General features: G+C 47.6%; 13 protein-coding genes, 1 non-coding gene and 1 pseudogene across 29 annotated transcripts; 9 read left to right on the top strand and 6 right to left on the bottom strand.

The window, feature by feature from the left end:
• Positions 1 to 15,940: 15,940 nt before the first annotated feature.
• On the top strand, positions 15,941 to 64,278 carry MAPRE3 (microtubule associated protein RP/EB family member 3). Of its 2 annotated transcripts, none has more exons than XM_031466733.2 (7): positions 15,941 to 16,100; positions 59,626 to 59,753; positions 60,403 to 60,548; positions 61,153 to 61,309; positions 62,656 to 62,810; positions 62,936 to 63,088; positions 63,345 to 64,278. In XM_031466733.2, exons 2-7 carry the CDS (start codon positions 59,633 to 59,635, stop codon positions 63,411 to 63,413), a joined length of 801 nt encoding a protein of 266 aa, XP_031322593.1. In that variant the 5' UTR covers positions 15,941 to 16,100; positions 59,626 to 59,632; the 3' UTR covers positions 63,414 to 64,278. The 2 variants fall into 2 exon arrangements, with proteins under 2 accessions (XP_031322593.1, XP_031322594.1); XM_031466734.2 differs by having other exon boundaries at positions 15,942 to 16,100; positions 61,153 to 61,354.
• A 3,862-nt stretch (positions 64,279 to 68,140) lies between these two features.
• TMEM214 (transmembrane protein 214) lies at positions 68,141 to 76,494 on the top strand. Of its 2 annotated transcripts, none has more exons than XM_031466735.2 (17): positions 68,141 to 68,330; positions 69,247 to 69,476; positions 69,995 to 70,145; positions 70,448 to 70,582; positions 70,812 to 70,894; positions 71,338 to 71,443; positions 71,550 to 71,631; positions 71,936 to 72,037; positions 72,417 to 72,558; positions 72,988 to 73,079; positions 73,373 to 73,421; positions 73,605 to 73,718; positions 73,949 to 74,066; positions 74,627 to 74,723; positions 74,917 to 75,085; positions 75,208 to 75,359; positions 75,575 to 76,494. In XM_031466735.2, exons 1-17 carry the CDS (start codon positions 68,186 to 68,188, stop codon positions 75,699 to 75,701), a joined length of 2,094 nt encoding a protein of 697 aa, XP_031322595.1. In that variant the 5' UTR covers positions 68,141 to 68,185; the 3' UTR covers positions 75,702 to 76,494. The 2 variants fall into 2 exon arrangements, with proteins under 2 accessions (XP_031322595.1, XP_031322596.1); XM_031466736.2 differs by having other exon boundaries at positions 68,143 to 68,330; positions 69,277 to 69,476.
• A 5,220-nt stretch (positions 76,495 to 81,714) lies between these two features.
• Positions 81,715 to 81,804, top strand: TRNAY-GUA (transfer RNA tyrosine (anticodon GUA)). The gene is given in 2 exon segments: positions 81,715 to 81,751; positions 81,769 to 81,804. It is a non-coding gene; the product is annotated as a tRNA-Tyr (tRNA).
• An 800-nt stretch (positions 81,805 to 82,604) lies between these two features.
• AGBL5 (AGBL carboxypeptidase 5) lies at positions 82,605 to 99,959 on the top strand. Of its 6 annotated transcripts, XR_004141480.2 has the most exons (16): positions 82,605 to 82,726; positions 83,878 to 84,138; positions 84,382 to 84,553; positions 84,871 to 85,034; positions 85,597 to 85,774; positions 86,028 to 86,206; positions 86,620 to 87,076; positions 87,568 to 87,737; positions 88,072 to 88,207; positions 88,845 to 89,047; positions 89,601 to 89,815; positions 97,031 to 97,183; positions 98,232 to 98,344; positions 98,648 to 98,694; positions 99,184 to 99,314; positions 99,686 to 99,823. XR_004141480.2 is itself a non-coding variant. In XM_031466739.2 (15 exons), exons 2-15 carry the CDS (start codon positions 83,924 to 83,926, stop codon positions 99,855 to 99,857), a joined length of 2,658 nt encoding a protein of 885 aa, XP_031322599.2. In that variant the 5' UTR covers positions 82,605 to 82,726; positions 83,878 to 83,923; the 3' UTR covers positions 99,858 to 99,959. The 6 variants fall into 6 exon arrangements, 5 of the variants coding, with proteins under 5 accessions (XP_031322599.2, XP_064350733.1, XP_031322600.2 ...); XM_031466739.2 differs by lacking the exon at positions 98,648 to 98,694 and having other exon boundaries at positions 99,686 to 99,959; XM_064494663.1 differs by lacking the exon at positions 99,184 to 99,314 and having other exon boundaries at positions 99,686 to 99,959.
• A 104-nt stretch (positions 99,960 to 100,063) lies between these two features.
• Positions 100,064 to 101,405, bottom strand: OST4 (oligosaccharyltransferase complex subunit 4, non-catalytic). The gene is made up of 3 exons (XM_031466742.2): positions 101,249 to 101,405; positions 100,990 to 101,127; positions 100,064 to 100,314 (listed from the first exon to the last, which is right to left on the bottom strand). The coding sequence occupies exon 2, from the start codon at positions 101,124 to 101,126 to the stop codon at positions 101,013 to 101,015; it is 114 nt and encodes a 37-aa protein (XP_031322602.1). The 5' UTR covers position 101,127; positions 101,249 to 101,405; the 3' UTR covers positions 100,064 to 100,314; positions 100,990 to 101,012.
• A 5,343-nt stretch (positions 101,406 to 106,748) lies between these two features.
• Positions 106,749 to 114,643, top strand: EMILIN1 (elastin microfibril interfacer 1). Its single transcript, XM_010991223.3, has 8 exons — positions 106,749 to 107,382; positions 108,341 to 108,466; positions 108,925 to 109,145; positions 110,324 to 112,249; positions 112,616 to 112,732; positions 113,187 to 113,204; positions 113,353 to 113,490; positions 113,895 to 114,643. The coding sequence occupies exons 1-8, from the start codon at positions 107,213 to 107,215 to the stop codon at positions 114,230 to 114,232; spliced, it is 3,054 nt and encodes a 1,017-aa protein (XP_010989525.2). The 5' UTR covers positions 106,749 to 107,212; the 3' UTR covers positions 114,233 to 114,643.
• A 357-nt stretch (positions 114,644 to 115,000) lies between these two features.
• On the top strand, positions 115,001 to 129,592 carry KHK (ketohexokinase). Of its 5 annotated transcripts, none has more exons than XM_031466745.2 (10): positions 115,001 to 115,624; positions 119,104 to 119,220; positions 121,558 to 121,692; positions 123,456 to 123,528; positions 124,458 to 124,604; positions 125,621 to 125,709; positions 125,844 to 126,001; positions 126,087 to 126,168; positions 127,242 to 127,310; positions 128,688 to 129,592. In XM_031466745.2, the coding sequence occupies exons 1-9, from the start codon at positions 115,503 to 115,505 to the stop codon at positions 127,282 to 127,284; spliced, it is 966 nt and encodes a 321-aa protein (XP_031322605.1). In that variant the 5' UTR covers positions 115,001 to 115,502; the 3' UTR covers positions 127,285 to 127,310; positions 128,688 to 129,592. The 5 variants fall into 5 exon arrangements, with proteins under 5 accessions (XP_031322605.1, XP_064350731.1, XP_064350732.1 ...); XM_064494661.1 differs by lacking the exon at positions 121,558 to 121,692 and adding an exon at positions 121,246 to 121,380; XM_064494662.1 differs by lacking the exon at positions 121,558 to 121,692 and having other exon boundaries at positions 115,002 to 115,624.
• On the bottom strand, positions 127,513 to 141,519 carry CGREF1 (cell growth regulator with EF-hand domain 1). Of its 2 annotated transcripts, none has more exons than XM_031466750.2 (6): positions 141,435 to 141,519; positions 129,898 to 129,994; positions 128,799 to 128,864; positions 128,642 to 128,712; positions 128,373 to 128,497; positions 127,513 to 128,172 (listed from the first exon to the last, which is right to left on the bottom strand). In XM_031466750.2, exons 2-6 carry the CDS (start codon positions 129,981 to 129,983, stop codon positions 127,726 to 127,728), a joined length of 795 nt encoding a protein of 264 aa, XP_031322610.1. In that variant the 5' UTR covers positions 129,984 to 129,994; positions 141,435 to 141,519; the 3' UTR covers positions 127,513 to 127,725. The 2 variants fall into 2 exon arrangements, with proteins under 2 accessions (XP_031322610.1, XP_010989526.2); XM_010991224.3 differs by lacking the exon at positions 141,435 to 141,519 and adding an exon at positions 141,194 to 141,334.
• A 4,409-nt stretch (positions 141,520 to 145,928) lies between these two features.
• On the top strand, positions 145,929 to 151,021 carry ABHD1 (abhydrolase domain containing 1). Of its 2 annotated transcripts, XM_010991227.3 has the most exons (9): positions 145,929 to 146,153; positions 148,637 to 148,797; positions 149,107 to 149,289; positions 149,494 to 149,539; positions 149,710 to 149,822; positions 149,954 to 150,127; positions 150,305 to 150,353; positions 150,454 to 150,619; positions 150,742 to 151,021. In XM_010991227.3, exons 1-9 carry the CDS (start codon positions 146,040 to 146,042, stop codon positions 150,951 to 150,953), a joined length of 1,218 nt encoding a protein of 405 aa, XP_010989529.1. In that variant the 5' UTR covers positions 145,929 to 146,039; the 3' UTR covers positions 150,954 to 151,021. The 2 variants fall into 2 exon arrangements, with proteins under 2 accessions (XP_010989529.1, XP_064350737.1); XM_064494667.1 differs by lacking the exon at positions 149,107 to 149,289 and having other exon boundaries at positions 145,930 to 146,153.
• On the bottom strand, positions 150,972 to 154,842 carry PREB (prolactin regulatory element binding). The gene is made up of 9 exons (XM_010991226.3): positions 154,473 to 154,842; positions 153,730 to 153,922; positions 153,320 to 153,540; positions 153,055 to 153,135; positions 152,831 to 152,955; positions 152,460 to 152,633; positions 152,242 to 152,314; positions 151,888 to 152,047; positions 150,972 to 151,717 (listed from the first exon to the last, which is right to left on the bottom strand). The coding sequence occupies exons 1-9, from the start codon at positions 154,605 to 154,607 to the stop codon at positions 151,623 to 151,625; spliced, it is 1,257 nt and encodes a 418-aa protein (XP_010989528.1). The 5' UTR covers positions 154,608 to 154,842; the 3' UTR covers positions 150,972 to 151,622.
• A 1,731-nt stretch (positions 154,843 to 156,573) lies between these two features.
• On the bottom strand, positions 156,574 to 157,963 carry PRR30 (proline rich 30). Its single transcript, XM_010991282.3, has one exon. The coding sequence runs from the start codon at positions 157,961 to 157,963 to the stop codon at positions 156,752 to 156,754; it is 1,212 nt and encodes a 403-aa protein (XP_010989584.1). The 3' UTR covers positions 156,574 to 156,751.
• A 10,511-nt stretch (positions 157,964 to 168,474) lies between these two features.
• On the top strand, positions 168,475 to 171,842 carry TCF23 (transcription factor 23). Its single transcript, XM_010991229.3, has 3 exons — positions 168,475 to 168,831; positions 169,533 to 169,775; positions 171,591 to 171,842. Exons 1-3 carry the CDS (start codon positions 168,610 to 168,612, stop codon positions 171,768 to 171,770), a joined length of 645 nt encoding a protein of 214 aa, XP_010989531.1. The 5' UTR covers positions 168,475 to 168,609; the 3' UTR covers positions 171,771 to 171,842.
• A 17,919-nt stretch (positions 171,843 to 189,761) lies between these two features.
• On the bottom strand, positions 189,762 to 190,603 carry LOC105098573 (glyceraldehyde-3-phosphate dehydrogenase-like; annotated as a pseudogene).
• Positions 190,604 to 203,141: 12,538 nt separating this feature from the next.
• On the bottom strand, positions 203,142 to 214,335 carry SLC5A6 (solute carrier family 5 member 6). Of its 3 annotated transcripts, none has more exons than XM_064494660.1 (17): positions 214,102 to 214,335; positions 213,520 to 213,582; positions 210,080 to 210,625; positions 209,680 to 209,745; positions 209,301 to 209,352; positions 208,861 to 208,928; positions 208,274 to 208,428; positions 207,764 to 207,904; positions 207,452 to 207,581; positions 206,833 to 206,921; positions 206,302 to 206,414; positions 205,925 to 205,992; positions 205,486 to 205,572; positions 205,156 to 205,337; positions 204,844 to 204,947; positions 204,515 to 204,630; positions 203,142 to 204,087 (listed from the first exon to the last, which is right to left on the bottom strand). In XM_064494660.1, exons 3-17 carry the CDS (start codon positions 210,470 to 210,472, stop codon positions 203,935 to 203,937), a joined length of 1,917 nt encoding a protein of 638 aa, XP_064350730.1. In that variant the 5' UTR covers positions 210,473 to 210,625; positions 213,520 to 213,582; positions 214,102 to 214,335; the 3' UTR covers positions 203,142 to 203,934. The 3 variants fall into 3 exon arrangements, with proteins under 3 accessions (XP_064350730.1, XP_031322614.1, XP_010989532.1); XM_031466754.2 differs by lacking the exon at positions 214,102 to 214,335 and adding an exon at positions 213,991 to 214,050; XM_010991230.3 differs by lacking the exon at positions 214,102 to 214,335 and adding an exon at positions 213,775 to 213,918.
• Positions 214,336 to 215,236: 901 nt separating this feature from the next.
• On the top strand, positions 215,237 to 240,889 carry LOC105098535 (multifunctional protein CAD). Its single transcript, XM_031466753.2, is given in 50 exon segments — positions 215,237 to 215,328; positions 217,137 to 217,208; positions 217,418 to 217,489; positions 217,590 to 217,711; positions 218,002 to 218,079; positions 218,082 to 218,099; positions 218,319 to 219,149; positions 219,389 to 219,528; positions 221,538 to 221,667; positions 222,550 to 222,692; positions 222,874 to 223,015; positions 223,202 to 223,373; positions 223,573 to 223,758; positions 223,939 to 224,051; positions 224,373 to 224,518; positions 224,781 to 224,912; positions 225,051 to 225,284; positions 225,409 to 225,630; positions 225,834 to 226,022; positions 226,267 to 226,391; positions 226,572 to 226,702; positions 229,214 to 229,326; positions 229,564 to 229,808; positions 230,034 to 230,280; positions 230,647 to 230,745; positions 230,933 to 231,157; positions 231,245 to 231,427; positions 231,648 to 231,866; positions 232,145 to 232,312; positions 232,917 to 233,099; positions 233,225 to 233,329; positions 233,671 to 233,910; positions 234,157 to 234,238; positions 234,540 to 234,706; positions 234,852 to 235,016; positions 235,175 to 235,306; positions 235,530 to 235,731; positions 236,102 to 236,292; positions 236,396 to 236,536; positions 236,748 to 236,849; positions 237,267 to 237,363; positions 237,996 to 238,037; positions 238,145 to 238,314; positions 238,424 to 238,498; positions 239,010 to 239,222; positions 239,420 to 239,545; positions 239,740 to 239,895; positions 239,981 to 240,082; positions 240,294 to 240,388; positions 240,508 to 240,889. Coding segments are annotated over 50 exon segments (7,833 nt in total). The 5' UTR covers positions 215,237 to 215,281; the 3' UTR covers positions 240,611 to 240,889.
• Positions 240,890 to 244,926: the final 4,037 nt, after the last annotated feature.

The raw sequence follows: 244,926 nt of genomic DNA, 5'->3' as shown, positions 1-244,926 counted from the left end.
GAGGAAAACTGTTGCTTCCAGTACCATGGGGTCATTTGTACTTTGTTCTTAGCCCTCAAAAACAAAATTTTAGTGAGGGAATTTTAGGTAGAGTGGGGAAAGTTTCCCAGCTCTCACTAAATAAGCAACCATTCTACCAGTAAGTCAGGCCATGACCAAAAGAAATACCCAGCACCCTGCAGTTAGGGCAGAGCGCTTGCTATAATGAAATGAGCCAATTATATAAATGTGTATAAACTCTCCTGGGGTTTCTGAGCCAGGGGGAAACTCCATTACCTGGCTGGTGAAGGAGGCTGAGTCCCTGGGATGGTACTAGGCTGAAGTTTCTGTGTTACCCTCTTTCCCCATAACCTGGGAGCACACCAGAATTTGGTTAACTGCCAAAAATCCCTTGTAAGTGTTTGAAAAATGGCATGGCTGCACATTTGACAGGCCATGTGCATATCATCAGGTGATTTATGGAGGAAAAAAATAAAAGATAACCCAGGAAGACACTGGTTGCCTTTGTACACATGTAGTTGTGGAAAAACAAAAGACCACAGACTCAGACTTTAAAGGAAGGCTTAATCGTTGATAATCTGCATTTGGGAAAAGCTGAACCAGTCAGTAGCTAGGTAACAATCACCCTCAATTTCTTCACTCCAATTACAGGCTGACTTTAAGATACAGGTACAACCTAACACTAAGAATTGCCTTGCCGTTGGTGGAGGAGGAAGTGTCTCATGACACCCACGGTATGAAGAAGAAACCTCATGATATACTGGGAGGTAGACCTATGGTCCTAAGTTAATAAAAGGCTATTTGACAGTGTTGCTGATTACACATCTGAAAGGACTCAGTACTTTTCTGGTAAGACATTACAGGATCTAACATTTTGTTGCTACTTGGTACCATCTTATGATGATGGAAGCTGAGTTATTCCCCTTTTCCCCACACGTATCTATAAACCACATGTGTATAGCTACAAGGATCTTGTCTGGATTTGCCTAGGCAATCTTGGTTTACGTCTATTGCCCCAGAATAACTATTAACAGTGCTCCCTTTCACTTTCAAATGTGTCCTGCTTTGGACAATATATGATCACCTATGTACGCCTATATATTCATTAAGCTATTAATATACCTGTCAGGAGTCAAAAGTTTTTCCATCATTGCAAGATGAGGGGCAGGGCATGGTGGGTGGGGGAATGGGTCCTTCTTCACGGGTGAGGAAAGGAGTTTTCTGTGACGATCCCTGAGTCTCCACACAGCCCTTGGAGGCCTCACCAGGTCTCAGTGGCTGTGGACGCAGCAGAGTGGTGAAGGCCTAGGACTCCTTCCTAAGCTTTTCAGTTTAGCTTATAGACCTTATTATTCCATTAAAAGTTGGAAGCCTAAAAATCTTGATCATTGTTAAATCGAGGTGATGAATACAGGGCGGTCCATTGTGTTTTCTCTTTTTGACTATTTTGGAAATTTTTCATAATTAAGAATTAAAATCTGGAATTTTGAAAACCTGAAAAAAAAAGTTGTAAGCCTACCAAATTTTATCATTTACTTTTAAGGAAACTTTGTAAACTTAATTAACACCTCTTACAACAGTTTAAACTACCTTTAAAATTCTGTTTCCTTTTTAAGTACCTTCCTTAAGTACTAAATAATTATTACCAACCTAATAAACTTATAAATATAGTGAGCTTAGAGGTTTATTGGCTGTTTTGCTGCTAAACATAAATTTAGTAAGATTTAAGTTTAAATTCATGTCTTACGTTTTATGTTATAAATTTGTACTGAAGTACTCTAATAGGCCAAAATTTTCCTTTCTAAGTACATAAACTACCAAATATGTGCAGATCCTCTCAATATAAAAATGTTAATACTATGAGTTTGCTCCTGTAAATCAAAGAGCAACTCACAGTGAAACACATTTGCTTACAGTGACACCTATTGAAATTTCATCGTCTCCTCGCTGCCTCTTGCTTTCATAGAATTGTTGGTTTTAAACTATCCTCTGAAGTGTTGCCATCTAGGCTTACCTCGACGGGAGTTGTTCCCTTTTGGTCAGTTCCCAAAGATGCCAAGTTTTAAGACACTGGAGCAGTTCTTTTCAGTAAACTAGACCCCTCCTGGGGTTAGTCTTTGACCCCTTTACTGCTGGGGGAGCAGAAGCAGTGGGGAACAATGTCTTCAGGGGAGGACAGTGGCATTTTGAGCCCCAAAAGAAAGGAGACTTTGGTGGCAGGGCCTTGAGGGCCTGTTCCTGTCTCACAGGTGTCCAACAGAATTCCAGGTGTCCACACAATGCAGGACCTGGAGGCTCCACCAGGGGTATTCTACGACAAGGCACCACGCATGGGAGCTGCTGAGGTTCATTCAGATGCTCAGCTGTCCCATGTCCAGGCTTCTATAGGAAATTCTCCCCAGTGTGGTCTGGTGGACAGTCAGAGCCTGTATTTTTTTCTGCATTATGAGGGTCTGAGCTTGTGCTTTGGAACCTTTTATAGTTTTTATTTGATGCCCATAAATGTGGTTTTTTCATTTCTCCTGGGTATCTATATGGGAAGCTATGAAAGGATTTTGCCTTTCTTCTGTAACTCTCACTTTCCCACAGCTCTCATGCCTTCATCTGGCATCATGCTTACAGGAACGATCAGGGTGAAATTGTAATTTGGACAATCTCTGCTATCCCAGTTCCATGTTGTTGTTTTTTTTTTAATGAATTCAGTATATTCAGGTTCATAATGATTTAACATGATCTAAGTAGGGGTGGGGCTCCTTTCCAAACCCTTGAGCTGAAATAATTCATTAAGTCAGTCAAGCCCAGTGGTTTTCAACCAGGGGCGATTTTGTCCCCTAATTGACATTTGGCAATGTCTTGACACATTTTTATTGTCAAAACTGGGAGGCTGGGTGCTACTAGAATCTAGTGAGTAGAGGTCAGAGATGCTGCTAAGCATCCTACATGCACAGGACAGCCCCCCCCCAGTAAAGAACTGCCTGACCCAAAATGTGAATAGCATCCAGCATGAGAAACCCTGGTCTAGTGTAAGGGTGAAAACAGGACATTCAATCATTTTAGGAAATCATTTGGGAAAAATATAAAAGGTGGCGAGAGGTAGCTGAGTTTACTGATGCCTACATTGTAGGTCAATGGTTTTTGGTTTTTTGTGTCTGGGAGGGGGGAGGTAATTACACATATTAATTTTTTTTTAGAGGAGGTACTGGGGATTGAACCCAGAACCTTGATGCATGCTAAGCATGTGCCCTGCCACTTGAGCTATACCCTCCTCACCATGTCAAAGCTTTTTGAACTAAAAACTCCCACTGGCTGAGCTGAACCACAGTATCCCCAGGCAGCAGAGGAAGGTAAGGAAGCTGCTGGGAAGGTAAGACATCAACGGATCTTACCATGTATATGCAGGGCCTCATCTGGCAACCCTCTGCCACCATTATCAGGGTCCATGTGGCGCCAGATTCTGCCATGACTACCTTAAAGTGTTGCAAGAAATAAAAGACCACAGTTGCAGGGTTTAAAATTAGCTTTGGCATTTACTGAGCCTTGCATGCAGGGAAGAAGGAGGTTGAGTCCTCACCAAGTGACAGCTCCATGACTGTCACATCTCAATTCTTTAACAATTGAAGCATAGGCTTTCTTTTATCCATGCATGTAAACTAAGACCCTCTCCCAGAATTGCTGTTTGGCCAGTAGAGGAGGGGGGCTTCTTACAACCCAGGAAGGGGAAGAAAGAAGACCTCATGCTTCTCAGTTGGGAAAGGGAGGGTGAACATTATGGTTGTAAGGAAAATTCAAAAAGGCTATTTGAAGAAGTGACAAACTATACATCTGTAAAAAGGGAACAGGGTTTGCCCAGTAAAGTATTAGGGATGTATCTTTTTTTCTCAATTCAAATGCTTTGAGTGTAACAAGTATACAATGAAGTGCATATGGCGATTTCCCGTTCTGCATATAAGGGGCTTAGTTGCTACTCCATCTTAACAAGTAAAAAGCTGAATGGACTGAAAAATCAGCAGTGATTCTTGGATCTGTAATAGAGGGAAGGACACAGGACAAACGGCCGCCCCCAACACTGGCAGGAGAGAGAGAGGCGAATAAAGTAGCAAGGATCACACTCCCTGATTTCAAAAGCTATTGTGAAACAGCAATAATCAAGACAGCACTATGTAGTGCTGGCATAAGGATAGACATAAGATCAATTAAATAGAACTGAGAGCCCATTAAAAAAAAAACAACCCAAGTGTTTATGGTCAACTGATTTTTGACCAAGATGCCAAGATGATTTAATGGGGAAAATAGTGTTTTCAGCAAATGATGCCTGAACAACTGAATATCCACATGCAAAAGAATGAAACTGGAATTTTACCTCACATCATATATAAAAATTAACTCAAAATGGATCAAAGACTTAAATGTAAGAGCTAAAGCTGTAAACCTCTTATAAATCTTCATGACCTTGGATTTGGCAATGAATTCATAGACATGACACAAAAAGCATAAGCAGCAGAAGGAAAAACAGATAAATTTGAGTTCATCAAAATTAAAAACTGTGCTTTGAAGGATACTCTAAAGAAAGTAAAATGACAACCCACAGAATGGGAGAAAATATTTGCTAAACTTATATCTGACAAGGAATTTGTGTCTGAAACTTATAAATATGTAAATATGACTCAGAAATAAAAAGACAAATAACTCAAAAAAAATGGGCAAAAGATCTAAATAGACACTTCTTTGAATAAGATGTACAAATGGCTAATAAACACATAAGAAGTTCAACATCATTAGTCATTAGGAAGATGCTAATCAAATTTCACTTCACACCTACTAGGATGGCCACAATCAAAAAGTCAGGTAATAACAAGTGCTTGCAGAGACCTGGGGAATTGGAACCCTCGTACACTGGTGGTGGGAATGTAAAGTGGTACAGCCACTTTGGAAAACGGTCTGGCAGTTTCTCAAAAAGTTAGAGTTACTATGCAAGCCAGAAATTCCACTCCTAGGTATATACCTAAAAGAAATAAAAACATGTGTCTATACAAAAACTTGTATGTTAATACTTGTAGCGGCATGATTCATAATAGCCAAAGGTGAAAACAATCCAAATATGATGTTTGGGTAAACAAAATGTAGTATATTCATACAATAGAATAGCAACTATAGATAGGAATGAAATACCGACACATGCTACAACATGGATAAGGACTGTGAAATATCTTATAATGAACTAAGAAAGTGCACAAAAATGTGTGTATATATCCAGAAGAATTGAAAGAAAGATCTTGAAGAAATATTTGCACACGCGTATTCACTGCAGCCTTATTCACAATAGCCAAAGGATGGGCGCAACTCAAATATCCATTAACAGATGAATGGATAAACAAAATGGGGTATATGCATACAATGGAATACCATGCAGCTTTAAAAATGAAGGAACTCCCTTCACATGCTACAACCTGGATGAAGCTTGAGGACATCATGCTAAGTGAAATAAGCTAGTCACAAAAGGACAAATACTGTATGATTCCATTTATATGAGATACCCGATGTAGTCAAACTCATAGAAGAAGAAAGTAGAATGGTAGGTACCAGGGGCGGGGGAGTGGGGAAGCTGTTGAATGGAAATAGAGTTTCCATCCAGCAACATGAAAAAGTTCTAAAGATCTGCTTCACAACAGTGTATACATACTTAATACCACTGAACTGTACACTTAAAAATAGTTAAGACGGTAAATTTTACGATATATGTCTTTTACCACAATAAAAAAAAGAATTATAAAAATTGACCATTTACTAGACCACAAAGCAAGATTCGAAAAATTTCAAAGCATCAATATTGCACAGACCTCATTCTCTGCCCACGTTGCAATTAACTTAGAAATAAACTACAAACAGTAAACCCATATGTTTGGAAACTGTTTTAAGCTGTTGAACAATTTATCCATTAAAAGGAAAAAACACAAGTTTAAGTTGTGATGTGTTTACATAAAATATAAATGTTTAATACAAAATAAAAATTGTGGTGTTTTTAGCTAAAGTGGCATTTAGGGTTAAACTTATGACCTTACCCTGCTTTTAAAACAAAACAAGATAAAGTCAATGAGTAGATTAATGGTTAAATATGGCAGATTAACAAGCCTATTTCTCTCTATTCCCTCTCAAATCCTCACTAACATGGCATTTAAAAAGAGGTGTTAAGCCACAAGGGAAAATGAGACAGGAAATAACATGACAGCATATAAAGGATACCAACAAAAATTGGGGCAGCAAGGGCAGCAGGCAGTAGTCATATGATATCCCAGAACCCAGAAGAAAATCCAGAGTAGAGGCCCTAGGGATCTCCAAAAGCCACGGACTGGAAGCAGGAAGATTGGCTAAAATTCTCTATGAGGAGCTGTTAGACCCATAGATCCTCCCACTCCTACAAGCAGCTGTCCCACTCCCTTCCACTGCCAAGGGGAGAGGATAAACTCAGGAGGAGTTAGTGTAGGACAGAGTCCTGAACAGTGAGATCAGCCTACCCAAGCCTCCTTTCCATGTCATCTGCTATAACCAGTACAACAGATTATATACCCCTAGACAAGAAATCTAAGAATTCCTCTGGGCCAGCTGATTGGCCAAGGAGAAAATACCCACATTCTGATATTTAGGCGGGTCCTGCAATAATTTGGTCAGTTCGTATCCTCTTCCCAGGGCAAGACACCCCAGCCAACATGTCCCACCGATGAGTTCAGATCTTCCAGGAAGCTTATTTATGTCTTACTCTTAAAGATGAGAAAACCTCCAAAAGAAAGACAGTCCCAAACAAACATAAGAACAAATTATCCCAGAGGAAACTGAGATGATTCAAGGAGTCAATGAAAACTTACAAGATAAAGAACTCTCCCAAAGAGTATAAACTTATTTAAAAAATCAGAAAAAAAAATCAGAGTGAAAGACAAGAATATTAGATGATCAATCTAAATGCAGTTTCAGAGGTAGGAGTACAGAAAAATCAAGGAAAAGGTATTTATTTAAAAAATAATCAAGAAAAATTCCAAATTGTCTGAAAGACATGAGTTTCCAGACTGAAGGGACATCATCATGACATTTCTAAATAATGGAAATAATGCTTGAAGAGCTAGCAAGAAAAAGGCACTAGCTACGTACAAAGAATTGGAAATTGAATACCACCTGATTTGTCAACAAAATACCAGAAGATGGAAAACTATGGAGTATGTCTTCTAAATGTTGAGGGAAATTAATTTCCAACCTAGAATTATATACCCAACCAATCTGTCCCAAACAAGGATCAATGAAAAGTCATTTTTCAGACATGCAAGATTTAAAAGTTTGACCTTCCTTGTACCCTTTCTTGGGAATCCATTTGAGGGTGTGTCCCAACATATTAAGCTATAATAAAAAATAGAAAGACATGGGATAAAGGAGATAGGAGATTCAGCACAGGTAAGAGGATAAGGAATGGTGGTAGAGGGAATTCCCTGGAGGGCAGCGGTGTAGCAGCCTAGAGGGCAATTGGTCCAGAAAGGAGCAATCCTGAGAAAATCCTGACCAGGAGGCTAGAAAAGCTCTTTGGTCCAGTATTTCCTCTTTTGTTTCAATGTACTATAAATACTTAGCTGAAGGAGGTCTGGTTGTTTCAGAACAACCAAAAAGTAATGCCCTATTGTTTGTTTTTTTTTTAATTGAAGTACAGTCAGTTTCAGTATGTCAATTTCCGGTGTACACCACAATGTCCCACTCACGCATATACATACATATATTCATCTTCATATCCTTTTTCATTAAAGATTATTACAAGATATTGACTATAGTTCTCTGTGCTATACAGAAGAAGTTTGTTTTTTTAATCTATCTTTATATATAATGGCTAACATTTGCAAATCTCAAACTCCCAAATTTATCCCTTCCCACCTTTTTTCCCCAAGTAACCATAAGATTGTTTACTATGTCCTTGAGTCTATTGCCCTACTCTAGATAAAAGAGAACTGAAGAAGAAAAGGTGATTTGCAAGAATGAATTGTGGGTTATCTGAGTTTGGGGATTCCTTACACACATCTAATTTAACCTCCGCAGAAGTTTCAACCACGCCCCTGACAGATCATCTAACCCAGGACTCAGGACACTTAGTCCAGTGACAGAGAAGAGCCTTAACCAGGCATACTATCCCATTCCCCCAGAGCTCTGTTTGTTCATTCTTACTTCCTTAATTGTAACTAAATTCTGTCCCTCTGCAACTTGTGCCCATTTGCCCTAGTTCTTCCCTCTGGAGGCGCACAGAACAAAGAGCCACCTCATTCATGTAACGACTCTTCCCGTCTGTGCACTTTATGGTAGGCTCCACCCTGACCACCCCACTCATGTTCCCTCTAAGCAAGTAGCTCTCCAACTCCAGCATGACATCAGAATTACCTGGAAGGCTTATTTAAACACAGCTCACTAGGCCCCACCCCTAGAACTTCTGACTCAGTAAATCCGGTGTGGAGCCTAAGAATTTGCATTTTTATTAAGTTCTCAGGTGTGCTGAGAAGCAAACTTTGAGAACCACTGCTCTAAGCAAATATGTTGCTCCCATTCTGTCAGCTATCAGTCCATGGCATTGTTTTCATGCCACTCATCCTCATCTTGAAATGTGGCACCAAGCCTCCAGAATGGAGGTTGTGATGCTTCTCATAAGGCAGTGGCTTCCTGGAGACTGCAAGGAACAGCCAGAGAGGCAGAGGGCCCTGGGGAAGTGAAGCCCTAAGCAATGACGGTCTTTGGAAAGTAAGTGCCTTCAGCTCCCAGGCTGACCAGCAGCCGCTATGCACTGACTATTCCAGAAAGGTATATCTTCCCCTGCCCCTTTCCACTTCTAGGCTGGTGTCCTCTTCTACTCTGTCTCTGCCTTGTTTGGCCTTTCTCTGCTCCCCGAAGTCCTGAGTCCATGGGATGGCCACTGGCCACAGTACTACCTATAAAGGCCTCCAGGTGGCGCCTTAAGCTCATCAGTAGCTGCTTCTTTGGCTTAAGGTGCCAAGGCTGACTTAACCTAGGTGAACTGGTAAAGCCCAAGAAAGGCAGATCTGTCCAGGTTACCATGGCCTCAGTCCCAGCCTCCAGAGCAGCTCCAGATCAGGCCAAGCTTGAGTGTGAGTGAGGGGCCATAGTGGCCCTTCTGCTGCTAGGAGAATTCCTGGGGAAGTTGTCCCTTTCAAGGCCAATCTCAAGGTTTAGGTTAAAATTGCCAGATTTAACAAACGAAAACACAGGATTCTCAGTTAAACCTGAATTTCAGATGACAAATAATTTTTTTGTTTTTAGTGTAGATATGTCTCAAATAGTGTCTGTTGCATATTTATATGTAAAGATTATTTGTTGTTTATCTGAAATTCAAATTCAATTAAGTATCTTGTATGTATCTGGCAACTCTAGGTTTACTTACATGAGTTTTCCACCTTCCCTTTAATATATGCTTATAGATTATCTACCAGGCACATGTTAGATACTACAAAAATGAACAAGTGAAGCTTCTGAATTTAGAGATTAGTTTGGGGGAAATATATATTAACAAGTAATTATAGTAAAGAAAGCGCAGGAAGCATGGGATAATGGGAATCTGGATTTTGGTATTGGCTTTAGGTTCAAACTCTGCTTCTGATGCTCACTAGCTCTGTAATCTCAGGCAAGTTAGTTAACCTCTCTGAGCCTCTGTTGTTTATTGTGAAAACGTGAATGATACCAACCTCAGGAAGTGACCAAGGTTACAGGGAATGGTATGCATTTCATGCCTGGCTATTGTAGCAGGTGAATAAATGCTAGTTTCCCCTTTATAAATATGAAACACCGTAAGAGAGAGTCAAATAAAAGTGCCAGGGTAGCAAAGAGCTTTAACTACTTTGGGAAGGTCTCTACAGAGAATGTACCATTTCACTTTTTAAATAAAAATAACAGCTGATACTGTTTATTGAATGCCCGCAACACACCAAGCCCTGTCCTTAGCACCCATCTAACCCTTATGTTCAGTCTCTGCGATTTTTACTATTATTTTCCCTACTTTACAGATAAAAAGACTAGGTTAAATAGCTTGCCGTAGAGTTAGTGATGGATTTAGAATTTCAACTCAAGTCCCTGTAGCTCCCAAACCGTGCCCTAATCTCTGTCTAACGCTGCCTTTTTGTGAATCGGCCCCTGATGTTTGAGGTGGCGATTGCTGCAGAGAGAAGAAATGTTTGTGCCCACGAAGAGCAGGAACAGCAGATGCAGAAGCAAAAGCTGGGGCAGGTGAAAGAGAAGCTTCCTGGGGCCCGAGGCCACCTCAAACTCATCCGAGTTAATCCAAGCCTTTATCAAGCACCCGATCATCGTGGGGTGGGGGGGCGTTCTCCACAAAAAGCAAGGTAACATCTTGCAGTCTAAGCTGCTGGTCTAGAGTTGCTGTTCATTCCGGATACTGCAGGTCATATTAATGTTCACAGGTGTAAGACCTTGGCAAATTCTAAAATTGCATGTCTGCTCCTGTAATGTGACAGGGTATAACTGAGGGGGAAATCAAGTGACCTCTTGACTCTAATGAGAGTTTGGTTATTACTGATAGTTATCCTTTGTTGGGTATTTATTTTGTATCAGGCACTGCTAGGCATTTTTCATACTTTATCTCACTTAACCATCACAACAACAAATGAGAAAAACCAAGGCCAAAGTCATACAAAAAAAGAAGTATTGGACCCAAGGCTTGTGCAGCTCCAACTGGGGGAAGGGTTAGATCCACTCTTCGATAAGGTCTTCTGCTTCAAGTCTTGTGATTAAAATTCATTCCTCAGTAAAATGACATATGGCTTCCTTGAGTCCCCTGTAAATTTTAAAACCACATCAAGGATTCCCTATACATGAGAATCAGTCCTATTTGAGTGCCTTGATCTACTTTTAGCTAGTTTCGAATTAATAATGAACACTGTCGGTAACAGTTACCAGCACCGCAGTTCCTCCTTGCCTCCATCTCACAACCAGGTGGCCCTGCAGTAGCCAATCTAAAATTCAGCCCCCATCAGTCAGAGTTAACCCACTCTCTTAGACTCCCTCCACCACTTAGCTTCCCCAGTCACCCTGGGCAATGCACCAAAGGTCAGGTTGTTTTTAACTTGCTTGGCTGTTTTTAGTCCCATGTAAGGTGCTAAGAACATGAAGGTAAATAAGAGATGGTCTGAGAGTGAGGACTTCTGGTGGGGAGAGATGCGGACAAGCATCATAACACAAGATGATGGGGAACCAGGACAAAGAACGTACCTGATACCAAAGAGAATATGTCAGCTGCCGAGGGGAGGTCCCTGACAGTGTCACAGAGGAGATGACACTAAAGCTGGTCTTGAAGAGTGAATAGGAATTTCCCTAATAAAGGGAAGGTGGACTCCCAGCTGGGAGAACCCTGAAACACTGGCTTGGCCATGAAACAGAACTGCTTGCTTGGCCAACTGCAAGTGTTTGCTCTTTGTGGCTGACATATATACGGTGAGAGGTAATGAGACTGGGGGGCATAAAAGGAGTGGAAGGAGAAGTGGAAAGTCTGGTAGGGGCCAGACTATAACAGAGATTGTCCACCATGTGAAGGAGCCTGAACTTTAATCCTTCAAGCCAGTGTTTCTCAAACTTCCCCCTAAAGTACCCCCAAAAGGCATTATGGATAGTTCAGGCATGGAGGTGTCTTGAGATCAAACCCTCTTAAACATCTTGTCTTTAAAATTCTGTGAATCTTGCATTCAGCTTCATCATATGTCTGTTTTTTAAAAAAAAAATATTTTCAGGTTTTCCTGAATCTCTAAATAAAATTTAAACTTGAGGAAGATATAACTATTATATACCCCCTCACTCTGTTCCTTTAAATGAATCCCCATGCCCAGAAGTTGCTTCTGCCAGTTTGAGAAGGGCAATCATGGGGATTTAAGCAGAGGAGTTATGTTGATAGATTCTCTTCTAGAAAGAGCCTTGTAGCAATGGTGTTGAGGATGGGTCAGAGGTGGGAGAGACTGGAAGCAGAGAGACTATGTGTGGGCTCTGCAATAACCCAGGCAAAGGATGGTAAAGGTGATAGAGATAAAGAAGGCGAACAGATATGAGAGATACTTAAAGTGAAATTGATAGTACGAATTGTTCTGCTAGAGAGAGTTGGGGAGAAGAGGTGGGTTAGGATCACCCTCAGGTTTTTCTTGGATAGTTATGTCATTAACAGCATTAGGGGATATAGGAAGGTTAGGTTTTGAAGGAGAATGGTAAATAAGTTTAATTTAAGTCCATTGAGTTTGAGGTACCTGTAGGACATACGGTGGAAATATCCAGAGGGCAATTACATACACAGGTCTGACAGCTGGAAGAACTGATTAGGATGGAGATACAGAGTCAGAAGTCACGGGAATAGCTGATTATACACATATAGAGAGTATGCATAGAGGGAGGAGAGAGGGAAATGAGATGGGAATCCTGGGGATGTTTAAGGGCAGACTTAGGGAGCAAGGGAGAATTTTTAAAAGGCATGTCACAAAGTCAGGAGGAGCCATGGCTCCTGGTGAATGGCCAATTTCAGGGCTGAGGCAGGGAACATACAAGATGAGCTTGGAACACCTTGTGCCCAAAACAAGGAAATGTTTAAAGAATGACAAGGACAAATCCAAAGGACACAGGAGCCAACCTGAAGTTTCTTCCACTGGCCAAATCTGTGACAAATTGGGCATCCAAACAAATAATAAGAAGAAAGGATTATAACCCATTGGGGGAAAAAAATCCACGTCAACACAGTTGTAAATAAATGGGAGTGGCTCCAAGCCCTACACCAGGAACTGGCCATGTGTGCCCATTAGATTTCAGAATTGCTATGAACTAGTAACTCCTGTGTGAGCCTTCTGTTTTTCTTCTTTTTGAAATAATGTCTGTAGCAATTATCCCACGCCTGTGCCACTAGGGTATGCCGAGTGTGTATATGGCAAAAGATGTGTCTTTTTACTTCACAGGTCTTCATAGCAAGAGGACTGGTACTCAAGGAATTACATCCAAGGAACTGGGGCTGAAGAGCCATACCCACTCTGGGACATGAGTTAAACGACGAGATCCTGGACTCCAAGGTGCTGCTGTCACAGAACAAAACTTGGGGGTCTTGAGGGTGGGGATGAGTGTATTTTGCATTGAGTGGGATCTGAATTGTTGTCTTTAGACAGTCAAGAGTGACAGATTGCATTTTTCAAAGATGATTCAACAATATGTCCCATCCACATGCTCTTATTATGTGACTTGGACATTGCTCCCATTAAGAGGTGGGGTCTATTTTCCCTTCCTTTGATATTAGGTAGACTTTCGTGATTTTTTTTTCAACCAATAGGATATGGCAGAAGTGATGTCTGAAGCTAGGTTATAAAAAGGGAAGCAGTTTTTCTCTTTACTCACTATTATACTTGTCCTTGAAACCTTCAAATACCATATAAGTAGTCCATCTGCCCCGAAGCCACCATGTTGTGAGAAAGCAAACTTTGAGACGACATGAGGAGAGAGGGCTGTCTAGGCTGCCCCTGTAACCACATAAGAAACCTGAGCCAGAACCACCCAGCTGAGCTCTTTCTGAATTCCCACCCCTCAGAAACGGAGATAATGAAATGGTTGTTTTATAAACCACAAAGTTGGAGTGATTGGTTTTGCAGCAACAGGTAACTGACACACAGTAAAATATTACCAGATGAGAACCTGAGTGAAGGTTATGCAGAAACTCTTTGTAGAATGGTCCTTTATCCCACATATGATGAATGTGTAGGGCTACAAGGATCATAGTCTTTTCTCAGGTTGACTCAGGGCTATCTACACCACCCAAGTCCACACCTACAATCATGGAGATAAGCTGGAAATTCAGAATGGAAAAGCAAAATAAACTGAGTCTGAAAATTTCCCCTCGTCTTTGTGACACCCAGACACACTATAGATACGTTTAGGAACAGCTTCAGTTCTCCAACTCTGTGGCTTAGGAAAAGGTGTAGCCTGCACTTGGTTTGTCCTGGGAATTACCCTCTACAAGAAACCCTCTCCTTTCTGAGAATTGCCTTGAATGGGAGGAGACTGTCTTGACTCAACATATGCTGTGCCCCTTTCTTTTCTTACTCACTATGTGTGTAATCAGCTGTCATCTCCTTCTCCCCTGAGAAAATGGGCTCAGTCAGAGTGCTTTGACACCCATAGTCCTGGGGTGGAATCTTTGGGCGCTCAAAGGGAGACTCGGAAAAGAATGCCAGCCTATGAATTCTTACTTCTGAGTCATTTGAAGAGAATGCAGCATCTCTGGCATGTCAACAAGCCCAGCAGAATCCAATGATGGTCACCAAGAGGGCTCTATCCGAGCTGCGTTAGGAGGTGGTAGGATGGTATGGCATGAAGAGCTTGCACTGATTAAGGAGGGTGACAGGAGTCATGGAGGAGGTCAGTACCTTGTGAGGAAGTTTATTTAGTGGAAACATTTGGGATAGTGTAGAAAGGAGACTAGCTAGAGATGAGGAGTCAGGAAACAGAGAATGCCAGAGTCTCAAAATTAATAGATGACTGGAGTTTGGGCATTAAGATTGAGAGCTAAGGGAGTGAGAGAGGTATAACAGTAGCAGTAGTACTTAAAGATATAATACGTGTAAAGATCATAAGGAAAATGTTGGTGGAGACTCTGAGGTATTAGGTCAGAGAAAGTGAGGAAGAACAACAACAAAAAAATGTTTTTAACCTTTTGATTCCTTTCACCCATTTCTTGGGGTCAAAGAAAATCTTTGGAGAATCTTTGAAGAAAATCTTTCAGTTGATTCAATTACATAAACACTTACTGGAACTCTGCCTACTATGTGTCATATTCAGTGCTAGATGCTGAGGGAGCAGATGAATAAGACAGTATTCCTGCCCACAAGGGGCATGTAGTCTGACTGAGGAGACACATGTGAATCAAGAACAATACCGTCAGATGTGTGTAATAAAAGAAGGTATGTACAAGATGGGTACAGAGGTAACCTTAAGCTATCCATGGTAGTCAGGGCTGAGGGAGGGAGACCTAGAAATAATTTGCACAAAGAGAACGAAGCTGATGAAATCACAGTGGGGTGAGCATAGTGGAACCCTGGGCAGAGCACTGGAGGACAGGGACAGTAGGTGTGGACAAGAAGAGGGATCTAGGAGAACTGGGGAGATCTGTGAAAGCAGACTTGGAATCGGGAATTCGCGAACATCAATGACCACATCAAGGAGGGAGCTAGTTATGAGGGGGGAGAATTTAAACTGGCTAAGTGGGCAAGATGAAGAAACAGGAATTGATTATAAATGCATTAGGAGGGACAATAAGGTGGATAAAAACTTGTGATATGTGTATAGACGATTTTGTAGCTCGATTTAGGGGTAAAGGTATAGACTTTCTGGTAGGAGACAAAAAGGAATGTTTAACACAGGTAGAGAAAAATTGAATTTGGGGATTAGAGTAACAGGCTGCCATTGAAAGCCATAAACCAAGAGAGGAGAGAAAACCCAGCCTTAGCTCTCTCGTGTTGCTGAAAGGAAAGAAATACTCTCTTTCTCCTTTGCAGTAGCGATGAGACAGATAAGAACCCGTCATCTGGCTACTATTGAATCAAGTGTAAATGGTTGTTCCTTCTGTGATCAGTTAGGGAGGAGGAACTGTTACCCTGTTGTTAAGGGAAAAGGAAGGGGCTGTTCCCAGTTGCCATGGTGACAAGGTAAGCGCGTTCCCTCGGTACCGCCGTAAATTTATGAGGCTGTCTCGTCTCCTCGTTGCTATGGCAATTTAGAGGGACTGTTCTCGTCGCCTCCCACCTCCCGCCGCCGTTGCTAAGACAAGGTGGAGGTAGAGGCTGTCCTTCCCTCGCCGCCCAGTTGCCTTGGAGACGGCGGGTGCCCTGGCCCCGCCCCGCTCGGACTGACAGCGGTGGCCGCATCGCGCCTGCGCAGTGCTCTCTTCCCCCGCAGTCTCTGTGCGTTGAAGCCGGAGACCGCGGCGGCCTCTGCTAGGACCCTCCGCCCCGGAGCCGCCGGCCGGAGCCGCAGCCTCAGCCGCAGCGCCCCCGCCGCCTGTCCCCTCCCCTGCCGCCTCCGCCGGAGCCACCTCGCGCACTGTGAGTCCGGGCCGAGGCTACCGACGCCGTGGGGCTGAGTCAGCGGGAGGCCCGGGCCCGGGCTGGGGGAGGGGAACCGGGCTGCCCCCTCGCCTCCCCACCCGCGCCCCCGCCCCCCAACCGCTTCTCGTTCCCGCCCGCCTCCCTCCCTCTATCCCGCTCTCACGGGCTCCCTGCGGCCTCAGCCGTCAGGCCTCCCCGAGCCACTCCCCCTCCCCTTCTCTCCCTCCAGACCCACCTTGGGGGTCCTTCCCCACTAGATGCGGCGCTACCGCACCTCCACCCTAGACAGATTTTCCCCCTCGAAACTGCCTCCGTTCGCCCTTGTCCCTTCTCCTTACTCCTCTTGGGCCTGACATCTTCGGCCTCCCCAGTGATATGCCAGAAAAAGAGTGACAAGGGAAGAGAGCGAGGGGAGACTTGGGGGAGGGGGGACGTTCTGCCTGCTCAGACCCTGGGGCCTCAGGTTTCCGACCCGCACGCTCCTGCCCTGGCTGGTGTAGGGAAGCAGGTCTGGACAGTTCTAACTGGCAGCTTAGAGCTTGTGGGGCTTTCCGAATAGATTCGCTGGGAAGCATTCAGCTTCATCATGATCAGCTACTGTTCAGTGAACACCCGCTAGTGCACGGTGGCCTTGTAGTGGGCTGAGCTCCTGCCGTGGAGGGTGCTGTGGAGAGGGACTAGAGGCAGTGGAGGGAAGAGGGGGAAGGTTGCGTGTGGGAGCCGAAGTTCCTGCGCTTCCGGTGTGTTGTTGTGAATAAGCATCTTGCAATACTCTTTAAAATGCTCCCCCCACCCCCTTCGCAGTACAATCCTGGTATAATGTGAGGTTTGGAAACAGGCCTGATATCCATAGCAAGTGCTTACTGTTTGTATGTTGAGGGGTTGTGGCAGGACTTGACCTCTGATGCCTGTAAATTCCATGTAGTAACCAACTGGGTAATAGTTTTAAGGTAACATGTGCAGAGCAGAGAAAAACTGAGATTTCTCTATGATGTGGGTCTGAGGCTTGTACCCCCTGCCTCCTACAGCTGAGTCTTTGTGGGAACTGTCACCTGATAAGGGTTCTAGCATATTTGAACAACTTCCTAGATTACGTTTGCTACCCATCCACCTGCCCATCTTGCATTGCCTGGAATAGAGGAGGTCCCCAAACTATTGTCTTTTTCTAGAAGAAATGGAGCTGAAGTCAGAGTTGGTGCCCCCAGCCAGAAGCTGTCTCTTAAACATGCCTCAACTCGAGGGCTCCTAACTACTGTGTGTGTACCTCGTTGCCAACTTCCTTTGATACTTTTTTTTTTTGACTTCCAGATTTCAGTGTACAATTAGAAAATATGCATAAATATCAGCCAGTTAAACTGTAGAAGAGGCTTTGGCTTTTTTACTTCAGGCTGCAAAAGGAGTAGATGGTTTGGTTCTGGCTTGCAAACAGTGAGAAATAACGATTTTGCTCCTTGACTTTGCTCAATCATGGCCTATTGGCAGCCTCTTCAGGGCCACTCCCCACCCCCATGCCCATCAGATTAGTTTACAGTAGCAAAGACGGCTGTCGCCCTAGTTTTAAACATAGAGATGAAGTTCAGGAAAACTACAGCCCCCATGCAGCAGTGCAGTTTCTTCTGTTTCGAATGCCAGTCTGGGGTTTGGCGGGATGCACCTGCCTGTGGGGCAATGGGAACTGTGGGGCCTGAGAGTTACATTCCTTCTGTGTGGTCCTCTCTGTGTCGCATAGCTCACCGAAATACCCGAGCAGGGCAGGAGCAGACAGCTGTGCTGGAGAGCTGCTCCTCCTGGGTTGAGTGTATTTTGGGAATCAGCGATATTACTGGGGTGGAGGGTTGTGAATTAAGAAGCAAGAAAATGTGTCAAGGCTAGATAGATCAGGAGGGTATGAGTAAAATGTTCCCTTTCCAGTTTGCTGTGGGATAGGACATTTTCAGAGCATCACAGTGGTTTTTATATGGATTAATTTGCCTTTGAAATCCATACCAGTGTTTTATGAGATAATGATGGAATGCCTTTTAAACTGCTGCTATTGAGAAACAGGACTAATACCTGTGTTGTATACATTGCCTATCCAGTAGTTACTGAGTGTAATTGTTAAGATCAGGGAGAGGGACATGATTTGAACCAAATTAAACCTAAATCTATGCAATCTATGTTGTAGTTTTGTAGTACTATATTTCCTTGATTCTAAGACACACCAGCAACTTAGCAGCAGCTTAGCAGCAGCTTTTAGATAAAATCATTTAACACTACCAGATCAAAAAATATATATATATATATATATATTGACTCTGAAGTGCATCCTAATTTCAGGAACAGTGCATCCTAATAGCCAGGAAGTGGCAAGACTTGGAGGAGGGATTTGTGTGTCTTAGAACTGAGAATGATATATTTTTTTTTGAAGTGTAGTTAATTTACAATGTTGTATTAGTTTCTGGTGAATAGCATATTGATTCAGTTATACATATATATATATTCTTTTTCATATTCTTTATCATTATAGGTTATTACAAGATATTGAATATATTTCCCTGTTACACAGTAGGACCTTGCTGTTTATGAGAACAATATTTATAATGTTCCTGAGTATATGATGGTTCTGAGACCTTCACACATTGTGCGGATGTATTTCCTTAAGTCCTTTCCCTAAGCCAGCCTACTTTAGGGGTTATGTATGTAAGATGATTGCCTGGAGGTAGGCATAGCAGTTGGCTATTGAACAGAGGAGCAGTTGACTATGTGGGAATCCAACCCCAAGCCTTCATATGGTACTCTTCAGAAGCTGAGCCAACTAGCTGGCTGCAAACATCTTATAAGCTATACCTGAATTTAGCCAAGTAACGTCTTTCAGAAGCTGAACAGAAAATATATTTTTTCTGAACCAGAATGCATCTGATTTGTTTACAGACACATTTGTAAAGATCCTAAGACACATGTCCTCCCCCCATAGGATGTTAGAAACGGACAGGACTTCAGAGGGTTCATTGTTCTCATTTCCAGATTTTAACATGAGACACCAAGAGACTTGTACTTTCAGTAAGTACAATTATGGAGCCAGAGCAAAAAATAAATGACTTGCCTGAGGTCACACAACTAATGTAGAAAGTATGTGAAAACATTCTGTAAACTGTGTACACCATGCAAATTAATGTTGGTAGTTATTAGTGGCTGAGTCAGGATTAGAACCCAGATTGCCAGTCTAGGGCTATTCTGCAATACCACGTTGCTTCATTCCTTGTGTTTAATATTCCAGAGAGTTTTAATAAAAGTAATTTGGTAGTCTGTAATTAGCCCTGTAGACAAGGGCTGGTTTTATTGTCTGAGATGTTGCAAAGCCAGGTGAAATTTAGTGTCACACTGTCTAATTAAATATTTATTCTTGCCACGTTAAAAATAATAGTTTTTCCTCACACATTGCAACTTCAGGAAGTTTTTCCTTTCTTAAATTTGCATCATCTAACATAAGGCAAATGTGAAGGTGGGTGTTTGAAGTCTTCTCAACTTCTTATCCGTGAGGCTACCACTGTATTCCAGGAAGCAAGGTGGAGGGGGCTGAAAGGAGGCCAAAGGAGGAGCAAACTAGATTATCTTCCAGCTCCCAGAATGTAACCTTCTGTAGTTCCAGGAAGGGAGAGAAAGGGAGGCGGTCTGGCCCCTGGGAGCAGACAAACCTGAGTTCAAATCCCAGTCCCGCCACTTCCTGGCCGTGTTGTGGAACCTGAGCGACAGTTTTCTCACCTGCAAGCCTCTGCCAATAACCATCTGTTTTACAGGGTGGTTGTGAGGATTAAATGAAAGGAAGTGTGTAGAGTACCTGCTTAATAAGAGATAGCAATCATTAATCTATATTACTAAAGTATAAAATAAAAAATAATGCTTTCAAAATTTCGTGATGACCCAAGTCAGTCTTGGCCCCTCAATTCAGCAACCCCCGTCTCCCAGCAGCCCTCTCAGTGTGTTTGACATGCACAGAGAGATTTATCCTGTGAAGACCTGGCACTTGCAGTGTTATTTCAACTGCCAAAATAGGAGTATATGAACTGCCCCTTTGTCTGCATGTATTCAGCTGACCTGGTTATCTGAAAGGCTGGCAGGGCAGGAGCAGTTGACTAGGAGAGCACAGACTTGGTGTGTTTGTGTGTGTCATGGGGGCAGTTAGTCCTCCGTTGGGGAGGCTGGTCTGGGGAGTGACCTTAATTTGAAATGGAAAAGCTGCTGAGCTCTCCCTCCTGAGTAAAGCTCACAATGGCCTTCATTCACTGCCTCTACTATTAGAGGTGCAGCTTTAATCAGTGACTGCTTGGATCAGGTCTACATCTTGGAGACCTGGAGGGCCCGGGAGAGGAGCTATCCGTCTTGGGAGGGAAACCTCCTCACTGGTAAGGAGAGGCAAAGGGAGGTCATTTGGGGTGGCAACAGTTCCAGATGGGGTCAAGGCAGAGACTACCATGTAATTAGGGAGCCAGAGCAAGCCATTCAGGTGGAATACAAATGAACTTAAATTTCTATAAAAATTTCACTTGAGAATAAAATACTCATATATAATGAAAATGAGTATTTGTATGTATATGTATGACTGAAACATTATGCTGTACACCAGAAATTGATATAACATTGTAAACTGTCTATACTTCAATAAGAAAAGAATGCAAATTTTAAAAAATGTATATTTAAATAATATAAAATTTAAAAGCAAACAATATAATTTCAAAAATACTCATATATAGGCATCTAAAGACAGAAAAGGTAAACACAATAGTTCTTACCTCTGGGAAGTAGAATTTGAATGTGAAGGAGTGAAAAGGAGACTCAAAGGGGACTTCTCCTTTATATACTTCTCCATGTGAGTTGTTATAAGAAGCATGTAAGCTTTTGTAAGTTAATGAAGACCAGTAGAGTTGGTAGTGGTTGTTTTTCAGTAAGTACATTTTGATACACAAGAAGCAGTTGCCTTTAATTGGTGCCGCCAGTGCCTGGGACAGATAGGGTTAGACTACTTCCTTCGAACTGGCCAAGACAGTTTGCACCAAACCAGGCTCGTAGATGAGAACAGGACCCTCCAAGGTGACTGCTTCCCTGGCAGCCCAGGATACTTCCTGACCTCCTACCTCACCACTTCTTCCTAGTCTTTTCATTCCCTTCTTGGGAATAATCCCTTCTCTTAAACAGTTGAAGTAATCATTGCTATTCTCATAAGCTAATTTAATTTTCAACTGTTGATAAAAATGGCATCTGATCTGATGACCTTTATGAAAAATCCATGCCCCTTACTTAACATCAAGAGGGCTTGAAGTATAAAGGAACCCCAGCTGAAATGCTGGCACATTGTGTTATGGTAGCTGCATTTTTAGATCAGATCTGGCTGATAGAGTACATCTTTCACACAGTGATTTACTAACTGCTTTTCTAAGGAATTACCGATAAACTGACAAAATTATTAAGTATTATTGAGCTTTACTTTTTCTCATAAGCTGGTCAGTTGTGTTCCCTAGCCAGATGGCCTGTTTATTATAGAAAGATGACACACCTATCATTGGACACGTGCTTTGACTTGCTTAACCAAGAGTTAGGTTGGGTTATGCTGAGTAATCCACATTCCATCACCCAATCTTCCCTTTGGCCAAGGGTACAAATTTGTGTGACAGTTGGCCAGGGCTTGGGAGGTATCCTGTGGCCAAGGATGGTTTTTCCTCTGTGTAGAGCTGACTGGCCAATACTGGCCTAAGTCCAGTATCTTGTTCTCACTAGCATCGTGCTCTACCAATTTTGCTAAACTGGCATAACATACCATCAGTGTTTTGAGCTCCAGACACATTATTTGCCTGAAGTAAATAAAGATTTGGCCTATCTAAAGTGTTTTGACTCCGTGTAAAATGATTTTTTTCTCCGAAACTATTTCCTATATATAGGAGTTACATACCATTTTTAAGGTATGTTTAAAATAAATGAGCAAGAAGCATTGCTTCAAATCTGCCCAGTAATTTTAATGACATGTTATCAAAAGCCTTAAAAACATATGTTTAGACCCGAAATTGCTGTTCTAGGAATATTTAGAAAATCGGAGATGTATATAAAAAAATACCTGTATGATGACTTTTATTAATACAACATTTTTAATAATACCAAACAGTTTAAAACAACCAAAAGTGACAACAGTTAAGCATTGGTCAGGTTCACTGTGATAAAATACTACACAGGCATTAAAAATCTTGTAGAAGAATATTTATTGATGTCAGAAACATTTGATATAATCAGTGAAAAAAGGATGCAAAATAGTATGACAAGAATGATACCAATTTTATTTTAAAACATATGAAAAGATACTAGAAGGACTTATGCCAAAAACCATAAGTGATTAACTTTAAGTAATGGGATTGCCTTTTTTTTCCTAGTGCTTTTCAGTGTTTTCCACACTTCTGCATTAAGCAGCTACAACTTTTATCACAAAAATTTTAAACCAGTGATGAATAGATTCCATTGTAGCACAATCTCTAAGAAAATCACAAGGTATTTAATTTTTTAATTATTTTGTTTCACTACGATCATGATGAAAGATACCCACTTCTCAAAGACATTTCTTTAGATACTACTTCATTTCTTCCTTGAGAGAGAGCACGGATGGAGTATTACTGGGTGGGTGTGTGACTTAAAAACATAGCCTAGAAACTCCCAAATCCATCCATCCAAATAAGTAACTCTCTTGACTCAAATGAGATGTAAAAACAAATTATGAAAAGAAAATGTCTTCAGATAGTCTTCTTTGCCTCTTAGCTTTTACTGCTTAAATTTGTCAGGTATCAGTAAAACCCCATATACTGCAGAGCTCCATTTTGGTGGACTCTCCCCATGTCTTTGCAGATTCTCTGGTGTCTTGAGAGCCTAATTTGAGGCTTTGTCTCATGTGTTGGTTGTACCTATCTGAACTATCTGTTTTGAAAGACTGTGCCCAGGCCTGCTGCAGCCTCCTTCCTCCCTTTGTCCTTGGTCATTTTCTGTTCAGCCATCAGCTCAGAAGCCCTTTTTCTTCCAGGTGTGGAGAAGGTTGGGTGCCCACCGGTGGCCACCTGATGGCGGAAGCCCTCTGCAGGGATGGGCTGGGCAGTCCCTGGAGCTGCAGGCTGTGAAGGGAGGGGCTAGCACAGCAGCTGTCCTCTCGCTTCATTTTCCCCATCCCCACACACGTTGTATGTTATCTCAATGGCCCAGTCCAGTGGACTGATACCTGCCCTAATACCAGTGGTGGCATCTGCCCAACTCTGAGCACTGGGGGTCCAGGCCGTAGAGTTGAGGAACTATGTGACCTGTCACATAGCTCAGCCTGCACTGTGATAAATATTTTCTGAGCAGGATCTGCCTCTTCTTCCAGGTGGTTCTGACTACCCGAACACCTGTCCCAGATGAGGTGGAGGCCTTCCCTGCCGCCTGGGATTAGTGAACAAGTCTTTGGGTATGGCTCACTGGAGAGGCTCTACCACTTGGAAAGAGCAATTGTGGGAGAAGCATTCATCTTCTCTTGAGGGTGTTGTTGTCCTGGTCATCTTGTAATTTAAATGGTGTTCCCTGACTGGTAAGAAATGAAATCTTAGCTGCTCTGAGTCAGCAAGATCATAGTTGAACTAATGAGGGTTGTGCCATGTGATAAGGGATGGGCCTTGGACCACTGGATGAAATTAAATATCCCTTCCCGTATGAGGAGTATTTCACTGAAGGCTTATCTTCAGTGGTATAATATGTACTGCATAGCTAGACTTTTCTGCAGTACAAAACTCTTGGCAGACAGCCCTCAACCCCCACTCTGGTCTCTGCAGATTGTTGCCACTTATCAGGGACTCTGATTTAGGCTCTGATCTGTTCTGATTTTAGATGGGTAGAGTTCACAGCTGAAAGCTCCCAATTTGGGCATCCTATTAACACCTTTAAGTGACAGGACCACTGCTAAGTACAGAGATGTGTTATACTGGCCCTAAAATAGCAAGGTACAGTGTTTTGAGACTTGATAAGACTTGTATTCCCCAGAAAGTATAGTTTCCAGGTTTATAGGTTATTCATATAAATTTGGATATTGTCTTCTCAAGGCTTTATTCTAAGTATCCTCTCAACAAGTACTTTCCAAATCCTTTCTATCTTATATTCATAGTCATTATAAAAGAAATGAGATTCAACCCCTGTCCATAGAGATTGAAGTCTGGTTTGGAAGATAAGATGGATGTGTGGAATGATTAGTGTGTATGACAACATTGGATGTCAGTGATGCATCTGTTTACTTTGTTGTATAAGACATGGTCTTTGCCCTTAAAGAACTCAGCTAACATTCTGGTGAGAGAATTGGGCACAAAATAATGTAAATCGCTGTAACACAAGAGGCTAGGAACTCCAGCAGTGATGGGAAGGGGTACTTTGGTAACCCAGGAGGAAGGATGACCCTGAGCCTGTAAGAGCTGGGGAAGGCTTCAGAGAGGGCGGCATATTGGAGCTGGGTGTGCAGGGTAATGCGGGGTCCTGCCCACCAGAGGACAGATGAGTAAGAGAGTTCAGGCAAAAGAACTGAAAACAACAGTGTATTGAGAGTCATTAGTGCTATAGAGCCTAAATTCAAAAAGGATTCTGAGAGGAGAATAATCATTGTGAACAGGAGTAATCAGAAAAGTCATAACAACGGAAGCAGAACCTGAGCGTATCCTGAAGATGAGCAAGCTTCAAGTAGACAGGACACCAGAGAGGCCTTTCCACGAGGCAAGGTGCAGCATCAGCAAAGGAATGGCCGGCCAAGATCACAAGCAGGTCACCCTTACCAGATTGAGGCTGTGAGAGTTTGCACAACATTGGTGATGTTAACCAGAAATTAGGAAGTTGAAAAGACAGTTTGGAGGTCAGTTTTGTTTTAGACGTGGAGAGCTAAGGGTGACAGTTGGAGACATCCAAGTGTAGCGATCACAAAAGCCCAGAAGCTGAGGGTGAAGCTGGATTGAGCTATGGGTGTGAGAGTCAGCAGCACAGGGGGGATGGCTTCCCTGAAGGGAGGTCTCTATAGAGGTCTTGGGTACAAGCACAAAGAACAGAGCTCTAAGAAATAAGCTTGGCGAATTGTCCATAGTTAGGAAAAATATGAAGCAATGCGGGAAAGTTGAGAGGCTTCAGTGGCAAGGCAAGAGAGCTTCAGTGCTGCTGGTTTAACTGGACTTAAGGATTCATCCAGAAAAAAGTCAGAACAAGAGTGTCAGTCCAGTAAAACACTAAAAAAGGAAGCCCAATTGGGTAGGGTTAAGGGAGAAATTGGGTAGAGAGGAAATAGAGGCAGTGGATGGTCCCCAGAGAAGGCAACAGGGAAGGGGAGAAAAGTAGTAACTAGAAGAAGCAGCAGGGTCAAAGTTTTTTTGTTATAATTAGATTCTTTATCAGCAAATGTATATTAAATGTTAGTAAGCGTGTATTTGTTTATGTAATTTTTGTGTGTTAAAGTGTGCTTCATCTACAGATTTCTCTATATCAATATAATCTGTATATTTGTTACTTCAAATATCCCATTCTTTCTGTAGTATTCCATTATATTCATGCCAAAATGTGCTTAACTGTCTATTATTGGACAACTGGGGTATTTCCAACATTTTGCGAGTGCAAATGTCTCTGCTCTGCACATCAATGTACAAATTACTTTTTTTTCTTTCGTGGGTTATTTCTTCAGGGTATATGCTATAAAGTAGAATTACAGAGGCAAAGGGTACAAACCATGTTGAGTTTTTTTATTGAGATATAATTGGCATATAACAATATATTGGTTTCAGGTGTACAACATGATTCAACATTTGTATATACTGCAAAATGATCACCACAGTAAGTCTATATGCATCACCACACATAGTTACAAATTGTTTTTGTTGTGATGAGAACTTTTAAGATCTGCTCTTTTAGCAACTTTTAAATGTATAATACAGCATTATTAACTATAGTCACCATGCTATACATTATATTCCTCAGGACTTATTTATGTTATAACTGGAAGCTTGTACCTTTTGGCTACCTTCACCCAGTTCCCCTCTACGCCCACTCCTGGCAACCACCGATCTGTTCTCTGTATCTATGAGTTCATTGTTTTTAGATTCCACATATAAGCAAGATAATACAGTATTTATCTTTCTCTGTCCAACTTATTTCACTTAGCATAATGCCCTCAAGTTCAATCCATGTTGTAAATGGCAGGATTCCCTTCTTTTTCATGGCTCAGTAATATTCCATTGTATGTATATACAGCACATTTTCTTTATCCAGTCATTCATTGCTAAACACTTAGATTACCTCCATGCTGTTGTTATTTTCTAATATGCTTATTATACATTGTTTTCCATGGTGATCCAACCAGCTTACCATCAAGGTAAGAGTTTGGTATTGACTTAGAATGATTTCTGACAATAAGAGGATCTGAGCATGTTTGATGGTGGAAAGGAAAAGGAATTATTTGAAGGAAATGATCCAGATACAAGAGAGAAGCAGAGTAAATAGGAATGATCTTGAGGACACCAGGGAAGGGGTAACTTTACAAAGGAAGGAAGGGAGCCCTTCCTCTGAGACTGGGAGGAGGAGATAGTATGGCTCTTTCTCCCCCTGACTTGCAGGGTGAAGTCCAGCGGAGATGACTGAGTTCCTACTCAGAAAAGACCTTTTCCTTAGTAAAACAGAGCCAAGGCCACTTGCTGAGGTGGGGGGGTGAGGTCTTGATGGTCTGAATTAACCACTGTAAGGAATGAGCTTGGGCGTCTGAGAGATGAATGAGTCTTGTGCCGGAGTGAGAGCTGACTTAGACCCATGAGTTCCCATGTAACGGGCTAAGTCTCTGAAGTCCTGTAGCCTGGAGAAGCAGCAGTTAGTGGGGGAGCACCAGGATGGGGGTGGCTTGGTACGCTCAGGGCAAGGTTTCCAAGGAGGCAGAATTTGAGATGGCAGTGAAGCAGCTTGCCCTAAGGTCAGAGGTGGAGGGAAGTGCTGCAAATCTAAGACAGGCGCTCGTTGTCAGTGGAAAGAGGGGGCAGAGTAATCGCAGTCCAATGAGAACAGAAAGCAGGTTTGGAAGATGAAGGATGAACAGTAAGGAGGTTATTGACAGGAAGATTTTAATTTTAAAATTTGGAAGAGGCTGTTTTTTAAGTTATTTACCTTTGTGGATGTGTTTGTTTTTTTAAAACATGCTTAAACTAAAAATTAAAATCTCTGGAGTAGAGCTGTGCCTCCAGGGTGTGGCTGGATTGCTCTAAGGTTGAGGAAGGAGAAATGAAGATGGAGGAGGGTCAGAGTCCAGCTTGATGAGGTGTGAGAACCGTGAGGTGTCTCTGCTTGTCAGCCACTGCTTCTGTGGTCATAGCTTGTCACTACAGGGTGGCACCCAGCCACCCTCCCTTATCTACCCACCCAAGTTTTAGTGTTTAAAACCTGAGGAGGCCAAGCTTCCCTAGGCCTGGTAGTCATATTTTCAATGTCTTGTGGGCCTGGCTGTTTCTGACTCTCTGCCCAGGTCCCCTCCTGAGCCATTCCTCTCTGGCCTCTATCCGTGAAGTTTCTTCCTCCAGCCAAATATAGCCCCTTGCCAGGAATGCAGTTTTTGGGTGGACTGTAGGTTCCATTTCAGCCTCGCTCATCCCTTCCCTGGGAGCTTTGTGCAGTGTACAAACTGTGCAACTGTATATAGCAGCCCTGTTTCTCTCTTGCCTGTTTTGAAATTTGGCCTAAGGCCCTCGCCTCCTCTGACCTCTCTCCTTCTCATGTCCTCCTGGATCATTCACTTTGACCCTGACCCTGACTGACACCCTTGGTTGTGGTCAGTATTTCACTTGCCAGATTTACATTACCTTCATACTGTACAACTGAAGCCACTTAGACAGCTAACCATGCATAGGAGTCACTGAGGCCGAGCAAGGAACAGAGCAAGGTAGAAACACGTGGAAAATCAGGTGTCCTCATCAACACAGGAATGTGGAGAAGCCAGGACCAGTGCTCTGCATTATTTCCAGGGCCTTCAGCTGAGTCTAAATCTTGCCCATACATTTTGTAAAATGGTGTTTCACTAAAGCCGGGACTAAGCAGGGGTATGGCTCCCAGCCAGTCCCTCCCAGGAAGGAACAAACAGCTTGCAGTGCAGGCCTCAAGCCAGGTGGGGTAGAAGCTAAGGTGCTTTTTTTGCACGCAGGATTAAATGGGCTCTTTGTCAACATGGCCTCCTGCCTTGTTCTTTTCTCTTTTCTCTTGTCAGCCTAGGTCTGAATAATTAGCTCTTGGCTCATAATTAGTAAAAAGAAGAGGAAGAGTACAACTGATAGGCTGCGGTACACCTAAGAACCTTGAACTTGGAGTTAGGAGACATGGGTTTGGAGTTATTGTGACCTTGAACAAAACACATCTCTTCCTTTTTCTGTAAATTGAGGGGTCTTTGCATATGCTGTTCCCTCTGCCTGAAACATTCTTTCCTCGCCTTTTGAGGCTAACTCTCATGTCTTGGCCTGAATGTCATTCCCTCTGGAAAGAGTTCTGTGACCTCCACCCCAGCTCCACTCCAGGTTGGGGACCACATCAGTTTGGTTGTGGGATCAATTTATTGGGTTATAACCAGCATTTTCTAAATGAAAAGACCAGAAAATATCAAAGTGCATCACTCATAGTAAGAGTAAGAGTTATTTAATGAACTTTTGTTTTATTGTCTATGTCTGTGTGTGTGTTTGTACATATATTGGATTGTAAAGTAAAATATATCATTTACTAAGAGGTTGAAAGCCATTGCTTTCAAAACACTCTAGTCCTGTATGTTTCTTCTGCAGCACTTAATGTGAATATAATTATGTAGTTGCTTGTATGATTTTATTGGTGCTTATCCATTCACTAGATAACAAGCTCCATGAGCCGAGGATCAAGACTGACCTACTCCTCCGTATAAGACCTAGAAACTGTTGAGGCTCAACACATATTTGCTGAGTGAATGGATTTCTGAGGGGAACTGTGTTGCTGTTGGGCCTTACTTCTAGGAGGCGGTTCCTAGGAGTGAGTAGAGGGTGACTGCAGTAGTAGACGAGAAAGCCCTCATATTCGTCCCTCCTGGACGAGAGTACCAGAAAGAGCAGTTCTTTGATCCCTCAGTCTCCACCTTGGGAGTGGCACCAGAAACCAAGAAGGCCAAGCCAGCTCCCCTGAGAAGGAGCCGGGAAGAAGAGGCTACCACTACCACTACCCCATCCCCCAGGAAAGCCTCACTTGGGCATAGGTAACTTTCCCGTATCGAGAAAACAGGACATTCAGAGACGGAACCCACCACATAACCTGTGCTTACACAAAGGCAAAGTCGGCTCGCCTAGCATAACCTCACCCCAGGGCCCGCTTCCCACTCTCCTGGGTATGGGTGACTAGACCTTGGCCTAGGAGCCCACCAGGTCCCCAGGGAAGACCCCAGAACTCCTTTTTCCCCTGCAGCACCCCCCACCCTGCCTACCAACGCTTCCGGAAAACTGCTCTGCTTCTTGAGATATCTTTCCAGACCGAGCCAGTCTGCCAAGAGGTAGAGTGAACACCATGTGCCCTCCCAGAGGTAACCAGCCTCTGATTGTAGTCCAGAGGACTTCCCACCGCCTGGAAGGCTCCATTGGCGAGACCCAGCCAGGCACTGCTGCAGCCCAGAGCTGGCCTGGCGTGTGCTAAAAGTCATAGCTAAAGAGGGCTTGTGCCTCTGAGGCCCTCTTGAGGGCGCTGGCAACCCAGTAATAACACAGGTTCTGTCACAAGTATTTAAGAAGGTCTGATTTGCCACTTTATCCTCAGAGCTCATCATTTGAATTCAGATGGTTCCGGCAGCATCTAGCTGTTCCGTAGAAATTATGTTGCTTCCTGCCTGGAGCAGATGACCTCTTTGGGAGGGATGGATGAGGGAATAATAACTAGTTATTTTAGAGCTCCCAGAGCTGTTAGCTAAAACATCTTAATTTATACATTGCTTTCAGCTTGGTTTTCTGGAATTGACCATCCCTTCTAACAATGTCTCCAAAGAGACATTGGCTTCTTTAGGAAGCCCTCTCAGGTACTGCACGTGGGTTGTTGAGGACAGAAGGCAAGCGAAGAGAAGTAACTGAGAAGCCTGTGACTACAGGTTGGCCCTGGGCTACTGGTTTTGTCCCCAGTAATACTATTTCCAAGACACTGAAATAACATGTCAGGGAACTTTGTTTTGAATTCATCCCCAGGAGACACTTTCACTGTGCTAGTGGAGAAGGTGGAACATAGGGCCAATGGCTTGTTTAAAATCAGGATAAAACTCCACCTTAGCTAGACTTACCTACAGGTGTCTAAATGCCCAAGATTCACTGGCTGAACTGCCTAAGCCACTTGGAAAGGAGTAGAAGGGACATCCCTGGGTCCTGAATTCTTCCTTCCCCAGCCTGGTTATCAGCTGCTCAGTACCATTTAGATAGAGGTGCTTTGGCCCTGAGAGAGGTTAAGATATGTGCTATTAAAACCCTTTTTCCCCCTGGGGAAGAATGTTGGCTGTTCCTCAAAGTCAGTCAGAACCCCACCTGGGCCATCCTCCCAGCTTATGAGATGTTTCTAGGTTCTCTTCTGCGCACCTCGTTTCTCCATGTCCTGACAGCGTGGATCTGAGTGGGTGAAGCCATCCTCATAGAAGTAACATGGCAGAAGTAGGCTCGGCAGGCCCATTCCACCACCTCAGGTCTGGCCTAGACCAGTGCCAAGGTCACAGAACAACCAGTGTAACCCACAGCAGCCTCCACAGGGTGAAGGAACAAAGAGGGACTCTTCAGCTTAGAGTCCAAGTGAGAGGGAGATAGGTCGGTCTGCATATTAGTGTCCTCCTGTGCTGTAACAAACTACTATGAACTTAATTGCTTAGAATAACATAAATCCATCATCTTACAGTTCTGGGGGTCTGAAGTGGGTATAGTGGGCTGAATGGTGGCTCCCCAAAATTCCTGACCCTCAGAACTTGTGTATATTATTTTATATGACCAAAGGGGTGATTAGGAATCCCAAAAGGAGGTACTTACTCTGGATTTTGGGGGTGGGCCCTAAATGCAATCACTTGTATCCTTATAAATAGGAGGTGAGGGAGTTTTGAGAGGAGGAGACAGTGTGACCGCAGAGGCAGTGATTGGAGTGATGTGGTCACAAGCCAAAGAATGCCTGCAGCCACGAGAACTAGAAAAGGCAAAGAGCAGATTCCTCCTAGAACCTTCAGAGGGATTGCAGCCCTGCTGACACCTTGATTTTGGACTTCTGGCCTCCGGAACAGTGAGAGAATAAACTTCTGTTGTTAGCTATCCAGTTTGTGATAATTTGCTACAGCAGCCATGGGAAACTAATATAGTGGGCTAAAATTAAGGTATTGACAAGGCTGTGTTACTTCTGGAGGCTCTAGGAGAAAATCCTCTCCTTGTCTTTTCCAGCTTCTAGAGGCTGCCTGCTTTCCTTGACTTGTGGCCCTGCCATCACCATGTCTTCTAAAGACCCTTGTGATTATTTTAGGCCCACCTGGATAATCCAGACTAATCTTCCCATCACAAAATCCTTAATTACATCTGCAAAGCCCCCTTTGCCATTTAAGGTCACGTTCACAGGTTCCAGGGATTAGGACAAGGACATTGGGGTGGGGGTGCTACCACAGTCTGTATAACCCTAAAGGGTGTGGATAGGAATTTACCACGTCCCTGGGTATTCAAATTAGATGCTACTCCCTGAAGTGAGAAAGGCCATATCAAAAGAAACATTTCTTTTGCAGAAGTAGTCAATGTGGGGTGCATTACCCTCACAGGTTCTTCTAGGCAGAAAATGATTTAAAAAAAAAAAAGGTGGGGCATGAATGTGAGCTACACGAGGTGAAGTTCTCCCTTTAAGCTTTTGAGGTGATGATGTGTGGTGGGGGAGCATCTTATCAGTACTCACCTTTGGTGCTTATCAAGCAGACTAGCTGAATGGGTCCGTAAGGGCATTTCACACAACCATCAGTCATAAAGCTATTGCCCTGTGGAGACACAGCCTCCTGGAGGTGAGCCAAAGGGTGCATCACAAGAAGTATACATGGTACTGCAATTAGAGGCAATGGGCAAGTTCACTGTAATGGCTTGGGGAGGTCAATGTACAGGGCATGTGGGGAATCTTATGGCTCCCATTGTAAAAGATGGAAGTAGTTTATGGGGTCGTTGGTCAGAAGGCAGAGTGAGAAGCTGAAGAACCACCATTTGAAACATATGTTCGTCTAGAGGTCAGAACTCGAGAGAGCCACCCAGGAATAGTCACTCTTAAAGGCAGATGGGATTACTTGAGGCAGTTTGAATCCACATCAAGACCATCAAAAGCAGAGTTCCCATTCTGCTCCTGCCTGTCTCTCTGACTCTGGGAAATAATTGTTTCTTCCTCAGAAGTGAATAAAACTTCCTACTTGGAGAGGATGCGAAATCATTAATTATTAATGTTTATTTGCATATTTACAGATGAAAGGCATGCTGACTTCAAAGAAGTAGAGTTAGAACGGGGGAAGAGAATTAATTCTCAATGCTAAAATTATCTGCTAGAAAACACTCATGCCTATTTTGAAAAAGTTTTTCATGGTTGAATATAAAGTTGGAGAATCTTAAAAGAGGATTTGACAACCAGTAAAGGGATCAGAGAAGAGTCTCTTAGGACAGAAATGTTTGTGTTCCTAACCACTCAAACTCATTTCTAGGACAAGGCATTAGACAAAGGTGTCCTGCATGCATGTGAAACACGATGAGAAGTTATGGTGAATGCCTTGGAACCTTGCCAAATAATTAGTGGTTTAATTCTGATTCAGCTCGTCTCTTCACAACACAAAGGCCTGAGACTCCAGTTAATGAATTTCACTTTGAAAAGAAGCAGTTTATTGGATACATGCTCTAGTTTAGAGCACAAGGCTCAAGGTAGAGGACAAAAAAGAATCCGTCATCCTAGGGCCACCTCTCTGTAGACAACACTACACTCACCTCCTAGGCAGGCGGGCCTGCTGGAAGCCAAGTTCTAACTGCCAGGGCCATCGTTACACAGTGTGTCCTGGCCCACTAGTCGGAGCAGCCACAGTAACGTGGCACTAGTGTCTTTCATGGGACCAGCATCCTTACTCAGTGGAATGGGAGGCTCCTCCTGGACCGTTTTTAATACAGGGACACTTCACCATCTCAGCATTTAGTGAGAGTGTGAGGTAATATCTGTCTCAGTCTCCAGCTCTTTTTTTTTCTTTCAGTTTGTGATCACATGATCATCAAGAAAGAACACCGCATACTTTTAGCTGCTTTTTAAATGTTGGCAGAAGAAACCAATTAGCTAAGTGGTCATTAATAGCTGACCCTTCATTGAATTTTTTTTGTCAGCATCCATATAAGAAGTCAGCATATTTCTTTATGTTTGTTCCCCAAATTGCTTTACCCCATCACAATATTCTGGAATCCAACCAGAAAGAAGACTGAAGCCTTTGGAGGTGAGGGAAAACTGCAGTGTTAAAAACCATGCTTTCCCGTGACTTGGCTTAATGCTGGTCGGGCCACTGATTAACAGTGACAGGAGCTGTGCTGCCTCTGAGCTGGTAAACGGGAAGTTTTCACATGTGATTTCTGGAGCAGGGCGGCCTCAAGTGTGGTCCTGCTACTGACTCACCAGGAAAGCCTGTGAAGAATGTAGGCTCCTGAGCCCCAGCCCACATCTGACCACTCGGGGGACAGACTCAGGAATCTGCATTAGAATAGACCAGTCAGGTGATTCCTGCACACCCTGCATTTTAAGAACCTCTACTCTAGAAATTGTCCTTCTTGAGATACATGGGGTCAGTCTTTGCTTGAAGGGCTTCATCCAAAGCCAGATGTGACCCTTGCCGCTCCTTAGCAGGAAAGTGATTCTCCTCCCTTCATAGCACATTGGGCCTAGGGAAGAGTTATGCTCTGGCTCAGCACCACTCTGTGCGGTGAGGTCCCATGTTCATTCTTGCCAGGCACACAACTTCACCACCTCAGCTTTTCCATAAACAGCACCCTGGTCTCCCAAATTGATACAGAAACAGAGCCTTAAGATGCAACTGTCTTTGCCTCTACATGGTTTGATGGCCTGTTCAAGATTTTCTTAACTCCCTAAGAAGAAAAGACTATGTGGGATTTCTGATGGCTCTTTTGAAGCACATGAGGAAACACCCACTAAGCTCCGAGCGCCTGGGCAGCCCCTGTTTTTTGTTACCAGGAGAAAAATGACCTGTCTCTGTGTGACCTGGGCACTATGCAGGTTGCTTTCTGTACACTGCCTTGATTAATAAGAAAACTGATCCAAGGGCTGTAATTCAGGGGAAAGGACAATAATAACATGAACAGGAGGAAAGGCAGACTTGAATTATGTTCTCAGCTTCAGTGTTGACTCATTCTGGTAAGAAAGTGAGGCCGGTGCCTCTATTTATCCTTCAATAAAATGAGGTTATTACCTGTTCCCATTGCCCAATCATGAGGACAGCATTGGGAATACTTTGAACTGCTCAGATGAAAGATGATATAAAACTACAAAGCGAAAAGTTGGTATAGAAGAGGATGCTAGAAGACAGAGTGAAATGGCCAAGTGAGAGCAAAATCTAAGGATGCCAGGATTTTCCACGATGCAATTGTGGGGACTTTCTGGGCCTCCAGTTGCCTTGTTTGTCTTAGGAAGGATGGTATGAATACACACTATCATAGAAGGAGAGGCAGCCTAGTGTAGTGATTAAGAGCAAACGCTTTGGAGTCATCAACCTACTGAGTCAGAATCTCAACGTAGGAGACAACACAGCTGCGGTTTTAAGAAATCCCAAGGTGATTCTGAGGCACACCCCAGTTTGAGAAACACCGTGTCCTCACCAGACTTTGATGGTCCCCAAAAAGGCTGTGTGTTTCCACATCTCTTACGCATGCTCAGACTGTACCCACTCCCTTCCTGCATCACAAGTATTATCTCTTGATTTTTCTTGCTATGAAATGAACTCCAACTCTTCTTTCAAGGCCAGATCACCTATCACCTTTTGCCTGAAACTTTCCCTAACCTTTTCAGAGAAATTAATTATTTTGGATACAAAAGACTATGCTACCAGCAGAGAATGAGGTGAATCCCTATACACTGTGTAGAAAAATAACCATGATATTTTAAAGGGAAAGAAACAGTCACAGAATATTTATATTTTGATTCTGTTTTTCTTTAAACAATGAAACAAAATGTATGTATGTAGTTTGAGTATCTGTATTAAAAGGTCTGAAGAATACACATACCTGATACCAGGAAACTTTACTTTTTTATTTTATATACATCTGTATTATTTGATTTCAGTACCACTTTTCTAATTTTTCAAATTCAATAACAAAATGATTACCAAGAGATTAATTTCTCAAATAATTGCTGGGGAAGAATGGATTGATGTTATAGCCTTTGTATATATTATTGTTCTGTCTCTCAGCTGTGTCTCAATTCAGCTGTGAGCTCCTTGATGGCAGGGGCCTCATCCTGGTTATCTGCCTGTCACCAGTGCCCAGCACTGTCCCTGACACGTTGTGATGCATGGTGTGTACTTACTGAATTTAAGAGATCTAAAACAGAGTCTGGGGAGGCTTGGTTGATCAGCCCCTGGACGGTCAGGTCTGCCACAAAGGCACAGCCTGTCCATCAGTCACATGTCTAGTCCTAGTAGGACAGTAGCAGGAAGGAAGTGATAGTGATGATTGAACCAATACTGCCTACAACCTTGATGACAGAGTAAAGAGCTTGATGGTCATGTTAAGGAGAAGAGGGACTTCGGGTGTGGCAATTGACTACTAATTGTCTGTGGGTCACTGCCATTCACTTTATTAAAAGTCACTCCTCCACAGTTGTGATCCATGTATGCCTACTTCAAAGTAACCCCTATTCTTTTTCAAAACTGAATAAAACTCCCCACTCACTTTGTAGAGCCCTAAAGAAATAAAAGAAATGGCTTCATGTTCACACAGTTTCCCTAGTGTCTTCTTTCTATCTCTATCCCTCCAGAATTCTGCCGTCATAAGATTGCCTAAATCATCTCTCTGGAAGTCCCTGGCAACTTCTAGGCATCCACTCCCAGTCTTACTTTTCCAGATCTGACTCTCAAACTCTAAGTTAGGCCAGATGTAAGCAGGTAACAACTGTCTATGTTCTCTGTTTGACTAAAATTAACGGGCATTCTTCCTCTCTTTCCCTTATTGAAATAACTCACTGCCATAAGTCATGCTAGACTTTTCGCCTTCACCTTCTTAGGCCACACATGTGAGAACTGATTTTCTGTTCTTCACTACCACCACAACCCATGCACATCCTTCATTTGTGCCAACTTCCTATGAGAAGCTGGATGTGTATAATTGTTTAATTTCATGATTTGGGGAAATCAGAAACTTACTACTTCCATAACTAAGAGAGAAAAATAAATGAAATATGTTCATATATTTTCATCTAAAAGCTATAGCATTACTTTTTGTGAAAAAAAGTGATTTTAAAGTCATATTATGGGAAGCAGGACATTCATTTTCATGAGTAATGTTCTCAGATTTTTTTTAAAAAATTCTAACCTATTCTAGAAATTGTGGATGGATTGTTTGAAGGGGAGAGAAAACAGGTCGCTCAATAAATATTAAGCACCTACTTTGGGCCATGCTTTAGAATTAAGAATACAAATACAAGACACTGCCCCTGCCCCTGAATGCATGTTGCAGTTCTAATACACTCTGCTGCAGTCACTCGGTGTGTATGGGTGTAACTCCCTGCCCAGTGAAATGGCAGGTTGAGGGCCAGCTGCTGAGCACTCGGCCTCCTTCTCAGCCCTACCAACTCTGATGTTTGCTAAATTTAGGAAATAGGGCAGTTCTGGTCCTTTATCCTACTAGCATAGGCCCAGCTTGGTCTTGGCCACTGACTGGGTCTGAAAGTTCATGCTTGGCAGGAAAGCCAGAACTCAATGGACATCTTGGGAACCATACTGTCCTGAGTAGGGGACAGGTTTCTCCTACAAGACAGAAACTTATTGAGAATACTGACTTTAAGGAAGGCTTCCAGAATGTGGCTAGAGCCCTAATCGCTGTAGGTAGGAGCTGTCCAACATTTCAGCATCTGCCCGCTTTGAAGGAAGTGTTATGATGATCTGGCTGTTTTGACTGTTTTGTTGTGTGCCATATTCTAAGAGAACTGACACAGTTCAGGATCTAGCCTCTCAGGTCTTTAGGTCAGATACTTTAATGATCAGCTCTCCTTAAGTCACTGAGCCCTGAGAAAACTAACATATTTCTTTGTTCAGGTGCATTTGTGCCAGAAAGTAAATTTAATATAGCAAGGAATATAGTTCTTCCCTTTAAAGTGGTGCCTTGAAAATCAGAAAGATAATCAGCACTTGCTCTGTGAGCACAAAATGAGAGCAAATAGACTTTAAGAAATGATGTATCATCTACACTGTGGTCAAGGTTGATTACTTCTCCCCTTTCCACCAGAAGACACACTGTACTAGTGACCAAAATATCAATGTCAGCTAAACTGAGTGCCACTCCTTGGACAGTGTGAAAATTGCACTAACACAGTTTCACTTTCCAGGCATCCTTTTTCCTGGATTGCACAATAACCACCCACTCTGTTTATAATTACCTTTACAACCAGATTCTGCATAATGACATGTGACAGTTTTTCTAAATTTGTAGCTTATTTTGCTTATTTTGCTGCTTTGTGACCTCTGGGGAGATAGATTAGTCTTATTTATAATATTTCCAAGTCACACTATTCCTCATGATAGGTAATCCTGTCTATAACATATAGATACTTGTTTGCAGGGATCAGTAAACATTTTCTGTAAGGGCCAGAGAGTAAGTATTTCATACTTTACAAGCCATACAGTCTCAGTCAAAACTATTCAGTTCTGCTATTTTAATATGAAAGCAGCCATAGACAATATGTAAATGAGTGAGTGTGGTTGTCCTCCAATAAAATTGTATTTACAAAAGGTGGGGAGCTTTGGCTCATAATTGATGACCCCTGCCTCTTAGTCATAATCAATCACAGAAGGGGCTCTTTCTTGTCCTTTTCCTGACTTTGCTTCAGTCTTCTTTTATCATAAATATTAATATGATGCTTAAGTCTTCAAAAGAGGTTTTTACTCTCTCTTAAGAGGACCAGGAATCCTTAGAGAAATGGCTTGTTCCAAGACAGAGGCAGGAAAAGTGTAAGTTGAGCCTGGAGCATCTTTTTACACCAGAAAGTAAGGAATTTCTCTAAGAATGATGGGAATGTGTCAAAAAGACTCAGGAGCCAGCTGAAAGGGGCTCCCAATGGCCAAAATTGGGACAATCTGAGCATCAAAATAAATGATAGTAATGTGTTACAGCCTATTGAATAAAGTAATCTATGAGTGTGTACTGATCTAAAGAAATAAATGAAAAAATACATGGAGGAATGATGGGGTTAGTGATGGTATTAGGAGAAAAAAGTGGTTCTCATACAAGTTAGAGGATAAATAAGAATCACCTGGGGAGCTTTTCACATACCTGAGCCTCATTCTAGAGAGGACCCTGTGTGTGTGTGTGTGTGTGTGTGTGTGTGTGTGTGTGTGTGTGTGTGTGTGTTGGAAAAGCTCTCTCCAGGACACATTGCTGAGTCTTCCCTATTTGGGCCATAAAGACAATGGGAAGACGACAGATGGGAATATTGTATCTTAAGTCTGCTTGGCCTATTCATGCCTGTCCATCATGTCTGTTCCTTCTGTTATCGGAGTGTTTGGTCTTGGAAGCTGGTAGGTCCAAGAGGTGGAGCTCCTGTCTCTGGGGTCCTTGGGCAGCCGTAAGAAATAGATGAGACATTAGGAGACAGGAGTTCCCTTAACTAGCAGAGACCAGCCCCTACAATATTTCCTTTTTAAGCTCTTCACCTGAGAAATGGAAAAATACCTGGAGGAAAAGTATCTAGTAAAGAATTAGTTGTTACTTTCCAGGGAATTTTCAGGAGAGAAAAGAAAAGCCCGTTAGCAGACAAATGAAAGTTGTGAAGTGAGCATTTAAAACATTTTTATTCTATTTCAAATAAGTATAGATATGTGGGGCCAAAGGTGTATATATAATACATGATTTGTGACCCCTGACTTCAAGGCACACATGTTTGGAAAGAAGTTGAGGAAGAAATTAAATGGCAATATAAAAGACAGATTGGCAACTTAATTGTTGTGTGGCAGGCCACATATATACTTAATCACCAAATGAATGATGCAAACTTACAAAATTCATTAAATTTAGAAGAGTGAGGTATTGCCAAAGGCTAGAGTGGTCAGAGAAGACAGAGTGATAGAATCAGCAGCTATTGGAAGGGACCTCAGAAGGTCACCTAGTCCAGCCTTTAGTCTGGTTCTTGACCCCACTGGGACATCCCTGAAGAGTGTCATCCAGCTTCGAAACTTGCTGTGATGGGACCCTACCCCTTCTGGGATAGATATGCTGCCTTTAGCTCTGCTAGAAATGTTTTTCTTCAGTTGGTCAATATCTATCTTTTTATATACTTCCAACACTTTGGTCACAATTATACCCCTTGTGGCTACAGAGGAGCCTAATGCTTACCCTCCCCTTGGTAGCCCTTCAAGTCATTAAAGATAATTCTTAGATCAGCCTTAATTTTTCTCCCATCTGTAAGCTCAACCTTGAGTTTCTCCATCAGATCCTTGTATGACCTGGATTTGAGTGTATTCGCTACACTCACTGTCATAGTCACTCTTCTTCAGACATGATCCTCTTCATGAATGTTATCCTGAAAGTTTGCTTCCCAGAACTGAATTCAGTATTCCAGGTGTGGTCTGACCAGCCCAGATGGGAGCAAGATTATCACCTTTTTCATCCTAGAAGAAGGACTTTATAATCAGATGTCTAGTTTCAAACCAGTTCTGTTCTTACTATCTATGTTATCTCAAGCAAGTTACTTAAGCTCTCTGAACCTCAGTTTAGTTCTACTAATATCTGAGGACTTACCATGTGCTGGGCACCATACTAGACAATAGGGGTGCAAAGACTTAATCTCAGCCCTTGAGAAGTTCATAGTGAAGTGGGAGAAAAAGATATGGTAAGTACTGTCTGGGTTAGAAGTACACCCATGCATATTACAGAAACACCTAGAAGGCCAACCTAACTCAGCCCAGTGTAAGGAGATGAGAATCGGGGAGCTGACACTTGAGATGAATCTTGAGATTAGACTGGCATTTTCCAGGTGAAGATTGGTAACAAGGAATGGAAGGTATTTCCAACAGAAGAAAAGTATGAACAAAAAACGCCGAAGGCTGACTCAGCCTGGTACGGTATCTTAAAGCAGGAACGCAGAATGGGAAGGGGGAGTGGTGACAGGAGGTGAGGCTGGAGAGGCAGGCAGGTGCCAGTCACGGGGAGTGTGCTGGAAGGCAATGGAAGACATAGAATCCGGGGCTGCTTTGATGGTAGTCTGCAAAGTGGTGAATGTGAAGCCAATAAAATGGAGCTAGTGGTACCCTCATCCCAGCCGTACCTCACCATGTTGTGAGGAGTAAGTGAATAAATAAAATGCACAGTAAGGTCAAGACCATGACGGGTTCAGTCAGTGGGGTCCTCTTCCCCAGCCTCTGTCACTGTTCCCTTTTGTCAGTCCCATCACAGAAGCAACTAACATCACAGTCCCATCAGTTCAAAATCCTTAGGTGTTTGCACATATCTGTTGCAAATCCTTACATCCTCTGCCACATCTCTACCTTCCAGTTTGGTTTTTATGATCCAAATGCAGACCCTCAAATGTATTTCTTTTGAATAATTTAGCCTGGCACAGCAATTTAGGATCCTGATTCTGTCAGCCAGTGGTCGTGGAAGTGGTGTAACATGAGCCTCCCCTTAAAAGGAAGAAGGCATTTTCAGGTACAAGTGAGGGCTGGGAGGGATTCAATATTAGGAAGACTGGCGGGAGGAGGACAGTAATCTGAAGCTGAGGGTCCAAGGGATGGAGAAGCCAAAGAAAAGAATGATGGGGGGAGGAGTGGAATAAGATTGTGAACACCAGGCCAAGAAGTTTGGTTTCTATCTTATAGAATCTGTATGGGTAAAGGGCCACTGGAGATTTGGTGGGTAGAGGGAAGAATGAAAGCAGTGTTTTTGGAAAGTTTGTCTTGCAATGAGGGGAAAGAAACTTTAAAGGAGACTAGAAGCAGGAATGCCATCAAATCACAAAGTAACAGTTTGGACAAGGATGTTGTCAGTGAGAATGGAAGGGATGACGTGGATGAGAAAAACAATGATTTGACAACTTGGCCAAAATGAGAGAGGTAGGATTAGATTCCAAATACATGCGCTTCTAATACGGCATTTCATGGATCCTTGCAGATTTAGTTTCTCCAACCTACTAATCTTTCTGGCAATTCTCAGTTGTTGGTTCTTAAAAATAAAGATTCTATAAGACCTTAATTTTTAAGATGCAAGTAACACATTCCTACTTACATGGATGACTGATTTTACACATAAGTGTGAGTGAGTGTGCTTTATCCAGATAACAGAACAATTTTTTTAAAAAGTACTTTAGTGATATAAAGCAGACATTTGCCAGGAGTATACTGTGAGACAAGTGTTGGAAGTTTTGTCAAGTGTTGGAAGGTTTGTCAGGTTGAAAGATGTGGTCCCAGCTCAGGGAGCTCACTGCTGAGCAAGGGCGAGTAGCCCGTGAACAGATGAGTAGAATGCAGGGTGATGTGAAATATGATGGAAGTGTGGGTACAAGGCTGTGCGCCCATCATGTCCTTGCTGTACCATGGCCAGATGAGGCGGGAGGAGGGATTGGGAAAAGGGACAAGGGCAGAAGAGAAAGGACAAGAGTGAAAGACTTTAAAACAGAAAGGGAGAAGAGTGAAGAAAGACAGAGATAAGGAAAATAACTTACACTTTATTACATTATATAATGCATAAAGCACTTCCAGATAGATCATCTCATTTGATTCTGCCAAGATGCTTAGGAGAGAGCAAGAAATGAGAGACGGGGTGGGGAAGATGGGTCTTGCTTCCCATCCCCCTTTTCCCCCCAGTGAGGAGGAGAGAAAGATGCACTAAGAATTGCTCACAGAGTCCCTTGTGGCCTCCTGGGCCTGGGCCGTCCCAGAGGAAAGCGCCCTGCTGGTGGAGGCAGACCTCAGCGGGCCTGGTTAGGATCTAGTGAGGATCTTTCAAAACAGAGGAACCTGCAAGGAAGGGCTGGAACCACCATTCCTGTGAAGTCTGAACCACCCAGACTATACGCAATAGAAGCCTTTAAGTGGTTATTTTGGCAACTATTGTCAAAGACTTTTGCTGCCTGACCACAAGCTTTCTTCCATTACTTTTCTACCCTGTTTTTTAAAAATATATTTCATTGAGTTTTTTGCTTGTCACTAAAGTTATACATTCATTGTAAAAAAAAATTAGAAAATCCAGATAAACCCAAAGAAGAAAATCAAAACCTCTTATAACCCCCTATATCAGACAGAACCACAGTTATTATTTTAAAATATACCCTCACGTTTTTCTTCTATGCCTATGGGTATATTCCTGCTCTGTAACACTTTCCCCCAATTTAATGTATTGTAAACATCCTTCCATGTCTTTCAGTTGGGACTATGTTTTGGTACAAGTAACAGCAAGCCCTGATGACAACTAGCGGTGTTAGTTACCAGCACACCCTAACCCAAACCAGCAGTGGCTTAAGCAAATAATAGGGGTATTTTCCTCACATGACAGGAGTCTGGAAGCAGGAGGTACAGGCTAGCAGAACAGCTCAAGGACATCATCAAGGACACTCCAGCTCCTTCACTTGTTGGCTTATTAGTTCATGACTCAAGGTGGCTCTCAGTTGTAAGAGAGGCTGGGAAGCAAGTATTTCATTTTTCTGACCCTGTCTAGTGGAGAAAGGCAAGGGAAAGTGGTGTTGGGAGTCGGTGCTGAGTCAGTCAGCCAGTGGTGCCAAAGAGTCATTACATGTTCTTCTACAATATCATTTTCTTAAGCAGCTGCACAGTTTAGATGCACCATTATTTGTTTAACAATTTATTATTGTTGACCGCTTCACTTATTTCCAGGTTTTCACTATTATAAATAAGTTTATATATATTAAAGTTTTATATATACCCATAATTATTTCTTTAGTATAAAATTCCTTAATTCTATAAGTAGAAGAATTAAGGTCCAAAACTATATAAAAATGTAAAGCCTTTTTTTTTGCCAAATTTCCCTTCAAAAAATTGTACTAGATTACACTCTCACCAACTGTGTTTAAAAGAGTATTTTTCCCTGCACCCTCAATAACAGACTTTGTTTGTTTGTTTGTCATTAAGCTATTATCCTATGACCATTACATGGATTTAACTTTGCATTAGCCTTGACCAGACTGAAGTGCCCAGCGGCCAGTGGGAGCCCAGAGCAGGGACCCTGAGAACCTCAGCCAGCCCCCACCCTTCACCATCCCTACCCAGAGGTGCGGGTCTGCAGGGTGTCCTTTGCTTCCGGGTGGGTGCTGTGGGGCCTCGTCCTGACAGACATTGCAGAGGACTCGTGATGTTTCTGGTGAGCAGGTACCTCACTCATCTACCTTTATTTTGAAAGTCCTTTCTGCCACTGTGGAGTCATCATCATTTGTTCCATTTTAGTCCTAAGTCAAGGCTATCCTGGCTTGTGTGGGGTTGAGGTGCTCCTGGGGTCTGGCCTCTTTTGCAGCAGCCCTCCGCACATCTTCACATCCTGATGCACTTCAGGTGAGGCAGCCTTACAGGCCCACTTCACAGTCTGTAACAGAGAGAAGGCCGAGAAGACATCAGTATTGGCAGATTCCTGGAGGGTATTTTAATCATATTAAGCTGCTCTGGGGACATGCTGCAGTTTCCTGGGGAGGTGGCCAAAAAATAAATTATGCCTACACATCTCCTTAAAATAGTTATTAACTAGTCAGCAGTTAGCCACTATGTACAGTCTTTCTCCTCAAACAAGGTGTCATCCATGGGTGAGAGAAGGATTCCTCTGGCCAGATCATCTCTGCACACATGGTAGGTGCTTAAATGCTCATACATTTCGACATATATTTGTGTGTGGATAAATGAGTGACTGATAAATCCAAGAGAGACTGTGCTCAGTGCAGGAGCAGAGGCCAGGTCCCAGCACCACATCACCACTCCTCTAAAATAAGAAAAAGAAAACTCCAGAGTTGTGACTCCAGGAAGGAAATGATAAGGATTCTATTTCGGTGGTCCCTTCAGGACATTACCCTGACCTCCAGAGAGATGAAACACAGTGTGAGAAGCACTATCTTAAGGAAACTGAGTTCTCTGTGATCTGTCCTTATAGGGCACGGTTTGAAGCTACTGTCAGTCATTACTGCCATGAGGGAAAAGAAAGGAAGAGAATATTTATGTACATGTGAGATCTGGAAAAACCTGTGGTGTTAGGAGAGAAGAAAGCAACTCTGATTCCCCTTGAGTGGCTAAGGATTTGGTTCTTAAATGAAGCCATTTTTCTCCTTCTCAAATTATCTAACAATCTCTTTTTCCTGGAGCAGAAACCAATCGACCAAAATGACCTCACTGAGAACAGGACATCTAAAAGTAGAGTAGCAGGACATGTCATTATGCATTTGTCAAAACCCACAGAATGTACAACATCAAGAGTAAACCCCAGTGTAAACTATGGACTTTGGTTGATAACAATGTGCCCATGTTGGTTCATCAATTGTACCAAATATGCCACACTGATGAGGGATGTTGAGGGTAGGGGAGTATATATGTGTGGGTGGGGAGGGCTATGTGGGAACTCTGTATTTTCTGCTCAATTCTGCTGTAAACTTGAAACTGCTCTAAAAAAATTAAGTCTATTAAAAAATAAATAAATAAAAGGAAAAAATAAAAAATTAAATAAATAAATAAATAAACAAACAAATAAATAAATAAATAAAAGTAGTTAGCAGGATTCCAAGTATTACTACAATGAATAGAAATATGTGGGAGAAAAAGTAATAGGGTTTCACTGGGGGTAAGCCTATACCTACTGGGAAATGTGTATATTTAGTGAGCCACAAACATTGTACGGCGTGGAGGACCATCAGATTTAAAGGAGACCCTAAAACCAAGTGCACAAAAGCCTCCACTAGTCTAGCTGCTGGTGCCTTTAGGGGAGCTGAGTGGGCCTTGGCACAGGTCAAGAGAGACTGCAGTTGACTTGATGTCTGATGAGTCCCACGAAGTTGAGTCATAACGCCAAAGGCTTGTCCACATCTCACATACACGAATAGAAATGTTTATGATGATTAGATGGGCCAGTAGTGGGCAGTTGCTGAAGGGCTAATTTAACTCACAAAAGGCCTCTTCATATTGGGATTCTCAAGGAAGGGATTTGCATACCAAGGACATGTTAAGTTATAAGTGTGATAATTTCAGAAAAGTTGAAAAGTTTTAAATGACCTCTGATCAGTCAGAAGTAAAGGATTTACCTCCTTGGGATAAATCATGCCTGGGTAATGAACTTTAACATTGACAAAATTGTAACTTCTCTCTCAAAACCTTATGCCCTTTCTAAAAGAAAGCAATAGATAGCTAGAATCAGTCTCAGAGCTTCCCTCATCTTTAGGATACGACAGAAGGTGGTCCCTGTAAAGAATCACAGGGAAATTTAAGGTCCTTGATTTTGTGGTTGAGCACTCGTAAAAAGTAGAAATAACCTCAATAAGTCTTTAGGGCGTAACAGCCCAGGTATGTTGCTGACTTTCCCAGAAGAAGGCAAACAAATATTGACTATTTTGATCTAAAGGGACACTAAAGAAAGCAGAACATGAACCTACAACTTTAAAATATGCAACCCCAGGAGGTACTAGAGATAAAAAGAGTATTTGGTTCTGGTCAGGAAATGACTATTCTATTTATGGCCCCAAGGTCCTGAGTAAATCTATATCCCCACCCATGGGGTAGGGGTATTATGCAAACTTCTTCAAGAGATGATGAGTCCTTTCTCTATTATGCTTTTGACTATTTTTGGCCTTCTTTAGCTTCTGATTTAAGAGAGTTTTGTGCAAGTTTGGGTAAAAATTTAGATAGGTCATTCTGAACCTTAATGAATTCAGCCCCAGTAATCCTGCAAACAACTGGATGTTTGAAACTTAGTTCCCTTTTTATTCTAAAGCTCCTCTCAATTTTGTTCCAGTCGAAGTCTGCCTGAACTGGTCGCTATAGTTCTAAAATATCTTTGATGAAATTATGCCGTCTAGAAAGATAAGTTCACAAACTTGGGTTACAGTATAAGTGTATGTAAACAGAAGCCTGGCCCAGAGGGGCACAGCCTTAGGTTTAAATTTAGACATATCCATAATTTTTTTAATAGGCCAAAGAGTTGCCTGTGCACCTGTGTCTTCTCAGCCCCCTCGCCAACCTAGAGCCTGTGTCTTCCAACTACAAACCCCAATAAGATTTGTGGTTCCAAAGGACAGAAAAGTATGGAGAGACCTCTACCAGAGCCAGACAGTCATGGACAAAGCAAGAGAAGACTGAGGAATGTTCTCATAGGCTTTTTTTTATAATCGCCCCAAACTGGAAACAACCCAGATGTCCTTCAATGGGTGAATAGATAAACTGTGGTATATCCACACTTGTACCATTGTTTGGACTATTACTCAGCAATAAAAAAGAACTGTTAAATCCATGCAACAACTTGGATGGTACTCAAAGATGTTATGCTGAAAAAAAAAAAAGCCAATCTCAAAAGGTTACTGCATAATTCCATTTCTATAACATTCTTAAAATTACAAAATTATACTGATGGAAAATATATCTGTGGTTGTCAAGTTAGAGTGTGGGGAGGGCATAGCTATAAAGGGGTAGCATGAGGGAGTTTAAGGTTATAGAACAGTCTGTATCCTAGTAGGGTGGTGGTTACATGAATCTACACATGTGATAAAACTTCATAGACTGTACAACAACAACAAGAGTGCATGTAAAAACTGACGAAATCCATACAAGATCTGCAGCTTAGTTAATAATGTACCAACATCAATTTCCTGGCCTTAAGAATTCTTATGTAAGATATTATTGGGGAAGCTGGATGAAGGTACACAGGAATTCTTTGGCCTATTTTGCGACTGTGGGTCTAAAATTGTTTCAAAGTAAAGAGTTTACAAAAATTTGAAGCGGCACTGATTCCTGCAAGCAGCACTCAGGAATCTCCTCAGTTTTTACCGGAAAAGATAATATAAACTAAAGCTTCAAGAGTTATAAATTTAATGCATTTTCTGAGCACTGTAATTTCATCTGCTGTGATTTTTATTTGGAAATTATGCTCAGCTATTTTAACTGTAGTGTTGTTACAAATATATTATATACATGGGGGAAAAATCCCTTGGTGAGTTCTCCCCAGGATGGAGTAACTCCTAACCGCCATACAGAGCTCTTGGTTGTAGCTTCCGTCTACCTTTAACCATATCTGCTTCTGCTCCCAGCATGCATTCTGGGGTGAACTGTGTGTAATTCTCTCCATCCTCCTGGTCCATTCCTCTATCCTCTTGACTTTTATTTGCTTGATGAACTTCTTCAAGACCCACCTCCAACTCTGCTTCCTCCACAAAGCCTTCCCTGACCCAGAAAGCAGAATCTCTCCAGCAGCATCCCTTCCTGCATCTGGAGGTTGTAACATGATGTGTCACCCTTTGATTATTTTGTTCACCTGTCTAGCACCCACCCTAGTCGTGAACTCCTCAAGGGCTCAGACTGGGTCCCATTCCTTCTATAGGCCCCATGCCTAGCTCAGTGCCTGGAACACACACTCCATAAATGGTGATAAGTAAGTAAGTGAATCTGAGGTTCTGAAAAGTCCTTAGTAACACATTTTGTTTGTTCTACCCTACCTTTAAAAAAATTTTTTTAAGTGGCTGTTTCTTTTTTATTTATTTATGCACAGGGGATAATTAGACTTACTTATTTACTTATTTTAAATTTATTTTTTAATGGAGTTACTAGGGATTGAACCCAGGACCTTGTGCATGCTAAGCACATACTTTACCACTGAGCTCTACTCACTCCACTGGCCCTGCCTTAATAGAGTAATTTTCAAAAGGGGTTCTGATTATCCACAGTTAAACAGAACAGTAAATTAATATTTAAAACATTTTCCAAACATTCAACTTAGTTAAGACCTTATTATATTAAATTTTTTTCCATTCTTTTTATTCATTACACAGTGTTGTAAAAAGCTTTAGAAAGACCATGAGGTTGCAGTCGTGAGCCTCCTTAGACAGATAAGATCTAGAACTTAAGGACAGGACACAGATTTTCCAAATTTTATTTATTTTTTTTAACATTTTTTATTGATTTATAATCATTTTACAATGTTGTGTCAAATTCCAGTGTTCAGCACAATTTTTCAGTCATTCATGGACATATACACACTCATTGTCACATTTTTTTCTCTGTGAGTTATCATAACATTTTGTGTATATTTCCCTGTGCTATACAGTGTAATCTTGTTTATCTATTCTACAATTTTGAAATCCCAGTCTATCCCTTCCCACCCTCCACCCCCCTGGCAACCACAAGTCTGTATTCTCTGTCTGTGAGTCTATTTCTGTCCTGTATTTATGCTTTGTTTTTGTTTGTTTGTTGTTTGTTTGTTTTTGTTTTTGTTTTTTAGATTCCACATATGAGTGATCTCATATGGCATTTTTCTCTCTTTCTGGCTTACTTCACTTAGAATGATATTCTCCAGGAGCATCCATGTTGCTGCAAATGGCATTATGTTGTCGGTTTTTATGGCTGAGTAGTATTCCATTGTATAAATATACCACATCTTCTTTATCCGGTCACCTGTTGATGGACATTTAGGCTGTTTCCATGTTTTGGCTATTGTAAATAGTGCTTCTATGAACATTTGGGTGCAGGTGTCATCTCCAAATTTTATTGAAAGAAGCAAGATGTTCTTCACCTTGCAAGCAGTCACTCTAGTCCACCTACAATGCTACAGCTGACACAAATGGCCTTGGTGACAAACCCCTGATTTCCCTCTTCAGCATCCTTTTGGGCAAATGGTCTGGGACTCCATAATTGTCTGCAGGTCTAGCTTCTGTCCTCAGATTCCAAGAAAATGACTCAGAGTTTCATCATTTCTTCTTGCACAATCTAATGGCCATTTCTCCATCCAAGGTCTGGTAACTTCATTAAACAAGGCAGGTAACCTCCTTGAAACTGATCCCTCCCTTGGCTCCTGGGACACCACTTACCTCTCCCATTTCCTCTCTTGATTGCATCCTCTAACATTCCTCTAAGATTTAATCATTGGTCTCATGCTCATTTTTCAAATAAAAATAATAATAAACATGTTTCCCATGTCCCAAATTTTCTGTTTCTCTTCACTGCTTTCTGACATCCTGTCATCTTTAAAGGCCTAAATTAGGTGCCATGTTCCCCAGAAACCGTCTAACTTCTGAGCCCTGCTCGTCCTTTATACTCTCCTGGAGCACTTAAAAGCCGAATATACTTTCACTCTTTAGTACTTCATATATTCTGTCTTGTGGGATCTCTTGTTGTTTTATAAATTACTCTTACTTCTTCAACCAAAGACTCCTTAAGGACAAAACTCATGACTTACAATGATCCTGGGTGGGCATGGTGCCTTGTGGAGCACTTCACACATATGGCAGCGGTCAGTAAACGCTTGGTGAGTGAGATTAGAGCAATGTTGCACTCGCTTAGAAAGGGAAATATATGGAAGAAAACCTTTGAAATTTCTTTTCCCTTCTCCTAATGCTTGGGGGCCTAAATCCTGCACTCAAGCTGTGCAAAGTCAAATTGCTCTTCCTGCCACAGTGTGGTGGAATTGGAATGGAAAGAGCATAGGGTTTGGGTGCAGATGGCCTGGGTTCATGCTCTGGCCTTGCCAGTGGTTGATCTTGAGCCTGAGCTTGAGAGCAGGTCACTTGAACCCAGAGTCTTCATTTCCTCATATTCAAAATTGAGATAATAACTAAGGCTTTTTGGAGACAAATGCTATAATCCACAACACTGGTGTTCATGGTGGGAATTTGAGGTAGACGAGGAGGGAAGCTATTTGAAGGTAAGCAGGCCTGATGGTACCTGTCCTAGACATGGCCCCACTGCAGGGGAGCCCCGGACATGGCCCCACTGCAGGGGAGCGACCGTCTCCGGTAGGGTGGGCAGGTGGGATAGAGTCTAGGGGGCGTGAAGGATGGTAGTCTGCATGAGAGGACAGAGACTCAAACGCCGAACCTGGGCAGGTTTGTTCTGGACCTCATCGAGTAGACTTTCTGGTGGAAAGGTTAGAGGATTAAATGAGCAGTCTGTCAAAAAGAGAAGGAAATAAAACTGGTGGACTGGCTGTCAGGGGTGGAGGAAGGAGCTCTAAGAGCAGAGAAGGGCTGGGCTTGGGGTCAAGGGAAAATAGGCTGAACGATTCATAGAATCCAGTCTCAGAGGAGGGGAGAACATGTCCCTTCCACACAGTCTGAAGAAACATCATTTGAAATGAAAATAAAGTGATGTGGTTTGTATGTGCCCCTCAAGACCAGATCGACTTTTGAAGCATGAAAAATCAGCAAGGAAACAGCAGGCCCACTAGGGCTGCAGACACCAGTGTTCTTGCCAACATGTCGCTGCAGCCCCCTTCCCTCTCTATCTTCAGGCTAGCTGCGGGTGGGCCAGCAACCGCCCCCGCCCACGCCTCCAGGAGGCCAGGGGCACAGGGGCTCCCCTTCCCAAGAGGGGTGCATGGAACTAGACAGAGAGCCAGTCCTGGCTGGGGATCCTCCCATCAGGTAGAAAGTTCCATTCTCAGGACCATCCTAAAGCCCTGCCCTGAGGAACCCAGCAGCACCATCTTATATAGTTTCTCTTTCTTTGTATCAGAGGAAGAGGTCTTCTAAAATCTCTTGCTGAACATCCAGAGGCTTCCCACTGCATCTGGTTGTGTGTGGCCAGCAGATGCAGCCAGCCTTCTACTCTCCTCCCTTCTCCTCCAGGTCAGCAGACAGGAAATGTGGCCAGAAAACCATCCTCTCTGAGCCCACCCAAAACCCCACATTGCAGTTCAGCCTCTCCCATTCATTCATTCATTCATTCAGCAACATTTATTGAGCAACTGTTGTCCAGGGCCCTGAGCCCATCCTAATTAAAGAGAGAAACAGACAAAATAGCTCAACACAGGAGCCACAGCCAGAAGCCACACCTGTCCCTGCTCTCTCCCTCCTCAGGACCCTGATGGGAGGGCTGTGGGGAGCTGGTCCTAGGTGCTGGGAAGAACTGAATCAAATGTGACAATCATTCTCTGCCTGCCTTAAAGGTGGCTCAGCCCCCAAAGGCAGAGTGATGATAAGTCTCTGGTTCCCACAGACGGGATCCCTCATCAACCCCACAACCACCCCATGCTCAGTAGTATCATCATTCTGATTCTTCAGACATGATAACTGAGGCTTGAGTACTTCAAACTACTTGCTCAGTCTCACAGGCAGTAAGTGGCAGAGCCTGCAGCCAAGCCGCATCTTCTACAGTGAAACCTCCCTGAACCACACTGCACAGCTTCCAGAATTCTGCTGCTGGTAGCCTGGGTTTGATGGGCGGCTCCCAGCGTGAAAGTTTGTTGACTTAAAAAGTAGATGCTGGAGGAACTTGATCTCCAGTAGAGAACCTTTAGAAAGAAGGGTTTACCCTTCTATCTGCCCACGGAGAAGGACCCTACTAAAAGTGCATTAATTTTAGCAAGTGAGGAGTTCCTTTTACTCCCATCCCAGGTTTCCATTAACCCTTTGAATTATGGCCACATAGAGCAATCTGGCCAGACCTTCCCAAAGGACTTTTTCCTCTGGAAAGTAGCTACAAGGGGCATGGCAGCACTGTCCACAGCTGGCTGGGGAAAGCCTCTTTAAGAGTTCAGATCGTTGTTCAGCAGGACACGTTTAAGACTCCAGTGGCCAGGAGCTCAGCAGTATTCAGAACCTTAGGGAAGAGCAACATGACCTAAAAGTGTGAGAACAGAATCCTGGAGAAGCTCCAGTCTCTACCTGAATCTATACCTTCCAGACCCTGTCCTGGATCCGCTGGAACGGGCTCCTGCATGTTGCCCACCAGCCCCGGAACTACCCTACCTGCCCCATCTCTACATTTGGCTAATTCAGCTTTGGGAGGCTGAGCCTCCCTGTGAGTCAGGGCCTTGCTCAGCCATGAGAAGAAGGTGATTGGCTGGGTCTGCCAGGGCTTTGTGACCCGCCAGCAGGGCTCCTCCAGGCCCTCAGAACCCTTCATCCCAGCCTGCACACATTGCCTCCACGCAACCCTAGAATAACCTGGATGTGTGACCCAGGGGGCAAGAGGTAGCAATTTTGCAGATTTTCCAAACAGGTGACTTCAGCCCCCCTGGGCCAGGGCAGGAAGGGGTAGCCCAGTGACAATGGGCATAGCCCCACGTCAGGAGCAGAAAACGTTTCAGCAAGCTCCTCAGCGTTCTCTCTCTCTCCTGATCCCACGGCATCTGTTCCAGTTTCCTTGGCTGGTAAGATGGCATCTACAGAGCAGAACATATGGGAAATCTGGAGTTGAGAAGGGATCGTGGTCAGAGGCCCAGCTTCAGGAAGCCCAGATGGCTGTCCCCAGGCAGAAGGGGCAGAGAAAAACACAGTACTATAGTCTGCCTCCCTCCTAGACTGGCGTTCCATGGTCCCAGAGGCCTGAAGCTGGATGTGTGTTGGGTGCCTGCTTCTCAAACAGGTGCCTTGGATTCTCACTCTCTGCCCCAGTAACGCTGATAACACTTACTGAATACATACCATATGCCAGGCCATGCTCAACGCTTTGTATACATGACTCACTCAGTCCTCCTAACGAGCTCTATAAAGTGGGGACTGTTACTGTCCCCATTTTATGGATGAGGAAACTGAGGCCCAAAGTCAAACAGCTAGAAAACGTTATAGCCAGGATTTGAACCTAAGTTGTCTGACTGGAGATCTAGTATTCTTAAAGCAGCACCTTTTTGGAGCCTGCTGGAGGCACACCCACCACCCACTGCAGGACAGAAAGACCTGGGTGTCCCTCATAGCTGTGGAGGACAGAGGGTAGAGACCTGGGAACTGCAGGGGGTTCTTCTACGGACCAAAGAATTAGAGAAGACTGGGGGCCCCTGAATTATCTTCAAGATATATTTGTGGAAGATAGATTTCCACTGAAAAGTTAAAAACAAAAAGCCAAAATTAGGGGAGGGTATAGCTCAGTGGTAGAGTGTGTGATTGGCATGCATGAAGTTCTGGGTTCAATCCCCAGTATCTCCATTAAAATAAATAAACCTAATTACCCCTCCACCCCCCCCCAAAAAAAAACCAAAAAAGAACAGGATATCTTAGGGGGAAGGTATAGCTCAGTGGTAGAGCATGTGCTTAGCATGCACAAGGTTGTGGGTTCAGTTCCCAGTACCTCTATCAACTAAAAATTTTTTTAAACAAAATTAGATTTTAGATTTAGGCCAGTGATAAGGTTATTAAATATTAGAGAGTGAGCTTTCAGAGTTATACAGACCTATTTATGATTTAGGATATAAATGCCTGTCTCTAAGGCAGTCCTAGGTATCTGGGAAGGAGCCGGATGGTCTCTAGAAACTCTTTGAGGCCATGGGATGTTGAGATTTGGTCTTGATGACCATATTCAAGGCCTCAGGCAACAGAATGACCAGCAGCTCCACCTCTCCTGATGAGAGCTGTAACTGCCTTTCCCATTACCAGGGATGCACTGTGAACCTTACGGTCCTCGCTTAGGAAATGATTTAGCAAAATCACCAGATTAAACCTCCTCAGCTTTTCTTTCCTTTGACTCCAGACCTGATAGCAGGAGTCAAGACCCTGCAGAGTAGGCTTTTCCCAAGGCCACGTCCTCAGTCTGATCCTCATTTGGAGTTTCCAGATGACCTGGAGGGTGACATGCCACCACCAATCAGGGGCTGTTTCTCCTGACAGTCACCATGTGCCAAAGGCCATGGCAGAAACACAGGGGTGGGTTTGGAAGACCCTGCTGTTGTAGCCCTTGGAACAGAGCCTGCCCACTCTGGGTGGTTGCCTACCATTCTCTCAGGGGAGGTGAAGCAGCCCTTGGTAACAGATGTGTTAACTTCAAGAGTTTTCTCGGATATTGTTTCTGCTGTAATTGGAGGCAACTGGTCCACTTAGGGCCAGATGCTTGGGCAGATGCTTTATATTCCTCCACCCCTGGAAGCTGGTCTGGTTTGAGTCTAGGCCTGAATCAACCACCAGTACACAAGATCATCAGAAGTTGGACCCATTGATGAGTTTCACTTATGGCTTTTGGGAATTGGGAAGCTGGTTGAGTCGAGTCCAGAATCTTAGAGCAGACCCAGTGCCTTGGCCACTCCAGCTGGTCCAGCTCTTAGAGCACATCCAGATCAGGACTAAGCACTCCACTCAAGCCCCTGCCCTGACACCATCATGTTTTGACCAAACCCGGCTTCCTCTTTGGAATACCAGATCAAAGTTAAGGACTCTCCTTTTTCAAAATTGAGCTAGGGAGAGGGGGATTTGGGAATGGGAGGAACTTTTAAAGGAGTCTTTGCTCAGGACCTAGGTGCCACCTGCTGGCCATAATTTAGTTGTATTTATGGGGCCAAATCCAAAGAAAAATTAATACAAGGGCATCCTGCCCTCCCCATCATGAGGGATAAGGGAACTAGGAGGCTTGTTTCTTCATGACCCTCTGGAAAGTGTGAGAATCCTTGCAGAGACCCCTGAGTGCCTTGGATGAGTCCTCCTGAGCCAAAATGAACCCCAGGGGGGCCAGAGAGTAGCATCACCTGAAAGAAACCAGAGCCGGTTCTGAGGGGGAGACAAGACTCTGATCCTTGTATCAGCTGCCCACCCACACCCATCTCACCCTCCCACCCAACTCCATCTGACCCCCACCCACTTCCCCAAAAGCCACACAGGATGTAAAAAGCATGATCGGTGGTTGGGCCCTGGAAGGAGCCATTTTTTCCAACTTCCTTCTTACAGGCATTGTTCCACTTTGGGGGCCCTAGATTCAGACTGATCAAAGGTGTGGAAAATGCCCTCCCATCATTAGGCATGGACAGAGCTGAGAATTTCTAGCCAAGCTGGGAAGACATAGGCCTTTTTAAGGACCTGTGTAGCTCTTAGTGACTCTTAGAGCCTGATAGCAAAGTCTTTAGTTGTGTTCTAGAAGGGAAGCTGGAGATTTTTCCTATGTACCATGGAGGAAGATGGCTAACACTGTCCTCCCAGGGAGGGGCAAAACATCCCAATATTCCCAGCCTGTACCACTGCAATGCAGGCCAGGCAATCCCAGCCAAGGACATGCATCAGACGACGACTGTGGTTCTAATACCTGGCTGTGCACCAGAATCACCTGGAGTGTTTTTTAAATTATGTAGATATAAAATATATGTGTGTATAACTATATATGTAATACACTACATATATTATACAGTCAGCCCTCCATATTTGCAGGTTCCACGTTCACGGATTCAACCAAACACAGATGGAAAACATTTGAAAAAAAAATTCCAGAAAGTTCCAAAAAGTAAAACTTGAATTTGCCATGAACCAGCAACTACTTACAAAGCATTTACATTGTATTAGGTATTATAAGTAATCTAGAAATGATTTAAAGTATACTGGAGGATGTGCATAAGTTATATATGCAAATACTACACCATTTTACATAAGGGCCTTGAACATCTGCAGATTTTGGTATCCACAAGGGGCCTGGAACCAAACCCCCATGGATATTGAGACCTAGCTGTATTGTATATTATATATAAGTATATTGGTATATAATGTATAGTATGTTATATATATTTATATATACTGTATATGTATATGTACCATATTATATATAAACATATTAGTATATATTTATATAATGTATATATATAATTGTATATACACTATATAATAATGTAGTTACATATATAGAAATAGTCACACGCGTGCGCGCACACACACACACACACACACACACACACACGTGCACTTCTGGAAAGTCTCTGCAGGAGAATCGGATTTACTCTCCCTGTGAAGAACCATGGTGGGGCGCATGGAGCAGGCCTGAACCCTCAGCCTGTCCAGTGCTGTGGAACCCCAGGAAGGCTGCCCTCAGGCTGGAACACCCTTGAAGCTCAAATGATTTCAGTCAAAGACTGGAGGACTAGTTTGGATTATGACCAGTGCTTCTGCTTTTCTTCAATAATCAGCCCTTGAAACTCATACACAGTAAACAGGAATAAAATCCCTAAAGTGGCTCAGAAACTCCCAGGACCAACCTAAGACCACCCTATACCTCCCAGAACCACCCCTGACCAGCCCAGGCTCTGTGCCCCAGGGGCCTAGGGCCAGAACAGCCCCCAAGGCTTCCTGGAGAAATGAGCCCCTAAGCCTGTGGAAGGCCAGTATCCAGAATAGCTTGTCCCCTCTGCACGCAGGTCCCAGCAGGCCTTTGCAGGCCCCTGAAGGCCTGGCAGGGTCTGACCATTCATGCTGGGGCCAAATCCATTCCTTGCCTGCGCGTGCCCTCTCCCTCCTGGCTTCCTATAGCACTTAATGTTTTCACCACACTTTCGGGCATCCAGTTATACTGTTCTGTATGTTGGTCTCCACAGCAGGAGAGACTCCTTGAGGACAGGGGCAGTTCTTTTCTATTTCTCAGAGTCCCTAACTACTCATCCAAATACAATGCAATTTCCTTAACCCTACCCATCTGCCTCCTTAATCAAGTTTGGTGTCCATCCACTCCTGCCGTGCCTGCTCAGGTTACCTTAGGTGAGTTCCCGGGAAACTGGGAAGCACCCTCCTAACTCCAGTCTCTGTGATTGTTGCTCACTGACAATTGGTCTGAAACCCAAAAGTGAATGAAACAGCTTGGCCATTGAGGAGCTCCCAGTCAGGTGGAAGAGAGACACAAAAGTGATTTCAAGAGAACGTGATCAACGCCGTGGTTGAGTTTGCTCAGGGTGCTATAGAAACACAGAGGAGGGCCGTGTCTCCCTGCACAGGGGTTCAGAGAACATTTCATGGAGGAGATGGTGCCCAACCTGAGTCCTAAAACTGAGGAGGGGAGGGGAGGTCCAGGCCAGAAGGTGATAAAAGACAATTCAGAAAGAGGAGAGAAAGTAAGGAGGTGTCACTCACTCATTCAACAAATTTGCTGAATACCTTGCCTGTCACCAGCCTGGAAACACCACTCCTGGCTTTGAGGTGCTTGTTGACAAAGGAGGCAGGCATTTAAACTGTCCAGTGGTTAGCGCAAGGGTCAGATTACAGGGCAGTGGCTCAGAAACATTGTGTAAGAGGATACTCAAGTGCAGTCAAAATTACTCTTGGAAATCTCTAGAATTGTCAGCTCCTGAGTCCTTAGAAACTCCCAAGACAATAATTTTTGTTTCTCTTGGCTTTTTGGCCCTGTCTGGCCTCCCTTTCCCTGGACAATAAAGGACAAGGTCTATTTTTAAAAGGAGGAAGACAAGGAATAAACAAGATTTCTCGATTTTTCTTCAAAAACTGTTTGCAGTTAACTGTGCATTTGGTGAGGTTCCATTATATATACTTGGGCTGGGGCCATGGGGGAAGCACAGCCTAGCAGGTGCCAGCTGAGCCTCTGAGCAGCTATTCGGATTTGTGCCTGCAGACCCTCTTGGTCAAGTGCAGTTTCTGACACAGTAGGTCTGGGGTGAGGCTCAAGAATTGGAATTTCTAACAAGCTGATGCCTGTAGAGCATCAGTGCTGCTCCAGAGACCACAGTTTGAGAACCTCTGGAGCAGAGAATGCATGGACTCTGCAAGCGGGGGCTGCGTTCCAGGCAGAGGGTGAGTAGGGAGCTGCCCATGGCTCCAGACTCGGGGACCAAAGTAGGAGACAGGACTGGAGACGGAAGGCCAATTTAGGAGTTTGATCAGTGATGGGAGGGGGTCACATTATAAGGGCAGATGCCCACAGGGGACAGAGAAGTGAGCTGGGTGTATTCTTCCTTCACAGAGACACTTTGCATATGAAATCTAGAGAAATATTGTTCACTCTAGAAATATGTACTCTCACAATTCTTGACATACACAGTCCTTTTGGTCTGGTTTTCCATTTCTGAGTAAGACCTAGTTACAAGAAATAGTTCCCTCTTCTCTTAACGGTGCAAGTCAGTGATAAACAGCAACTGACCCTTGATCTCTGGGGGAGTGGGGGAAGGGTAAGGAGGCGCTCATGCCTACTGGCCAGAGGGGGGCGCCTCTGCTCAGCTCCAACTGTAGGTTACTGTGCAGGAACATAGGCCCAGGGTTGCCAGAAGAAGGCAGAAGTCCCAAATTGTTTGTGTCAAACTTCCCAACTTTAAAATAGGGCACTAATTCAGAAGTGTTTCCAACACTGTGAGTGCTAAACAGTTCAAGTCTGGAAGGCAAATCCAGCCAATAGGTGTCTTGTTTTTTGACTGCTGATGGAAAGGGCTTTAAGCTGGGGAGCGGTGTGGCCAGGGCTGCTTTCACATAGATTCTGACCGCAGCAGTGTCAGGGATGGATTGGGGGAAGGAGAGACTGGAGGCTGAAGGGCCTTCCAGGCGGCTTCTGCTAGCCCTGGCCAGAGAGAGTGGATGCAGAAACCCCGAGGTGGCGGGAGAGGTGGCGAAGAGCAGGGCCTGCTGGGAAGGTAGAGCTGCTGGACTTGATGAATGGCTGACTGGGAAGACACCCCCTCCAGGTTTCCAACACAGGCGACTGGGTGACTGGTGGGAACATTCACTGCAGTAACAAACACAGGAGCAGAAGCACATGTGAAGGGAAGTCTCTGGATAAGTGGAATTGAGGTGCCTGTGGGTTGGCCAGAAGGCCGCAGGGATATGGGGTCTGAAGTCAGAGAAAACTCTGTTCAGGTACTGTCTGATTAAAATCCTCTAATGGCTTCCCTTTTTTAAGCAGAAAGTCCAGGCTCCTCATGGTAAACAAAGCCAGTCCATTCCAACGTCACTGCACCACACCCCACACAAACACCCGCTCCCAGGCCCGCTGAACGCCCAGAGTCCAGAATGAGCCATGCCTTTGTTCTTGCTCGTCCTGTGGCCTGCAAGGACCCCTTACCCCACCCCCTTGTATGTCACCCCACCCCCTTGTATGTTCAGGGAATTCCTACTCCTTTCCAGCTGCTCTGAAGCCTTCGCAGACTCCGTCAAGCAGGAGAGATCACTCCCTTCTTGGTGCCATCCCTGAACTCAGCCCCTGCTGCTTTTCCTGCCCCACAGCAGATTTGCTTGTCCCTAAACTCCGCGGAGGCAGAGACACATCTGACCTCACCAGTTCTTATCACATGCCTAGCATATAGTAGACACTCACCAAACGTGTAAAGGGTGAATAAGTACCCCTTCTCCAGGAGGTAAACTGCTGGTTGGGGGAAAGATGCTTCTCACTCTCCAAGGGAACATACAACTCTTTCTCCCCTTGCAACTAAAGAACAGCACAAGGGCTGACCTTGCCTTTCTTCTTTCTTGGCAGCTGGGGTATGGCCGTCAATGTGTACTCCACGTCTGTGACCAGTGAGAATCTGAGTCGCCATGATATGCTTGCATGGGTCAATGACTCTCTGCACCTCAACTATACCAAGATAGAACAGCTCTGCTCAGGTAGGAGGCTGGGATGCGGGAAGTGGGCCCTGCTGGAGGGCAAGAGAGGGAAGGCGGGAGGCAGAACACCCACAGCAGAGAATGTAGCTGGTAATTAGCATTAAGGAGGAGAGCTGCAGAGCCCTCAACTAGTCAAAGTGTTTGCAGTTGAAGTAAGGAGATAAATAGGGGTCTCCGTAGAATGAAAAGATTCAGAAGTGAAAAGCAGGAGAGTCGCAGTGAAGGGCTGCGGGAGGGGTGGGGCAGTGGGGGCAGGCGGTGAAGCTAGAGGTTATCAGCACTTGAGGTCCAGTGTAGCTGCTGGGGGTCCCAACTGCAGCTCTTCTTGTAGTGCAACCCTAGGCAAGTCACTCCACCTCTCTGGGCCTCAGTTTTCCCACCCATAAATAGAGATGACATCAGCTATCTAGCCAGGGTTGCAGTTGGGATTAAATTACATACATGCAGTGTTTGAGACAGTGCTGGTACATAACTGTGTCAATACATAGTAATCGCTCTCATCCTGGGAATTCTGGCCGTGTCTGTCCTGCAAGTAGGACTGGCCCTGGGCCTGGGAACAAGGAGAGACAAGAGGAGACTGGGGAGTTCAGAGGCGTAGGCACCCATGGGCCTGGGGAAGTGAAAGCGAGCAGCCCGGGCTTCCCCGCAGGGGCAGCCTACTGCCAGTTCATGGACATGCTCTTCCCCGGCTGCGTGCACTTGAGGAAGGTGAAGTTCCAGGCCAAGCTAGAGCACGAATACATCCACAACTTCAAGGTGCTGCAAGCAGCTTTCAAGAAGATGGGTGTTGACAAAGTAGGTGCCTGTGCTCTGAGGGGCCCCAAGAAGCTGTGTGACCCCAGGGAAGAAGACGGCCCGCCAGCTGGGGCAGGAAGGGCTGCTGGGGTCATTCCAGCTCTCACCCCTCTCCACCCTCCGACTCTCCAGAGGGAATGTTCCCCCAGGTCAAACCCCACAACATTTGACATCCCATCCTGATGACCTTCCTGTCCCTTCCTCCTCTCTGGACCCTACACCCCAGCACTTGAGGCTCGGTATACTACTCCTATAAAGTTCCTCCTCTGTAGGGCCTGAGAAAAGTCTCAGCTCACTCTACTGCCTCGATGGCCCAGGACCCTGGTTCCGGCAGCCCTCACTCCCCATGCAGGCAGCAGCACCAAGGGATGTCTCCCCACACATTTCCTCCTGTGCCTGGAGGAAAGGGCTGTCTCTGGACCCCGGGCCAGCCCTGGCAGCCTACTCATCTGCTCTGGTGCCACGGGAGGGGGGCCAGGTGGAGAAGGTGGAGGATGCTGCAGCCCAGGGGCTGGCTTTCCTGAGAGCAGAGGCCCTCTCACAGAGGAAGGCAGCCCTCCAGCAGCAGGAGGTTAAAGTTCTCTGCTTATGTGGTCTATTTCAGATCATTCCTGTAGAGAAATTAGTGAAAGGAAAATTCCAAGATAATTTTGAGTTTATTCAGTGGTTTAAGAAATTCTTTGACGCAAACTATGATGGAAAGGATTACAACCCTCTGCTGGCGCGGCAGGGCCAGGACGTAGCACCACCTCCTAACCCAGGTGATCAGATCTTCAACAAATCCAAGAAACTCATTGGCACAGCAGGTAACGTGCCCGAGCTGGGGGAGGGAGTATGGGGGGCCGGGCCGGCAGGGCTCTACAGCCAGGAGTGCCCCCAGGGCCACCGGCCCGGCCCTGCCAGCCTAGAGGAGACTGTTATCACGGAGTTCAGATGACGCCGTCTGCTGCCCGCTTAGACCTGGGGGAGTCACAGTAGGGAGGACAGGGCTCCAAAGATTGCTACAGGAGAGCAACCGGCACCAGCCAAGGTGGCAGCTGGTGGTGGGAGGCTCCAGGGCACTTCCTTCTGTGGCCCCAGCTAACTTGTTTGCCTCGTGGATGATGAGGCATGGTTCCTCCATCCTGGTCCATCCAGGCCAAGGGCCCGGTGCCAGCACTACAGACTCTTCCTGCCGCCTGCCCACTGGACGCCTGGGATGGGAGTTTACCGAGCTTGACCGTATCTTCTACCGTTCCAAAAGCCCACTGCCCAAAGTCCTCGAGAGCTGAGTCTCTAGAAACCAGGCATTGTCTGGGTTCTGGAAGAGAGGGGGAAAAAGCAACAGGGCCTTTGGGGGATACGAGGGTCGGCGAGATAAAGAGAGAGGAGCAGCCCCAGCCCGCATCTGAACCCGTCATAGCAGAGCGACTCCTCTGTTTGCGCTGCTGCCCTGCCTGGGCCTGCCCCCACTCACCTGCTTGCTTTGCATTAGAAGCTCTGTCTTGGGAGCTGCCATAGCTAAAAAACAAGTGGCCACAGCATGCTGGGTGTGCGGGGGAGGAGCTGGGGGCCGGAGTCAGCCCAGCAGAGGGTACAGAGCCTGTCCTGAGGCGGGGGGCCCACAGGGGCAGGGCCAGGCTTCTGTTGTCTCCTCCAGTCTTGAGACTCTGAGGTCACCCACAGGGAGGGTGGCTGTGGGCTGGGGCTTCTGTGAGGAAGGATTCAGTGAGAGCCAGACTTGAGACCCTGTGCCGGCTGCTTTTCCTCAGGCCCCAGCTATCAGTCTAAGAGGGTCCTCAACCCTCCAGCCCCACTCCCCAAATTCGCCATCCCAGTTTCCCTCACCTCCCCATCAGGCCAGCTCTCCTCCCTCCCCACACCTTCCAACTTCTTTAGTTCCCTAGTCCCTGCTCTCCCAGGCTTGTCAGAGGGCTGCCCAGCTGCTGTGGTGTCCCGTGTGGCCGTGGCTTGGCGCCTAGATGTAGATGCCCATCCTGAGCGGGAGAGGGGGAGGGCGAGAGTGCCTGCTTTTCGCATGGGCCTGCCCAGCAGTCACACCAGGCTGTCTCATGTCATGTGAACTATGGGCTCGTGTGGCCCCATCTGACTTTTCTCCTCTGGGCAGTTCCACAGAGGACGTCCCCCACAGGCCCCAAAAATACGCAGACCTCTGGCCGGCTGAGCAACGTGGCTCCACCCTGCATCCTCCGGAAGAATCCTCCATCAGCCCGAAATGGTGGCCATGAGACTGATGCCCAGATTCTTGAACTCAACCAGCAGGTGAGTGGGGTGAACAAGGCCAGCTGAGACAGCCCTGCCACAAAAGCCAGGCCCCTGGGGCGTCAGGTGGGAAGGGAGTCTGGGGGAGGGGGCTCTGGTTTGAATGCCACCTTCTCCCCGAGCAGCTATTGGACTTGAAGCTGACAGTGGACGGGCTGGAGAAGGAGCGTGACTTCTACTTCAGCAAACTTCGAGATATTGAGCTCATCTGCCAGGAACACGAAAGTGAGAACAGCCCTGTCATCTCGGGCATCATTGGCATTCTCTATGCCACCGAGGTGAGATCTGCCAGCACCTGCTGGGGCTTCCCCCATCCCGCCCAGCCCCAAGACCTGAAGGGGTGGGCCCGGAAGGAGCCTTGGAGAACGTGGGCTGAGGAGGGCAACGAGCTGAAGTCACCAGTCCGAGGTCACGTAGAGCATGAGCAGGGGGAGCAGGACTAGAACTCAGACCCTGGCCCCCAAGCTGCCTATAGGAGTCCATACCCTCAGCCTGCAGGCCGGCTCACCACTTCTCTCCCTTCCCACCCTCCAGGAAGGATTCGCACCCCCTGAGGACGATGAGATTGAGGAACACCAACAGGAAGACCAGGACGAGTACTGAGGGCAGCTCCAGCCCTGGCTGACTGCACGGCTTTCCGTGCCTCCCCACCCCGCTCCCACCCCCACATTATAATCCTTTCCTGACAGCCAGTCGGCCGGGTGCTTTGTGTCAGTGCCGCAGCTTTCGGGAGCCTGGCAAGCAGGGCTTAGGGGGACGGGGCAGGTGAGCAGGCAGAGGCCCCTCCTCCTGTGGCACAGGCCCAGTGGGCGGGACCCCTGCCCACTCCCCACCCCTATTTATTTCCGTTGTCTTTATGCTATGTCAGCCAACACTTCCCAGGGTGGCACTGCCACCCACCCCAGCCAGCCGCCTGCTCCCCTGACAGCCAGCAGCTGTATATTTGACAAAGTCATTGGTATATTTTTACTTACTGGATTTTCCTTGCACTTTACCTGTTCTTTTCCCAGGGCTGACAGCACGGGCTCCAGGGCAGCATGCCTGGCTTGGCTTCCCTTCCCCATTGCCAGGGCCATGGCAGGACTCACCGATTCTTATTTATTTTGTCTTTTGACTTCCCAGTAGTTGAGGGGAAGGCCGATGATGTCAGGAGAGGGATGGGGGACTGAGGAGGGGGTACCTTAGGCCCTGGTGGTCAGGGAGAGGGAGGGGAGCGTGCGAGGGATGAAAACGACCTCCTGGCACCAGGCTCACCCACCCTTGGCCCCTGCCCCCAGCACTGAAGCCCAGCACTGCCCCGAGGCCCCCAGCCACTCTCCCTGCAGCTTGGTTCATACCACACAGACTCTGCCTGGACCTTCCTGTACGTCTGCCTCCTCTCTGCCCGCCTCCCCAACCTCTGCCCCTCGGGCCACCCAGCCTGTATATGTGTTCACTTTTATTTAAATAAACTTGTGTGGTAAAAGTCCATGCCATGTCTCCCTCAACTGAGCCACAACCTGGTCTCAGTGCTTTCCTCCCGAGCAGCCGCCTCTTCAGATGTGATGGCCGTGGAGCTCAGCACCACTGCTGTCCTCCCTCTGGCCCAGAAACGACCACTGGCTTCACCTCAGAGCCAAGCTCCGACCTGGTCCCCATCTCCCAACACTGCTGCCAGGCCTCTTAGAGAAGGCACAGGGGCCCCGACCCCCAGTCCCTGAAGAGGAATGAAATTCAAGGCCATGGCCGTGATGATGGGCAGCTCTGGGGTAATGGGGGACCTGACTGAGAGGTGCTGCGTTTCAGTCTCCTTTGGGCTGGTAAGACTGCATATTGTCCCCCACCCTTGTCGAAGCTCACACACTCCACAACAGTGATCCAGATGGGGGCAAGGGCTCATGTGACAGAGCTGAGTGGGTTACAAAGAGCAAGCAGCTCTAAGCACCAAAGCCAGAAGGACAGCAATGTCCAAGGGGTCCCTTCTACAGAACAGGCTCTAATGGGAACCAGCAGCAGGGAACTCTGTCACATTCACACAGGCCTGCGTTCCTGGTGGGCGCCCTGGCCAAGCACCATCATAACCAATGTCCTGGAGGCCCAACAGGGACTGAGGGTGCTGAAATCAATGTGGTACCAGGCCCATTCAAACAGAGCCTTGGTTGCCATATAGACCAGCTCCTCATTTACTGATGAGGGGACTGAGACCTGCATGTGACATGGCTCACTCGAGGTGGTAAAAACCAGGACTAGAATTCAGTCCTCCTGATTCATCGTTCAGGGCTCATCCCCTAATACCATAGAGGTGTGACCCCCAGAATGTTCCTCTAGCTTCAGGTAGATGTTTCTTTGCCATCCTGAGTGTGACCAAGATACCATGGGAGTTGTGTTTCTTCTGTGGCCCTGCCCCATGACCCTCCTTCCAGACTGCCACCATTTCTCCAATGACTCCAGTTATAAGCCTGAAATAAGTAAACCATGTGTGTTCATTCCTCATTCACTTCACTTTCTCCGTTTGACTCTCACCCCCACATACAGAGACTTCTGGCCTTCTTCTATTTTTCTCCTCCAAGTTCCTTGCCTGCTTTTGTTTACCTTTATGATTTTTAATTCCTGTGCCTAATTTGAAAAGGTTTTTCCTCCATTATTCCAGGTAAAGTAAAAGGATAAGGTAGTTGTTCTGCGTTGCCCAATGTTCATCTTCCAGCTGAGACCTCACCCCTGCTGGTAAAGTGGGTGTGGTGGGCAGCATAACGCCTCCGCCCAGAGATGTCCACATCACAATCCCTGGAACCTGTGGCTATGTTAGGTTAGCTGGCAAAGGGGAATAAAGGAGCAGACGGAATTAAGTTGCTTATCAATTGACCTGAAAATAGGGAGAGTATCCTGGATTATCCAGGTGGGCCCAACTTAATTGCAAGGGTCCATAAAATGGGCGTGGGGGTGGGGCAGGAGGTCAGAGTGATGCAATGTGAGGAGGACTTGATCCGCTGTTGCTGGTTTTGAAGACAGAAGGGAGCTATGAGTGAAGGAATTCGGTCAGCCTCTAGATGCTGGGAAAGACAGGGAAATATTCTCCTTGAGAGCCTCCATGAAGGACCACTGCCCTGCAGATATGGTATTTTAGCCCAGTGAGACCCTGACAGACTTCTGCCTTTCAGAACTGGAAGATAATAAGTGTGTGTTGTTTTAAACCACTAAGTTTGTGGCAATTTGTTACAGCAACAACAGGAAACTAATAGAGTGGGTCAAACTGCTTCAGTATGCTCACTCTTCTTCTTGCCCCCACACTAGACACCCAGCCATCCTCCTTGATCCAGTCTTTTGACTGTTCCCTCAAACCCTGTTAAGTACCTTCCCAAGCCCACTTCCATGGCTAGGCTGCTCTTTGAACACCCAGAGCTCAGGGATGTAAAGCCGCTGCCTCCTCCCCAACCTCTGGAACACTTGGGATAGTGAACTGTAATTTTCTGTTTACACATTTGTCTCCCACACAGACTTTGAGTTCCTCTCAAGCAAGTCAGGTGTGTCTTCTAGCTCCACCTAGCACTGTGCTAGGTGCTTAAGTAGAGAAAGTGCTTAGGAAATGCTGCTGGATAAGTAAGTGAATGACTTCTAGCCTCTACATGCCAAGTTCCAACAGATGAGCTACCAAACCATTCTAAGGAACGATAGAAATAAAGCTCCTCCCCACCCTTCTATATATCTCCACCATGGAATACTCTCCTTTGCATCTATGGAAAGCCTGTTCTGTTTCTCTTCCAAAAACAGTGCCTTTTCTGTAGCCATTCATGTGACACAGAGGAGGTAGAACAAAGGGGATATTGTCAGAGTAGAACTAAACCAATGATCTGAAAAAAATGAACTGATTAATGATCAGCTCAGGTATGGTCCTTGGCAAAAGCACTCCATCTCAGAGTTACCTGAAGCAAAATCAGCTATGATCAGGTCTGAAGGAGCTGGAGGGAAGGCAGGAAGAAGCAAGAGCTATTATCTCCCACCTCCTATATTTTCCCCACCCCAACTCATCCTTCATATATCCCCATTTACCTTTCCAAAAGTGGATCATGCCAATTTCCTACTGGCTTCCCAGGATCTAGAGGATAAAGTTTGAAATTGGCAAGCAAGGCATATGGGGCTCAGATCCCTTTCCAACCTCATCACCTCCAAAGTCCATTAAGCACTGTCACATTGAACTACTTCCACTCTCCCAGCCTTGCCCTGCTGGGTCCCATCTCTAGGCCTTATCTTAAACCAATAAATCCATACAACTGGTTTGTTCTCTCCACTTGTCCTGATCCCCAACCAATGAAAATTCCTCAAGACCCATCTCAGATGCCATCTCCTTCAGGAAGCCTTCTCTAATCTCCTTCCTAAGGAATTCATTACTCTCTAAGCTATTCATCCTGGGGAAATTGGACTCTTATTTCTTACTATAAGGACTTCCCTGTCTTGTCCCCAGTATGGCAGGTATGAATCTCATATTCAAATGTAGGCGTGTACATGAAATAGCACATTTCCTTAATTGTGATAAATCACTTCCAGTTCACCTTCCCTCATCCTCTCCTGCTGGGATGCTTCAAGTTTTGAGGACTCACATGATACTACAAGCTTGGTGGAAGGCCCTCCAGAGAAGTGAATGTGTAAGCAGTAACCTGTTTGAGTGGTTCCTCAGGTCTGGGGCTCTTGATCATTCCCTGTCACAGCTGGGACTTGGGACTGTCTCTTGTGGTGGCAGTCAGAGCCCTTCTTTCACCTTGCCTGGAAGGGGAAACCCAGCCCTGGCTGTCCCAGGCCCCCAGACTTTTCTCTGCCTCCTATCAGAAGAACTCTCCACTCCTAGCTTCCTACTCTCCACTCCTAGCTTCCTGCCCTCCACTCATTGCATATTCCCACAAGCTCCATCCTCTTCCTTGACCCTTCACAATAGATTTTTATAGCCCATTATACCCAAAGTTAATTCCTAGCAACAGAAACACTAGCACTTTCCTAGAAGGAAGGACGCATTTACTCTTCAGACTCTCCTGGGAGGTAAGGAGAACTATTTTCATTCCATCCTTCTTGCACAACTAGAACTGAAAGAAAAACAGAAACAGTTAAATTTCCACCAAGTCACCCAATGTCTTCACACAGTAGGTGCTCAATAAAAGTTTTCTGAACATAATAGCCTCTCATTTCAACATCTTTGCCAGGCTGTTTTTGGCTGCGAAGGAGCCCGAACACCTATCAGACCCCTTGCTAGGCAGAACCCTGCAAACACGGAAAGACTACAAGTCCCAGGCTGCCTTGCGGGCGGCGTCACGCGCCGCGAGGCCCTGCGAGGAGACGTGGCAGAGCGTGGCGCGTCCGAACCGGATGGGAAAGCCCAGGGTGGTGGCCGTGGCGGGAGGGTCGGAGCCATGGCGGCCAGGACGGCGGGTGGGGGGCGCTGGGAGGTAGTGAAGAAGGGGCGGCGGCCTGGGGCCGGCGGCAGTGGTAAAGGCGGCGGAGGGGACCGCCGGGCGCTCGGGGAGGCGAATGGAGTGTGGAAGTACGACTTGACCCGTGAGTACCCACCGGGCCCGCCGCCGGCCCCGGGCCTGCACCCCCAGGTTGTAGCGAGCAGCCACCGGAGCCCAGAGGGTCACAATACCCCTGGGCTTCTCGAGGCGCGAGCTCTTCAGCCGTTTGGTACCTCCCAGTTGAGCCGGCACTACGCCGGCGTTGTCTCTCTTGAGCCTCTCAAGAGGTAGACGCCGCAAGGGAGGTCGCTGTCCTTACCTCGCAGATGAGTAAACTGAGGCTCCCCGAAGTTAGATGCCTTTCCCAGGACCATATATCAGAGGGATCCGGGATTCTGGTCTTCGGACGCTCCGCTGACTGTACACACGCCCTACCAGCTGTTCCCGGGCCCTAGCCTGGCCTCTCCTTGCAGATGTCCGAAAGCTAGGGAGAGACATCCTAGTGCATCCTACATGGTGTCCTCTCCATAAGTAACCAGCAGGTCGGGGATGGGGATGAGGACTGGGACACACTAGGCCCTGCAGTGAGAGAAATGACCCACCACACACTCTCCACATTCACCAAGTAATATTCTAAGTGGTGCCTTTTTCCTCGAAGCATCCTGAAAGAGTGGAGAAATCTTGCCACTTGTTGATTATAGAGTTGTCACATCTGAACCAAGAGGAATTGAGATAGAACCAAGACGGGAAAATCCTGACCTCCCAGACTGGTAGCCATTCAAGAAAGTAGCCAGCCCTCTGTGCCCAACTCCTCCGGTTCTCACATACTCTGATTTCCTAATGAAGAAATGCCTCATCTCTGTGAAAGCCCATGAACTCAAGAGCTGTGATGATTGAAAGAATCAACTAGGAGGGCTCCCTGCCCGACTTCTTAAGCAGAACAGCAAGAAGGGGCTTTGAGGCAGGCTCCTCAGGGGAAGGGACCACTGCTCCTCTGAGGCCCTCCTGACTCAAGGCAGGCCCCCTTTCTCTGCCTGTCATCACCCCAGCTCCAATCCAGACGACAAGCACTCTGTACGAGCGGGGCTTTGAGAAAATCATGAAGCGGCAGAATAAGGAGCAGGTTCCACCCCCTGCTGTGGAGCCTAAAAAACCGGGAAACAAGAAACAGACTAAGAAGGTAGCGACCCTCGCCAACCAGAACCAGAAGCAAGGCCGCTTTCGCAGCCTGGAGGAGGCACTGAAAGCTGTGAGTGTGCCCTAGACTTTAGGCAGGGAAAGAATGTTGACATGAGGTGTAGAGAAAGGGAAAGGAGCGGGAGGGGGACGGGCCTGTGGAATGTGGGACACTGCTGGTTGAGAGGAGGCATTCAGGAGAGGATGGAAACCCCAAGGGATACAGTGTTTGCACTCTGGATAGAAAAGAAATAAATTCATAGAGAAACAGATTAGTGAGAGGAGAGCCTTGAAAATCCAGGGATACCAGAGAGGGTTTAAAGATACCCTTGTGGTTCCTCCTACCACGGAAGGAGTGATCTTTCATTTTCCACCTTACCTCCTATTTTTCCCCTTGAACATGTGAAGAGTCCATCAATATTAGGCCTTGAGATCAGCAGGTACACCTGTCCTAGTCTCTAAAATCTGGCATTCTACATACTTACATTTAAAAGTAGAAGTCATTTGTTCTTCCTAGTTCAGCCATTTTCCCGCTTCTGCCCCATTACCCTACACCCACAACTCACCATGAGGGGCCTGTGTTCCTGGCAGCTGGACATGGCAGCTCTGCAGAGGGAACTGGACAAGAGCCAGAGCGTGTTCTCTGGGAACCCATCCGTGTGGCTGAAGGACCTGGCCAGCTATCTCAACTACAAGCTCCAAGTACCTCCAAGTGAACCCACACTAAGCCAGCATACTCACGGTCAGTTCTCCCAACTCCCTCAAGCTCAGACAAGTTCAAGAAAATTGTGAAAGGGCTGTATGTAAGCACTTCACTTAGTGACTGAGTCCAGTGTCCCCTACTGCTTTGATTTACATGGGTGATTTGCCTATTGTCAAATCATCATGGCTTGAAAGTTTCTGGGCCTCATTGAAATAAGGAGGATGCCAGCCACAGTGCAGTGACCTGTGCCTCCACCTACAGTTCTCAGGGAGCAAACCAGAGCTCTCAGAGCTGGCAGAGGCTCCAGGTCGTGGCACTCACGGGAGGCCTGTCGGCCCCAGATTATCCCTACAGCTTGGTGAGCCGGGAGCTGCGTGGGATCATCCGAGGGCTACTGGCGAAGGCAGCAGGGTGCCTGGAGCTCTTTTTTGACCACTGTCTGTTCACCATGCTACAGGAACTGGATAAGACACCAGGTGAGAGGGGCCTGTGAGGAATAGCCCAGCCCCGTCTTGGGAGCCTACTCCCTTTTTCCTGCTTCCAGAGTGGCTAGATGGTTCTGTTTCCAGTAGAGAAACATGCTAATTCCAATACTCTGGGAAAGGGAGGAGAGTTAGGACTTCCTGGGCCTGAGTTCTGGGCTCTCAGCTGCCAAAAGGGAGACTACAGTTTGGGATGTAGGTCTGAGAACATACATCTCTCTAGGGGAGTCACTACATGGTTACCGCATCTGTATCCAGGCCATTCTGCAAGACAAACCCAAGATTGCCACCACGAACCTGGGCAAGGTGAGCTCAGGGTTGTTGTGGGGACATTAGGAGGCTGGGACTGAGGAACTGGGAAGAATCTACACTGTTAGACTCAATTAAGGGATAGTGGGAGACCTTCTGAGACCAGTAATAACAGCTAACACCGTTAGCGCTTATTGTATCTACTTTGTATATATGTGAGGCAGGTACTGCTGTTATTCCCGTTTTATAGATGAGAAGATTGAGCCACAGAGGGGTTCAGTAACTTTCCTAGAGTTGGTCAACTAGTAAGTGGAAAATATGGGTGAAGGCCACAGCGGTGCCAGAGCCTGTGCTCTGAGTCACTCCACCACACTCCCGTACTGCTCCACTGTCCTGCCTATCCCTCCTCTCCAAGCTGGCATCTCTCTTCCTCCCTGGCTTTCGGGGTGCTCCTAGTGCTTTGCCCTTTCCCACCCTGCCTCCCTCACCGGTCTCCTCAGTTCCTGGAACTGCTGAGGTCCCACCAGAGCCGACCAGCGAAGTGTCTGACCATCATGTGGGCCCTGGGTCAAGCAGGTTTTGCGAACCTCACCGAGGGACTGAAAGGTAATGAGGAAGTGGGGAAGAAAGAAGGATGGTTTGGGAACCAGAAAGTTCCTCTTTAATGTCCCCAGTGGGTTCAATCCTGAGGCTTCCTCCCTGACCTTTGCAGTGTGGCTGGGGATCATGCTGCCTGTGCTGGGCATCAAGTCTCTGTCTCCTTTCGCCATTGCCTACCTAGATCGGCTGCTCCTGTGAGTGATGGCAGTGCCAGGGGCAGGGAGAAGTGCGGATCAGCAAGGGGAAGGCCCAGGGTGTTGGCAGGTGGCTATTTCAGCAAAATGGGATGCTGTGATCCTGGTTTCCTTAGATAGGAGGAAAATCAAGACCAGCTCCTTCCAACTCAGGATGTGAATGGTCAAGAAGGAAAGAGAGAGAGCCCTTAAGGGGTGGGGAATGGGGTAGAGTTTATGTCCTTTTTCCTAGATGATGTTCTCAGCTGGGACCGTGGTCTGAGTAGGTGGTCACTAGTAAGCCTGTTTCTTTCTTCCTCCATAGGATGCACCCCAACCTCACCAAGGGCTTTGGCATGATTGGCCCCAAGGACTTCTTCCCACTTCTGGACTTTGCCTATATGCCCAACAACTCCCTGACTCCCAGGTAGGACTGCCCTGGGGCACAACCTGCTGTGAAGGATCCCAGCAGAGGGTTAGTAGGAGACAGTATGGCCCTATCCCTTCTCCTCCAGCCACCCTAGGTCTGAGATTATCAGCCTGCAAGTTCAAGGGGCCAGGGAACCCCTGCAATTATATGGCCCTTAAGTGTGATTGGCATATGGGCTTTTTCCTGGGGAGAGAACCCATGACTCGAAGCAAATTTTCCAAGGAGTCTGTGGGTCTAGAAAGATTCAGAACTATTGCAAGGTCTTTAGTGACTCCCCACCCGTCAGGCAGGGTACAGACTCTGAGGCAGGCAGAAGGGACACAGGGCACAGGTCCATTCAGAGTCTGTGCCTGACTCTGCTCTCAACCCCCTACAGCCTGCAGGAGCAGCTGTGTCAGCTCTACCCACGGCTCAAGGTGCTGGCATTTGGAGCAAAGCCAGAATCCACCCTGCATACCTACTTCCCCTCCTTCCTGTCCAGAGCCACTCCCAGCTGCCCTCCAGAGATGAAAAAAGAGGTGAGGAAATGGTGGGAGCTCCTTTTTCCTTCCCAGGAGTCTGCTGCATCAGTCCCTGTATGCTGACAAAGGCCCTGCTTCAGGGAGCCCACTTCCAGGGCATCCCCTTAGCTCACTCCTGACAGCTGCCTGCCCTGCTACCTCATTCTCTGCCCTCAGAGTTAGATGGAGTTGAAACAGCACATTCAGGTCTGACCAGTCTCTGATGTCCTGCCCCTTGCAGACAAGTGAACTTTGAGCTCAGGAGCCCCAGCCTCCCCCTTTATAGCCTCTTGGAGGTTTCTGGGGCCTGGGCACAATTTCTCCATCCCTTAGGGTGGACTTGTTACCAGGGTGGCCTCACTTAGAAGAGGGGGATTGCCTCCCAGTACTCTCCCTGCCACCAGCTCCATGCCCAGCAGTCTCTCCCTTCTCCTGTCCCCTGTGCAGCTCCTGAGCAGCCTGACTGAGTGCCTGACGGTGGACCCACTCAGCACCAGCGTCTGGAGGCAGCTGTACCCCAAACATCTGTCACAGTCCAGGCAGGTGGCAGTGAGGGGGGTCACCTGCCTCTTAGCCACACAGAGAGGCCTTAATTCATGCTTCCTGGTGTGTCCCTGTCCTAGAGGAGAAGAGGAACATTTGTCACTGTTGTTCAGGCTCATGCCTCTCAAGTTTAGTGGGAACGTTGCTGGGAGGCCTCTAGGGAGCAGCTCCTCTGTGGGTGGGATGTGGAGTCTTTCAGCCTGAAGGAGTGGGGGGCCTCGTGGAGGGCAGGAGGGTGGGAGGGGCCAAGCGGGCCCCCTGATTGGAAAGGGTTGTGCTTTTCCCACAGTCTGCTGCTGGAGCACTTGCTCAGGTCCTGGGAGCAGATTCCCAAGAAGGTGAGGACATGGCAGGCTGAGCCTCATCTGGGTTCTGGGTTCGTACCCCTCAGCCACTGGCCCCCCTTTCTGAGAAGGTGCTCTGTTAGCGCATCTGGCATGGAAAGGAAGCAGACTGGAATCTCAGGGTTTCCTCCCGGGCCAAATCTTATGTTCTCAGCCCAGACTTTTCTTGTCCTATAGACGCAGAAGTCTTTGCAAGAAACCATTCAGTCCTTCAAGCTTACCAACCAGGAGCTGCTAAGGAAGGGCAGCTGCAGCAACCAGGAGGTCACCACCTGTGACGTGGCCTGCAAGGTGCCAGTGCGCAGCCCTCCCTAACACACCGTTCTGCATCTGTCTCGGCACACCCTAGGCTGGGCCGGTATCACATTCCTGCCCTGCTTGTCCCTGGAGCTCCTACTACCTCTGGGGCAATGTGAGGGCCTGATCCTTTTCCTGGAAGGCCTAGCCTGAGGCCTGCCTTAGGAGGCAGGGACCAGCCCCTCTCCCTTCTGACCGCTGCTCCCTACCCTTTCTCCTTCTAGAGGCTGTTGCAGCAGGCGCGGGGCTTCCGGCTGCCCTGGACACGGCTACTCCTGTTGGTGCTGGTCTTTGCCATAGGTTTCCTGTGCCACGACTTCCGGTCACACGGCTCTTTCCAAGGTGAGCAGGGATTGGCAGGCGAGGGAGACACCACAGGGCTCTCCATGGGGCCTCTGTGGGGACACAGAGCTGGGTGTAGCACTCCCCAGTCCCAGCATACGCCACGAGACAAACACTTTTCAGACAGGTTTTTCTGTCCACAACTATGACATTACCAGTTCAGGTCTGACTAGTGCTTTGCAGTATAGAAATGCTTGCATATTCACAGTCCCATTTGAGTAGATTTTATCTCCTTTTTAACCTCTGAGGAAATTGAGACTCAGAAAGATTTACCAGTTAGCATAAGATCACACCTGGTGAGTAGAATGGCTGACCCTCATACCCAAAGCTTCCTGACACCTCAGTCCAGGGCTCCACCTGGCTGCACCCTTCCTGCTCCCCTGGCTTGCATCCCTCTTTCCAGGCATGCTCCCGAGCAGACTGGAGCCAGGTCTGCGGCCCCGTAAGCACACTAAGTTCTGCCCTATCCCTTACTTGGCCTGCTCTGGTGCCTGTAGTGTCTGTCTCCCCAGTCCCTGTTCCCCTCACCTCCCAGCTCATCTGAGACTCCCTTTGTTCAGCCTCCCTTTCTGGCCGGTTGCTTCACTCATCTGGTTTTTTGCCTGCTGGCCAACAAGCGTGTATGAGGATCTACTCCTACAGCCTGCAAGGCTACAGGTGAGCACCTCCCAGGGAGGGAAGGGGCAGGTGGGAGAGAAGGCTTGCATATTCCTCTGGTGACAGCATTGACAATCAGTGGGAAGTGATTGTGGTTTTCTTTCCCAAAGCCTCCCTTGCCCCAGCTATTCTTAGGGAGCCAAGCTACATGGGGAAACTCAAGAGACCTCCTTTCTTCTGTCTTCTCCTACAGCTGGCTAGAGGAGACATTGCCAGCCTGGGGCTCCCATCTGCTGACCATGGTGAGGCCCAGCTTACAGCTGGCCTGGACCCACACCAATGCCACAGTCAGCTTCCTTTCTGCCCACTGTGCCTCCCACCTTGCCTGGTTTGGTGACAGCCTCACCAGCCTCTCCCAGAGGGTAAGCCAGAGACAGATCAAAGAAGGGCTGTTTTCGCCAGGGGTTGAGTTCTTGGGAAGGTGCAGCCCCACATGGACTGCATTCCCCGGGCCCTCTAACCCCATCTGTTCTCCACGGTCCAGCTACAGATCCAGTTCCCCGATGCCCTGAACCAGCTGCTCCATTCTCTGAGGGAGCTGCTCCTGTTTCTTTACCAGAATGTCCTGCTGCCCATGTGGCACATGCTGCTTGAGGCCTTGTCCCGGGTGCAGGAGCACTGCCACAAGGCATGCAGGTGAGATCCCCACCCAGGGCTCCAGCCCTGTGGCCCCATGCCCTTCTCCAGGGACAAGCCTTCTCTGTTCAGTCTCTTGCTCTGTCCTGCCCCCTGCTCATCCCCTGGCCACTCTGGGAGCGGGTTGTGGGTCTGCACTGCAGCCCTGTCACTTAACACAGGTGAATACGTATCACCACTTCCCAACCCCGACACATGTTCTGCTTTCCTCCCAGAGGTGAGGTGACCTGGGACTGCCTGAAGACACAGCTCAGTGAGGCTGTCCACTGGACCTGGCTTTGCTTACAGGACATTACAGTGGCTTTCTTGGACTGGGCACTTACCATGATCTCCCAGCAGTAGGCCCTGCTCCCCGTTTAGAACAGACCATCTGAGACTGCTGCGGGATAGCAGGTGGCAGTTCTGCATGGTAGTCTTTGTTACTTGGTGCCTAAGTTCTCTCTCCTAGGCAAGTGGCTGGCTGCCTCTGCCTCAGTTCTTCCATCTTTGGTGGCAACTGAGCCCAGAAGTAGCTCAGCCTCCTACCCATGATTCCGCTGACCACTTCTCTGCCCGATTGCACATAGCTCCCAGCCTCTGACCTTGGGCTGGTGGCCTCTCTCGTCTCCTCTCTTGTCTCCTGCTCTCCACTTCCCTCTCTCTTATTCCTGAAGCCTCAAACAGCTTGTTTCCAAAAATGTGAGACTCCAGCAAGTGGCTTCTGCTTTCTTCTGACAAATGAGTCCTACTCCCAGACCTTAGCCACAGCAGGAAAAAGAAAGGGACCTCCAGAAGAATACAGCACCACAGTGGGCAGTAGGAGCTTCACTTCTGCCCACAGCCTGGGTGTGGCTGTCAGTGGACATGGAGGCCTGGGTGGAAAATGCTCATCTTAGGTCCTTCAAGGCCCTTCAATGCCTCTTCCATCGTATCCCTTCCACTTCCTCACTCTCCATTCCCCTTCAGTGCCGAGAGTCTCTGTCTCAGTATTCAGCCTCTCTCCGCTGCCCACCACCACTGTCTTTATGGAGAGCAGAGCCCAGGTAGTCATGTGCCTTGGGCCCAGGGAACCTTGCAACAGCCTGTTGAGACAGGATGCAGCATGTGGCTCATGGGTATGTCTACTTGGTGGAATAAAGGACACATTTGATTTCTAGCTTTCCTCTGTGCATCTTCATACAGGAATTCTCATAGTTGTGGGCGGAACAACAAAATTTGGGCACCTGCATGTTCTTTGCCCTCTGCACTTCTGGAGGTCATAGCCACTGGCTGTAGTTGAGCCTCTGGCAAGGAAAGCCCACATCCATCATTCTAAAGTTTGGCCTATTGAGGGCTCTGGACACACTCCTCTTGCTCACGTGTTGTCTCACTTGTCCTAGTGATTCCTGTCCCAAGGTTTGCCTTGGTAGCCTGAGTATTTTACGCTTTGAAAAGCAGGGGAGAGTTTCCTAGGGGAATTCTTGGCTGGTGATCAGGGAGTGTCTCCTTCTTTGCCAGGACCTTAATTTATTAATTGGTTTATTTTATAGGCAGTGAGTGAAAGATTTAGAATTCCAAGAGACATACGAGTCAAGGGTTTATCACCAGTCCCTTTTAATTTTTAACTTGGGACTGTAATAAGTCAGCTAACTGCATAGGTTTTCAGTTCTCAACTCAAGTTTCCTTGACTATTTCAAAATACAAGCAGTGCCCACTCCAACTCCAGGGGCTGATTTCTGCTTCCACCATAAACCCCTGAGAGATGTCCAGCAGGGATGAGGGCCAGCCACCACTTTCCTTCTCAGAAACTGCCCTGAGATGCTACTTCAGTAAGATTATAAAGTAGCAAGTATAGAAAAATCTTGACACAAAGCAAAGTCATGAGGACTATAGCATCTCACATTTTTGTTCCCTTTCCTTGTTAGGACATAACCACATTGCCAAGTTGGGCAGAACCCTGCTCTTCTCGTGGCAGTCAGCCATGACTATTTTTCCCAGGAAAAAAACCCTGCCTGGCAAAGGACCAAGGTTCAGGACTGCTAGGCAGGACTGCCCAAGGGTCCCGAAACATGTTCCATTGCCTCAGTACTTCCTTACCAATCAGAAACAGATGCACTCAATTCCTAAGAATAGTGAATCCTTGTAACTGGCCTGTATTCAAGGCAAGCTGAAGAAAGGGGGCTGATGTGGGCCTAGATTGGCACCAGCACAGACAAATAAAATGATGACACTCTGTCCTACAGAGACATTGAGTCCAACCAAGGCTGCTGGACTGAATTCTTTTAATCCAGCAACTCAAGAGAATCTCACAAGTGCTTCACTGGTTTCTAATGTGTGTACTTTTTTCCCTTTGGGGTTCATTTAATTTCTGACATATAATCTTAGTGTGCAACATTTTTCCTTTAACTCAGATTAACTGGAGTCTCCACAGCCTCTCACAGGGACACTGACCCCTTAATTAGCTTTATTCGATAGAGTGGTTTGATCTGATACTGGAATTGTCATAATTTTTATTCTGTCAGTAGTCCAACACTGTACTGGCTGGCTGTTAAAGTCAAACCAGACATCCAGATGTTTCATTGTTGCATAACTGTCAACAAACAGAAATCCAAGCTGAGCCAGTGAGTTGAACCAGTGTGGACCGGTGGAGTACACTGACAGTTGGGGTTATTGTAAGAACAGAAATAAACTGACACCTCAAGGATCGTGTCTAGACATTTTAACTTTCCTTTTCACACACAGCTGGAGTTCTACAGATAACATATCATATGTAACTGAAGGGCAGTTTGAATATGGTTATCTCTCACAACTTAGTTATTACCAGTTCTTATAAGGACTCACAAATTATACCACGACTCATTAGGAACACTTCTTTACATTTCTCTAAGTCTTAAAGCATGGTTTTGGTTTCCTCTGGCTACTTGTACCCAGCACACAGCTTCAGCTTTACAGCAGGGCAGCTTTCTGGGGAGCCCGACTTAGTATGGATAGATAATGTTGCTGGACTCACCTGCGGCATTGCCCATCCATTCTCAATGCCACCACTCTTAGAATGGAGTGTTCCACAGAGATGGGCATGCCTGCCCTGCCCTATTCCAGAATGACTCAGTTGTTCGATTACACAGAAATTTCCATGGTTGGATGACCTTTGAGTATTTTAATATACCTTATCTCTCCTAAAGGAGTTTGGATTTAAGTGAACACTTAAAGTGATTTCATCTTTTTTCTACATAATCTTCATGGTTCTGCTCCCAAAAGGACTTGAAGGGACAAAGGACCTTGCATTTCCCTACACGGCATTCCGTTTTTACTTTCATTGTCCAGACTTGAGGTGTAAGAAGGAATTTGGGGGCAGGCAGGGGGAGCTTTCACCTTTCAGTGTATGAGTGAAATTAATTGAATAGTGAATATTCTCCCTATTAATAAAAACATTGAATTCAGACACATGTCTTGCTATAATTTTTCACTAGGTTAGCACAGAAGTTACTGATTTTTTAATAAATTTTATTTTTTACAGCAGTTTTAAGTTCACATCAAAACTGTGCAAGTACACTCCCTTTGCTCTATACTTGTACAACTTCCCCCACTGCCAACATCAGTGACCCTATGCTGACATGTCATGATCACCTGAAGTCTATAGTTTACATTAATCAGACTTTGTATGACTTCAATCTTTTAATATTTATTAAGACTTGTTACCTAACGTGCACTATTCTGGAGAATGTTCCATGTATACACTTGGGAAGAATGTGTATTCTGCTGCTGTTAGGCGGAATGTTCTGTGTAGGTGTGTTTGGTCTAGTTGATACGTTCATCAAGGCTCCACTTCTTTACTGAGCTTACATAAATACATTCTTAATGTTAAAGAACTCTTACAAGTCAGTAAGAAAAGCACTAAACAACAATAAAAATACGGGTAAAAGACAATTCATAAAGGAAATGCAAATGAACAATAGACTTGGAAAAAGAAAAGTTCATTTCATTGGTGAAGAAGTACAAATTTAAAATAAGATGCTACTTACTGTTGCCTATCATGTTAACAAAGGTTTTTTTTTTTGTTTGTTTGTTTTTTTTTTAAGTGATGCTATTCTCAGTGAATGCTATGATAGAAATTGGTATAATGTTTCTGGGAAGTAATCTGGTAATATTTATCAAAAGCCTTAAAAGTTTCATACTGTTTAACCAAGTAATTCCACTCCTATGATTGTATTCTAGAGAATAGAGAAGTAAACAGAAATAGGACAAAGATTTATATGCAAGAAGATTTATTGTAGCAGTAATAATAGTGAAAATTTGGATTTAAACTGTCCAACAATAAGATGAATATTTCAATAAATTTTGGTAAAAAGTAAAAGATGGCAAATGGCTATTCAAATTGTGATTTCAAAGAATCTTTAATGTCATAGGAAAATGCTTATTAATTGAGTTCACTTTATTGAAACATCAGCTATAATAAAAAAATACAAAAAGTGTTGGCAAGGATCTGGAGAAACTGGAACCCTCTGACATTGGTGGTGGTAATGTAAATTTGTTCAACTGCTGTGGAAAAGTTTGGTGGTTCCTCAAAGAGTTAAACATATAATTAGCATAGAACTCAGCAATTCCATTTCTAGGAATATACCCAAGAGAAACGAAAACGTGTATCTACACACTTTAACACAAATGTTTATAGCAGTATTATTCATTGAAGTCAAAATGTGGAAATAGGCCAAACATCTATCAACAGAAGAATGGATAAACAAAGGAATGGAATATTATGTAGCAGTAAAAAGGGATGAAGTACTGATACATGCTACAATTTGGATGAAGCTCGAAAACATTATGATAAATAAAAGAAATCAGATACAAAATGTCACATATTTTATGAGTTCCTTTATATGAAGTCTCCAGAATAGGCAAATCCGTAGAGACAGAAAGCAGATTAGTTGTTGCCAGGGGCTGGGGGATGTGGGGGTGGGAGTGATTACTTAAAGGGTACAGAGTGTTCTAGGGTGATTTTTTTTTAAGTTTCGAAACTAGAGAGACGTAATCGTTTATACAACATTGTGAATGCACTAAATGCCACTGAATTGTTCATACTTTAGTTAACTGTGTTATGTGACTTTCACTCAAAACAAACAAACAAACAAAAACAATTAAATATGTTCTTCTACCCCTGACTCCCTCAAGAAAGAGGAGTGAGATAGAGCGCGCGCTAAACGCCGCTCCAAGAAAACTATACCAAGCTAACGCTCTCGCACACATGGTAGCATTTGCAGCAGCAGAAATGAAGTTAAATCAAGAAATAAATGGGAAGATGTTAACCTCCTGCTTTGTGGATGGACGCAATTGTGAATGAACCCCGTTCTGTGACAACAGAAAACAGATTTAAAGCTCAGCCTGAAATAACAAACAAACAAAGCTCAGGCTGAGAAAACCCATAAAACGTTGGAGCTTCAAGGGGCTTGAATCCCCTGTCCGATCTGGATCTGCCCAGGGCGACTGTGACTCCAGGTAGCACAGGAGGTTGCCGCAGAGCTGGCAATGGAGACTAGGCGTCCCCGCACACCCACCCCGCCACACTGCGAGGCAAAGCTCCATAGACGAGTTGGGTTTTAGGCTTTTTGTTGTTGTTGTTTTAAAACCCCGGGAGATTTCGTAGGCAAAGTATTGTCGACTGGCATGCCAGGCGCCTGGAAAGAGAGATGCAGGTGTGAGGCGGGCAGAGCGGAGGCCGAGTGGATGCCAGCTGCCGGGACTCTCCGCCCGGTCCAGGGCCCCGCCCGCAGTCGCTAATCCGGGGCAACCCGCGCCCTGCGCCGCCCGGCCCGCCTCCAGGAGCTCGGTGGTTTGTATCTTTCTTGTTCATAGGAGGAAGAGATCCTGACAAAGTATGGGTTAATTAAATAAATGAATGTCCTTCACATCAGGAGGGCAGTAGGATTTTATTGGCGCCCCTGGAGATGACGGAGGGAAATGTGGAGCAGAGATAGAGAATAAGCCGTCCGCCTTGCAAACCGGCATGCGCTTGGCGATTGTAGAGCTCGTGTGCGTACCGGCCCCGCTGGAGAAACGCGGCCCAGAGTTAGCCTTGTGGGCCGTCTCTAAGCGTCCGCCTTTCCTGTAGCCACGGCGGGTGGAGGTTGTGGGTATCGTTTTGTAAAAAGCAAGGAAACAGAAGAGAAGTTTATTGCCCGTGTTTCCCTCCACCAGGGCTGGAAAGTGGATCTTTTGGCAGCATCATTTGCTCTCACTTCTGTCTCCGGCTTCCTCTGTTCTTGGTAGACTGGAGGAACTCCGCTCAGGCGAGCTCCTTTTGAAGATGGAGACCAGGAGTCCCCCAAATTACTGAGACCCTGGAATAGTACGGCCTCAGTAAGTATTAGAGGGCAGTCTCCGACCTGTTAAAAAGCCGGAGCCTTCGATAGCTCAGTTGGTAGAGCGGAGGACTGTAGTGTACTAAACCTTGGCAATCCTTAGGTCGCTGGTTCGATTCCGGCTCGAAGGACTTCGCGTGAAATTTTTAACCTTCCTCCCTTTCATGGGAGGAAAGCTTTACAACGAAAGTCCATTGTTAATTTGCATGAGCACCGCCAATGTTCCGTGAAACACATAATGCAGTTAAGTAGTCAGGGCATAGGTAACCTGTTGTGGGTTACAAGCAAAGGAATGTTAACCTGTGCTTTTAAATAGAGCTTTATTATTGCATATATATAATTATTATATGTGTACTTTAAAAAATCTTGCCCACGGTAAATGAATGTACTGTATTGTGGTGAGTCCAATGGTCAGCGTACACCCCAGAAAAACCTGTAAGGCAAAGGAAAAGAAGCTGACACCAGCTGGGGGATTAGCTCAAATGGTAGAGCGCTCGCTTAGCATGCGAGAGGTAGCGGGATCGATGCCCGCATCCTCCACTTCGTTTTTTCCCCTCGCATTGTAGGATCCCCAAACCTGGGGAGAGCTACTGAACCGGTTGGGTGTGCTGTAGTACACAGAGAAGCTTGGTAGCCAATGATTAGCTTTACACACGGTCCTTTTATTTTGCAGGTGGGTCTTTTCCAATGTCCTTGCTCACTTTGTCTTCTCCTCCTCTGTGTGGGCAGGCCGTTAACCGTCTTCCGAGAAGACGCGGGTGAAGCCCTCACGCCGGGCCTGGGGGCCGAGCCCCCAAGCCGCACAGGATCAGGTACCCGCTAAACGTGCGAGGGAACCCCGGCGTGCTGACCAATGGCAGCAAGCTTTACTGGGCGGGTAGCCAGCTGTCCCCGCGGCCAATAGGCGAGAGACTTCTTGTTTCCTGGCAGAGCGGGGTCCCGGCACCGCGGCGCTCGGGTTTTGTTTGGGTCCTGGGCGGAGGGCCCGGGTGCCGGGGCCCAGGTGGCGCCTCGCTAGCGGGAGAGGGAGCGGGATCACCGGCCCGGAGAGAGGTGAGGGGCTCTGCGTGGAGTGCGGGCCCCGCCGGCCCGGCCCCGCCCCCTTCTCAGCCCCTTTCTGCCCGGAACCCCTCTGGAATCCCACCCCGCCCCACCGCCCGGCTGCCCCACCCTGCCCCTCGGCCGGGCTGTCCCCGACCCCACCCCCACTTCGGTTGGCCCCACCTCTGACCCCTGCTCCCCGCCTTCCTACCCTCCCTCGAGTGTAGGAGGGCTGCCCCGACCCACCCCATGCCTCCAAACCGGACCCTGCCCGGGGCGAGCTCGGTCCGTGTGTGAGGGTCCTTCAGAGTTGAGGGTCGAGAAGCCACACCCCTGCCCCCAAGTGGGTCTCTATTGGCCACTTTTTTGAGGGGTGCTTAGAACACCTATTACCCACTCAACAACTACCAAGGTAGCTTTTTCAGGGGCTTCAGTGCTTACATGACGGGAGGGGATGGAAATAGACCCAGTACCCTCACTGGAATTGAGCTACAGCCTCCAGGTGAACAAGTGGCTCTGCCCGGTTTCTTTGGCTTGGCCAAGGCCACGCCTGTCTAATTTTCTTCCATAGCAGCCGTTGGGTAGTAACAAAAAGTAAGTACTAGACCTTCCAGGGCTCAGGGGAGCAACAGAAGAATGGTCAGTACTTGTGAGGACAAAGGAGTGGAGAGAGGAAGCTGCCCACTTAAAGTTAGAAACTTGGTTCTCTCCGCTGTGCTCGGCTGGAGAGTGGGAAGCCCATCTAGGAACCAGAGATCGGAATGATCCATCATTCAAGCTGGCCATGTGCTGTGGTGGGTGTATCTTGGCTAGGTTTGGGCAATCTGACCTCTCTAATTGTATTCTGTAATCTTTGGGCTGCAAAGAAGCTTAGAGCTCAGTATTTTTCAACAAACTTAAGCCACTGAGTACTTCATTTTGGAATACACAAGCTGTAGTAAAATAGGGTCCTTTTAGGTCAGTTAAAACCCTTATTGTGGGGACAGAATACTGCTTATTCTTGGCCTTTGCTGGAAGGCTACTTCTACTTTTTCTAATGGGAAAGAGCTTCTTGCTTCTTAGGGCACTCCCTGAGAGTAGCTCTTATGTACCCAGAGATACCCAAAGAACTTGTTTTCATGTTTCTTCCCTCTCCTCCCCACCCCACCCCAATTTTTCCCCAGCTCTCAGGGCCTGAGTGGGGCAGGAGGATGCTTTCCCAGCCCCACCATGGAGCTGCGCTGTGGGGGATTGCTGTTCAGTTCTCGCTTTGATTCAGGGAACCTAGCTCACGTGGAGAAGGTGGAATCTGTGTCTAGTGATGGGGAAGGAGTGGCAGGTGGGGCATCAGCCTCCACCAGCAGCATTGCCTCTTCCCCTGACTATGAGTTCAACGTGTGGACCCGACCAGACTGTGCTGAAACAGAATTTGAGAATGGGAACAGGTAAGAGTAGAGTGATGGAGAGGGGAAGAAGAGGGGCTGTCCCCATATCCCTGCTTCCATTAGCCCTTTGACTTAGAGTTTGTGCCAGCACACTACCCTTCTTCCCCCACCCCTCCTCCCTCTCTCCTTCCTTCCCTCCTTTCTAAGCAGCCCTTTCCCAGTCTGGCTTGCTCCACTCTCCCACATAGCCCCTCTCCCATAACTCCATGTGTAATGACCTGTCTCTCTTACTCTGGCACTCAGGTCATGGTTCTACTTCAGTATCCGGGGAGGAACTCCAGGGAAACTCATCAAGATCAACATTATGAACATGAACAAGCAAAGCAAGCTGTATTCCCAGGGCATGGCCCCCTTTGTGCGCACACTGCCCACCCGGCCACGCTGGGAACGCATTCGAGACCGGCCCACCTTTGAGGTAAGTCCTCCGTGAGGAGGAAAGACAGACTTGGGTGCTAAAGGCAGAGGAGAGAAAGGAAAGAGGAGTTCCCTTTGAAACAGAGTGCTGGGCAGGTGGGACGCCAGGTTTTTGTTCCTCTGGTGCCAGCTGGAGTCCAGAATAAGCCCCTGCCTCAGGAAGCCTAGAACGAGCTGGTTGTCACGTGGAGAGTCTCAGAGGGAGGGCAGCTAATAAAGGTGATGAGGGTGTGAGGTCAGTTCTCAGTGACCCCGGTAGGATCTCAGTTCTGACACCGATGGCATGATGGCCCTCCCTCTCCCTCCTCTGCTCCTCAGATGACAGAGACGCAGTTTGTGTTATCCTTTGTTCACCGTTTCGTGGAAGGCCGAGGGGCCACCACCTTCTTCGCCTTCTGCTACCCCTTCTCCTACAGTGACTGCCAGGATTTGCTAAACCAGCTAGACCAGCGCTTTCTGGAGAACCACCCTACCCATAGCAGGTGCCAACCCCATTCTTACTCTTGTCACACAGCCCTGGGCCAGACGGCACCTCTGCTACTCCTGGAACTTGCCCTAAGGGCCCTGAACCAAAACCTCATCTGTTCTTTTCTCTGTACAGAACGTGGGACTTTGGGTACCTTTGATAAATGTCTCTGTGTGACTTTGATCTCAGCATACCACCACTCCACTCCACTCATCCACCTGTCTAGTTTAAACCTCTTAGTATCCCAGCTCCAGAATTTAGCCAGCACTGCCATTGCTCAGCGTAACTTTTATTCCTGCCCCAACAGAGACCAGTTCTCTGTGTCTCTGCAAAGTCATCTATCTTAGGGTGCCATAATCTGGGGGAAAAAAATAGTAAGTCCATTCTGTCCTATATACTGCATTCTAGTCATATGGACCCACCCAAATCCTCAGCCTCATTTAACACTGTGAGGGGCAGTAAGGCCCCAGAGGTTAGGGTGCAGGACCAGATGCTACAAATCCTGGGCTCATGACAAGGCCCACCTGTTGACAGGACTTGAGGGGCTTCTCCTGGCTTCATGATTTTTATCCCAACAGCCCCCTGGATACCATCTATTACCACCGGGAGATCCTCTGCTATTCTCTGGATGGACTTCGTGTAGATCTGCTAACGATCAGTTCCTGCCATGGGCTTCGAGAAGATCGAGAGCCCCGTTTAGAGCAGCTATTTCCTGATGTAGCCACCCCCCGACCATTCTGTTTCACAGGCAAGAGGGTGAGTAGGAAGAGCATAAAGGTAGTCCCTTGGCCTGTGCCCAGCTCCAGGCTGAAGGCCATGTTATTGCTCGGCAGTGTGGACACAGCCTCAGCCTGCATTCTGAGGCGAGTGTGATAGCTTCTACTCCGTTTACAGATTCAGCCAGCTGGAAATCCAGTGGCTATTTCCAACTCATCCCACCGCCGTCCCCTCTCTGTTACCGTGGAACATAGAGCAACTGAGCTAATGACTGCTCTCCTCTCCACCTCAGATATTCTTCTTAAGCAGTAGGGTACACCCCGGGGAGACTCCATCTAGCTTTGTCTTCAACGGCTTTCTGGACTTCATCCTTCGACCTGATGACCCCCGAGCTCAAACCCTACGTCGCCTCTTCGTCTTTAAGCTGATTCCCATGTTGAACCCCGATGGTGTAGTCCGGGGCCACTACCGGTAAGAAGCCTCCCCAGCCTGTCTGGATTGTTCCCAGTCCCCTCGTGCCCTGCATCTCAATGAAATGCTGTCGGCCTCTCCTCTTAACTTCTGTACTCCCAGTCCTCCTGCACCCTAACAAGGCCAGATCCATCTGATCGCCCAGTGACCTGAGAAGTCGTGTGAGCCCATCTAGCAGCAGTCTGTAGAAGGAGCAGGGCCAGAATGACTGCAGGCCCGTCTGGTAGAGGGAGCTGTCTTTTAGGTCTCTGCGAGAGAGGCGATAGCTGAGCAGAGGGCCTGTCTGCAAGTCTTTCTTTCCTAATGCAACTTCAGCCTCTCATTTTATAAGTTAGCCTCCTTTTCATCTACCATAGTGTCCCCTTCACTGGCTCTGCCCTCTAGACCCTGCTTCAGCCCTTGTTTCCCTACAGCACAGACTCGCGTGGAGTGAATCTGAACCGTCAGTACCTGAAGCCTGATGCAGTCCTGCACCCGGCCATCTACGGGGCTAAAGCTGTGCTTCTCTACCACCATGTGCACTCCCGTCTGAACCCCCAGAGTCCCTCTGAGCACCAGCACAGCCCCCATCTCCCTCCTGATGCTCCCTTTTCTGACCTTGAGAAAGCCAGCAATCTCCAAAATGAAGCTCCCCTTGGGCATTCCTCTGACGGGGATAACCCCGACGCCTGGACACACACTGACCCAGCAGAAGAGAAGCCTGGCAGTGTGTGGATTATGCCACACCAGTCTGCTAAGGCTGAGCAGCCGGCGCCTGACACCATCCCCCCTAGAGAGAGTGGTGTGGCTTACTATGTGGACCTGCACGGACATGCTTCCAAAAGGGGATGCTTCATGTATGGAAACAGCTTTAGTGATGAGAACACCCAGGTAGGAATCTACAGAATGTCATGTGAGTGTGGGAAGTGTTGCAGGTTAGGAGGTAAAGGTTAGGCCGTGAACAGAGGGAAGGAGCCCTGGCAGGCTGCAAGAAGGAGACAACTTCTGAGTGAGCTTCACCGGGCCAAGAAGAGACAGCAGGGGGCCCTTATGTCTCAGTCGTTACATCAGGCCCTTTGAAAGAGGGTCAAGCTGTCAGTATTGTAACCTCTTCTAGAGTTTGGGAAACCAGGGGAGAAGGAGAATTTTGCATTATTGGAGACAAGAAGAGCTTAAAGAAAGGTAGAATTGTACCTTTCCAATACCTTGAAATAATGTCAAATGTCCAGTGAGAATTTAAGAAACACTGACTACTACTGATGGTCCTGAAGGTATCTGCTGTGTTAAGGCATAGGGCCCCATGCTTGCTGTTGCTTCCTTGCCCTCGTCCCTTCTTTCTCTCTGTCTCTCCTTCTGAGTTGCCTTTTTCCTCTCCCAAACAGGTGGAAAATATGCTGTATCCAAAGCTCATCTCCTTGAACTCAGCCCACTTTGACTTCCAGGGCTGCAATTTCTCAGAGAAGAACATGTATGCCCGAGACCGCAGAGACGGCCAGTCTAAAGAGGGAAGCGGCCGGGTTGCAATCTACAAAGCCTCAGGGATAATCCACAGGTTGGGTGGAAACTGGGATACAGTTGGTGAAATAGCTTCCCAAAGAAAACAATTCCCAGTCTAGGGTATTTGAGGGGCAGGGGATGGCCCAAGTCTTCTCAAAAGACAGACTCACAGTTAGTGTTACTGTCTTTAGTCTGGGATACTAGCTTTTGGGGACCTTCCTAGGAATATGGTAAAGTACCAAAGTCAGTTGCTAGTTGCTGGGGATTAGCACTTTCTACTTGTGTGCACGTTTTCCAGACAATTATCTCTAAGAACACCTAGTCTGTCCCCCACGGTTCTGTCTAGATTCTGTCCAGGCAGGACATTGATAAAGGTCTCTGTGTCTTAGCTACACACTTGAATGCAACTACAACACTGGACGCTCAGTAAACAGCATCCCTGCCGCCTGCCATGACAACGGGCGTGCCAGCCCCCCTCCCCCGCCGGCTTTCCCCTCCAGATACACTGTGGAACTGTTTGAGCAGGTATGAATGCAGGGCATGAGTAGGGAAAGGGGGAACCTCAAAGTCTGGAGAGGCCGTCACTCCTGCTGCCTGACTTTAAGGCCCTCTGAGGAGAGGCTCACCACTATCGCCATCTCACTGCGTGTTTATTTTCCTCAGTTAACAGGCACAGGCCTCTGACTGTAATGGTATTGAGAGGATGAATAGGCATTACTTCTGCCCCCCCGCCCTGCCACAGAGAATTCCCTAGCACACCTGAGTCACATTCTTGCTTCTGAAATTGACTTCCTCCTTCTGTTGGGTTTGTTCACTCTTGATGACCCCGGTGTAGGAGGCACACCAGGAGAAGGAAGAGCTGTGGGTTCTAGAAGGGATCCAGATGCCTTCACCTGCTGGGAGAACTCCTTCCTGGTGCCAAAAGAAGGCCCGCCTGCCCCTGCTCACGATGGACGAGGGCCCCAGATGGGCGGGTGATGGTTTAGGCAATGGCTGTAAATTCACTTGTGATAAACAACATGGGCACAAGAGTTGGGATACTCATTGAGTAAATTTGAGGCCTGGCTTCCCCTTCCCTTCCACTGTGCTGTGTACCCCAAGCCAACACAGCACCCTGGGTTGGAAGACCAAGACGCTGAGCCAAACCAGACTCCTCCCACAGGTGGGACGAGCTATGGCCATTGCAGCTCTGGACATGGCAGAATGCAATCCGTGGCCCCGAATTGTGCTGTCAGAGCACAGCAGCCTCACGAACCTCCGGGCCTGGATGCTAAAACACGTGCGCAGCAGCCGAGGCCTGAGCACCACTGTGAACACGGGTGTCAACAAGAAGAGAGGCTCTCGAACTCCACCCAAAAGTAACAAGTAAGACCTGCAGGGTAAAAGGGAGAAAGGGTATGAAAGGGGAACAGGGCTTTAGAGTGAGGAGTTCCAAGGAATTTGTGTTCCCAACTTCTAAAAGGATTGGAAAAAGGGATCTTCTCCCCTTTTACCTGGAACCACATACTTGCTAGATATCTGAAAAGCAGGCTAGGGGACTCTCTGTTCCAGAGCCCTGCACGAAATCAAATATTGGGGGGTGGGGGCAGGTCTCAGCTTCCAGTGGTGGTTAATGACTGAGGGGTCCAAGGGCAGCACCAAGGCAGTAAGGGGGGATTTACTGGGAGTTAAAGCTGCTCAGGTGGCCCTTATGGCTCTCAGTATCTTGTCTGGAGCAGCGGGTGTATGTGAACAAGGGCTCCCAGCCATCCTAAGATACCACAGGTTAGATACCTCATCGTGGACACGATTCCCTCCCTGCTCCCTTGGAATGAGTCCCTGTGCTTTTGCATCCCAGAGGTGATGCTTTACTGAGCATGGGGAAGGACTTGAGACAGCCTCCCTGGCCCGGGGTTAACTAGCATCTGCTTCTTTGCAGTGGGCTGCCTGTTTCCTGCACTGAAAATACCTTGAGCCGCATGAGAAGTTTTAGCACTGGCACAAGTGCTGGTGGTAGCAGCAGCAGCCAACAAAATTCTCCACAGATGAAGAACTCCCCCAGCTTTCCTTTTCATGGCAGTCGGCCTGCAGGGCTGCCAGGCCTGGGCTCCAGCACCCAAAAGGTCAGCCACCGGGTGCTGGGCCCCGTCAGAGGTAAGCTAGTCTGGGAGCCCCTGCAGCAGGTGTTCAGTTGTTTGGGGCATTGCTGGGGAAAATGAGAGCTTGAAGATGCACACTTGGCCTGGGACCAAGGGGTGAATCAATAAAATTAGTTTATAGCAGAATCTGCAGCCTCTCCTGCGACCTTGGTGTTCCCTGCGGCATGAGCTCCAGACGGTACTGTATGTGGCATAGGCGGGAGTCCGGGCTCTCTGGGTTTCAGCACATGCTGGGAGGCAAGGGAGTTTCCAACAAAGGAACACTGGCTAGAGCGGGGTCACGCCGAGACAAGGAGCCTGCGCATCAAGGACAGGGTTGCTCTGTCTCGTTGGGAACAGTGTAGGAAGTGCCTCACCATCCAAATTGCTGCACTGTAGACAGATCGAGAGTCCTATGCAGGGTCTCTATGGGCTGAAATTGTTCCTGGCTTCAGAGCCTGTTCAGAAAGCGTTATCAGAAGGATTTCAGCTCTTCCCAAGAAAAATGGAACAACAGACAGCTTCTGTTCCAGGCTTACAAAGCGGCAGTCTAGCCCCTTCCAGCAGTGGTCATAACTGCTAAACTGTGCCCCTAGGTTTGGCCAAGGAGACCCTGCTTGATAAGACAAGAGATTCTGGGTCAAAATGTATCCCAGAAACAGATGGTTCTTTAGGGGAAAAGAAGAGGAAGGGACTACAGAGCCATTCCTGGGGAGTGGCCTGACCTGGAGCAGGGATACTATTTTGTAGTGCCACTTCTGGAAGTAACACTAAATCGCAAATCAACATTGTATACGGTTTCTGGGCGACATAAATCTTGCCAGAGTATGGAGGCTTACATGCTAGAACAAGCTCTGCTTGTCTCAAGCTGCACTCATCCTTGTTAGCACTTCCCTGCTACTCAGCTCGCATCAAAGCTTTTGATGCAGAGCAGAAACATGCCTTGGGGTCAGGGGCTGTGAAATCTGGCTGCACTAGTTAGAGCAGCCACAGGAGAGAGAGCAGTGTCCTTACTAGCTTTGACCAGTAAGATATTCTGTCCACGATGGGCACCATAGTTACCTCTGCTTATGTTCCAAGCCCCACTCTTTGACAGTCCATCTTCACTGGGAAAGGACACTTTGCATTGTTTTTGATTGGAGGAGAGTATCTAAGCAATAACAATGCCTTATATTTAAATAGCAGTAAACAGTAAACAAAACAGTATCACATATATATTTCATTTAATTCTCATAAGAACCCTGTGGGATAGACGGCATTTCCACTTTCCTGATGAGGAAACTGAGGGTGTTTAATGATAACTTGTCCAGGATTGCACAGCTGTTAAGTGGCAGTTATTTAAACTTACATCTTTTCATGCTCCAGTATACTTGAGTTTCTGATCTGAAATCTGGATAGTTATTTCTTCTTTTAATTTCTTTCCCCCTTAACTCATAGTTCCCAGGAAGGAATATCAGCACTGTAAGTTCTCTTTCCCTGACTACAAAAGGGAAATAGTAAAGAGCCTTTTCTAGCCATCATTGGAGGATTCTAGGCAGTCTTTAATCAATATTTTATTAACATCTTCCCTGCCCACCCACTCCCAATGCAGAGTGCTGTATTAAGCTCCTTGAGTGAGAGACATGTCTTCTGTTTCTTTATAACTTCCCCCAAATAACTGATAGAAAATAGGCCTAGACCATAAAGAGGAATTCCTGGTTGACTGATCTGAAACTTGATAGGGGACACAGGGCGGTAAACACAGCGTAAAAGCACACACTCATTACAAACAGGGAACTTGGGGAGCCACTGCTGTAGATAAACACAAGAGTAATTACCCAAAGAATGAGCAGTTGAGAAACGGTTTTGAAGAATGGGTGGTGGTATATGGTTTGACAGAACATTCCAAACATGACAGTGATAGCCAGGACCAGAGCTGCTGCGTAGAGAGGACAGGAAGCATGCACACTAGCTAGCTTGAAGGGCCAAGCCCTTCACACAGAAACCAGGGGAAGAGAGGTGGAAGAAGTTCAAATGTCCTGAAAACAAAGATTATGAGTTAACAAGACATATGGCAACAACTGAGCTTCTGAGAATGATGGGAACACAGGATTTGCTTAGGAGAGCTGTCTGTGAGCTGTATACATCAGGCAGGGAGGAGGAGGGGGGATTCTTGCAGTAGTTTATACATGAGATGACTGGTGCCTGTACCAGAGTCTGGAAAGGAGTGATGAATGTACATATTAGAAGCAGAAGTAGCAGGATTCAGTGATGGTGGAAGAAAGATGAATTAAGAGAGCTTCAAGACTATGCTAAAGGAGAAAGTCATGATGACATTAAGACATTGATAGAAGAAAAGTGCTGAGTTTATCTATTTTAGACATGCTTAGATGTCATGGGCTATCTACATGGATACCCCCCACAATCAGAAAAAGGGCCAAACTGTAAAAAGGTGACATCAGGGTTGGATCTGCCAGTCATCCACATACAGGTGCAGGTGAAACCAAGTGAGAAGCTATGTTCCCCCAGAGGAATGAGCTTAAAAGCAGAAACAGAGTTTGAGTTCAGAGACACCCTAAGGACTTGCATAAGTATTTGTAAGAACTAAGAAACTGTCTCTAAAGTCAAAGGATCAAGAAGGTTCCTAATAATACCAAACAGGAATACTTTAAAGAGTTGAAAGGTCAGAGCCAGGAATCTTGACTCCTATGTTCTCCTGAGCCTTTGCTGGTGCTAAAATTTTTGCTGCTTCATCTCTTAAAGTTCGTGATTGTGACTCCAGGATGGGAGACTGGCCCTGCTTGGGATAGGGTCCTGTGATGCATACTGTGGTATTTGAACTTGGCATCTTCAACTAACCCTTGGAAAAACTTGTTTATTTTGTTTGGTGTGATTTGTCCTGTGCTGTAGCCATTTCCTTGGTTCCACACATTTGGGTCCTTCGCCCATGCCATATCAAGGCATACTTTTGTCTTCCAATATAGAAAGAACACAACCCTCGTATCTCTAAGATCTAACCATAAAACAACTATAAATATACTTTCCAAACCCAAAGATTAGGATTGTGTTAAAGTTTTTCACTTGTGAACTTACTTGTAAGAAAATTTCCACTAATGTATATAAATTATATCACATTTAATTAATGACTCTCCTTTATTGGCTAGAACAAAACATGAGATTGGGCTATCCAGAAAATTTGAGAGTAGAAATTTCAGAAAAGATCTAGGTAGCCCAGCCAAAAACTTAGGGCAGAGATTCAGGGAACTAGTCTGGCAGGTTCTGTCCTCAGAGGTTGGGGGATGACATTTTAGAAAGTCAAAAAGTAGCTAACTTGGGGTGAACAGGAATGTTGCTGGGGAAGGAGGCTGGAAGCCTGAGTAAGCTTTGCCTCCCAGCACACCCCTGACATTAGTGCCAGGATCTTCTTTACCTTATTCTTCCCCTGCTCCAAAACAGGCCAAGAACCACCTTCCCAGACTCATGGTCAAGTTCTTGTCTGCAGGTCTCAGAAGTGCAGATGAGAGACCACTGGGGAATAGCTAACGTAACAGCTGAAGTCTGCAAGATACTGGTGTAAAAGCAGATGCAGACAGCTCAAAGGAGGACCTGCTGGGGAGAGGGCAGGTAGTAAACCAGCTTCTCCTGTTAACTGTGTTGATAAAAACAGGGCAGGGACTAGAGTGAGGCCAGTGAGGGGCCCAGGACACACAATTTCACTAGCTCTCAGGGTCGGGCAAGGGCGTCCTTAATTGTACCCTAGGTGCCTCATTCACTTCATCCTAATCCTGGCCCTGGATTCAAGCAAGTCTTAATAACTGAAACTCATTCCCTGGCCCTCTACCCTACCCATTGGGATACTGGTGTAAAAGACCAAAGGCGTAAGTGTACAGGCTGGAGCCTTTGGCTGTCAGCCTACCACTGCCACTCCCTCCCAGCCCCTGCACTTAAAGCTGAGGTTACTAGAATTCCTCCCTGGCCTCTGTGATGCCTGGTCTCAGCTGACAGGTAGCTTTTGGTAGAGCAGCTAAAGTCCAATGGTGAGTGGAGTTTCCTTTGAGAAGTGAGTCAAAGGACATAGGAGAAGGGCCTTCTGCACCATGACCACTTTTACTTTTTCCACTGCAAGAAAGTTTCATATTAAATAATGGATTAAAACATATTTGACAGCAGGAAACATCTCCTAATACATCTGTTTATTCCCTTAGCACCTAGCACCATACTCGGGACTTATTAAATGATCAGCAAATATTTGTTGAACAAGTTAAAGGCAAGAATTGGGAGCAGAATGAAGGTCTCACCTGTCCACCTGTCAGAGGGCATAAATTGGGTCTGCAATCATCCTAGGGATCCAGTGGGATCTGGGTTGCTACCTGTAGGGACAGTTCTAAAGATGTTTCAGGGGGCTGATGCAGGACCTAGGCGCAAGTTACATAACTGCTCCTCTGAATTGTGAGCCCTTAGAATATCCATTCTGACTTATACAATGGTGAGGTCAGTCTGGCTCTACATCTCAGACCTCCATCCCCGGACTGTCCTGCCACTCCCAAATGGAACCTATTGCTAGTTACCATAAAACACCATCTCACAACCTCTGGACGCAGAGCTGGTCATACCATCACTTGTGCTCAGCCTTAAGCTGCTGTTTCTATAGCTTAGAACCAAGAAAGAAGAGAGTTGCGGCTCCTCTCTTTAATTCTTGTCTCAATGGGGACTGAGTAGGCCTGGATTATACTAGCGCCCAAAAGTCAAAACATGAGAAACTGGGCTGTGCTTACACTGCCAAATTTACAGGAAGGCCCAGCCAGATCTTAAGACAGTCTTTTAAGTGATGATTGAAATGCTATATTTTCATGCCTTACACTTTTCAGACCTGGCCTTTCTCCGAAACCAGACCTTATCTCCTATCCTGAAACTCTTTGAGGGCAGGATTCCTGAGTTGTATCCTGTTATCTTTCCCATGATCCCCACATTTCACACTGACATTTTTTACATTATTTGCCTGTTTTGCTTTGTACTTTCTTGAGCATTACTCAGTTTCTTACTAGAACCTACAAATGTCCCAGAGGCCTTCATTCACTTTCTTGCTTGCTCTCCCTCACATTCTTTCTTGGGGGTGGAGTGAGGCTTCATCCCTTAACATGGTTTCAGCATGCTTCTGTGTATAGGTATTTCTCACATCATCTAGAAGCCTGTTATTTCCCCTTCTGACATAAAGTTCATTATTTCTGCCTGCTGTGCACAATCACTTGACATCATCTTGACATCCCTGTTTTAACCAAAGAATCAGCCAGGTCTGGGCTCTACAGTACCTCTAAGTCATTGGTAGTGGGTAATGTTTCAAGTTTTTTGAGTGTGGCCATGAATCTGACTTCTGTTATTACTAGCCCCCCTACCGGCCCCCTAAGAGCTGGTTGTTTTTGACTCCTGGCTATGGTCTTAGACTCTAACTGGTACCCAGCACCTCAGCAAACTCAAAGCTAGAGCAGCTTCCATCGTGAGATCTTTCCCTTTCTTCTAGTCTTTATTCATTCAAGTATCAATTTTTAAAAATTTGGTTTGGGATCCTCCAGAAGTCACCTTGTCACTGCTAGTGTAGCCAGACAAGATGAAGTTACTGTCACCTACTTCCTAGGCCGGAGGCTTTTCACATGTAACACATGTTGCTTTTAGGCGTTAACTGGCATCCTGGAACTGTTGTCAAATTCAGCTCCACAAAGGTTAATAGCTCATTTGGTCTGAGAGCATTTGGTACCTGCTGTCCCTCTGTGATAAGGACCTGCCAAGCCTCAAAGCCTCCCTCCCCCGTCTAGTCACCATCTACCCGACTGGGACCCCACCATTTGGAACCTGTAGCAGTGAGGCTGTAGCCACAAATAGACCAGGACAGCTACCCCATAGAGTATAACCATATGCCCTTAGTCAGCTCATGGTCTACACTGGGTGTCTGCTATCTGGGCAAACAAAATGTTTACTAAAGTCTCTGGTTTTCCAGGCAGTACTTTATAGGCACTGGGATATACAGTATTGGAGAGGACACGGTCTCTACCCTCAAGAGACTCAAGTTCCAATGAGAATATTAGTTAACATATATTGAGCACTTCCTGTGTGCCAGGACTATTGTAAGTACTTTACATGTACCAACATTTAATTAAGAAGACAAACCATAAACAATTACTAGCCAACTGAACAAAGGACAATGAAAGAAGATGGAACAATTAGTTCTACTGTTAATGCTCAAGGACACTTCACAGAGGTGACATTTGAGATGGGACATATAAGAAGTCCAGGGTTTCACTAGAAGAGGAAGCAGACAATGTAGAGGAACCACACAGCTAGTAGCCACAGAGGCTAGAGCAGAGGATGTGAAGGATCAAGTCAGCATCCTACTAAGGATGTGCAGACTGGAACCAGAGTGGGCAGGGCTTTGAATGCCGTATTAAAAGGTTTAGACTTAATCACTTAAAACACCTTCAGTATCTCCCCCTTGCCTGAGCCAAAATGATTTTTGTTCAGGTCTGCATTTTAGAGTAATAATGTCTGGCATCTGTGTGAAGGATGGATTGTAAAAGGGAAGAGATTCAAGCTAGGGAAACCAGTGGGGAATTTTTTTCAAAAGCCTGGATGAGAGATAAAGACCTTATCTAGACATGGGCAAGGGAGAGTAAAGGAGGAATTCAAGTGAAGGCAGAAGTAGAATTGAAACAAGATTTCTAGAAGATTCTTCACCAAAACGGGGAGAACAAAAGAAAGGGAGGAGAAAACGAATTTTGTTTGGGTCATGAGAGACTGCCAGTAGAAACACCCAGTAGAGGTTAGAACTGCAGTTCAGGAACGAAGGGCTAGAGGGAGACTTGGGAGTTTTGAGCATGGAGAGCAAGAGAGGACCAAGGATAAATGGTGGGGACCACTGACAGTTAAGGAGCAGGGCAAGTAGTTGAAGAGGAGCAGTTAGAGGTAAGAGGAGAACCTAGGAAAGCCAAGCTCTAACTTATATTCCAGAAGGATGAACTGGTGGGTGAGTAGTTGGTCAGCTACAGAGAGGTGAAGTAGGATGAGGGCTGGATGAAAACTGGATAGCTGGAATAAATTATTAGCTGTCATTCTATCCAACTTAGATTTACTTCAGAAGAGGAATGCTGGTGTGATGACAAGCTTGAAAACCAGCATCTTCTGACCAAGGAGAGCCAGTGGGGCAGTGGAGTGACAATGCCTCTTACTTGCCCTTTTATCTGCTTATGTCCCTTCCACTCAGAGCCCCGAAGCCAGGACAGGAGACGGCAGCAGCCACTGACCCATCACCCTACATCAAGCAGCCTGGCCCCATCCCCAGCTCCTGCTAGTTCTAACCCAGTCTCTTCACACAGCATGGGCTCCTGCCTACTGCCCAATTCACTCAGCATAGCAGGTCTGTACCCACTGCCGCTGAAATCTGGGTTGGCCAGCCTCCTTCCTTTCTTACCTCCCAGGGCGTAGACCAGGCTCCTGACTAGGCTTGAGGAAATCTCTGCTGCCACGTGACCTGGACCTCCTTCTTGACTTGATGTAATGCAGGCCACTCCAGACCAGGGGCATCAGTTATCCTCCTGGATTATCCTAAACCCCTAACATTGATGCCCTTGTACAGGAAGCTGGGGTTTAATGAACATCTTTGTATAATAAAATAAGAGTTACCATTTATTGAGTGTTTGCTATTTGGCAGGCACTGCTCTAAGCACATTATCTTGTTTAATCTTTACTTTTACAGTTGAGGAACCTGAGGACTTTTCCTACCTGCTCTTATTCAAGCTCCCTGACTCCAAGAGCTGGGCAACATTAGACAAAACTGAAGAATGAAAAAAAGCATAGGCCTTTCACGTGTCATCACTGCAAATGTTATATGACCATATCATCCATACAGAGCCTAGGTCATCTGCTCTCCTTTTAAGTTGTGTGAAGGACTGGACGGGAATGATTTCTAAGACTCCAGTCTAACATCTTCTACCTCCCTCAGAGCCTACCACTCCCAACCTGTTAACCAGTCTTGGGTACCGCTCACTTGATCCTCACATGCTTACATATATGACTGTGATAACTCTAAGGTCTATAAATTCAGAGCAGTTCAGCTTGAGTGGGCTCTGATTTAAGCTCCAAGGTGCTGGTCCACCCCTTGGACCAGATTAGAGCATGTCATGCTTCTCAGTCAGGGGCAATTCTGCTGACTAGAGGATATTTAGTAACGTCTGGAGAGATTTTGGTCATTACAGTGGGGAGAGGGGAGGGGAGGAAATGCTATCTACTGGGTAAAGGCCAGGGATGCTGCTGAATATCCTAAAACACACAAGGCAGCCGCCCACAACAAAGAATTATCCATCCCCAAGTGCCAGTATTGCCAATATTGAGAAAACCTGATCTAAAGGAAGTTACCTCCCTTTCTCCATGGCCCCATCCTGATACCAGTTTCCTTTGTTCCCTAGGGAGCAGCTGCTCATTCCTGTCCTCAGGGGACAAGCCAGAAGCTGTCGTGGTGATTGGGAAAGGTCTGCTAGGAGCTGGACCTCGGATCCCCTGTATCAGGACCCGACTGCAGGTAACATTTTGGGTCTTTCCCCAGTCCCCAGCATAACAACTCTGGCAGAGCCCAGCAAGGTGCTGTTTACCTGGGTAGTGGAAGGGAAAACCCCTAGCACTGCTTTACACCCACTCCCCACAACTACAGCAGAGAGCTGCTCTGATGCCTGAGTGTCTGTCTGTCCAGTGTCCCCCGTCTCCTTCAGCCGGGACTCTTGCTTGCTTCCAACCCCAGTATCCCTGCCAGATACACCCTAACCTCAGCCTGCTAGCTTTGGCTTTGCCTGCCCCTGCCCTTAGCTTCTCCTCTCTTTCTGCCCAGACCTGCCCGAGGAGAGTTCCCGCCAGGAGGGGTCCCGGATTCCCCAGGTAACACATCTGGTTGCTGCTCCTAGGAACAGCCATGCCACCAACTCCAATTCAGTCCAGATCCCCAGGCTAGGTTGGCTAAAGTTGGGTACAGGCAGAAGCTGACTGGATGGGTGAAGCTTAAGGTACTCCGGCAGGGGCTGAGACACAGAAGGCTCTGAGGGAGATTTACTAATCCTCCATTTTTCCACACAGTGCTTTACTCAGCCAGATCTTGGCCATGGTATAGCCGTGGTGCTTAAATGCTGGGTCCTTTTGCCTCCCTTAGTTCAGAAAGGCTTGGAGTATTCATAGACTGAACCCCACAGTTTTCTAGCTATTATCCTGCCTTACCCTGTCAGCTAGGAACAGTGCCCAGGAATTCAAGGTCCCAGTACCCATGTTGACCCCAATACTACACTCATACATGTGGAAACTCTAGAAGTAAACTTTGAAGCAAAAGAGTTCATGGAAGAATCCAGCCTCTTATCCCACGCCCTGTCCACACAGGCTAGGCCCAGGTTGGGCCAGGGCTCACCGCCGACTCGCAGAGGGATGAAAGGCTCTTCTGGCCCCACATCCCCTATCCCTCAGACCAGGGAGAGCAATGAGCCGGAGCTGGGACCCCGCTCTGCACCACTGTGAGCACCGGGGTCCAGTCCCTCACCCCACCTCTCACTTCTGGCCCCTCAACTTCATTTCTACCATTCAGAATCATTTTCTTCCTTCCCTACTCCCTTTGACCACAAAAAGACTAAATGTGCTTTCATTAAGAATCTAGTCCCTGATTTTTTTCCCCTTGTTCCCTCAGTCTTCACTCCAGCGGACAAGAAAACAACCTCTAGTTAGGGCCTACGGCCTTGGAGCTGGCTGGTTCCAGGATCGGTCCACTGTGCAGTACTCAAACTGCCTGTCCTCACCTATCCTGCCTCTCTCATCTCCCAGCCCCTGGCTAACAGATCAGAAGGGCAGAGTTTTCACAACCCTGATTCCTCTCTTTTCTCTATTGCAGGCTGCCCCAGGCCAGGCCCTCACGGCCCCGCTCCGCCCCTGCCTTTTCTCCTATTTCCTGTAGTCTGTCAGACTCCCAGTCCCGGATTTGTTACAGCAGGGGGCCCTTGAGCCAAACAGAGGTTTGTTTCGTCCCTAAATCTCCCCCACTCACTGTCTCTCCCCGGGTCTGATGTCTTGACCTTCATGCCCAGGATACAGTCCCAAGATGGGGAACACACTGAGAAATGTGCTAGTCTTGTTCCTCAGCTGCTGATTCCACGTGACAACCATAACTCCTTGGGACACCAGCCACAGTGTTCTGAGGCATTGCAGAGCATCACCCTGAGACAGACAAAGCAGGGACTTGCCACCCCTTCCCTCCCTCCACAGCACAAGATTTTGGGACCACAAAGAAAACTATATTTTTATATTGAGGGGAGGGAGCAGAAAAGAAAGAAGCCCCTATACTGGGCCCTAGTCAGTGGCAGCTTCTTGTTCCATAGGGTTAAGGAAGACTTTGAGGAAATAAAAGTTGTTTGGGAAAATCCAGGTGTGGTTGCTTTGTATGTTGTGATGGGCAGAAGGGATGAAGTGAAGTGTGAAGGCCCCTCACACCCTCCATCTTGCCTCAGACTATGTCCTGGAATCCTAGAAAAGAGGGGGAAAGACCTGAGGTAAGGAAAATGCTGCAGCTTTCTTCTGGGGTAATCTTTCAAGAATCAACTCCCATCCAGCCTGTTCCCCCCTACAATTTTACAGTTCTGACCCACACTTACGGTTGGTTTCCAAACCTTTCACACAACTCCTCCCCCTCACACACCCCCTTCTTCTTTGACTTCGGTCAGCAGTAGCCAATCCCTAAATCAGTGCCCCCTGTCACTGAGCATGGAAATTATCTATCTTTACAATCCCTCACAAAAGAATTATGCCTAAATAAAAACGTAAACAACTTTGGAAAAGTGAGGACTACTTAAGAACCCAAATCTTCATACTTGTATGGCATCTTCAGTGTCTATTTCTTCGCATGTCAGTGCCTCCTTGTACCTACACTCCCAGCTTGGTCATCTGGGGACCATATGAAGATGGGGACTGAGGGGGTTTAGGGAACCCACCCCTGTTGTAGCAGGGAGCAGTTTAAGACGGGGGGGGGGGGTGGCACCGCAAGACATTCCCTACTCTGTGCGGACAAAGGGGCCCAGTTCTGGGCTGTTAACATGCTTGGCCCAACACTTTTCTGATTTGAAGTTTCGAACCCTGCAGGCCCTGACGCGGCCTCGCCACTCCACTCTCCGGGGGCTGGGCGCTACAGCCCCGGACCGTTACCTGGGGCGGAGAAAGCGCCACTTTCATTCCTGCTTCTTGGGATTGTTGACGGCCACGTAATGATAGAGAACGACAAGCAGGAAGAGCGACACGCCCAGCATGTTGGCGAAGATGGCGAGCTGCACGTCCGTGATCATGCTGCGAAGAGAAGGGAATGTGCCTAGGACCGGCGCATTCCTCGCCCAGACCCAGACCTGTCCTCGCCCCCCTGGTTCAACCACGGCCTATGGGCCGTGGCCCGCGCCTGCGTGCCTCTCACCTGATCAGCTCCGCTCTGCTCCGACGCGGTCTGTGCGCTAGCTCAAGGTAGGAGACCTGAACCGGAAGTTTGCAGCGCCAGCCCAGTCGCAAACCAGGCACTTCCGGCCGTGCGGCTCGGCCAGTACGGGCTCTCTAGCCCTGCCGTCTCGCCTGCTCCCGCGCGAGGGGCGGGGTCTCGGGTGGGGCTGTGGAGGGACGGGCCGTCGTAGGGGGCCGACGGGCAGCGGAAGCGCGCCCTGAACGCAGCGCGGCGCAGCTGGCTGCAGCTGGCGCGGTGGAGAACGCTGCTAGTGGTGCTGTGGCCGCCTCCCGGGAGCCAAGGAGTGTGCTACAGCAAGGGTTCGGCGGCGGGTCCTGGTGGGAGGCTCGGCATGACCCTAGACTCCAGTCCCCCTTTTTGTCCCGGCGCCCCGCGCTGCTGCCCACCCTTCGCTTCCCCTCCCGGCCCAGCCAGGTGCTTCCTTTGCGCCCGCCCCCAGGGTCCCCTCCCTGGCCGGGACGGCGGAGAAAGGGATGAGAGGCGGCGCAGAATGGGGACAGGGCTGGGGCGGCCGGGTGCCTCTCCTCGGCGCCAGCCTTTCTGCCCCACATCTGCCAAGTAGAGCGATCCTGCCTGTGATCTGACCGGTGCCTCCTTTACCCGAACTCCCTCCCTCCATCCCACCCCTAGAGGTAGGCGTAGGAAATTGGGCGGACCCTCCCGGAATCAAAACCCAAAACGTGGGACTTTGGCCAAGTGGGAAATCACCCACGGATATGAGGGAGGGGGAAGGGGAGGAAGGGCTGGGACTGGCAAGAGGGGTTGTGTGGGTTAGAAGCAGAGTGGGCCACCGAGGAGAAAAAAGAAAGATAACTGTGGGTAGATGTCCTAGAGTCTCTGGTGAGGGGAGAGGCACTCCGGCTCTACAACCCTCTGCCCAGCCAGAACCTACTCCCCCCTCACTCCTTGCTTTCCCTCAGCTTCACCATAAAAGGGAACGGCACTGAGCCAGGCTGGGGCCGGGGGCTGGGCTGTTGCTCTGGAGCTGTCAGGGGTAATGGAAGCCAGTTGCTTTGCGGTAGAGGGGGGCCAGGGCTCAGGGGACGCCTCTGCTTCTCTGAGCCAAAGAAAACTACAGGAGCTGCTATAGGGCTGGAACAGCTGGGTAAGGGGACTGACTTACTGCCTGTGTGCACTATGAGCTAAGGGTGCACTAGCCGGGAGGGGGCTTCCCCAGCCTAGGACCATCAGCAGTTTGTTCTCCATGCTCCAACCCAGTGACTCCTAAACTCAGTCTTTGCCTTTAGCAGTCTGTAATTCCCCTGGACTCCACTTACTCATCCTCCAGCCCCCACCCAGTTTTTCCCCAGAGGTTTCCTATTTAAAATCCCAAGCCTATGTCCCCTCCACATTAACTGTGAAACCCCAGCCATGTACTCCCTCATGTGTCCCTCAGTGAGCTGTCTGTTCCAGCTCTGCTCTAGGAGAATGAGGGTCTAGGTCTAAAGGATTACACACATTATGCTTTGGATCCCCTGGAAATTTGAAGCAGATCTAAGTGCAACCAGACGTTTAGATCTACTGTTGAAACAGAACTGGACCCTGGAAAGTAGACTTTCTAGGCTACAAATGACGTGAGGGAAGGCCTTGGAAGTGCTTCAGCTTTCCAAGGCTGTCCTGAAACCAACTGACCCAGGTGCAAAGTAAGCTAGACTGTTAGAGCTGAAGGTCACTTTATAAAGAAGGAAACTGAGGCCCAGAAGGTAATTGATTTGACCAAGTTTCTACAGATGGTTAGAGACAGTGTCACCTGATCTTTCCTGTTTCACATTCCGTGTCAGACTGTCAACTCAATAGGTTGTCCTAGGGTCAGGGCCAAGCGGAAAAGGATTTGTTTTGGAACCATCCATAAGTGTCCTTCCCCTCCCAGAACTTCCTGTGCCTAGGTCAGGGAGTCTTTATCAGCCTTGAATGGGTCATTTGGCCGAGTGCCTGGAGGAACATTTTAACCCAGTTAAAAATGGTCTTCAGGACTAAACTAGACTCAGCTAAGAACTAGCAATCTTGAAAAAAGCTTGGGTGGAAAAATGTGGGAGAGGAGACAGACGAAGCCTCATCTTGGAGGGAATTAAGGGAGAGAGAGGATATGGGGGTGCAGGAGACACATGTGGAGCTTAATCTCTGATTAGTATGACATTTTCAAGGAGGAGACATGTGGTCAGGATTAGGCTCAGGAGTGAAAAAGCAACAAGACCTGGAAAAAGGGGACTGGGCACGAGTCCAGGGAGGCTGGCTCCTAAAGTACCTGTGGGAAGGATTGGAAGGAAAAGGAAAATGTGTACATTTGTGGATGAGTGGACTTTTGGTCAAGAGTCCCCACAATCTTGAGTTCCCATCTGGGTTTGCATGACCCAAGGCCCAATTCATATTAGTCCCCCTTTTTCCTTCCAGTATTCAGTCTTCTGACAGAGGGCTACAGACATAGAAATGCTCCTTACTGCTTGTGCCCCTGGCTGTCCTGGCCCCCTGCACATGACCTCATTGCTCAGTCAGTGATAGTTGACAAGGAGTTAGTTGCCTGGTATAGCCAAGATTCCCCATTGGCACTAGACCCTTGGAAATCTCCTGTCTTGGAGAGGTTATAAACCAGATCTTGTCCTAGTGCCCCAGGGACTCAGCCTTTTTTGGTCTCAGGAATTCTCTTGCCAGTTGCTTTGGAAATCTGTGGCTGCCTATCATCCCCCACCACCGCCACCATGACATTCTCTCTGACCTTAGTCTCCATTGTGCCTGTTCGCCCAGCACCTCAGGCCTCCCCAGTGAACCCAGGGTCACTGATTTCTTTGAGATCTCATAAACGTCATGTCAGCCCCTAAGTCTTGGCTCCTAATCACAGGACTAAATGAAATGCAACCTACTGCAATTATATGTCAAAGCCAACATATTTCAGTTGACACACTTAAAATACAACAGATTTTTCAACTTAAGGGTTCAGGCAAAGGAATGGGTGACAACTGGGCAGTGACAAGATGGCTAGGATGACTTTTCAGGTTGCCAGAGACCCTTGAAGGGAGAGAAAAAGGGGACAAGCAGAGAAAGCAAACCCACAGCAGCAGCCAGGGCAACCTGGAGGGGAAGAGGGTTGGCTCCTTGCCGGAGCCAGGGCCAGGGCCAGGGCCGAGAACTGATGCGGAGACCAGAGACGAAGCTGCAGCCTTCCACTGTCAGCGACTTTCAATCAGGATCTTCCAGGACCATTACCTTCAAGTCTCCCTCCATGCTGATCCCCACACCTCTAAGGGACAGCCACAAAATTCCATTTCTGTTGGTTCCAGTGTTTACTTTCACCATCCTGTCTTTTCACCAACATTTCTCCCAGTCATCAGGATCATATTCTGCGCCATAGGACCTCTGAGGCAGATCACTCAGAGTCACATTGAAGATTTGGTGGCATCCATTCTCATGGCTGCCAACTATTGCCCTGCAAATGGTTCCCAGAATCAAAAACCACATTGCTAACCATCTCCTGGATGTTTATTTCCATCAAGATATGTTACTCTCATCTTAAACTCAAGATGCCCAAACTAAAGCCATCTTTCTTTCCTTCAAACCTGCTCCTCTTCTCGACTTATCCATCCTGGCTCAAATTCTGGAATCTTCTTCTCTGGTGTCTCCCTTCTTCTGGTCCCTCACTACCCAGGCAGTCACCAAGCAGTCACAGCCTTCTCTTCCAAGTCTACATCACTTCCCAGTGTAAGATTTAGAAGGAACCTGAGATGACAGACAGCAGACCCCCACTGGAGTCGGGGGATTTGCTCAAAGTAATAACACTACTTAGAGCAGAAGCTGGAACCAGCATCCTTGTGCCCTAACACCCTGCCCATTGCTCTTGCTGAGAATATCTTCTTTCTGCATTTGTATCAACCCCCTACTCAAAAACTTGTAACCAGTTATCTGAGCCTCTCCCTAATCTTTCTGCAATTGACTTCTCTGACTTTCTGTCCCACTTCTTCCTGACCCAAAGAAGAGCTAACATTTATGGAGCATTTACCACATGCCAGGCACTATTTTAAGTGCTTTCATGGAATAACTTAATCCTCACAAACCTAAGAAGGGGGGTACTATTATTATTCCCATGCTAAGATGAGGAAACTGAGACAGACCACTTCCCCAACCTGAAGTCTCTCCCCTCCCCTGGTCTCTGTTCTTTACTTTTCCCCCAACATTGGTCAGGTTCTTTTTCTTCCGACAGCCCTGCTCTGACTCCCCGCAGCAGCCAACTGTCTCCCCTCCTCTTACCCAGAGCACGTCATCCGTCTGTCTGGCCCCCTGGCATTCTGTCTGTCCTGCCTTGTGTTTGTTCTCTGTTGGGCGCGTGTGTTCCAGTCCCCAGCAGGCCGGGCTGCTCCTTACTGAGTCTTACACGTGCCTTTGCCGCCTGGGCACCTCCCTCCGCAGGGCCCGCGCAGTGCCCTTGCCTCCTTTCTGTCTAGTACTTCTGCTCCCCTCTCCCAGGCGGCCCACCACACAGGGAGACCTGTACGGAACACAACTCTGGGGGCCAGACGGTGAGGGGGGCCAGCTAACACATTCAGACATCTCACCGGGAACCTACGGGCCACGCTGATGGTTGAGTTCACTTCCTTGCCTGCCTCAGAGGCTATCAGACTTGGTTCCATGCTAGAGAGTGACTTACATCGATCTAAGTAGTTAGGACCCAACTTTCCTCCCTCCTTCCCCTCCCACGTGGCTGACCATCAACAAGACAAGCCTGAGACCCATATTCACTTGGCCTTTTGAGAATGAGGGTCTTTCTCCTCTTTCCCATGTCCTCTCAGCGCTTGACAGAAGACTGCTCTCCATTTCCAGATTCCTTTTTTCTCCTTCTGGCTTCTCTGAATTTCCTGCCTGCCTCAGTGGAGTCCTTCTCCTTTCCCTCCCTGGCCCAGTAGCCCTCTGTCCTCTCCTCTTTTTTCCTCCCACGCCACTGACCTAGGTACTATATAGATTCTAATCAGAGCCCTGCTCTTGACTTGCTGTGTTACCTTGGACAAGTTACTTTCCCACTCTGGGCCTCAGCGTTCACATCTATAAAAGGAGGCAGCTAGACTAGATGATGAGTGACGTCCTGCTGAGTCCTGCAAGTTCACTCTCCCTTTTCCAGCTCTCCCCTCCAGCTCTCCCCTCTGAGCTTGTCCCTCAGGTCTTCTCTCCCAGGGGAGGACTGCCCTGGCCCCAGGAGAGCTGTGGCTCCAGCTCCTGTTCCCTGCCTAAGTGACCAGCCCTGCGCCTCCTCCCCAGCTCTGGCCCCGGCTCCACTCCATGTGGCCCATCTAAGAGGCTGGCCCCAGGCCCGGCGGCAACTCCACATTTCTCTGTTTTTCCTTTTTTTTTCTCTCTTTCCCGGAGTTAACAAGAAGCAGATGTGGCGCACGATGGTTGGAGAGGTGGGGGGAGGAAGGGGGAGGCTGGACCGCCAGCCAGACAGGGGGGAAGGGAGGGGAGTGAGGGAGAGAGAGAGGCGGGAGGCCAGGGCCCGCCCCACAGCCACTCTTGCGCCTCTGAGCAGCCACAGGGGCCAAGCCCTGTCACCCCCAGGATCTAGTCATTGGGGAAAACAGATAGGGAGACCAGAGGAGGGCCAGCTGGGGCGAGGGGGTGGAGGCCCAGGAAGCAGCATCTGAGAGGACCAGGCACTGGAGGCTGGGGGGCAGAGAACAAACTCCCCTCACAAGTAGAGAAGAGGAGAGCGGAAGGAACCAAGGGAGGGACAGACAGGAGTCCGAGGAGGGAAGAGGAGGGGGAGAGGGGTCAGGCCAGGCGGCCAAGGAGGAGGCGTGTGGCTGGGGGCTGCTGGCAGGAAGCTGGGGACAGGACCCGACCGGCACTACCCCTCAGAGCAGCGGCACCCCCGCTCCGGGCAGAGGCGCCAGTAGTCAGGCCAGGATGTGCCTCTGAGGGCCACCACGAAGCACCACCACCATGGCCCCCGGCGCCCTCTGGAGCTGCTACCTCTGCTGCCTGCTGACCACAGCTGTGGGGGCAGCCAGCTACCCTCCTCGCGGTTACAGCCTCTACACTGGGAGTGGCGGGGCCCTCAGCCCTGGGGGAGCCCAGGCCCAGAGTGCCCCTCGGCCTGCCAGCCGCCACAGGTAAGTCTGGGTCCCAGCCCAAGGCTGGAAGTAGGTGGGAGGGTGGGGGGTAAGGTGGGTATCCTGGCCCCTCCCTTGGTACCCTCCCTGGGCTGTCCCCCCTAATGCAGGGAAGGGGGAAGAGGAACCCAGCCATCAGGTGGCTTCTTGCAGGCCAACCTTCCTGCAGGGCACTTCCAGGGCCCCCTGAATGGATAGGTACCCCCAGTCTAACCTCATAACCTCAGGGGCATCAGCTTCCACGTTAGGTGCCCAAGGTGCCCAGGGAAACTACTTCGAGGGGCGAGGGGCTGGCTTTCCTGCCAGCTGCCAGCTGCACACCAGCCTGGGATTCTCAGCCGACCTCTGATCCTTTTGGAGGGCTCCCTCAGCCCTGCCCGTAATCCACGATTCTGATACCACTCCTGCCTTGCTCCTTTCGGCTCTCCAGCCGTACATGGACCAGAGGTCAGCATGAATGGGGCCCAGAGTGCAGAACTGTGAGCCCCAAGGCGGGCAGGGCTTGTCAATGGCTTATTCTCTCCTTAACCCTGAACTGGACCCCTGCCTGCCCTGTCCTCTCCCCTGAGGGGTGGGTGGAAGCCAGCATCCAGGGGAACACCAGAGGGACTGGCCAGCCGGCTCACACCAGCCATGCCAAGCTGGGGATTGAGACAGAAAGGGACAGGAATGAATGCATGGATTCAGAGGCCCCCCCAGGCGCCCCCAGCCATGAGGATCAACATCTTGTAGTTGTGGTTTTCCATTCTTTGCCTCCTTCCTCCATCTTGAAAAGTCTTTATCGACTCCTGCTGCACAGGAAGGCGTAGGGGGAGCTGCCCCTGCCAAATCCCTGGTTCTCACTGGTCCCCAAGGCCCTTCATCTTTTTACCCTCCCTTAGCTCCTCTGGTAGCCCCAGGGCCTTCCTCCGGGGAGTGTGTCTCTGGCCCTTGGGCCCAGGTGGGGTTGTGCCCGCAGGAACTGGTGTGCCTATGTGGTGACCCGGACAGTAAGCTGTGTCCTTGAGGATGGAGTGGAGACCTTCGTCAAGCCCGACTACCAGCCCTGTGGCTGGGGCCAGCCCCAGTGTTCCCGCAGCATCATGTGAGCCCCACTGCTGGGGGATGGGTACTTGGTGAGGGCTGGGCTAGGGCAGCCAACCCAGGGAATTTGTACAAAGCAGGTAGCAAGGGGCAGGACCAGGGGCTTCCACTCAGAACCACTCTGAGGAGTTGCTGAGGCAACAGTTTGGCTGGTGGGATACTGAGGGCAAACTTACCTCCACCACCCTGCCAGCACCCCAGGGCCTTCTCTGGGCTGGGTCATGCTCAAGGAGAGGAGTTCAAAGTTCCAGCACAGGACAAGGGGAGGAAGAACAGAGATTTGGCCCTTGGCCAAAAAGCTGACAGCTGTCAACTGAGCAAGGCCACATGCTGGTCAGTAAGGGGGACCCAGCCTGAGGGATGGCCTAGCCCACCAGGAACCGTCCATTTCTGAGGACAGGGGCCAGGATCACTGACAGTACAGGGAGGAGTAAAGAGGCCTCCCTCTGCCTCTCCCAGGTACCGCAGCTTCCTCCGCCCTCGCTACCGTGTGGCCTACAAGACAGTGACGGACATGGAGTGGAGGTGCTGCCAGGGGTACGGGGGCGATGACTGCGCCGAGGGCCCTGCCCCTGCGCTGGGTCCTGCACCTACCACACCGCGCCCACGGCCCCAGCCGGCCCGCCCCAACCTCTCTGGCTCCAGTGCGGGCAGCCACCTGAGTGGACTGGGCGGGGAGGGTGAGTATGGGAGCCGCTTGGGGAGAGGATTGGGTGATAGCACTGGGGAGAAAGTGTGGGGCCAGGCTGCTGAGGGAGCAGAAGAAAGGGACAGAAGGGAGTTAATGAGATCCCTGAAATTCCCACAGGCAAGAGAGAGAGAGGGAGAGAAAATGTGTGTGTGTGTGTGTGTCTGTGTCTGTGTGTCTGTGTGTGTCTGTGTCTCTGTTCTCTGTGTGTCTGTGTGTCTGTGTCTGTGTGTCTGTGTGTCTGTGTGAGTGACAGAGACAGAGAGATCTAGTGAAACCCAGAGGAAAGGCAGGCAAAGAGACTGCTCGCACACGCCCACGTGTGGCCAAGATCCTTCCTAGTTGGGAACAGCTGTGCGAGGAAGGGGGCATTCCTTCGAGAAGCTTGGCCCAAGGGGATAGACAGCTGAGACTACAAGTCCTAGCATGCACTGCAACTGACTACAGATCCCAGGCCCCTCAGTGGCCTCTGGAGACTGCAGAACCCAGAATGCTGCAGTCCTGGTTGCCAGGCACCGCGGATGTGCTGTGTTTGCCTGCCAGGGAGATAGCCGTGCTGTAATTATGGAAACAGGAACTTCTGGCTGACTCTCCCATCATCCAGCCAGAACCCCCACAGCTTGCCTCAGAGCTGCTTTTGTCCCTGGGGTGGTATGGAGAGGTGCCACCCAGCAATAGCCACTGTTGTGGGGTGCACAGTGCCTCCCCCACACTCACATTTCACTCACCCTGAGGGAGCAATATAGTGTCATTCCCATTTTTTCAGATAGGGAAACAGTTTCCATAAAGTTAAGAGGCATTCTGGACGGTGGAAAGGACCTGGGCTCGGTGGTCAGATCTGGGTTTGAAATTTAGCTCAGCCACTTATTAAACTTGTAATCCGTGGCCCAGTTAATTAATCTTTCTGGTCCTGTTTCCCAGTTTATAAAGTGGGAAGAGCTAATGGTATCTACTCAATGGAGGAAAGTGCCATGGTACACATTTGGCTTACAGGCATTCAGTGAATGGAGTTTCTTCGATTTTTTTCTTGCCCAAGTCACCCAGCTAAGGAGTGGCCATATGAGCTGGGACCTCTGCCATCTTGTTGGGGCTGGGGAGAGCAGGACCTATGAGGTAGGCACTGAGCTCTGAGATCTAGTCCCTCTGCCTAATGTGTCCCCTCTCTGCCAGGTCCTGGGGAATCAGAGAAGGTGCAGCAGCTGGAGGAGCAGGTACAGAGCCTGACAAAGGAGCTGCAGGGCCTTCGGGGTGTCCTGCAGGGACTGAGTGGGCGCCTGGCAGAAGATGTCCAGAGGGCTGTGGAGACGGCTTTTAATGGGAGGCAGCAGCCAGCAGATGCAGCTGCCCGTCCTGGCGTGCACGAAACCCTCAACGAGATCCAGCAGCAGCTGCAGCTCCTGGACAACCGCGTCTCCACCCACGACCAGGAGCTGGGCCATCTCAACAACCATCACAGTGGTGGTGGTAGCAGTGGTGGCAGGGCCATGGACTCAACCCCGGCTCCTCCTGGCCACAGTGAGGAGTTGATGCGGGAGCTGGAGCAGCGGCTGCAGGAGCCCTGCTCTGTGTGCCTGGCAGGGCTGGATGGCTTCCGCCGGCAGCAGCAGGAGGACAGGGAGCGGCTGCGAGCACTGGAGAAGCTACTGGCCTCCGTGGAGGAGCGGCAGCGGCAGCTCGCTGGGCAGGCACTGGGCCGCTGGCCCCCTCAGGAGTGCTGCCCTCCGGAGCTGGGCCGGCGACTGGCTGAGCTGGAGCGGAGGCTGGATGTAGTGGCCGGCTCAGTGACAGTGCTGAGCGGGCGGCGAGGCGCCAACCTGGGAGGAGCAGCTGGGCAGGGAGGCCACCCCCCAGGCTACACCAGCTTAGTGTCCCGCCTCTCTCGCCTAGAGGACCGATTCAATTCCACCCTAGGCCCCTCGGAGGAGCAGGAGGAGGGCTGGCCCGGGCATCCTGGAGGGCTGGGCCACTGGTTGCCTGCTGCTCGGGGCCGACTAGAGAAGCTGGAAGGGTTGCTGGCCAATGTGAGCGGGGAGCTGGGTGGGCGGCTGGATCTGCTGGAAGAGCAGGTGGCAGGAGCTGTGCAGGCATGTGGGCAGCTCTGCTCTGGAGCCCCAGGGGAGCAGGACTCCCAGGTCAGTGAGATCCTCAGTGCCTTGGAGCGCAGGGTGCTGGACAGTGAGGGGCAGCTGCGGCTGGTAGGCTCAGGCCTGCACAAGGTGGAAGCAGCTGGGGAGGCCCAGCAGGCCGCGCTGGAGGGACTGCAAGGTGTCGTGGGCCATCTCCAGGGTCGTGTCGATGCACTGGATGAGACAGCTGCAGAGTTCACACTGCAGCTGAATCTCACAGCTGCACGGCTGGGCCAACTGGAGGGTCTGCTGCAGGCCCGTGGGGATGAGGGCTGTGGGGCCTGCGGTGGTGTCCAGGAGGAACTGGGCCGCCTTCGGGATGGTGTGGAGCGCTGCTCCTGCCCACTGTTACCCCCACGGGGCCCGGGGGCCGGCCCGGGTTTGGGGGGACCAAGCCGTGGGCCTCTGGATGGCTTCAGTGTCTTTGGGGGCAGCTCAGGCTCAGCCCTCCAGGCCCTGCAAGGAGAGCTCTCTGAGGTTATTCTCACCTTCAGCTCCCTCAATGACTCACTGCATGAGCTCCAGACCACCGTGGAGGGCCAGGGTGCTGATCTGGCTGACCTGGGAGCCACCAAGGACCGCATCATCTCTGAGATTAACAGGCTGCAGCAGGAGGCCACAGAGCATGCTACAGAGAGTGAGGAGCGCTTCCGAGGCCTGGAAGAAGGACAGGCACAGGCTGGCCAGTGCCCCAGCCTAGAGGGGCGATTGGGCCGCCTTGAGGGAGTCTGTGAGCGGTTAGACACAGTGGCCGGGGGACTACAAGGCCTGCGTGAAGGCCTTTCCAGACACGTGGCTGGGCTCTGGGCCAGGCTACGGGAAACCAACAGCACCAGCCAGACCCAGGCAGCCCTGCTGGAGAAGCTGCTGGAGGGGCAGGCTGGCCTGGGCAAGCGGCTTGGTGCCCTTAACAGCTCCCTACTGCTCCTGGAAGACCGACTTCACCAGCTCAGTCTGACGGACCTCACTGGTGAGAGGGGAAGAGGGGGTGCAGAGTGAGGGGCCCCTTTCAAGTCCTTTCTTTCTCTTCCCTTGACCCTAAGACAGCCCCGCCCTAACCTCATCTACTTTCTCCTGGCCCTGCCCAGTATGAATTGCAGACCCACCACTGTCCCAGGGCTTGGTTTGTCCACAAGAGATGACCCAAGGTCCCAGCTCCCTGCCCTCCCCTGATGGCTCAGACAGGCCTTTGGGTGGAGGCGGGGTGCTGCACTGCCAGCTAGATACCCAGCATGGGCAGTGAAGGGCCTTGTCACCTGTCCATGGAGCCACCATTTTCCTTGTCCTTTGGAAATTCCTCTTATGGCTCTTCTTCAACCTAGCTTTGTCACTGTAGGGCCTGCAGGTGAGGCTGGGCCCCCAGGGCCTCCTGGGATGCAGGGACCCCCAGGCCCTGCTGGACCTCCAGGACCTCCAGGCAAGGATGGACAAGAGGGGCCAATTGGGCCACCAGGTACGTGTGCTGAGATCCTTGCTGTGGCCAGGGTAATCACCCACCTAGGCTGACCTGGGCTTGACATTCCACTCTGACCTTGACAGAGAAGGAGGGAAGGAGGCGAGGAACTGGGGCTCCTACATAGCTGATAATGACAAGGAAAGTGACTAGGAGCTAGGATAGTCATTGTGTTGGCCAACTGGCTACGGTGGCCTCACTGCTGTGTTGAAGGCTGAGCCTACGAAGGCTGAGCCTACAAAGGCTGTGTAGGTGTGAAAGGCTGGGGGCTAGGGCTCATAGCCCAACAGTTGAACAGAACGGACCTTCTCTATTCCTCCTTTTCTTGATACCCCCATTCCTGCTTTGGAGTCTGCATAGCACCTAGCACAGTGCAAAAGACTCAACAGATGTTTGCTGAGTGACTTAGCAAAAGCTGCCTTACTTCTCACTGCTCCCTTTCCTCTTCCCACAGGTCCCCAAGGTGAACAGGGTAAGTTCCTCTCATTCAGTGCTGGAGGGAGGGGAACTGAACTAAGGTTTGGAGGATACCTCAGGCAGCTATGGGGTTAGAGAGGGAAAGGGGGCTGGACAGCTCTGCACCAAGCATCCACTCTGACACCCTCTTCACCCCCACCCAGGAGTGGAGGGGGCACCAGCACCCTCTGTGCCCCGGGTGGCCTTTTCAGCTGCCCTGAGTTTGCCCCGGTCTGAACCAGGCACAGTGCCCTTCGACAGAGTCCTACTCAACGATGGGGGCTACTATGATCCAGAGACTGGTAAGCTCGGGCACTAGGGCGAGTCAGGGAGGCTGTGCAGTGATATGTCCCTATTCTTGACTTTTCAGACAAGGTGAATCTTCGTTCTTTGGTTTGGGGAGACCCGTGTTCTTGCCTTCATTTATTCATTCTCACCACAGTTTGGGCTGAAGGGTGGGGTTGGGAGGGGAGGCGCCCTGGGTCCAGAGCTCTCTTCTGGGGGCCTGCTCTTGCCCAGGCAGTTTGAAGTGCTGGGGATGCAGAAATGAACAAAACTGAATGCCCTGCCTTCGTGGAGCTTACATTACAAGAGAGGAGAAAAGACCCAGCAGGTCCCTCTCTGGTCCAGGAGTTCTGGATGGCCTCCCAGAGGCCTTCCCAGTCCCTGCCACCTGTCCCCTCCTGACCGCCACTCTTGCCCCCAGGCGTGTTCACGGCGCCACTGGCTGGACGCTACTTGCTGAGCGCAGTGCTGACTGGGCACCGGCACGAGAAAGTGGAGGCGGTGCTGTCTCGCTCCAACCTGGGCGTGGCTCGTATAGACTCTGGCGGGTACGAGCCTGAGGGCCTGGAGAATAAGCCGGTGGCGGAAAGCCAGCCCAGCCCAGGCGCCCTGGGCGTCTTCAGCCTCATCCTGCCGCTGCAGGCTGGGGACACCGTCTGCATCGACCTGGTCATGGGGCAGCTGGCGCACTCGGAGGAGCCGCTCACCATCTTCAGCGGAGCCCTGCTCTACGGGGACCTGGAGCTAGAACAGGCGTAGACCAGGGGCTGGGCCCGACCGGCCCAAAGTGTCTACGCCGGCCAAAGAGCCAGCTGGGGCGGCGGCTCCCCGGGGTCTTGCCAGGGACGGGGCGCCGACCCTGAGCGGGCCGCTGTCTCCGTACCCGCCGCGGCACAGGCGCCCAGAGTAACCTCCTCCTCACGGTCGGAGCGTACGGGTCGAGGACTCTGGGGGTCGCCTTATTGGGACTTTTGGTCTGATCACCGTCCCCTGCAAGACCTGGACTGCGAAAGAGCCGATCCTTGCACCCTTTCCTCCCCCAGCTGGCTTTTTGGCTGATTCCCTGGGCTCCGGGGCTCTCCCGAGGGGGCTCCGGTCCCCATTGCCATACTAAACTATTCAGGAATAAAGACACTTGGTTTTTCTAAAAAACAAAACAAAACGAGAAAAGGTGTCTGCTCCAGTATGTGTTCAGGGGTACACAGGAATTCACAGGGGATTGGGTGAGGGAGCCCTGGGTTCCGGACCCTGCTCGCGTCCTCCGCTCTGCCTGGGGTGGCTCTGCCCGCAGTCACTCGACGCGCGGGCGGGAAGTGCGCCGAGACAGGCTCTCCTCCAGGTCGCCCTTTCCGCCGACGTCCGCCAGAGGGCGTTGGGAGCTGAGACCACAGCGCCGGCGGGCGATGTCTCCGGTCACGTGACCACTGCCGCTCACCTTGCGGGCCCCGGCTGCTTAGCGGCGGACGCTAGGCCTCGGGCTGCGATTGGCCGGACTTCAGGGGCGGGGCGGGGCAGCGGCGGCGGCGCGAGCAGCTGCGCGGGATGCAGGGGGGCTAGGCCGCAGCTGCGAGGCCCGACTCATCTCTTCCTGTCTAGGGTCTGGAGTGGGAGCCGCCGGTGCAAGAGAGGGCAGGGTAAGAGGTGCCTTTCTACCGCACTTTCTGTTGGCATTCATGAGGTTGCCTAGCTGCCCCTTGGACAGCTTTACATTAGCTCCGAATCCGTGTGACAAGTGAGGAAATTGAGGCCGAGAAGTGGAATGCGTGGCCATATCCTGTGCCACACAACCTGCTAAGGGGAGGCCGGAGATCAAAACCTCGGGGTCTGCGCCCCCAGGCCCTCCGGGATAGGTGAGCGTGGAGAGCAAGAGCCCGCCTCCGTCCCCGGTACCCCACTGCACCCCTCGCCGCTTCGGGAAGCTCCCTGGAGGAGGAGCTCGGGACGCGGAGGAGGAGCCAGGGCAGCCCCTGGGAGCGGGGACACGATCCTCCGGGATAAGAGGCAGAGCGCGAGAGGAACCCCGTCAGCCATGCGTGCAGAAAGCTCCGGGAGAAGCCTCATGGAAGAGAAGCAGATCCTGTGCGTGGGGCTAGTGGTGTTGGACGTCATCAATGTGGTGGACAAGTACCCGGAGGAGGACACAGACACCAGGTAGGGGCGTCCGGGCCCCTCGGAAACCCCAGGGGCCGCTACAGTCCCGCTTTGTGCCCGGCAGCCAAGACTACAGGGCTGCTGAGCCAGAGGCCCCGCAGCGAGTCTGTGAGAGCCTGCCTCCGGAGCCGGGAGCCGGTGCCCCGTACCCTTCTGCCAGGACCTGGGGAAAGAATTGAGGCCTTCAGTAATAAGACCCAGGCTTTGGATAGCACTGTGTTCGCCAATTCCCAGTTCAACCCTGAGACCGTGTCAGACATCATTATCCCCATTTTACTAAGTAGAATAAGCAAGTAGAGACTCTGGGGGTCGCAGTGGCTTATCCAAGGGCACGTAGCTAGAAAGGTGCAGGATCAGTTTCTTCCTTTTTAACAAGACCTATGCACTTGCTTCCCACCAGCATTTACTTCTAATTTATTTACCACATATATATCCCATCTGTTTCTTTAAAAAAATTTTTTTTGATGTAGCTTACAATAAGAACATATGTGAAGTTAGACTATTCAAGAACATTTTAAACCATCGTGATTGAGTTTCAGTTAGCTCAAGGCTTGCTGGCGCTGTGGGCAAATTTGGAGATGCTGAGTTATTGGTAGAGCTGGTTCATGAGCCACAACAGACTTCTCTCTGGTGCAGAATTCCAGAAGGAGTTTACCAGGAGTCCTTTTTTACAATAGTCAGTGAACAGCATAGTGGGAAACATCCTTTTCAGTTGTCTGGTAGAAGTTGAAGAGTCATTTGTTGGTTCTCATATTTACTCTTGATAAGACCCACTCCATTACACTATAATCCCAAGACACTAATTTTTTTTCCCAGGACACTTCTGTGCCCCAGAATCCATAGCCTTCTCTCAGTGCAGTCTAGTGCTTAGAATCCTGAGAAGAATTGCTTCTTGGCTATCAATTTTCTCAGCCAAGAATTGGATAAAAAGCTAGTTTGGGATTGAGCTCCGGCAAGACACAACAGCATCGGTGGCTATGAGGCTAATTGAGGGGGCATCCTTCAGGCGTGGGTCCTCACAGTGCTATCACCACATTATCCCGTACTTTCTTCACAGCAGCCTATGGGAAGCATGTAGGGGTCAGCTACATCCTCTATTTATAGATGAGGAAGCTAAAGATTTGGAGAAATTAAATAATTTTTAAAGGCGTGTAGTTAATGAGAGGCAGAGCAGTAGTTACAGCTCAGGTGTCCTAACCCCGAGGCTGGTGCTCCAGTCCTCTACCGTCTTTTGTGTCCTCCGCTTCCTTTGCTGCTGCCCATCTCATGGAGTTGATTCTTTGCTTCCAGCTGCTTTGTTTGCTGAAGATTAGAGCTCCTTGCCAGGGGTGCAGAGACAGTGGGGGAGGGGCACAAGACTGCTGCTGTGTGCACCTAGCCCGCCCACCAAGGTCAAGCCAGCCCTAGGACTTGGTGCACAGCAAGGAGTTTGGTTTACTCTCAGGAGAACAGCGTGAATTCTAAGGCCACTGGTTCTCCAAGAACTGTGGAGGGCCTGGAGAGGACCCAGAGTGCCTGTTCCACTAGAGCCATGTCCCGTTCCCTTTATGTCGGGAAGCTAAGGAGATCGTGCTAGTCCCATGCTGATGAGGGCTAGTTCTGAAGGTGGGCACTAAGCAGGGCGCCTCTCTAACGAGACCCTTCCCAAGTCCTCCATGCTCCCTGCCCTTCAGGGGGTACCTCCCCCTGCCCCGGACGTGGCTCTGCTTCTCTGCAGAGCTGATTGGTTGTCCACAGGGCTTCTCTCCTGTGCTCCCATCCTACCCAGCCCAGCTCCTGGACTCTGTTCTGCCTCTCAGATGAGCAAACCTGAGTGGAGACCCGGCCCTGCGCAGGCATCTCAGCCTCACCTGTCCTGGGCTCACTCCATAGGCAGCTGCAGACTCAGGAGCTGCCACCTGGAACTCGGCCCTGAGGAATGGCCCTGCCTCCCAGAGTCCAAGCTAAGAAGACACTTCCAAGAGGCATCTTCATGCTCAGCAGAGCATTTCTGTACAGGAAGTTGGGCATCCATGTGACTGAAGGGTTTTCAGGGTAAAATTGTATCTCCTTTCTCTGAAACCTCATCCAAGCTGAGGCCCAACTGCTCTCCATTCAGAAATGCAGAGTACTTGCAGGGGTTCTGAGGTCAGGAAGCCCAGGTTCTGGTATCAGCTTTTTCATTAACGGTTGATGTGATCTTGAGCAAGTCCAGTCCCTCCAGGCTTCTTCTCTTTTCTCTGCATGAAAATTTCTCTAAAGCTCATAGCTTGAGAAATGTTTGACCCTTCACTGATTAGGATCCTTCCTTCTCATGAGATCAGGGTCCTCTTTTCCCAAGGCTGAAAAGAACTTCAGGATTAAAGTTTGTGTATAAATATGCCTTACCCTAAAAATTCTACTTCATTTGTTTCTCTTAGTGGTTCTTTGATATTTGTTCCTCTTGTTGTAAGCTGCGACAAGTATTATTATTATTATTATTATTATTATTATTATTATTATTATTATTATTATTATTATTATTATTATTATTATTATTGGAACGGAAGAATAGAAACAACAGCCTGCACTGTTTGCCTCACATTATTTTTGGAGCACAAATGAGAAATCATTGAAGTACTTTGACTATGTATGCGTAAGTTATAATTTTTGTTGTTGATAATGACAATGAAGCCCTTCAGGTATATCTTGAGTTAATTTCCTTTTTTTAGATTTTCAGTCAAGATGGAGAAAAACAAAGGGAAAAAAGAAGGTAATCATGTGATGTGATGGATGTGTTAACCAACCATATTGTAGTACTCATTTCATGATATATACGTATATCAAATCATCATGTTATGTATCTTAAGTTTACAGAATGCTGTATGTCAATTATATTTCAATAAAGCTGAAAAAAAGGTGGAGGGGGTCAAACAAAGATAGAGAAAACTGGTCTCCACCCAATAATCCTAACTTTTGATATGGTAAAAGTTAGCACCTCCTCCCTCTTCTTAAATGATCATGATGTCCAGGCTTGCTTCCTGTCTTACTCATTTTAACCCGAGTTATTACTAAAGTGGGCCCTGCTATGACAGGAGCAGCAGTAGATTTGCCAGCTTTGGGAAGAGGCACTTGGAGTTATCCAGCTCCCACGGAAGAGGCTTGCTGGGGAAGAGCTGGGTCACTGTAACTGAGGAGGGGGGAGCCCAGAGTCAGTGGAGCCCTCAGGTTGTGATGGGCCTGAGTGAGTACTTTCCTGATGTCATAAGAATAGGTGAAAGACAGAAATTCATCACTGTGAATTTGAATTTAGCCTGGGCTGGGGAACAGACTTGGTCCTCAGCCGAGCCCCTTCTCTTCACTGAGCCTTAGCTGCCCACCTCGAAAACGAGAAGGCTGGGTCTGGACGCTTTCTGAGGGGATCTCCTGGCTTTTACATTCTGTGGGCTCTACCCAGGGCTCGGCTGGCTTATCCCGGCACCAGACTGCTGGAGCTGCAGGGGCCTCCTTGTGTTTTGCAGGTGCTTGTCCCAGAGATGGCAGCGTGGAGGCAACGCATCCAACTCCTGCACTGTCCTCTCCCTGCTTGGAGCCCCCTGTGCCTTCATGGGCTCTCTGGCCCCAGGCCACGTTGCCAAGTGAGTGGAGGGCGCAGGGGAGGCCAGCCTGCAGCGTTGGGGGAGGAGAAGGAAGCCTTGGCCCTGGGTGGGCAGCCTCTGAGAAGTGGTCTGCGGCCACCAGAAATGGGTGGAGGGGGAGGAGTGGAGTACCAGCATCCCAGACCCTCCCTGGTGTGACTTATCTGCTGCTCAGTTGTTAACATTGCTCCTGTTAAAGGTTTCACTTCAAGGTTTCCTTGGCCACTCCCTGGAGCCCGCTTCAGCTTCCCACCTTCTTCCTTGCTTCCAACAGACTCTCTGCGGTGGATGTGACTTTGCCCTTCTCAAGTCCCTTATCCTGGCTGTGCTGGTTGCAGAGGGCAGTTAGGGACATGCTGTACCTGCCCTCCCTCAGGGATGTCCTGCATCCATGGTCCCAGAGTCCAGGCCCGCAGTGTCTTTCCCAGCTCAGGGGGCAGGGCCTGTGCTTTGTCCCTGTTGTTCACTGAAGCAGTGAGAGCTCCCTGCCCAAGGGCACCCCGATGCCCTGTGCTAAAACTCGGCCTGGACCCACTCCTCCCAGCTCGTTGGCTGGGAGCCTGCAGCCCGTAGTGGCCCACACACTTTCTCCATGTTGGCTGCCGCAGAGACCCGAGAGCCCTTTGACCCCGGGCACTGCTGACTCAGCAAGCGCTTATCAGGAGGTGAGGCCCACACTCTGCCCATTGTGGGCACAGGGGCAGGCTGCCAGGCTGCTGGCCTGTAAAGCACAGCCCTTTGAACTCTAGTTGGAGAGGGGCTGCTGCCAGAGCCCAGCCCCAAACCGCAGCCAGATTCCCTTCCTGAAGAACTGGCATGAAGCAAATAAGGGGGCAAGACCCTGCCCCATGAGGTGGGACAGAGGGACCCGGAGCCAACAGCTGCTCACCTATCAACCCTCTTCAGCAGCTGCCTCCCTCCGCGCTAGAGCAAGACTGCGGCTCTTGCTTTGAGGGGTGGACCCACCTTCATGTAGCAATCATGCCATAGGTAGGCCATTCGTGATTCTCCTCTCGTGTTCAGCAAACACTGAATGAGTACCTACCATGTGCCCAGTGCTGTGGGTGCAAAAAGTATTTGGCAAACCAAACCATATTTTCCATGCTGTGGGAAAGCTACTATTTAAAGGATCCTTGAGATGTAAAACAAGGAACGATGCCCCAGCATGGTACCTTTACACAAATCTGTATTGTCCAGCCTTGATGTTGCCAAAGGTGGGGTCCTGCCATAGTGAGAAAGGCCAGGATGGTGGCTGGACTACTGGGCATAGTTACCAGCTCCTGGTTATAGGACACTGCATTTCCAGAGAGCCAGGAGGGGTGGGGTACTTTCCTTGTTCTGCTGGTGCAGTCCTCCTGAGGGGCTGCCCTCTCCCCATTCACTCTGATTGGAGGGGATTCTGAGCAAGAGTCCTGGACCCTGTCAGTCCATACTGAGGGGCCTCAGGCACTGGGAGGGCTCATCATGCTGTGAAAGGAGAGGGTGGTGAGCAGGCCCCCGAGGGAGTACCACTTCCTGGCTGGGCATCATGGAGGCAGGTGCAGAATGAGAGGAATCATGTTAGGACTGGAAGGGACTTCAGAGAGAGGAGTACCATGGGGATGAGATGCAGAGGGCAACTAGGGGACAAAGTATCACCTTGGTAATTATTAATTCTGCCTGGACCTTGCATCATACAGGCCACAGTGCCCTCACCTGCTTGGTTCAAATAGGGTATGTGTTCTAGGTTCTAAGTCTAACCCCTCTAGCTTTATGAACTTAAGTAGATTCTTTCCAGCTTGAGTCAGACTGAAGGACAGGGTCAAGGTTGGCTTCAATCAGGACCTAAAAGAATGTCCCTTAGTGTTTTTCTCACTAAGTTCCAGTGCACCCCTGCCTCTCCTGCCCCCACACAGCCTGTGACGGTGAATCCCCTCCTAGCCCCTCTGCTTGCACCCCAGGGTCCCTAGTGGCCCTGCCACCTACCCTTCAGACCCCAAACCCTCCGCCGAACTGTGCCTCCCCCACATTACTCCGCTCCGGCAGTTTTGTCCTGGACGACCTCCGCCGCTATGCCGTGGACCTAAGCTACACGGTCTTTCAGACCACGGGCTCCGTCCCCATCTCCACAGTCATCGTCAACGAGGCCAGTGGTAGCCGCACCATCCTGCATGCCTACAGGTTTGTGCACCTGTCTGTGTGCGCCTTGCCAGCTGCCATCGCCATCACTGAGCTCCCAGAGCAGGACCCTTCTCTCCGAGGCCCAGCACTGCTCCTCGCCCCACGGGAGGTCCAGGCCACCTGTAGCCTCTAATGTGTGTCTCCTTGCCCTTCCCTTGGCTCGGGCTCCACCCCAAGCTTCCTGGTGGCTGACTTCAGGCAGCGGGGCGTGGACGTGTCTCAGGTGGCCTGGCAGAGCAGGGGGGAGACCCCGTGCTCTTGCTGCATCGTCAACACCTCCAGTGGCTCCCGTACCATTGTGCTCTATGACACGTAAGGCCCCCTGGCCTCCCCTGCCACAGCCCACCAATCAGTTTCCTTACTCGCCACTGAGGGCATCCTATTGCCCACCTCTGTGGCCTCTCTCTTTGTACCAGAAATTGTCCCTGTGCCAAACTGTTCAGTGATTTCTGAATTGCTTCCAATTAGGGGAGGAGTGAGGTGGGAAGGGATGGGCTTTGCTCTGCCTGGTAACTTGCCCTTGGTCAACACCAAGGATGCGCAGGCAGGCCTGTGCAAAATATAATTTATGATGTGATTCCGCCATAATTAGCCAATCAGCAGCCTGGGTGTGGGTATGGGGAAATTGTTCTGAGGACAGAGGGTTGGGAGATGTGATTCAAACCATCTTGAACCCTGAAGGGGGCCCACTGGAATTTCCAGGGTCAACCCCGGAGTTGCCAGCCTACAGCATGGTACCAGGGACTGGGTTTGGACGTTTGAAAAAGATAAGCCCCTCCAGATTCCCAGCATAATGAAGTCAGACAAGATGCCACACACCTTAGCCAGGGAAATAGGAACATTGGGTCAGCAGCTCAGGGCCATCTGATGTATTGCTAACCTTGGGGGAGGGAGACCCTTCTCATCTCTCCCAGGTTCCCTCCTGAAGAAGGTTTAGTTTACTAGTGTGGATCTAGTGTGTGCCAGGTGCTCTGCTGGGGCTGAGATGGCCCAAGCCCATCTGCCCTGGGGTTCAGACTGTTCCTGCTGCCCAGCATGACCTCTGGACCTGGGGGAGGGGCAGTCATCCTAGGACAAGCTTTATAACCAGTAGCCTTGGGCTCTGTGTTTCCCAGTGAATGAGTAGATAGGCATACATGCTAGAGGTGATCTTCCCACTGGACAACCCTAGTCATCTGCCCAGTAAGTAACAATCTGTAGCAACTTTGATGAACACAACATAGGTATTCTTGGGAAGGGAGGGAGCTCTGAGGAGAAATGTTTATGGCCCACTGGCCTCGGTCCAAGCATATCCACACACATTATCTCCAGCTGCACCAGGCCTGTGAGGCGGGGGATTTCAGCCCCATTTACCAATGGGGGAGCACCTCAGAAAGGCCTCGGTCACCCAGCTAGTTAAATCGAGGGAGGATTCAGCCACAGAACATGGAGGGGAGGACACTGCTGTGTGTAGGTCTCTGGCCAAGGAAGGTCAAGGCGGACCCTTCCCAGGTCTCCACACCTAAGCTGGCCAAAAATAAATTTGCCCTCAAGCACCAACCGTGATCTCAGGGTCATAACACGGAGCTAACCAACTCAGAACAATGGTGCTGTCATCGCTGGGGCGCCAGAAGTGAGTAGGACCAGACCTGAGCTCTGGGCAGAACAGCTATGGCCTTTGTAGTTTCCCAGGCACTGCATGCTGGGAGCTGCTGGCAAGGGGAGATTCTGGGAACTGTAGTCCCTGGTGCTTTTAGAGCATTTTGGGAGATGTGGTCTCCACCGCACGTGGAACTGGCCCCTTGCTTGACACATGCTATGGCTGAGTTTGCCCTTAGATAATATCACAGCCTCAAACACAGGAAGGGGCACCCTATCACCACTTCCAGTCCCCTGTCTGGGTGGAGCTGACTCTGGTGAGGAGGAGTGGTCCTGAGTTTTGCCTGGATCAGAGTCTGTCCTGGAGCTGAGCCTCAAAAGCCTGTGCTGTGGGTAGATCCAGCTTCCTGCCATGCTGCAGGCTGCGCCAGGTAGAGATCCTGGCCCTGGCTGGCCTCACCATGCCCCTTCTCTGTCCTTTCTGTCCTGTGACTCAGGAACCTGCCAGATGTGTCTGCCAAAGACTTTGAGCAAGTTGATCTGACCCGGTTCAAGTGGATCCACATTGAGGCAAGCCCTGCCCTACCTGTGTTTTGAGGGTCTCAACCCGCCAGCTCCTCTACATGTTGTGCCTCCGTCTCGGTTTCTTTTAAAAAGTTTTTTTTTTAATTTATTATTATTTTAACATTTACTGAATCCTACTCTATTTTTTTTTTGAAGGGGGAGGTAATTAGGTTTGTTTATTTAGTTATTATTATTTTTAATGGAGGTACTGGGGATTGAACCTAGGACCTCGTACATGCTAAGCATGTGCTCTGCCATTTGAGCTATATCGTCCCCCCTTCTCAGTTTCTTTGAAGCATGGAGTACCTTAGAGATAAATGAACCCAACCCCCTTGTCCCCTCTCCATCTTTATGTTTTCAGGTAGGAAACTAAGGCCCAGAAAGATTGGGTGACTTACTCAAGGTCACACGGCAGGATGTGGGCACCAGAAGCAGAATGCTGGCTCCAGGCAAAGTCCTGTGCCTTCTGTGTTACAGGCTGCCCCACTTCCTCCTAACCAGACCTCTGGCAGGATCCTGCCTGTGGGAGGCATGGCCCATTACTTCTAGGGAGGCAGGAATGAAGGTCTTACTTAGCTCCCAAAAAGGGAACTAGAATTTTCATTCCAAGAGAAAGTTTCAGAGTCTGGGTGGGAGAAGACCCCAAGAAGCCCTCAGTTCTAATCCTAGCCCTGTCATTTGAATTACTGTAGGTCTTTAGGAAAGTCTCTCTTTTATTCTTTAGTCTTCTCATCTGTGAAATGGGAGGGTTGGTCAGTAAGGTCTTGGTCCATCACAGTGCTAGAATTTTGAGACTTAGGATGGGATTTCAGCCTAGCCTCCCTGGCCCCTCTCCCCCTTACCCATACTTCTAGCAGGGACAGAAGAATGAGCCAGATGGGCTGGGTAGTGCCTAGGTAGTCCTGAGCTGCCCGCCCTGCCCTGCTCTGCCCCAGGGCCGGAACGCATCGGAGCAAGTGAAGATGCTGCAGCGGATAGAACAGCACAATGCCGGGCAGCCTCCAGAACAGAAGATCCAGGTGTCCGTGGAGGTGGAGAAGCCGCGAGAGGAACTGTACCAGCTGTTTGGCTACGGAGACGTGGTGAGCATTCCCCGCAGCCTCCCCTTGCCACATCCAGCTTAATTTGGTTCTTAAAGAGAGTCCGAGCGTTCCCTTGTCCTGCCTACCACACTTGGGATGGCATCTTGTGGCTTGGTGATGTTGGCAGGTAGGGGCAAAGCAAAGAGGCAGACCTCACAGAGGCCAAGGAGTAGACTTTCTCCGCCCTAGTGGTGGCATAGGTATGAGGGCAGCCGGAGGGCTTGGACAGGACCAAGCCAGCCAGCCACAGGGCCAGCCCGCGTGGACGCACCTCCTCCCTGGGCCTCCTGCCTTTTCCTCCGTCAAATGTTGGAATAGGACTGTTCTCCCAGGTGTCCTCCAACTCTGGGGTGGGAGCCACCCAGGGTGAGGGCAGATGGGAAGGCGCCTTGCACATGGTAAATTTGGAATGTAAATGGGATCTGGGTGATAATTCTAGCATCACAGCAGAAGCTGGTGGGGCCTCCACCTTGGCTGCACTTAACAGATGTGGATGCCTGAGCCCCACCCTCTTTTTTTATTTGGTTGGTAGGAGTGGATCCTGGGCTGAAGTATTTTTTAACAAAACTTTCTGGTGATTATAATATGTAGCTGGTGTGGAAGAAGCTCTAGAACCCCTACCCCTTTGTTTTAAAGATGAAGAAATCAGGCCTAGAGGGCATAACCGTATGAGAAAAGCAAAACAATAAAAACGGCCCTGAGAGCCATGGTTTAACTTGCTATTGGTAGATTTCACCACAAGATGGCGCTGAAGACTCACTTTGGGTTTTCAATTGTGAGGAAATTCATTGATCTTAGAATAAATAGGGCTTTTTTGTTACAATTTACATGGCTGTTCTCTAGCATATCTTGAGCAAATATGACACTGTGTTCCTGAGGGACAGCGAGATGCTTTTGGGGGACTTAAGTGGCCACTATGGAGGAGTCGCGTTACAATATCAATGCCAGGCTGCTTGGTGAGTGACAGCTGGGGCTAGAGCCCTGGTGACTGTCAGCCTCTCTTCCGCTACTCACAGGTGTTTGTCAGCAAAGATGTGGCCAAGCACTTGGGGTTCCGGTCAGCAGTGGAGGCCCTGAGGGGCCTGTACGGTCGAGTGAGGACAGGGTGAGCTGGGGGAGCCAGGCAAAAGCCCTGGGTGTGGGGAGTGAGTGCGCCTGACCTCCGGGTCTGCCCCAGAGGCGGAGGAGGTGGGGGGGGCAGGGCTGGGCTGACACCCAGCTGAGTGGAGGGTCTCTCAGGGCTTCGCTCATCTGTGCCTGGGCCGAGGAGGGCGCGGATGCCCTGGGCCCTGACGGCCGGCTGCTCCACTCTGACGCTTTCCCGCCGCCCCGGGTTGTGGACACACTGGGGGCAGGAGACACCTTCAACGCCTCGGTCATCTTCAGCCTGTCCCAGGGTGAGTACTCCAACAGGAAGCACGGGGCTGCTGCCTGCTCCTGCTGGAACACCAGGCTGATCCAGCTGCCTGTCCCTCCCTCCAGGGAAGAGCATGCAGGAGGCGCTGACGTTTGGCTGCCAGGTGGCCGGCAAGAAGTGTGGTCTGCAGGGCTTCGATGGCATCGTGTGAGTGCCCTGTAGTTGGGGCACGGGCTCACACCCCTGACCTGCCGCAAGTCTGGCAGCACTGGCTGCCGTTGGTTTCTTCTCTCCAGCTAGCCTGGCATCAGGCTGCCCTGCTCCCTGGGCAGATGCCAGCTGTGAGAGGGCCCCCCTGTGACCTGGTGTCGCATGTGGCAGAGCCGCAGAGCAAATAAACCCCTTTCCCAGAGCCATCTCCCTTCTGGCAGTCTGTTCATCCTTGATGTCCAGGCTGCTCTGGCTGGGGATTCTGGAAGCTTTCATCATGTAGTCCTTCACCCTCTTTTTCTCTGTTCCCCAAATTCACCTCCTGCCCAGGCCCCAAGGAGGCACCCGCCCAGACCAGAGCAGCAGGAAGTGCCCCAGGCTTGCCACCAGCTGTGCCCTTGCTGGCGCCCAGCCCTCCCTGGTGAAGAGCAGCCACTGGGCCTGGTAGAGGCCAGACTTCCTGGTGGGGGAGGAGACTTAACCCCTTGCTCCCCAGGGAAACTTCTGAAAAAACACAAGCCCTGAGATATGCTCCTCTGGGCTGTCATGAGACTCAAGTCCCGTGGCTGCAGGAGTGTCCACATGGCTGAGCCAAACTGACAGGCTGGGTAGGGAGCCTAGTCTGTGGTTTGGTGGAGCCTTTGCAGTTTAAAAATATCTCCCCAGTCATTGCCACCGAGTCTGACCGCCTCACCCTTGGAGCCACCTCGTAGTTAAGGTGGTACCTCAGCCACAGATGTGACCCAGGATACAGAGTGTTGCTGTCCCTGGGTCTGAGGGCATATTAGAATGGTGGATTTCCACATGGGAGTTGGGACAGGGGGAGTGAGGCCATAGAGTATGATAAAGGGTGAGACAGACCTGAATTCAAATGTGCCACTTCATTAGCTGTGTCACCTTGGGTACGTTACTGAACTCACCTCCAATTTCCTCATCTATCAAATGGAACTAATTTTGCTTAGTGATAGAATTATCATAAGGATAAAATCAGATGGTAGATAAAATGCCTGCCATGCTGCCCAGTGTGTACTAGGCTCTCAACAAATGGTAGTTATTGTTAATATTTTCAGGCGTTGGGGGCAGATACAGGATGATGAGGAAGATCTGCTCTGAACAGGCCTCTGGGGGTCTGACACCAGGTGAGAGGGGACCAGGAGTGGCTGGGCTGCAGGAAGAGGCTAAGCTCTCCTGCCCGGGTTGTCTGCAGCTGGCTGTGGACTAGTGCGGTACGCTGCTGTGTCTCAGCACCATCTGGGAACACTGGAAAAGCTGAATCCCTGCCCCTCCCAGAGGCCTGTCCAGTCCCCTACCCCCTGCAGCCTGAGGTCAGAGCAGGAGGGATGAGTTCATTCAGTTCTTTATTGGTTGTCCGGGCCCTAAAGCTGCCCTTCAACTTAGGGTCTCCCTGAGCTGCACAGAAAGACCTGCCGCCTACTGGGGCCAGGAACAGGGCACAGAGGGGGTCATCGTCCCAACATACACACCCCACCCACCCTTCACGGTTTATGTTCTAGCACTGAGACTTCTAGGGGTGCAAACCTGTATCCTCAAGGTTTATATCTCTTCATTCTCCAGCTGAATAGCATGGACCTCAAACTCATTTGGGGTGTTCTCAGACTCCAGTGTTTCCCCTGGGAGCTCTTCTGCTCCCTCTCCAGTGTCCCTGGCCTCTGCCTGTCTCCCAATCTCCCCTCCTGGGCCTGGGGCTTCTTTTTCAGCCTCTGCCTGTCCCTCAGCCTCCTGTACAGGCTCCGAGGACTCCCTTCTGGCCTCCATCTGTCCCCCAGCTTCTTCTCCAGGACCCAGGGCTTCATGTACTTCTTGTCTTGATGGGGTTTTAGCCAGCAGAGGCTGCGTCTCAGCTTCTTGTGGCCCCAGGGGCTCTTTGGGCTCTGCAAGCCTGGGGGCCTCTCCAGGGAAGTTGATGAGCTCTGCAGGGGTCATGAGCCCATCCCCATTCAGGTCCTGGGTCTCCAGCACCTTATCCACTACCAGGATCACCTGTGGAAGGGTCTACAGTGACTGGAGATGCTCCCAGGAGCCTTGACCCACCCAACAACACCCTCTGCATCCCACCATGCAGGCTTTGAGCCCTCCTTTTACAAGGGATTCACCCAAAGAATCATGATGAAAAAAACCAAAGCCACAAGGAGCTGGGTCTTCTTCTTGGGAGAAGGGGCCTCCCATCCATCAGGGCTTACCGGGTTGGTGGTGGGAGAGTCAGCAGCTCCAGGGGCCAGAGCTGCTGTCAACATGGACAACAGCTCTAGGCCATCCAGTTGTCCACTCTGGTCATAGTCATGGAGGGCAAAGAGGCAGAGGAGAACTAAGAAGGAAAGGCTGGATCAGAAGAGGCATCAGGGGATAGGTGGAGGAGGCAGGAGTCCTGGGATGGCCCAAGGTCGGTCCAAGCTCAGGCTGCCCTGAGCCTCCGGTCCACTGGCCCTAACAGCCCAGCCCAGGTCCTCACCCTGTTCCCGGCTCATGTGCTCCGGCTCCTCTTCCATCTTCTCTAGTCCCTTTAGGTAGCTCTGCAGAAGTCTGGCAGAAAAGCAGAAAATCAGCCCCCAAGAAGCCAGTCTGCAGGCCCAGGCCTGACCCTCAGGTCCCCAGCCCAGCCTACTCACCGAAGCTGCTCCTGGCCTGGCTGGAAGGGGTTGGGCAGAGGCAGATGCTGCACTTCAGGGACCAGCCTGGAGGAAGGAGGGAAGGACCAGCCTTGCAAAGAGCCTCCCTGAGGGCCCAGCCTGGCAGCCGCCTTCTATCCCCAAGCTCCTGGTACAGTTCCCTCCCCAGACCCAAAGCAAGCTGCTTCTCTGGATTCCCAAAACTTTGTGGGGACGAGGCCCTTCTGGCTTCCTCAGAAGCAGAACATTACTGCCCAGACTCTGCTCTTCCAGATTCCTAACTTTAATGTTAAGTGAAAATCTCAATAAAACATCCAGTTAGGAGGAGGTCACACCTAGAAGGTACAAGAAAACAGCACAGTGGGCAGCAGGACAACATGGATCGTGGCAACTCTTCTACTGTGATGCTGGGAGCTCAGGGACAGGTCTCTGGCTGAGCCCAGTGGTACTGCCCAGTGTTACACAGACCTGAGTTGCTCCATGACATGAAATGGACTCTTTGTTTTCCCCAAGTTGAGGGCACATATATTGGTTTTGGAGTTTCAATCTGCTCTGTCCGTCTTTAAAGCTCAAGATTTGCTCCCACTTCTGGACAGGGATCCCTGTTTGCCCAAGTCTATCCAGACCTCTGATGCCAGAGAGCTGGCAGGAGCTGGTGCAGCACTTTTGTCACTGCTGCCAGCCCTGTTGCTGTTCTGTATCTGTCCCCCGGCCCCACCCAGCTTTCCCACCGCATTGCATTAACACACAAAACCACAAGAAAGTATTCAAATAAAATAGAAATGATATGCTAATTATCTCTATTTCTTTGGCGTTCCTACTACAGAGTCTTGATAAGGGGACTGCAGCCCCTTCCCTGACCCATAGCTTCACACCTCACTGGAAATGAACCCCTGGTTTCCAAGCAAGTCCAGAAAACATGTGTTGAATACCCACTTTGCACAGGCACTAGGCAGAGATTGAGGTGGGTCTGGATGATACAGAAGTCAGGGAGCGTGTGCCCCAGTCTTCTGCCTCCCAGAGGGGCCCACCACCCCTCCGATTCTCCAGAGACACTGCCTGCTCCAGGCCCACGGCCCTGCCCTCTGAATCCCGTTACCTCATGGTTCCATCCTTGGGAGCAGCCTGATTCAGGGGCAGCGGCAGCAGCAGCAAAACTAGTATTTTCATTGTCAGTGGTAACATCCTTCCTGTAACTGGAAGTAGGAACAGAGTTAGGGGGTCAGAGGGAAGGGGTGTCTGCCACAGAGGCAGGGATCGGTGGGTTGGGCCTCTCTCCCTGCCTCCACCTGCAGCCCAGGTGACAGGACTTCTGCTCAGGGAGGAGTCACACACAGACATCAGTAACCCCCCCTCCCATGGAACTTTACTCAAAATAAATCTTATTCCCTCTCCAGCTTGTAAAGTGCATAAAGCAGATCTGCTCTAGGAGAAGCCACACTGTGGGCAGAAGCCCCTCCACACACCCCACTCCCCTTGCCTTGCCAGCACCCCCGGTGCTCAGAAAAGTGCAGTTTAAGTATATCTGATCTAGTTCAGTCCACTTATTTTATGGATGGAAACTAGCTCAGAGAGGTTAAGAAAAAGGCCAAATTAGAAATGCAGAGAGTTACAAAAAGACCAAGCCTTAAACAGAGAGGGAAACAGATTGTTGGTTTGTATTTATGAAATACTCACTGAAGAACAAGTCAAAAGGGGCTCAGACTGCTTGAAACAGTTCTACACTCAGGTAGGGATCAAGGTTGATCAAGGATCAGCAAATCAAGGTCAATCCAACAGTGGTCCCAGGAATTGCTATTTACTAAAGGCAGTTAGGAAAACCAGATCCCAGTATGAAGAAAAAAACAGTCAATTTCCTTTAGATCTACATTGTGTAGGCCCATTGGCAGCACAATCACTTGATTATATGAAAGCAGTCAAACAGAGGATCCATCAAAAGCACCAAGCATGAAGCATTCTGATTAGTCCTGAGAGTGTACGTATCATGTGAGTTTCTGAGGAAGAAGAAGCCCTCTAAAGCCAACGCCTGAGACCTCAAACTCATCTCAAGAAAGACAAATCATCAGGTGCAGAGGATCAGGAACCCTCTGAAATGGTACCATGCACTCTGGCTGGCATTGAATTTTCCTGGAGAAATATCCATAGCTTTCAGCAGATTCTCAAAGAGTTCCATGACCCTGACAGGGTTCGGAACCACTGCAAGGGGGGATGTCAGCTTCCTAAGAGATGTGGGGTAGAGCCGGTGAGCATCTGGCCAACTGGCAGGTACATGTGGGGACCCAGCTGTAGCTGTGCAAATAGAGCTGTTTTGAGGAAGAAGCAGCAAAACATGGAAGTCCACGAGAAAATGAGGCTACTGAGAGTCATAGAAACTGTCTCCACTTTTCTACACATACATTGGCCCCAACAGATATATAGTTTGTTGGTGTCCATAATCCCCTGTGGCCAAATAGGTGCAGAAGCCACAGCTGCCTTAAAGGTGTTTGTGAACTTCCACTGGCAACATAGATCCTTGGACTTCAGTTGTTGTAGCCAAGAGAGAAGATAGGTCTTAGACCTGTCCAAGGGAGCAGTTAGAACTGAGGTCTCCATACTCCTGGGGACTCTTAGAGGTCCCACCACAGTGGACACACCTCAGTGAAAGGATGGACCAGAACAATATCCAGACTTCCACATCTGGGAGTATAAGAGTAAATGTCCCAAAGAAAGTAACTACAAAGCCGGATAAAAACAGAAAGTATCTTTTTTAATGCATTGAGTTGGCAAGAAAGTAAGAAATACCCAGGGTACAAAAGCACAGTGAAAACAGTCATTTCTGGTGAAAAACTGTGCTTGAAATCAGCTTTTGCCTGAAAAGTATCTGCCAAACCAAACCAACTTAACTTCAACTACCAGTTGAGTACTTTGTACAATAGAGGAAACCAGAGATAAAGCCTGGGCCCTCCCAATGTAAAGAGACTAATAGGAGATTACCCACACAAATTTTGGATTCAAACAGCTTTTCTCTCAAAATACAATTTATACAAAGTTTTTAAAAACATAGATTTTTTTTAAAAAAATGCAGTGAGTGAGTTAAACAGATTAGACACGGATGGTATGAGAATTAATGAACTGGAAAATAAATCTGAATAAATTATCCAGAATGCAGTTCATTGGGTCAAAGACATAGAAAATATAAAACAAAGGTTAAGCAGCATGGAGGATGGAAGCAATAATAGAGAAAATCAGACAGAAGCAGTATTTGAAGAAATAATATCAGAGATTTTTCCACTATGTTGCAAAACACTAATATTCCCATCCAGGAAGCCCAACAATCCCAGGCAGATTAAATAATCAGAAACACACGTCTAGAGCTATTATTCTAAAACAACAGAACACTGAGAAAAAGAAAAGATCTTAAGAGCAGTCAGAAAGAAAAAACACCCACAGACCTACAATCAATTAGTATTTGACAAAGGAGGCAAGAATATACAATGGAGAAAAGACAGTCTCTTCAGCAAGTGGTGTTGGGGAACTGGACAGTAGCATGTAAATCAGTGAAGTTAGAACACTCCCTCACACCATACACACAAATAAACTCAAAATGGCTTAAAGACATAAACATAAGACAAGACACTACAAACCTCCTAGAAGAAAACATAGGCAAAACATTTTCTGAATAAATCTTAGCAATGTTCTCCTAGGGTAGTCTCCCAAGGCAATGAAAATAAAAGCAAAAATAAACAAATGGGACCTAGTTAAATTTCCAAGATTTTGCACAGCAAAGGAAACCATAAGCAAAACAAAACAACAACCTACAGAATGGGAGAAAATATTTGCTAATGATGTGACTGACAAAGGTTTAATTTCCAGAATATACAAATAGCTCATACAACTTAATAACAAAACAACAAACAACCCAATCTAAAAATGGGCAGAAAACCTAAACAAGCAATTCTCCAATGAAGACACAGAAATGGCCCATAGGCACATGAAAAAATGCTCAATATCACTAATTATCAGAGAAATGCAAATCTAAACTACAATGAGGTATCACCTCACACCAGTCAGAATGCCATCATTAAAAAGTCCACAAGCGATAAATGCTGGAGAGGGTGTGGAGAAAAGAGAACCCTCCTACACTTTGGTCATAATGTAGTTTGGTCCAGACATTATGGAAAATAGTATGGAAATGCCTCAAAAAACTAAAAATAGACTTACCATATGATCCAGCAATCCCACTCCTGGCCATATATCCGGGGGAACTCTAATTAGAAAAGATACATGCACCTCAATGTTCATAACAGCACTATACAATATACAATAGCCAAGACATGGAAGCAACCTAAATGTCCACTGACAGATGACTGGATAAAGAAGATGTGGTATATTTATACAATGGAATACCACTCAGCCATAAAAAAGAATAAAATAATGCCATTTGCAGCAACATGAATGGACCTGGAGATCGTCATTCTAAGTGAATTAAGTCAGAAAGAGAAAGAAAAATACCATAGGATACCACTCATATATGGAATCTAAAAAAAGAAAAAAGGAGAGATTGAATCAAGATGGTGGAGTAGTGGGACCATGAACTCGCCTCTCCTTGCAACTACAACAAAACCACAACTGACTTCTTAACAGCCATTGAGAAAAAAGACTGGAGTCTAACAAAAAGGATCCGCTTCAAGTGGAAACATTGAGACAGAACCACAACAGGAAGGTAGGAGGGGTGCGCTCACAATATAGTTGGGTCCCATACCCTCTGGGTGGGCAATCCACAAACTGAAGAACAATTAAGTCACAGAGGCACTTTCACAGGAGCGAGAGTTCTGACTCCCACATCAGTCTCTCCAGACCAGGGTTCCAGCAGTGGGAGGAGGAGACCCCAGGGCATCTGGTTTTGAAGACCAGTGGGGCTTAACTTCAGGAGCCCCACAGGACTGGGAGAGACAGATTTAACTCTCTTGGGAGGCGCACACAGGATCTTGAGTGCACCAGGTCCAGGGGCAGAGACGGTGATTGCATAGGAACCTGGGCCAGACCAGCCTGCTAGTTTTGGAAGTTCTCCTGGGGAGTTAGGGGACTGCTGCAGCTCACACAGGGGACATAGAAGCTGGTGGTGGACACTCTGGGAGTGTTCATCTTCATGAGCTTCCCTGGAGGCTGACATCTTGATTGGATTAATAACACCAAGACCCAGCCCCACCCAACAGCCAGTAGGCTTAAGGGCTAGGAACCCTCAGGCCAAACAACATACTGGGTGGAAACACAGCCTCATTCATCAGCACACTTTCTGAGCTACAAACACCCCTAGGCAGGGCCCTACCCACCAGAGGTCCAGGCCAAGCTTCACCCAGCAGTGGGCAAGCACCAACCCTCCTGTCAGGAAACCTACATAAGCCTCTAGCCCCGCCTCATCCACCAGGGGGCAGATACCAGAAATAAGAAAACAATAGCCCCAAGCCTGTGGAAGGAATCCACAAACACAGGCCAGACTTTACACTGGGACCAGCTCGACCCTGCCCCTTGGGTGACAAGAGAGGAGTGTACTGCTGGGATGCACAGGACATCTCCCACAAAGGGCCACTTCTCCAAGGTCGAGAATCTTAACTAGCCCATCTAAAAACACAAAGAGAAAGACAGACAAAATGAGGCAGCAGAGGAATATCCTCCAGGACAAGACACAAGATAAAATCACAGAAGAAGAAATAAGTGATGAGGAAATAGGCAATTTATCTGAGAAAGAGTTTAAAATGATGATGGTGAAGATGTTTAGAGAACTCAAGAGAAGTATAGCTGCACAGAGTGAGGTCAAACTGTAATAATTCTACATAATAAAACTGGAAAGAAATAAAATAAAATAAGTTAAAAAAGAAAAGACACTAATGAACTCATCTACAAAACAGAAACAGACTCATAGACATAGTAAACAATCTTATGGTTACTGGGGGAAAAGGGGTGGGAAGGGATAAATTTGGGAGTTTAAGATTTGTAAATATTAACTACTATATATAAAAATAGATAAAAAACAAATTTCTTCTGTATAGCACAGGAAACTATATTCAATATCTTGTAGTAACCTTTAATGAAAGAGAATATGAAAATGAATATAAGTATGTATATGTATAACTGGGACATTATGCTGTACACCAGAAACTGACACAGTGCAACTGACTATACTTCAGTTAAAAAATAGTGACATAACATTGTAAACTGATTGTAACTCAATGAAAAAATAAAAACAAAAATGAACAAACAAATAAATAAATAAAAGAGAAAGAAAGAAAAATAAATCACCTAAAAGGAAGAGTAATTAGACTGACAGCAACAGTGTTACCAGAACACAGTAGTTTAGTATTTTAATATGTTGAGAAAGGGGTGGAAACTGCCATTCTAGAATTCTATTCTCAGCAAAATTATCTTTCAAGAATGAGAAAACAAAAAAAATGAGTCAAACAAAAAAATTTTAGATAAAATTTAGATAAACCACAAATTAGAGAATTTACTACCAACATTCCTCTTTTAAAGGAAATTTTAAGAGATATAATTCACAAAAAGGAAAAATGATCCCAGAAGGAAGGTTTGAAATGCAAGCGAGTGTTTGAAATGCAATGGTGAACAGAGACATCAGAAAGTACATGGGAAAATCTAAACAGAGACTGTTAAATAGTGATAATTATGTTAATATATGGGGCAAAAAAGGTAGCCTGAACTACAATATTGGACAACATTATGATGTATGGTGACGATGGTTGCTTGGGAAGAAAATAGACATGTTGATCAACTTTGTTAAATGTGCATGTAAATTTTTTTTTTAAACTACTGAAAAAATAGAAATAGAATGCTTGACCTCAAACCAGCAGAGAAAAAAGGGAATGGAATTTTTAAAAAAATCAATTCAAAGGAAGTCAGGGAAAAAGGAAAAAAAACCTAAAATTAAATAAATTAATTAAAATGGAAAAGAAATAGAAAGCATAAAATAAGATGGTAAAAATACATCCAAGTATACTATTAATCATAATAAACATGAATTGGATATATTTAAAAATAAAAGTGAATAGTTAAAAAAACATAAATTGCATAAGCTTATCAGTTAAGAATAGAGATTATCAAAAGGTATATAAAGCAACATACAGTTACATGCAATTTTCAAGAGATTAGCCTAAAAGGCAAAGACACCGAAAGGTTGAAAGCAAAATTACAGAAGTATATACAAAGAAATACTAGACCAAAAAAAGCTGGCATAGCTTTATTGACATTAGACTAAATAGGCATTAAGGTGAAAAGCATTATTATAGATAAACATTACAAAAATGCTTAAAAGCTTAATCCCCTAGAAAGATAATTCTGAACTTGTATGTAGCTAATAACACAGCCTCAAAACATCTAAAACAAAAACTGGCATAACGCTATATACCTAATAGAACGGGCAAAATCCAGAACACTGACAACACAATTATGAATTATTCCCAGCATAATTGGGAAGCAATCAAGATACCCTTGTATGGATAAACAAACTGTAGTATATCCAGACAAAGAATATTATTCGGTGCTAAAAAGGAATGAATTATTCAGCCATGAAAAGACTTGGAGGAATCTTAAATGCATGTTACTAAGTGAAAGAAAACAATTTAAAAAGGCTACACACTATGGTTCCAACTATGCGACATTCTGGAAAAAGCAAAACTGTGGAGACAATAAAAAGATCAATGGTTGCCAAGGACTGGGGGTGAGAGGGATGAACAGGCGAAGCACTGGGGATTCTCAGGGCAGTGAAAATACTCTGTATAATGTTATAATAATGGATACATGTCATTGTACATTTGTTCAAATCCATAGAATGTACAACACCAAGAGTGAACCCTAAGATAAACTATGGACTTTGGATGATTATTATTTGTCAGTATGGGTTCATCAGTTCATCATGTACCACTCTAGTGGGGCATGTTCATAATGGATGATGCTGTGCACGTGTAGGGCAGGAGGTACATGGGAAACCTCTGTACCTTCCTCTCAATTTTGCTGTGAACCTAAAACTGCTCTAAAAAAAATAAAGTCTTAAAAAAAAAAAAACTGGCATAACCTGAATTAGAAAAATGTAATCTGCCATTATGGTGGGAGAATTGAACATACTTCATACAGCAAAACTGATACCAAAAGAAACAGCATATTTTAATGGTCCTATAAGTACAATAAAGAAATTGAATTAGTATTAACGTATATTGTTTGAGGAACTGTAAACCTTAGCTATTTCTAGAGAGCAATCTGAAAAACTGTATTAATTGCCATAAAACAATATCATACTGGGGCTTACACAAGGAATAACACAAATGGAAAAAATTATAAAGATATTTATAGCTGTGCTGTTAATACTAGTCAAAGAATTGTAAACAATCTGAATGTGTAACATTTAGGCAATGGCTAAGCAAATCATATTACATGACAAAGTCACTAAAAATGATACATATTTCAAATTCGTAAGTTTTAAAGGAAAAAACAGACAGATTTGAGTATATCAAAAGTTTAAACTTCTGTATTATGAAAGACACTATGAATGAAGTTCAAGAAGATAAGTGATGGAGGACTGGAGGGAATGCAACTCGGATTCAAGGCTATTTGGGTTTTCAGTAGGATGGAGTTCACCACCACCTGGGCCTCCACAGGGGGCTAGAGACAGAAACCTCCACAGAAACCCCATGGAGACTGAGTGGAAATCCAAGAACTGCAGAGTTATGTGCCTAAATTTTGAGGATTAGAGAGAAGGCCCTGCGCACAGGGTGCCTGGGTGGTTAGGAAACAATAGATTAGGGAAAGTCTAGGTGACTGGGCAGGAGGGCCACCTCACCCAGTTCTTTGTATCCAGAGTGCTGCTGGTTTGAAGAGAGAGGGCTGAGGGTTCCAGACTGAGGGGCACAAAATGGCTGAGACGGCCAGCTGGCCAGAAGAGGCCAAAAGGAGAATGCCAGAGGGTATGGACCCTGGGACCAGATGCCACAGAGAATACCATGGAAGCATCAGGAGAAGTCAAGACCTTTGGTGACAAAGACCAGGAAGGTGAGCATCAGTCAGGAAGGCAAGTGTAAACATGTCTGTAGAATAAGGACAAATGGTCTTTATTGCTTTAATATTTATTGAGCACCTACTATCAGTGAGGCACTCTTATAAGTAAGATCATAAAGGTAAAATTACTTATCCTTTTTCTTCCATAAAGCTACAAATACATAAGTAGGAAAAGATACGAATGCTAAAACAATGACTAAGAGAAAGAAAGAGAAACACAGAATTGCTAAGAGGTGGCACAGCCCAGAGTTTCAGGGTACGGGTCCTAACTTCATGCTACCTAAGTTTAAATGCAGGCTCTGCAACTCACCAGATGTGTGACTTCGGAGTTTCAGAATCTCCGTCTGTAACATGAGACTGATGAGAGCCCCTTTCATGGGGTGCATTGAGGGTTAAATGAGACAAGACGTGTACAGCGCAGCACCTGGTTAAGGCATTTTCCTTCCAGAAGTTTTTCTAGACTGCTCTGCGGTAGCTTCACACATCCTGACATCCTAGTCTCCCCACCTGGATACCATCAAATTGCTTTCTCCTCCCCATCTGTTTAGCACCAGGACCTAGCCCTACAGGAGGCACCAGAGTAATTTAAATAGCTCAGAACTGTCAAAACCTATCATCCAAGCTTAATGTGTTACCATCCACTAGCAGTTGCCTTTTAAAAGAGGATGTTTGTAAACTACATAGAATGATGCTGGTGGTAGCAGTTCAGGCGTAAAGGGGAAGCACCTGCCAGATCCCACTAATATACTCACTCATCATTGGTCAACTGTGATGGTGTGAGAAACATGTCTACAAATTCTTTTTTGTGGGAAATAGCTGGAGTCAAATTTGCCTTTCCTTGTGTATGATTCGGACTTAGAGACTCACATCTACTAAATAGCTGAAATGATACTACACGACTTCCACGTCTAGATCATAAAAGGCAACATGATTTACACCTGGTTCATCTCTCTTTCTCTCTCTCTCTCCCTCTCTCCATGCAGATATGCATCTCTGAAGCCCTGAACCTCCATGCAGGAAGTGTGCCATGCTGAAAAGACAATGTAGAGAAACCACATAGAGATAAGGATGCTTGAGCCGTCCCAGTTGTGCTAGGTTCCAGCTGCTCACTTCCCTGCCTGAGGGCCAGACAGGTAAGAGAGAAAAACTCCAGATGATTCCAAGCCCCAGCCTTCAGCTGCCCCAGCCAACACTGCTGGAGCAGAACTGAACTTGTCTCTGCAGCCCTGCCCAGACTGTACACTCACGAGCAAAGTCAATGCTATTGTTTTCAGCCACTAAGTTTTGAGGTGGTTTGTCAAATTGTCATAAGGATTAGAACTGGCTTCTTGGCAGTCACACAGGGCCCTGCTCTCAGAAGGGCTCTGGGCTTAGTTGTGCTCTGCTGTCTCTGTCTTGAAATTCTTAATCTTATTTTTGTCCTGGGCCCTGAGAAGTAGGACCTGGTCCTGAAGCCTGCCCACATGAATTACTCTCACTCTCCTCCTCTTGGTCCTATATAACTGTTACATGCATGCAACTATTCAGCATGTGCAGTGGACAGAGAATAGAACTGTGGAACATAGCCAGGCCTAGGTTCAAATCCCAGCTCCACCACAGACTGTCTCTGCAACCTTGGGTAAGTTAATTATCCTGCATAATGGAGATAATAACAATATTTACCTCACAGAGTTACAGTGAATATTAAGTAGAAAACAAATTACTCAAAAAAAAAAAGAAAGAAAGAAAACGAATTACTCCTTGCACAAGCTAATACAGTAGTTCTCATTCTTGTCCCTGCCTCTGCTATCTTCTCAATTTAAAGAATCCTCCATACCCACATCAGAGTAATCTTCCTTTGCTAGCATTCCACTGCTCCAAAAACTTCAATGGCTGCCTACTTCTGTTACAATGCAGAGTCCTCACCTGGACATTCAAAGCCTTCTACAATCAGATATCAAGTTACCATTTTAGACTCACCTTCCAGTGTTCCATTATACTAACACTGTCTCAAACAGGGGGTTACTGGAGTCCCCTGAAGTACTTTTCACTTTCAATTTTCAGTGCTTTTGCCCAAGCTGTTCTATGCTCTACCTGGAATATCCTGGGCCCTCCTGACAATCTTAACATCCTAGTTCATTATAACAAATAATTGCATGTAGACTTTTAGTGTCATCTAAGTAATATTCTCTTAAGTAATGCTTCCAACTGTGACATTTTTAGTATAGGTAACTCAACTGTATTATTTAAAGGAAGTCAGGCTAAGGCACCTCAAGCAACATGTAATGAGTTTGGTGTGATGTGATTTGTTCACACGTACACATCTCTAACTATTTACAAAAGCTTTTATATGCAACAGGATTAAAGCAGTTATTGAACCACTGCCTGTCAAATAAAAATGTTCCTAATAATTTTCAATTACTATAATGTACATAAACATAATGACCACCACATAAATCCACCACAACTGTTAGAGTTGTGACATAATTCAATAGAGTTATTCATATCACACACACACACACACACACACACACACACACACACACACACACACACACTCACTCACATTCACTATGACCTTCTGGCCTCTGATTTTTTTCAAGCCTTTGCACCAGTGCACAGGAGGAGAGCCTTGGCGTTAAAACTCCGATCAAATCTGGCCTCTCACTGTGCTAATGGTATGATCTAGGCAGGTGTCAATGTCTCTGAGCCCTGGGACCTTCACTGTAAAAAACATGGATAGCAGTATCTATCTCTTAGGGGCTTGGAGAGGATGCAACGGAATAATGTAGGTTGAGTGGCTGGCAGCAAGCCGATGCTCCTTGCGTATTTCAGAAACTCTGAGATGTCGCAGGGGCCTTTTCTTTCGCTTAACTTCCCATCCAATGCAAAAATTGCTTGCACAGTATCCTTGTCAATGGCCATCAGCCTCCGCTGGACTCTCCAGGACAGGAGCCTAGCACCTCACAGGTCATCCATTCCATTTTTGGCTAATGCTAACTGTCGGAAGTTATTTTGAACTGAATCCTCTCCTTTATCTCTCTGGTGCCCCTGTAACTCTCAGCACCGCCCCCGCCCCCAAGAGAAGAGGCAGTGGTGATACAGCCAAAGGGGTCCCACACCTGAGAGCTCCACTTCCAGCTAGTAATAACCTCGGCCCCTCTGCAGTCCCTCTTTTCCTCATGTGTCTAGAGAGAATGAAACGCCTGCCAGCCTCCCCCACCCCCACGCCACTCCCACTCCACCCCCCAGCCCCCAACCCAGGACCGTCAGAGCGACGAATGAGACACTGGAGGGAAAAGCGCCTGGGGGATTATGAACCCCCTTCATCACAGCGAGGGAGCTCAGACTCGATTTCTGAGGCCTCCCTTTACCTGCTCTCAGGAATAACCTCCTCCAAGAGGCGCCCAGAGGAGAGAACCACCTCTCTGGCGGCATCCGAGCCGCAGGAGATGCAGTGGGACTGCGCCTTCAGCATCTGATCCAGAGGCCCAGAGGCCGCCTTGGTCCACGGTCCCGCCCCGCGGCGCGCGCGTCCCCGGCTGCCCGTGGTGGGGTCCCTGGCCCCCACCCCACCGGCCCCGGGCCGCCCTCCTGGGCGGGGCTCGCACCCACCTGCGGCGGCGCGGCGCGAGCCGGGTCCGGCTTGGTCGTCGCTGGAGGCTGCGCGCCGCCGCGCCTAGGCTCCCGCCGCCGCCCGGCCCTCCCCCTGGCCGCTCCACGTGGCCGCTCCACGTCGCCCTCCTGGCCGCGGCCGCCGCCCTGGCCCGGGCAGAGTCCGGAGAGCCAGCGGCCGCGGGCAGGGCCCCCGCCCCGCGCGGACAGGCCCGCAGAGCCGGGCCCTCCAGACTGACACCCAGCGAGAATGCGTGTGTGTGTGTGTGTGTGTGTGTGTGTGTGTGTGTGTGTGTGTGTGTGTGTGTGTGTGTGTGTGTGTGTGTGTGTGTTTGTGAGAGAGAGAGAAAGACACGGACAACTGGAGAGACAGAGAGGCAAAGAGACAGATGAAGCTGGTGTGGAGAGAAGTTCGGTGATGCTGGGGATGCCGCTGCCTGCGGGGACCCAGATGTGTGACAAGAGAGAATGCAACTTACTGTTAGGGTGTGTGATTGTGACCGGTGCATGCTGTGTGTCTGAGGGACTTGTGACACAGTAGGGGGTATTTTGGGTGGCTGTGTATCCAGTATGACAGTACCTGAGAAGGCATGGCCAATGGGTGACTGATTGTCCGGGTGTGACAATTCAGGATGTTAGTAGTGTGTGTGTTAGGGTATCTAGGTGAACTCTTCCTGAGTTGTTTGTGATGCTCAAGTGACACCTGTGACTGACTGCTGGTTTCCTGTGAAGGTATCATTATGTGACTGTGACTGCACATCACTGAGAAGTGGCTCTGTATGAGACATGGCAGGTGGGGTGAGAGGGGGCCTGGGAAAAGTATCATCTTAAGGGTGACAGTGGCATTTGTTTGCCAGCGTAGTGTAGCAGTGTGTGGCTATAGATTTGTGGTCAAATTGCACTGTCACCTTCTTTTGTCACAGTGGCCAGTTCCCCCACCTACGCTTCAGACTACATTCTCACCCACTGGCCCAAGGACTATTTCTCTGAGCGAATGACTTATCTCTCTGGAATCTTCAACTTCTCCATCACCTCCTTCCCATCAACATTGATTAGAACAACAAACGCACTTCCATCAAGGTCACCTTATCTTCTTACCTGTGGTGGACAGGTGGACGAGTGTTGGACACTACCTCCTCAGATCATGGTATCATCGGTTTTGGCAACACCATTCCTCTCTCTAGTCATTTCTTCTAGTTTCTTTAAGCGTTGGTGTTCCTTTGGGCTCTCTCCTCACTCTCCATCTGTTCATGTGTTCATCTATTCATGTAGCTTCTGTTATCTCTTATGGGTTGAATTATGTCCTTCAAAAATTCATGTGTTGAAGTCCTAACCCCCAGTATCTCAGAATGTGACTTTATTTGGAAATAGGGTAATTGCAGATATAATTAGTGAAGATAAGGTCACACAGGAGTAAGATGGGCCCCTAATCCAATATGATTGATGTCCATATTAAAAGGGGAAATTTGGAGACACACACACACACACACAGAGAACAGCATGTGAAGATGTGGACAGAGATTGGAGTGAAGCTTGTACATGCCAAGGAATGTTAAAGATTCCCAGCAAACTGCCAGAAGCTAGAAGAGAGGCATGGAACAGATTCTTCCTCACTGCTCTCAGAAAGAACCAGTCCTGCAGACACCTTGAACTTCTAGTTTCCAGAACTGTGAGACTGTTAGGCAGTGAGATAGAAATGAGCACTGGGCAGGGAGAGAGGGAGGGGAAGGGAGCAACCCAGAAAATAGCAGTATGCCTGCACTCAGCATAAGGGGCTCCAAAAACTTTCTCTAAGTGAGGGCCAGCAAAGAAGCCAGGTAGGATCCAACACTGCAGCCGCGGCAGCCGCACAATAGAGAGAGGGACCTGGCTCAACCTGACCTAATGCTCATTGTAATGTAATTAGCATTACAGTTTGAGCCCCCTCTGGTGGGTTTCTCTGTGTGCTTCAAGGGTAAGAACCTGCCCAAAAGGGGATGGGCGTGTCTGAGCGCAAGGAACCTGAGCTGTCAGTCAGCCTGAGCATTCAAAGAACCTGAGCCACAAATCACAAAAACGCCCCTGAGCCAGGATATAAACAGGAAAAAAACAAAGGAATGGCACCATTTTTCCTCTCTTAGATTGACCGTCTCCCAATTCTCGGGAGTGTACTATCTTTTACTACCTTTTTACTTTACTAATGAAATCTTGTTTATATCACACTTTCTGTTTCTTGTTAAAAATTTTTTTTTCGGGTGACTAAGAACCGAGGTAATTCTTATTTCCTTCCTCCCAGTAACAAGACAATAAATTTCTGCTGTTTAAGACAACCAGTTTGCAACACTTTGTTATGGCAACCCTGCAAGCTAATGTATCATCTAAATGCTGATAACGACCATATCTCAAATTACAATCTCTGAGCCCCAGACCACTTCAAGAACTGAACAGCCTACTGATTTGTGCTTGGATCTTAATTTTTAGAGGTGACTGAGTGACAACACAGAGAAGTTAATGCCATTGAAAGAAAAGTTAATGTTACAGTTCCCTTAGAAGAGGCATAGCTTACCACACAGGACCACAGAAGGAAGCAAGGTCAAAAGGCAGAAAGGAGCAAGGGGAAGGCATAGGCCACAGCACTTATTAAGCTAGAAAAGCAAGACAGGACAGTGTAAACAGTTTAGGATTGGCTAGTTTGAATAATTTCAGAGGGCTTTAAGGCATATGGGCTGTCCCTAGGTGTCTGGTCCCTAGCCCTGGGTTCATTTAGGACAAGGGAAATATTGGTTTGGTATATGAGATTTGGATAAAGGAAGTGGTTCAGAGTATGGACTCTGGATCTCAGGGGAGATGTGAACAACTTTGGCTGTTAGATTGTGATTAATGGATGCCAAACAGAAATTTGAAACCTAAGAAAACAATTAGAACACCAACCAGAACCCCACTGTCTATGTGTCTGAGTCAGAATGCATCATCTTCCTCCTTAAAACTTCCCTTCCCCTGGTTTTCCAATTTCAGGAACAAGCACCACCATGCATCCCTGAATCTATGCAGACCCCAGAAATCTGGGGGTCATCCATGATTCCTCCTTCTTCCCCCACTTCCAACTTACTACCAAGTCCTATTAATTCTACTTCCTATCTTAAAGATCTTCACTCATCTCCCCAGCTTCCCCCAGTCCAGACAGCCACGGTCCATGCCAAAGTTCTGTTAACAGCCTAACTGACCACTCTACTTCCATTTTCATCCCCCTCCAATTCATTCTCCAAGTAGCCTGGATAATTCTTCTAAAACATAACTCTGATCATGTTGCCCATTTCTTAAGATTCTTTGATGGCTTTCCTCTACTCTTAGGATAAACTCTAACATCCTTTATGCAGCTGCCCACAACCTGGTTCTTGACCATCTCAGATGATCCAGCAACACCAAATTTCTTTTGATTCCTTTAAGAAGTCTCTCACATCCAGGCTTTTGCTTGTCCTGTTCCCTCTCCTGGGACAACTACTCTCTCCCTTCCTTCACCTTGCCTTGGAAACTTGTGCTTATTTATTTATTTCACCTTAAATGTATTGTCATTTAACATCTGGGTATGCTTTCTCTGATCCTCGGAATCTGGGCACCCACCCCAGGGCTCCCACCGCAGGAGTCCTTTCCTTATCTAGCACCACGTTATACTGCAGGGGTTCAAACCTGACTACACATTTGCAGCTTCTAGAGAGCTTTGAAGTTATATTGCTACCTAGGCTCCTCTCCAGACCAACTCTATAAGGGGGTGGGGCCTGGGCACTGGGGTTTTAAAAACTTCCAGATGAGTCCAATCTTCAGTCAAGGTTGATAGTCACTGCTCTAGGAGATTACTAATTTGTTTCCACATCCCAAAGAAGATAGGAACAGAATCCGTTGGGGTATCCCACGTGCCTGGTACAGAGTGGGGTGATGAGTAAATATTTGTTGTACTTGTGATAGGGATGTATGAGACAGCGTAGAGTGACTTTAACCTATATGTGTGACTCCATGTGGAATGCCACTCAGCAGCTGAAATGTGACTATGTAACACTGGGGTGTCACAGTGTGAACAACGTATCCAGTGTGTGAGGATCACTGTGAATGGCTGAACACTGTGGGGCTGTAGGGTTGTCACCACGTGAGCGGCTGCGTCCTTTGTGTGACTGATTGGCTGGGGGACTCTGGCCAGGATGCCTGACTCGCCGCGCCAGGGCAGAGTTTGAGGAGGAAGGAGCTGGAGCTGCCCCTCACCAAGATGGCGGCTTTGGGGGAGGCCACTAGTCTACAAGGGGCTGCCACCGGCCTGCGAAACGTAAGCAGAGGCGGAGCCGCGGCTGGGGAAGCCTTTGGCTGGTCACTCGGTTCAGCTCCGGGAAGGGCGGCGGGCGCAGCCGGCCACCCCAGCAACGTCCTGGCACCGCCCCTCGCCACGCCCGCCGCGGGGAGGCGGGACGGTGGGCGGGGCCCGGATCCCCAAACCGCCGAGCAGTGGAACCGGAACCTACACAGGCCGTCCAATGGCGTGTAACGGGCGGGGTCCAGCGCGCACCTGCCAGGTGACTAGTGGAAGTTCAGGCACTGGAGCCAGTCAAGAACTTGGGAGACAAAATCCCCGACCACAATATGCTGAGCTACTTCCTGAGCCCCCAGAATGACACCTGGACAGAGCCTTTCAGTCTGCTTTTGGGTCTTGGCGCTTCCCTCTACTTGGGCTACTACTGGACATGGGTGCCCCAGGTGCGTGCGGATCCAGAACTCTTGCCGGCGGGTTTGGGATATGCGGGTCTAGTGCGCATCTTCCAGCAGGGGCTCGAGCCCTTTGTGGGAGCTGGCTTGCTTGGGCTTCTTGCCTAGGGTGAAATTTGACGCGCCAACCCCACCACCACTCACGCCCAGCGCTCTGGCCAGGCCCCGCAGTGCTATTACCACCTAGTGGAGGTGGTAATAGCTCAGGATTTATGGAGAAACCTAACTGTCCTTGTTCTTTCCACCTTAAGTTCTAGCTTCTCCATGTTCAGTACAATGGGAAAATCTGAAAAGATTGATTTTTGATGAACTTTTCTAAATTTTTGATTAACTTTTTTGATGAGATTTTTATTCTCACTGAAATTTAGATTTATTTTTTTGATGAGGTTTTATTCTCACTAAAATTTAGATAAAATACATAATTCACACATACAGAAAAATCTAAATCTTTTTAATCTTCACTAAACTTGGCTCTGTGTAGCTGAGTCTAAAAAACCTACTGATTCAAGCTCTTTAAAAAGATCTATAGGGAAATTTAATGTTACCTAAACTTTTCTGTATTTTCAGAGCTATATACATTCATATGTATTATTGATAAAATACATCTGGCTTAATGAAACAATTTTTAAAAGCCAAATCTCACAATATCCTATAAACCTCACCTTACATGTCTAATTTGGAAAGTCAGTCGTTTCAGAACAGAGCTGTACTTTTGCTTGCAACCGGCCACACAGAGGTCAGAGACCTATGCCACTTTATACTCCAAACTCTTCCTTGATTTCCAAATACTGGTTAAAATGCAAGGAAAGTGCCATTCTGGATGCAGTTTGGATTGTCCAGTTTGGTCATGGGTTGATACTGATTCTTCCACAGTGACTAATGACATATTACTAGTTAATTCTCAGAGATAAGTCAAGAAAGGCTTCACTAGAGTTAAAATGAAACTAACCCAGATAAATCAAACCTGTCATTTGTTAGTTCCTTGTTCGACACTACTGAGCTATTTGATCAAAGATTTAATAAATTGCTAACTCAAAATCTTGGCAGTTAGGAGGTAATAGAGTAAAATAACTAAAAGCACAGGCTCTAGAGTCAGACAGACTTGGGTTTGGATCCCAGCTCTGACACTAACTAGATTTGACACACTTTGACAACTCACTCAATATTCAAACCTGTTCCCACAGGTGGGTCATAGTACCTATCTCAAAGAGCTGTTGTGAGGATCACAGGATAGAATTATGTAAAATACTTAGCACAATGCCTGGCACATGAGTACTCACTTACGAATACTACTTACTAATACTCAACTTACTATTAGTAGTGGTAGTATCATAATTATTAATTCCACTTTGCCTCTTGCTTGCTGTGTGACTTTGGGCAAACAACCTCTAGAGTCATAGTTTCTTCATTTATATCTCATTTCATAAGGTTGGGTTTAGCCTAGTGTCAGCAAATAGCCTACGATGAATCACAGGTGTTTTTATTCCGGGGCTGTTGTGTTGTGCTGACACAACAGTCACACTACCAACTTGGCCTCCCTAGTTCATTTACTTGGCCCCTTTTGACTGCAAGAAGAGATAGGTCTTCAGGTTCCTTCAGGCCTGCGACAGAAATGCAATTTCTATTTCTTGAGCCTGAGGCCTTCTGTCTTTGTACAGCATACTCCCCCTCATAAGCCTTCTGTGTGGCTAGGCCCTCTCATTCACTTGATGTGTATCCAGAAGAACTAAGCAGAGGGGTTGATGTCAGGGCTAAGCGCCCACTGACCTCATCTGCCCCGTCATCCTATCCCTGTTACCTTTCCTCTGGCTGGCATGAAGAAGAGAAAATCTGTTCATATTGGGACTATTCCTCCTTTAGGGTATGGTCTAACAGCAGGGGCTGTTAAATAAGAAAATGGGATATTGTGGTAAAAAGCAGCACTTCTAAAGTGAGTGCACGTACTAGGGGATGGGAATATGCAACAGCAGAATGCTAAAGTCATACTAGTATGGCAAGAGCTGGCTTTGAGATGACAGAGTATGGATAATTCAACTGCAAGGCACAAGTTGCTGGCTGAACGGTGCTGCATTTCTTCAGCCTCTGTCCAGGACCCCAACCTTTGCAGCAGAGGATTAGCTGGGCAACTTGTTTTATATTATCTGATCTCTCCAAAATGGGTTTGAGTCGGATAGGCTGAGTGGGGGAGTCAGCATCCAGTCAACTGCAGCAGCTCCCAGCCCTGGTTCTGAGTTGGCTCAGGGTCAGCTCTGGAGAGGTGGCACTCTAGGACTGGAATTCTTTGGGGCTCTAGTGGGACTGTATTACCAGAGGTGACTTGGCCATTCCAGACTGAGGTATGCTAGATTTCTCACCCCCAGATGAAGCAGTGCTCTCCAGGCTGGCCTCTGGGAAGGGGTCACTCTGGTGTCCGTACCTCACTGGCTTGGTGCAAAAATCAGGGGAGTGAGGCAGATTGTGTTGTGTGATTACAGAGGCCTCAACTGGTGACAGGGTCCCAGTTCCTGGCCTTCCTGGAGCAGCACTGTCCAGTCACTATGGAGACATTCTACCCTACACTCTGGTGTTTTGAGGGTCGGCTACAAACCATCTTCCGTGTCTTACTGCAGTCTCGGCCTCTAGTTCTTTACTCGAGGTAAGATGGGACAGAAGGGGGTGAACACGAAGCTGCAAGTATAGGGGAGTCCCATTCGTCTACCAAGGTAACCTCTGAGAGTGGCTATACGGGAGGGCAATTTAACTGCACAACCATAAGGTAATAGTCAATCTTTTATGTCCCCATTACACTTTCTTATGGTCTTACTATTTTGGACAATGCATGCCCTCAAATGATGCTGATGGGAAGTTATGGGGGTTGTTTGACGAGGGAGAGGGGCGCAAAACCTTTTGAAGTACATGGAGTTCCCAACATCATCTTTGTGTGCCCTTTTCTCTAAAACCACAGTGAAGTTCTCCAAACCCCAGATGGAGGACAGATCCTCCTAGACTGGGCCAGTCAGCATGACAGCTGTCAATACCCTGACCCTACCACCCAGCCCATTGTATTACTGCTTCCTGGTATCACAGGCAGTAGCCAGGAGACATATATCCTGCACCTAGTTAACCAAGCTTTGAAGGATGGCTATAGGTAAGGATGGGCACAGCCCAGAAGAATTGGGTGGTGTCTGATAACTTGTAATGGGAGGGAGGGGTCATTTCAGACCCTGATAGCTGTGGGGAGAAGGTGCCATATGAAGGGCACCCTTTGACTGAGGTCTTTCTGAAAAACTACCAAAAGGGGAGTGGGGCTTCTAGGGAGGGTCTGGCTAATATGTACCTGTGTGCACCACAGGGCTGTCGTATTTAACAACCGGGGCTGTCGTGGGGAAGAACTGCTGGTGAGTACCCTCCTTCCTTGTAGTGGCTTCACCCCACTCCCTTCAGAGATCCTGGGCCCTGCGGCTCTACCCACCTGTCCTTCCATTTCCCTTTTATTTCTTGAGCCCTTTCATTTTTCTGCCTTCTGGTCAGGGCCTCAATCCCTACCCAATGATCTGGTTTGCCTCAGACCTACAGGGCTTTCTGTGCCAGCAATACTGAAGATCTGGAGACAGTCGTGAACCACGTAAAGCGCCGTTACTCCCAAGCTCCACTGCTGGCCGTGGGCGTCTCTCTCGGAGGGTAAAATAAAGACTGCCTGCCAAAGGCCCAGCCTTCCTTTCTCTCTTTCCCCCTCCATGTCTTCTCCCCACCTCCTGTCCCAGCTCCCCAGCGCAAACCTTTCTTTCATGGCCCCTGGTCCAATCCTACAGGGTATTAGTGCTGAACCACCTAGCACGAATGGGGCGGGCTGCAGGGTTGGTGGCAGCATTGACTTTCTCTGCATGCTGGGATTCCTCTGAGACCACCCGCTCCCTGGAGACCCCACTGAACTCACTGCTCTTCAATCAGTGCCTCACTGCTGGGCTCTGCCAAATTGTGAACCGGTAGGGTCTTGGCAAGTGGGAGGGGGCAACAGACAGGGTGGGATGGCAGACATGCCAGGTTCTCCCAGTGCTCGGAGTCAGTTCTATGTCTGGGTTTTCTCATTCATGAGATAAGACAGAGGCTGGCTCTGGGTCAGGCCCAGGAGTAGAGCCAAACCACTATGTGTTCTTTTGCAGAAATAGAAAAGTGATGGAAAAGGTGGTGAATGTAGACTTTGTGCTACAGGTATAATCTTTCAACCATCCCCTCTCTGCCCAAAATTGTTCTCCCAATATCTTATTCCCTATCCTCAGTCCTAGCCTATCCCACCCTCCACCACCTACAGGCCCGCACAATCCGCCAGTTTGATGAGCGCTACACAGCCGTGGCCTTTGGATTTCAAGACTGTGCCTCTTACTACCGAGCAGCGAGCCCAAGAACCAAGGTAGATGCCATCGAGATCCCTGTGCTCTGCCTCAATGCAGCTGACGACCCCTTCTCCTCAGTCCATGGTGAGCACCCTGAATCAGATGCTTTGGGCCCCAGAGGAAGTGGGCCGTAAGGTGCAAGTGGAAAGAGCCTGGGCTCTCGGCAGGGGCAGGGTTCCTGACCTCCTCTCCAACCCCTCCCCCAGCCCTTCCCCTACAGGCTGCCCAACATTCTCCCCATGTCGCACTGCTCGTCACAGCCCGGGGTGGCCACATAGGCTACCTGGAAGGGCTGCTCCCCTGGCAGCACTGCTACATGAACCGCGTCTTTCATCAGTACACCAGAGCCGTCTTCCAGCACCCACAGGAGCTGCTCTGCCTCAGAGCTCCCACACCTCCTGAGGGAGGTAAGAGCTGACAAGAGTACCATTTGGGGTCTCAGTTCAGTCTTCCCTTGTTTATTAAATAACAACTTTTCCTGCCAAATGGACTGAGGTTCATTTTCCCTTTTCTCGAGGCTAGGGTAGACTATTCAGGAACTTGCTGCATATTTAGCCTGGCTGGCTTGGAGCTACCCAGCTGAACCCAAAGATTACTGCCTGAGTCCTCCTTTTGCCCTTTCCTTCCCTAATAGCAAGTCCCAGGCCAGTGCCTGTCCCAGCAAATGCCAGGGGCTCATGTGCAGAGCAACTGCCACAAGGCTGTGAGGGGAAGAGAAGAAAAGGGCAGTTTCTGCAGAAAGGACAGCAGCCTCCAAGTTCCTGGGCATCTTCACACATCTCTGGAGAAAGGACAAGCTCAACTCCAGAGCCTCTGGTAGGCAGAGGGAAGGAGGCAGGTGGTGTGGGCCGGGCTTGACACCATGGTCCTGGGCGGATCCAAAGGTGATGAATGCAAGGTTCCCAGGACTCAGGGTCACCCACGGTCACAGCCAAGCTCTAACTGGGAATGGCAGGCATTGCCCACTAGTCTCATCAGAGGCAACCTCAGCTGTGGACCCAGGTGGAGTGAGCAGTGGAGTCCAGGCCTCCATTCTGGTCTAGAAGGTGGCAGTGTCTGGGCCCCTGGTTCCCTGGGAGCAGGGGGGCTAAAGAAAACCTGGGAAGGCACTCTGGAGCAGCAGGATGCTCATCACAATAAGCCCGACACACAGTAGCAGCAGCAGCCACACAGGAACAGTCCCTGCAGGAGGGGGAAGGGATGAAGTCAGTAAGCAAAGGGGAGTCACAGCCCAAAGAACAGAACCATTCGAGGAGGGGGTAGGTGACTACAAGCAAGCAACCCACTCAGCAGGGGGCAAGTTTTTGCTACAGCTAAAGGTAGGGTGGTACCCCCTCACCCCAGTGACTCACTTCGTGAGGGCAGCAGGTGCAGCTGGCAGCGACTGTCCACAGCCACAGAGAACAGGGCAGTTTCATGGGACCCAAGGAGCTCCGGACCACGACCCTTCTCAGGTAGAAAAGCCACATCTGTCACCACAATGCCATGGGCCTCCCTCACATAGTAGAGGCGCTGTGGACAACAGGAAAACGAGTAAGGGAAGGCCCAGTTGGGAACATTCCTTCTGGAAAATATGCCCTCTGCCCCTAGAAGCCTTTCCCTCTATAGGCTGGGCCAGACCCCTTCCCACACACTCAGTGTAGAAGCAAGCCTAGAATCCCCACCCCCAGAGAGTCCTCAGGGCTGTGCCCACCTCCACCCATTACCTGGAGAGAGAAAGCTATGTAGATGGCAACAGAGCCAGTGACCGTGCCCAGGCCTAGGAAGGTGCCCGATTCACTGCAACAAACAATAAAGTGCTCACTGTCCTGGAGTCCCATGCAGCAACATTCATTCAGTAACAATAGTCCTCAGGCAGGCAGGCAGGCAGCACATCTTCCCCCCAGGTGCCCCCACACCCAGCCAAGTCACCACAGTCTCACACCTGACACTAAGGCAGGAGATGACTTCATGGCCACAGGACTTGGTCTGAAGAGGCAAGAAGGTGGAGCCATCCCAGGCTGTGAGGTAGCAGGGTTGGGGCTGGCGCAGACGCTTGTGGGGAATCTGCACCGTGAAGAGTCGCAGCCCGGCAGGCTGGTCTGGAACCTGCCCAAACCTGGAGGCCGGGTGAGAGGCTGTTCAGCTCCTGGGGCCTGCCCAACCTTCCTCGGAGGTTGGTGCCCTCCTGCACCCTGGTCAGGCCCTGGGGGTAATGCCTGAAAAGGCTCCGATCCTTCCCAGCTCCCCGTCTCTTCCCACTCCCCATTACAACTAGGCTATGCCTCTTTCAGCCACCCTCTGGGGTCTTCACACCTGCAGGCCTGGTAGCGGTAAGGCGTGTTAGAAAAGGTGGGTCCGTTCTCCTGCCAGTGCAGCCGTGTCACCAGTTGATCCTTCTGCCACACGGAGGCATTAAGGTCCCAGCCCACAGTTACCAACTAGTCAGGAATCAAGATTCCAAGGATGAACAGTTAGGGGATCCACTTATGGGACAAGCAGCATAATCACCTACTTTCTCCACCCTCTCACCTCCTCACCTTGCCATCAGGCCCCAAAGCCAGGTCCTCAATCTCCCCTTCATGGGCTTTGAACTCCAGAACTTTCTCCAAAGTCGGTACCTGCAGCCAAACCACCACCGTAGTTAGCCTAGTTACCGGGCTAGAGCACAATGATCCCCACCCCTCTCTGCTAACAGCCACTCAGTGCAGTCTTCACTCAAGTTTCCCAGAACCCATGTTCAGTTTCTCACAACTCTGGCCTTGCAGCTACTGACACTCATCCTCTAACCTCCCAAAACCACACCTTCCAGACACGAACGTAGCCATCCGTCCCTCCAGTGGCAAGCAAGGTATTATCATGGTTGAAGCATACAACTTTCTGCAGTGGATCAGCGCTGAAGTCTGTCTGCACCGCCTGCAAATTCTCCACACTAAGTTCTACCCCCTCCTGGTGGGTTTCAGCTCCAGACTTCTTCTCTGCAGGGGCAGCCCCTTTCCTTTGCCAAGGCCCCTGTTCCTTGGAACCTGCAACACAAACAGCCTGCCAGGTTCCAGGCTTCTAAAGTAGTCATAACCCCTTCTCTAGTGGTGAACATCGAGCGAATTCTCGCCTGTTACGAGAACCTCACCTTCAGCCCCACATCTTCAGAGACCAAGATGAGAGAGCTCTTACTCATTTAACCCTTTTCACAAAGCTAGAGCAGGGGCTCTCACCTGCCTTCTCTGCTTTGTTTTTGCCCTTCTGCTGATGGGTCTTGAAGCGCAGTAGCTGACAGTGGGCATCCTGCCCTGCAGCCAGGATATTACCAGCCAGCGCTAAGTTCATGGTGGCCCGAGTCTCAGTATCATGGGAGTGCAGTAGGGAGGCGCTGAGGCGCCCATTAATCTGCTCCAGCTGCAGAAAGTGCTGTGGGAGAGGGAACCAGGATGAGCAAGGTTCAGAGGGCACCTCAAGAGCAAACTTACAACCTGTAGTCTGAAGGCTTACTGCACTTTGTAGTTCACAAGGCTTTTAAAGATCTTTTTTCTTTTGAGCCTCACAAATCTGTACAGCAAGCAACGCTGGGATTATCACCTGCAGTTTACAGAATATGGTAACTCTCAGAAGAGTGAAGAAACCAAGCTTATGCTGAACTCTCGCCTCTGTTGGAGGGCAGACAGGCAAGTCTATGTGGCCTCCCCGGAAAAAGCCAGGATAAGACCCCGGGGGCTGTTCCTGAAGTCGAGTTGAAGCCTTCCTGCCTTGGCAGTGCTGTGTGCAGTTTCATTTTACCTTAGGATTCTCTCAATTGACCAGTGAGTTCTCGACTGAAGTTCGCGCCAGGACCCCCAGCATGCCGGGGAGTCGCACCTGGCAGGGACAGGGTCCGCAGCAGAAGAGCGGCCCACACATGAGACCCTCCCAGAATCGCCCTCAGCCCTGGCGTGACCCGGCCCCAGTGGCCCTGTACTCTCACCACGCCATTCTTTATGCCGGTCTTGGCGGCGCCTCCTCCGCCCGCGGCTATGAGCAGCCCCGCGCTGGGATCGACCTGCAGCGCGTACAACGGGAACGGGGCCCGGTACAGCTCTGGCGCCCGGCGCCGACCCATCCCGCTCGCCGCGCGTTTCACTGTCTGCGCCGAAGCACCCGGGACATGCCGCGCCCGGCCTTCGACGACTTCTCTGGCCGCTGCTGACCTTGGTCCCCTCGCTGCCGGGAAAACTCCCGACCCCTCTCACACCTGTGGGGTTGGGGAAATTCTCTTAATCACACACGAATCCCTATCTCGGCCCAAGGCAGGCTAACCCTGTCTCGCCGACTCGCAGTGCGCAAGCGCACCGAGCACGACTCTCCTCACGCAGGCGCGGAGCAGTCAATGCGCGTCAGCACTCGCCGGCCGTGGCCTGCTGGAATCCGGGCGCTAGGATGCCGGTCTTCTCCCCCTTGTGACGTCAGACTACGCCATCTTTTTGGGGGGCAGTGGAGGCTCGCGGCCGCTTCACGGAAGCGTCCTTGGGGGTTCTGGAGGAGCTGGGTGAATCAGTAAAGGTTAAGGGAGGTTAATAAACTTTTAATAAAGAAATCCTTGGGTTAGGACTATCCACACTTCAGGAGGGATAGGCAGACTCATGGAGCGCAGCCTTTATGTTTTACCCCAGAGACGAAGTGATTTGTCCAAGGTCACGCTCCAGAAACGTGACCCGTCTCTTTTGCCTCTTAACGGAGGCAGCGTGGACTTTAAAACAAACCTGGCTTCAAATCCCGAATCTACCGCTTCCTAGTATTAGGAAAAAAAACACTTCTTACCTTAACAATTAACACCTGTCCTCTGTGCACAGGTGGGAGTTAGTTGGCCATTGTCAAGGCCCCGCACCTAATCCTGCGCCTCAGGGTTTGTGGGTGGGGGCTGCTCCCCTCTGATACACTCAAGGAGGCAACTGGAACCCCAAGACAGGGCAGGTCTCTGCCTGACACCCCATCCTTCTGAGGGGGTCCTTAGATTTCTGGTGTCCTATAGGAGTGATGCAGGAAAAACGGATGCGGGGCGTGAGGAGGGCTGTGTCCCAGGCTTTGGATGAGCCCCTGGGACGTGCCCTGCCAAGTGTGGGTCCTTGGCTTCAGGCAGGAAAGAATTCAGGAGCAAGCCACAGTTGGGTAAAGGTAGATTTATTTAGAGAGATACATCGAAAGGCAAGAGAAAGGCCATGAGGTGTGGGGGTTGGGTGCTCAGATTAGAGTATAAGTAGGTACACACTCCATAGAGTGCAGGCCATCTCTAAAGTGGGAGAGACAGGGCAGTGGCCGCAAGTTGTGTTGCCTGTTTTTATGGGCTCAGTGGCCTCATATGCTAATAAGTGGAAGGACAAGTCTTGACTAGCCTGGGGAAGGGGCTGGGATTCCCAGTAAGTTGGCCATTTCCCACTCTGACCTCTTGTGGCTAGCCCTGGGACTGTCATGGCGCCTGCTGGCATGTTATTCACCATGCTAGTATATTACAATGGGCATATAATGAAGCTCAAGTTCTACTAGAAGTCAAATCTCCCACCATCTTGAGCCTCAAGGCCTACTAGAGGGTTGAATCCTCCACCATTTTGATGTTAGTTGCTGTATCATTCCTTGAATGGCTGTGCCCTGCCCGCTCCTGTCTCAGGAGGACCCCATGTTTCTCTGCAAGTGAACGCTAGTCATGCCCTTCCCTCCAAGGAGACACCTCCTGCTGCTCCCCTGGCATGCATCAGCATGCATCCTTATTAATCTAAGGTGTGGCCAGAGGAAGGGGCCTGGTGGCTTCATCTCTGGGGATGCCATTATCTGTCCCACCGAATTGAATTAAATGTGTGAAGGGCCTGGCAGGGCCCTCTGCACATCTCAGGTGCTCAGGCCTTCTGAGTCCTTTGCCCTCCTCAGATACATGGCCATTCTGTTTCTTTTGACTCTCTTTGTTGGGTTCCAGTCCTCCTGAAGGTACAACCACCCACTGTGTCTGCTCAGTAAGACACAAGCACAAGTTTCACAGGGTCAGGCTTTATTGGATACACTGAAGGCTAAGTGGGGCCTCAGGTGCCCTTGGTCCTCTTCAGCCAGGAGAGAACAGACTCCACAAGGGGCTCCCAGGGTTCAGGGCTGGAGAACACACCTGACCTCCAGCCAGCCAGCCCTTCAGAGTGTCTCGGGGGCTCCCCGAGATCTGGGGCCTAGCAGGGATGGTGGGGTTTGGAGGAGGTGCTCCAGGGAGCCTTCGTGGCTCTGAAACTAGGGTAGTGACTTTCGGGGAATGGGTTCTAGAGAGGCAGACTTCTTTGGAGCAGAGGAAGGCCTGGGCTTCAGGGAGACAGTGAACTGTTTTGGTGCCTGAGTTGGAGAACCTGAACAGCCTGTGGAGTTTGGTGATTGAAGACCTACAGACCTAAGGCTCCCAATCTGTGAGGATGTGCCTGGGTCTTGATCTGCCTGGGCCTGGGCTGCTGGGGTTCGAGCTGCTGGGGCCTGAGGTGCCTGGATTTGACACCCACGGGCCTGAGAAGCCTCGTTCTGAGGCCCTACTTCCCCCAGCCTTCTTTCTGGCAACAGATGCAAGGCCCTGGCCTGGCCCCGAGACAGGCGGAGACCAAAGCCAATGCCTATGCGGAGTGGTCCGGATTCCTGGTCCTGTGCACAGGGCAGCAGCTGGGGGAAAGCAAGCAGTTTGGGTCCAGTCCTGTACTTGGGGATGGGGCAAGAGGGGCTGCGGGGCCGGAGACACACCAGGCATACAGGATACTCCACAACTGGGGCCTGGCCGGGTCTGCCTAGCCACAGGCGCTGCAAAAGCAGTAGCTGCAGGTCGCGGGCGATGCGGTGGTGCCCCAAATGGACCACCAGGACCTGGGCCAAGGCTCCTGGGTCCCTGAACTCTGCAGGGTCCCTCTCGCTTGCCACGCATCCCCCCTCCACCCCAAGGGACCCGAGGTCCCTGTACTGATGCGAGTGCCATGTCTGGCTGTTAGAGCTGACCTCACCAGAAGGTAGGCTGGAGCTGGGGGAGGTGAGGGCAGAGCTAGGCAGGTCTTCGGGATGGGAAGGAGACTGGCAACCGGAGACCAGGAGAGAGGAGTTCTGCGGCTGAGAGGGAGAAGAGGAGTGAGTGAGAGTGGGAGAGGGATATAGCCAGTGGGAAGGTGAGGAAGACCGTGGCAGGGAGAGAGAGAGGTAATTCTGATGAAAGAAAGTGGGGGAACTTGGGAGAGAGGAGAAGGGATGTAGGAGAAAGTCAGAATTTGAGTCAGAAGAGTAGAAATGGGAGCCCGCAGAGTGGGACCGTGAGGGAGGGGAGCAAGGGGGGTGGGTGGGACGGAGTGATTGTTGGGGAGGCAGAGGTTGTAGGTTGCGAGGAAGGGAGTCCACAAGTTGTGAGGGGCCCTGAGGGGGCTGCCCAGGGGGTGCTGTGTTCTGTAGCAGCGCCTGATCCTTGTTTTGAGGCAACATTGCCTTGAGTCCAGAAGAGACTGGAGTGTCAAGAGCAGAGATTAGAGACCTGGCAGAGGCAGGACCGATAACTCTGAGGCCAGAAGTGGGTGACAAATCAAGGCCCTCTGTGCACAGAATGTGGCTCCAGCCTGGTGTTGGTGTGGCTGTTGGTGTGAGGCCAAGGAGACACCAAGCCCTGTAGCACCAGGCTCTCTGGGTGTTTAGGCAGGAGCTTGGCTCTAAATTTGGCCTCTCACTCCTTTGCAGTCGGCCATTGATGAGGGATGTAGAGGATGGAGAATCAGAACTGCCTCTTGGGAGCTGAGGGACAGCAGCAATTATCTGGGTAGGCCAGGGAGGATGACACAGCCCTTAGGATCTGTGGAGAAAAAAACAGAGCTCAAGATATTGAGAGAATGGGTCTGTTTCTGGCTCTGCCTAATGTACCATGCAGGCTGTTTCACCAAGAACTTAAATATCACCTCTGGGGTCAGAAGAGCTGACAAAATGCTCCAGGGAAGGTGAAAGTTAGGAGGGGAGGAATAGGGAAGGAGGGAGGGTAGGATGGGTTGGATAGAGTTAGAGGAGGGGGCTTGGGGGATGGAGGCTGAGATGGGACTAGAAATAGCGAGTGTTCTGGCGCTGTGAGCTCTTACCAATGAGGGTCCCTCTGAGCTGTGTTTCTGAAGGCACTTCAGCGACACGGGGACCTGGGAGAGAGAGGAACAGAGTCAACAAATGATGGATAAGTTCATCCCTGCCCCCAGCATCTGTCACCCTAAACTCACTCTGACCCAGATTTCTGTCCGAGTCTTGCCCTCTGTCCTCCTTCAGCCAGGAGGAGGTCTTCTGTTACGGACTTTTGTTCTCCTAAATCTGAAACAAAGATTCTGCAAGCATCCTGGTTTCCTGGCACTCTGGTTGCCCTAATCCCTGTGGTCCCTAATGCTAATGTCCCCTGGCTTAGCCTGGCCCCAGCCAAGATGGCTTATCACGATCAGCAGCAGCAGTGGGGCCAGCTGGTGAAAGCCTAGAAGTCAAGGACTTTGTCTAAGGGGTGGTGTTGCCGCCCCACTTGGGAGCTGGGAGCCCCATTTCCTGGGGTCAGTACTCCCTGGAATCCAGTGCCTGTGTCACAAAGGTCAGGTGCTGACATCACATACTCTTCTCCTCAAGGCTCTGGGACCTTCTTTCAGAGATCATCCTGAGGCTGGCCCTTGACAAAACTGAAGCAAGCAAAATTCTTTGGGGCACCCAAGTCTCCCCTTCAGGGCCTAGTCCCCACCTCTGCTCTCTGCCCATATACTTTAAACCTCCCACCACCTCCTCCAGCCAGGGGTCTCCCCAGCCATACAGCCTGTTTGGGCTGGACACTCCCTTCAACTGTTGGTTTTCATTTGTTTTCTGAGCACTGACTTACGCTCCACACCTTATATGCTTATATGTTTTTAATAGCTATTTTCTTTCTTTTTTTTTTTATTATTGAAGTACAGTCAATTACAATGTGTCAATCTCTGGTGTACAGCACAATGTCCCAGTCATGCATATATATATGTGTTCATATTTTAATAGCTATTTTATCAATAGCTCTATTGAGATGTAATTCATGTACCATGCAATCCACCCACTTAAAGTGTGCAGTATCCTCACAGGGTTGTACAACCATCACCGCAATCTAATTTTAGGACATAGTTATACCCAGGAAAAGAAATCTCATACCCATAGTCACTCTTCATTCCCCCCCACCCTCGCCAGTCCCTGGAAACTACAAATCTACTTTGTTTCTATGGATTTGCCTATTTTACACATTTCATGAGTGGAATCATACAATACATGGCCTTTCGTGTCTGACTTCTTTCACTTAGCATAATATATTCAAGTTTCATTCATGTAGCATTTATCGTTACTTTATTTCTTTTTATTGCAAATAAAATTCCTTTATATAGATGTGCCATATTTTATTTTCCCGTTTATCAATTGGTGGACTTTTTTTTTTTTTTTTACTTTTTTGGCAATTATGAACAATGCTGCTGTGAACATTCTTGTACAAGTTTTGTACAGACATACGTTTTCATTGATCTTGAGTAGATACCTAGGAGTAGAATTCCTGAATCACATGATAAGTCTATATTTAACACTTTGAAGAACTGCCAAACTGTCTTCCAAATCATCTGTACCATTTTTCAATCCCACCAGCAAGGTATGAGGGGTCCAAGTTTTCCTATCCTCACCAACACATGTTACTGTCTGTCTTTTTGATTTTCGCAAAACTAGTTAGGTGTGAAATAGTATAATATTGTGATTTTGATTTACATTCTCTTAATGGCTAATGATGTTGAGTGTCCTTTCATGTGCATGTTGGCTATTTGTTTATCTTCTTTGGAGAAATATCTGTTCAAATCTTTAGCCTATCTTTTAGTTAGGTCACATAGATTTGCTCTGTTTTCTTCTGAGACTTTTGTAGTTTTTACCTGTTAAAATTACATCTATGATCCACTTTGAGTTAAATTTTGAATGTGGTTGAAGGGGTCCAACTTCATTCTTTTGCATGTAAATATCCAGTTGTCCCAACACCATTTGTTGAAGAGACTGTTTTTTCCCCACTGAATTGTCATGGTATCCTTGTCAAAAATCTGTTGGCCATTGTTTAAGTTTCCTATTGCCCCTGTAACAAATTACCTCATACTTAGTGGCTTGACACAATACAAATATATTATCTTACAGTTCTGTAGATTAGAAGTCCAACATGGGTCTCACTGGGCTAAAATCAAGATGTTGGCAGGGCTGTGTTCCTTTCTGAAGGCTCTAAGGGAGAATTCATTATCTTGCCTCTTCCAGCTTCTGAAGGTTGTGCACATTCCTTGGTTTGTGGTCCCTCTCCTCAATCTTCAAAGCCATCATCATTGTATCTCCATGATCATTCTTGTGGCTCTAAACAACTCTGCCTCCCTTTTCAATTTTTTTTTTTTGAATAAAGGTAGATTTATTTAGAGAGAGACACCGAAAGGCAAGAGAAAGGCCACAAGGTATGGGGGTTGGGTGCTCAGATTAGAGTAAAAGTAGGTACACACTCCATAGACAGAGTGCGGGCTGTCTCCAAAGAAGGAGAGAGAGAGAGGGCAGCGAACCCTTTCAATTTTTAACTACACTTGTGATTACATTGGGCCCAATCCAGGACAATTTATCCTAAAGTCAGCTGATTAGCAACCTTAATTTACCCTTCCCATGTAACCTAATATTTTCACAGGTTACAGGGACTAAAACATGGACATTTAGGAGAGGTATTACCTTGCTTACCAAAACCATAAATGTCCTTCCTTTCCAATCTGGATGCTGGTTTCTTTTTCTTGCCTACTTGCCTTGATAGAAGAAGAACATTGAATAAAAGATGAGAGTGGACATCCTTGTTGTGTTCCTGATCTTAGGGAGAAAGCATTCACCACTAAATCTAGTGTTAGCTGTGGGTTTTTCATAGATACTCTTTATCAGGTTGAGGGAATTTACTGAACGGTCTGATCATAAAAGGATATTGGATTCTGTCAAACACTTTTTATTCATTTGTTGAGTGATCATATGGTTGTTGTCCTTTATTTTATTAATGTAGTGTGTTAAACAGCAATTCATTTTCGAGTGTTAAGCAAACTCTCCATTTCCACTGGGACATGATGTATAATTCTTTTTACATGTTGCTGGATTCTGTTTGTATTTTGTTGAGGAATTTTCTGTCTTTATTTGTAAGGGATATTGGTCTGTAGTTTTCCTGTGATGTCTAGTTTTAGTATCTCCGTAAAACTGGGCATCATAGAATGAGTTGGGACGTGTTCCCTCCTGTTCCATTTGTTGGAACAATTTATGAAGGACTGATACTCATTTTTATCTCAATATTTGGTAGAATTCACCAGTGAAGCTGTCTGAGTCTGGGCTTTTCTTGTGGGAGGTTTTTATATTACTAATTCAATCTCTGACAGTATTTTTTCCCAGATTTTCTGTATCTTCTTGAGTCAATTTTGGTAGTTTGTGTTTTTCTAGGAAATTGTCTTTTCCTCTAAGTTATCTATTTTTGTTGGCATATAGTTGTTTATAGTATTCCCCTTTAATCCTTTTTCTTTATGTATGGTCAATAAGAATGTTCCCTTTTTCATTTATTTTAGTAATTTGAGTCCTCTTTTTCTCTTGGTCAACCTAGATAAAGTTTTCCAATTTTGTTGATCTTAGAACCAACTTTTTTTTCACTTTCTCCAATGTTTTTCTATTCTCTATTTTATTTATTTTTGCTCTAATCTTCATTATTTCTTTCCTTCTGCTTGCTCTGAGTTTAGTTTATTCTTCCCTTTCTGGTTTCCTAAGGTAAGTAGGTTATTGGTTTGAGATTTTTATTGTTTTTTATATATAGACGTTTATAGCTATAAATTCTCCCTCTTTCTTACTGCTTTAGCTGCATCCCATAAGTTTTGCTGCATTGTTTTTCTGTTTTCATTAATCTTAAAGTATTTTCTAATTTCCCTTGCAATTTCTTCTTTGACATACTGATTATTTGGAAGTATGTTGTTTAATTTCTATACATTTGTGAATTTCCTAGATTTATTCTTTTGTTGATTTCTAACTTAATTCCATTGTGGTTGGAGAACATACTTTGCAGGAAATTTATCTTTTTAAATCTTCAGAGGCTTTTTTTTATGCCCTAACATATGATCTATTTTGGAAAATGTTTCATGCACACTTCAGAATAATGTATATTCTGTTGTTGTTGAGTGTTCTTTGATGTCTGTTCAATTTAGTCAGTTTATCGCATTGGTTGAATCTTCTGTATATTTTTTGGTTTTCTGCCTAATTGTTGAATACTGTAAATTTAAGAAAGATTGATAGACCAGACATAAGCCTTTCTATAAGCTTGTTTCTTAGATGAAAGGAGGCCCTGCAGTCTTCAGTGAGGCTCTCAGGACTCTCTCCCTTCAGAAGCAAGGCTTCCTTAGACAGCTCCCAAGGGATGAAGAGTCAAGGTCATTAAATTAAAATTTCTAATACCACCTCTTCTCCATTCCACAGTAAATCTGAATTCAGACTATCCCAGAGAGGGACAAAATACCTTGTTTCCAATGTCAGGATTTGCCCTTAACAGAAATATATATGTATTAGTCTGGGTTCTTCAGAGAAACAAACCAATGGGATATATCTGTCTGTGTCTGTGTCTGTGTCTGTGTCTAGATCTATCTAGATATAGATATATGCTATTGGTATCTTCCTAAGAAATTGTTTCATCTAAGTTATCTACTTTTGTTGGTGTATGGTTGAGTATATCTATATACCATATACATATATGGTATATGTGTGTGTGTATGTGTGTGTGTATGTATATGTATACATATATACACACACACATATATATATGTGAGAGAGAGAGAGAAATTTGTTATAAGGAATTGGCTCATGCAGTGAGGGAGTATACAAAGTCCCAAGGTTCACAGTCAGCAAGCTAGAGACCAGGAGAGCCAATGGTATAAGTTCCAGTCCAAGTCTGAGTCCAAAGGCAGGAGAAGACAGATGTCCTAGCTTGAAGACAGGCAGAGAGGGTAAATTCTCCTTTACTCCACCATTTTGTTCTATTCAGGCCTTCCATGAATTGGACAAGGCCCACTCACATTAGAGAGAGCAATTTGCATATTAGTCTGCTGATTCAGATGTTAATCTCATCTGGAATCATCCTCAAAGGCACACCCAGAATAATGTTTAACCAAATATCTGGGCACCTCTTGGCCCAGTCAGACTGACGTAAAAAATTAGCCATCACAGTATATAAGTGAAAGGTGACGTGCTTTTTCAAGAGTCTGTGATGCTTAGATTAAAGGAGGCTTTGCCCATTTCAGCATTTCTAATTGTCTCCCTTTTTTGGTGCCCTGGAGGTTTTTTTCACCCCAGGGCAAGTCATCATAATAAAATTAGGACTGAGTAAGAAGTATGGCTACTATAAAGTGACAGAGGGTTCTTATGAAAAGATGGGTGGTGGGAAAGCAGAACCAGGCAAAATCTCAGGCATATCAGTTTTAGGAAGGAGGTAATATGGAAGTTGAGATCCAGCCTTAGGGACTGAGGGGTCCCTGAGATGCGGGACTTTCAGTGCTAAAACCAAAACTGTTTCAGATAAACTGGGATAATTGGTCACCCTAGAACTTGAATCCTTTTGGAAAATATTCTTCTTCCCCTAAGGGTATGAGGGCCCCAGTCTGAAGATTACTGTTCAAAAAAAATTTCTATAGTAATGTCAGTTTACACTAGCCACTTTCTCCCTTGCTTTGTGTTAATTACTATGTGATTAATAAAACTTTACTGACCAAGCAAATGGAAACACTCTAAGCATTTGGCATCCAAGTTGGGAACATGATATTGTAATGCAGTTGTTTTCTGTTCTGCTAGCTGTTTCCTGTTGTAGGTGTGATCTAACATACACTTTTTCCAAGAAGTAGTGGAGAAGAACACTGGACAAGAACACGGTGTTCTGTTTCTTTCAAATGCTCTATAGCAAGCTCTTTCCAGAAATCCACAAGTGTTTGTTGAGAGGATGAATGAATGAGTAAATTGATTTAACTAAAAAAACTTTACATTTGCCCTTTTCTTTTTCTTTCTTTTCTGTTTAGGTTCTACATTATAATATGGCAGGAAGGGGCTGCTTACAGAACTACTTTGAGTGTTCTTGGAGAAATCCTGATTATAAGAGAGGTGTCAGACAACAGAAATAGGTAAATATTCAAAAAGGGAAAAAAGATAAATTCTAGAATCTCAAATCAGTCAAATTTCTAGTTGCCTGCCAGGAAAATTTTACTCTCTATTATTAAGAAGAATGTATGTGAGCTCTTAGAAAGGAGCTCTTAGGAAATGGATGGTCACAATGGCCAGAGTCGGTTCAAGTAAAACAATCTGTAGAGAACAGGCAACCGTCCAGAAGTGGCATATATGCTGTGTCATCAGGGAAGGCAGTTATATCTGACCTTTCACTTTCCAGGATAAGAAACGTGCTCTTGAACATGCCAACTAAAACACACAGCCTGTAGTCAGTGCCAGAATGCCAATTCATAAATTTACTCTAAAAAAGTATTTCACACAGACAGGCGATAATTAGCATATTCTAACCCTCTACAGTGTATTTGGAAGGTCAAAATGTAATCAGAATCCACATAATTGATTTACCATGAGAAGTCATAGTTGTAGGGATTGACTTACCACTTTCAAAATCATCAATAGTCTCAAATCATGTAGACAGAACTGCCTAGGAGTCAGAAGGAGGCTAGAAACATGGTTTCAGAACAAGAAAAATTGTGCAATTTAATAAATTGATTGCCTGAGAGCACCAAGCGAAGAGAGTTGGTTTCACTCATCTCAACAGAAATACTCAAAGTCTGTTGGGCCAAGCTCTATCTTTTCTGAACAGTGCTGGGATGAGTATCATCGAATTTGTCTCTGTGACTCTTCTTACTTTTCCAAAGTTGATCAACACATTCCCTCAAACCAGCTACTATGGAGACTTGCTAGACCGGTATTAAAGTTTGCATACCTACACTCGAACGTACAGTGAGTTGCCTTTGCAGTTCTGCAATGCATTTTACCTTATTCCCAAGTGCTTGTTTGTGCCTAAGCATAGTCTTTAAGTACTTCTCACATTACTCTTATTTCCTACTTTGTAAATGGGTTTTCTAGCCTGGGAATTAAAATAATCCCTATGGATATTGATTTCATCAAGGCTTTGACAGAGTATTGTGGGGGAAAACTGTGAGCCAGCCAGTTGAACCATGACTGCTTTTTTGCCTTTTAGCACTTACTGTTCTTTGAAGTATAAAAACAATACACAAATTCCATTACATAAAATCCAAACAATGCACATGTGTACAGAGTAAAATTTTAAAATTGGCCTTGACACTCTTCCTATTTTTGCTCTCTCCAGGGCTATCCACTGTTTATCCTCTACTTTGGAATATATTTAATACTTAAGTGTATTAATTAGAATCTAGGGGGAGGGTATAGCTTAAGTGGTAGAGCTCATGCTTAGCATGTATGAGGTCGTGGGTTGGATCCCCAGTAGCTCCTCTAAAAATAAAGAAATAAACCTAATTACCTCCCCCACCAAAAACAAATAAACAAACAAACAAAAAGTATCTCTGCTTATGTATCTCCGCTTAATCTATCAGTTTCTGAAAGGGGCATGTTAAAATCAACTATAATTGTTGATTTATCTATTTCTTCCTGCATTTCTGTCAGTTGATGCTTGATGTATTTTTGAGGCTATATTATTAGGTACAAAAATATGTTTATAAAAAAAAGTTTATGATGATTATGTCTTCTTGTTCTGTTGTTCTTTTTATCATTTAGCAAATTACAATACACTTTAAAGACAAACCAACCCAGCTTTCTTCTCCAGAAGTTGGAAAATGAATAGTAAGGCAAAACTGAAGAAGTAAGAAGGAAGAAAATTAAAATGATAAGGCTTAAAAATTAGTGAAATGGAGGACGCTTTAAAAGAATATCGATTCACACTCATTAGGATAGCAATTATGAAACAAAAACAAAACAGACAATAACAAGTGTTGCAGAGGATGTGGAGAAATTGGAACTCTTGTACACAGCTGACAGTATGTAAAATGCTGCAGCTACAATGAAAAATAGTATGGCAGTCCCTTGAAAAATTAAGAATAGAATTATAATCCAGCAATTTCATTTCTGGGCATATACTCAAAAGAATCAAAAGCAGGGTCTCAAAGAGATATTTGTACACTCATGTTCATGGCAGCATTATTCAAAATAGTGCAAAGGTAGAAACAACCCAATGTCCTTCAATAGATGAATGGATAAACAAAATGTGATAAATACATACAATGGAATATTATTCAGCCTTAAAAAGGAAGACAGTTCTGATGTGTGCTGCAACATGGATGAACCTTTTGGACATGCTAAGTGAAATAAATCACAGTCACAAAAGGACAAATACTGCATGATTCTACTCATATGGGATACTTAGAATAGTCAACTTCTTAGAGACAGAAAGTTCAGTGGTATAGGGGTTGGGGGAAGGGGGAGTTATTGTTTGGTGAGTACAGAATTTCAGTTTTACAATATGAAAAATATTCCTTGGATGGATGGCAGTGATGTTTGCTCAACAGTGTGAATGCCACTGAACTGTATACTTTAAAATGGCTAAAATGGTACATTTTATCATAATTTTCTAATAAATAAATAATTTTCGAAGATATAGAATATTGAAATAAAGACAAAGTCTGGTCTTTGAAAAGATTGATAATCTAGGTATTTTTCTGGCAACGTTGAACAAGAACAGAAAAGAGTTGGGTGCAAATGAAATACAGGACAAAAAAAAGGGGAAGTATCTGGAGACATAATGGAGACTGAAAAATAATAAAAGAGGACTCCCATTTGGGGCTGGAAGTAGTGAAACTTCCAGGGCATTTCTACAGCACCTGAAGCACTAGGAGAAGAATGAGTGACTGTTCCTGAAGGAGAGCGGGCAACTGTGGCAGGCTTTCTGTCCCTTCAACTTGCCTCTTCCTAACTAGCTGTGTGGAGGGTCCAGTGGAGCTCAGCAAACATCCTGGTCCTTGCCTTCAAAGACCTCACTTCTAGCACAGGGATAGATGTGTTAAGTAATCCACCCGAGACAGAACAGCATAGGGTGAAGGGCAGCCTTCCAAGTCCAACTGACTGCCTGGACTTTCATCCACCTCCATCACTTACTAGATGTTTGACATTGAGCAAGTTATTTCACCTCCTGATACCTCAGTTTTCCCATCTGTGAAATAATGATACAAGTCTTTTTTTCTCAAAAGGTTAATTTGAGAAATAAGATAATACATAATTTGAGAAATGAGATAATAAGATAATACATATTAATACTTAGCACAGTGCCTGGCATGTAGTGATCTAAGAACACTGAGCTTTTAGGAAGCTAGCCAGGATGTGGTTGCGCATAAATTGGGGCACCAATCAAACTGGGAGATGTGGGTCCTGGACTCTGTGGGGTTTGAAGAAATCCTCACAGATCCTTTAAGCATAACCCAAAGGATGGGCAGCCTTTCCCCTGGCAGGGCTGGAGGAAGGTCTTCCAGGGGGACAGAAAGGTAAAAGTAGAAGCACTGGGTTGGAAATAGGAGGCATGGTTGGGGGATGGGGAGTAGAGCCCTGTGGCTGGAGGTCGTGTTCACTGACAGGGGGAGGAAAGTTCTTTTCAGTGATGTGCACAGGCCAGCTTCTGACACAGAGAAGGAAGCTCAGGGCCCTTCCATGGACTGTAGCCCCAGTGCTGAAGTTACAGGTCTACCCCAGGACTACGGTCAGGGTCAGGCAGGCTCCTGGAAGGGAGCTCCCTTCCCACCATCCTCCTGCCTTCTTCAGCAGGGGCCTCCTCCCAGGGCTTGGCCACTCCCAGCATCCAGCACCCCCACCCCTTGGCCGGTTGGGAGGCAGTCAGGAGGCTTTTCGTGGGGGCTGTGCCGGGTGGGCGGTTTTCCCAGAGCAAGGAGCGGAGCAGGACTGAGCTAGCGCTAGCTCCCTCAGATATAAACGTTGCTGGCAGGATGACCAGCCTGCCCCGGCTAATGTGAGCCCAAGGGCTCCTCAGCCACTGTGTTCCTGTCCTGGGGCTGCAGCACCACAGCGCAGGGTGTGGCATGTCACAGAGGGAGGCTGGAGAGGCACTGGCCATGCCAGCAGTGGGGCCGAGCCCAGCCAGGGCCACGCCACGGTTGCTAGCAGGCACTGACAGGAAGAGGAGCCGCCTGAACAGGACAGGGCAGGACCTGTGGGAAGAGACCGGCTGGAGCCACCAAAGATGGAGCAGAGCTGCGCCTAGCCCGCGAGGGGCCAGGGCCAGGAGCCTGGCTCGTGGCCGGGTAAGGAAACACCAGACCTGAAGAGGGAGCTGGGGGAGGAAGGGGTTGGAGGGGATGCGATGTCACCTCTGATGGCCAAGCCTCACTCACTGTTACTGTCCTGCCCCAGAGAGGGGACACTGGCCGCTTCCACTCCAAGTCTCCATGCTTGGGTGGTTGGGATAAATTAGAGCTCGTCTTAACCAGAGTGTGGGTCAGAGAGCTGGCCCAACTCATTTCTCTCGAGGAAACTGAGGCCTGGAGGATGTGAGTTTCCTAAGGTTCCAGAGCAGTGGTCAGCGGCAGGGCCAGAGTGTTTTGGTGCTCTTCAGCACAGCTGCCTTCTCATCTCCAGAGCTGGCTGGGTCCAGGGTCAGACCTACAGAGCAGAGTGTAGCTACATGTGCCTTGTGTCCCCAGGGCATCCTGATAAGTAGGATTCATACTCAGGTGTGGATGGAACAAGGGCTAGGGGGAAACACAGTGGAAGATGAGAAAGAGAATAGGAGCCAGTTATGAGCCCAGGCAAGGCCTCCTCTCCATTTCCTCTGCTGTAAAGTGGGGCTGGCCTGAGAGCAAAGAGGGGACAAAGCTCTAAGGCTCTCGGGTCCCTGCTGTCCTGTGTGCTACTACTCTGGCAGGAGACCTCGCCCTAGGATGCTCTTAGCATCCAGGGACAATGGAGATGCATCAGACCCACTCACCTGGTGTCCTCTGTGCAGAGCGAGGCCAGTCCTGAGAATGCTGCGCGGGAGCGGAGTCGGGTGAGGACGCTGCGCCAGGCCTTCCTGGCCCTGCAGGCCACTCTGCCTGCCGTGCCGCCTGACACCAAGCTGTCCAAGTTGGATGTGCTGGTGCTGGCCACCAGCTACATAGCCCACCTCACCCGCATGCTTGGCCATGAGATGCCTGGCCCTGCCTGGCCACCCTTCCTGCGTGGACTCCGTTACTTACACCCTCTCAAGGTAGGTCATAGGCCAAGGGCCTTGGGAAAGGGAGTTTGGGATGGGGGATGCTGGACTCAGGCCCCCTGCCCTGGGCAGAGCTGATGTTGGGGCCGAGTGCTTCCTGCTGTTTCAGAAGGAGGAGCTGAGGCTGGCTCTTGGGACTGCACTGACTCTGTGTTTCTCATGGGGTGCGATGCGGGTGGCTATTGAAAATGACTTCATGAGTATGTGGTTCCTCAAGAGGAGGGAAATTCTTAAAGGCCCCAAGGCTCTGGGGCACTTAGTGGTAGAGGAGAAAAGGTGGCAGTTCCAGGGCTGGGGCCTGGGAAAGGAAAGGAAACACCTAGGAGATTCCTAGATTCCAGGGAGCATCACCCCATCATACAGTACCTTGGTGTCCTCCAGACTTCTGTCTCAGGAGCCCCTTCTGGAAGAACAAAAGTCTAAGGAAGCATCTCTCTGGAAGCAACCAAGCTGGGTAGGAAAGGGGTTGGGGCTGGGGGAGGTGGGGCTTCCTGCACCCACCACTTACCTGCCTGCAGCCTACCTTTCCTGAACCTCAGTTTTATTATACGTGAAAAGGAAGATAATGTGAGTTTTAACTTTGCTTCCAGTGTATGAAATGAGATCACAAAGGAAAAGTATGATTAACAATAATCATCTCAATAACAGCTAACACTACTTGGGGGCTAAAATTATGCCAGGAGCTAGACTATGTGCTTTAGTGCATTTTTATCTTTTAATCCACATAAAGACTAAATGAGGATTACTTTACAGATAAGGAAAACAAAGTTTAGGGAGGTTAAGTGGCTGAATGCAGTTTGAATCTCAGAGTATGTGACTTCAGACCCTGGGCTCATAGCCACTAAGCAGGCCCCAGGAGGAGGTGGAGGGGGGGCAGCACTGTAAGTTGCTGATTACAGAGTGTAACTATTATAAAGGGCCATCTTTGCCTTGTGAGGACAATTTTATTTTTAAGGAGGCTACTTTTCACCATCTCTCTCCCTTAAACATCATGGTTTTAAAATGTCTTGAAATTTTTTTTCCTTTCATACAAATACAACTAAAATGCAAGAATTTGAGACTAAAAGGGGCAACTCTGAAATGCCAGTGGTGGCACCTGGTGCAGGGTCCTGGAGTGGCATAGTTGTTTCCTTAGCTGTAAGATGGTGGCCAAGGTAAGGCCCTTGCATGGAGTGGGTGATGGATAAAAATGTTGAAGAATGAATAAATGAGAGCCCGGCTTGATCTAGAACTCTGGCAGCTTGGTAGGGTGGGGCAGCTAACCAAGACCAGTGGCCCAGGTGGAGGGCTGTCAAGAGGAGGGTAGACCTCAGGGCAGAGTAAACCTGGAGTTTTCTGGGACTGCCCATGCTCCTGCTGGAAGGATAGACAATCCTGGGAGGTGCCCTGCTTAGAGGGAGCAGGCAGCACTAATGTCTGGGGCCAGAGGCACTTGGGCTGGGTGCTGGGCAAGAGAAGAGGTCAGTCCTATTCAGTGTCAGGAGGAGACTCTCCCTGCCCCATCTCTGCTGCCCTCTCCACTGCCTAGCCCCTGGCTGCTGCCAGCCCTGCTGGCCACCTCCCTCCCCACCATGGGGTGCCGTTGCTCTCCTCAGACAGCTCCTCCTGCGCCTCTCAGACAGGTTCAAGTGGTCAGGAGAATGTGTGAGACCTTGAGTGGTGGTGAGCCTGAGACCACTGTCATTGGAGCAGCCCTGGCAGGGGAGGGTCCCAGGAAGGGAGGCTAGGAAAGGAGGAGTTTTGGACGCCAAGGACTATGAGGGGCTGCCCTACTGCGCATGTCTCACGTTCCCTCCCCGTGTCTTGCAGAAGTGGCCAATGCGATCTCGCCTCTATGCCGGAGGCCTGGGATGCTCTGGCCTGGACTCCACCACAGCCGCCACCTCGGGACAAAGAGCAAAGGAGGCAGAGGCTGGGCCCCAAGTCTCTGGAGAGGCAAATGCTCTTCTTCCCACCAGGCCTGTCTCACCAGCATCTGCTGACAAGTGATCATCACAGTTGCCCTTTTCTCCTGGACTGTGACCCGAGCTTAGGGACCTGGATTCTCTGTCAGTTCATTTTGACTCTCACCCATCGGATCACTCGAGCTCGGCTCCCAGGTTCCAGCACACAGGCCAGGCGAAGCGGTGGGCACTTCAGGAGGACTAAAGAGCAGATCCTCATCTTGTCCCCAGGGGGGTTATTCCCCAGTGCCTCTTCTGTGGCAATTACAAGGGAAGTGGGAGAGGAAAGGGTTTGATTGGGTTGGAAGTTGAGTCAGGGCACCATTCCTTGCTTTTCTCCCCTCAGGCTCCCACAGACCCTCTGGAGATTCCAAGAGGACAGACACTGCTGCCCAGGGACAGGGGTAGGAACTTGGGCTGGCAGCAGCCGCGGGTGCTGATGGGAAAGCCAGGGGCCAAACAAGCTCTTGGCAGCTGTGAATGTGAACAGACCTCAGTCGGGGTCACATAGGCAGAGGGGAAACTGAAGAAGGGAATATGCTTTGTTACTGCACTGCAAGATGCTTACCTGATGTCAGAGAGGCAGGGAGGAATTTAGGAATCTTGTATCTGCATTACGGTCTCTCCAGCTGTCCCCTCATCATTACATTTTCTCCCTCTCTGGACCCTGTACCCTTCCATTCTTTTGATATGAGTTATATTTACAGGTAAAGCCATCAAGCTTACATTCCTTACATTCCAGGATCCCGAGAAACTTCCACATAATCCAAGCTGCCTAGCATGACATCTTACCCCAGAGGCAGCTCTACCTTAACTGAACCAGGGAGCACCTGAAGGCCTAGCATAGGAAGGATTCTGATAGACTCAGTTATATCCTCGAAGGACCTTAGAAGGAGAACGTGTATCTTTTCCAGGGGATAATAATTACACTCTTCACTTTGCATTATGTTAGAAACCTAACCTCCAGGACAAACAAGATAGGCCTGGGTTCACCAGGATCCTTGTATGATTTTGGCCTAAGGCCTCACTGGCTCAGGAGTTATTTCTACACTCTGTCTACAAATGAGCTGCCTGGGGCCAGCTCCTCCCTGCAGACACTGTCCTCCCAGGCTCTCCCTAAGTCCTACCACAGGGTGCCAGAAATCTGATAGTGCTTTAATGAAATTTATCTCTGATCTTGAAGAAATAGTTTGAGGAAAAATCAGAGTCTATACATATGGAAAGTAACTTTCCAGATCAGATGTGGCTTTAGATCAGGCACCTGAAGTGCAGAAGGAGGACTCACCTTGTCACTAAACTTCAGTGCCTCAGAGTGGAAGGGCATGGGCCAGGCCAACTAGTGTCCCAGTAGGAGCAGCCCTTGGAGCCACCATTGATATTATGAGAATAAACAAGGTTCTGGGTCAACTGGGAGCGGCTGGGGGTCTGGGTTCTCCTGTGAGGAGCTGCTATTCCTCCACAGGCCTGGCCAGGGCAGCAGGGGAAAGGGGCCGAGGGGGTGACTCAGCAAGTTGGGGTGGAGGGAGAAAGGGAGACACAGAACGTCCCAGCCGCGGCTGCACGGGATGTGGGAGAGCAGCCGGACTGTGGCTCAGAGCCATGGGGAGAAGGCCTTAGCCAAGGCCAAACACGTAAATCTACCAAGTTTCTGCTGAGGGGCCTGGAGAGCTTGTGCAGAGCTGCTTCTGGGCAGCTGGATGGGGCCAGGCAGGGCAGAGACCAGGTGTGGGTGGCCATGAGCACAGTGTTCTTCACAAGACCATAAAAGTCCAGCTCAAGTGTTCTATTTTTAAAGCCAAATAACAGTATCTTCCTTGTTAAGTGTGAGCATCTTTCAAAAAGGAGCAGATGAATTTCCTCCTGGGCTGAGACCAGGGATGGAACTGGGAAGGCTGGCTTTGGGTATGCACTGAGGTCACCCCACAGCATGGGGTTTCTCCTGATAACTCAGGAGTCTTGGGTTTGGAGCTTGCTCTACCCACCCCACTAGACGCCAGCTTCTGCCTAGTAATATCAGATCCTTTGGTGGAGGGACCACATTACCCTGGTAGAGAAGACAAGGAGGGCCAAAGAAGGAGGCAGCTGGTGGAGGGCTGGGAAGGACAAGTGCCATCATTACAAGTCTAGAGGCAGACTTAGCCTCTAGATCTTTCCAGGCAAAGCTGCTTTCCTTAGAGCTCTGGCCAGTCCCCATGGAGTCCAGAGGCCATCTCTTCTAGCCAGACAGTGCCCAGCACAGTCAGGCCAGGGAGCAAAAGGGATGCAAGGGGGCAGGCAGAGCCAAAGGAAGGACTAGGGGATGACTGGGAATAACCAGAGGAAATGTCAGGTTGGAGACTTGGATTCATAAATGAGCCAGAATCAGGAGTAACCCCCTCTTCCTCTGCAGCAGAGGAAGAAAAACATCCTCTTACTGGGAGACCCTGGGAACAGGGCTATGACACTCCAAAAGGAAACAGGAGCCCAGATGACAAAAGACATCAGGTAGCCTGGCTCAGGAGTGAGAAAGATGGCTGGTCGACTTGGGTATCTTGTACCACCCACCCCATCCCCAGGTGCCCGTGACTCAAGGCGGACTTGAGGTGAGGGTGGAGGCAGTGATGGCAAGGACAGCTCCCTGGGGGCTGGATGTGCGTGTGCTTTCTGAGGAGCAGCAGAATCACAGGGCAGAGGCTCAAATGGCCTATGGGAGAAGCAGAGCTGGCCAAGGGATGTCTAAGTATTAAGGTGGAGATTGCAGATTTCACCAAATTGGGAACCAGAGTATGAGAAATAGAAAATCTAGTCTTATCCGAGAAATTCCTTTTCTCTTCCTCTAGAAGGAGCCAGACTGGGATGAGTCAGACGGCACTGTTCTCTCCCTTTTGTGGCACAAGCCTAAACCCAGGGCCCCTGTAAGCATGATGTTCGAGATTAGGGGTTGGCAAACTATGGCCACTGGGCCAAATCCAGCCCCTGATTTTGTAAATAAGTTTTCATTGCAGAACAGTCACACCTATTTGTTTACATACAGTCTATGGCTACTTTCCTGATACAACGGCTGGGTTAAATAGCTGCAACAGACTGTAAAGCCTAAAATAATTACTGAGTTCCTGTGAAGGAATCCTGGCCCTTTACAGAAAAAGTTTGCTGACGGATCAGAGATATGCAAAGTGTGGTCTGGGAAACTGTGCTGTAAGTGGCCAAAACTATTTTCGTAATACAAGATGCTATTTGCCTTTTTCACTCTTACTCCCTCATGAATGTAATGGAATTTTCCTTATGCCATGTGATATTGCAGCAACAGATTGAATACACAAGCAGATAGGAGAATCCAGCTGTCAGTTACAACAGACATGAAAGATATTTGCAAAAAGGTAAAACAATGCCACTCTGCTCGCTAAATATTTTCCAATATGGAAAATAATTATTTTTCATTGAAATGTTATGTATATTCACATATAGTGGGTTAATTAATGTTATTTTTAAATGAACATTTTTAAAGTCCCTATTTAATTTCTAATATGGTAAATATTGGTAGAAATAACCCACATAAGCAAAAGCTTTTCAGAGCTCTACTTTTCTAAGAATGTAAAGGGCCCCTGGAGGGTGGGTATAGCTCGGTGGTTAAGTGCATGCTTAGCATGTGTGAGGTCCTGGGTTTAATCCCCCTGTACCTCCATTAAAAAAAAAAAAAGAATGTAAAGGTGTCCTGAGACCAAAAATGTTTAGAATCTCTGCTCTGGAATAGATTAACAATGGTCAGTAAAGCGCTAACCCCATCCCTACACCCCTGTGTGTGACAGCTTTACCCTCTGCCTGGGGCAGACACAGTGAATCCGTCCTGGCCTTTGAGAGACAACGGGCTTGGGGTGAAAGGGGTGTGCCTGGCAGAGTGTGGACAGAGGCCCAAGTCCTGAAGCCCGATCACAGTGAGGTCGCCTAGAGGATGAAGGTGGGGCTGATGCCCTGGTGGGCTGAGCCTTCCTCAGCCACTGCCATAGCCTCCTTGTCCCTGCTGCCCCTCAGCACCCTGTTACTCATCTTCTCCGGAAATGCAGTGGTGTCCACAGACAGGTCCTGGGGAACACAGAGCAAAGGGAGCAGTGGGGTGAACATGAGGCAAAGGGGTGGTGCGGGAGTTCATGCAGGAAAGGCAACCCTGCTTTGTCCTGACAGAAAGGAGACCAGCGAGGGGCAGTGGGGAGGAAGTGAGAAGCAATCCTGCAAACCCGGAGGTGAGCACAGGGGCGGGCAGGGAGAGGAAAGGCCAGCAGCTCTGGGCCCCCCTGCTTCTTGGGGCCAAGACCCTCCTGCCCACCAAGCCCCCGCTCCCCTGTGGGAAGGAGCCAGGGCAGCTGCTGCAGGATGGCCTAGACTCAGGCCAGTCATCAGAGAAAGGGGGGCTGGGGAGGAGACAGAAAAGGGAAGGGAGGGAACCCCCACCAAAGGCCCAGCAGGAGTCTGAGAGGGAAGGGAGGGGCCATCTGGATGACAGAGGTCCTACCTGGCTGCGGGTTTTGCAGTGCAATCGCTTCTGACAGGACAGGGGCAGGAGGGCAAGGAGTCTTGGCAACACTGGGTAAATGGTCTGAGGGTTCAGGGTCCGGCCCCGCATTCCCCCTGAAGACAAAGCACCCCTGAGGCTCCAACTGTGCAACCAGTGCCCACCCTGCAGCCATTTGGTCTCGGTGCTCCGAACCCCCACCCCCATCCACCTCCTAGATCTCAGCCAAGAAGTCTGACTGTTCCAGATGCCCAGGAGCCCAGGATTCCCTGAGCTCCAGACTCCAGACTCTAGATCCCCTGAACTCTCTCCCTCATCTCGCTGGTCCTTGTTTCTCTGGGCACCCATCCCATACCACCTCATTGGTGAACAGTTACCTGCGCCCACCCCTATCCTGCTGGGTTCCATAGTTCTCTGTGCTCTGGCCAGCATGTGGCCTCCAAAAGAACCACCACGGCTCCTGCTTTGATGATGAGAAACCCCAGGAGTGGGTATCTATCTCCACTTTGTTGAGCCTGGGGGTTTCCTACTCCCCTACCCCTGGACTGGCTGCTGGAGACACTGGGAAAAGGAGGACAGGAACTTTCCCTCTCTGGGGGCTCTGCCTCCCCAGCCTCAGGTTGGGAGAGGAGCCCCCTGCCCCCAGCCCCATCACAGCTAGGGCCAGCTGCTGAGCAGTGACACAAAGCACAAGGGACCACCTCAACTGCCCAGGGCAGGAGTGGCAAGAGTGCGTGTAACCGACAGGAGGAGCTGAAAAGTCAGAGGAGCTGACCACCAGCCACTGGTGAGATCGTGGGGACAGAGCGGGAACTAAGGACCAGTTGAATTAGCTGAAAAGTTATAAAAGGGCAAAGGTGATTGAGTGTTTTTTAACCTGGAAAAAATGACAAATTGTCAAATTATGGGAATAAGAACACTCTTCCACATTCAGGATGCTGGGAGGAGGAAAACACATTGGTAAAATCAGGCTCATCTAAATAACAGCAGTTCTGTCAAGGTTTCAATGGGTCAGAACCTCTGGGCTGGGTCCAAGTCAGATGAAAATAGATTCTGTATTACACATCCCAGAAACCACAGCCAACTATACGGTGGCTGGCAGAGCCCTGGGACAGGTACACTCTCTCTACAGAGGCACACTTTGACTAGGGCTTGGGGAGGGAGCCAGGTGAATGTAAAACTGTCAAGATGTGATATGCTCTGAGAAGTGCAGTCGCATAAACCAGAAGTTGAAGCAAAGCTCAGCTCGAGCTGCTGACGTGTGGGCATGTGCCAAGGCTGCCGAGAAGGGCTATGCCTTATCACAAGAGGCCATTGGCCCTGACACTGGGAGGGCTGCCAGACATGGGAAGTGCTGGTCAGCAAAGCTCCTCTTCCTTCACAGGCCAGGGCTGGCTTAATGTGCCTCCAACACAGTGGTAGTATTCCACCAACTGGCCGAGGAGGTGAGGGTCCTTTTGACCAGTCTTCCCAGGTGACTATTGGCAACAACATGCTGACACCACCATTTCCCTGGACATAAGGGCAGACAAGGGAGACCGATTTTGCTTTTGGAAGGTCGTCATAAAAATATGCCTTTGACTCAGACAGTCATTATTCTTGTACATTACTAGAAAATGAACACTTGCTTGTGCCTTTGAAAGGTGGAACTCTACATGGGGGGAAAATGGTGCTACTAAAAAATTATGAAATTCTAGGCTGTGTTTTGATGACTACAGGACTTAGGGTAAACAGGTTTTCATGGGGATCCTGTCATACATGTGCCATGGAAGCGGGGCGCTGGGGGAGAAGCCTCAATAGCCTTTTTTTGAAAGGCAGCATCTCTTTGTAGAAGAGATTTTAATATTGCAAAAAGCAGCTGCTAGAAACACTATCTGTGAAGTGATGGAGTGTTTTTAATGCCATGCTTATTTAAGACCAAGAATGGAAAGGGGCTGGTCTCCTGCATACTAAAAGAAGTGGGAGCCACCAGTACCCTCCCAGGAACAGTAAAAATCCTAAGTTGCTCCTCCAAAAGCCCTTTGAGAAGGAAAAAAGTGTTCTTTCCAGCTTAAGAAGACACAGATTGGTGGGGCTTTCTTCCCACCATCTTTACTGAAGGATTTTTTTTTTCTTTAAAGCGTTTCAAGGATGATCTCTGTACAAAGTCAGAGTTGAAATTGTCTAGAAGTCGCCCACAAAGACCTAAATTGACAAAGCATCTTTGTTGAAATTTCCCCTCTGGCTTCTTTAACAGACTCTTCAAGTAAATTTACATCCTCAGTCAGGAAGATCATCTAGTTTGAAGCAACTCCTAGGTCTTCCTAAATTGCAAAACTGTGAAAGAAGATGGCTCTGATCTTGACAGAAGGGTATCATTTGAGGGGATCTGTTCTCCCAAAGTCATTATTTTTCTCCCAGCCTAATATGGTCCTGGATGGTCCTCTCACAACCAGGTGCAATAATTGCTGTCCTTATGGAACTTTCATTCTGTTTGTGCCCAAGCATGCAATTTACAGGAATGTCTCCTGAGACACCCTAAACAAACAAGAAGAAACAGCAGGAAAGAGAAAACTTGGGTTTGTAAAACTTTGCTGACTGCTGAAGTAGAAATCACCTGCCCTATGGGGCTCCTGCATGACTGACATATTTTCTTAGAAAAATTATTGGACTTCCGTATCTGACAACATAGTGGACTAAATGTACAAGGAAATCTTCCTAGTATGGAACAATCAAAATGATGGATGAATTTTCTAATGTTTTATTTTTCATAATTTTTTACTGAATTATAGTCAGTTTACAATGTTGTGTTAATTTCTGGGGTTTCAGCATAATGTTTCAGTTATATATATATATATATATATATATATATATATATATATATATATATATATATATATATATATATATATATATTCCTTTTCATATTATTTTTCATTATAGGTTATTACAAGACATTGAATATAGCTCCCTATGCTATTCAGTAGAACCTTGTTTATCTATTTTATATATAGGAGTTAGTATCTGCAAATCCCAAACTCTCAATTAATCCCTCCACCCTACCATACCCTGCTGGTAACTTTAAGTGTGTTTTATGTCTGTGAGTCTGTTTCTGTTTTGTAAATAAGTTCATTTGTGTCTTCTTTTTTAGATTCCACATATAAATGATATTGCATTTTTCTTTCTCTTTCTGGCTTTCTTCAGTATGACAACCTCCAGGTCCATCCATGTTGCTGCATATGTCATTATTTTATTCTTTTTTATGGCTGAAGAGTATATATATATACCACAACTTCTTTATCCAGTCATCTGTCTGTCCATGGACATTTAGGTTGCTTCCATGTCTTGGCTATTGTAAATAATGCTGCTATGAACGTTGGAGTGCATGTATCTTTTCGAATTAGAGTTTCCTCCAGATATATGCCCAGGAGTGGATTACTGGATCATACGGTAAGTCTATTTTTAGTTTTTAAAGGAATCTCCATACTGTTTTCCATAATAACTGCACCATAAAATGTTTTAAAATGCATTGCTGGGCTTGCAGAGAAGTAAGGGAAAGGAATAAGAGAAGGGATAAGAAAGTATAAAACCAAAATTGGTAAGCCAGCACTGAAGCCAGTATGGCCTTGGTGGCATCTGCAGATTTCTGGTGCCAAAGGCCAGAGTTTTAAAAAGCCAAATCTGGGGACAAGAGACAAGGCCCAGGAACCGTACAAAATGGGAAGTTGGATCAAAGACTGTCACCCTCTGTTGGGATCCCCAAACATCCTCAGTGAACAAAGGAAAGAAGACAGTACTTGTCCCAGTAGGTCTTGGCTTGGTGCAGGAGGTGAGGGAGGGAGTCTCCTACAGATATTTAAGCCCTTAAAATTTGGGGGACCCCAAAATTCCCCAATTTTATTTAAGTAACCTCCATTTAGTAGTGTTTCGATGCAGAAGCAAGTACAATTCTTCTCTTGAAGAACATACTTTAAACCAGGCTTTGAAGGATTCCCATGGATAAAATTCCAACAGACTTAAGCTCATAACAAATAATTCTAAAAGTCAGAAGGAAATGTGCCACCAAAATCAGTGATAGCAGAAAACACTGAACTTGCAAGTGGTAGAATCACACTTGCAATGACTGTGGATATTGTAATTTTTAGGTACAGGATATACATTAAATGTGTTTAATATGTTTAAAGAAATATAGAGTACTTTGAAAAGGTAATACAGAAGAATAAACTGTCAAACATGATCAGGTAGAATTGGGGGGAAATATAGAATTTCTAGAAATTAAAAATATAGTATTTCAATTAGAAACCCAGTGGATGATTAGCAACTGCTGAAAACAGAACAAGTCAGAAAATAGATCTGAAGAAATTACTAGAATTCAGTACCTGTGGACAAACAGATGAAAAATAGAAAAAGAAGAATATAAGAGATCTTCATGGCCCTGGAATAAGGAGCTATTTCTTAAAGAAGACACAAACAGCACTAACCCTAGAGGAAAAAACTGATAAATTATACTACGTAAAATTAGAAACATCTATTTATCGCAAGATGCCATTGAGAGAGTGAAAAAAGCAAGTTCACAGACTGGGAGAGAATATACATATAATCAAAAGGGCCTGTATCAAGAATATACTTAATAAACCCCACAAAGGAAAAAGGAAGACTGACCGTCTGATTGAAAATGGGCTAGAGACTTGATTGGGCACCTTTCTAAAGAAGATATCCAAGTGATCAAAGATAGTCAACTTCAATAGTAATTAGAAATATGCAAATTGAAATCAAAAGATACCACTACACATTAACCAGATGGTTAATATCTGTATCTATTAAATCCAGCAAGTACACACCTAGATATATGCTCCCAAAATATGAGTGCACAGAGGACATCAAAAGATATGTACACGAATGCTCAAAGCAGCATTATCTGTGATGGCCCCAAACCGGAAACTTGTATTCATGCCCCATGGCTGCTGGGACTGGACTTCTGCAAACCATATTTCTTTGCCAGCTGGCACCTTGTTAGGTTCCACCAGTAGGGAGTGCTAGAAGTCTGCAAGTTGGGAGGAGAGAGAAGGGAGTAGTTTCTTGTGATTTGTTTTCTTAACCTGAGTGAGGTGGCAAAAGATTTTTTTCCCGGCAGTTGCACTTGGTTTGAGTTTCCAGCTTTTTCCCTTTCTCAGAACCAGCCTTTATTATGTCTCTAAATACGCCTTAACTGCACCAACTGTCCAGTACTACTTTCTCTGAGTTCTGAGTTCCACCTCCTCCCAGCTACTGGAATCCTGTAACTCCCACCTCCTACCTTTATTAACCACCACGTGTCCAGGGGCTTCCTTCTGGTGCCACCTCTATGTTTCCTGGGCCCTTCCCTTTGGCTTTTGCAGTCTCCATAATCCATTCTCTCTGTTAAAAATAAATGGTATGGTTTTTGTGTTCCCAACTGGACCTTAAACTACACTACAGCCAAATGTCAATTCTTTTGGCATCTGACCTGCCTCCTGAACAGAAATGCATTGAACATCTCTCCTCTTTTAAATAGGAAGCTGAGAGCTGTGACACAGTTCACAGGTCCTCATGGCCTTGCTTGGTTGATTGTTGATGGTGTCTTGACATGGTCACAGCAATCACCCAGAGCCAAAGAGGACAACGAAGGTCACAACAACCCTTATGAACACTATCTGGCTGGATGTTTTTTTTGCTCCTGTGAATGTGTATGGGAAAATAGCATCTTTCCTAAAGTGTTCATGACTCTGCTCATAAAAGTTGCTGAGGAAACTGAATTTGAGAGCATCAGACTCCAGAGTTGCCTTGCTGTTACTATGGCCACCATTGTGTATTGTGTGTGTTTAATAACATCACTGTAAGGACTGATTTTTTAACCAGGTTGTAAACGTATGTGCACAGCTTGCTCAGCAAACGAACAAGAAGGTTGTATCATTTGTGAGCAAACAACATGAGCTGAAAACCTTAATGGGCCATGATCTTTCAGCGTTCTTCCCCTAGTAGGCTTTATGAATTATTATAAAACCATTCCACCTGCTCTCCACCCCAAAATAACCTCATGGTATATAATTTTCCTAACCCACTTAAATACATATCTCCATAGTTCCCACTATTTAAATCTGTGTCTAAATAAAACAGAATACAGGCGTTTAGTCAAAAATCTATTTTAACTTATACTTTAAGCCAAAATATTCTCATGAGATTTTCCTGATATATACATTCTAGATGCCAACCTTTGGTTCTGCCCAGAGGCATTATCCAACATCTTGGGATCTCAGCTCCTGATCTCCTCAATTTATGCAATTTACTATTCCCTCGCTGCGGCCACACACTCCTACAGTCATACTTTTTACCTTATCATCACCAATAACTGCACTGTCTCCAAAATCTCTTTTTCAAGCATTCTGATTTGATATTTTGATCCCTATCTGCTCTCCTCCCATCTCACTCAGGCTAGTGCTTGCAGTCCAGTATTTCTTCAACCTTACTGAGACTTCTGATTTATCTACCACCTTCTGTCTTACTAACCATCTTCCCTCAGGTCCTTCTGCTTCCTCTTCACTCATCTCAGATTCCATGTTCATTATTACAATTGCTCCCTTGCTAATACCTTCTCCCTTGCCCCCTCCCCCTCCATTGTTTTGGCTTGACAACATCCTGACCGTGTACTGTCACAGCTGGAGGTGAAACCACAACTGTGCTCCCGGCCTCTCTTGAAATGCTCACCATAATTCTCAAATGGGCACTCAGCACTGTGGCAACCTTCCCTCATATGTTCCCTTTCCCACATTCTAACACATTTATTTCCCATCTCTTTTTTTCCACTAGAGACTTCTCAGCTGGCCTTTGCCAGATACTTCATGAGAAAACAAGAGCACTGAGGCTGGAAGCCCTCCATCGACCACACCTACCAATTTCCCAACTGTGCCCACGCTCACAATGGATGAAGCTTGTCCTCTATGTGGGCCTGGATCCCACCCACTCACCCTTCTAAAGGGCCCCCCTCCTAAAAGTATTCCACCAGCCTCCTTCTGCATCCTTACTTTTTTTCTCACCACTGGATCATTTCTCCCATTTATATCAGACTATAAATTCTCTCTAGTATAGCATCTTCCACTAAAAAAACCTCCCTTGACCCTGTATCCCCCATCCACTACATTTCTCTGCCGCACCACATAACAAAACTTTTAAAAAATACTCTCCATTGTTTTTCCTCATTTACTCGCTCCAGCCAGGTGTCCATGTCCACCTCTGAAATAGCCCCCTTTTGCCAAATCCAGTGTTCATTTCTATGGCCTCATCTTAGTGTGGTTTTTATTTTTCAGTATCATTTGACCCTTTAGACAACCTCGTCCTTCTTGGAACACTTTTCTTTTCTAGGTTCCCTAACCAACTATTCCTTCTCAGTTTCCTTCCTGGCTTCTCCTCCGCTGCTCTACTTCTAAATGTAAAAGTAGCATGGAGAAAATTAGCAAGGCAAAAGTCACCAGAAGCAAAATCAAAAGGCAAATGACAAATTGGACAAGAGTATTTACAGTTCAAGTTGTGGACATGGTGATGTCACTAACATCCAAAGAGCTCCTAGAAATTAATAAGAAAAAGACCAATAACCCAATAGAAAGACAGGGAAAGAATATGAACAGATAGGTCTCAGGAAAGGGAATCAGATGCCCTTTAACATATAAAGAGATAGCTGCACATTAATAATAAAGAGAAATAAAGACTAAAACTACAGTGAAATTTTCAACTATCATGTTGATAAAAAATCCAAGTTTCGCAGCATGCTCATGGGAAAACAGGTCTCATATATTGCTGTGACATTAATATGAAAAGATCTCTGAGATAGAGAGAAATGAGCACAACGTACAAAACAGCATGTATTTTATGCTCCCAGAACATATATGATTTCTATTTGTATTTACATAAGGAAACACACACATGTAAAACAATGAAAAGCAGTTACTTGATGGAGGGGGAACTGGAGTGGATGGGTGAATCTTTTAAAGTACTCTTCTTAAGATTATTTGGCTTTTGAACCATATGAATTTATTACTTATTTTTTAAAAGAGAAACAAAGAACGATGGTCCAAAGAGTGTCTTAAGTAAAACTTTTCTATGCATTGGCTTAAGGAACTCAAATGTGTTTCATCTTCAGAGGGAGATAGGGCATTATTATAAGCATGTCGTATGGATCCTGAGTTACACTTGAGTCCTGTACCCTTCAGAGATGATCATAATGTCCTGAAATGACATTTACAATGACAGGCAAGAGTATCACTAGGCATATGTTAATCTATTTGAATGCTCTACACTGATCCATGAATTGGCTATGTACAGACTCAAATTTTTACTAGGGCACCAGCTAAACTATCATCTGTTTCAATCACCATCTTCACCAGAAGCACTGGCATCTGTTGAATGACTTAGTTGCTAGAAAGAAAATATTCAAACCAAATACCCAAACGATAATTAACATCATTAGTCTTTGGGGAAATGCAAGTCAGTACCACGTCATACCTACATAGGATGGCCATAATTAAAAAAAAAAAAAAAACAGAAAATAACAAATGCTGGTGAAGAAGTGAAGATACGAACCCTCATACATTGCTGGTGGGAATGTAAAATGATGCAACCATTGTGAAAAAAACTTGGTGGTTCTTCAAAAAGTTAAACAGAATTAGGATATAACCCAACAATTCCACTCCTTGGTATGTATCCAAAAGAACTGGAAACTAGTGTTCAAATATAAACCTGTACATGAACATTCATAGCTGCTTCATTCATAATAGCCCAAAAGTGGAAACAACCCATATGTCCACCAACTGACGGATGGATAAATAAAATGTGGTATATCTACAAAATGAAATATTACTTGACAATGAAAAGGAATGAAGTACCCATACATGCTACAACACAAATGAACCTTGAACACATTATGCTAAGTGAAAGAAGGCAGACACAAAGGTCACATGTTGTATAACCCCGTCTATGTGCTCCCAGCAGGAATCACTGTGATCCTTACAGAAAATACAGACCACTTCATCACTCTAGAAGTTATGTTATATTGTTACGTTGGTTGTATATCCAACCAGGGTGAACTGTGTAGATTGCCATTCAGGAAAGAAATTCTGTTGTGAAATTTTTATCTCTTTACCTTTTCAATATCTTCTTTTCTTCTTGTTCTTTTTCTTTAAATCATAAAAATGTATTTCAGTGTTATTTATAAGAACTTTCTTGTAGACATTGGGCCTCCAAAAATTTCATATTATCCCTGGTACAGAGCAGCTATCAATCTCCAAGACTTGCTCAAAAATTATCTTGAAAGTAGCAGCCAGTCTTGGATCTGAACCTCAGCTACTTAAGTTTCTGGATTTTGTTGTTTGCCAAAACGGTTTGCCATTTTATTTTGCTGGCTTCGCCTTCCTTTTGCCAAAGAATTATTAATATAATCAGTAATAGAAAATATTCATTGTCTTACAATGATGCATTCAGAAGTTTTTGTGTCAATTCTAAGTTAAAGAGATGCATAGGGAGAATCATCCCCTTTTCCTCTTCACTGGATGAAGTTATGTCTTCGTGCATTGTCTGGAATTGCTGCAGCCATCTTGAAACCCCAAGTAGAAGCATCACCAACATGCTAAGGATGGCAAGGCAGAAGGATGGACTTATTGGTCGATCAGATCTGTAATGACCTTATCAAGGCTCTAAGCTGACCTTGGACCACCTAGCCCCCAGATATCTTAAGTGAGATAATGACTGTCCCTATGGCTGCTATGTAGTTTTATTTCTAGTGATGTATTTGTTTAAATGGACTCACAAACTCTCAACAGAGGAACACTTTCATATTTGTTCCTGTTGCCCCAGTTCACAGAAGTATGAAATTACAGGTGGCAAGAATGTGATCAAGGTACAAGAATTCTTCTTTAAAAAAAAAAAGACACAAATGAACTTATTTACAAAACAGAGCCAGACTCACAGACATAGAAAACAAATCTCTGGTTACCACGGGTGAAAGGGGATGGCAAAAAGATAAATTGGGAGTTCGGAATTTGCAGATACTAACTACTAAATATAAAAATAGATAAACAACAAGGTCCTACTGTATGGCACTGGGAACTGTATTCAATACCTTGTAATGGCCTATAATGAAAAAGAATATGAAAAGGAATATATATACACATATAAATGAATCACTATGCTGTACTGCAGAAATTAATGCAACATTGTAAAATGACTGTACTTCAATAAAAATAAATAAATAAATAAAATACTCACCAGATAGCAAAACCTTAGTATAAAAAAATAAAATGCCTCATTATTAATTTTTATATTGAATACAGGTTGAAATGATAACAGTTTGGCTATGTTAAGTTGAAGAGAGTATATTATTAAAATTAATTTTACCTGGAAAAAAAAAAGGCACAGGGATTCTTATTTGAATGTTGGATGTGGCACCAAAGGCCAGTTTTGACATCTTAAAAGACTCTGTGCTTAATGACTGCTCAGTTTGGGAAGCTGAACCAAGCAAAGATAGTTATGAAACAGAGAAGCATTAGATATGATAAAAGGCAAATTATTGTTCATGATAAAAGGCAAATTATTTTTCTTGATAAAGGTAGAATACTGCTTTTTTTAAAAAATGTCCAAAAGTTTTGAAATGCACCCTTAGGGCTACTGAATCCTACATGTACAATTGCAAAAACATTTTGTGTGTCTGTATCCTGGCATTACCTCCTATTTTAGAAAAAAATTAATTGGCAGGAAATTTTTTAAACATCAAAAGGGTGATTACAGAGTATCTAAAGTGCCAGAAAAAATAATATGGTGCAGTGGCTGTTTGTCAGCCCTTGTACAGGACGTTAACAACACATTTCCCAAACATTTCGTCAATGGGAATCCTCCTGGCAACAGAATGACAGTGTATTTATTTCATGCAAATGTGTGAACACAATGGTTGTGGATAACCCAAGAGGCAGAGCAGGGGGGTGGAGATTAAAGTGAAATGCGTCATCAAATATTTGTAGCGCCAGAATTTGGCATCATTCTCATCATTCACAACAAGCTATGACAGGGCACGAGAAGCCACGCAATCAATTGATTTGTGATGTGGAAATCTCTCAGTAGAGAGAACTGGAGAAGGGGCTCTCTAATTTGGTCTATGAATCAACACTAGTCTCAGGCTCACCCCTAGAAGCATACAAAGCTTTAGGAATGGAGCTACAACATAAATATAAATCAACATCCATGTCCTAGACCAATCCCCAAGTAGTACATGAAGGGGCAGACCCAAACAGCACAACAAAGTCTTTGAAAACTGAGCTTCTCACAGAAGGTGAGACAATACTTGTGACCTGAATCTCGCTGGATTGGTTGCTTGCTAAAACAGCAGCAAAATAATCACATTATTCAGAGGATTTCACAGGACCCAGAACCTCACTTCTAGGTATTTACTCAAGTGAAATGGAATCCTATATTGACAGAAAACCTGGAAAACCACTACACAAATGTTTATGGGAGCTTTGTTTGTAATGACCAAAACCTGGAACCAATCCAACACATTGTGGCACATTTATAAAATGGATTGCTAGCAATTAGAAGGAAAAAAGCACTGATCCTACAACAACACAGATGACATTTTTTAAAATTGACATATACTCAGTTTATAATATTGTGTCAATTTCTGGTGTACAGGATAATAGTTCAGTCATACATATATTCGTTTTCATATTCTTTTTCATTATAGGTTACTACAAGACATTGAATATAGTTCCCTGTGTTCTGCAGTGGAAACTTGTTGTTTATCTACTTTATATGTAGTAGTTAGTATCTGCAAATCTCCCACTCCCAATTTATCCCTTCCCACCCACTTCTGCCCGACCCCAACCGTAAGTTTGCTTTCTATGTCTCTGAGTCTATTTCAACACAGATGACTTTTAAATGTATTAAGCAAGGTTTAAAAGGCCATCTACTGCATGATTCTATTTAAGTAAAACTCTGGAAAAGGCAAAAATACAGAGTTATCAGTGGTTGAGCCTTTGACTCCTGACCCTTTCTTGTGTTCTGCTGGGCCTACTGACTTTCTCTTTATTGATGCCCTCCTCTCCCCCATCTGTCTGCGGCGCCCCTCCCACAAGCTCCCTTCCATTTAAGCCTCTCCATTCCCCTAAATCAGTTATATCATTCATTCTTCTGCTTTCATTTTCCAAAATCGTGTTGAAATCTCTTGACTCCTGTCCTCATTTCTCCCTTCTTTTTACTCTGAGTTTATGATCTTTTCATTTCTTTACTGTTATTACAGTGGGGATTTGGGAGGGAATAGATAAACAGTTCAATCTTTCATGTTTACCTACCTGCACAAGCTCTTCTTCAATCAAGACTACAACATAAATATAGTTTGGGAAAAGGATATTATTTTTTCTTAAATATGTGTGTGTGTGTGTGTGTGTGTGTACACAGATATATGCACACACATATATATATCTCTGAAGTCTATCTCTGGCCAAACTCAGAAAACATAGATGTTTATCAGACATGATCTCCAGTAAGTATCTCCTTGCAAGCCATTGGATTTTTGTCTCCCAGAGGAGACACTTTAAAAAGGTTGTCACACAATTTCCAGTCTGACAGCCAGAATTTCTCAGGCTGTGGCCCAGAGTTCATGACAATCTGACAAACCAGTGGTTTTATATAGGGCTGTGGGAGTCAGGGAAGCCTGCTAATAGTGTTAAGCTGGTGACTTGCAAAGGAGTTGTGGGTCTGTGTATGTATACGAGTAGCCTCCTGGTAGTCACACTTATAATCAGGACCCAGAAATGCCTTTTCTTTACTGACATCTTAATCATCCCCTTACATAAAAGCATAAAAATAGTGTTAAATTGGCACTGAGTCCCATAGGAAATATTCCTGTTCTCTCTCATCATTTCTACGGCACCTTTATCTTCAGTCCCACATGGTATTTGAAATGGCAGTAGTACTCAAATCTTCCACACAGAGAAAACCCCAGGGTCTCAGGAAGCAGCTGGGCTGGTGTTTTCTCTTCTTTAGATGCCACGGCAAAGCTGAAGAACACCGGGTGGTGGCTTTTAAAACTTTGGCTTACACAAGTGTAAATTACAGGTTGTAACGTGCCCTATACACATCTTAATTTTAATAAATCTGTCACTGTTCATCTTTGCCAGCTGACCCTGAAATTTGGGGGTTTATTCTGTGATATTATGCAACTATGATCTTAGATCTCCTCCTGCCCACCCCACTCCCCTCACCCTCCAACACACACACACACACACACACACACACACACACATACACACATACACACACACACACACACACAAGAAAACCCTGGGCCATGTAAACCAGGACTTTCTTTTTTTGGAGGGTGAATGCAGTGTACTTTATTGATGGTACATGACAAGATAGGGCTCCCTGAGCCCCTCACTGTCTTCAGGGGGTTTGGGATGGAAACCGTCTGAAACAGGAGATTCTCATTGTGTTGGGGGATAGATCTGGGGCAAGGACTCCCAGCAGCTGGAGCCCTCTCTCTCCCTCTTGCTCTCTCACTGGGGCTTGTGGTCCAGGGAGCTCTTATTCCTTGGAGGCCATGTGGACCATAAGGACCACTCCTCTGTTGCTGTAGACAAATTCATTGTCATACCAGGAAATGAGCTTGACAATGTGGTTGCTGAGGGCTATGCCAGCCCCACCGTTGAAAGTGATTGTCACTGTTAAAGTCATAGGCATAAACCTGGTCCTCAGCACAACCCAGGATGCCCTTTAGGTGGCCCTCCAGCACCTTCTTAATGTCATCATATTTGGCAGTTCTTCCCAGGTGTCCCCATCAGACCCACGAATAACACATTGGGGGTGAGGACATTCCCATTCAGCTCAGGGATGACCTTGCCCACAGCCTTGGCAATACTAACAGAAGCAGGAATGATGTTCTGGGCAGCCCCATGGCCATTAGACCCACGGTCTTCTGGGTGGCAGCGATGGCATGGACTGTGGTCATGAGTCCCTCCACAATGCCAGTGTTGTTATAGGTGACCTGGGCCAGGGGTCCAAGCAGTTGGCGGTGCAGGAGGCATTGCTGACAATCTTGAAGAAGTGGCCATACTTCTCATGGTTCATGCCTATCGCAAACATGGGGTCATCAGCAGAAGGGCAAAGATAGTAACCCTTTTGGATCCACCCTTCAAGTGAGCTCCAGCCTTCTCCAAGGTAGTGAAGACCCCAGTCACTCCACAACATGTTCAGCACCAAGCATCACCCTGTTTGATGCTGGTGGGACTTTACTCCTGGAAGGTGGAGATGGGCTTTCCATTGATGACAAGCTTCCTGCTCTCAGCCTGGACTGTGTCATTGCACCTGCCATGGATGGACTCATATCGAAACATATACAGCATGTAGTTGAGGTCAGTGAAGGGTCATTGATGGCAACAATATCCAGTTCATCAGAATTAAGAGCATCCCTGGTGACCAGGCTCAATATGGCCAATCCGTTTACTCTGTCTGACCTCCACCATCAAGTCTCAGGGCTGTGGCTGGCACTGTACAAGGCGTGTACAAGACATGGCTGTTGGTTGAAGAGGGAGGAGCAGAGAGCCAAACCAGGACTTCCTTGACTGAAGCTACAGAAAATCTTGTGAAGCAACGGGGCAGGTTGTTGGTTGCTACTAATGAAATAAAATTCGTATTTTATGGTAAAACCAGAAAAATTTAAACATAAAAATTTTCTCTCCCATTTGGGCCTCCTCCCTCCCCTATAGTATGTGTTGTACATCTGCATTAACCAGACCTCCTTAGAAGATAAGCTTTTTTCTTAATCTTGTAAGGGGTCACGATGACCCACTCTCACTTTATGTGTGCAGATCTGGACTGTGTAAATATGCCATTTAATGTACAACCTCTTGTCCCCATAATTGTGCTTAGACCTCTAATGGTGGAGTGGTCCTCAAAGTTTCTGAAAGACTGTTTCCCAGGTTATAATCCTCACTTTGGCTCCAATAAAATTTTCCATTTCTTTCTGAAATAACTATTGATTAATTTTTTTGTCCACATGCATGGTGTAGCTGGCAGGATATCAGAGATACCCACCAGAGGACACCTGGAGTCTACCCTGAAGCGGTGCTCTGTACCAGCACGGGCCTGTTGAGGCCCACAGGCTTCTCAGTGCTCCTCAGGTGTTCGGGTGAGTTCTCCTGATACCTGGATCTCATTGTTTTTAAGTAACAGTCCTAAAAATTTTATTCAAGCTGTCTCTACTTAAGGCTTGGAGTCTTAAGGGGGCGCCAGTGCATTTCCGAGGTAGGGGCCTAGAGGGACCTAGGGCAGTAAGTAGGCCTAGGGAAAACTTAGGTGGCTGAGTTTTTGTTAAATTTGGCTTAAGTTGAAAAAAAAAAGGTTGATATATGGTCTGAATAGACCATTTACTTGTGAAATAAGAGACTGAATTATCCAGCTCCGAAGAATAAGGAACATTTGTTCCTTCTGGCCACAAGGTGTCCTCAAGTGACTGAGAACCTGACGGGAAGCATCTGAGAACCCTCCTGACTGCAGTGGCCCTTCAGGGGAATCCCATTACAGTCATTTAGTAAATACCCGTGCATCAATCCTCTGATACCCTTTAGGTGGCCATGCAATTCTTTGAGGAATTAGAACCAGCCGTCCTTGTTTTACAGACCTAGTCTTTACAGGACAGGTGTGGCTCCAGAAACAATTCAAAACTCAACAATCTTTTTACCACTCCCAAACCTCCCCTATTTATCTTAAGAGGCAAGTAAATTAAAAAAAATTCTGGCCTTAAGGGAACAAACGTTCCTCTTAGGAGGAACTTGCTTTTCTCCTCTGCACCTGAGATGTTCTACCTGGTCTCTAAGAACTCTTATCTAGGCCATCTTTTTAAAATGCAAATTTCAGGACTGTAATTTATTAAAAGAAAAACCAAAAGGGGGATAAGTAAATTGGAACTTGACTTGTCAAGGACAAAGGCAAATCTTAGGTGTCTTCTCCATTAATCTAAACAGGTGGCTTTAATTTCTTCCACCTGCCAGAAACTCAATTTGAATCCAATTTCTTTTGTAACTGTTGGGTTTTATATTATTGTACCTGACTCATGGCTGAACTTTTGGATTGGAAATTATGGGGTCTTTGTTTGTGTCCGTTTGTATGTTTGTATGTATCTATGTGTGTGTGTGGTAGATGTGTGGTATTGCCAAAATTAATTTGTAAAAGATCTCTATTTAATTGGCTTAAAGGAAATTAAGTGCTTATATAAACACTCAGAAATATAAAAGAAACTTCCCCAAATGAATTTCCTGTGGTCTAGGGTTAACTTTTAATGAATGAAAATGAATTTAAGTTTGCTAGTTTAAGACAGATATGTCTTTAGAGTCATCAACATTAAGTTGAATACTTTTATTGTACCTAAGTTTACTAGAAGTAAAATAAGATCCTATTGTTCCTGTTACAAAATTTATCTTCAAGAAAAACAATATGATAAAAAATTTAAGTAAATTAAATGTAAATGAGATAAGAGGTTTTTTTAGATGAACTCTTTAGGAATAATTATATTTTATGGTGTGTCTATACAAAAATAGTTTCTGCTGTACTGGGTAAGAAATTAGAGAATTCTAATAGAAAACATGGTGGCTTCATAAAACTGTTAACAGAAGATTAAGATCAAGAATTACTTACATAGGACTGAGTGAACTAATGAATATGGTTATAATATGGGGGGCTTTTTGTCTGAACTATGACTGGTTTTTGTTTTTTTCTTGCTTTTCTAAGTTTTTTTTAATGGAAGTATAGTTCATTTACAATGTTGTGTTAGTTTCTGGCATACAGCAAAGTGATTCAAATATATGTATATTCTTTTCCATTATGTTTTATTACAAGATATTGAATATAGTTCCTTGCGCTATACAGTAGGACCTTGTTGTACATCTATTTTATATATAGTGCTTTGTATCTGCTAATCCCAAACTCCTAATTTATCCCTCCACCACCCTCTTTCCCCTCTGGTAATCCTAAATTTGTTTTTTATGTCTTTAAATCTTTCTGTTTTGTAAATAAGTTCATGAAATATTACTGGTTTTTAATCATTTTCCAGATATAAAGACACCCTTCCCCTCAAGCCAATTATGATTTACAGCAATTTGGTAAATTATACCTTTGTAAGTAGAATTGAAACATTTATCTTTTCTCTCTACCTAATCCCTCCAGAAACTGGAAACTCAAGTTCCCAGCAGCCTTATCAGGTGAATAAGAAAGAATGCCTCCTAAAAGATGCAGGAATCTCAAGATATTTTGGGGACCTTGAGAAGTGAGGAGTCCACCCAAATCTATAAATATCTCAGGCAGAATCTAAGGGCAAGCACTTGGTGTGGCTTTCCTTGCCTTGAGAGGCCTTTTGAAAGTTCAATTTGAGATTCCTTATAAAGAGTTTCAGCATAGCCAATTTAAAAGAGCCAGAAGAATCAATTACACTTAAGTAAATAATCAGGCCAACTTTATTGAAATTAGACTTATTTCTCAAACAAACTGGCCTTAATTTGGCTATATGGGTAGAAATTAGGGTAATTTTACAGAGGAAAAAATTGTGTCAGTGGATATTAAGTTCTAGTGTTGTCTTTGAGGTTTTTTGTGTTTACTGCCTAAGACTCACTTTCCAGATGGCTCCTTGTTGCTAAAAGTGACATTACTGTAAAGTTTAATTGGATCATTAAAAGCACATTCTAAGTTTGTTTCTGAACAGATACCTTATGGCCTATAACCAGAATATGCATAATGAAGAGACATCAGACAAAGGATTCTTAGCCATATTGGAAGGGCAATATTAGTCCTCCTCTCCTGACTGAGCTGCAACTCCTGTTTCTGACACCTGACTTCAAGTAAGGCCAGCACTACCAGACCAGGATGAGAAGACAATATCTAAGTTAGATAGCTGACCAAGATGCAGGACTAGTCCTGTATGCTAATTACTTTGATAACTGCTCACACTTTTGCTAATGAACCAAATGTATTTCTTCCTTGGGCTCAATTGTATGCAAGTTTCAAAAGTCAATCTGATTGCTGGGTTTGTGGCCAATTACCTATGTCTGGTACTGCTCGGTGACTTTGGTGGGTTTCTCCTTTCCAAGGCTCTAATTGTATGGCCCTTAGAAATTTTATTTTAGAAGAAAGAAACTCTAGTACTGTGCAAGCTACTACCAATATCAGTAAGTGGGACTCTCTTACCTGCCAATTAATGACACCTGTTCTGAACTTGGCCATAAATGCCCCCTTTGACTAGATGTTAACTATTGGGTAGTTCCTAACAGGACCCAGTGGATTTATGGAACATGTTTATGGCCTTAGCTCTCCCCAGGTTGTTTAGAAAGATGCACAACTGATTTCCCTCAGGCTCAAGCTCACTTACGGGTAGCCTTGGAAACAGCCCTTGCCTATCTGCCTTTAATGTAAGCACGCTGGGTTCCATCAGTTTTCCAATGGTATGATCATTTGGCTGTGGTATTTGTTCCTTCACTGGAAATAGAAGATACCATTACTCAAATAGAGGCTTCAGCAAAACTCACTCAGTAAGCTTTGTGTGATAGTAGTCAAGCTGTTAGCGTGCTCAGTTCAGAAGTTTCCATGATGAGAAAAGTGGTCCTGCAGAATCACATGGCCTTGATTGTCTAACCGCTTCCCAAGAGGGAATCTGGGCTATAATACATACTGAATGTTGGATTTTTGTAACCATTGTGTCTTCTGATGTAACTCGTCTTGTGACACCTATGAAGAATCAAATTTCTGCTCTGAATGACCCTCTTCCCAGTTTAGGGAAAGTATTAGGAAAGTGGTTTGCTTTAGAAGGATCTTGGCTTAAAACTTTACTAATGACATTGTTACTCCTACTGGCAACTTTGATTATAATTTGTATAATTTATAATGTGATTGTTTCTTGCCTTCTGCACTGTGTATCACCTACTCCTACTAGATAACCTAAGCAACTTGAAACTACTGATTACATCTGTAATTCTCTCTAAATTAATGGTCATGCACGAGGTACATGCAAGGTAAAACTGGCATAAGTTCTATTGAACAACTTGGAATTGGCTGTTAGTCCTTGCCAGACATCTTACTAGAACAACACTCTAAAATTAGGAAAGAAAAAGCTGGGCTATTTAAGACCCGACATTGAGGGACATGATGGACCCAGGTAGGTAAGCAACCATCATCAAGGGATCAAATATTTGATCACCTAACACTTTCTATCAAAAGACTAATAATTAAAAGGAAGGAAAAGACTGTCTCCATGGTTATAATCCTTAGATTGACTCAAATAAGATTTTCCATTTCTTTCTTAGGTCGACTGTTGATTAAGTTTTTTGTAGGCACCGCTTTTAGGCACTAGCCTTTTCTTGTTAATGGAACTCTGATTTTGTTAAGTATGGGCTGGCAACAGACTCAGGAAAGATGGGGGTGTCACCCAGTCTGGTTGCCAGATTTAGCAAATAAAAAGATAGGACATTCAATTAAAGCTAAATTTCAGACAAACAACCAATAGGCAATCCTATCTCCCCAAGTTCTAAGGATGAACTCTGGTTAAGACAAACGAGGCAATCCCTTTCTCCTTGCTAGTGGTTGGTTTGGGGATGGGCATATAACAAAGTTGGACCAATTGCATCTGAGGAGAAATCTGGGGGCCTTTGGGAAAGATTTTCCTCCCTGATTAAAAATAGAGAGAGAGAAAGGAGAGAAGTGTGAGAAGTCCTTCATTCTTCCTGCCATCGGTAATCTCATGTGAAGATGTGGTGCTGGGAACAGCAGCAGTCATATTGTCACTGGGGAGTAAGAGTCATGAGAAAGTCAGAAAGACTGAGCCAGAGCTCTGACATTGCTGAACTTCCAAATTAGGCAGCTCTGGAATCTTTTCTCCAGATTTCTGTTTTATAAAATAATGAATGTCCTCACTGTTTGCGCCTCTTTAGTTGGGCATTCTGTTTATGCTGCTGTAAGCATCCTAAATGATTCAGCTGAAAGTGTTTTGCATCTCACTCAGCTGGTGTCAAATGTCTGTGATTCTTAGATAGACCTAGAACTCAGCTAAAGAATTTTACCCCATGCAGATAAAGTTATTTTTATTATGAGATCTACTGGCCTAGTAGTATCACATGGGTCTTTCTCAACTTCTCACACTTTCAAGAATCACAGAAACCTTCCCACAGACTTTGGAAGGTGGATGGGAGACAGCGATTCTGGCCTCCTGGGATGGAATAGTTATTAACAGTTCTCTATCTCCTCAGTGTCACTGACAGCTTCGGAGAGCTCTGCTGGCTGCATGAGGAAGTGCTAGCCAGGCAGGCCAATTTCATGGGACAAACAGACATTGTTTCACAATTTTAGTTGTGAAATGGACAACCTTTAACCCAGAAGAAGTTGGGATTGGTGATTCTGAGATAGTATTAGCATCTGTGGCATCTGTGCTGTCAGTTTTGATTACAATACCCACTGTTTGTTGGTTTTATTTCTAAACATTCTATAATGAAGAAAATTTATCAAATGTTTAGTGGCCATATTTTTAATATATGGCAAACATTTTTATTTTCAAAAAGTGCACATGGCAACTATAGAATTCAGACCAGTAAGTCTCCCATCCTAGTCTCCTTTTTTCATTTTCTAGAAGCAACCATTGTTATGTTTCTTGTGTATCCTTCCAAACATTTATATACATAGACAATTATATAAATATGTGCAACTTTTCAAATGCAGATGGTAGAACATAATACATATTAATTATATCATGGAGATCCTCCCATGTCATTACTTTAAAAATTGCCTTATTCTGTTCATGGGCTGCATAGTATTCTCATGCATGGTTACATTAATTACCTATTAGCCAATCTCCTGTTGATAAACACTACAATGGACCTTTGTCATGTTTTCTGGTTGGCCTGCTTCTCTGGAACACTTCTCATGTTGGAGGAAATACTTACTCTCCAGTTTCCTTGGAAGTTCCCCAACCAGTAGCACCCAGGCCAGTCTCCAAATCAGAAGTGGACCCCAGGGGGGGAAATGTGCTTTGGGCAGGACATCCATTTTGCTGGCAAGGGTGTAGAACAGCCTTATGATTTTGAGGGTAATAGGTTTTACAAAGTGAATTCCTGGTGCAGAAGAGATATTGGTGGTACTACTGTGAGTCATAGTTGCAGTTACAGTCATGTTCTGGGTTGCAGTGCAAATTGTGGCCTCTAGTTCTTGGTCACAGCACAATGTTCTGGGCCTTTTACTCATCAGGCTATTTTTATATGTGATTTGTGGCTTTATTTCTTGAGGTTTAGTATCAAGCCTATTCTCTAGCCCTCCCAACAATTATCTTTACAATAAATGACTACCTGCTGATAAGAGTCACTTCTGCTTGCAACCAAGAGCCCTGTCTGAGATATTTCGTTTTCCTTCTAATTTGTTATTTTTTTAGGAAAAAAAAAAAACTTCAATGACAATCTTTCATATTCATCTTTGTGCTTGTGTGGGGGTAAATCTGTGGCATAACACTCTAAAAATGGGATTGCTCTGAGAGAAAATATTGCAAAAGACACATTTGATGAAGGACTGCTATGCAAAATGTACAAAGAACTATTAAAACTCAACAATAAGAAAATAAACAACCTGATTGAAAAATGGGCCAAAGACCTTAACAAACACCTCATCAAAAATGGCAAATATGCATATGAAAAGATGCTTCACATCGTGTCATCAGGAAATGAAAATGAAAACGTTACACACCCATTAGAACGACCAGAATCCCAAAACACTGATAACACCAAATGCTGCCAAAGATAGGGAGCAACAGGAACTCTCATTCATTTCTGGTGGGAATGTAAAGTGGTACAGCTACTCTGGAAGACAGTTTGGCAGTTTCTTACAAAATTAAACACTCATACCATACAATCCAGCAATTACACTCCTTGGTATTTAACCAAATAGGTTGAAAACTTGTATTCACACAAAAATCTGCACATGGATGTTTCTAGCAGCTTTATTCATAATTGCCAAAACCTGGAAGCAACCAAGATGGTGGATGGAGAGGTAAAGTATGGTACATCTAGACAATGGAATACTATTCAGCATTAAAAATAAATGAACCATCAAGTCACAAAAAGATACGAAGGAACCTCCAAAGCATACTGCTAAGTGAAAGAGGCCAATCTGAAAAGGCAACACACTGTGTGATTCCAACTATATGACACCCTAGAAAAGATGTAACTACAGGAACAGTAAAAAGATCAGTGGTTGCCAGTGGTTCTGGGAGAGGAAGGGATAACTAGGTGGAGCACAGGGGAGCTTTAGGGCAGCGAAACTATTCTGTACAATACAGTAATGGTAACAACAGGTCATTATACATTTGGCAAAGCCCATAGAACGTACAGTACAAAGAGCGAACCGTATCGTAAACAATGGACTTTAGTTAATAATAATGTGCCAATTTTATTCATCACTTATATTTACACCACTAATGCAAGATGTAACCAGTAGAGGAAATTGTGTGCTCAGGAAAACAGGATACGTGGGCAATCTCTACTTTCCAATCAATTTTTTGGTAAAACTGAAACTGCTCTGGAAAAAAAAGTAAAATATTAAAAAGACCTATAATGAAGACCACTTTATACTCTAGGATAAAAAAGATGAACAATAATAAGAATTGGCAAAGATACGGAGAAATAGGAACTCTCAGGAATGAAGTACTGATAGATGTTACAATGTGGATAAATCTTGAAAACATTATGATAGGTGAAAGGAGCCAGTTACAAAGGGCCACATATTGTATGATTCATTTATGTGAAGTGTTTAGACGAGGCAAATCCTTAAAGTCAGAAAGTAGAGCCCCACCCCCACTCCCTGGAGACCGGTAGGGAGCACCTCTCCCCCTCCCAGCTAGGGTGTGCCATCAGAGGCCTAGTGGGGAGCCTGCCCTTCCCAGGGTGTCAACAGAGGCTCTGTGGAGAACCTGGACTTCTACTCTCATCTGACAACAAGGTGATTGTATGTAATTATAATGTCAAGTACAACCAGCAAATACAGGTTTGAGAAAAAAACAGCTGATTCTTGGCAAGCATACAATACAACCAGTGGGAGCCATGTGCATGTGATTACTTTAGAGAGTAGTCTATTGGCTCCGGCATTTTAATGGGTTTTGGCCACTGGTCTGTTAGCAGAATAAGCGGAGAATATTTCTCAGTTGCTGAGGTGGTCAAGTCAAGACTAGTTAGGGTTGTGACTGCAATTCTGCATGGAAATATTGCAAATTAAGTGAGCCTTTTGCATCTAACCCTGCTTACTACTTTGAAGTTACAGTGCCTATCCAAAGACAGAGCAGAGCACACTATAAGCACCATTCATACTTTGGATATTGAGGGCCCCTTGTGGACAATTCAGAGTGATGGCTCCTTGGAATTACCTGTCAGAATCAAATACAAAAATTCACAAAGGAGGCTCTGCATGATCTGGTACTCACATTGCCCAGGAAAAGCTGTTTCTATGCTATTATTATCCAGGACAATCAAATTAATCTATAAATTTAATGCAATCCCAACCAAATCTTAACGGGACTTTTAAATTGGAATTTAAGAATTCTGATTCTCTTCTAAAAGAAAATATTCAATAGCAGTCAGAAAAAATCTGAATAAAAAATACTGCATGGGAATTTGCCCTACAATATCAAAAATGTAAATATAAAAATACATAAAGCTATGTTAAAATTTTACAAATAGATTTAGCAATGTAAAACTAAAGAGACAGAAATAGACAAATGGATCTGTGGAATAAAACACAGAAACAGATCCACATGAAGCTTATAACAGAGGTGACATTTAAAAATCTATGAAGGAAGAGTGGCTTTTTCAATAAATTATGTGAGATAATTGGCTATCCACTGAAGAAAAAATAATTTTAGTTTGACCCTCCTGGCCCATCACATTGAACACAGATGGTACAAAAAGGAAAACAGTTAGGGAAAAAAAGTTAAAATATTTTAAAGGATTTAAAACTATATTTTTAATAATATTGGGGTGGAGACAGCCTTCCTAAACAAGGTACAAAACCCAGAAACCATTAAAAAAAACAGATTTGTGCTTATAAAATTTAAAACTTCTGTTAAAAGAAATACTATAATAAAAGCTGAAAGAAAAGACAAAGTGTAGGAGAAAAAATATTGTTGCATTGAATGAATATCCAGAATTCTGACAACAATTTAAATCAACAGAGGATATGACTAGGAAATTCATAGAAAAATGCAAATCAGAAAAAAAGAAAGAGGAGGAGGAGGAAGGAAAGGAGAAGAGGGAGGAGGAGGAAGCAAAGAAAAGAAAGAGAAAAGAGGAAAGGTGCTCAAACTCAATAGTAGTTAATAAAAGCATATTAAATGAGATGGGTTTTGCCCATCAGATTGTTCAGCATTTAGAAGATTGCTTAAAGACAGTTTTTGCTATGTAATGCTTGAGTTGCAGGAGGTTTCTAAATGGTTTATAATTTCCAATACGATTTGTCTTTAATTCAGGTGTTACTTAAAAGTATATTTTAAGCTTCCAGATGGACAGGGCTTTTAAAATATTTTAGTATTGGTAATTCATGAATTGTTCAACATGTATAAAATCAAGTCAAAAACACAGTGTATAAAAAGAAGCAGAAAGATGAGAGAAAAGGCTCCCCTCTCAGCCCCATCTCCTTATCATCCCACCCCCACTCACAGGCATACATCTTTGTTTCTTCGATACCCTTCCAGAGATAGTTTGTGCATATACAAAGAACCATTAATGTAGGCTTTTCCTCATCATTTTCACTACAAAGGGTGGCATAGTAATATTACTACATGTTTCTTCTTACGAATATATTGGAAATGAGAGCTATGTCGATGACTATCGTATATTGTTTTTAATTACTGAGAAATATACCTAGAGCATATGAGATACATTTGTAATGCTTAACGTGAATTTTTATGATATTCCTACCCAGTGAGGAGCTAGAACACTGTACCTTCAAAGCTCCACCAAAATCATATCATCCACCCTTTTCCCTTGAGGTAACCATGTTCCTGTCTGTTAATCATTCCTTTGCTTTTCTTTATGGTTTTACTTCCTTCATATGGGTCCATAAACAATACAGCTTAACTTTTTTTCTGCTATGAACTTTAACAAATGGAATCACAGTGTTCGATGACTTTTTTTTAAATAATTAACTTTATTTATTTATTTGTTTTATTTTAATGGAGGTGCTGAGGATTGAACACAGGACCACGTGCATACTAAGCATGCGCTCTACCACTGAGCTACATCCTCCCCTCCTCAATGACTTGCTTTTTTTAAAAATCAACACTAGCCTGTTTATGAGTATGGCTGTGGTTAATTTTTTGTCATTACTGCGTTAACATTCCTTTAAGAATGTAACACTAGCTTTTACAGACTTTTGGATTGTCTCCAGTTTAGGGTTATTAAGTTGCTATGAAAGTTCTTGTACCCTCTCCTGGTTTAGAGCAACAATCCTCAAAGTGTGGTCCATGAACCCCTAGAAGTCCCAGGGATCTTATCAAGGAGTCACTAAAGTTAAAGCTATTTCTTACATGATAGTACTAAGATGTAACATGTCCTTTACACTCTGTGGACATTTGCACTGATGGTACAAAAACAGTGGTGAGTAAAACTGTAGCCACCTTAGCACAAGGCGAGCAATCCAGTTACCTTACACGTCAAAAATACAAATGATATGGGGTGTACTTCTCTCCCAAGATATAAAATCAGGTAGTACATGAAAAGTGCTTTGAAAACTCCAATAATTATCATGACAATAATTGAATTTAAGGAATGTGTAAGTCCTTTATACACAATATAATTTTGAATCCTTAACCCTGTGAAATTCATGCTTTATAGATGAAGAAACTGAAGCTTAAGGTTAGGTAAATGAACCAGTATTTGAACCCAGGTCTGTCCACTAGAATCCACGCTCATAATCATTAAATGGCACTTTAAAAATGCTATGTGAAGATAAAATACTGCACTAGAAAAGAAGGAATATCTATATTTAGTTAGAGTTTCAATTCTTCATATGGAAATGAATCTTTTCACCATTCCCCTTAAGTATCATAATTCTTGAAAGTTTTGAGTCCTGTAGGGTTCCCCCTCTTTTCTTATGCAAAGATAGCTAAAGTGCAGGAATTTGAGACTAAATTTGGCAACTTTGAAATACCAATGGTGGCACAGTCATTTCCTTACCTGTAAAATGGCAGCCAAGGTAAGGTCCTTGCATGAAGTGGGTGATGGATAAATATATTGAAGAATGAACAAATGAGAGCCCAGTTAGGTTTAGAACTCTGGCAGATTGGTGGGTAGAACAGCTAGCCAGGACCAGTGGCCCTCAGCCCCCAGGTGGGGGGCTGTCAAGAGGAGGGCAGACCTCAGGGCAGAGTCAACCTGGCATTTTCTGGTACTAAGTCTGCTGAGGGGCCTGGAGAGCTTGTGCAGAGCTGGTTCCGGGCAGCTGGATGGGGCCAGGCAGAGGTAGAGACCAGGTGTGGGTGGCCATGAGCACAGTGTTCTTCACAAGACCATAAAAGTCTACCTCGAATGTTCTATTTTTAAAGCCAAATAGTAGCATTCTTCCTCCTGCCTCCAAGGTGAAAAATCTCAGAGCAGCAGTGATTGTCCTGGTGGAGGACAAAGTGGGCGAGCCAGGGAACAGACTGAGCCACAGGGGAAGAGAAGTGGCAGAGGGAAAGGGTGCATCTTCCGCCTTCAAATCATGATGCTACTCCCTGCAGACACCCTGGCCATAGACACTGGAAACCTCCCCAAGCCATCGCTGGTCCCCTGTGCCCCTCTCTCCTCAGCAGAGAAAGACCTGTGCACGGGAAGAGGGGCTCTTTATCCTTGCCAGGGATGGGGCTCAGGTGGACAAGAGCAGCTGCAAACAGTACAGGAGCCCAAATTCTAGCCCAATGACGGTTTTTATTCCCTAGGAACAAAGATGTGGGGAAGAAATTCCAAAAGCAAACAGAAGCTTGAATGACGACACTTAGGGTGATGTGGCTCAGGAGTCAGACAGACAGCATACTCCACAGTGGACTTGGTCATGCCCTGGCTTCTTGGATCAATATTAGCCCCATCCCCAAGTGCCTATTACAGAGGTGGAGGGCGAGGGCAGCGAGGTGGAAAGTTTCCCTATTCTACGTGAAGGAGATGAACGTAGCGGTCTATTCGGAGAGGCCTCTCAGGGACACTAAAACCTCCCTTTCAAGAATGGAGGTAGACAGATAAGATTGAGAGGGGCCTGGGTATCACAGACTCCCTGAAAGTAGTGTCACAGGGGCCCTTTGTGGCTGACTGCATCTGTGTTTCGATGAGACAGCAAGGGAAGCAACAGCTGGCCAAGGCAGCTCTGAATTTTATGGGGAGATGATCAGTCTTGCCAGAGTAGGCCCAGCACTGCTGTTTCTATTCACTTCAAAGGAGCTTGGTGATGCTGAATCAGAAGCCATTATCCTTTTCCCAGAGGATTCGCCGCTAGCTTCTTTTCTGGCAAAATCTTGCTCTGTGCAAGCCTCGTTCTCTAGAGAGGAAAAACCCTGTCCTACTCAAGCCTCCTGTGACGTGACAGCTTCTACTGCAGCACAGACCCCCTAAGAACAAGGTGCTTTGGTGTGGGTTAGGTCATCCAGTCCTCGTCAGGGAACTCATCCCTGTACCACAAGGTGGCCTCTGGGCTGGATCCCGAGTCCCGATCACAGTGAGGTCTCCTGGAGGATGAAGGTGGGGCTGATACCCTGGTGGGCTGAGCCTTCCTCAGCCACTGCCATAGCCTCCTTGTCCCTGCTGCCCCTTAGCACCCCGTTACTCATCTTCTCCGGAAACGCAGTGGTGTCCACAGACAGGTCCTGGGGAACACAGAGCAAAGGGAGCAGTGGGGTGAACATGAGACAAAGGGGTGGTGCGGGAGTTCATGCAGGAAAGGCAACCCTGCTTTGTCCTGACAGAAAGGAGACCAGCGAGGGGCAGTGGGGAGGAAGTGAGAAGCAATCCTGCAAACCCGGAGGTGAGCACAGGGGCGGGCAGGGAGAGGAAAGGCCAGCAGCTCTGGGCCCCCCTGCTTCTTGGGGCCAAGACCCTCCTGCCCACCAAGCCCCCGCTCCCCTGTGGGAAGGAGCCAGGGCAGCTGCTGCAGGATGGCCTAGACTCAGGCCAGTCATCAGAGAAAGGGGGGCTGGGGAGGAGACAGAAAAGGGAAGGGAGGGAACCCCCACCAAAGGCCCAGCAGGAGTCTGAGAGGGAAGGGAGGGGCCATCTGGACGACAGAGGTCCTACCTGGCTGCGGGTTTTGCAGTGCAATCGCTTCTGACAGGACAGGGGCAGGAGTGCAAAGAGTCTTGGCAACACTGGGTAAATGGTCTGAGGGTTCAGGGTCCGGCCCCGCATTCCCCCTTGAAGACAAAGCACCCCTGAGGCTCCAACTGTGCAACCAGTGCCCACCCTGCAGCCATTTGGTCTCAGTGCTCCGAACCCCCACCCCCGTCCACCTCCTAGAGCTTAGCCAAGACACCTGACTGTTCCAGACGCCCAGGAGCCCAGGATTCCCTGAGCGCCCTCCCTCAGCCCGTCCTTTTTCCTCTGTGTCCCTACCCCAACCCCCTCACCAGTGAGCAGACTGACAGCCAGGCCCACCACAATGACCGTGGTGGAGTTGTGAGCGCTGTACCATAAATACGACAGGGAGTAGAGCCGCTGCAGCCCTGTGGGCCTGGGGAGAGCAGAGGGTGAGGGCAATTAGCAATTCACTGACAGGGCGCTCCTCGGGCACCTGCCTCCCCCAACCCCACACTGTCCCAGGGTCTTGGGATCCAACACCCAACACTTCCCTGGGCCTCTGGCAGCCCACCCCTTAGCAAGACCCTGGAAAACCTCTCAAAAATGAGCTATTATCCCCAAGGAGAAAGAGAGTGACTCACTTGGAGAGGGTGGTCGAGGGCATCACTGTGGCCAAGGTGACAGTGGTCAGGTTGCTGGGCAGGGAGAAGCTGGACCCATTAAGGGGAGATGGTGCTGTGCCTAAGTTCATGCTGGTCACTATGCTCCCAATGCCGATCCAGAAGGCCATGATGAGTCCAGCCAACAGGCCTATGATGGCACCCTGCCCAGAGACACGGCACACTCTCCTGTCCCGATGCCAGTCCCTCTACATCTTCACACCAGTGCCCAGCATCCACCGTGAGAGCCCTGCCAAGCCATTCCCCAGATCCACCTCTGCACCTGACCATGGAGCCAGATGACTCACTCACAGGAGGGTTGGCACAAGGAAAGAACATCCCAAGGCAGAAGAGTCCGAGCAGCGGGCCCCCAACCATGCCAAAGATGCTGAGTGCTGCCTGTGGAGGACAGGGTAGAGAAAAAGAGAAAAGAACAGACAGGCTCAGAGACCCCCCCAGCCTCACCACCGCCACTCCCTCAGAGCCCTCCTTGTCAGAGAGCAGAAATGATTAAGGGACGGTGCTTTGGATTCTCCTGACACTGCTCCTTGGATGTCTCTAAGCCAACAATGACCCTGGGGCTTTTGGCTACTTGGGAGTCTGTTCACAGCTAAAGGCAGCCCATCAAAGGGGAATGTCTGACACCACTCCCTATGTCATTGCTTTCACAGATGCTGTCTTCTTCAACTTCCAGTTTCAATCAGCTCCTGTTTGCCCTTAAAAATTGCTTCCTTCTTTCCATAGTCATTACCTGCAGCACAGGTCCCATCTGGGAGGAAATATAGGCCATTCCCAGACAAAGCAGCCCATAGCCAAAGGCTGGGGAAAAAGAAGGGAGGAAATAAGCAGATGTGAGTTAACATGATAAAGAGGGGGAAACAGAGCAAAGCTCTGTCCCCAGCCAAACTAGGACCTCTGTGTCCCTGCAAAAAGGGCTATTCCTCAGGACCCACTCCAGGTCCCCCCACCCTGACCTCACTGCTGTGTGACTCAGAGACCTCCCCAGGAAGCTCCCTGACACGTGAACAGGGTCCGTGCTTCATGGGCAGGTGCCGAGCCCAGTAAAGCTGATGCTTCAAAGCAGATGGACGACAGTGCTTAGGGTGTGATGAGGAAGCATAATCCCACCGATGATTCTGGAAAGCACGGTGGCCCGGACTTCAGAGAAATGAGGGAACCAGGGTCGAATCAGGTCTTCCAGCGTAACAGTTGCCAATGAATTAAAAGCAGAGGATATGGTGCTGAAAGGAGGAAGAGAAAGACGAGGCTGGGAGCTGAGAAGGGCAAAACTAACAAGGGACCCCATTGAGGGAAGAGTGCCCTGAAGGCAGGAGAGGACATGTGCAGCCCAAATGCCATCCTGACAGCTGGCAGCCAAGGAAGAGGCCTGGGAGGCAGGGACAGCTGGCCTTTTCTGAGTTGGGTACAGGTATGGTTCAACTAGATCGATTCCTGGTATCATAAAAAAAGAATTCTTCACCAAAAAGGGGCATCGCCAGGGAAGGGATATGCTCTGTCCCACACAGGTGAGCTGTCCCTTGTCATCCACACATGAACAGGCACAACAAGAAACTCAGAGGGATCCTCTCCTCCACCAGTCACCTTGGACCAAGTAGGGTTCAGCACTGCCAATCTGACGGAAAAGGTCAGAGAGTGTACCTGAGGGAGCCACTGAAGAGGCAGGCGACAAAGAGCCCAGGCAGGCCCGGCAGGCCTCGCAGGAGATCCATCACAAAGTACAAGACGAACTGCAGGCAGAGCAGAAGGGCACAGCTCTCGTCAGAAAGGAGCCCTTCCCCAGGGTGAGCCGCCCTTCCCTGCATGTGCCAGCCAGTCTACAGAGACTGGGGGTGTTAGGAAGGGGGCCAGGCACTGAGGGTGACCCCACAGTAAGTAGAGAGAAAGCGAGCTCTGGAGAGAGAAGGATGCAACCCACACCCCAGCTCTGCCCCAGCGAGTGGCATGACGAGCATGCCAGCTGCCATGTCCGGCCTCTCTTCTCCTCTGGAAAATGAGGCTGTTGGGAGAGTTAGACAAGACCAGCGTGACAGCTCCCCGCAGAGCACGTGGTGCAGGGCGGTGAGTCTAAAGGTAGATCCCCACCCCAGTAGGGTGAGCACTGTGATTAGGTGGGGGCTGGGATCCTAATGTTGGACTGTAGAATCCCAGAGCAGGAAGGACTTTACATCCATTTCTCCCCTAGGCTGGGAGTCCTTTCTGCAGTAACCCAGACACTCCTCTTCGGGGGTCCACGACAGGGAGAGGGAGGCCTTCTCACCTGGTCAGGGGCTGCTTGAGACTGCTGGGTGCTCATGGGATACTCCTGATAGTAGGCAAACATGACCAGGCCAATGAGGCAGCCCATGCAAAGGACCACCTGCTGGCAAGGGAAGACCACGTAGCAGGACCTGCAAAAGAGGCCGGTGCCAAGAGGGCACGTCCCTAAGCCCCAGAAAGCAGACCCACGTCCTGCCCAACGGGTGTGTGTATGCTCTGGCATCCTGCCCCCACCCCAGCTGCCCTCTGTGGAACCAGGGCCCACTCCCCTCCCCCAGCCCAGGCGCCCCCATCTTCCCATCCCCGCACTCACAGCACAGCAGCCTTCTCCGTGCGGGAACTGAGGTAGCGCTGAACCTGAGCCTGGTTCACTCCATACAAGGAGAGCATCATGAAGACACCCCCGAAAGCCAACGTCCAGAAAGTGTGCCTCACAAAAGGGTCCGGATCCAGCCTGCCATAAATGCCAGTGTGTCAGTGTTGCCCTAGAAACTCAGCCTTCCTCGCCCCCTACAACCAGAGGCAGGAGGCAGGGCAGAGAAGAGACACTGTGAGGGCTGAGGAGCTACTCAAGGCAAGAACTGAATGGACTAGAGACAGGGCAGCAAGTTGGAGGGGGGTTTCCATTTCTCCTCCAGTCCAGGAACTCAAACCGACCTGACACTCAACCATCACCTCTGCAGTGCCAGCTTCCCACCGTTCTCAGTGCTGCACCCAGGCTTCCACAATGTGCCCTCTGCTTACTACGGCCCTGGGCGCAGGCTCTAGGATGGGCTCAGCTCCCAGCACTACAGACCCTGGCCAGGGGAAGGGGTGTACTTACTCGATTCCAGAGATGAGGCCGTGCTGGGAAGCCACATCCCACACATGCCCCAAGCCGCCCACCTTGGCCGACCCCACAATGATAACCACCAGCTGCCCTAGGAACATGACCAGTGTCTGGAACACATCTGTCCAGATGACTGCCTTCAGTCCACCCTGCAGGAAAGACAGCATGCCTGCCACAGATGTCTACGAAACCAGACCACCAACAAGGGCACTATACTGCCGCCAGCTGTGTATAGTTGGTGAGACCCTGCTGACATCATTCCCACCCCTTCCCTTCCCTTCCCTTCCCTTCCTGTCCCATTATGGTGGGATGCTCATGGGATACTCCTGACAGCAGGCAAACATGATCAGGCCAATGAGGCAGCCCGTGCAAAGGACCACCTGCTGGCTGCTCCACCATAATCCCATCCCATTTCCTACATCCCATTTCATCCTATCATAGAATTTCATGCCATCTCCTCACCTATATTCTTATCTCATCTACCACCCACCACCTACTTATCTCATCCCTCTCTTCCTTTTCCTCCCATCTCTCCTGATTTCATCTCTTCTCCTCCCTCCCCTAAGCCTACCTGCACTCACCAGAGCAGTGTAGATGGTACAGACAATGCCTAGGGTCAGCACCGATAACCAGAGATCAAAGCCGGTCACTGCAAAACATATCAAAGTCACATTCCAGCCTCTGAAGGAGGGTTTCCCAGCAGAGAGGCCAGGAAAGCCGTGATAAGACATGAAGCATTTGGTCATTAAAGATGAAATGAATCATTTACCACAATGGAAAAAAATGTTTGCAAAGCTCCGCCAAAAGGTGTTGATTAACCAATTCAGATGGGGCCTGGTAATGTTTGATTAGCTTTCAAGTGAGGTAAACCAAGCCTGCCTCCTCCTCTAGTAGTAAACAACCAAGGGCCCAGGCTGAAGTAATTCCCTGGCTAAGGTTAGATTCTGTTCCTCTACTTGCCCTTCCAAAAGGCTTTTCCCCAGCCTGCTGTGGCTAGGAGCCCAGGGTTGTGACTCCTTACCTGCATTGAGGGCCAGTGATGGTGCATAGAGGACGACACCCATGTAGATCACCTGTTGGGTACAGAAAAGAGAATGTGAGGGTAGGCAGAGTGGGAGGGACAATGGACCTTGGCTCCAGTAACCCAGTGGCCTCCCTTCACCTGGCCTCACTTCTCTTTCCCCTTCTAACTTTGGCTTGCTGCCACCATAGTAGCTGTGCTGGAAATGGAAGAAATGGGAAACAGGATGCCTCTGGGGGGCTTCAGTGACACTGAACCCCTGGCAGGGATTTCAGTCTTGCCAGTCTGAGAGCAGGGAAGGCTCCAAACTGCCTCAGCAAGCCCAAGTTCAGTCCCCCTACTATGCCTCAGGCTCAATTTCTATCCTCATTCCACTTACCATCTGAAAGATGAAGGTCACGGTCCCACAAACCCGCACAGCTGTATTGAATCGGAGCTCCAGGTACTAGGTAGGAGTAGATACATACATTAAAAAAAAGGTATTCCTGCCCACTCCACCCCCGACAATTCAAACACAACTTCTGTCAAGAGGCCCCGGAGCAGAGGGACTATCCAAGTCATATCCACTCTGGGCCCCACTCAGCACAGCACCCTTCTTCTCTCCCTACTCCCACCCCAGCCTGACCTTGATCAGAAACAACTTGTAAACACATGATGTGTTCCCTGTCACTGTCATTAGGCAGAGATCTGGGGGCCCAGACCTCTCATATGTCCCCTGTTCCTCCTCTCCATCTCTGACCCTGGGCATCCTATGTGCTCCTTCCTTCCTCCCTGCTCACCTCATAGGCACTGGTGAGGTGCAGTCGGTAGAAGACAGGGATGAAGACGTGTGCAGGGATCAGCAGTCCCAGGAAATAGGAGCAGCCCAGGAACCAATATTGGGTCCCGAATCGGTAGATCTCAGATGGCACACCCAGGATGGCCACGGCTGACTGGAAGGTGGCCAGCAAGGACAGCGCCACAGGAAGGCAGCCCATCTTGCGGTCTGCCATTAGGAGCTGGCCGATGGAATGCCGGCCCCAGCCACGATAGGCATGATACAGCCCAATGGCAAGGGAGAGAACCAGCAGCAAGACAAAGACCACATAGTCCACCACGGAGAAGGTGGATGTGATCACGTTTGTGTCTGAGGTTGGGGAGAGGGGAGTGGAGGTGGTCACCCCCACACTCATATCCTCTCTGCGTCTGTGACCTGCAGTCACTTGCTGCTCCTGGGCTCTGGGCTGCCACTTGGCAGGGCGGTGGCAGGCAAGTGGCTACAACCTGACTCCCAGCCACAGTCTCACAATCCTCTTCTCTCACCAAGTGACACTGTCCGGGGTCAGCTGCAAAGAAATTAGCTCTTAGTCAGGCCTATTCTGGCCACTCACCCTTGGGCCTGTGCACCCCACACCCATCAGACTTAGACCAGCCAGCTTGGTGGCAGCGCTTGAAAATCTGGAGGTACTGATATGGGTTTGGTAAGGTAGAGAGGGGAGGGAGGAAGCAGAAGAGTGAGACAGCTAGGAGACAACTAACTGGCCAATACCTTTTTGGGTGTACACAGCTGTGAAACTAAAGAACCTTCTTAGGTCTCCACCCTACTAGCGAAAGAAAAGTCAACTCTAGTCCACATTTCTTCTCAGAATTCCCTGCCCCCACTTGCAGGCACAGACCCAGTCACTACAATGCACTCAGCCAGCAGGACCTAGCCTGGCGCCACAACCCAGCAGAGAAGAAGCAGAGACTAACGACAGCCTGGCCTCAGCCCCCACATCCTATGATCCCCTGGGTCACCTTCCTAACAGCACCCCTTCTCAGCACCAATCACCAGGGAGATCACCTCCATGGCAGCCCCAAATTCCATTCCAGGCATCCCCAGTCCAACCTCTCTGTTCTCCCCAACATCACTAAATAAGCCCTGCTAACCTCCTCTCAGCTCCTCTACCTTCAACAACCTAGTCGACAGCAGATCCGGGAAGAGTGGTGGGATTCAAACGTGAGAGGGCAACGTGCTGGAGCCAGGGGTTCAGAGTTACAATTGTAGGGGCACTCTGGAGAGAAGCAAACCAGGCAGGGAACTGGGGGCAAAAGAAACAGTCCGGGAAAGTGGTCTTATCCCACTGGGGCAGACACCTACCTTAAGAGGCAATCTCTGTTCGGAGGCAGAGCTGCCTGCAGAAGCTGTGTGTCTGGAGCCGGGCAGAGGCTGAGGGTCTGCTCTATAAGTGGCTGAGGTGAGATGAGGAACTGGGGGTGGAGTGAAGCTCAGAAGCTATTTGTTCTGGCCCCTTCAGGGAACCAATCACTGTGGTCCAAATGGCCCTATCACCCTAGGGCCCCCAAACTCCAGCTCAGCCCCAGAGGCTCCAGAATGGGGAGCAGGGAGCTCACATTCAACAGCATTCCTGGGTGGATTAGGCTTTTGCTGCAAGTTACACTTGGCACTGTGTGCTAGGGGGAATTGCAAAGGAGGAGCTGGGAGAAGATGGGGAAGTTGCCTTTCTGAGTCCTGCACAAGAAATACCAGTCCTCAAAGAATGTACTATTACCCTCAGAACAAGGACCAGAATTTCAAAACTGAAAGAAATCTTAAGAGATCACTATTACAACTCCCTCACTTATCGACAGACACTGAGGCCCATGTATTTAAATAGCCTAACATGATGAGTTAACATTTTTTGAACACCTGCTACCTAATCCAGCAGTGCACTACATGCTTTATAAGCACTAGTAATAATAAATATTGAAAAAATAACCATAGCTCTCACTTTCAAAACACAATGTCTCAGGTTGTGCACTTTACATGAACACTCTCTAGTTTTCAACCGTTACACAGCGCGATACAAAACAAGGGAGAAAAAACGGTGTGGTGATTCACATGGCCCCTTCCTCCCAGAACCAGTGCAGGAGCAGTGTTAACTGTGGTCAGTCACTCATGGAACAAAGTTTAGATTTCAACGACTCTAGAGGCAGATTAACATAAACTACATTTTCTCTTCTTGCCTACTAGGAGAAAGATCAGCCTAGCTGTCTTCCAGCTCTCCTACACTGTGCTCTTGGACAAATGTTGCCTGGCTGGTAAGATATGGCCTCACACAGACCAAACCTGATCTCTGAACCTCTTGGGGCCAATGAAGAGAGGAAATTAGAGTTGGCAGCTCTTGGATCACATGTTCTACTGAGTCACAAATGTTACTCTTCAGAACAACGTTTCTGGCAGGCTAGTCTAGTCTAAGCAAAAGATGCCCCGGGCCTTTGTACATTGCAACATCTGGAGTTTTCTCACTTCTCTTTAGCAAGTTTTTACTGTTAGGGCAGAGATGACGGGAATTACTGGAGATTAAGAGGAGAGAAGATCTCTGCCATGTACAAATAACAATGTGCAGAGGTCAAGGGTTAATGATACGGATAGGAAGGCAGTTAGAGAAAGGAGGAGTGGCCCCAGTATAGAATGGAAAACACGTGTACAGAAATGGAGACCCTCTACTCCTAGGGTAAACTGGCAGGGCTTCCTGAGAATTCTATTTGCATGAAATGCAAAGAACCCCCCTGGATGGCTCAAGAAAGAAAGAGCCAGAAAAGACAGCAAAAACTTGACCCAGTAGCAAAGCCTTCATTAAACATGATTCTGAGACAGGATAGTGGCTTTCTAAAAACTCTACACTAATCTAAACCCCATGGACTTGCATCTCTCTGAGGGGCCCAAAAGTAAGAGCTGAGTTGTTTGACTATAACTGTAACACACAGGGCACAAATAGTGGGCTGTGGGACCCTTTTTAAAAAGTCTAACATATATACATTCAAGAAAGAAAATCACTCTTCACCACTCTAACCCTATCCTCACTTTGGTTACAACTGGATTGCTCTGACTCCTACAAAAGGCAAAAGCGCCACCGCAGGACCAACCTTCCCAAAAAGATTCCTTCAAAATCTGTCCTTGTGCCTAGAATTCCTCAGGGTCTTGAGAGGCTTTAGGAACCCTCATTAAAATACTAATAATTACTAATGCCTTAGAAAATGGGCCAGCCCTCTGAAAGTAAATCATTTGAGGAGATTCCAGACACCTGGGGGTAGGTGGAAGGGAAGCCAGGCTACTAAAAATGAGCTTTGGTTAGCTTTCATGAGCTTTTGCTGGCTCTAACCAAAGCCAACCTCAGCCCCTCCCGGCGCGGGTCTCGCTTTGCGCCCTTCCATCAGGGCCCTGGGCCACCCAGGGCAGCCCTGGTCTTCCCCTTACCGCTGTGGCTCAGCCAAGGCTAAGAAGGTCCCGTCTTCCCGAGATCAGCATCGCTCCCTTTTTCTAGGAAGGCAAAGAAGATGAGGAGTTAGGGAAGCGTCTATCCCGTCCCTACCTCCACGTGGGCTAGGGCTCCGGACGCCGCGTGGTCTCAGGACTGGGGTGAAGGGGACAGGGTGTCTGGGCGTCCCCAGGCTCGTCTCCTCCCGCCGGGGTTTGCCCTTGGCCCGTCGCTCCTCCATCACCCGGCATTACCCTCTTTATTTCCTGGCTTCTCTCCTTCCCTCCACATGCGAGGTGGCGAGACCACTACTACTTCGCCGCTGGCGCCTCAGACCTTCCCGGGCCCCCACGCTGGGGGCCGGCTCACCGCGCCCATCCCCTCTCAGCTCCTCCCCGTCCCTCCCTGACGCCACTCTCGGAGCCTGTGCCCTGGCCCACCCCCTCGCGGCCCGCCCCCGTCCGGCCCACCTGCCGGGTCTCCGCACGTGGGTCCGGCGGCCGCGGGACAGCCAGCCCCGCCGCACGAGGCCGAATGACAGTGGGACCCCGCCCCCTGCCCGCCCCCGCCGCCATGTTTACTGAGGGCGGATGGATTGTCCGCGAACTGTTGCGGGACGCGACCCAGACGTCCATGCGAGAGGAACGCAGGGCCGAGAGAGCGGCAGCGGGGAGGCCTTCGCTTAAGAGGGAAAAGGAGAAGGGGTTGGTCAGTCTCCCCGAACGAGGACTGGGGCACTCGGAGAAGAGCGCTGACCTCCGCAAGCCGCAACGACCCTCAGCCTGCTCTGGGAGCACTGGCCATGCGGAGTAGCGGGGCTGGAGGACTAGACCCCGCCTGGGCGAAGGCGCTACAGGGTAGGGGCGGGGCCACACGCGCAAGTCTCGCGATCGCCTGGGAAGGACGAAGGGAACGGAAAATGGCCCCTGGCAGGGTCTACAGTGACTTGAGCTTGGTTCCCTGGGCTGCAGCCCTGCTCCTGGTTCTTATCGTGGAAAGGGCTTTGGCGCTACCCGAGGTACTGAAGCAAATTAGAGGTTGGGTTGAAACAGAATTGCTCGCCTGCCCTCGACTCTCCCCCCTACCCTGCCTGCCCGCAGCCCCGATTTCGTCCCTGGGGCCTTGCCCGCGGTAGCTCAGCCGGCTCCCACTCCCGAGTACTCACGCTGCTGTCTCCCAGCACCTTCACCCTGCTGACGTCCACAGAACTTTGAAATCTGACCTTTTTACTCCTTAATCTTTGAATAACTTTAAGTTGTTCTTTCCACAAACGAGTCCTCTGGCCATTCTGACGAATGCCATATATCGTGTGGTGGCAGGACTACTTTCTGTAATGCTTAATGCGTTCTTTGTGTACCTGCAGTCCTTTTACACCCGGCCAAATCGGGGCTGGCAGATTGAGAAGTCATTGGAGAGGTCATAATAAATATGTTCGAATAGTAATTCTCATAGATGACGTCCTTATTTGAGTGAAGTCTGGTACAGAATTTCTCAGGTGCGCTGTTTTGGCGCCTGGCTCCAGGGGGAAGAAATGCGTCTTCTAGTAAACCTGACATAAAAGTAGGAGGACACTTGTCCTGTGTTAGAGGAATTCTGGAGAGTGTACTGACAGGTAACAGTTGATCCTCATTTGTTTTTTTCTTGGTTTTTCTTTCTGAAGTCCTAATAGTTTTCTCTTTTCTGCAGATATGCACCCAGTGTCCAGGAAGTGTGCAAAATCTGTCAGAAGTGGCCCTTTATTGTAAGCGGACACCACAGCTAATGCTGCATGCCCGCTGCTGCCTGAATCAGAAGGGCATCATCTTGGGGTGAGGGAAGAGAAGACACCCTTGCATACTGGAAAAGAGCTCCCAAACCAGATTCTTCGATCCTTGCCTGACTGAGATAAATTTTGGTGCCTGTTTTGGAGACATCTAAACCATGAGTCTCAGACTTTTACATCTGTTATAGCATTTTTAGCTAGTAAACAACCCTGTGGTTCTTCCTGGTTGGAAATGCATAAAAGTCATAATTTTTGCCTTTTTTTTTTAAAGGCTTTTACGGTTTTGTTTTTGTTTTTTGTTTTCAAAGCTTGTTTCTTTTGTTTATTATAAACTCTTTGGATTATTTCCTGTGTGTCTCCATGAAATGACTCTTAGCTTCCCGGACACTATGAAATATGGTTTTCTTCCTTTTCTGATTAATTCATATTCCCCTTCTTGTCCCCTTACGTAGGTTAGTCTCTGCTCTTTTTCCCCTTTATACTCTTGAGAAGCCACCTATTATTATGGCTTCAGCTGTAACCATAACAAAGGTGTTTCCCAAAACTAGATCTCTTTTAGTATCCTTTGACCTCTCTCCAAGCTCCAGGTACTTGTGGGTACCTCCTGATTCCTATTAGACATTTCCTCTTTCAGTGCGCCCTCACTTCAGACTCAAAGTGTCGTGTGTCTTGCTTCCATTCTCCTCTTTTCTTTATCTACCTAAATACATCTTTATATTAAACTTTCTGAAAACCAATTTTTTTTCCATTATTACTCTTTGGTTTTAAAGTTAGACTTACAATTGTCTGTTGCCTTAGGATAAAGTTCAAACCAGGAACTACCACAGACTGGCCCAAACCATCTTTCCAGTATTACTTCAAATTATTTGTCCACTCAATCCCTCCATGAGGGTCTGGCTTCAGCCAGACTCAACCTACTTCCAAAAGCATTCCACCTTTGTTTCTTTGGTTAGGCCTCTCACTACCTAAAATTGTCCTCCACCAAGTTATGACATATCCATCCTTTAATTCCAACCTCTCCTGTGAATGCTCCCTAATACTAAATACCAAAAGAATATCTTTTTAGTTTTTTTACTTCCCTTAATCCTTAGTGTCTGTACCACTCAAATTTAGTTATACACTGTCCTATGATTTCTTTCATATTGTAATTTAATGTTTATATTATTTTTATTTTTGATGATGGTCTTGTTCCCCTACTACACTGTAAGCCACTTGAAAGCTAAGATACTGAATGTTATTTTTAATTCTCCCAATTTTTGCAGTTAGTAGGCACTAAGTATTTGTAGAATCAAGGAACAAATAGTATGGTCCTTAATATCCAGTAGTTTACATCCATCCAATCTGTGGTAGAAGATGCACTTGGGGAAAACTTTCATTTATGTGACTTGAATTTTCTTTCCATATGAAAGCGTTTTGTGGATCTGAGAATCATATTGCAATGTAAGATTTGCTAATTTGGACAAGAAACCAATTTCTTTCAAAAAATGCATAGGCATACGGTTAAGGACAGAACTGTCCAGTGGAACTTTCTGCCATGATGGAAATGTTCTGTACCTGTACTCTCCAGTTCAGTAGCCACTGGCCGATATTAGTGGTTACTGAACACTTGAAATGTGGCTAGTGAAAATGAGGGACTGAATTTATTTTCTAACTTAAATTAAATTAAATAGCTATATGTAGCTAGTGGTGACTGAATTGGTCAATGCAGTATTAAAACATCTACCACAGTACCTAGTTTGTGGCCCTGACACAGTTGTGTTCAATTGATATTAGCTGAAAAGGGAGTTATATTAACTTACTGTGGATGAAGGGGAGAGACATAGCTTAGCTTTGCTGATTACTTTATTTCCTCAGGCTGGATCTCCAGAACTGTTCTCTGAAGGACCCTGGTCCAAACTTTCCTCAGGCACATACTGCTGTCATCATGTAAGTCATTAGTTATTCTCCCTCTCAAAAGGTGACTATGTCAAAGGGTTGATGGGAAAGTCTTTGAGGACAGACTCCTAAAAAGATGTTTGAATATTGTCTACACTTGGATAGCTCAGAATGAGAACTGGATTACCAATCCAGAAAGATATATGAATGGAAGTAGGGTGTTTTTCTAGAGCATGGTGCTAACAGTGTGTGCTTTGCAGAGACCTGCAGGCAAACCCCCTCCAGGATGAGTTGGCCAATGCCTTCCATGGCTTTATTCAGCTCCAGACTCTGTGAGTAAGAGTATGGGGTGGGGGAGAGAATCAAAGAGGGGCAGTCCTGTGAGCTCAGCACCTTTAGGCTGCTTATTACATCTGTTTATGTTGTGTTCAGGATACTGCCACAAGATGTCAACTGTCCTGGAGGTATTAATGCCTGGGATAATGTCACTTATTATATAAACAACCAAACCTGCCAAGGACAAAGGAACCTTTGCAACAGCACTGGGGACCCAGGTATGTTGTCTCACCTCCACTCTTCTGCAAACTGCCCTTCCTTCCTTGTATTTTGCACTTTACTTCAGAAAGACAGTAAAATTGCCTTTTGTTCAAGTTTCTGAAGCTTTAACCCCTTGGAAAGAAAGGTCTTAAAATATATTTTGTTATGATGGTGATGTTCTGATTATTTGTAGTTTTCTTTTGTCTTTGACCTAGAAATAGTTGAGAGAATCAAAGTTGAAGCAGGTATTTGAGAAATATACCTAAATAAGATCCAGTGATGTTCCCTGTTTTTCTCTGGCTCCCAGAAATGTGTCCTGAGAATGGATCTTGTGCACCTGATGGTCCAGGTCTCATGCAATGTATTTGTGCTGATGGCTTCCATGGCTACAAGTGTATGCGCCAGGTGAGAAATTAGGCCTTCTATTTAGAGGTAAGAGGAATGCATAGAACAAGGACCTCTCTGAAAGAAGAGCCATAAGACCAGGAGCTGATGCAAATCACCTAGAGAAGGAAACTAGAATTGCCCTGGGTGAGGGGTCAGGTATACTAGGAAAGAACTGCGTGTTAGGTTGTAAGCCCTTGGTGTGACCCTGTATGAAGTTTTTTTGTATGTTATTCACAGGGCTCGTTCTCACTGCTTGTGTTCTTTGGTATTCTGGGATCCACCACATTATCCATCTCCATCCTGCTTTGGGGGACCCAACGCCGAAAAGCCAAGGCTTCATGAACCACACAGGTCTTACTATTGACCTAAAGATCATCCCCATCTATCTTAGCCCAGACAGGGAGATTTGCTTTCTAGACATCGTTGGTCGGCGGGTCCTCACAAGGCATAAGCCACCTTTGGAAGGAAGATGGAAACTCGCACAACTCTGGGGTGTTGTGGACACGCCAGTCCCGGAGTGGACTAGTCACCAGGTCCCATTTGTGCTGTTGACCATAATAAACATTTCTTTTTCTTCTTTTTTCTCCCCCAACACCTTTTTTCGGGGGGAAAGGCGCCCAGGCTTTGGCTTTGTGTGTTTCTTGGTTGGAGTGGGGAGAGGCTACCTTGGGACAGCCGGTTTTCTCAGGGTTCCCTTCGCTTTGCTCCGCGCAGAGGAGGTGACCCCACCCTGTGCTGCCCTGGCCCCGCCCCTTACGTTCCCGGCCCCGCCCCTCACGCCGCCAGCTGCCCGCGCCGCCGCAGTCTGCCGCCGCCCAGAGCGCCTGGGCTACTGCGCCTTCCGCGCCGCCCTTGCTGCAGACACCGGCGCGGTTAGCCACGTGGACCGACTCCGGGCGCGCTGTCCTCACGTGGTTCTAGCATCGGCTGGGGCTTACTGCGCTTCCCGCATCTCTGTACTCACCCCGCCTCTGAGCTCCGTTTCCATGGCGGCCCTGGTGTTGGAGGACGGGTCGGTCCTGCGGGGCCAGCCTTTTGGGGCCGCTGTGTCGACTGCCGGGGAAGTGGGTAAGCAAGTCTAGGCTAGCCGCTGATCTCATCCCACTCTCTCTTGCCTCTCTCTGCCCAACCTGTCCTGCCCAGACCCCGCCATTTTCCCGCCTGCACACCTTCTCCCTGGCCATTCCCCAGCCCAGACCCTTTTATCCGTCACAGTCAAGGCAGCCTCCACTGGGGCGTTCTCATCGCGCGGGGCAGTGCTCCGAAGAGTGCCGTGCCTGAGCCCCAGCCCTGCCTCTTTCTTGCAGTGTTTCAAACCGGTATGGTCGGCTACCCCGAGGCTCTCACTGACCCTTCCTACAAAGCACAGATCTTAGTGCTGACATATCCTCTGATCGGTAACTACGGCATCCCCCCAGATGAAGTGGATGAGTTCGGGCTCAGCAAGGTAGCCACACCCAATGTTTTCTCTACATTCCTTTTCAAATCAGTAATTATTAACTGTTAGTGAGGTGAAGACACTGATATTGGCTAGGCATCCTGGAGAAAATAGGTAACACACTGAAATGATAGACCAGCACTATGCAGGGCTGTTAGGTACCTTGAGAAGCAGGGTGCTGGAGGCCAAGCCAAAGAGTTTGGGTTCTGGTAGGGAACCAGTGAAGATCTTTTAGCAACAGAGTAGTGTGGTAGGAGCAATGCTTTAAGAGTACATGAATTAATGGGAAAGAGACTGGAAATGAGGGTCACTCCATTCTCAGTGATGGTGGGTCACAATTCATCTACCAAACTGGTGAAGTTAATTGTCATCCTCTAAACTTGCTTTCCTTACCACGCCCCATTTTTTACTACTTTCCAGTAGAGTTCTTAACATCTAGATAAGAAAACTTGGTTTTCTCCTCAATGAGGTTTCTCCTATTCCTCCTCCTCTGGAATTTGGAAACTAAGTTGCCCTCTGAGAGTTCAAGCAATAAAAAAAAAAAAGGTCAGCATAAGTTAATTGTAGTCACCATAGCCTAGGTGCAGTAGTCCTCAAAACTCATTTTATCCTGATTCTAGGCTTACTGAGCCTATAATTCTTAATATGCCTTCCCAGTCACCCTGACACTTGAGAGAGGAAGCTCTAGGAAAGTGACCTACTTGTAATTCCTTGAGGGACCATTCCTCATCACAAGCCTGTAAATTCACTGCATTCTAGTTGATAATGCACTATCTTAGTTAACTTAAGACAGTCTTCAGCTTAGTCAACTCTAGATACAATGTCAAAATTGAGTTTATACACTTGCAAAATTGAGGCCCTGACAGAACCAAGGTGATTAAGGCCTCCTAAGCCCACCAGGAATGCTTTTGTAGCACATGTGCTATAAATGCTCTTGTCCATACGCAGACTAGTCCACCTGACCATGGAGGGTTCTGCCAAACTACTCTTCAGGTTCCTAAAGAACAGTCTCAACATTCGTCTTTCTTTAAACCTTCCACTACTAAGCAGTTGTGATTTAAATATGCCACTTCCTCCCACATAAGCAACCTGCTCTCTATTTAGTTTATTATATGCTTATCTATTGGGTAACAAATTTGTGTTACCTTTTCTTGTTTTTAACTTTTGGGGAGGGGTAGGTAATTAGGTTTGTTTGTTTATTTACTTTTTTAATGGAGGTACTGGGGATTGAACCTAGGACCTCCTGTATGCCAAGCACGCACTCCACCACCGAGCTACACCCTCCCCCAACCCCCGTATTACCTTTTTTAATGATAATCCCCTATTGGGGGGGTATAATCATGCCTAGTATTATACCTTGAGCCTTTATTTAGTAAGGTATTGTGCCCCTACCTATTTTTCACTCTATTTTTATCACGCTGTCATTATAATCTTGTTTATCCACTTTACCTTGTTAATTTTCAGGTTCCCTAAGTAGCAAATTAACATCATGAAGATAGGGACTTTTGTCTTTTTTCCTGCTCAAACTCCTCCGCCAGCATCTGTTATAATGCCTGGCACCAAGTGGACACTCAGTAAATGTTAACTGCAGTCATGTGTGAGGCAGCTTGCTCTTGAGTTCACAGTTCTCTGATGAAGACATATGGACACATTTATAATACAATGTAAATAGCAAGACAAGTGGAAATAAAGTGAGCTTAGGTATAAATGCACCCTAAGGAGGAGGCACAAGCTGCAGTGGGTGAGAATGGGGGTGACTTCACGGAAAAGGGAATAAAAGGAAAGGAACATATCATTTCAGTTATTAATCAGGCACCCCAGGCCCATGTGTTCAGGGTTTCACCTAGGGGACAGCGTCGCTGGTAAAAGGCAGAAGCATGAGGTGCTTGGTGTGTTAGAGGAATGACAGGTCATTCAGTGTGCCTGAAGTACAGGGTCCATGGCCTTACAGTGGGAAAAGATGACACCAGGAGGTATGTGGCCCTGAGCTCCTTACAGTTTCCTCCTTCCATCGACAGTGGTTTGAATCCTCGGGGATCCATGTGGCAGGACTGGTGGTGGGAGAGAGCTGCCCTACACCCAGCCACTGGAGTACCACCTGTACCCTGCACGAGTGGCTGCAACAGCATGGCATACCTGGCCTGCAAGGTATGGTGCAAGCACAGGTGTGTCTGGGTGAGGCACAGGAGCCCAGATGGAAAGAATCAAGAGGTCTTTGTTGACTATTGGGAGTTGAGTCAAAGGTTGTGATAGAAAGTACCTGATTTGAAAGGTTTAGCCTGGGGTCTGGGCTGCAGGAAGAAACTGAGTTCTCACTCAGATGGAAAATTTCCAACGTACAAAAGAAGAGAATAGGAAAATGAATCCCCAGGTTCTGTAATCATCAGCTCAGCTAAGCTTGTCTCATCACCACTGCTACAACCCCTAGATCATTTTGAAGTAAATCTCAGATGTAATATCATTTCATCCACAAATGGTTAAATATATTTGAAAAAGGAATCCTTTTTAAAACATGATCATGATAATATTACCATACATTTTAAAAAATAACAATAATCCCTGAATATCAAATATCTAGGCAATGTTTAAAATGTGCTAAATTTCAATTTTTCTAATTTTTTAAAAACTTTATTTGAATCTGGATCTACACAAGGTCTGTACATTGCATTTGGTTGATATGTCTCTTTAATCTGTGGGCCTTGTAACCTATTGGACACAGTTTTCCTTTAGAGTATCCCACAGTTTGCATTTTATTGATTATATTCCTGTATTGTCATTTAGGGTGTTCTTTTGTCCCTTGGTATTATTTTCTGTAAACAAATAGATCTAGAGTCATGGTTCAATTCAGATGGGATATTTTGGGGCAGGAATACTTCTTGGTAGTATACTTCCAGCAGGACAGCCTGGGATTTTGATGCCCGTAGAACACCTATGTGACTGGAGGCTCTGGAATAGAAGTGCTCCTGGAAGCCTAACCTCATACATGACTGCTTTGAGGGGGTGATCTCTCAGAGTGTGCTGTTTTGACAGGAGTGGACACTCGGGAGCTGACTAAGAAGTTGCGAGAGCAAGGGTCTCTGCTGGGAAAGCTTGTCCAGGATGGGACAGAGCCTTCAACCCTGCCATTCTTGGACCCCAATGCCCGCCCCCTGGTGCCAGAGGTCTCCATTAAGGTACAGAGGTAGAATGGGAAGAGTATTCCAGGCTATAGCACAGTAGTTATATTCTGTCCTTACCAGGGATGAACACCTGAGGGAGGATCAGAAGAGGCCTTGAAGGTAGGGGTTGGTGTGTGTATATTATACCTACTAATCACAGCTGTCAATCATTGCCCTTTATTCCTCTATTTCTCAGGTTCCACGGGTATTCAATGCAGGGGGTACCCCTCGGATCCTTGCTTTGGACTGTGGCCTCAAGTATAATCAGATCCGATGCTTGTGCCAGCGTGGGGCAGAGGTCACTGTGGTACCCTGGGACCATGCATTAGATAGCCAGGGTGAGTAGCTGGGGTCTAAACAGGACCACGGACAAGCAGCATGGGTGGGAGATCTGTCCCTTGGTCCAGTTACTAAGAGTCAGTGTGAGTTGCGGGGAGGAAGGTGGAGATGAGGGCTTTTGCTCCAGTGGTGTGTCTCTCTAGCCGAACTGCTGCTTTTGACATTATCTTTTCTGCCCACTCCAGAGTATGAGGGTCTCTTCCTGAGTAATGGCCCTGGTGACCCCACCTCCTATCCCAATGTGGTATCCACACTGAGCCGTGTCTTATCTGAACCTAACCCCCGACCTGTCTTCGGGATCTGTCTGGGACACCAGCTGTTGGCCTTAGCCATTGGGGCCAAGACTTACAAAATGAGGTGGGATTTGTGGGGAGAGGAAGGGCCTGTACCTCTGATGTGACGGACAGGGAATCTTGGGAATGGGAATAGAGTTGGTGTTTATTAGTAAACAGGAGTGGGGGCTGCTGAGAATCACAAGAGCAGCAAGAGCTGGGTTTGGTACAGTGGTGAAGGGAGGGTGAAAGGGGCGTATGATTCAGTGTGTTTCCATATCCAGATACGGGAACCGAGGCCATAACCAGCCCTGCTTGCTGGTGGGCTCTGGGCGATGCTTTCTAACATCCCAGAACCATGGATTTGCTGTGGAAACAGATTCACTGCCAGCCAGCTGGCTTCCTCTCTTCACCAATGCCAATGACCACTCCAATGAAGGCATTGTACATGACAGCCTGCCCTTCTTCAGGTGAGCCTGGGTGCTTCTGGCACGATAACTGGATCTGTACAGCTCTGAAGCCCACTGAGACTTGAAGATCAAAACGTAAAGCACAGCAGCGGGCCCCAGTGATCTGTCCCACTACCTACCTGCCTCCCTCCGAGGCTGCCGATGATGATGGCAGTTTTCATGATCCAATCTATTTAACAGTGTCCAGTTTCACCCGGAGCACCAAGCTGGGCCTTTCGATATGGAAGTTCTTTTTGATATTTTTCTGGAAACGGTGAAAGAATCCACAGCTGGGAACCCTGGGGGCCAGACAGGTAAGCACCTGAGTCGAGCTAGGTTGTGGAACTAAGAACAGAGTTGGCTCCAGGATAGGCATAGGTGGACATGCCTCAGGAAACTGATAGATGTTTGGGAGGTTAAGGGGGTGGGGAAGAAGGGCAACCAAGCCAGGATGGTTCATTTATGCTTCTGCTATTCAAGGGAACTCCAGTCACAAGTCCTGGCTTCTGGTCCTGCCTCTGCCACTCATTAGAGGCATGACTTGTTCTGGGTTCTTCTCTAAAGTGAGGGGTTAATCTAGATGATCTCTGAGGTCTCATTCAGCCCTAAGCTATGACTTTTCTTTGCCTCCATAGTTCGAGAGCGGCTGGCTGAGCGCCTCTGTCTTCCTGGGATTCCCACCCCAGGCTCTGGCCTTCCACCACCACGAAAGGTTCTGATTCTGGGCTCAGGGGGCCTCTCCATTGGCCAAGCTGGAGAGTTTGACTACTCAGGCTCTCAGGTAAAGCGTGTCCGTCCCTACCTCTCTGGGTGTGTAACCCTCAGGGATGGATAGGGCTGAGGCATGGACATTGGTTGTAGGGAGGAAGTGAAGTGACCTAGGAGGCCTGGGGAATGTGTGGAAAGGTGAGGTGGTGAGGAACAGAAGTGAGTTACTAGGGATTAGGAGTCCAGTGAGGGGAGAAGAAGAAGAAAAGTGCTTCTCTAAAACTGAAAATCTCACTTCTGCAGTCGAGGCTGATAACGCCATTTGTGTCCTCTAGGCAATCAAGGCCCTGAAAGAGGAAAACATCCAGACATTGCTGATCAACCCCAACATTGCCACAGTGCAGACTTCCCAGGGTCTGGCCGACAAGGTCTATTTCCTGCCCATAACACCTCACTATGTGACCCAGGTATGACTGGGGTGAGTCTGGACTGAGGAGGGGACTCACGTGGGCAGGGGGATCCTGTGGTCACTCTGGGTTTCTCAGCTTTGATTCACTTCCAAACCCCGGGGTCTTAATGCCTGTTATTCCTCTCTCCTTCCTCAGGTGATCCGTAATGAGCGCCCAGATGGTGTGTTACTGACTTTTGGGGGCCAAACAGCTCTGAACTGTGGTGTGGAGCTGACCAAGGCTGGGGTGCTCGCTCGGTATGGGGTCCGGGTCCTGGGCACACCTGTGGAGACCATTGAACTGACCGAGGATCGGCGTGCGTTTGCCTCCAGGATGGCAGAGATCGGAGAGCATGTGGCCCCCAGTGAGGCGGCGAATTCTCTTGAACAGGTTCGAGGGGTGGTTGGGGTTGACAGGATTGTTTTCTTTACATCATATTTTCTCTGGGTCCAGGAACCCTCTGCACAGCACACAGTCAAGGCCTGATCTGTTTGTTTATTTCTTCTCATCACAGGCCCAGGCAGCTGCCGAGAGACTGGGGTACCCTGTGCTGGTGCGTGCAGCCTTCGCCCTGGGTGGCCTGGGCTCTGGCTTTGCCTCTAACAAAGAGGAGCTCTCTGCTCTCGTGGCCCCAGCCTTTGCCCATACCAGCCAAGTGCTGGTAGACAAGTCCCTGAAAGGATGGAAGGAGATTGAGTATGAGGTGGTGAGAGATGCCTACGGCAACTGTGTCACGGTGAGTGACGGAGGAGAGGTGACAGTAGTGTCAGGCTGTGTGAGCCTTGTAGGAGCAGGCTCCAGGGCTGATATCTTTGAGAGTTCAGTGTCCCCCAGACCCAGGATGGGTGCATCCCCTGAGACAAAAGGACCCTGGGATGCAGCCTCCTGCCTCTCCTGACTTCCTTTGGCAGTGACCTCTGTGGGACCCTCCCTTTCCAGGTGTGTAACATGGAGAACCTAGATCCACTGGGAATCCACACTGGTGAGTCCATAGTGGTGGCTCCAAGCCAGACGCTGAATGACAGAGAGTACCAGCTTCTGCGGCAGACGGCCATCAAGGTGACTCAACACCTTGGAATCGTTGGGGAGTGCAATGTGCAGTATGCACTGAACCCTGAGTCTGAGCAGGTGAGACTCCAGGCCGTGGAGCTGCTACTCTAGCTGTTGGACCTCCTTCCATAATTTTGGGGCCTCTAGACCAAGAGGCCTTTTGACCCTACAGACCCTGGAGTAGAAGCCGGGATTATCTTTGGTAGGGTTGGGCCTTGGTTTGGGAGTGCAGCTTTATTTTCTTGCCTTTCTGAGACCTTTCCTAGGCAGGCCTTTGAGGCCAGTTACCTGGGAACTCTTGCCGTGTTTTCTCTCTTTGCAGTACTACATCATAGAGGTGAATGCCAGGCTCTCTCGCAGCTCTGCTCTGGCCAGTAAGGCCACAGGCTATCCACTGGCCTATGTGGCAGCCAAGCTGGCTTTGGGCATCCCTCTGCCTGAGCTCAGGTAAAAGGATAGGGTGCAGATCAGGGAGGTAAGGGGTTGGGGAGCTAAAGAAAATATTTCTGGGACAGGGAAAATGAAAAGGACATTGGCTTGGATGTGTGGGATGGAGAGAGCTTTCTGGAAGCTCACCATTTACATCTCCTGCTCTGTCCTTCTGGCCCCCAACCTGATGGCTCCCAGGAACTCGGTGACAGGCGGAACAGCAGCCTTTGAACCCAGTCTAGATTACTGTGTGGTGAAGATTCCTCGCTGGGACCTCAGCAAGTTCCTCCGTGTCAGCACAAAGATTGGAAGCTGCATGAAGAGTGTTGGTGAGAGAGACAAATCCCAAGAGACCCCTCCCCAGATGACCTCATGGGGCCCCACACATCCCAAGAGTCTAGAATGTCAGCGAGTCAGTTCCCTGGCATGGCCTTTCGGCTCCTATGTGAGAAGCTTCTTGTGAACACAGTTTCTCAGAACTAATAGGGACATTTCCAGCTAAGATAGGAATCCTCAGGGGTGGGGTTCAAAGGCATCTGGAAATCTGTGTCAGAATATACATGCCACCTCCGCTCCCCAGATGGCATGTCAGAATCTTGGGATGAGGTGACAGCCATCAGACTATCTCAGCTCTCATTTTACAAATGGTAAGCAGGTGCCACAGAAGAAAAGTGATGTGGCTGAGTAGAGGGCAGAGCCAGAAACTGAAAACTGGATCTGGTTGCTAGTTGCATGTTCCTCTGTTATACTACATTGCCTGTCATGGGTGAGACCAGTTCCATTAAACTCCACCCACAGCATTTCATGGCATTTCGCCCGTGGCCTCATCGCTAGGCTGTTAATGCCAGTGACAGTTTGTTCTCCATGCTGGTTCGAATACTGATGCTTCAGGGAAACAACAACTGCTATTTTCCTGTGGCCACTTCTAAATCCAGGTCAGCACAGTGGCAGCCATGCTGAGTGTATCTCCTTCGCTGGGCTCTTCCTGCCACCGTCACTAAATGAAATGTTTTATTAGCACAATGTTTAAGGTCAGAGCAGGACATCAGAGATCTTTTCATAAAAGCAAGAAAATTTAGTAGTGAATAATGAATGAGTGTGACGGTCAGCCTCCAGGCAGTGGTGGAGTATGCTGGCATTGAGTAAATATGCTTCCTTATAATGTCCCTTTAATTGCCTTAGTTTGTCCTCTAAAACATTTTAACCAAAACAAGAATGTACATGTGCCGAAGTGCCACCAGCTAAGAATGATGGCATTTCATTGTGCTCCAGATTTCCATTAAGAGCAATAGTAGCCTTTGAACACAGTAAGTTTAAGCTCAGATATTATTTCAGAATTTTTAGAAATCTTTTAAGACTGCCAAGTTTTTCCTTCTGGAGATGAATTTCTGTTAAATGAAAATTATAATAAACATGGGAGTGAAGCCATGAATTGTGGCTAAAAAAAGTGGATTGAAAATAGGACAAAGATTCATTTCTAGATGAGACATTTAAGCGCTTTACATCTACTTGAATATTCTCAGAATGTCATCTTCTTTGGTAACTTTGTAACTTTTATTGTACAAGAAAAATACATGAATCATTGGGAAATTAGAGAAGGTAGTTTAACCAGAGAAGAGTAATTACCTATAATCCTGTCACATAGCTGTTAATTTGGGGATATATATGATTCCAGGATTTTTCTAGGCTTGCACTTATGAGTGCATTGGGTTTCTCTTTAACCCAAGATAAAAACTTTTATAATGCAACCACATTACAAAGGCACTGAGCAAAATCACTCTCGTTGCACTTCCTTAACTACTGTTACCATCTGGGTGTTTTAAATTTTTTCTTAACAATTGGTAAGAAATACTCGAAGAGCCTAGGGTAAATTTTCGCAGGACATGAACAAAACTTTATAGAGGAGGAACTCAGTATGCAAGCCTGGTGTGTGGGGGAAGTTCCCTATGACAAGTAAGTTAGAATGAGATAAAATTTTTGCTTATTAGCTAAAGTTGTTTCAAATGATTATACACACTTCTTAGAAGGCTGATTAAACTTACATTTTGTATTATAAAGCGCAGATTTCTATAAAGCAACTAACAGTTATCAAGATCCAGAAAATTTGTCTCCCCTATTGCCCATGCAGTCCTGGAAATGTATCCTGAGGAGATGATCTAAAGCACAGAAAACATCACGGCCTCGCTTAGAATGAGGAATACTTCCAAGCTAAATATCCCTCAGCAAGTGAGCAGTTACCTTGTGGTAAACCATACAGGAATTAAATTGCTGGTCATAAAGTCACATAGCAATGTGGGAACATGCTTTTAATGAGGGAGAAAGCAGGATAGAAGTTGGATGTATACTATAATCATGTATAAAACATATATTTGAAAAAAGTCCAGAAAGAGGTACTCTAAAAATGGTAGTTGTAAAGGTGACTAGCTCTGGATGGATTCAAAGAGTAATGGGATCATCTTCCTGTTACTCAGACTTTTTAAAATTTTTAAAGGATGAGACAGATCCCAGATGGTGTCATCACAATATGAATAAAGCAAACCAAATAACTGGATAACCATCAGTGATTGGGCCACTGTGGTAAACTGTAACATGTTCCAGTATCCACATGCTCTTTTTAGGCATTTTAGTTCCATTTCACTAATAACCACAGGACATGAAAATGGTAGGGAGAAGAGCTACAAGTGTCTGGTTTCTCAGTAATGAAACACCATAAACCGCACCACCGTGGCACCTGCCTCGAGAACCTCCCAGAGGCTTGCCCGGAAACCACAGACATTGTGGGCAGCATGCCCCCACCTCCCTCTACCCCCAGCCCACACCCTTATATCCTGTTCCTCCAGGTGAAGTCATGGGCATTGGGCGCTCTTTTGAAGAGGCCTTCCAGAAGGCTCTGCGCATGGTGGATGAGAACTGTGTGGGCTTTGATCACACAGTAAAGCCTGTCAGCGATATGGTAAGCGGCTTCCCTCCCCCCCCACAACACCCCTGAAATGGGCCCTGCTTCTCTGTCCCCAGGCCATGAGCTTGTTACCGGTAACACAAGCAGCAGTCACTGTTGGACATTAGCCGTGTTTTCACTTTGCTGAGAATTCTGTGATTTCATGTATCATCTGTCATTATGTGAGGATGTATCATTAGACTTATCTTCATAGATGAGGAAACTGAGGTTCATCCGTCCTCTCCCTCTTAGGAGTTGGAGACGCCAACAGACAAGCGGATCTTCGTGGTGGCAGCGGCTCTGTGGGCTGGATACTCAGTGGATCGCCTGTATGAGCTCACACGCATCGACCGCTGGTTCCTGCACCGAATGAAGCGGATCATAGCACACACCCAGCTGCTGGAGCAACACCGGGGGCAGTCTTTGCCCCCAGCCCTGCTGCAGCAGGCCAAGCGCCTTGGCTTCTCAGACAAGCAGATTGCCCTTGCGGTTCTCAGGTCAGGGATGGCGAGGAGGGCCTCAGGCTGAGAAATGTGGGGCAGAGACCTTTGTACCAGTGAGGGGCCCTCAGAAGGGAAGGGAGGGGAGGTGGGGGGAGCTTTGGAGGCATCTGACCTTCATCCCTGGGAATTTTCCTCTGTGATCCCTGCCCTGGAATCTCCCTGCTGTACTCCGTCCATACTCCACTCCCAGGGCCTATGTTTCTGACCCTTCTCCTCTAGCACAGAGCTGGCTGTTCGCAAGCTGCGTCAGGAACTGGGGATCTGCCCAGCGGTGAAACAGATTGACACAGTTGCAGCTGAGTGGCCAGCCCAGACAAATTACTTGTACCTGACATACTGGGGCACCACCCATGACCTCAGCTTTCGAACGCCTCATGTCCTGGTCCTTGGCTCTGGCGTCTACCGTATCGGCTCCAGCGTTGAGTTTGACTGGTGTGCTGTGGGCTGCATCCAGCAGCTCCGAAAGGTCCAAGAGCTAGTCTTTTGTAACGTTTTCTCTCTACCGTTCTAATCAGCTTCAGCAGCTACCTTCCACCCACACCTAATCCTGGCACTTCCTAGTAATTGCTGCACCTTACATCTGTCACAGGGCTTTGGGTTGAGGGCTCCCCTTAGGTCATCTTGTGCCCCACACATGCTTCCTCTCCAAAACTTTGTATCTACTTCTCAGATACCTACAGTGCTGGCCCTACTTCCCTCCCAAGGCAGGTGTCCTGCACAGCGATTTCAGAGGCAGCTGAGGCGTTGCTCTCTGAAGTAGGGGCTTTGGCTTAGTTTCTTCATGCTCTTCCTCCCACGTAATTGCTAAATATCTTTCCCTTCCTTGTCGCAGATGGGGTATAAGACCATCATGGTGAACTACAACCCAGAGACAGTCAGTACTGACTATGACATGTGTGACCGACTCTACTTTGATGAGATCTCTTTTGAGGTGAGAGGGATGAAGGCTGCCTGTTAGTCTGGGTGGCCAGTCCAGTAGGAGTGGCTGGTGGACCTAGGATTCTTTGGACCTTGTGGGGTTTGAGAGGAAGTGGGTGGAGGACAAAGAACAGTGAGCAAGAAGTCTCAGACCCCTGACCCTGTTTGTTATGCCACCTGTTTCTCCTCCTGCACCGCAGGTGGTGATGGACATCTATGAGCTGGAAAACCCGGAAGGCGTGATCCTATCCATGGGTGGGCAGCTGCCCAACAACATGGCCATGGCTTTGCATCGGCAGCAGTGCCGAGTGCTGGGCACCTCCCCTGAAGCCATTGACTCAGCTGAGAACCGTTTTAAGTTCTCCCGTCTCCTGGACACCATTGGCATCAGCCAGCCTCAGTGGAGGGAGCTCAGTGACCTAGAGGTGGGCTGGCACCTGGTTGGGAGGCCAGAGGCTGGATGACGTCATGGGTGAGTGTGACCAGTTCAGCTAAGCTCCCTGTGCCCTTAGTCTGCTCGCCAGTTCTGCCAGACCGTGGGTTACCCCTGTGTGGTGCGCCCCTCCTATGTGCTGAGTGGTGCTGCTATGAATGTGGCCTACACTGATGGGGACCTGGAGCGTTTCCTGAGCAGTGCGGCAGCTGTCTCCAAGGAGCACCCCGTGGTCATCTCCAAGTTCATCCAGGAGGCCAAGGTGCGAGACTGCAGACAAAAAAGTCTCTGAGGGCAGGCTCCCAGTCATGGAGGCAACTCCCCTCTCTGGTCCTAGAGAAATTTGTATACACAGTGAGCTGGGGAGGATGGGTCATGCCAGGGCTCGGGAGGGAAGTATCCTGCAAGGGCAAGTGGGAGAAGAGAATGGCCCTTGCTCTCCATCACATTGCCTTGCACGTCCCCATACCCCGCTCCCCCAGGAGATTGATGTGGATGCTGTGGCCTGTGATGGTGTGGTGGCAGCCATTGCCATCTCCGAGCACGTGGAGAATGCAGGTGTGCATTCAGGTGATGCCACGCTGGTGACCCCGCCACAAGACATCACTGCCAAAACCTTGGAGCGGATCAAAGCCATTGTGCACGCCGTGGGCCAGGAGCTGCAGGTCACAGGACCCTTCAATCTGCAGCTCATTGCCAAGGTAATAAGAGGGGGCTAAAGGAAGAGACCGAAGGGCCATAGTGCCTCCTTGTTCTATGTTGGCCAGAGTGCCAGGGAGCCCTCGTCAGAGTAGGAAAGCTGGAGAGGAAGGGTTACAGCTTGCGTCCCACTGTTGTCAGGGTTTGTAACAATCAGTCACCCTGACCCGTGTCCCAGGTTGACTACCTACAGAATGGTGAGTGAGGGGAAGAGTCAAGGTCACGGGGTTATTGTCCAAGCTCACCTGCAGAAGGCCTGACCAAACCCTCTCTGCCCCAGGACGACCAGCTGAAAGTCATTGAATGCAACGTGCGTGTCTCTCGATCCTTCCCATTCGTCTCCAAGACACTAGGTGTGGACCTAGTAGCCTTGGCCACACGGGTCATCATGGGTGAAGAAGTGGAGCCTGTGGGGCTCATGACTGGCTCTGGAGTCGTGGGAGTAAAGGTAGGAGGGTTGAAGCCTGAGTTAGCAGTCAGAAGCAGGGAGGCGAGTGGTGGGAGAGAATTTACCTCCCATGCAAACAGCTTGTCAGTTGACATATAAACCGAGCACCTCCTGTGGGCAAGGGCTTCCTGGGCCATCAGGGCAAGAAGGTGGGCTTTGTCCCTTAGAAGCTTCTGTTCTAGTTATGGAAGGCAAGAGAAGTGGGGCCCCCAAACAGCTTATTTCTAGAACAGTCTGTGATAAATGTGCGTGGTAGAGATAGAAACCAAATTCTAAAGGAAGTGCCCCTTCCAAAGGGGGTGCCCTGGGAAGACTCGCGCGCAGAGGTGGTATTGGGATTGAGCCTTGGAGGATGGTCAGGATATGAGATTTGCCGAACTCGTTGAGAAGTATTCCAGGGCCCGGGAATGGCCTCGTGGAAGCCAAGGGCAGCCCAAGCATGTTGCGGGAGCAGCTGACTGACTGGAGGGCACACATAGAGCAGGCACAGGGAAAGCTCGCCCTGCTGTTTGGAGGAAGCCAAGGAGAGGGGACCATGGCCACCTCTCCTGGTGTGGGGAGCTGGGTGCCTCATGCCTGGACCTCCCACGTCCTGCTCCCTCAGGTGCCCCAGTTCTCGTTCTCTCGCCTGGCGGGTGCTGACGTGGTGCTGGGTGTGGAAATGACCAGTACCGGGGAAGTAGCCGGCTTTGGGGAGAGCCGTTGCGAGGCCTACCTCAAGGCCATGCTAAGCACTGGCTTTAAGATCCCCAAGAAGAACATCTTGCTGACCATTGGCAGCTATAAGGTACAGAATCTGGGGTTGGGGGGGGCCAAAGAGGTGGGGACAGAAGGCCTTGGCTCTCTGGGCCAGAGCTGACCTTGAAGTGGAGGATAGGAGAAACAACCTCATCCTCCTTCTGCTTGGTTCAGAACAAAAGTGAGCTTCTCCCAACTGTGCGGCTGCTGGAGAGCCTGGGCTACAGCCTCTATGCCAGTCTGGGCACCGCTGACTTCTACACTGAGCACGGCGTCAAGGTATGGGATGCCCCTGCCCTCCCCCTACTCACCCTTCCTTCAAGGATGTGAGAGCACCCAAGAATTCTCTCCCTGTTCCTCTGCTTTTATTGTCATTGTACAAATCATATATTCCATGTAGAGCAGTAGAATATGCAGAAAAAAAGAGAAAAAAAAATCCCTTACAATCTCTCCACCACTGTTAAAATTCTGGCGTATTTCCTTCCAGAATATTATCTCTGTGTGTATGTGTGGGGGCTCATACGCAGAGTCCTTGGTAACCGTAGTGTAGATCTTTCCTGTCAAGAAATATACTTTGCTGCCAGGCTCAGGCTGGCCCCAACGTTGTCTCTGGGACACAGGTAACAGCTGTGGACTGGCACTTTGAAGAGGCAGTGGATGGTGAGTGCCCGCCACAGCGAAGCATCCTGGAGCAACTTGCAGAGAAAAACTTTGAGCTAGTGATTAACCTGTCCATGCGTGGGGCTGGGGGCCGGCGTCTCTCTTCCTTTGTCACCAAGGGCTACCGCACCCGGCGCCTGGCTGCTGATTTCTCTGTGCCCCTTATCATCGACATCAAGTGCACCAAACTGTTTGTGGAGGTGACTGAGACCTGGGTGCTGAGGGGGAGGCGGCCAGCGTCAATGGGGGAAAGAGGAGGAAGTGAGAGTGTCCTGGGGTTGGGAAATCTCAGAATGAAGCAGCCGTGCTACTAATCAGGCTTTGTGGCTGCAGAGAGAGAAGGTGGGAATAGAGAAGCAGAAGCCTGGTTTATAGGAAAACCCAACCCCTACCTGCAATGCCCAGGCTGCCCTGAAATCAGAGCTGGCCATGGTTTCCACCTGCAGGCCCTCGGACAGATCGGGCCAGCCCCTCCTTTGAAGGTGCACGTTGACTGCATGACCTCCCAAAAGCTCGTACGGCTGCCTGGTAAGTGCGTGTCTCGGGAGAACCTGGCTTCGGGACACTGGTAGCAGCTAGCACAGTGCGGTAAAAGGTGGCTGTGGCTGTGGGGCCTACTCTCTGCCCTGGACTACGGGGTGGGGAGGCCCCAGAAGCTTTCTCACTGTGAGCTCTTTCATTTCTCCATCCATGATGCCTTGACTGAGGGATCTCACCACCCTCACTTGTATCGGTTGTTGCTTATTTTCCTGCCACCCCAGTTCACATTCTTGATGCCCTTTACGTCTCTGAGCCTTCCTCTAATCTTGCTGCCTCCATATTCTCCCAGGATTGATTGACATCCATGTGCACCTGCGGGAACCAGGTGGGACACACAAGGAGGACTTTGCCTCAGGCACAGCCGCTGCCCTGGCTGGGGGCATCACCATGGTGTGTGCCATGCCTAATACTCGGCCCCCCATCATCGATGCCCCTGCTCTGGCCCTGGCCCAGAAGGTGAGCCCTTGCACTCCTGCTTTGTGGTCACCCACATGCTCCCACCAACCTGCCCTGCTCCCTCTGCCCTCCCCAAGGGCCCAGGCCGTGGGTGCCAGGCTGACACAGAGGCTGCTGGGCCTTATCTCCAATGCATCCTCTCCAGCTGGCAGAGGCTGGCGCCCGCTGTGACTATGCCTTATTCCTCGGAGCCTCGTCGGAAAATGCAGGGACCCTGGGCGCTGTGGCTGCGTCTGCTGCGGGGCTGAAACTCTACCTCAATGAGACCTTCTCTGAGCTGCAGCTGGACAGTGTGGCCCAGTGGATGGAGGTAGGGGCTGGGCAGGCGGGAGGAGGCAGCCAATGAGGACCCCACAAAGTGGGCTGAAAGAAGTGGGAGTTAAGAAAGCTTGGTGAGCCCTCTTGGCTCTGATAAGTATGGAGAATCCAGGGCTCTGCACAATCCCTGAACTTTCTTTCTGCCCCCAGCACTTTGAGACATGGCCATCCCACCTCCCCATTGTGGCCCACGCAGAACGACAAAGCGTTGCTGCCATCCTCATGGTGGCCCAGCTGACCCAGCGCTCAGTGCACATCTGTCACGTGGCACGGAAGGAGGAGGTGAGAGTCCAGCAGAGGTCCCAGTGCTCCTGTTGCTTTCCCAGTAACTCCCAGAGGTCAGCATAATCCTCAGGGGCAGGAGAGGGTCGGGGGAGCCTGGAGCCAGCACCTCAGCATGTCTGCCCCGTAACTCTCTGAGATGGGCTGTTGGCCGTGGGACTTTGTAGGACAGGGCCTAAAGGGAGGCCTCTGCGAGATCTCAGTCTCATTGATCTCCTCGCAGATCCTGCTGATTAAAGCTGCAAAGGCACGGGGGCTTCCAGTGACTTGTGAGGTGGCGCCCCACCACCTGTTCCTGAGCCATGATGACCTCAAGCGTCTGGGACCCGGGAAGGGCGAGGTTCGGCCTGAGCTTGGCTCCCGGCAGGACATGGAAGCCCTGTGGGAGAACATGGCTGTCATCGACTGCTTTGCCTCTGACCATGGTGAGAGGGCCCAGGATGTGCCACCCCTGCCCAGCCAGGCTCGTGCCCAGCTCAAGGGATCCGGGTCAGGACCTGGGCTCCATGAGGACTGGGACTTGATCTGGGTGGGTCTCCAGCCTCTAATACAGTGCCTAGTCTGTCGTAGGTGCTTGATAAATATTTATTGAAGGAACGAATGAGCAAATGAGTGAAGTTGTAAAAGAGAATGTGGATAGAAGGTGTGGGCCCTAGAAGGTGGCAGCAGTGCCAGTTTCCTATCTCCCAATTCCCGGAGAAATAAAAAATTAGCATCAGGGATAGTAGTGAGGCAGTGCTGTCCTGGGGGCGTGTGTGCCTTCCCAGATGTGGAGGGTGATGCTCTCTCCCCCAGCCCCCCACACCTTGGAGGAGAAGTGTGGGCCCCAGCCTCCCCCTGGCTTCCCGGGGCTGGAGACCATGCTGCCGCTGCTGCTGACAGCGGTGAGCGAGGGCCGGCTCAGCCTGGACGACCTGCTGCAGCGATTGCACCACAATCCTCGGCGCATCTTCCACCTTCCCCCGCAGGAGGACACCTATGTGGAGGTGTGGAGATGGGAGCCGGGAGGGGGTGGGGGCGGAGGCTCTCCAGCCCTGGGAGCTGTTGTATGCTGCAGCCTCTGCCCAGCATAACCTGTGACTCTGGCAGGTGGATCTGGAGCACGAATGGACAGTCCCCAGCCATATGCCTTTCTCCAAGGCCCACTGGACGCCCTTTGAAGGGCAGAAGGTGAAGGGCACCGTCCGCCGTGTGGTCCTACGAGGAGAGGTTGCCTATATTGACGGGCAGGTATGTGTGTGGCCCATGCCCAGGCCCAGTCGTGACCTGCTTGGTGCCCTTTTCCTCCCACCCCAGCACATATATGTGGTCCCACTACCACTGCAGCTGCCCTGGATGCGGGTGGATACATGTCCATAGGGCATTTTTTCCACTCGCTGGCTCCCACTGCTTTAGTGGAAGGAGTTGGGCTCACTTGCCTGCCCCTCTCTTCTGTCTTCAGGTGCTGGTGCCACCAGGTTATGGACAGGATGTTCGCAAGTGGCCACAGGGGGCTGTTCCCCAGCTCACACCTTCAGCCCCTGCCGCCAGTGAGATAACCACGGTATCTGCACTGCTTTGGGGCTGGGGTTGTGGGCGTTGGGGGGTGTAGCAATGTTGCAAACATTGGTGGTTCAGGGGTAGTGGAAGGCTCATCACTTAATAATTAAAACTCTTACCACCTACCCCTCTGTCTTCTGCAAAACACAGAATTAACTCTTGGTTTAGGGGGCGTCCTATGGGAAATGCAAGGCCATTACTAACCCAATCAGAGAGATGTCTGGGGTAGAGAGATGTCATGGGGCTGCACACACCTCTAAGAAGCCATTTGGTCTGCCCCTGTTGAGAGCAGCACTGTGGAACAGTGAGGCTGAGGGACATGATGGAGGATGGCATCCCAGTGGACAGGGAGTAGTGTGGCTTTTCTTGAGGGATTGAATCTGATGAAGGGTCAGGTCAGTACCCGGTGTTGTCTCTCCAGACCCCAGAAAGGCCCCGCCGGGGCCTCCCAGGGCTTCCTGACGGCCGTTTCCATCTGCCGCCCCGAATCCACCGAGCCTCTGACCCAGGTTTGTCAGGTAAGAGAAAGATTCTATGACACACGGAGGGTGGGTCACCTGGACTTACAGATGTGTAGGGATGGGCTTCTCTTCCCCTCAGTGTCCCAGATGGGCTGGAGTTGGGGGCTGCATGGCCTAGAAACTCTCCCAGGTCCTCCCCTCCCAGCACCTCACGTTTGTCCACTTACCCCATCCTTTCTGCTGCTCCCCATCCTCATCTGACCAGCAGTGCTCTCCCTTGCCTAAGTCAGCCCGCCCAGCGTGAGGTAGGCATCCCACAGCTTCTTCTCACAGGCCGTTTTTTGTTGTGGGCAGCTGCGTTCCTCCGCCTGGGAGCTGGGATCCCATGGGGCAGCAGAGCGTGGGGTAAATCCAGGTTGTCGGTTGGTGTGAGCCTGGCCGTTCCCCTTGCCTAGGATCCCTCTGCCGACTGGGAAGGCCTGGGAGGGCACCACTGATCACACATGACAGCCCCTGTGGAAAATCACGTGTCTGTCCCTAGAGCTGCTGGTCCTGCCCTCCCCTAACCCGCTATAGCTACTGTGGTGTGATTTGGTTTAACAGACACTGTGATCGGAGTCTGGGGGAAACGGGGGCTCTTCACACACCTCAGCCACAGGCTTACATCTGTCTTGTCATCCTGTTTGCAGCTGAGGAGCCAAAGGAGAAGTCCCGGAAGGCAGCTGAGCCAGGTGAGAGACTGCCCAGAGCATGCACTCACCTTGGGGACCTCTCTGATCTGGCCTGAGTGTGAGGAACCCTCTGACCAGCCTCTTCTGCCCCGTCCCGCACTCTGCAGAGCTGATGGGAACCCTTGATGGCACCTGCTACCCTCCACCACCAGTACCTAGACAGGCGTCACCCCAGAACCCGGGGACCCCTGGCCTGCTGCACCCCCAGACCTCACCCCTGCTGCACTCATTAGTGGGCCAACATATCCTGTCTGTCCAGCAGTTCACCAAGGATCAGGTGCCTGGAGGAGGGTGGCTGGGGACACCAGAGCTTTGAGGACCTGGAGAGTTGGCACTGGGGCCTCTGGGGGCCCCTGCCTTTCCAGCTGACTCAGGATCTTTTTTAGATGTCTCACCTGTTCAATGTGGCACACACGCTGCGCATGATGGTGCAGAAGGAGCGAAGCCTCGACATCCTCAAGGTCAGAGTCAGGGCTGGGGGTGCAGGTCCCTGTCAGGGGGCCTGCGCAGTGGTCAGAGGGGGCTCCCTCCCTCGCCATAGGTCCCTCTGTGAGTCCACACCCTCAGCTGTAGGTAAGCCCTACTCTGGGAGGTCCTGCTGCTCTAGGCCTCCCCTGTGTTTGCCCTCCTCCAATCAGTATGCAGCTGACTTGCAAGGCCCTGAGCACCAGCACACAGGCCCACTAATCTGGTCACTTGGTCTGTGCTAATGTATTTGTGGGAGAGGACTAGGGTATTTCCTTCTTTCTTGAAGAATGAATGTCTCATTCAGACACTTAACAATGGCTTTTTGGAGGCAGACCTTTAGCTCAGAGTGACACCATGGTGGAAACGTCAAGGCTGCAACAGGTCAGGGGGAGGTTTGGGGAAAAAGGTTTTCTTGGCACCCCTCTTGCTGGGGAGGCAAGCAGCAGCCTGGGCACTCCCCAAGATGAACACATGTGCGCACATGTGACTCTTGCCTCCCCGCAGGGGAAGGTGATGGCCTCCATGTTCTATGAGGTGAGCACACGGACCAGCAGCTCTTTTGCAGCAGCAATGGCCCGGCTAGGGGGTGCCGTGCTCAGCTTCTCGGAAGCCACATCCTCCGTCCAGAAGGGCGAATCCCTGGCTGACTCGGTGCAGACCATGAGCTGCTACGCCGACGTCGTCGTGCTGCGGCACCCCCAGCCAGGAGCAGTGGAGGTGAGGCTGGCCCGTGAGCTGGGGCGGAGTTGACTAGGCTGGACCCAGGGGTACAAGAGCCCTTCTGCTCACATTTTCTGTGACTCAGATTGAGCCAGATGGGCAAGGGGACCCAGGAGGAGCGGGACTGCGTCAGGGAGTGGGGGTTACTGAGACACAGAAGACAGGATTCTCCTTCCTTGTCCCCGTGTTCACAGCTGGCAGCCAAGCACTGCCGGAGGCCAGTGATCAACGCCGGGGATGGGGTTGGAGAGCATCCCACCCAGGCCTTGCTGGATATCTTCACCATCCGGGAGGAGCTCGGGACGGTCAATGGCATGACGGTGAGGGTGGTGGCAGGGGTCGGAGGCCTGCCCCGGGGTGGTCTGGAGAGAGAGGCCGTTGGGAAGCAGTTCCTGCATTTCAGGGCCTGTTGCATCAAGGAGGCCTACATCCTGGTCCTGAGGCTGAAAGCTTTGAAATGAGGGTGGGGCTGTGCTGTCTGGGAGCCTTCTTGGTGACTGGCTTCCTCTCCCAGATCACAATGGTGGGGGACCTGAAGCATGGACGCACGGTACATTCGCTGGCCTGCCTGCTTACCCAGTACCGCGTCAGCCTGCGCTACGTGGCACCCCCCAGCCTGCGCATGCCTCCCGACGTGCGGGCCTTCGTGGCCTCCCGCGGCACCAAGCAGGTCAGACCCTGGGAGGCCGTGGGGGCCCTGGGTTGGGCTGTTGGTGCCGGCGTTGCATTCACCCTGGCCTGGCTTCGCCCTCCAGGAGGAATTTGAGAGCATTGAGGAGGCGCTGCCTGATACGGACGTGCTTTACATGACTCGAATCCAGAAGGAGCGCTTTGGCTCCACCCAGGAGTATGAAGCTGTGAGTCCAGGGCTGAGAAGTCAGGGCTGGGGCTGCTGAGCACCCAGACTAGCAGCCAGGAAGACCGGGCCCCAGGAGCTTGGTCAGGGCCCCTCAGTGGTGATAACTACATATGGAGACAGGGAGAGCCCAGCTCATGGGCTCATTACCCACCAACCTCCACCCCCACCCTCCCTGAGGTGCTGATGGGGCCCTGTCTGCCTCTTTGCAGTGCTTTGGCCAGTTCATCCTCACTCCCCACATCATGACCCGGGCCAAGAAGAAGATGGTGGTGATGCACCCAATGCCTCGTGTCAATGAGATAAGGTGACACAGTATCAAAATTGAGGATAATGCTTGGGCGGGGAGTGCTGGGTAGGGAGAGCACTCAGTCCTGTTCAGGCCTTCATGGGCAGCAGAGTAGCTCTTTTTTCCTTCCGTTGCAGTGTGGAGGTGGACTCGGACCCCCGAGCAGCCTACTTCCGCCAGGCCGAGAACGGCATGTACATCCGCATGGCTCTGTTAGCCACTGTGCTGGGCCGCTTCTAGGGCCCAGCTCCTTCACCTCTTCTCAGGCCCCGCTGCCGGGCATGGAATCCGGTGCCCTCCTCGGAGGCAGCACACTTAGTAGACGCTCTGGGGCCAGACAGGTCATATGCTCCTATGCACACACACAGAGACCACGCTCCAGGCACTGGGCTGGACTGGAGCGGTCTAGCCTCGGGGCTGGGGCCTCAGGCACTGTAGCCCAGTCAGCCCCACCTCCCTCACCACACCTCAGATCTGTAAAGATACTTTTCACTGACATAATAAAACAGCTGAGCTGCCTCTGCTTCCTGCTTCCTTACATGTATTCCAGCTTCAGCAGAGGATGCTAAGTGTAACAGGCAGAGCTTTCTTCTAGAAAACCAGAACGGTTTCCTGAATACAAGGGCAGCCTTATGTTCTGGCCACAGGAAGAAGCCAGGCCCCGCATTTTCAGAGTCATGGCTCTGTGGGGTTCCGGGTAGGAACACGCCAGTCTGTTGGTGCTCTCTGAGGCCTACACTACAGTGATACGTGTCCAGCCCTCCTTCCTCAGTTAATTTGCATGAGTCACGGTGAAAAGAGGGCTGAGCATCCGGGTCCTGACTGGTGAGGTTCATTATCCTGTAGGCCTTGACACTTCTCTCCTGTCAGGTTAGTCCTCTCCTTCAGTGGCTGAGGCGGCCATTGCATCCTCAGAACCTCACTTAGATTTCTCCAGCTGTCGTCACTGGGAGGAGCCCCTCCTACCTACTATCCCTGGGAGACTGCCAGACACGACTTTCCAGAAGGGACTAGAATCAGTGTGGCAGATGCCATGGAGGGCTGAGGAGCGCTTCGGCTTGGAAACCCTGGGGTAGAGGACTAGGGTGGAGCAGCCCAGGTATCTTAGGGTTTCTGTGGATCTTTCAAAGTGTGTGAGCTGTTCCTTTGCATGGACTTCAGTAGCAGAGAAATTTCATGATCCAACAGACTTTAACTTAGCTACTCTCTGGGTACAAAGCCCCATGTGCAGTGGGAGTATAAGGATGAACAAGGTAATTCTCACCCTCAACTTGGAGGCCTCTGAGGAGGTCAGGCATCCAGTGACTTCTACAAATTGAACTGCCACAGGTTGGCACACGATGGTCCAAACTGCCACAACATCATTTAGGAAGAACCTGCTTTGTGGCAAAGAGCTATTAGCGTGTTACAGGGATGGGGAAAGGAGGCAGAACTTGTGATATGAAAACAGTGTAAGCCGGACTTTCCACGTACTCTCATTTAATCTTACACCAATCTCCCAACCATTTACAGATGCAGAAATGCTCAGAAGAGTTACTGGGTGGCTTAATCAAAGTCACATCACTATGATTCACATTTTCAGGACCATTTGATTTCAAACCCATCTTTCTATTAAAACAAAATGGAAAAATTCACTTCAGGCTTTCAGTTCGTCCAAAACTAGTCAGAGAGACAAGCCATGCAAATCTAAACAACCAGAGAACAAATCTAAGGTGTCTGGGGAGACCTAGTTTTCAGAAGAGAGACCAGCACAGATCTAGAGTCTGAAAGGCCCACAGAGTTGGGGTTTGGGCTGGTTTGGCAGGTGGGTGGGAGGAGGATGGAGACTCTTACTTTTCAGTTTGAACATGGGAGTGGTAATCATGTGTCTGCAGCACAGTGAAGAGACACCCCCAAGACCCTGCAAAGCCTTCCTGCTCTGTATTGTTAGGTTTGAGAGTCTGATGAGCCAGACCAAGAGGTTTGGATGTAGATTCCAACAGAAATCTGCAGGGGTTTATGAGTTTATAACCACAGGCACTGTTTGAAGAAGGGTGGAATTAGGCATAACACAGTCAGCAATCTGGTCCTGTCTCGTCAATGTTAACCCTTTCCAGGCTTTTCAAACCCTGACCCTCGTGAGTTCTCCCTCAGGTACCCAGAGAACACCATTGGTTGGAGAGTATCATTTCTAGAAACCTACTCCTTTCTAGAACTTCAGTTACCCATCTTAGCCTATTCGAACAAATCAGAGATTATTTTCCCAGGTACTCGGGGATCTGTCACCCACAGATTCCCACAGAAGTCAGCCTCACCCTCGAGTAGAAGCCGTGTTTGCTGCCAAGCGGCACACACATTCCACTGAGTTGCTAAGTGGTGGGAGGTGTTCCCTCCCTGACCCTTTCTTTGGCTCTCCTAATCATAACACAGCTCTAAGTTGAATAAACTTCTTTCCCCAACAACCAGAAATGAGATGACACTGGGAAATAAAAGGCTATCAGCAAGAAACGAAAACAGACCTTTGGACAAAACACCCATGTCTGAGCCTCTTCCACATCCATTAAGAAACAATTTCATGTGCTCCATGTGATTACCATTAACCATAAAGATTTTTTTTAAAAATCAAGTTTCCTGGCCTCCTTTCCTCTTGAGATACTTAAGAGATTTGATCTATTTCTTTTAAAAAAAAAGAAAAAGTTAACATGGCTCTAATTATGTGCCAAGCACTGTTCTAGCACTTTATAAACATTAACATTCTTTTTTACTTACTCTTGGATGAACTCTTTAAATACATCCCCCTGTTGAAAAGAGGTCTGATATTTGCTGATTATCCTTGCAAAATCATTTGCCCCAACTCTTGTCTATCCTAGTGAAGAAGAAAATCCCCGGAAATAGGTATTCCACTTAGAGCTTTGCCACCTTCGTCCTATTCCTGCCACTTATCACTAACAACCTGCAACCACGGCAAGTTGGTGCTCCTTAGGGCTTTATGTTGAAAGGGGAGAGTTGGAAGCTGCCAGCGTGGCATTAGGTGTCTGTAATTCTGTAACTATATCCTGTAGACTACAGGGCGACATTGCTGGTGGAGGCATGGGGCTGAGAATGAGGGCCAGGAGGAGATGCATGTATAGGGAAGACCAGTCTGACAGCAGCATCTAGAGGAGATGGGGGTAGGAGCCATTCCACCACCAGGGAAGCCAACGAGGATGCTGCTGCACTAAACTCTGGTGATGGGTGAAGAGGGCCTGAACTAAGACACAAGAATGGATGTTATAAAATACTAAAGGTAGGAAAGTGGAAAATGGCTCTGCAGTATGGGATCTTGAGATTAGGAGAGTGAAGGTGGCTGTAGACCAGGGAGCCAGCTTGGGATGGGGAAGGATGGACTCAGGATGGTACTCTTCAGCTGCTGACTTATGTGAAGATGTCCTGAAAAAAAAAAAAGATGTCCTTTAGATAATGAAGCTGGGGAACTGGAGCAAGTGCAACAGATATAAATGTGATATGTGTGTGTGATAACATAAGGGCCACGGGAACAGAGACGTTATTCACTAATATATCCCAAGCACCAAGGAAAGTATTATTGAGCACAAAGTAGGTGCTTCATAAACCATTTGTTGACTGAATCATCAACATAAAGGTAATGGAAGCTCTTTAAATACATGCCTCTGTGTTTGTTCACCAAGAGAATGGGAGCAAGAAGTAATGAGCAGAAGGCTAAAACCTGAATCTCAGAAAGGATGGAGGGGAACTCAGAAGAAAGCCCTCAAAGAGGCCTAGAATTTCAGGCATGTGAGGTACAGGGAGAGGTGTTGGCAGGATCAGATCCCACAGTGGGCCGAAGAGAATGAAGTCTGAGGCATGGACTTGGTGATAAGACTCGTTACTCTGATGCTTGGTGGTGGGAAGGTGGATACCAAGTTTATGGGCTTAGTGAGGGGCTGGTTTAGAAGCTGAGGTCATTTGCCAAGGAAAAAGAGGTGTTGGGATTAGAACCTGAAAGTCTAGAAAAGGCTGGGAAAGCTGTCACGGATCCTCAGAAGATTAATAAAAGGGTCACCACATAAATCTTAGCAATGTTCTCCTAGGGCAGTCTACCCAGGCAATAGAAATAAAAGCAAAAATAAACAAATGGGACTTAATTAAACTTACAAGCTTCTGCGCAGCAAAGGAAATCATAAATAAAACAAAAAGACAACCTACAGAATGAGAGAAAATATTTGCAAATGATATGACTGACAAAGGTTTAATTTCTAGAATATACAAACAGCTCATACAACTCAATAACAAAAAAAACAAACAACTCAATCCAAAAATGGGCAGAAGACCCACACAAGCAATTCTCCAAGGAAGACATACAAATGGCCCATAGGCACATGGAAAAATGCTCAATATCGCTAATTATCAGAGAAATGCAAATCAAAACTACAATGAGGTATCACCTCACACCAGTCAGAATGGCCATCATTAAAAAATCCACAAATGATAAATGCTGGAGAGGGTGTCAAGAAAAGGGAACCCTCCTACACTGCTGGTGGGAATGTAGTTTGGTGCAGCCATTATGGAAAACACAGATG

Source organism: Camelus dromedarius, chromosome 15, assembly GCF_036321535.1.
Source record: "Camelus dromedarius isolate mCamDro1 chromosome 15, mCamDro1.pat, whole genome shotgun sequence".
Lineage (NCBI taxonomy): Eukaryota > Metazoa > Chordata > Mammalia > Artiodactyla > Camelidae > Camelus > Camelus dromedarius.
This window is presented reverse-complemented; position numbering and strand designations above follow the sequence as displayed.

Bases quoted from the DNA above. Each gene is read 5' to 3' on its own strand.
- TMEM214 (XM_031466735.2), top strand. From the start codon at position 68,186: ATGGCGGCCAGGACGGCGGGTGGGGGGCGCTGGGAGGTAGTGAAGAAG. The intron at 69,477-69,994 runs GTGAGTGTGCCC...TGTTCCTGGCAG, and splicing joins TGGAGGAGGCACTGAAAGCT to CTGGACATGGCAGCTCTGCA. The intron at 74,724-74,916 runs GTGAGCACCTCC...CTTCTCCTACAG, and splicing joins TACAGCCTGCAAGGCTACAG to CTGGCTAGAGGAGACATTGC.
- OST4 (XM_031466742.2), bottom strand. From the start codon at position 101,126: ATGATCACGGACGTGCAGCTCGCCATCTTCGCCAACATGCTGGGCGTG.
- PRR30 (XM_010991282.3), bottom strand. From the start codon at position 157,963: ATGTTGCCTCAAAACAAGGATCAGGCGCTGCTACAGAACACAGCACCC.
- ABHD1 (XM_010991227.3), top strand. From the start codon at position 146,040: ATGCTGAGCTACTTCCTGAGCCCCCAGAATGACACCTGGACAGAGCCT. The intron at 150,128-150,304 runs GTAGGGTCTTGG...GTTCTTTTGCAG, and splicing joins CTCTGCCAAATTGTGAACCG to AAATAGAAAAGTGATGGAAA. The intron at 150,620-150,741 runs GTGAGCACCCTG...CCCCTCCCCCAG, and splicing joins CCCCTTCTCCTCAGTCCATG to CCCTTCCCCTACAGGCTGCC.
- PREB (XM_010991226.3), bottom strand. From the start codon at position 154,607: ATGGGTCGGCGCCGGGCGCCAGAGCTGTACCGGGCCCCGTTCCCGTTG. The intron at 153,923-154,472 runs GTGAGAGTACAG...CCTCTCCCACAG, and splicing joins CCGGCATAAAGAATGGCGTG to CACTTTCTGCAGCTGGAGCA. The intron at 152,315-152,459 runs GTGTGAGACTGT...TGTTTGTTGCAG, and splicing joins ATCTCCTGCCTTAGTGTCAG to TGAATCGGGCACCTTCCTAG.
- TCF23 (XM_010991229.3), top strand. From the start codon at position 168,610: ATGTCACAGAGGGAGGCTGGAGAGGCACTGGCCATGCCAGCAGTGGGG. The intron at 168,832-169,532 runs GTAAGGAAACAC...TCCTCTGTGCAG, and splicing joins GGAGCCTGGCTCGTGGCCGG to AGCGAGGCCAGTCCTGAGAA. The intron at 169,776-171,590 runs GTAGGTCATAGG...CGTGTCTTGCAG, and splicing joins GTTACTTACACCCTCTCAAG to AAGTGGCCAATGCGATCTCG.
- CGREF1 (XM_010991224.3), bottom strand. From the start codon at position 141,257: ATGCCGCCAGAGAGGTGGTTCTCTCCTCTGGGCGCCTCTTGGAGGAGG. The intron at 129,995-141,193 runs GTAAAGGGAGGC...TCCTACTTCCAG, and splicing joins GAGGTTATTCCTGAGAGCAG to TTACAGGAAGGATGTTACCA. The intron at 128,713-128,798 runs GTGAGTAGGCTG...CTTTTCTGCCAG, and splicing joins CCAGGCCAGGAGCAGCTTCG to ACTTCTGCAGAGCTACCTAA.
- MAPRE3 (XM_031466734.2), top strand. From the start codon at position 59,633: ATGGCCGTCAATGTGTACTCCACGTCTGTGACCAGTGAGAATCTGAGT. The intron at 62,811-62,935 runs GTGAGTGGGGTG...CTCCCCGAGCAG, and splicing joins TTCTTGAACTCAACCAGCAG to CTATTGGACTTGAAGCTGAC. The intron at 63,089-63,344 runs GTGAGATCTGCC...CCCACCCTCCAG, and splicing joins GCATTCTCTATGCCACCGAG to GAAGGATTCGCACCCCCTGA.
- AGBL5 (XM_031466739.2), top strand. From the start codon at position 83,924: ATGGAGCTGCGCTGTGGGGGATTGCTGTTCAGTTCTCGCTTTGATTCA. The intron at 84,139-84,381 runs GTAAGAGTAGAG...TCTGGCACTCAG, and splicing joins GAATTTGAGAATGGGAACAG to GTCATGGTTCTACTTCAGTA. The intron at 85,035-85,596 runs GTGCCAACCCCA...TTATCCCAACAG, and splicing joins AACCACCCTACCCATAGCAG to CCCCCTGGATACCATCTATT.
- KHK (XM_031466745.2), top strand. From the start codon at position 115,503: ATGCGTGCAGAAAGCTCCGGGAGAAGCCTCATGGAAGAGAAGCAGATC. The intron at 126,002-126,086 runs GTGAGTACTCCA...CCCTCCCTCCAG, and splicing joins CATCTTCAGCCTGTCCCAGG to GGAAGAGCATGCAGGAGGCG. The intron at 126,169-127,241 runs GTGAGTGCCCTG...TAATATTTTCAG, and splicing joins CAGGGCTTCGATGGCATCGT to GCGTTGGGGGCAGATACAGG.
- SLC5A6 (XM_064494660.1), bottom strand. From the start codon at position 210,472: ATGAGTGTGGGGGTGACCACCTCCACTCCCCTCTCCCCAACCTCAGAC. The intron at 209,746-210,079 runs GTGAGCAGGGAG...ACTCCTACCTAG, and splicing joins ACCTCACCAGTGCCTATGAG to TACCTGGAGCTCCGATTCAA. The intron at 204,088-204,514 runs GTAGGACCTCTG...TGTGTTCCCCAG, and splicing joins ACTGCAAAACCCGCAGCCAG to GACCTGTCTGTGGACACCAC.
- EMILIN1 (XM_010991223.3), top strand. From the start codon at position 107,213: ATGGCCCCCGGCGCCCTCTGGAGCTGCTACCTCTGCTGCCTGCTGACC. The intron at 107,383-108,340 runs GTAAGTCTGGGT...TTGTGCCCGCAG, and splicing joins CGGCCTGCCAGCCGCCACAG to GAACTGGTGTGCCTATGTGG. The intron at 108,467-108,924 runs GTGAGCCCCACT...TGCCTCTCCCAG, and splicing joins CAGTGTTCCCGCAGCATCAT to GTACCGCAGCTTCCTCCGCC.